This window comes from Sylvia atricapilla, chromosome 2 (assembly GCF_009819655.1).
Source record: "Sylvia atricapilla isolate bSylAtr1 chromosome 2, bSylAtr1.pri, whole genome shotgun sequence".
Classification (NCBI taxonomy): Eukaryota; Metazoa; Chordata; class Aves; order Passeriformes; family Sylviidae; genus Sylvia; species Sylvia atricapilla.
The window spans coordinates 20,407,235-20,695,592 of NC_089141.1; the positions used below are offsets into that span (position 1 = coordinate 20,407,235).

General features: G+C 41.4%; 9 protein-coding genes across 11 annotated transcripts; 3 read left to right on the forward strand and 6 right to left on the reverse strand.

Moving 5' to 3' along the window:
• The first annotated feature begins 220 nt into the window (after window positions 1-220).
• Window positions 221-15,058, forward strand: ATP1B1 (ATPase Na+/K+ transporting subunit beta 1). The gene is made up of 6 exons (XM_066340961.1): window positions 221-504; window positions 3,084-3,212; window positions 10,061-10,216; window positions 10,910-11,094; window positions 12,931-13,011; window positions 13,653-15,058. Exons 1-6 carry the CDS (start codon window positions 405-407, stop codon window positions 13,917-13,919), a joined length of 918 nt encoding a protein of 305 aa, XP_066197058.1. The 5' UTR covers window positions 221-404; the 3' UTR covers window positions 13,920-15,058.
• Window positions 14,694-86,871, reverse strand: NME7 (NME/NM23 family member 7). Its single transcript, XM_066340960.1, has 11 exons — window positions 86,786-86,871; window positions 83,521-83,687; window positions 78,278-78,388; window positions 74,546-74,596; window positions 71,911-72,118; window positions 68,471-68,576; window positions 54,953-55,017; window positions 54,085-54,153; window positions 50,168-50,269; window positions 29,706-29,813; window positions 14,694-15,134 (listed from the first exon to the last, which is right to left on the reverse strand). The coding sequence occupies exons 1-11, from the start codon at window positions 86,786-86,788 to the stop codon at window positions 15,102-15,104; spliced, it is 1,023 nt and encodes a 340-aa protein (XP_066197057.1). The 5' UTR covers window positions 86,789-86,871; the 3' UTR covers window positions 14,694-15,101.
• A 19,170-nt stretch (window positions 86,872-106,041) lies between these two features.
• BLZF1 (basic leucine zipper nuclear factor 1) lies at window positions 106,042-113,231 on the forward strand. The gene is made up of 6 exons (XM_066340933.1): window positions 106,042-106,411; window positions 107,762-108,201; window positions 108,830-109,029; window positions 110,570-110,698; window positions 111,436-111,655; window positions 111,841-113,231. Exons 1-6 carry the CDS (start codon window positions 106,393-106,395, stop codon window positions 112,024-112,026), a joined length of 1,194 nt encoding a protein of 397 aa, XP_066197030.1. The 5' UTR covers window positions 106,042-106,392; the 3' UTR covers window positions 112,027-113,231.
• Window positions 113,225-120,411, reverse strand: CCDC181 (coiled-coil domain containing 181). The gene is made up of 6 exons (XM_066338197.1): window positions 120,283-120,411; window positions 118,929-119,759; window positions 116,795-116,941; window positions 116,005-116,159; window positions 114,285-115,283; window positions 113,225-113,713 (listed from the first exon to the last, which is right to left on the reverse strand). The coding sequence occupies exons 1-5, from the start codon at window positions 120,409-120,411 to the stop codon at window positions 115,163-115,165; spliced, it is 1,383 nt and encodes a 460-aa protein (XP_066194294.1). The 3' UTR covers window positions 113,225-113,713; window positions 114,285-115,162.
• A 12,728-nt stretch (window positions 120,412-133,139) lies between these two features.
• Window positions 133,140-144,630, reverse strand: SLC19A2 (solute carrier family 19 member 2). The gene is made up of 6 exons (XM_066340948.1): window positions 144,413-144,630; window positions 143,677-144,282; window positions 140,441-140,663; window positions 136,834-137,026; window positions 135,819-135,960; window positions 133,140-135,585 (listed from the first exon to the last, which is right to left on the reverse strand). Exons 1-6 carry the CDS (start codon window positions 144,593-144,595, stop codon window positions 135,460-135,462), a joined length of 1,473 nt encoding a protein of 490 aa, XP_066197045.1. The 5' UTR covers window positions 144,596-144,630; the 3' UTR covers window positions 133,140-135,459.
• Window positions 144,631-150,995: 6,365 nt separating this feature from the next.
• Window positions 150,996-185,386, reverse strand: F5 (coagulation factor V). Its single transcript, XM_066340944.1, has 25 exons — window positions 185,153-185,386; window positions 181,917-182,008; window positions 180,782-180,904; window positions 179,512-179,724; window positions 176,520-176,663; window positions 175,351-175,572; window positions 174,702-174,867; window positions 172,768-172,945; window positions 171,597-171,699; window positions 171,013-171,224; window positions 170,130-170,280; window positions 169,247-169,459; window positions 165,565-167,488; window positions 163,376-163,541; window positions 162,025-162,261; window positions 161,332-161,542; window positions 160,355-160,534; window positions 159,102-159,218; window positions 158,584-158,655; window positions 157,386-157,477; window positions 155,930-156,085; window positions 154,939-155,083; window positions 154,601-154,749; window positions 153,661-153,843; window positions 150,996-152,868 (listed from the first exon to the last, which is right to left on the reverse strand). Exons 1-25 carry the CDS (start codon window positions 185,311-185,313, stop codon window positions 152,680-152,682), a joined length of 5,799 nt encoding a protein of 1,932 aa, XP_066197041.1. The 5' UTR covers window positions 185,314-185,386; the 3' UTR covers window positions 150,996-152,679.
• A 6,872-nt stretch (window positions 185,387-192,258) lies between these two features.
• On the reverse strand, window positions 192,259-215,694 carry ATG3 (autophagy related 3). Its single transcript, XM_066340934.1, has 12 exons — window positions 215,491-215,694; window positions 212,751-212,792; window positions 209,505-209,554; window positions 208,272-208,342; window positions 206,463-206,570; window positions 205,149-205,198; window positions 203,161-203,242; window positions 202,625-202,659; window positions 201,698-201,853; window positions 200,911-201,038; window positions 194,151-194,219; window positions 192,259-192,496 (listed from the first exon to the last, which is right to left on the reverse strand). Exons 1-12 carry the CDS (start codon window positions 215,560-215,562, stop codon window positions 192,415-192,417), a joined length of 945 nt encoding a protein of 314 aa, XP_066197031.1. The 5' UTR covers window positions 215,563-215,694; the 3' UTR covers window positions 192,259-192,414.
• Window positions 215,695-215,833: 139 nt separating this feature from the next.
• Window positions 215,834-226,542, forward strand: SLC35A5 (solute carrier family 35 member A5). Of its 3 annotated transcripts, none has more exons than XM_066340936.1 (7): window positions 215,834-215,920; window positions 217,171-217,323; window positions 218,042-218,140; window positions 219,334-219,470; window positions 222,624-222,691; window positions 223,919-224,714; window positions 226,158-226,542. In XM_066340936.1, the coding sequence occupies exons 2-7, from the start codon at window positions 217,194-217,196 to the stop codon at window positions 226,224-226,226; spliced, it is 1,299 nt and encodes a 432-aa protein (XP_066197033.1). In that variant the 5' UTR covers window positions 215,834-215,920; window positions 217,171-217,193; the 3' UTR covers window positions 226,227-226,542. The 3 variants fall into 3 exon arrangements, with proteins under 3 accessions (XP_066197033.1, XP_066197032.1, XP_066197034.1); XM_066340935.1 differs by lacking the exon at window positions 215,834-215,920 and adding an exon at window positions 216,015-216,253; XM_066340937.1 differs by lacking the exons at window positions 215,834-215,920; window positions 217,171-217,323; window positions 219,334-219,470 and having other exon boundaries at window positions 218,070-218,140.
• A 4,161-nt stretch (window positions 226,543-230,703) lies between these two features.
• Window positions 230,704-250,304, reverse strand: CCDC80 (coiled-coil domain containing 80). Its single transcript, XM_066340938.1, has 8 exons — window positions 249,696-250,304; window positions 247,415-249,312; window positions 243,075-243,231; window positions 239,193-239,329; window positions 238,401-238,549; window positions 235,212-235,315; window positions 233,544-233,624; window positions 230,704-231,982 (listed from the first exon to the last, which is right to left on the reverse strand). Exons 2-8 carry the CDS (start codon window positions 249,302-249,304, stop codon window positions 231,636-231,638), a joined length of 2,865 nt encoding a protein of 954 aa, XP_066197035.1. The 5' UTR covers window positions 249,305-249,312; window positions 249,696-250,304; the 3' UTR covers window positions 230,704-231,635.
• Between the last annotated feature and the right edge of the window lie 38,054 nt (window positions 250,305-288,358).

A 288,358-nucleotide genomic window follows, 5' to 3' on the forward strand; every position in this document is an offset into this window, starting at 1 on the left:
GTGCCGGTGCCGGTGCCGCAGCCCCCCCGCCTCCTCCTCCCTCCTTGACGCTCCGGCCGCCGGCGCGGCCCCACCGCGCCCCGCCCGGCCCGGGCCCCGCCCGCGGAGCGCTCGGCGGAGCCGCATTGGCGGCGGCGCGGCCAGGGCGGAGCCCGCGGTGTATATGAAGGGGCGCTGCGCGGGCAGCGCGGCTGATCGGTGCCCCGTGCGCTCCGCCGCTCTCCTGTGGCCGCTGCCGCGTCCCCCCGGCCGCCTCTCCCGCTCTGCCCCGCTGGGCCGGCGCCGCTGGGGCGGGCGCAGCCACCCGCACCTTCCGGGGCCGCTCCGCCCGGCCGGGTCCTGCCCGTTCCGCCCGCCGAGGGCTGTAGGTCTCCGCACGCCGCTCGCCCGCCTCGCCGCTCGCCATGGCCCGCGGGAAGGCCAAGGACGGTGACGGCAACTGGAAGAAATTCATCTGGAACTCGGAGAAGAAGGAGCTGCTGGGCCGCACCGGGGGCAGCTGGTGTGAGTGCGGGGCCGGGGGGCGGCGATGCGGCGGGCGCTGCAGCACGGCCCCGCCGCTCCGCCTCCGCCGGCTGCGGCGGGGCTGCGGCCGGGCCGTGGGGGGGCTGGGGCAGGGCGTCCCCGCGGGGTGAGGGCGGCAGGGCCGGGGTCCGCCTGCCCTCTCCCCTCCGTGTCCGCTGGGACCCCGCGGGGCGGCGAGCGCTGCCCCCCGAGTGCGGCTCCAGGTGGGGCCGGGGCTGAGGCGGGGTCGGGCCGACCTTGTCGAGGGCGCCTCGTCCTTGGGTCTCCTTCCTTTCCCGGTGGCTGGGCCGGCCCGGGAGCATCGCCGTCGGGGGACCCTGACCTCCCAGCTCTCATCTGCCTTAGACCTTACAGAGGCTTTTTCTTTTTTTTTTTTCTGTTTTCTCTGGATAAATGAAACTAAGCGAGTTTTACTTCGCTGAGAAAGAGCAATTGACTTTTCATATCTCCGCAAGAAGGAAATGGCTCTATGTGCATTCCTCATAAATGCTTATGATGTATTCTTTCAGTGCTGTATTCATAGCATTTAGCTTAAAGAGGCTTTTAGTTTCCTTATGCGAATAGACAGCCTTCCATGCGGTGCCAACCGCAGCTGGTGTTGCCACCCTTGGGATGTTGAATTCAGCTCCTATTGTAATGGATCGGCCGGAGGTGCCACATCCAAGGCCGGCAGCTCTGGCAGGCGGACTAGAGCAGGCTTCTGCCGTATCTTTACGTGAGCAGAATGGGGTTGTGGGTGCGCATGGAGAGGTATTTTCTGCTCCTGAGGCACCAGGCAACTGCGCAGTGCTTCAAACGCGGAGGCTGAAGCAGGTCCTTCTCCCAGAGTGCCCGTACCTACCCGCCTAGGACTGATTTCCATTTGCTGAGTCGATCTGCAGGCTGATGATCAGATTCTTCTGTTATAAGCCTACCTGTTGCAAGAAGCTTTTTCCTTCAACCGTATGCTGCTCGATTTCTAGACCCACTGCGTATTTTCTGAGACCTTGGAGTGGTTTTGACCTTTAAGGTGTCTTTGGCGCTTAGAGCATCCTGGCTGGGAACCTGATTAAATAAGCTACCTCCCAGCGTTTGCCTTTTGATGTTACAAAGCTCAAAGGCAATTACGCTGCAGACAACAGCATTAGTGTTTGGTTTGTTACAACAGCACCTCCTATGACCGTGCTCTGGAAAAAATTTCCACACGTCCCTGACGTCATGGCCATTTGCTTTACGCTGCCTGGATACCAAAGAGTGCTTTAACTCCTGGAGCACCATGTTACTGCACCCAGCTCTGCCCTCCAGCCCTGGCTACCTCCGGTGCACATGAGGAAGACAAGAGGATGGAGTGCCTTTGTCACAGTGTCCCTCAGCCTCCGTTTCTCTGGGTGGCCCTCCTGCTTGCCTGTCTTTCATAGACTTAGAACAACCAGAACTGCCAGCTTGCATTGTGAGACTTTTCTAATGATGTAGGGGTTTATGTTTTTTATGATGGAGCTGGGGAGTGAAGAGGAATATTTCCACCTAGTACTTATTCCCCTTCTCTGGTAGCTCATCACTTCAAGTCCTTCAAATAAACTACGTCTGTTTTGTTTGCAATTAGGTGAGGACAGTCTGAGATCAAGCAGGCTCCCTCTCCAGTTGTCTTTGGACTCTGCCTGTCCCTGCAGCTTGACGAGCAATACAGTTGCTTGGCACGGGCTGGCCTACCCTTGTAGGTGGCCTGGTGGTGTGTAGTACAGCATGTTACCCTGCAGTTAATCAGTTCAGATAATCCTTGTAAACTGGGTAACTGATACCCAGAGCTGGGCTGCATCTCCAGACTCTTCTCTGTTCTTCCCACTCCCTCACAAGATTATTCTAGACGTTCCCTTCAGACTGAAACTACATTCAATCTTTCATTGTTATGTAATTCACTCTTTAATTGCTATGAGCAGTGCCAGAGTGCTTTGTAGGCACACAAGGCTGGTAAATGTGCAGTATTTTGACACTTTTAGAGTACTTTACTACATTTGAGACAGAGTACTGAAGTTAATTGGGCCTGAACTCTTTTCCCGTTGTCTTTTTTGGAGGTGATGGCCTGAATTCGTAGAAGAGATCAGGCTTTACAATGGCTTGTAAATGTGAATGAAGCATTTACTGTTACTGCTCCTGGGAATATCTTTGAGCCCCAGAGCTGTGTGGAATGAGTAACTTCCAAGCACACCCATGCTTGCTATGGGGTGCTTGGATCACTGACAGTGTCAAGTGCAAGGGACTGTGCTGGTAGTGCTGGGTCAGCCAAGAGATCCTTAAAGGTGTGTGGGAACGTGGTTTAGTTTTTATACTTTATAAGCCCAAACCCTGATTCACAAATTTCTAAGTTTCCAGGGGCTCATGTTTCCCCACCACTAAACAGCGGGAGTGCCTTACATTTCCTTCTGCATCAGGACATAATCTCACTGTTAAATAGATGTCTTTGCAACATCTGAATTTCATGTGTTATGCTCTTCATTGGAAGTGGCAAAGGTTAGAAGTATTGTCCTGAAACATGACTGCCATGAGGGCTTGATTTGATTCCTCTTTGTTTTCTCTTGCAGTTAAGATCCTCCTCTTCTATGTCATCTTCTACGGTTGCCTGGCAGGTATATTCATCGGGACCATCCAAGTGATGTTGCTCACTGTTAGTGAATTTGAGCCCAAATACCAGGATCGAGTGGCACCTCCAGGTAACTAAACAGGAGGCTCGTGTTTGACTTTTGCAAGCTGTTCTGGGAAGGCGGGGTTGGTTACTCACCTCAAGAAGGAGGATGAAATAGTGTCATTGCTGCAACACATATTTGTAGAGGGTGGGTATGTTCTCAGCCTTCTGTGTTAACAGTACTGGGGCTTGAAGACAATCCTGCTAGAATTAAAGGTTGCATCACATCAAAAATGTTTCCTCTCTTAGAGGAACTTGAACCTGATTTGGTTTTCCCTTCCCCTAAACTGTGTGATGGGGTGAGGATAAGTGGCTTCACTTTTGAGAACTGGCTGTATGAGGAAGCTGGGCTCAATTTTTCTTTCCTTGGAACCACTCTGTTCACATGGGTAAGTGAAGGGATAAAGATAGAATGTTAGCTGTATGTGTGGAAGTGGCATGCACAAGGAAAAAAGGGGACAGTGCCAGTCCTGGGGGTGCTCACGGAATTGCTTTATCCAACACCAAAGTACCCCGTGCTCTAGAGAGGCTGTGGCAGTCACTGGTGGGAATTGCAGCTGACTGGTGTGGGAGGTGAAGGGAAGGTGGCTCTGGTAGTGGCTGATGTGTGGCCTGTCCTCACAGACAGTAGAAATCTCTGCTCAGAATGATGCCTGAGCAGTGCCTGTGGCCAGCCAGCCTTGGGCAGGGCAGAAGGGGCAAGTGGCCCTTGCTGCACGTCCGTGCTCCGCCAGCCCAGGCTGTACTGCACTATCCCACCGCAGCCAGGCTGGAGCGCCGGGGGAGCTCTGCAACTGCTGCTCTCCCACATTGCAAATGACCTTGAGGCTGCCTGGCACTGGGCATCCTAACGATCCGTCTCCAGTTGCTCTGTAAAACAGTTCAGAAGCTTTTAATAACAGTGGTATTTAAGTGACAATTGCGAGGCCGATGGCTTGTAGCTACACAAGTTGGCCCTGGTGCTGCACTGTCTTGCAGCCCCACTGTAATGCTGTGGTGTGAATCCCTGCCCTAAGCATAGGGAATGTCACCGTCACCAAATGGTGTTATAGCTCAGCTAAGTCATCTTTTCCAGATAAATGCTTTTCTACCAGCATGCTCTAAACACAGAACAGAGGCTGGAACTGCTGCGTTGGTGTGTTATATTTGTTCACGTACCACCACTGTGGCTGGGGCAAATGCCATCTTGAGCTCTGAAAGCAGCTCTTTTAGTCTCTGCAGTGGACCCTGACATTTGCAGGAGAGACTGTCACTGCTGCTGCCGCCCAGAGCCGTTGGCTGCATCTGAAAAGCCAACATGTCTAATGCTGGGGTAGTTGTTACTCAGTAATGTGTTTTTCCCCTTCATAAAATAATTAGTGAAGGTGCCCATGGATCTGAGGTCTCACCCAGATAGCCCTGCTGTTCAGCCAGATGTCACATAATTACCCATTCTAGGTAAACTGTTTGCTTTCTGTGAAACAGCAGTTTACAATTCCAATTTCAAAGCAAGTCTGGTAAAATTTCTGTGAAAGATTTCAGCCTGCAAAGGGTTTTTATTAATATCTTAATTGTATACTGCACAAGTTTTTCTGGGGTTTCTTTTTTTTTATCAAAGCAAATTTATTGAATTTCAAGATACTCTTGTAGTGTGTACTGCAGAAATCAAAATGGAGGAACAATAAAAAGGTTGTCAGGAATCTTTTGTAATGAGTTTTCAGGATGGGTACTGAAATCAAGGGGAACAAAATCCATGTCCTCAAATGTGTGACAGTGGGGAGCCAGTAAACAAGGGGTTTGAACCAAGCTGCAATGGCATATGCATGAAACTTCAAAGAAATAATTGGTAAATAGTACAGGGCCCTTTGGAAATCATCACTTGACAGCTCTTCCTGCAGATGTGGACAAGCTGGTGTAGGGCATGGTGGAGGCTGGCACTTAATATCCCATACATTCCTTGTCCTGTAGCACAGCAGCCGTGAAACTGGGAATCCAAAACAGCCCTTTAATGCAGGCTTTCAGAGACACTGGCAGGTAGTGAGTGAATGGCTGCACTGCTGTTCAGGGGGTCAGCAATCCCTGTATTCCCTGGCTGTGCAGGATTCTCCCCAGTGCTGCAAGCACAGCTGCTGTTCTGTCAAGGAACATGCATATGGTGAGCATCAAACTTGAACTTTCTGTGATCTGAGACACCTGCAGATAATGAGCTATATAAAATAGGATGTTGTGCAATTCCAATTCCTGGTTCTTGTGGGAACATTTGTGAGCCCAGTAAGTATACTGGCAGCTTGATAAAGCCCTGGATTTTCTAGGGAGCCAGAAAAGCTGGTTTTATTCTTGTTCCAGTGCTCTGTCCTTCTTGGGCAAGTCACTCTTTTGCCACCCTGGAATGTTTTGAGAAAGGGAAAACTAGACTTGCCTTTATGACTTGCAGGAGAAAATACCGTAGAGGCTGCTATAATATCGTTCTGAAATACAACAGATTTCATAATAGCAACAGAACCTACAGGGTTTTGTATTGAGTTATTGACATGGGTATAACACTGAAAGCCATAAAGTGCTATTTTTGTAGCCAAGTGTCATTAATATGGTAATTGGTTTCTGCATTGAACACAACAGGAATGTTATACATGGCTTCAGGGCAAGCTGAGTATTGTACCTTTCCATTACACTATTTTTTTTCTTTCTTTTGTCTTGTGGTGAGGGAAGGGACAGTGCAGTTCACCTGCCCGTCCAGCCCTGCCATTGCAACAGCCCCAGCGCCGCGTGTGCTGCAGGCTCAGACTCAGCTTTGAGCACAGAGGACTTACCCTGCTAGTAGTGAAGGATGAGGATAAGAAGCATCCCTAAAAAAATAATGCTTCATTCTCCCCCTCCCCACCCCAACACAAATTGGGCTGTGTATCCTGCCATCTTGTGGTGTGCATCCTGTGGAGCAGCATTCCATCACGAGGGGACAGGGGACAGCTCACTGCAGCCTGAGGCAAAGCTTTGTAAGTGGTGGCTGGAAGGAGAATCCCTGCTCCAATCAGGGGGTTTCAGGTGTCCCTGCTTCAAGCACTGCTGGGCAGCGAGTGCGTCATGGAAAAGGCTGCTTTGGTGTGCATTCCGCACTTGGCTTATTTAGCTTGGACAGCAGCAGCAATGTTGCAGGGAGGCTTCAAAGGAGTGTGTGCTGCCTCCTGTGAAGTTGCATTTCTTTGCTTCTCTCATCTCAGCAGCACCTGTGCTTGGGAAAATCTCAGGCTCCAGGATGTTACAGCCAAGCAGGTTTTGCTGCATTTGCAGAAGACTCACACCTGCTTTTTGCACTTCAGGGATGAGGTTGACTGGAAGCTTGGAACGACATTGTTTGATATGGTGGCTTTTAAAATCTATCCTCACGTAGTGAGCTGGGGGAGAGTGGAGTGATCACTCAATTTGTTGTCTGTGTCATCTCAGGAGTGTTCATGCTTGTTTGGAACAAAGATTACATGGTACTTGGAAATGAGCGTGGTGTGATGGAGCAAGAGTGGTTACTATGGCCTTATACAACCGTTCCTAATAACAGGCCTGACTTCCTACTTTTAGTTTCTTCCTTTTTACCCTCAGGACACTTCTGAAGTCTTGCGATTGCAGCTTAGAATGATAAAAAACTATTTTTCACATAGATTTTAAATTAACTTGAATGAACAGGACTTTAATCTGCAGTGGCATTTTGGAAGTGGAACTGTAGCTGAAACCCCTCCCCACAAATGACTTTATGGGGGTTTTTTTGGTGTATGATGTCCTTGTATAGTCACAGCCAACCGAAGCTGGTGTCCACTACCAATTCAAGGCATTGCTCATTATTTATATGGACAATGTCAGCCAAGTGAAGATGAGAGTCTTTATTTCCTAATGGGGCACTCTGCAGTGCCAGTTGCAGCAATTCTCTAATTTGTCATTATTTTAGCATTGAGTTACTTGATTCTTTCCTGTAGAAAGAACAGCACCACGTGACACCATGATGCATCTCTGTCGTAATAGCTTGAGATGCAGAGCTGTGTCATACAGATTATAGTCTGAGGATGGGGAGAGGGTTGTTAAGACTCCTGACTATGAAAGCATCTGTGGGTTTGTTTCTTTTCCCCCATAGGACTTGCTCATGAATGGCTTCCTCATGTGCATGAAGCCCCTAAAAGCTTCATTCATGCCAGGCACACACTTCTTTGGGTGTCCAGCAGTACATGCCAGGTAGTACTGCAATAGTTCAGCTTTTAAATGCTTTTTCTTGTCCTCTCTGGCTTAAGTTCCCAAGTGGGGGTGAGAGAATGTTCCAGAAAGGTTAGCGTTCTGCAGAGGTTACCTTCTGCCATTGTACAACATGCTTGGTTTTCCATACTAGATTGCTTAAGGCTTCATAGTGCTGCTCTGCTAACAGCACTGCAGCTTTTAGTTTGGCTGTGGGATGTACAGAAGGAAATGATGATACATCAGGGCTTAGGACTGTGCATCCAGTCAGTTGCAGGCAAGTGAGAATCGAGGTTGTGATAGAAGCAGTAACACAGTTTTTTAATTAGGATAAAGTTAATTTTCATGACAAGTCTTTTATATTAATTAAGATTTTCTTTCTTGCTTTTTAAGTGGGAAGATTGATCTCTACTTTGCTCCTGTCCTAAACAAAGCAACCACTCATGTGCCAAAGCCTGGTCTAGTCTGGTTCACCCAACCACCTGGAAATGCTCCCAATTAGGCAGAAAACAGCCCAGCTTTGGCCACAGGCTACCTGGCAGGAACAGTGGTTCCCTTGTGCTGGCTGCTGGAACAGCTGCTTGGTGGTACTGCCTGGGCTTCCTGGCAGTTCCATGGAGATGAGCAAGACAGGGATGCTTTGGGATGGGAGTCTGTTCTCCAGCCAAATCACTTCTCTGATGGGCAGAGGGATAGCTTTGGATTGTACCTATCAGTGGCTAGGCTCTCTTAAAGAAAGAAAAGGGATCTTCTGCTGGATGGCTTTTACAAACAACAGAGTTTATTGCTGACCTTCACATCACCTTTAACAGGCCTGTGTGTTACCTTGGCCAAGACAAGGTACAGAGATGGGGAGGTCCTGAGCAGAACTGACACTTCACTTGCCTTACTGGAACTTAACAAACCTGGCCATACTTTCTTGATTTTTTTTTTTAAATTATATTTATACACTTGAATGACCCAACTGTAACTTGAATTCTAGAAAAGGCAGACCCAGGAGAGGACCCAAGGCCTGGCCTGCCTCTGCTGCAATTCCAGACAGCCACTTCAGGTGACTAAGTCTGATGCTTCCCAGCTGAGTGGTAACATGAGAAGGGCTTGACAGGATGGGATTTAAGTCCCTTACTAAAATGGAAACTGGTGTATTTATTCTATATATAACTGTGAAGCAAGAAGATGAGTAATTGCTCAAAAAAGGGTTGAAAGCTGCTGACTTTGGAGGGTAGGATGTCATTCTGCTAGGGGAATAGTACATTGTTTCTAAACTTGTAAACTCAACCTGGTTCATTTGTACCAGAGGAATTTTTGAGCAGTTAAAGCTGCTTCAGGAATAAAACCTGAAACACCCAAGCTCCTTGCTGGACTTCTCACAATCTTTGGCGACCAGGAGCTGTGTTTAGGGGAACAAAGCTAATCTTTGTCCTAGGTTACAAATTCCAAGTTAGTGGGTAGTGGTGGGGGGTGGGGGGAGTGGTGAGTTGGTCTGAGGAGGGACTGAGCAGAAGCACTCAAGTGGCTTTGGAAAAATTGCTGGAGTCACAAGCTCTTGTGGGTTGAGGCCAGCCAGCTAAGCTGCCTGAGTTTTGCACCAGAGGAGCTTCTTGGCAACAGGCCTGTTCTGAAAGCTGTCAAAGTAAATGCTGCTCCCCGGCTCCTTTTCTTGATCTTCCTAAAATGAAGATGACAAACTGAACCAAAGTCAAGACCTCAATAATTACAGTGGCCGCCACAAAAGCAGCATGAACTCGGTTCCCATTACTTAAATTAAAGTGTTAGCCATCCATCAATACTTCCAATTAAAATGTGACCTAAACATTGCATAGGAGCGACTATTTCCAAGTTCCACAATGAAGAGCAAAGGAGTTGGTGCTTTTTATTATCTGTAGGCATTTCTTGCTTATAGTCTTTTCTCCATGCATTATTATTATAGTCTAAATCTGAGCTGGTTAGCACAGCCCAGAATCTGGAGAGCCTTTCAACAGCTCTTCTGTGTGGTGGCATTTCCTACTCACCTCCTTGGTGATGAACTGCTGATAAGAGAGCTCAGAAGATGGGTTTTACAGTCAGAAATTCCCAATTAGGCAATGAAAAGAGAGGAGGCAGTGCTCAGGCAGCTGAATTTTACTGAGGGAGAAAATGTCTCCTGCCCCGCATCCCACAGAAGAGCCACACAAAGGCCACGTGGATTCCAGCTGCCAGAGCATGACTGGACTTGGGAAACTGCTCTAGTCTTTTACTGCAAGAGTTCACGAGTGGACAGCTGTGTTGTATCCTAAACACAGTGTTTTGTGTTGGTGTTTGCAGACACTGAAGGCAGCCTGTTAGGGATACTTATGTTCAGTGTGGTTGATCTCACACACAGCCTCCCTTCTGTCCTCGAGGAGGAGGCAGAAGTGCACAGTGGACCTGTGGTTGGCTGTTTTTCTAGAGGGAAGCGTTGACTTGTAGCCTCACTTCTCCATTTTGTGGTTTTTGTCTTTTTACCGGATGTAAACACTGATAAATATCTAAGACTGTTGTTGGAAAGAGAACCTCTCATCCAGTGAGCTTAAGCTGTTTTGTCAAAGTTCTTAAGTCTGAAAAATAGAGACTATTATTATTAGGAGTTATGTTCATGGTATTGTCTGGAGGCTGTGCAGCTCTAAGGTGTACTTAATGTTTTCTTCCTGATTTTGCTTTTCTTAGGACTGACTCAAGTCCCCCAGGTTCAAAAGACAGAAATTGCCTTTACTGCCTCTGAACCCAGAAGCTATGAACCCTACGTGAGAAACCTTGATAATTTCTTAAGGGACTACAGTGCTGAGCAGCAAACTGAAAACATTGTGTTTCAGGACTGTGGAGGTAAGTCTCAATTGTTTCCTACAGCTGAGGGCTCTGAATGATGCCTCTGTCAGGTCCACCAGAAGCTGAGGTTGAGCAGTGGTAGTCTTGGTCTTCAGCTGTTCCAGCAGCACGGTGTTAACTGGCTGCTCATTAATTTCCTTTGGGCAGACCATGCTGGGCCATAGTTAGCAGCTTATTGTAGGGTTGGGAACTCCCACATTTCACTTGGAGAACATTGCAGCTGACTCTGCAGCTTGTGGCACTGACCTTATTCTCTCTGAAAGCCACAGGGGTTTCACTTGATGACTTTGCTAAAGCCAGTGCTGGTCCTCTTCATGCCATGTAGTCAGACATCTGGGAGGTGTTAACCTTTACTAGGTTATTTGTAATCATGTAAATGAAACACTCATCTCATGTGTTTGTATCAAATCTGAGGGGACCCCACATGTAAAAGCTGCCCAGAAAAAAATTAGTCTCTGAGCCAGGTGACTCTGTAAGAAATCTGTTATAAAACAAAACTCCCTAAAACTTGCTGGTCTGGGAGCAGCCTCACGTGGGGGGGTGGGGGAGAGGGGGTGGTAGCTGGGCTTAGGTCTGTGGAGTGCATTAACTGCCCTGGTGATGGGGAAATCCCAATGGCCCAAGGAAATGTCAGTGACATGCAAAAGATCCCACTGCATATGTTGTCTTTTCCTTCCGCCACCATGACAGAACAACCTTCTGAATATAAGGAGAGAGGACCATACAATGATGCCCAGGGCCAGAAGAAGGTCTGCAAGTTCAAACGTGAATGGCTGGAAAACTGTTCTGGATTAAGTGACCCCACCTATGGGTATAAGGATGGCAAACCATGCATCCTTGTCAAGCTCAACAGAATTATTGGCTTCAAACCTCAGGCAAGTATTGCTCTTCCCTTTCTAGCAGAAGCTACTGATCAAAAGGGAGGGGTTGGCTGCAGATTTGCTGTGCCTGCTTTTTTGGTCTCTGGGAAGAGATCAGTATTAAACCCTTTCTGCAGAGGATAAATTGTGAGGCAATTTGAATAATTTGCTTTAAAAATGCCTTTAATTGAAAAGCAGTGGAAGTTGTGCACTGCAACTTGGTGACGAGTAGTAGTGAACTTCACAGTACTTCCTGGTTATTTATCTGGTAACTTCTGAGCCTGCTATTGGAGTTGCTAGAAAGGAGTGTTTTCTTCAAATGATATATTCCATTTTAAATTTCTGTATGCTTCCATGAGACCAACCCTATCTATAGTAACATCAGTACATTTTGTCATGCCCTGATCCACAGCATTCTTTTACTTAGGCAGTGTAGACTTCTCTGCCTTGCTGAAACTGCTTAATTAAATGATGAAATGCTAATATTAAATACCAGAGTGAAACAGAGGCTCTGAAGAGTAAGCTACATTTGAAAGTCAGGCACAGCTGCAAGAAAGGTGAGGAGGTCTTTAGTTAATTTAATGTAGTTTTCCAGAGGCTGTAGGATATATCTGCCAACTGGTCGCTCTATCCTTCACCCAAAGGCAAGTTTGCAGCAATGCTGAAGGGTGTTAATCTGGACATTCATGGCTTTTCCTTCTGGTTTTTTTTTCCCCAATGCATTAAAATGCTAAAAACTTCCTTTAATAATTCAGTGGCAAAACATGTGCTGTTGAATAAGGTGGTGTGCAAAACCTGCTACTCCACCTTTTGGATGGAGAACAGTGCAAATGGCCACCTTTATTCCCATCTGTCAGGGCACTTGAGGATGGGAAATGGTGCTGTCTAATGAGTCCTGAGGAATGTTTTTCTTCAAAGGGAGCTTGTCCTGTGCTAAAAGACATGAGCAAACTTTTGATTTATCTGATCCGTGGTGGAAACATTTTAGCAGAATGTACAGTGGTGGCTTGGTATGTGGTAGCTGTGGAGTGACATGAGATGTGCATGGGAAAAGAGAAGGGTTTGGTGTGTTCCTCTCTCTCTCTCCTTTTTTTTTTGCCATGGAGCTCTGGAGACCTCCAGATTACATTAGACAGCAGGGTCATGGAATGACCGTGCAAGTTTCATTTAGAAACAACATATCCAAGGCAGTATTTATTTTTGTGGTTCCACACTCCAGCAGAGACCTCTTAGTTCTTGCATTGGGAAAAATGTTTGTAAAGCAGATCTGAAACTGCAGTGTTGTCTAGCAATACTGCTGCACTTTGAAAGACCAAAGACCAACTGCGTTAATGGTTGGACTATGAGTTGGCACTCACACCTTTCTCTGATATACCCAGAGCTTTTGTCCTTCCTTATTGGTGGTGTTGAAGTTCAGCAGTGTCATGGTGAGACTTGCCACCCTTTGTTCTTTCCTGTGCACTTCCAGTCCTGATTACACATGCCTGGCAGCCAAGTGGCAAATCCTGCACTGAGCCACTGCCTGAGCTTGCATAAACAAACCCCACTAGCTACAGATACTTTGCCATGAAATGCTTTGCCAAGAACTAAACCCAGCCTGACCTGCTTGTATCCAGAGCAGGTGAAGCTGTAAGAACAGCCAGCAGTTCTGCTTGGGTCAAGTTCCCCTGCTTCCAGTCATGTTACACTCTTGTCTGTTCCAAGAACCACCGAGAGCTGTTGCCTCTGAACTGTGCTTAGAAGGGATTCCGGTGTGTGTTCCGTGCTGTTGATCTTTGTTGCTGCAAAGGTGCTCCAGTCTGCAGAGGAGTGTCCAGTGTGTAATTTCCCCTTGTTCTGGATTTCTTCTAGGCTCCAGTCAATGAAAGCCTCCCTCCTGAGGTTATGGCAAAATACAACCCAAATCTCATCCCTGTCCACTGCATTGCCAAGGTAAGCTGAAATGCGACAGAGCGGAGTTGGGAAACTGCAGGGGATGACTAAGCCTTTGTCCAAGTGCAGTTCCCCCCATGCCTGCCTTTCCGTAGACAAATAGGGTGGTTCTTACTTGGGATATCTCCTCCTTATGAACAGAAGTTTTTCAAAGCCCTGTTGATGGATGAATTAGTGCTGCCCTTGCAGTGTCTGGGGTAAAAGCAGGGCAAGATAGTTAAAGGTATCTCCAAAAGTAGCCATTTGGCTTCCAAGTGCTGTGCTGGAGGTGAAAAAAGGCCTCCAGGGAAGGCATTTCATACTTGACATGTGTAAGGCAGCTGGGAAACAGCAGTTTTTGTAGCCAAAGCCTGTGCAATTGTACCACAGGAGGCTCTGGCAGTTTCAAAAGGTGTGAAGTGGCTGAGGCTTTAAATTAAGCCAAACCCTTTCCCTGGCTGATGTGTGCTGGGAGGTGCTGCTGTTTGTGTGCTGACATGTCCTCTGAGCCACTGGCCGCTCTTGTGCTGTCATGGCGGGGACCAGCGCTGACCAAACGGAAGGTCACGGTCTTGGGTCTCGCTGAGAATCAGCTGCTGCTCCAGCCAAGGGTGCCAAAGACGGAGTTCGGGTGGTTGTCATTGGTTGTGCCTTCCCTGCAGCGAGAGGAAGACGCGGACAAAGTCGGCACAGTGGAGTACTACGGGATGGGTGGCTACGCCGGCTTCGGGCTGCAGTACTACCCCTACTACGGGAAGCTGCTGCAGCCGCGGTACCTGCAGCCACTGGTGGCCGTGCAGTTCACCAACCTGACCTACGACATGGAGGTGCGCGTGGAGTGCAGGGCCTACGGGCAGAACATCGTCTACAGTGACAAGGACCGCTTCCAGGGACGCTTTGATATTAAATTCGACATAAAAAGCAGCTGATCGTAAGCACAACTCTCTTCCTTCTCCTCCCCCCCCTCCTCCTAGCCATTTAAAAAGATTAAAAAAAAAAAAAAAGAACAAAAAGAAAACCTACTAGTCTTGAACAAACTGTCATACGTATGGGACCTACACGTAATCTATATGCTTTACACTGGCTTTCTGCATTTACTAGGTTAGAATGTAAACAAAGTGTAGCAATAGTGACAAATATTTATTCTACTGTAAATGACAAAAGAAAACAAAATTGAGCCTTGGGACATGCCCATTTTTACTGTAAATTATGATTCCATAACTGACTTGTAGTAAGCAGTGTTTCTGGCCCCTAAGTATTGCTGCCTTGTGTATTTTATTTAGTGTACAGTACTATAGGTGCATACTCTGGTCATTTTTCAAGCCATGTATTGTATCTGTTTTCTACTTCTTGTGAGCAAAGACTTTTGCTGTCCAAGGTGTAAATACTCAATGGGACTAGAACTGGCATGAAACTTCTCATTATTTTGTTCCTTTTCAAAGAAAGGCCCACCTGTGAGATGATATTTAACAGCACTCCATAAGGCTTCTGGCTTTTCTGTGGTGTTAGGGTATTTTATTTGGAGGGGTGGCAGGGAAACTAACTTAAGTGAAGTTAAAAGAGAATAGGTGATTGTGTACTATGCTTTGTAGCGAATGCTGTCTCTCTCTCCACCTCTTCCCTTCTCCTCCAGTATGTTGCGTGAGAGACTGGGTCAGACTATCACTCTCCTCAGTGATAGTCGTAACTCTTTGCTTTGTATATTTTCTTTTCTCTATTTTTCTTTTTTTCCTGCTGAAGGCATCACACAGTGTGGTGCTAATGTCTTTATTGAATGTTTTAGCCATTTTCATGGTGGAAGAATTTTATATTTATGCAGTTGTACAATTTTATTTTTTCTGCAAGAAAGTGTAATGTATGAAATAAACCAAAGTCACATGTTTGAAAATAAATCTTTATTTTAAACTTTATAAAAGCAATGCAGTACCCCATAGAATGGTGTTAAATGTTGTCTAAAGTGCAAAACTCTATGTTCTAACATGTAATAATAGCCAGGAGTACAGTGCTCTTGTTGATCTTGTATTTCAGTCAGGTTGAAACATTGGACAAATAAATGAATGAACACACACTTCTGTGTGCGTGTCTGTTGCAGTGGGTGAGGATGAAGCCTGTTAGTCGTCCAGAATCTTGAAGAAGTACTGCACCTATTTCAAACAGAAAATGCATCTTTATCATTCCCAGACAGTCTCAGAACAAGGGAGCTGACACATTTGGAACGTTGGAAACATTGAGCTGTTGCACATAAGTGTTGGTGTCTATGAATTACTTGTTTTCCCCTCTCCCTACACCAGCTGAGAGGCTGCTGTGGTGTCTGTGCCCATCACAACCCCATTACTGCACAGGCTCCACCTCTGGAGGCACTTGGTGTTCCAGACACAACATAACAGACACAACTGTCGATCCTCAGCGCAGGTTGGAGCTGGCAGCAGCCAGAAAGGAGGCTGTACACTGAAGCCACAGGAGTTTTGGGGCAGCCAACTTGCTCTGCGTTGCTGCTGGGCTGGTGGCCAGGGCTGAGGACAAGCTGTGCCTGCTGGGGCTGCTCAGATGTGACAAAATGTGGCAGCTGGCTTCGTGCAGGAGTCAGGCTCACTTTGTGCTGCATGACGCAGATCACCAGGGAGAATTTCTCCATGTAAAGTGACAAAACAGGACTATCCTAAAGCAAGGGGCTTGATAAAGACTTCCTAATTGGAACACACAATCCTGGAAAAGCAAGATGCTAAACTCTGCCACCTGCTAGAAAGAATAGTGTGGTTACGGTATGCTGTGGTGGTTAGTGCACCCTTTTAGCTGTTCCATGTTGTTCCCAAGGAGCCGATGCCAGCAGAAATCGCACCTTCAGCTCTTTCTTTTGCTGCTGTATGTTTATAGCAATACACCAAAAAAAAAAAAAATCCCAATTTTTATATGTATAAGACCCAATTCATGGTTAGGTTCTTTACCACCTTTTAGTTCTCTATATATGTGCAAAATCCAAGCATGAACTATTAATAAAGATTCTAGCTTATTCCAGGGGTTGGGACGACCATTGTAGAAAACTGAAGGTGCTTGGGTTTGCTTCAGTGAACAAATGTCAAAAAGGGCTGGTGTAACATACAGTTAGGAATTGCATGTGAAAGCAAATCTTTACCCAGCATCCCTGCCCCAATCACTTTCTCGTCCCACATCAGTGAAAGCATAATGGCTGATCAGATCACTAATTAACCAGGAAGGAAGGGCAGTAGCTATCCCAGCCACATGCCCTGCAGCTGCCCACTGAAAAGACTCACCTGCTCCCAGGCTTCAGGACAGTTCTGCTACCAAAGAACTATCTCCCCCACACCCCCAAAAGAAACACCCTCCTCTGTGCACCTGGTCAGGCATGTTCCCTTCCCCCCTTAGAAATGCTGCTGTAACTTGTCAGACCTACTAGTGATACAGCACTAGAAGACAGCAGGATGGTTAAAAAAAATCCCAAACAACCAAAGTCCAAGAAAACCTCACCCCACCCCAAGCAGGTGCAGACTCTCAGCCGGGCAGCCCACTCGCCCAGTGGCACCAGTGCTTTGGATACACAACAGCCTTGATATCAAAGTGACCTTACACAAGTGGCACTGACACAGCCTCACTGGGCTGGGGCTGGTCAACAGTCCTGGCAGCAGAGGGGCTGCAAGGCAGGGCAAGAGCCTCAAGATGTGATATCTCACCAACCCAAACTAAAATGTGCATTGTCTTCAAGATTCTTTATTTTAATCTGTGCTTCATCCACTCTCCTCAGGAAGGCATCGCTTTCCTTACTGCCTAATAGGACATTACATTATAAACTGCCAGTCTGAACATTTTGTTCTTTCTGCCAGATTGACTCAGCATAGTTAAGTATAATTGTAGCCATTAAAGTGAATTTTATTTCCCTTCTTGTTATATGGGACATCTGCATTTCATAAGAGAGACACAAAAGCTCTAGTAAAATAAAAAGCAGAGAGAGAGACACACACATATACTTAACAACGCAAGCTTTTAAGGCTGTGTCTGCACAAACACTTGCATTAACACACACCAGCTATTGATTTTACAGCTCTGAGCACTGGCACTTCTGGACTTCTGTTCCCAGCCTGGCCAAGGGCAGGTGTCCAGCACAGGCCAGGCACAACCCTTGGCGTGGGTGGGGAGCTGTGCCCAGAGTAAAGGAAAAGGCCAAGTGCAATGGAATCTGCTTCTTCCTAGGTAGTAACTCTGTGTCCAGCCCCAGCCTGGGGTGCTGATACAACTGCTGCCACTACAGGCCCATCTCCCCGCCACGGAGCAGGTTTAATAGAGCTGAGTCAACTCCCACACTTGCCTGGGCTGCCTCAGCTGGAGCAGTGTGTCTGACCCTGGGATTTAGGTACTGATCCACCCCTGCAGCACACACACTGACACAGGTGAATGCTGGCCTTGCCCAATGCCTGCTCACTTGCCACTAGCTACAAAAGGATTTGTGCTATTTTAGTCTCCAAAAGCCCCTTGATTGTGTGCAACCAATTTTCCCAGGCTGGCCATACAACCTCAGTTTACTTACAACTGTATAAAACCTCTTCCTCCTCAATTAGCTTTTATTGTATTGTTCAAGATCCACAGTGACTGTTCTGGCAAGGCTCAGTCATCAGAACAAGCAACACTGAATTTCATACGTTGGACAAAACCAGGTGCCAGTGTGTTCTCTTTATTTATAATTACCTTTATGTGGGTCAGCTGCCACCCAGCTCCCAGTAAAACCAGTTAAGAGCTGGCATATCTGTGCTTTGCAGAAAGGATCCTTCTCTCTAAGAACCTTACCCTCAGGAGTGAGGCAGTGCTGGACAAGAACCACCAGGATTTAGTTACCCATCCCATGATCACAGGTAATGGTGTCATGAGAAGAATCAAGACTTCAGAAGAACCAAGATTTCAGCACTACCAAGAGATCTAGGGTGCCCCCATCTTATGGGGCCCCAGCTGGAGACACCTTCAAGAACCCTCATTTTAAAAGCATCAGGTCCTTTTCCAAGGGGATGCAGGATTTGGTGATACCTTGCATCAAAGCATCTGGATGGGAGTTAGATAATCCAAAGTATCCTGTATTTTAGGGAATACAATTACTCTCTTTCCCAAGGTCTGAGCTTAGTCCAAACCACAGAAAGGGGAACTGTGCCAGTAGAGAACATCTGAACAAGCCTTGCCTTTGACCAAAGGCAAGGTCAGCCTCTCTGAGCCAAGCACACCTCTGATCTTTACAGGATCCAAGGGTGACAGGGCACAAATCCACACCAGGAGCTGATCTGAAACTAACCAAACACATTTCACAGATGCCACCCAATTGCCTTTCCAATGATGCCAACATTCAGGTGTGGCCACTGTTTCCCAGGGATGAAACAAGATCTGATTTAAAATCAGTACTCCTTTGCAGATCCCAGGAACCATCTACCTGCTTTGCAGCATGCAGCTATGCCCTCTCTAGCTCCTGTTCAGGGACAAATAGCAATAATGCTCAGGAAGTAACAACAGGTGAATAACTGTGACCTTCTGGCTCTGACCCCATAAACTGCTTCACTGAGGAGGAGCTGAGAGCTGCTTCAGCTCCATGAAGTTTGGCTTCAGTCACACTCACTCCCAACAAAACTCATGTTAATGAAATTGGCTGCTCTCTCTGAGCACTTCCATGGGTTACCAGAGAGTTTCAGGAGCTAATACAGCAGGCAATAACAAAATCTAGTCTAATGCCCTGGCTGAGCACAAGCAAGTACCTTTGAACAATGTGTGCCCTAAGTCCACAGAAATACCAGGCAAAATTATAAAGAGGGAAGCAAATCAAGTGAGACAGCCAGCTTTCCAAGGGAGAGCAGATCCTGTTATTAACACAGGGCTCTGCACAGGCACAAAGTGTGCTGAAGATTCCAAGTGTAAGAATTACAGGCACTTACAATTTAACTCTCCTGTCCAGAAAACAACGCAAACAGCAGTGCTGATGAGATGTGCCTGCTGAGCAGCTTTGAAGTCAGAGCTTTTTTCTACAGGCCAGATCCAGGCACACCTTGGGCTGTAGCAGCACTCACACAGGTAGAACTGCAGCCTCAAAGCTGGCACTGAAAGGGTACCTTAACTCTTGTTCCCCTGGGCTGGAAGTTTTTGGTAAGAGATCCTGTTAGTCTCCTTCATGGCAGAAGCCAGGGGGCTGACAGGGTGACATACTAGCAAGAAAAGAGCTGAGTTCACAGATTCACTTCTCATCCATCACCAGAAAGGTGACAGTAATTTTCAGTCATTCCTCATCTCTGCAGTACCAAAACTGGCAGGTGGGAGATGGAAGCCTTTTCCATCCCTGTATCCATTTAGAGCCTGTGAGGAATCTTGGTGCCTTCCATGCAGCTAGACAGACACTCACCAGCTCCCTCTCCCCAAAACTACCACAACACTGTCTCCTTGGTCAGTGTAGGCATCCAGGCACATGATCCAGAGTCCTTGCTGACCCAAAGTTTCAGCATCAGTACACTCTCCCCAAACATTTAGGTCCAATAAATTTTTACATGTCCGAGGCCACAAGTAGGAAATGAAAGGCTTTTTTTGCCCATTAACATTGCACAACAGTGTACATCTGCACAAACTCACCAGTGCTGTTGGCAAGCACACCTGCTAACACCTAACACCTAAAACACACTTCAGCTACAGTTCACTCAGCTGATTCACACGACTAAATCATTAGATTAACACACTGAAATCCCTTTGGATTCATACCATCCTTTCAGCCACAAGCACTCCAGAAAGAAAACTGCTTGTCAAAGAAGATAGTCTACTTACTTACTATTGTATGTGTTCAGAAAATAGTTATTCTCCTGCACAAATCTGAAGAGTGTTTAGTTTGTTCAAAAACAAGGACAGGTTTATCACTCCTGCATCTCTCCCAAGCGTCACAATGTAAGAAATAAAGCCAGCCAGGCTGCCTAAGACAGAAAAATTTGTACACGTGCACTTCAACTAGCCACATTAAGTTCTTAAGTAGAGCTGGGATAAAAACTCCTATGCACCAAAAAACCCAGCCTTGCAATAGAAGGTTTTATTACATAAACACTACAGGATAACACAGAGTGCACTGTGCTTTTATGTTGCGTGCTGTTAACACAGTCACCTCAAACAACTGTGTATGGTCATGTTCAAGTCCAAAAACACAGTGGAAAAGAAGGGCAAGGGAAGCTATTTGGAAATTGTAAAAATAAAACAAAAGATCAGAAAAATGTGAATTCCAAACAGGATGGAAATGAGAGGACAAGACAGTAGTTCATTATACCACAATTGCAAATACCAAGAAACTGAGTTTTATGCTATTTACTCTAAGAACAATAAGTGAACTCCAAAACTACTTTAAAATAACAAGATGTTGTTTTTGTATCATGCGTACTACTACTGTGCTGACTCAGATCACTGATTTCTGAAGCATAGATACTCGTAGATTTAACAAAAAGGTACAGGTTCATTGAATCTTATCAGTCCCCATCATAAGCCAACTGCTCTGGAGCTGGAGCTGAACATAGTAGTTTAGAACTCTCCCCGCTGGAGTTCTACTTATTTAGTAACGTTTTTGGTCACCATTGGAATATATCAATGGCTTGGTAGAACCACTGGAATGAAATGAAGTGTAAGATCCCATCTCCCATCAGATGTGATGAACCCCAGCACGACAGCAAGTACTGCTTTCCTGAGGATCCCAAGCAGCTCACTGAGTGATCGAGACCACTGCCTCTGCACTTCACACTTATCATGAGGGACACTTGCTTGCCTGCCTCAGTCAGGAGTTGCTGCGGAGGTCTTGTAGGATGCCCTTGAAGCAGTGAGCTGAGGTGAGACAAGACACCACCATAAGGCATCACAGGTGTCAGTGCAAGCTGCAAACACATCCCAAGCACTAGATAAAAACACAGCAGTGCCCCTGCTGCTCATACCTGCAGTATCTAAGTAAAGCCAGGTTTCGATGAGTTTGTACAAGCCACAGGCATTGCCAATGCTGAGCAAAGTCTCTCCAGCCTGCTCATGGAGCACTGACAGTCATGGTTCTCATGAGCGACTAGGTTATGGCCAAGAGAGGAGGAAATGGTCACACAGATACAAGAACATGTTTTCCAACCACATCACAGATTCAAGTGAGGATGGAAGCAGCAAACAAATAAATAAAGTAGAAGGCACCCACCATTTAAAGCCCTTTCTGAGCAACTGTGATTATTATTTGTTTTGGAGACTCAATAGGGTCTCATTGCTACATATGGCAAGAGTGTTAAAATAATGGAGATGGGACAGCAACAAAATATCCTCAAAGAAACTACCAATCAAAGGCACCACCAGCAGGGGCCTTGAAGGCGCCACCACAAGCCCTGCCACTGACAGTGGCTCACTGTGCTGACAGGAAACATCCCACCAAACTAATGGCATAAATTCCCCAAGAATAGTGGCCAAGTACCTTTGGAGAGATGTCACTGAATCTAGAAAGCTCCATTTCCCTGTGGAATGAGTCAGTATTAAAAGGCCAAGTGTTTGTTTTGAGTCTCATCAGCTTTCAGTGATTTCAACACCACTGATGAGTACTGCTGTGGCAGAACTGGACTCGACGCCTCAGTGATCAAGTTACTATTCAATGGCTGGACTAAGGCAGCTACCTGAGGAAGCCCACAGTTCCTGGTTTGTGGCTGGATAGTCTTGGCACACTGTCTCTCCCCAGCAGAACAGCAGTAACTAGCACCAATGAAGAAGGAAATCTGCCCACTTAGCAACTCCGAATACTTCAGAGAGAACTGCCTTTTGCTCAGAGACTTGCTGACATATGTTAGTGTATCTCAGGAATAACTGTGGATGCATCATCATTCCTGCCTATGTGCCAGTGCACTTAGGGGTTAAAGACAAAGAGGAAGAATGCAGCTCTTACTGAAACCAGAAGATGCTGGGTGATTTCAAGGAGCCTAGACTACAATCAACATCCTTTCAGGTGACCACTGCCATCCTGTTTTGTGTTTGCACAGTTGCTAGCACAGGACCAAGACAGTGTCTAAGCCCCCAGCACTATGACAGCACAAAACCATATTTAGTGGCATGGGACTACGCTTTGAATCATTAGCTATTATTAATTACGAAAGAAGAAGTAGTTTCTAGAGCATGACAAACTCTAAACTCAATATATCCCATGGTATTAGCATCTGTGACAGAGAGGAAACCTTATTCACAGTTTTCTATCCATATTAACATGTTTGGCTTTGGGGTTTTCCTCCCATGATCCACAAATATTTCAAGACATGTATGAAAATAGATGACTTAAATTCTCCTCTTAATTATGGCTGGTTGATGGCACTCAGTGAAGGAAAATGCACTGAAAAGGGAAGGGGTAAACCCTACCCAGGAAGCACCAGCAGAGCTAATCATTTGTCTATCTGACCTGAGAGAGAGGTGGGAGGTGCAGATGGCTGAGGTTAATAACAGGAAACCACATAAGAATTTATGTGCATCTCACAACGTGTATTGTAGAACAACAGTGTTTCTCTTACCATCACCCCCACCCCCACCCCCCAAATTAAGGTGCAGGGCCACTTGCTCCAGAAATGAAGGATATTCTGAGCTTCTATGTGGCTGTACAGCTACAACATGCCCTTACTGCTCTTGCTGTCTAAGCTGTTCCCCCGGACTTTTTTTTTTTAATCTTCTTTGCTGTAGTTTGCCCATGGTGCAGCTGAGTTGCAGCCCAACTGTCGCTCTGCTTCAGCTGGAGGAAAAGGAGAAATGGAAAAAGGACCTGATCTTTTTGGTGAAAAATGAGAATATGCTGAGGGAAAGAAAGAAAGAAGGCAGCAGCCTCAAAGACACAAACTGGGCCTCAGATGAGTTATCAAGGAGTGTCACGCCTTTCCTCCACCTTGACCTCCCCTCCACAAAATTACTTTGCTCAGCGCAACACAAACACGTGCCAAGAGCCAAAAGCCTGTTTATCACAGAGGTTACCTTCAGGATCAGGTGAAACTTAAAGAGCTTTGGCAGCTGTTTGGTTCACACTCATTAACTTCTTCTCTCTGGCACTTATAAACCTCAGACTTGGCAGAACAAGGGGTAACTGGACCTCGGATTTTACCCAGAAGTGGAAGCACAAGAGGTGAACGATTTCACAACTCTGTTTAAACAAGTTCCTCGTTTAGTTTGCCTGTCTAGCCCACAAGTATAATAATTATACAACCTATGCTCAAAATGAGGCTGCACGTGACCTAATAATACAATAATCTTTAAAAGAGGAATTACCAACATCTCCAATATCCATCCATCTATTACTGCTATTTTTAATTCTTAATTTCCTTCAGCTAGGTCTCGGCAGAAGGATTACTTAATTCTCTGTACAATTATAGATACAGCATCATGAAACACTGTGAGACAGCATTCCAGTGCTGGTTAACATGTTCTGATACGCATAAACACCACCAAGTAAGATTAAGTTTTCCCACACTCCAGATTCTTTCCAACCTGTTCCCACAGGTGTTAGATAAAAAGTCTCAGAAAGTTTAAATGGAGAAGCACTTGAATCATAATAACCATTATCTGACAGACTTCCCTAGAAATCATCTTGTATCAGGAGAGACTGAAATTTCCAACTGACAGACAAAAATAGTTACTTTTCAGATGAAAACTTGGGAGAAAAAAGTGCTAAAGCCAACCTCACCCAAAGCACTCAATCATTATTACTTTTCACTGGGAACGGTGAAAAGCATTTTACCCTGGATTATGCAGCTCAGTATGGGCCTGTAATAAAAGACTTCATTGCAAAATTGCTGTATGACTGCGTGAAACAATGGCTTCTTTATTAAAATATTTTAAAGACTCCTGAGGGAAATGTGGATGGCTGAAATGCCCTCAGTGAAAGGTTCATTGCCATGCTATGCACTTCTGCTGTGTAATGTTTTACAAGCTGGGCTGCTCTGTGAATGGGGAGAATTAGTTCTCAACTGGCAGAGGCAGCTTGCATAATACCAGACAAGTTAATCTGTAACAAGCAATGCAGGAGACCTTTGTTCCAAGTGTGACACACACAAATTCCACACTAAGCACATTGACGCTTCTGAGAGTTACTCATTGACATGCTTTATTAAATTGCTTGGACTATACCTCAGTGCACCAAAAAGGACTAGTTTAACAGAGCTACATCCTTCTGATGCCTTCCATCCTAAACTGTTGCATTTAACCTCAGCCCACGGGCCAGCTCACTACTGGTATGGAAGCATTTCCAGCGTGGATGATAGTGAGCACCTTGCAGCATACTCACATGGTCCAGACAACGGCAGTGGGCAGCCAAGGAGGCAGCACATAGGAAAGGGCAAGCTGGCAGCCAGCAGAGTGCTTCTGTAACAGGAAGTGGTTATGGAAACATGTGTTATGTTCCCCCTTCCAAAGTCAGTGCTCTCCTGTCCACTCTGAACAGCTTGCTGAAATACCACCCTGCCCTCAGCCTCCCTGAATAAATGGAAAGGGAAAGGAGAAATAAGACATGCTTCTCCTGACACAGTCTGGAATGCCAGACCAATGACAGCTGGCCTCTAGCAGGTGGAGAATACACACTGCACCAAAAGTTAGGAGCAGCACAGCTCTTAACACTTGAGAGAGCATTCAGTTTATACCAAGTCTGAGGAAAACTATCACGGTTTCCACTGTCCACAGCACCAGCTGGACAAAACACTTTTTCTGAACTGAACTGTCCAGTCACTGCTTGCTGTACAGTATCACCTCCCAGCTCCTCAAGCCTGGATTCAGGCAGCTGAACCTCCAGTGCCAGAGCTGTGTGAGCCTCTGGCCAGCAGACCACCATAGCTGATCTGTCCCTAGGTGATACTATTTGTTTGCTTTAATGCCCTAGGAGCAGTAAGCTAGTTTCACCGGTGCAAGGCTGAGAAAAGGAACCAAGAGCCTCCAGCAGTTTGTTGCACAGTCTGCCAGTCCCCAGCCCTACACCTGACTACACTTAACATCACAGCACAGCTAAAATTCAAAGAAGTGATAGGGAAAAAAACATCCATCACGACAGCTCTCTCAGAAGACAGATGAAACCCACTCTTCTTTGATAACAGCAAAGTCATTCCCCTTTGATAGGTTATTTTCATCTCTGTGAGTTCCACAAATAGCTCTGAGACAAGGGAGAAGGCCAGCAAACGATACCCGAGGAGGTCCTCACTCCTGCCCGTCTGGAAAGCTGCCCGTGACACTGAAAACGGACACGTCTCTCCACGGTGCCGATGCCCAAGGAGGAGCCTGACACAGCCGGCAGCCATGCGGTGGCACACGCAGCGCCAGCGCGGACAGCGCCCGTGGGGACACAAGATTGGGAAGGCAGCTGGCACATCCCCCACTCCCACGGAAAGTGGCTTGAGAGATCAGCCCCTCTGCAGTTCCGCTCGCAGCCTAGCAGGCACACAAAGGCACGGGTAAGCACGCACCCGCGGCAATTGTCACGATATTGGCCAAGGATTAGTCACCTAATAACAGCGTCGCCCTCGGCAACAGGGAGAAAAGAAGGCTGTTTCACCCAGAATTCAAGTTTTATCCATCCACAGCAAATCCTTTTTCATGCTTATCTCGCTGAGGGCAGCATCCTCTCCCTCTGTGTCTAAGTACACACACACAAACACATGTATGACTATTAAGGACCTGGTAATTATGCAAAGAAACTCCATGAGACTGACTGATTGCCCCAACACCATGGCACAGGATCACAAAGCCAGCGTGAGTGGCTCAGCAGGCTGCACTGCAATGGAGAGACCTTTCTATCATCCTCAGAGTGTTTTTCTGCACTGCAAATGCCCTCAGGAAACTGCTCACACATACAAAAAACCAAAACCTTGAACTGCACAGTATGAGCAACAAGTTACAGGCAGTGTGTCAAATCCCAGAAATTCTGGTTTTATCATAACTGTAGTTCTAGGCTACCACTTTTTAAATTACGTGGTTTCCTGCATAATCTGAAAGGTACTGAGCCACTTGAGACCCAGGGAACTGAGATGTGTGTACAGCACCACCTCCTGTGGGAAGTTTCACTCACTTCAGTTTCAGTGATGCGAATAAGGCCTTTATAACTAATTTTTCATTTGCCTTCACTTCTTTAAAGAGGGACACAAACTGTGAAGCCTGGTAGCCACAATACCTTGTATCACTACTTTGATTAAGAACTATTCCAGGAATGATCAATTTCAAGGAAATTTCTTTTGTCTAAAGAATGATGATTCATCAGATCCAATGGTTTGTAAGTTTCTATTTCAACAAGATATTTATCAGAAATGTTCCTCAGGTGAAAGACAGTAAGTTGAGAAACAAAATCATCTTTCACTACATGTAGATGACACATCTCTAGTCTGCTAAACAGAGCAGTTCCTTGGCATATAAAATATCCATGTTCCAGTCCTGGCTCTACATGGCTCAGAAGGAACAAGAAAGCAGGTGAGTACTGTAATTGCTGTACCTGCTTTCTACAAAACAGAAAAAAAGCTTGACAAGAGGTAGAGCTGTACCTGCTTTGGATATGGGAAACAAATGCAACCACCTGCTCTAAATGAATGTCCTACACAACATCAGCTGCTGGTTGAACCTTCAATCATGAAATGACATCATCTCACAAATACTCCATTGCTATCAGTCTCCCTTCTCTACTCTTCCTCCTTTCTTTCCTCTTCTCATTAAAATGGGAAACTGATGACAAGGCTGAGAAAACAGACTGTTCTGAGCTATTTGTGTCTATCCATTGTCACTTGTAAAAATACATTTTGTACTGATAAGAGGACACACAAGGCTATGAAGTGAATAAATAAGTGCCTGACCCAGTTAGTCAAACAACTCATCTAAGAGATTTCAGGGCAATATTCCCATTCCTGTATCACTAAACTAGAAATAAAAAGAGCACTTACAGCTCTATAAATGAAAACACACTGATTTTTCTACTGTGACTAGTCACATTTAAGGCTCAACTGCATCTCCCCTCCTTTCCTGAGCCAAAATGAGTTATTCATTAATTCTGATATTCTTTAGTCACTACCTAAAATGTGAAGTAGTTTGTAGAACAAAGACTGGAGTTAAGGGTCATACTGGCGGGAGCAAGTGTTCGTATTTGCTTTTGGGGTTGGTTTGTTTGTTTGAGGGGGTTTTAAGATTAAAAGTGAACTTTCCTTTTTTCAGATCCATGGAAAAGAGGTCTAAAAGAAAAGCACTGAAAAACTGCTACATTATTTAAGTACAGTGTTTTAAACTAGGTGAACAAGCTGACCTGTATTTAGTTTATTAGTCCTTCTTGTTCCCAAGACAATGTTGTTCTGTCTCCTTTCATGGAGTACTCCTTAGTCATGATTTTTGGAAGAAAAGTCAGAACCTTGCCCTTCCTAGTGACAGTCAATTTAGTACAAAACACCAAAGTCACCTAGAGTTTGGCTATTAACTTCAGGGAGCATTTTATCTAATCCTCAAATTAATCCTCATCTCCTCTAAGAAGTCTCCATTTGTGGACAATGAGACAGCAGCTGCCATTGCAAATTCTTTAAATTTCAGCTAGATCTGAAACTGGGTGATGAAAACTGCAGAGAAGGGTGGAGAAATTTTAAGAGAAACAGTGTCTGACACTAAAAATACCAGCGTTCTCAGGAAGGCACCAGTGTGTTCTCTTCTATAAGGGAACATGCTTTTGTTGTGCTTCCATAAACACTATGCATTTAAGGCCCATCATGGAATACTTGGTTAACCATGGATCTTCCCTTTCCATCTCCACTTGGTTCTGGAAGTTCAAAAGTCACAACACCAACTAACACACAAACCAACCTATTCAGCTTTCTAGATGTTGTGTCAACAGCAGCAGCTCCTCCACATTCCCTCCAGGATCCCTTGGGCACTGCAGGCCCTGCACACACCCTGAGCGCACACAGGACACACAGCCAGAGCAGGAGTCAGGATTGCGGCAGGGACGCCTAATAAGCTGCTTTAGCATTTACAGTGTAAATACTCCACACATCAACCAACAGGTACAGCCAAGGCTTTCTTTGTACAAACCCACTGTACTCAATTCAAACCACACACTGCTTTATTTACTCACTAAACAACATTGAACGATGTCCTTTACAACTGCTGGCTTAACCTGGGCTGTTACAAGAAGAAACTGCAGACTGATGAACAGCCATATTCTGCACACAATTATGCCTATGATAAAAAATACTTGAGATCCCTTTCCCCAAAAAAATACAACCAATAAACGACTGTGAAAATGATCAGACTGCAGCAGGAACTGCAATGTGTGTAGTCAGAGTAATACTAGATCAACAACTTCAGACTGAGCTGTGGGATTCAAAGGACAAACACACATAATGGAGACCCTTCAGAAAGAATGCGAGCCTCAGTTTTTGTTTTGGAGAAGCAATTTTTGCCTCACTTATAGTAGCTCTGATCTCAATTTGAACAATCGGCAAAACCAGCTTTGCACCAACATAAAGGGAACAGACTGGAAAATTCTGATGGAGTATTAAAATGTTCTTTGAGTGTTGGCCTGCTTAATTTTTCCCTTACAGGCTATGCCATTTGTTCTGCTGCCACTGGAAAGCCATGGCTGAGGAACTTCAAGCATGTGGTGAAAAATACCTGTTTGCTTGTATAAACCCTATGGGAACAAACTAAAAGTTGTCAATTTTTAATGACATCTAGAAAACCCTCAAAAAAGCTGCAACTTTATTTATACTGGTTTCCATTCTAAATATTGAATTTCACTAGTGTGTGCCTTAAACTAGATGGGATTACCTAGCAAAAGCACTTTAACCCACAGTTAAAGTGGGTTAAATTTCATGGAGGATGATGGTGATGAAGTTGCCTCTTCCTCCCTCCCCCATGAAACCACCATTTTGGCAATGCAAAATTATCTAAGTAGGAAAACACTTGCTGCTCCATGATTCTGCTACACATGACAGCACTCACAAATACATCGAGATGGCAAAAAATAAGCTGTGCAGACCTGGAAAAGCATCTGCATTGACAGAGAGATCCATCCAAGATTACACTCCACCTCAACCCACTGCTACGGACCTTAGTTTTGAGGCACAGAATTAAGTGAATGAGCATGTTCTGGTTTTCATAGTGAGTATTTCAGTCTTTATAAATTCCCTTAATTTAACATTATCTCATTTTATTGGACTTTAATAAAGGCATACAAAGGCAAAATAAGATCATAATTAGTAAGTTAATATAAAACACAGGAAATATCAACTGATGTGCGCAAGTATGACTGTCTACAAATAAACCTGGGTGGTATCTGGAGGATTTGAATCCCTAGGGCCTGTATTATTCCAAGCTCCACACAAGCTCACTGTAGAGACAATTTACAGCAGGAGTCAGGGTGGTCATCCAAGAAAGGGCTATGAAAGTGTCCCTGCAGAAGCACTCTCAGGTACTGATATTCAGACCCAAGCACACATTCAGATGAAGAGAAGACTCTTGAGTTTCATTACATTGAATACTTCATTGTACTATAATCATTCAAGAAAACTGCATAAATGGGTTTTTTTGCTGTATCAGAGTTAAGTGAGTCAAAAGCCCTTAATAAACTTTCTCTTTTTGTGTCTGGTCTGGTCTACAACACAGCTACTCCACATAGAAAACACCTAGTGGCTTAAAACAGGGTCAAGAGAAGCATTCCACTTTACAACTTCCTGTGATATATGAGAACATGTTTGTCTAGCAAGCCTTACCTCTAGAAGTCCATCTTCAGGCAGGTCTGTGCAGTGAACAGCATTCTGAATCTTGTCCTTCCCGAAGACAGCACGCAGAGTTCCAGGTCGGAGGTGACGGGCCAATGCCTATTGGACACAAGCAAACCAGAAGACCTTTGTGAGCCACACTGTTCCTTTGTATCAGGGATGCAAGAGAGCCTTATAAAGTAAAATATTATTATGCTATTAAAATATGTGTAGTATATTAAAATATGTGTAGTACACTATAAAAGAAAACACAGAAAGCAGCCCTCAGGAGAAGGACTTGGGGGTATTGGTGGACAAGAAGGTTGACACGACCCAGCAACATGCCAGTTGTATCCTGAACTTCATCAAAAGGAGCATGGCCAGCAGGGTGAGGGAGGGAATTCTCCCCCCTGCTCCACTCTGATGAGACTCCACCTGGAGTGTTGCATCCAGCTCTGGGGCCCCCAACATAAGAAGAGTGTGGACCTGTTGGAGAGAGTCCAGATGAGGGCCATAAATGAAACACCACTCCTGTGATGACAGGCTGAGAGAGTCAGGGTTGTTCAACCTGGGAAGTCTCCAGTGAAACTTTAGAGGAACCTTCTGGTACCTAAAGGGGGCTACAACAGAGCTGGAGAGTGACCTTACAGTGACAGGTAGTGATAGGGCAAGGATAAATGGTTTTAAATTGAAAGAGAGCAGGTTTAGAAAAATATTAGGAAGAAATTCTTCACTTTGAGATCGGCGAGACACTGAGATGGGGTGCCCAGAGAAGTTGTGGATGCTTCATCCTTGGAGGTATTCAAGGACAGGACAGATGGGGCTCTGAGTAACCAGGTCTAGTGGAAGGTGTCCCTGGCTACAGTAGGAGGGTTTGGAATGACTTGATCCTGAAGATCCCTTCCAACCCAAACCATTCTATGATTCTATAAAGAGAGAAATTCCAACCTGTACTATACACATAGACAGCTGCGGAAAAAACATGACCAAGACTACGAATATCTGCTTGAAACTGGGCCAATCAACTGGGCCAAGCCATGTTGGGTGGCACACAGAACCCTTCATATTGCACATACACCTTACTGGTACTTGTATTAACACAGCTCACATTGAGACCTTCGTAGCTCTCAAGGACAGGATGTGCTGCCTTGCAGATTGCTTCCCTTAACACAGAGCTCCTTGCTTCAGAATCTGACATTTGTGAAGTCCAGCTGCTGAACAACCTCTCAGTCTTCTCCTTTGACACCCTGACTAGTGCCAACATCTGATCCCCTCTAAGGATCAATCCAGACTCCACATCTTTCTTTGTTCTTTGAAATTAACATTTCAATACTCTTCTTCATCTACAACGCCAAATACCTCTTGGGCATCTCAGAGGCCTTTTTACAACTGCAGGTATTCAGGTCCTGAGATAACATTCCTCCCCTACATCTTTACTGTGGTATTTCTCTTCATACCCCAGAGGACTGCCTTCACTGGCTCTCCCCTCCATCATACTCTTTCTTTCAAGCCACAATGAAGCCCTTCTCTACACCATCACCTTGCACTGTTGTCTTTCAACCCCTTTCCTATACCAGGTATGCACTTGGCCTCTCTTCTCAACATCCTGGAGGCTCTTCTCCAAGGTCTATCTTATGCACAGTAAAATTAACCCAGTTTTCCCTCCTTAAAACCCTTTGGATGTTCTCCCACGAGTGCCAGTGAGGGGACAAGTGGATGACAAGCTCACACTACAGCTACTGAACAAAACTCTTTCTTTGCCAACAAAGCCTTCACCAGCCCCTTTCTGAATAGGCACTGGGTACATTAGGGTGTAATCACTTTGGAAGTGGCCAGTGCAGTTTCACTGTGCCACTCCCGGGTGTTTGTGTTTCAGTGTCACAGCTGGAGGTTACTGTTCCCACAACTGAGTCATCAAATTGGATCGTCCAAGTATTTCTTAACTTTCAGTGTCAAATGGGTTCGAATTTACCTCAGCAGTAGCTCTTAGCTGACCTGGTAAACCTTGCCCAGGTACAAATGAGAACCAGTTCATGATGCACAGTCTCTTCTGGGATGGCAGTGAATATTTTAAGCTAGTCCCAAAAGACCTCAAAAGAACATTATCTGACAACAGCACCCTTTGTCCACTTTCCAGCTTCACCCATTGTTTACATCTCATTACCAAACTAAGACAATTGGATTTTAAGAGCAAGAGCTTCTTATAGCTCAGCAAGTCCTAGATATTTTTCTGTCATAACAATAAACGATTATTATGATCTGTTACCCACCTGGAAGACAATTAAACTGCTTTAATGCTTAGAGTGTGTATAACCCAAAACATGATATGAGAAGTTTTAGTTCCTCATTGTTACTGTGTGTACATCACAGGTTATACAAGATCTTTTGATATGAATGTCAAGGACGTTTAAATAAGACACACTCAACGTCGTCAAACGCATTTTACTTCCAAGGAAAGTTTAAGAGTTTCACTTAAAAAAAAAAAAAAAGCCTCAAGGAGAAAAAAAAAAAAAACTCTCTTCTACATGGTCCTCATTAAAGGCTTGAGATAAGGAAGTCTGCTGGAGAAACAAAAGTCACATGCCAGTTAACTACAACTATGTGACACTTTAATCAAGCCTTCCTTCAAGCAACTGTTGATTGCAGTAATAACTAGCTGTCAGGAAGTCGGCAATAGCACTGGAGCATTCAATCATTTTAATGAAAGTTTGGGAATACTAGAAAAAAATTATCATGGCTATGAAAGCTTTGGAAACAATTTAGAAACAGCTCAAGCTGAAAAAGGTAAAGCTTGGTATTTTATATTGTTTACTTTCCATCCATCAAAAATTCTTTTGATCAAACTCTTCTGTCCTCCAACAGGTCCAGAAATGCTGCTTCTTATGAAAATTCCACAAGATTTTCCTTGACTCATCGTCTTCATCAAACCCACTTTTCTTTTTTCTCCTCTCCTCTCCCCTCCCATCCCCCCTCCCATCTCCTCTCCTCTCCCATCTCATCTCCTCTCCCCTCCCCTCTCCTCTCCCCTTCCCTCCTCTCTGTTTTTTAAGAGCAGCTATGGTCTCCTGACTTGCAATTTATCCTAAGCTATCATTTCTACTTCACAACTTCATGACAAAAGACATGTTTCTTCCTGTGGACTCACTGTCTCTCACTAACATGTGCAAAAGCTCCTGCTGTTGCACTGTGCAATCTCCTGCTCTTCCTTCCATTTTTCAACACAAGTTGTTACACATTCTAGTGCCCTCCTGGAACTCTTACACAAAGAAGAATGCATTCTATTCTGCCCGGGATTGCAATGGATCAGAAATGCTCAATGGTAGGTCCTTCAGCACTTTACATAGTTAGCACCTGATTAATAAGAATTTAAATAAGCCTTTCTTGCCATTAATTAACAAACATGATGAAACAGTCTCTGCTTACATTTATATAGCCAAAAACAATACAATAACTGTCAAATCCAAAGTTTTACTATTCCACTGCTTTCTTATTACACCACTAAAGAATCATGAAGAAACAAGGCTGTTGGGAAAGATGGGACAGGAAGGGCTTATGGATATGATTGTCTGGTAAGAAATACTGGAGATAAAAAATCTGTGAGTGAAATAGAAATGAAGGCCAGCTTTGAGATGGAGGCATGGCAGGCAGGAAGACGGTGATTAACTGGAGATAGGTTGAAGAATAGAAAATAAAAGGACCCAAGAATACAGTCTGTCTCCACCCTGCCAAGGCATCAAGAAAAAGTAGATAAGAAGAGTGGTCTTTAGAGTTTAGAATATAGGGTGATATGGTAATTTAGTAGTTCTCAGAGGTTGCAGGCAAAGTTTGTAGGTTTTGTATCTTGCGCCGGTTGGTCACTGTAAATTAGAATATTCAACACAAAAGGAGATATAATGTAGTGTAGCAAGGCCCTCGCTCTCTTGCCTCTTAGTATCTTATCTTCTCCCTGTGCTCTTGCCTCTTCAGCCCCTCTCTTGCCCGCTCTCTCCCTCTACTTCTACCTCCCTCTCTCCTCCCGCCCTGACCCCAGCACTCTTCTTACCTCCCTTACCCCTCGTAGCTTTTTTACCTCCCTCACCTCATACCCTCTCTCTCTCTCTCCCTCTCTCTTTTAGGGCTTCCCTTCAGCTGAGGCTGGTGGCTGAAAGCAGGCCCTCTTTACCCACAACTCTTGCAATAAAACCATGTGTTTCTAGAATATCTCAGGTCTGCAGAGTTCCTTGTCCCTGCCATCCACGGATGTCCCTACACAAGGCCTCGGTAAATGATGGAGATACAAAGAGCTGTACAGCTCATATATTGTGTCCTTCTGTATGTGTGGCTGGAAATCCTGGGAATGTTTCAGGGAAGAATAGAGTTCATTATGGAACTCACTGTTCATAGCAAGTATTAATACACACTCCTCTGGTCCATGACAGGAATCATACCAACCATTTTATTTACAGAGCCTCATCTGTCACAACAGCGAGATACAAACAGTGGGCTTTAGGCTGGTTTCCCTGTGCCCCACCACCACCATTTTAACCTTTTCCTAAACTTTTGGTTGAATCTAGTTTCTGAAGTATGCATTTTGTGAAATGCTTTTCAGAATTTTTTTGTAAGGAGTTGAGAGTGGGATGATGGAGGAGTTAAGACCAGCTGCAGCTCTACCATATGCATGAGAGGAGACTGATGTGTGTTTGCTGGAGCTTCATGTGCACGTGTAAATGGGGATGAAACAAAACTGGCACCTCGCACAAGAAGAGACTGTCTATGGCAAAACAAACCAGGGCTGCTAAACGAAAAAGCTTCACCCTCTTTGGTCTTATTCAGCAGGTTATTTATCACCCCTTACAGCTGGGCTTTGATCTACAGATAGCCCTTTAAAGATCCTTATCCCATGCAGAGATACAGATGCATGTATTTCATGTTTCTCTTTAACATGCTAATGTTAAAGTGTCTAATGTAACACTGCCTGCATGAAGTACTTAGCACATTTCTAAAATTTTTCTATTTCTACACAAGTGGAAGGAAACAAAAATGTCACAAATACCAGTAATATGTCAAAATCAAGCTGAAAAACACATAGACATTCATATGCAAAGTTCATTAACTGCTTTTCCTCCAAAAGGCTGGGTTTTTTTCATGGGGTGGATGGAAGTTATTTAAAATAGTAACATGTATTCCAGCCAAAACTGCAAATTTCAAGAAAGTTTGGCCAGCTTTTTTTTAAGCACTGTCCTGAATATTTAATTTGGTATCTAGAAAGGCCACTGAATGGATCAAAACTACACAAAGGAACCTTTACAGCCTAAAATTTTGTTCTTCTTAAACATGAATTAGAAGAAAGGAACCTTGAAAATTTACCGGCCCACTTGAATGAAGCAGAATAAAAACAAGAGTTTGATCAAACCCTCTCTAGCCACAGTGTGCTCACCAGGCAGCATTCAGACAGCATTCTTTTAGTTTTACTTTCACATCAGCAGCATTCTTGGGCTGCAACAGACTGCACAGATGCCTCTACACTCACAGTAAAACAGTTTTCCTATTCTAGCTGAGCCCTGGCTGTGTGCCTGCTCCTTAACTCTTCTTGGCATTCCTCATTCATCACTTTCTGAAGGCTTTGTGTTGACTTGGTGTCACCACCTCTGCCTTCCCACCCCGAAGTCATGAAGCTTTTTCCTTCTGTAGTTCACTATGCTCTGCTGCTGTCAGGAATGAGATGGTCCCTCTCTCCCCTTGAGGGTGTCACCTAATCCAGAAGGCAGAGCCAGCCTCAGGCAAACAAGCAAGTGCCTTTCTCCTTCTAAAGACCAGCTACGCCCTTGTCAAGAGAACAGAATACACATTAACTGTGAACAAATAAAATAATGTAAATTCCACCACTCACCTTGTGATTTGTCTGGCTGACCTTTAGGCCATGGAAAGCCTACTGCCTCATCCAAGCAAGGCACCTGAGCTTCCTCTGTAGTGCATAAAAACGATCTAAAACAACATTTGCAGCACAGCAATTATGGAAGCTAAGGAAGGATAAGTGCCTCTCCCTCTTTGCATCATCATAGCTCTTCAGGTGACTTTTATTTTCCGGGCATTTTAGCACCAGCCACATCAAATACTGATGGCTGCAGTAGGGAGCTGGACAAAATACTCATTCCTACAAGCCATCAGCAAGAGGTAACATGATAAAAGCAGTACAGTCTTTGTCATAGAAAACAGGATACAGACAAGCACCTCTTGCAATGCTGATCTAAGCTACAAACATTAACGCTACTTGGTACAGTGAGAACAACCTCAGGTCAGTCCAAGAGATCTCCTACAAAAGTTTTCATCCAAAGACAAATGTTTAAGTGTCAAAGCGAAATCTGTGGTCACAAGTGACCTTGTGCATGATACCAAAAGGCCTAGCTTGCTTCACATGTTTCCTTTGCAGCTCACACTGCCCCCAAACTCTAGCCAACTACTTATGATGTGTGTGTTTCCTGATTTGTTACCTTAGCTCTGCCCTGGTTTATGTCACTCAGTTTCATGCAATAGGCTGCTTGGAAATCAACATCAGCTGCTGCAGAATGCAACTATTTTCTACTCCTGCAGCAATTCAAGGTCCAGTTCATCACCCCTCAATGAGGTACTAACCTTTCTGTCTCTATTACAGAGAAAAATTACATAAGATTGTGGTGCTCTTGCCACTGTAAAAACTTTAACTGGGGAAGGGTTTTGCCTTGATATCTGGGGTCTACCTGTAGAAAGTCTTCATAGAGCCGCTAAATACAAAGCCAGGTTAGTGCTAAAGAGCATGCAAGAGGCTTCCTTCAGCTTACATTTCCCAAACCAATTCAGAACAGAAGTCACTTGTTGACAGTGACATGTCTCCTCTTTGTGTTCCACATGAGCTGCAGCAATGTTATGTACAAATAGAGTCAGTATCAATGGCCTTGCACAGACTTCAAGGGAGTCAATGTTACCTGAAAGTGCTTTAGTACTTTCCAAATATCACCAAAACAAAAAAAAAAAAAAAAAAAAAAAAAAAATCAAGCCAAAACAACCTCCTTTAAACACACACACTAAACTCCCCATACTTTTAATCTTTATCACAAGACAAACCCAAGAACCTGGAAAAGTTGCATTCAAAGTCTTTATAACACTTAGTCTACCTGTCTCTCCCCTTCGCACTGTGCACTTCACCTAGACTTCCAGGCTGTCTTCTCTTGGCTGATGGCAGAATAGGTCACTTACTGTCCATTCTAACAAGGTTCTCAGTATTTTTAACTGAGCCAAGTCTGTGTGCACATAGCTCTGTACGTGAGAGAGCATGGCTGTAAAGGCTTGTTCAGCAAATGAATTGATCTGATCCAGGCAACAGCAGTCAAATTTTCAATTGTAAGGCCTATAAAAAGTGCATCTGAGGTGCAACTCCTTCCAAAATCAAACAGTTTTGCAACAGTAGCAGCAACTACTCAAACCGTAGTTTATTACGCAAGCTTACTCTTGTCTGAGTAAAAAGAAAAAAAAAATTAAAAAAAAAATCCATCTACTTTTCTGTTTATTTCAAAGTCAGCCAACCTCCGAAGTACCAGTCTGAAGCCCTGTATCTTCGGAAGTTTTGTTAATGGACCTAAAATTATATTCCATGCTCCAGTGTTGGCAGTTTTCTGGAAGCCCACAAGTCTGTACAAGTTGTTACACTGTCTCTTCCTCATCCTCCATCCCCTCAAGGCACTTTGATTCTCTCTGCTTCACTCCCACATCTTCCCTACCACTCCCCTTCCCTGACAGCCCAAGGGCTCTGCACCAGCTCTCTGCAGGTTCTCTGCTGTGGGCAGCACTCGTGGCACATTTGCCAGTCTGAGATAGTATTTTCAGTGGTCTTGGTGCTTTTGGTGGACGTTTAAGTGATTCTAATGGTAAGTGCCCTGCTCAGAAAGTTTGTGTGCCTGTCTGCCATTGCCCATGTGCTGAACTTGGGTAGCCACATGCCTGAGTTAAGTGTAAATCAGACTGGATGGTGAAGCCTTGAAGACAACTGACATACCAAATACAAGTTGGTCACAAAACAGGAATAAAGATAAAATATCCAGCTTGTCACATTATTTGCCCCATTATCTGGGTGCCATAAGGCATATTTACATTACTTGACAAGCTGCAAAAAGGAAGCATTTAACAACTGAAAAGCAACTAACCCCATAAGACATCAGAACATGCACAATAACTGTAAATTTCATTATTAGATGCTTTAAGTTTTAAAGGTGAAATGGTCCTACTGATGCTTTTCCGGTGCCTTCCAACGCATCCAGAATATCATCCGTTTATTAGTTCACTTGTAAAACAAGGACAAAGCCACACTAGGCTGCAAAAGATATTTTGGGATTTTATTAATTCAGATTAGCAAAATATGTAAAGAACTTCCAGTAAAAGTCACTATGAAGTTGCAAGACATTATTTTTCATCTGCAGATATTTTGGCTGATTTTTCCCCAGTAAGAATAAGAATAATTACAAATTATATTTTCCTCTGAATTTTTTTTAGATTAGATTATACATCTGTGATGTAGTCCAGGTATCAGAGCTTTACACTTTGCAAAGCAGAAAAACATGCTTTGAAACTCTACTGAGACTTCCCAAGCTGAACCAATTTTGGACCATCCACTTCAACAGAAGATGGAGATGTACTAAAAGATAAAATCCACATCTGCTGCAAACCCCAGAGATCCCTCTCACTTGATCCTCAGCACGGGCAAGACTTTATCCTTTCATTCTGTGCCCTAAAGCCTCTCCAATGCATCCTTGGAGGCAGCAGTGCTACCATCTTCCCACACAGTTGTGAGCAGTCCTCTTTGATAGAGGGAATCACTCATTATTTGTGTTACAACTGCTCTTTAAAAGCTGCTGCTCTGTTCAGGAATAGCTGTATTAGCCCATGTGCCTATACATACTAACAGATGGATCTTGGCCTGGAAAACTTATAGGAAAACTTATAGGAAGGGATGCAAAGAACATAAAATAGCAGAATGGACCCCATTTTCTGGAGCGGGAAACCAAGAAACAGTGAGACAGCAATTTTCCAGGGGCACAAAAAAAAAAAAGATATTTCACAAGACTCACAAGTTCAATGTCTAACTTTCAGCTCAGATCTTTCAAAATCTCAGATCAATTCCTCAACTATTCTCTCTCCTTGATGTAATGCTTCTTAATTCCTGGGTAGCACTCTGATGATAAGCCACAGTCTGCAGAGCTCAGACCACATCTGGGAACTTGAGAGCTGCCATTGGAATATGAAGGAATGCTGCTCACCCATCTTCCACCCTGACCATGTTTTAGTCCCTTGATGCGGGAAGTCAGTGGAAGCAGAGAAAGGAAAAACTTCTTATTACAAGTATTTAAGGGAAGTCCCACGTGCATATCAGATGCAGTCTATCATACTGTAAGTGAAAGGAGCTGATAAAAATTCAGCTCAGATGGCCCTGCAGCAGAACAGAGAACGTCATCCTGAATCAAACAGATCAGCAAGCAGCACCCCAAATTTTTCAGCAAGTTCTCAGAAATTGAGTTAATCATTTTATATCCAGCTTCTAAAATGCTTTTGTTTAGTTAACAGTATCCCCAGGCAATGAGACCAGTGATACACACTGAAAACTATTGCTGCAGTTTTTCTCACAGCTATGCTAAGGCTGTCAGCAGCTCTATGAGAGAAGGAAGAATAATAACAGTAATAACAAGAACAATACCTATCGTCATTATAAATGTGAAACCAGACTACTTCGTTTTGTTACAGAAGGGAAGGCTTAGGCCACAGTATTTGTTTTTATCCACTTTTAAGCCTCCATTAATGTAGTTAAAGCAGAAAATAACTGCAGGTACAGAATCACAGAATAAGCTGTCTTGGAAGGAAACCACCAGGATTGTCAATCCAACTCCTGACCCAGCACAGAACACTCCAAAGAGTCACACCATGTGTCCAAGACCATCGTCCAAAGTCTTCCAGAGCCCTTTCAAGCTTGGTGCTGTGACCACTTCCCTGGGGAGCCTGTTCCAGTGCCCAGCCACCCCCTGTGTGAAGAAGCTTTTCTTAACCTAAGCCTCTCCTGACAGAGCTTTAGGCCATTCTCTCAGGTCCTGTCACTGATCACTGCAGAGAAGAGATCCATGCCTGCCCCTCCTCTTCTCACAAGGAAGCTGTAACTGCAGTGAGGTCTGCCCCAAATCTCCTCCAGGCTCAACAGACCCAGAGACCTCAGCCCCTCCTCAAGGCTTCCCCTCAAGGCCCTTCTCCATCTTGTCTTGTGGGACCCCAAACTGCCCCCAGCACTAGAGGTGAGGCCACCCCAGCTCAGAGCAGAGCAGGACAATCCCCTCCCCTGCCCGGCTGTGATGCTGTGCCTGATGCCCCCAGGACAGGGCTGGCCCTCCTGGCTCCAGGGCACTGCTGGATCAGATTCAGCTTTCCATCGACCAGGACCCCCAGGTCCCTTTCCATGGCATTGCTTTCCAACATCTCATTCCCCAGTCCGTCTGTACGTCCTGTACAGACATTCTAGCTTAGCTCCATTCTAGGTGCAGAATCTGGCACTTTCCCATGTTGAACTCCACATTAATCTACGTCTCTTCATGGGGTCTCTGCCTTTGAGGGAGTCAACAGCTCCTCCCAGTTTTTATTATCTGCAGACTTGCTCAGTATTCCCTCCAGCTCTGCATCCAAATAATTTATGTAGATATTGAACCAGAGGGTCAAGGATGAAGCCCTGCAGAGCCCCACAAGTGACAGATCACCAGTCTGATGTCACTCACTGTAACCCTTTGTGCCTGACCTGTGAGCCAGCTGCTCACCCATCCCATGATGTGTTTATCTGGCTGTACGCTGGGCGCCTTGCCCAGAAGGATCCTGTGAGAGACAGTACTGAAAACTTTACCAAAATCCAAACAGATTACATCATCTAGCTTCCCTTGATCAGTACAGTGGGTCCCCTTGTCATGAAAGGAAATCAGGTTTGATAAGCAAGACTTTCCTCTCACAAATTCATGCTGGTTGTGACCAATGACTGACTGTCTTTCACATGTTTTACAATACCTCCCAGAATAATCTTCTCCATAACTCAAATTTCTCTCATATAACAATTTATCATCAAGAGTACCTAAGATACACTGTGATCTGACATCCTTTCTTTTTTGGCTGTTACTAGCTCTACTACCAATGTATTGACCAAGCAGAACCTGAATTAGAAGTCCTCTGGAATAAGAAAAAGAGAAAAGTAAGTCATGCACCTCTAGGAATTGACTTATCATTCCTAATCTGCTGACTGAAAACCATAAAACCTTCTGGGACAGTTACAGCCAATTTCAGTTTACTCACGATCACATCATCATCATGGTTCTGTGGAAAAGTTAGCTGTTCTACTGTCCTTTTTCTACAAGATTATAACTTTCTCTATTGCACAATTTCATCAAGCAGCTTTGTGTGCTGACTCTTGCTAACTGCCATTTACAGAGCTCTAGAAAAAGCACCTGCACCCTGTTCTACCACATACTACCTTAATTTTCTTAAAAATTCTATCTTTATTATTTTCTTAATTTTTTAAAAATGAAGTATCATATTACCTCATAACCTGAAGTATTTGCAACAGGACAACATGGCCAGTATGTTCCAACCAGAGGCTGGGACAAACTCTAGTGAAGGACAAGGCTATCTACAGTCGACAAAAACCTGAGTCAGGCATATAAGCAAACACTCTTAATCTATTCAAATCAAAGATTCTACAAACATACAAGGTCACTGTGACCCAAATGCTAAGAAACTAAAGGAGAAAACAGTCATTTAGTGAAGTAATAGTATAATTTTCTTTCCCAGCTCAGAACTTGCCGTATCTTTTGGAAACACTGCTCCCTTTTTGCAAGGAAGAACTGAAGCTAAAAGTTGTTTGTTTGGTTGGTTTTTTTTCTGAATGTTTCTTTTCTGGTATTTTATATATTCAAAAACATTGCTGTCCAAGGTAAAAGAGTGATTTGTTTTCTGCTGTAACCAAACAGAACACAAGAGAAGCAAAGAAAACAACCACATAGACTGAAATTAACCCAGAACCATCACATTCTCAAAAAGGCTCTTACCTTGCCTTTATGGACTGAATACATTAATTAATCTACTCCCAGAATCATTAGCAGCTACAGCAGAACTATAAACAGAACAGTCCAAAGGAAAAAGAAGGGAGAAAAAAATACTAAAAAAAACGAAAAGAAAGGGAATCACCAAGGAAGACAGACATCCTCTGGCTCCAGGAGGTCACTACAACCTAAAAGTTCTGATGACCAGCTATTTCTATTGCTGACAAAGACTGTTTTCATGAGGGGGGCATATTCTCGTTTTTAATTAGTATTAAAACCCAGTTCAATCACATTGTAATCCAGTGCAGCTGTGAGAAAGAAGCCCTAGAAAGAGCCCTGCAGACTTCCTTTGATCAACCTAGCAGTGCAGAATTACATTGTGTATTTGTCTATACTAAGCTGGTATCACACGAACAGCTGCTACACTAGAAGCCTACGTCTTTTTCTACAGTAGTGGGAACCAAAACCTTTCCCTTTAATCCATCTAAAATACCTAAGGAGAGACACAACAAAGATATGGTATTTTGAAGCATATTGATTTTGTATTATTTAGACAGAAACCAAGCAAATGCCAAAAGAAACAAGGCAAGCACTTCAAAAACTTTGTGTGGTCACTTTTAAAATAAAATAAGAACCATCAGTATGAGATACTAAATCTGTAGCACCACCCTGAAGCATGGCATTTATTCAAAGCTTGGAGGGGACATTATCAGGAAGATCCAGTGCAAACAGCATTCATTTTGCAGAACAAGACCTGCAGATGGACAGTTATTACCAAAACTCTGCACAGTCACAAAAATCCCACCTTCTCAAGCCCAAATAGACAAATTTATGTAACTCATAGCATTTTTAAGAATCTTGTGTTCATCATAGTTGCTTAAAATAACCACTCCTTTAATAACACACACCTACTACTTTGGGATGTGCTCAATCTGAGTGCAAAGAGAGCCTTTACGATTTCTCAGCCAGTCTTTCAGTCTTCATTCCCACCTACTGACAGATACAATTAGTCTGTATGATTTCAGAGCAGATTAAATGTCTTTGTGTGTCTGCAGAGCTGAACAGTACCTAAGCCTTGACCAAAAAATTGAGTTTTCTTAAAAAGTAAATATTCTAGGTGCAGCTTAAACCCTTACCAAAATGGCTAGTCCTGTGACACTTTGCAGGGAAAGGCCCAAACATCCAGCTCCAGGAAATCCCAGCATATTAGCCATTCTGGAGAGTAACTAGGAGGTCTGCATGGCAGCTCAGCAAGTCAAGGAAGATCAGTAACCAGTGCTGTAAATGCTTTGTGACACTGCTTTCCTCAAGTCTCTGGGCTCATGTTAAGCTTCACTCCTATTGCTAAAACAGATCAAGTTATTCCAGCCTGGAACCAGGCAACAGGTACCCTGAAAGAAACATTTCAAAGCCAGAGACGGATTGACATAAGGGAAAGACAGGAATGCAGATGAGAACCCTGCAGCTTCTGAAGTTGATGCTACTTTCCAGGAGGATATATAGAATCTTTGACAAGATGTTAACTTCCTGCAAATGTCCACAAATCACAGTTAAAAACATGTCATCAGAGGATACTAAAATATCATAGTGTCAGGTAGCAGAGGAAATGTCAAAAAAACCCCACATAGGCTAGAGGGGCTTTGGTATTCAACTAATTATAAAAAAAGGCATTGCAGCAACTGAAAAAGAGATGCAAATCTACTCTCAGTCCTCTCCCAGAGTGCACCAGCACCTTCTCTCCAGAGAATGAAAGCAGCAGACTCTCCAGTATCATGCCTCTGTCGAGGCAGTGGGCCTGGTAATATACAATGCAGTATCTTTTATTAATTATTTTACCAAATTACTGGTATTTGGGACGCTGAACTCAAGTCCAGTGACCTCACATCCAGGATGTGTTTAGGCAGCAACAGCTGCATTGATAACACATTCAAGTTCAGTAGCTCTGGAGCTGCAGATAAGGAGTGGCAGATGAAAGGGTTTTTTCCCCAACTGTAACTTTGCCAACATGCCTCAATCACACAGGATTTAAAGCAGAGCTAGGTCTTGAGGGCTCTGTCAATATTTAGTCTCCTGATGGAGACTGTCAGTCACCACTAATAACAGCAAATTTCAATCTGGCCATCAAGAATCAAAGTGAGCCTACAAGCTCCAGCTCCACATGACACTGAACAGCCATCATATGACAGCAACCTTGCGGCAACAAGAAGCCACATCTAAAGCAAACCACTTTTGCAAGCAAAAGGCTCCTTCAGTGCTACTGCTCTGATTTTTGTTCTAATCTCTGCACAAAGACATATTGCCCTGAGGCTGAAATCTCTCTTGCCATCAATGGGCTGCCCACCACCTGCAAAGAGTGCTATGAAGAGACAGTCTGCAAGAAACACAGCTCTAAGCTGGTCACATCAAAACTGTAAGCAGATCATGTATCCGTGCCACTAGAGAGCACAGACACACACGTGATCAATGCAAACAGGACAGCAGGGCTAGGGTGGGTGTCAAGGCCTGCCAGACCTCTACAGTACATATTCAGAAGCAAAAGAGGAGAGAACTTAACTATGAACACTGAATTCATGCCTGTAAAAATTACTTCTCGGATTCTTGACTCTCAGCTGCTTCTAGGGCTACACAAAACTTTGAAAAGAAGAACAAGTAATTACCAGTTCTGTTCCTGGTGCAGCCAGTGCAAACTCCATCACTTTTAAACCAGGGAAAGCAACTCACTGCCACACGTGTGGTGTTTCTTGTCTCTGACAAGAAACTGTAATACTGATGGTGGTAAATTTCAAATCATACACCAACATACCCGCAGTCAAAAATAGTGGTGACTACTCCTAGTTGCAGTCACATTGCAGCTGTGTGTCACTAGAGCACAGCTATCTTAGCACTTTCTTTCTTCTGGATCCCCTGCCTGTGCACAGACAGGTGACATGGAACAAGGCAGGAGAAGCCCTGAACCTGCATATACCTTGGGCTTTATGAATCAGCAGTGCCAGCTCAGAAAAAGGGGGCTGCGCTAGAGGGGAAGAATCCACCTCCACAGACAAAAACTACCCTGTCTCCCAAATATGAGGCCTTAGCTCTGTCTAGAACACTTTTTAATTAGACCTGCAGAGGCTAATGTAGAAATTAAAAACTGAAAGGACAGAATCAGATGATTGACCCGAAATAACATCTAAGCAATTCAATCATGTCTTTCCCATTGCTGGCTTAGACAGCAGGATATTGTAACTGGTATTGATTGGTCTGTTTGCTACTCTAGCTGATAACAGTCTGCATCTGAATGAAAGTTTTTATTTTTATTACATGACTCAGACTATCTGAGCAGAAAATCAATTACATTAAAATCTTCTTCGTTAAAGAATTAGATTTAAAAAATCTTATTTCTCTCAAAAGAAATCATGTACTTCATTGTCAACACTCCGATCAGGGCTCACTAGGCTGTAGGGAGAATCCATCCTGAAATAGCTCTAAAGGTATTACCAGAAAACGAGTACTTGGAGGCTCAAAACTAGCCTTTATATTCCTTTACATCTTCCACTGAACTATTCTTTGTATGATTCAATACGAAAATGTCGTGCTTATAATGAGTTCTAGGAATGAACCTGAATATTTTAGGCCTCACATAGACCTATTTTTCAGTGCTAGAGGTTCACAGGTCTACAGAAACGAAGATCTTACAGCAACAGTGCTCTTTGGCTCATACTGTTATCCCTATTTAACTGATGTGATTAACTGAGGCAGAAAGATATTGAACTTTTTGTCCAAGGTCACACAGTGAGGTCAGAAATGGAGCTAAAGCAGACTCCCTTTCAGTTCACTGCTTTGTTTTAAACCATCTAATCTTCCTTTCAGCTCTTTCATGCAAAAGTAGAAAAGACTTGATACACTCTTAGAAGTGCAAATCTCCAGTGCAAAAAGAATGCAGGTAAGGATTTAAAGCAAGTGTATGAAAATCCCCTTTCAGTCCACAGGAGGCAGAAATATTGCAGCACATCCCATCACTCGAATACTATCTCACACCAGAAGGGACTTGAGTTTAGTGTACTGCCAATTCCAAGTAAAAGCTCTTAGAATACTAAAAGTTATGCAATGAGCCAGGGACATGTAACTGATGTAGACTCCTGGAATCATGTATCATAACCAACTTTTTAATTTGCATATGAACAAAATTCAAAAAGAAACCAAAAACCAAACAAAAAACCCCAAACTCACCAAAAACCAAAACCAAAAGACAACAACACCAAACCAAACAAAAAACCCCACCCTAATTTCTGCAGCATTTTTCAAATGTTTTATGAATTTTATGAAGTAATCAACTTGACAATTCCTTGACAAAATGTTACCAAGCAGTTATTTCAACACAGAAGCTGCACAAAGATGTGCAACCTAAAGCTGTAGCTTCAGACTTTTGTTAAGTAGTAACAAAAAAGCCTCTAATTGCTCCAGAGGCCGAAAATATACAAACATTAGTGAAGTGAAATATCAATGCCAGCAAACTCAAGCAGTGACAGGATTTCCTGGCCACCATCCCCTTGTTCCAAGGTTTTCCATTATAGATTTTACATCCTGGTCTATGTTAAAGAAAGCCAAATCAATGCGGAATAGGTTGCTTTCTCTTTCTTCCTTAATGAACTTAAACAAAACAGCTTTCTTGATAATGTACACTGTGCTGCATTTATCCCTACCCCTCCAAGCATTTTCATTTTTTTTTACAGTGAAGGAGAAACACAACTTCATTTCTGTCAGACTTTGGTTGCAGTTAGTAACTTTTATTTCCAAGTAATCATGCGTACTGAAAGTTCAAAAGACTCATGTTCTGTAAGAATCAGATTTGATTAATTTTTTAAGTCCTCTTCCTAGCTTTCTAGAACAGCTACCTCTACCATAGGTGTAATATTTTATTTTCAATTTTTTTCTTTTTTTCTTTCAATTTCTTTCTTTTCAACTGCATCAGTAGAAACAGAGTGAAACAGCACCCAGCAAAAAATGTGTAATTTAACAACCTGCATAGCAAGATTTGATAGTGTATTTTTAAAAAGGGCTTAAACTATTCAGACAAACCATGAAAATCAGTGGGACTTGAAGTCATTTCAGAAACCTCATTCTTATTTTAATTTAAATATCCAAACAAAAGTTCTCAGCTGCTCATAGGATGTCAGCATTTCAAACCTTACAATTCTGTGTGCATAGCAGAGCCTGAGGAAGCTTCCCCTCCCTGAAAAGTTGCAGTCTTGTGTGACATTCATAGACCTTTTTAAACAGCTCTGATTAACGTTGCAAAGAAACATTTTCAAGATGAGGATCAGTATGACTGCTGGCCTTTTATAGGGGTGCTGGAGAAATAAGTAAATAGCTGTTAATTAGAGTAGATGTGAAGAGAACCTTCCACTTCCAAGGCTCACATATCAGCCACAGAGGCAAACCAGAACAGAGAGGAAGAAGCACAGAGGGACACTCAGAGCAAGACACATCAGTAGTCTGGGACCTGCCTAGAGACTGCAACTGGAAGACAAGAACAAGCATCATGACTGGACCACAGAAAGGCCTGAGGTGAGACCACCAAAGACACAAAAGAATGAGCTGCATTCCAAGAGCTAAAGCTAAGTTTTGATTAAAGAGGCTGACAGCTCAGCAAGAGTACAGTGAGCCAGCCAGACACTCAGCAGAAAAGTGTCAGTGTACAAGAAGAATGCAATGAGAAGCAAGATCTGCAGAAAGGGATATATCCTACTGCATGTACTATCTACTGGGAACAAATGTTCCACGAGCCAGAAATCTGCCAACTGAGCCCTTCAATCAGACCACAGTAATTCGGGGGGTGAGCATGTTCAGCACAGCTCCTTCCAGAGAAGTCTCTTTATCCCACCGCCTGCTTTCCAGATCCAATAGGGCTCTTCATACATGACTACAAAGAGGCTCAAACCAGTTTTTTGTTTAGTTGTCTTCCCTACTGCTACAAAGGAGGTTTTAACAAAGTATTTATAAGCTGGTTTATAATGAAGGGTATTTTTGGGAGAGAGCTTTACTGACCTGCAGTGCTAACAAAATATTACCCGCTTATAGAAAATAGCCCAAAGGTCCATTTCATTTTTAGCATTATACACTTGTTATAAATTGTTATGTTATTAAAGTCTAATCCTCAAAATAGGAGCATTCTAATTCTTTCTTCAGCCCTAAGCATCCTGCAAAACCAAGAACAGACTGAAAGGGCAGTTAACATTCACACCCAGTTTGGATATCTGATGTGCCACAAAGTAATTATTACATTTGTTATGTATTTAAGATATAATTAACAGCACAGGTGATTGGGAAATTCATTATATAAGTCAAATTCCAACACCTTTACTCACTTCAAATAGCACTTTGCTTTGAAAGCAATGACAGTGATTTCAGTGCAGATGGGGTACTCTTTATCAGGAGCCAAAGTGACCCAAATGGGTCCAGTTTTGTAGTGAACTTGGTCTTCTCCTGTGTTTATGAATAGACTGCACACACATCAGGATCTAGCATATGTAAACAGACAAGTTATAAAGAGATCCAGACCTCTTAATGATAATGCACCATTTGCATAAGATGTTGCTTAACTACTAGAGTATCAAGTCCAAATTATCTTCATGGTCTGCACAGAACCTCTTTCAGTAATGAAATTGCCTATTATGGTTGCTGCTACTCCTGTTTTAGACAAATACTGTAACCACAAAGTGCAGGTGTGAGCTTCTCTGACAATTCCAGTTGGGAATGACAAAAGCCAAGATACCTTAGCCCCTTTATCCTCAAGAACAAGCAACAAACACTATCAGAAGAGACAGATTAATTTCAGGCAATGATTAGTCTTGAGAGAAGCTGCAGTTACTGTACATAGGGTTTACGTGCTTGGAGAATCAATTCATTTGCAATTTTTACAGAAAACAGTGCACAGAAATACAACACAGTTGCCTGTCTTCCAAACATCCCATTAGTGGAACTGCTCTGAATTCAGTATCCAAAACTTACAGCCTCTGCTTTCACTTGAAGCAGGCAGATACTCATTTTCACTTCACAAGTCAGACAGTTCAGTTAACCATTACCAGGGAAATACAAACAGCATCACTAGGTCACTGGGAGACAGGAAATTAGTTCCCTCCTTTGTAGTTTTCTTCTGTTACCCAGAAAAGCCATCAGTTTATACATCCCGCAGTTCCTCAGCTCATCGACAGCTGCTTATGCACATTGTGTAGTTAGGACAGTTTTTCATGTGAGTAAGAAAAACCAATGAATTTCCCCTTATATAGGAACAATTGTCTTTCATACACAAAAGCCACTGGGATGTTCATAAGCATAAGTTGATTTTAATGTATGAGGTATTAAACAAGCAGACACGTGAAAAGGATGTAATAGGCCCAAATAAAATGACTGCATCTTTCAATGTTTTAAAGACCAGAAACCTTAAACATGGAATTTGAAACAAACTGAAACCACTATATTACATACATTAGTACTGATATACCATCCTCCAGCTAAAATTAGGTCAGATTATACAGATAGCTTATACTCTGTTTACAAGATGCTAACCCAATAGAGAAGTATTTGAATGCTACCAAACAAAAGAGGCAAAAAAGGTTTGGATAATGCCTTCAACCTGTGTTTTCTATAATGGAAACTTTGGATCTGAAGAAAAATATATCCTGAATAACCTGTTCTCCCCTTCAAACATTCATCTATGTGTTTCTTCTCCATGAAGACTCGTGAATTTCCCTCAGGTCTGCAACTAAAACATTAAATCACAACAAGAAAAACATACAAACCCTGACTTCAATGCCTGCATCTTGATATTTCACCTCATTGTTCTGTGTAGAGCAGCCTTCACTGTTTAATAAAAATCTGCAAACTTTTTGAGACAGCACCTATGCCTGTTTTCAAATTGCACACAGTATCACATTCATGTAATTATCCACCTCAAGAAATGAAAAACAAAAGCTAGAAGCAAACAAGTACCAGAACTTTGACACTTTTTTGTTTGCTTTCTTCTGAAAATCAAACGAACCGACTCTCCTTTCAGTTTCATCCTAGGAGAATGCCACAGACTGCAGTGAATTAACATTTGATTACACTGGCATCTACAAGCAGTAACTGTTCATTCCAGGGCTCTGAAGCCTTGCATTATTGTATTTGTGAATCTTTAACAGAGATTTTTGCCTAGATAGCTTTCCTGTCACATAAATGTCATCACAGTATTTCATCATCTGGTTTAGGTAAGATCAGAAGGGTTGCTAAAGGATTTGCAAATTGGTCCACCAAGGTTAGCATTTCACCTCTGCAATAAGGTAATACTGACATGTTTCTAATGAATGCAGCAGACATGTAGCAGCCATACCACACTTAGCATATCAAGTTTTTAAGACTTATTTATCACTTTAAAGTACTTACAGGGTCAGAAGGACCACAGAAGTCTCTGAACACTTTTGAAGGATCGAATTGTCTGATCTCCATTGCTATGCAAGGACCTGAACACAACTCTGAAACCATCTCCTGGAAGGGAAAAAACAACAGAAAAAAAGTTGAACTCTTTGGGCTTTAGCAAGGTTTGTATTTCTCCCCAAAACAAGCCCAAACTTACAGGACAGGAACAATCAAGAAATACTTAGGAGAGTATTAAGGTGCACTTAGGAGAGTGAAGACAGTAAACAGATACCATTAGTATTCATCACAAAAGAAAGGTTTTCAATTTTGGTACTTGGTTTAGAAGGTGAAATTGAGAAAAATTGGATATTCAGCTTTAACAGGACACTGAATAGAATATAACAGCATCCATAATACTTTAAATTCTTTTGTAGGTACATCCTTATTGATCTGGACCTAGATTGCATTGCAGTATCTCATAACTTGTCAAACTAGACTGAATCACTGGAATGCACTCTGCTGAGTTTTAAGCCTGAAAAATTACACTATGTTCAGCCAGTTCCACAGACAGCAATGTACTTTGCAGTGTTCCCTACCAGAAGCTCAGTACACAGCCTATATCTGTTTCCAAATATACACTCATTCGATGGCTTTAAGGCATTAAAATGTCTCCTGGGCTTTTGGTTCTCACTGTCTTTTCCTCACAGATTACTACAGAAGCTGAAACACAAAAGCCAACAGAATCTGTGCCTGTGGTACAACCTGTTAGGGGAAAGGGTCTGGCAACATTCTTGTGATGTACTAATACCAGGATCTCAGTTACAGTGGAATCATCTGTTTCCTTGGAGTCTCCAGGAGAGTAAAGAGACATCATGAGTTCCGTGTGAGTGATGAAGATGGGTCTTGGTTTTCATAAGCTTAAATTAACTCTGGGCATTAGTGCCAACTTGGAGTTTGTTAATTAGAGGTATAGGTTTCACAAGCAGAAAGAATCTATTTTGATGTTCTAATCCGACTTCCTTTTTCAAATTGTGTCCTTGTAATTGAATACTTGTCTAGAAATCTGGGCAGACAAATTTTTAAAAAATCAAGACAATTAAAGGAATCAAAACCAATGAGGAAAGATGAAAGGACAAAACATGCACAGAAAGTAAGTGAGGACAGGTAAGGACTAGTAAGGTTCTGCAGTTATGCCCACCGCCACAGGAAAATGAACCTGTATGCTCATGGTTCAAAAATGAACCATGACAAAACATACAGAATGGACCAAAGAGCAGAGGGAAAAGAAGAACTAAGTCATTCTCTTCCTTCTATGAATTATGACATAAAATAAATACACAATGACTCTGAGTCAAGCAGCACTGTTCCAAAAAGCTGCTATCCTCATACTGGATTCCATATTGAGAACCAGTGCCTAAGCTGAATTTTAACCAGTGCTTAGATCATCAACCGGATTCTAGGAAATTTAGGTTGAAATTTCAACCTAAGGACATGAAAACAGTACAGACAAGCTTCATGCATTACAACATAAACAAATATTTTAATTCCAAAAACTGTCTAATCACCAAATCACCTCTGTGCAAAAGAGGTCCAAGAGCTACATATTTCATTCTGCTAAGGAACACTGCCCTAAAGTCACTACTCCCCAGAATTTCATTAAATTCTGTCATCTAAACATCTGTTAACAGGAAAGCAGAGAAATAATGGGTTTTTAACTTGAGTTGAATCAACTCTCTGCAATTCCTGCAAACCGTGGTTATTCTTGTTCCTCCCTCTTTTATTGTTCCTGTCTCAGCACAGATATCCCACCAGCAACAGTGAACAACACGACCAAAGTTACTCCTGACTCCTTCAATACTGCACAGAGCTGAGACCTGAAGACCAGCTGCCATCAGGTACAGCACAGAGGCAGCTGGTTCTGTGTCAGACAAGCCTGATCTACTCACACAGCCCCATCTAGTCCAGAGTTGAGTCTAAGTAGCAGACAACATTTGTCTGGTGAGGCTCGCAGTTATAGCTACATCAAATTTTCTCTAGCAAATAGTTCATTTGCCAAACAGCATGGTTTGTGGCCAGAACCATTCCTGGAGGTGGATCAAGAGCAAGGATTTTTAATTAATGAAGTGGATTCCAAGCTGATCTAAAATAATCCCACTTCTTTTCCCCTCATTTTCTATTCTAGCTAGAGTAGGAAGCACAAAGCAAAACAGCACAAAAACTAAGCAACAGTATGTAAAATCCCATGTAGGGGATACTAACAAAGCTAAAATTCTGGGCAATTGTACAGCTTTCTCTTTTCACCAAGTACTTTATATACAATGTCAAACCACTATCAGACTGACAAGAAATAACTTGCAGAGATGAAAGTACAGTTTTTAAAAAGGATTTCTGGATACCAGTATCTTCTGTGCTGAGTTATTTTGGAATGATAAATAAAATTTAGATCAAAACAGATGGTTCTGAGTCACATATAGAAGAGGTCAGATTCTTTCTCCAATATCCTATTTGGTAACATACTTTCCTATTTGGACTGCACTGATTGTATCTGCTGCTGTTCCTTGTGTGCCTTTTTCCATAACCCTTTACCATCATGATTAGCTTTTCCACATCTTCCTGTTTCTCAGATATCCTGAGTGCATGAAAACATTAATTTGATTGATTTTCAACTGAGTCAATCCAGCACATATAATTTGCAGGATGGAGCCACAGATTCTCACTTTTCTTGACATCATCTAAAACGCATTTCGTTTATTGACTTACCTTGTTTAAATGTCACCTTCCCTTCTGAGTAACTCTCCAATTAAATATATAACTAAAATTTGCAACTTGTTAGAGGGTTAGAGATTGTTCAGTCCAAGAGCTGCAGAAAATGGTAAAGAATTCCCCATGTTGTTCAAAGCAGAGACTTTTGCAGCACTACAGGACTCCTCAGGCCCTGAAATACTGGTGAGATACTTCCATTTTTAAATTCTGCCACATACCCACAAGTATGTCAATCTCCCTTTGGTACTTGTCAAAAATGATGTTCAGAGGAGGCCTTATGAGTATTTCCCAATCTGAGAGTGAACTAACAGTACTCCTAACCCATTTAAAGACAAATCTACAAACCCTGTTGAAGTTAGACTGAACAATCATAAAGGAGAAAAAATAATAAAAAATTTCATTTTCAGAGTAATATTAGTAACTAGGTAGGAAAGCTTACAATAATGTAACCATTTAAAAATTAAGGAAAATTTGCAATGTAATAGCATGGCAGTGAAGCTAAACTCATTACTATGAGTAAATTACAGAGTAAAGTAAAAATTACTATGAGTAAAATGAACCAAAATCCTCTGAGAGAAGGTGATCCAGAAACACAAGCTTATTTTCCTGTATTCCCACTCTTCTATCTGCAGTCAGGAAATTTTATGTGACAGTACAACAAATCATAATACTGTAGAGAGTCTCAGATATCCACTGGGATCACAGCATATCTTAAACTTCTTAAATTTTCTGAATATTTATGAAAGTCAGATGAATAAACCAAAGAATAGTTCAAGATGTCATTAGGAAAGCCTCCAATACAGCAACCTCATTGTAAATAATATGATAAATATGTATTTTGGTCCAAGCCACTACTGCAATATCCAATCAAAGATGCAGGTGTAATACATTCTCATAGCTCAACATCAATAAAATAACTTTTCTGGGGGAAGCCAGGGATGTGACTCTGTTGTATTTCACAAATTCCTTGGCTGAACAATTTTCATGACAGGCTCTCCTCTATTACGACACACATAACACAATTCTCACAATGAACTAACTGATTTGAGAACAAACTAGAACTGTTCAATATCAGGTTCACAAAAGAAACCACATCACAATCCCAACAATAAGAAATGTGGTAATTTCCTCACTTGAGCAAATCTTATTTTTAAATAGATTCTTGCTAAACTTCTGCTTACCAGGTATTCAGGGACGACGCCTTTGTAAATCTCATAAAATTCTTCCACATTTGTACGCTCCATGTTGAACTAAGAAAACCAAAACATTAGCCAGTCAGAATTAAACAACAGGAATACATACACCTCCCTTCTTAAACAGCAAACATTCAGAATCCTTTAAGTTTTACTAAGTAAAAGGAATGGCTTTAATACTGCAATATAATGCTTGTCAGCAACTTAGTCAGTGATGCCACAGGCAACACAGCACACAGTATTTTTTTCCAGTTCACATACAAATAGACAGTGTAGTGTTAGTCAATCCCACTAAGAAAGGAGCTATTCTTCATTTGTGATGGGGATTTGAGTGACTGGAGAATATCAGATCTTGAGACTTCCACCAGAACTGAAGGGCAGGACTCTTGGGAACAATCTCTGTGCCAAATCTCTTTAACTGCTGAGGGTGCTCAGGATGTCAAAATCCCTTAAGTACCTTTAAAAGCATTCCCTATAATTCATACTAAATATATGAGTTAAAAAAAATTTAAGAAGGATATTAACAATAGTTTCATTAATATTAATCTTAGCTAGTACTTTTTGTAAAGATATCTCAAATTGTTTCAGAAGAGACAGATATAATTATCTCCCCTCCTAACTACAGGGAAACTCAGATACAAGGAAGTGAAGTGTCTTGGCTCAAGGTCACCAAGCAAACAGAATCAGATACTAAAACACAAATATCACAAGAACAGTGCTGATACCAAAATATTGCTACAGTCTGCACAAGGGGTTTATTTTTTCACCGCAGGAAGACACCTGTGCACTGCTACGACGTGCGTACAGCATCACTCCAACTTCTGCTTATCATAAAAACACACAGAAGGAAACCTACCATCTGCAAAGCTGAGATCTCAAATCCTTCCTTGAGGATGGCTTTTATAATCTTTCCAGCAAGCCCTGAAGAAACATGGAAAATACAGCATTCAATTTTAAAAAGCAGAATTTACAACTGAAAGGTATTATGCCAATATACTGCTTATTCTCAAACTGAAAAAAACAGTGTTTGTGCAATGCTGTGAGAGCAAGCGAGAGCAAAAAATACCAGAGCTGAGTTCACATACTCTATGTTCTATATGGGGTTATGTGCTGATGGTTTCAAATACCTAAATTCCATGCAGCTGTTGAAAAGCATTTCTACCACAAAAAGGTAATTAGTGAAGCCTTTACTTTTCTCAGATCAACTGCAAAACACCCAGTTGCTGCAAGATCAAGATTTATATTTTTAATGAAAACCCATTACCAATACCGATGCTTTATCAGTCATCAATTCAGAGCACCATCTGTCTTTTTCTTTTTGCAAGTCCTACTTTAACCCAGAAACAATTCAGGAAGATAAAAAATGTTGCCAATAAACTAGCACAGGAGTTCATGTCTTCTATGGAAAAAACACATCACTGCAAAATGACCTACTCAGAAGTTTATAGCTCCCAAATATGCTATTGCTGATGATACTGCTTGCTTATTCTCTCTAGAACACATCCTCAAAGACTGAATGATATGGTAAAACAAAACACTGAATTTCAGAAAACAAGAACCATTGATCTTCCACTGAATGTATATTTTAGATTTGCCTGTACTTAAAATTTAGATCAGGCCATTTTGAAGATTATGTCAGCCAAGCACAGCACTCTGTGTGACTAAATTTTACAGAATCATTGTTTTTTATGGAACACAAATGCCTGTCCTCTAGTACTATTTGTGAGAAACTACAAATTTCTGGACATTTATCTACAAAAGAATTAATCATAGAAGAATACCTTGTAACGAATGACAACAGCAGGATGTGACTCCTGGTCATTAGATCCTTTTATTAAGTAGTCTTTAAATTGCAGGATATTTAGCACTACGTAACTTTAAGAGATGAGAATAAAACAAAGCTAGTATGGAAGTTATAGCATGCTTGAGACACAGCCTGCTAATACCTGTGACACAGGACTAGGGAGCTTCCTACCACATTAAAAGGTCAATGGAAGCTCTGAGTAAATGAGACTAAGAGTTGAAAGACTATCAAAAATCGTATTTACAAGTGAAAATTAAAAGAACATGTCCCTGAAGTATTTAATACCATATTTTCACACTAAGATTTATGTAGAAAAGCCTTCCCTCTACAAAACACTGCGTATTTCTTCAAAAAATCTTCCAACCAGCAAAGGGAAAACCTGAGATTTCGGTGCATACTCAGTCCATGCCGCTCTTTGTGTTAGTAGAAATAGAAACAAGCAGAAGCAAATACAATTCCTGTCCCACTATACTGTTCCACCAAGTTTTGGTGAAAGTTTCCTTTTAACACTCCTGTGAACCCAGGGGGAAAAAAAAAAACCCAAACCTTTTTTTAAGATAAATAATTGCAACATCAAAATGAAGGGACTTGGACAGGTTTGCCCAGGAAATGCAAGACCACATCAGAGAGAGAAACCAGAGCTCTGGCTTATTTTTGTCCATCCTGCTGGAAAGGCTGAACAGCTCAGATGCTTGCACACAGGTTCAACTGAGGCAGCGAGCCTTCAGTCTTGTTTTCAGAGATGAATGGGCAGTTTGTAAAGAGATCAAGTGACTGGCTGGGAAGCATTCAGGAAATGAATAAATAAATTGAATAAATGAATAAAAAATAAATTAATTAACTAATTAAATATGTGATACAGCACAAACTTTTCCTCATTCTCAATCTTCAAAGACAAACTCTGGTCAACTGCTTCACCAGAAACCAAAGACAAGCAAAGGGCACTGGCAGATAAATGGCCACTGTTACTTGCAGGGAAAAAAAGCTATGAGAAAGGTAAGGGACAGCTGCTTTGCCTGACAGATGTTCTTTTTACACTTTATCAGTCAAGAATGGGCTACTTGCATAGGCACTCTCAGCCAGAAAGCACCTAATTAAAACACATCAAGTTATAGGGTATTATCACGATCTGCTTTTTACAGAACTTTTGTCTTCAGCAGTTTTACAACTTACAAGCAACATCCATGTTTTAGAGAAGCAAAGGGGGTCTCTACTCAGCTTTCTGGGCTGTTTCTCTACTGAAGTCACTAAGACTTATCTCTCCTGTAGAGAGGAGATAGTCTCCTTTAATGACAGAAATTAAAGTAGGAAGGTATTTTCCATAAATGTCTTTAATGCAAGGTTCCTTTAATAATTGTGATAAATCTATCAAGATTTTCCTCTACATTGTATTTCTGAGTTCACTCACTCAGCAGAGCACTTTGTTGCTCCAGACAGATTGTCCATGTCTGCAACACCCAAAAGGCTTAACCAAAGGATTTATTTTCACCACTCAGACAGACAGACACCTCACCCACAAAATTCCAAGTGCCTGGAGGAGGAAGGGCAATGAGATTTCACTTACGTTTGCAAAGCAGGACATTAGCTCCACTTCCCAGATATGGGAAATGAGGAGCACAAGGAAGTTGCCAGTGGCAGCACAGATCCATGGATCCAGTGACTTGTCCTCCCTTGTCCCAGTTTAGGCAATCCATGTATCATTTCTCCTAGAGACTCTTCCCTTTCAAATTCTACCTGAACCAAAATAGAAATAAAAAGCAAAAAGGCAATCCCCAAGCAACAGAAGAGTTCAAGCTCAAGGCTAGGCTTGGGATCTGTTTGAGGCTTTCAGCCAGCTGCATGACTGAACTGGGACATATCCTCTTCTTTGGGGGCAGATAAGGCTCAGGAAAAGATGAACTAATTAATGAGTGCCATTCCAACAGCTTTCAACAATTCTTTTCAATTTTAAAATCCAAATCTATAGTGAAAAAACAACTTTCTAAGGACCCTTCAACAAGGGTCAGTGGATGTTTAAAATGTGATTACAGTAAGAACACAAATCAAAGCCAGAGATTAGGCACCAGTTGTGACGAATTTTCAGTTGCAAAGCACAAAAGAATCCCAAGCATTGCTAAATACAACTGAGGAAATTTAACACTAATCCAAGCAAAGAGTGAAAGAAAGGGAGCACAGGCACACATTTTAGGTCTGCTGGGCTGCATTATGTTACTACATACCTAGTACAGGACATAAGAATTTTCCAGTATAAACAGGGATAATTTTCCAATATGTTTTATTCAGGTGAAACAATAAAGTACCATGACTTCCTCAGCTATATTCATATTATACAACTTTTTGCTTTACAACATACAGTATTTGAAAATTGTCCTTCGCTAAGAAACAGAAAGTAGCACAGAAAAGTAGCAGACTGAAAAGGGTTACAACTGTTTGCAAAATTAGGCATTGGGATAAAATAGTTTAATGAAAGTCACTTTTAACCTAATAGCACTTTAACCAGAAATTTTACATTCTCTTCCCTTTCTTCTCATCCTGTTTCCTAATTTAACCTGTTAAAAGCTGTTAACCTGTTAACTCTGTTAAAAGCTCATTAGGCAAGACAGCAGACTGCTTTCAAAGCAAGGCAAGAACTTGATTCCTCACCTCAGCTTCCATACGTCATTTTTTAAAATCCTTTCAATAATTAAAAATAATTCCTCTTGAACAACAGGTTTTTTTTGACAGAAATACAAAAACTACCATGACTGATCAGATTGATGATCCACCTCATCCAGTAATATACTTCTAAAACTAACCTGTACCAGGTGCTTAATATACCACTTACTATAAGCAGCAATTTCATTGCATGTCTTTTTCTGACATTTTGAAATGCAATTTTACTTCATAGTATAATGAAATAATCTGATTCTTCACTGCCAAGTGTTAAGGCCTATTTCAAAACTCCAGAGAATCACAATCAGGCATGACTCCAAGCAAAGTCCTTTTTGAACTCTAGAAGATGGAAAAGTGGGATTTAGGGTTGGGCCCTCCTGCAGTGTATTTCAGCTGAAGTTCTTGCTAATCTTGGTTTGAGACAACATTGGAAAACACTGGCAGTAAGTAAATGACATATGTCCTTCTCAAAAAGTGCACTTCTTCCTATCAATTGGTCAACTTATACCCTGAAGAACAAGGTTTCCCTCTATCTTCTTTTTCTACTTAGGAATAACACAACTCTAGGCATTTTTACTGTGAAGCATAAATATACCATTTCTAGACTGCCTGAAAGTTTGGTCATGGTGATGATCTATAATTATTGGTCTCCCAGCCCCACTGTGTACAATATGAAAAAGGATATGCAGTCATTTTTGCACCTGTGCTCTGGAACACCAAGGAATGACAGAAGGTCTCCTGAGTGACACACACTGGTGCCCTCAAGGAGAGGGGGACCTCAAAAGCCCCCCAGGCTAGCAATGAGGAGGGAAAGAAAAGACCAGTGGATACAGATGGGAGAGAGAGCAGCATGTGAGGAAATGAGAGAATATTGTTCACAGCCATAGACTCCAGGATTTTCCATTATTCCTCATTTCTGTCTAGGTACTGTACTAAGAAGAACCTCGAGAAGTTTGAAGGGCAGTCTTACAGACATTTATGGAGAATTTTGTTAACACTGCAGCACTGGTGAAAAGCTTTACAGAAAATACTCATTTGAAAATACTAAAAGTTCAAGGAGTGAAGACAAAAGATATCACCACAGCCTTACTGGAGAATAGTCAGGGTAGTGCTAGCACAAGAAAAATTATGCATGCAGATAGTAAATCTCAGGGGGCCTTGAAACCAAAATGACAGAGTTTGTGACGCAGCTGAGAATGGGAACTGACAGTTTCAAAGGGGGTGAGAGGTACAAAGGCTTAATTCCAGCTGCAACTTTTTGAACTGTTATGAACAAGCCAAGACCACATATGTGAATGCCAGATAGGGCATTATAAGCTGCAGAATGATGAAAATCCATAGGGAAAAAAAGGTTGCCTGGAAACTCTTCCATGGGAACAGATGAGAAAAGTCATACTTAGCATTCAGATACAAAGGCCCATAGAGAAATTCAAGGCAAACATCACAGCCAGACTACACAAAGTATCCAGCAATTTGGCTGGGCAGTGTGAGCCATTGGAGCTCCAAAGTCAATGGAGCCATTAAAGAAGAAAGCAATATTATGAAGTGAGGTCAATATCTATGCAACAGTTTGGCTGAACTCAAACTGCTGGTTGTATATCTACAAAAAAAACCCAAAACCCAGAAAAGCTTGGTTTTCTGTCTTTCTTTGTTCTTGTGTTAAGAGAAAGTTTAAAAAGAAACATCTATTTTACTTTGCTCTTTCTTTCAAGATGTTCGTTACTTCATTCCTACAGTACAGATGTACTCCTTTAGCACATCCACTCAGATTTGATTTTTCTTTTAACTTAAGAAGACTATGGTCAATCTTTCTGGCCCGTCAAATATTTCTATATAATGAGCTTCATGTATTTTTGCTTATTTCTTTGCCACGGTCAGTGAGAGATGTGCAGCAATCGATACGATTGATCAGCAAGTCTCAAGTTTATTTAGATGAGTTTATATAATTTATAGCATGCTTAATGAGGCACATACATAGTGCTAAAGCGAGCTCACCATTGGTTACATGATAAAGCGTTAACTCCCCCTACCTCTGCATTCCTGTGCTTAGCTATCCTCCAAACTTCTGCTTCCCCATCCTGTTGCACATCTTGATGTTGTTTAGCAGCTGCACTCAAGGACATGGTGTTCTTGCCTATATAGATACCAAGGGCTGACTAGCATCTTGCTGCTATCCAGCTGCAGCGTGTTTACGTGACCTCTCTCAGCTAGCCATCCCTCTACATTTCTTAAGTGTGAACAAAACTAAATATGATATTTTAGCTCGGGCTGTACCATTGGATTATACAAAGGCATTCAGTATTGTAATTCAAACCATTCACAGGCTTGGTAACATTTCTTTCCTTTTTTTCTGGTTATCCCTGCTGAACACTGTGCATAGGACTTCTCATTAACGGTTACAGCTACAGAGAGGAAGAGGTTAAAATTACCCCTTGGAATGTGGATTAGCCCATAATTATAAACAAGAATTTTAATCTACTATTTCACTGTCAATTAAATTAATTCTAGAGGTTAAAATATTCATGAGATCCCCTACAATCTGGAAGGTTCACCAACTCACTGTCCTAGAACAATAGTGAATAGACTGTAAGCTCTACAATTTACTTTCAAATTGGCAAAAGACTATCACATATTCCTACATTCTGTGCCTTGGCTATTTTCAGATCCAGTATCTTGCCTTTCTCCTTACACTCTGATTTGAAAATGGCAGTAAAAGAAGAGACTTCAATGCATTTACCTTTTGCTTCAAGGTACAGTGAGTTATATTAGGCATGGCCTCATTTTTTTTCATTTTTCTAAAATGTTCTCAAAAATTTCTGGTAACTTAAAGTTCCATTACATCACTAAATATCAGGCCGGTGATACACTACAAAGTTTTCCTTAATGATTACATTAAACCTTCTTTTATCTAAATTAGTAAATGTGCTCATATTTTGTAAATGTACTTATAGAAAGCTGCTGTTCTACCCATCTCGGATTAAATAAATTAAACCCATCAAGTTTTCATTGGCTAAATCTCTTACTCTTTTTGCTCTCTTTTTCTGTTATCTTTGAAACACAGTGTCCAGAAACTGGACATGATACAAAAATTGGGCTCTTAGGAGCATTGAGCAGAACTAGCAGGTACATAGTGAACACGGATTGTGCGTGTTTCATCATTATTCCAACAATTTCTCTACAAACTTCTCACTGATACCCTGCCAGTTCTTCTCTATTTTATATCTGGGCATTTATTTTTCCTTCTCCACGGTTGTGCTGTGCAGTTTATATTCAGTTCAATTATCTTTGCATCACATCACTTCTGCAATTCATCAAGAATATTCTGAATTCTAATCACATCCTTCAGAATTTCAGTAGGCATTTGGTACCATGTGTGAACATCGAAAGCATGCTCTGCCCTCACCCATCCAAGCCATTAACAACAATATTGACAAGAACTGGCCCCAGGATGCCCAACAAGACTTCATTTGAAAAGCTCTTTTAATTTGATGTGCGGATGTGCAGTTCAACATTTAGAGAAACATTTAAAGCTTTGTGGATGCCTAGACTGTAAAGATCTAAACATACAAATTACTCCACTAAAGGAAAAATTTGGTTTCCTAACAGCAAAGAACTTTCACAAAGGCACTGATAACTAGGTGAATTAGGCTATCTTACTCTGTTTTACCTTCCTTTAGAAAAAGCATACTTGGAGAGTTCAGAGATCAACATAGTATACGTTCCTTCACAAAAGACATGCTGGTAAATGTCCGTCATGTCCATCAACCACTGAGTGATTTCAGTGAAATTATATACTCCTGATTCATCAGTTTCCTTGGTATGAAGGAAGTTTTGCTATCCTAAAAATCCCTGGTCCACTCTTAAAATTGACTTTTCTCTAACCCTTTGCAAGAGAAAATCCCAAAATGCAGTAATAAACACTTACTTCTAATGTCTCTCTCTCTTTTTTTTTTTTTTTTTTTTTTCCTGTTCATACCATGGTCCCTGCACAGAGATGATTTCCAGTAACATGAACACCATCAATACAAGTCTACTGAACACAGCAGTGAATACACTCTTTCCAGCTGGAGGATACTTATGAGCTTCAGCAACAATTGGCTGCACAATTTGATCTGTTTCTCTGAAGTGTATCTCTTCCTTTTCTTTCCTGTCTCAAACTGGCAGAAAAGATTTTCAAATTCAGTTCATCTCTTCCCCACCAAAATCTATTCAAATACAAAATATATTTTTCATACTTCAAAACTATAGATGTCATTTACCATCACCCACTGAAATCCAGAATCAGTCTAAGCTGGGAAACCAATGCCAAGGTGCTAAAACTTTAGTCAGAAATAAACAAGAAACACTATTGGCTTGGTTTCAAAACCGAACAACCCAGGCAAGGAATATCCATCATTACAACTACAACAAAGAATTAAAAACACAGATGGAAGCATATGGATGACTGATCTCATGAAAATTAATTTTTTTTATTCTAAAAAGCAGTGATGAAGTGGCAAAGTAGATTGTTTTCATTTTAATCACTTTTTCATAGCTTCTCTAAGGAGGAAAAAACCCAATCAACCAACAAAGCCCCAGCACCACTAGACACCAGCAAATGGTTCAACCCCCTAAATATTATATATATATATACAAGGAAAACATAAGAAACAAACTGCATTTCATTTGACATAAGTATGTCTCCTCCCTGGGCAAATCTGTCTGCAAAAGAATGCCTGCAGCTGAAAGCGCTGTGTTTTACTAGTTAGCCCTCACATGACTGCAGCAGTAAGATTGCCATACTGCATGTGGGAATACCCTGAGATCACATCTCAAACCATCCCCTCTGAAGTACCTGCAAAGATTTGTGTTCATTCCACAATTTTTTTTGTTCACTTCCAGGTTTTATCTGCAAATAATTCCTTCCAGACTTCAAATCGTGAAGTGGATCAAGGCTAGCCCTGATGCCCCCTGGCACTGCACTCAGTCTTGTAGACAAAATCCAAAGAAAGGTTCTGCCTACAATGAGGTAAACTCCTCAGCATCTGCACTTCACCTTTCTATTATCTGCACACTTATCACAGACAGAAGATGTACTTTCAGATTACTTATAAGAAAACTGCACTCCTCATTTTTTCTCAACTCAGTTTTCAGAAAAGCCTGTTCTAATTCTGGGCCTCTTGAAAATAAAAATACTTAATTACTCAAACTTATGCTTAAAAGGGTAAAAAAAAGGAAACAATTTCCAGAGTTTTCGTATCTAATGAGTACAAATTATCTTGAGAAAAAACTATGAAATAGTGCTAAGAGTGATAATATACTTGTATCTCTACTATACCATCCTTTTTTCTTTGCCAGCTTATTCAATTTTCTAACCTCAAACATGTAAGTATACTTAGCATTATACAGAGGTGAACCGGACATTTTCATAGTGATGCCTTCTCTCTTTCAAAGAGCATCAAGTGTATTGTGTGTCAGGACAGTTCTTCAGCTGTCTGAAAGTCAGAAAATCCACTGAAATGTTCGATTCCCATGTTTTACAGTCCTCTCCTCATTTCCTCTTACACAGTAAATTCATTTGAGATCCTACATAAGTAAACCTTATTTCTCTACCTGCCTGAGACTGAACCACCATCCTTGCTATTCTTTTCTGTCACATTCAAGTTTGTCTTTGGAGCTACAAATTATTCTCCCAACTGGAATTTTTTTGTCTTTGCATAAAGAAAGAAATATAATTCTTAAGATTTCCTGTCATGCAACGTTTTGTTAATCAGTGTAAAGTACTACAACTTTTCATAGCTGTCCACTAGCTACTAAATTAATATAGGAGAGCTCTGTAAGTTTTATCCTCCACTCATGACAGCTCTAAAATCACGTTTCTACACAATACCTTTTCCACTTGACAAGAATGTATTCCTGCTCCTTTTATTTTCTATGAGATTTAAATTTTCTTTAGTTGAAGAACACTGTGGAAGACAGCACTGTATTTTTTTAATTAAAGAGGAAAAAGGATTTAACTTACCAGACATGTCAGAACAAAATCTCAAGCTTAACACATACAAGGAGAGAAAACCTGTCTGGGTAGTTAGTCTCATGCCTAGGACCTCTCAAAATCGCAGAGGCTTCCTTGCCTCTAGGCAGACCTTTCAGTCTGCATATTACACACTTCTGACCTCAGCCTTTACAGCCTGATCACCGCTATTTTAATTTTTCCCCAGATAATTTTTTCCAAGGAAGAAGCTAAAGGCCACATCAAAGAAACTTAAAAGCAGTCATGAAATACCAAAGTCTACTTCCTACAGCAAACATGACTAAACTGTTACACATAAAAATATTAAAAGTTAATCCCACCCAGTGACCTATATGGTGCTATTTCTGCTCACAGAACCATCAACTTAAGGGCATTAAACTGATGTTTATCCATTCTGGTAAATTTACAAGTTTGGCTTCTGAGCACCAGTGCTAATACCTCCAGAGGTACTAATATGAGGGGAATGACAAGCAGAGAATGTCTAAGTGATTGCAACTATGACCTTTTATCTCAAGTATCAGAAGCACAAGAAACAGGAGGATTACAGAACATAGAACACAATAGACCCACAATAAACACATAGACCCACAATAAAAATTGTGAATTATTAAACAACTTAACTGTACAGTCCTAGAGCTGTTCTTATTAGTTACAACCCTCCTTGACTGAAAACCGGTCTCAGGAGATGAGGAGAAAACTGAAAGACACTGAGAAGTGTAACAGATTCTAGCAGGAAAAACCACATTATGTCTCTCTGATGCAACCCTGGTCAGAACAAATTTGCCTGAAGTAGCATCAGGTTGCTTTTGCATTCTTCTAGCTCTCAGTGAAGAGGAACTGGACTTCTTGCAAAGCCTCTTCAGAGTTAAAATACAACCATCTCACTGCTGCCAGCCAGGGAAGTTCTCCCCTTCCACTGGGAGCAGCCACCAGTGAGCTAAAGCTGTCTGGTCCAGAGCTCTGGGCTACACTGCCTTCCATGGCCTACCCATTTCTGATCCTCCACAGATGATGTTATGCTGACACCAGATTGACAAAATAGCTATGGCCTTCAAGAGACATGCATGGCACACATTCCTAGAGGGCCAGAGATGCCATCACTCCAGTATTACCAGCACTCTTGACAGTTGAGGTTAAACTTCACCTTAGTCCCTCAACACCCTTTATCAGGCCTCAGGGTTCCCCTGCAGGCTGGCAGACATGCTGACACTCCTGCTTATAGGAATTCTTAGGTGCCTGGGCACTGCACCAGGTCCTGCTGTGCTTGGCTGGCTAGGACCAGACGATTCTGTATGTCCATCAGGAGAGAGGCAGCAAGGCCAGATAAAACTAACACTGATTTTCCTCTACTTTATCACTGGATAGGAACCAGCTGTGGCAATCAAAGTCATTTCCAAGAAAGTATTCTGCCCAAGAATTAACCAGCTTAAACTAGACATTACATCCAGCCTTTTGTAAGCAAGTTAAGCTCACTGAAAAGCACCATAGTTTACAGCTGCCATTAAAGCAAATCATCTTCCAGGACAGAAAACCAGGAAGACTTTTCCTTCTAAGAATCAGTTATGCAACAGACTCTGGAGGAAAAACAAACACTAGGGAAAAGGGCCAAAACACAAAATCAAAATGATTAATTCAGTCAAATGTCTCTACAGAAACAAAGACTGAATCTCCATATAAACTCAAGTATCTAAATGAAATTTCATGTAATTGTAAATATGCAATGAGCAGCTTGTATTTATGGTAATTAGATAGCCAAGTTCAAAGCCTCAGCAGTGCATAGGAAATTGCAAAAAGGTTTATTTTTAGATACTCAATACTGAATATTTGTAGAGCACAAATCAAAACTCCAATGCAAAAGAGGCTCTGCTGCTTTGACCCACATGATTTTCTCTCCATGCCTCTGGCTTTTGCCAAACCTTTTCCCACTGAAGGCCACATAGGATTTCCTTTCCTCTCCAGCTGCTGTGTTTCCATGTACCTGATTCATTGTGTGTGCAGCTTTTGCTTTACCTACTAAACAGTCCTTATCTTAACCCATGCGTTTGCTCACTTTTTACTCCTCTGATTCTCTCCCCGATCCCAGAGAAGCCAGTGAGTGGTTGTGTGGGGTTTGGTTCCCAGCTGCCGTTAAACCACAGCAAAGTGTTAGAACAATTTGCTGACTTAGAAAAGTCAGTTCAGATGTCTTCCTTCTGTTGAGGGTAGTAATCATAGCTGCATGGAGGGAGAATGCTCACACAAGATACACTTTTTGTCTTTCAAATTTTAGCTGCTTTTTGGCAGCTGTCCTCTGACTTTCCAGCCCTCTGTGGTGTGAGAAAAAGAACTATACCGGGGACACTAAGACCTCAGGCTGTGTAAGATGCCAAGACCATATAGGGGACATTAAGACCAGCACTCACACTGCAAAGCTGGATATACACATACACTTTTTGTTTACCTACATCTGTACCTCCTCTCCTCACCAGCCTCACCCTCCTAAGGGCGTTCACACTCAAAGAGGGATATGCAAATAGGGTCACAATTTGTCTTATGGCAACTCAGAAAAATTCAGAGAAGTTCAAGAAAAAAAAAGGAATGGACAGCAGACTAGGAAATCTACAGAGATGAGTAAGATTAAAAATAGGTAGAGAAAACCTGAGCTAAATAAGATAAGAGCCTAAGCCTCTATATGTAATAGAAATTTTATCTAAAAAAAAAAACCAGTACAAGCCATCCACTTTGCTATTTTTACACTCAAATGAGGGATCCTAACAATCCTGAGGGATCCTAACAATCCTGCCACAGAAAAGTTTCTCCTCTGCAAACACATAGCTAGGTAAAATTAAAGTCCCAGCTGCTGTCCATATTTCTGTAAAAGGAACATTGCTGTGTCTTTGATGCATGGCAGACTTATCAGTACCATGCAAGTTTTGGAAGAGATAACAGACACATTATCATTATCAGTAGCAACCATGAAACTCCTTCTTGTGAAAGCCTTTTTTTTTATTTCAGCAAGCTCTCCAGATGTCCCACTTGAGGTGTGAAAGGCCTGGAAACTACTCCAGCCACTTCTGCTGTTTCCATTTAAGCTATTCACAAAGAAGTGATTAAAATGTTGTAGTGTGCTCTGCATCTTAGTAAGAAAAAACTCCATGCTCTCACATGGTGATATTTATTCTGCATTCAAAAATACTGTTTCAGTGCCTGAGTCAAAATATTTTACTGCACTTACTGCTCCTACACATGCTCCTGGATCTAAGTACAGGACACACAAGTGAGGTTATTTTTGCATGGTAACAGTACAGCATTGAACATTTCCAATACTCATATGGCAAACTCCCAGGGCATTCTCCAGCACAGAAAGCATCACAGAATCCACCAAATGCTTTAGGTCTTTGGCTCGCTTACATAAACAAGCCTTGCCTATTTTCCATCCCCACTGTATTCAGCAGAACAAGATTCGTAACAGCACAAATCTCCCCTTGAGAGTGGTTTTAATTTGATGTGCTACTGCCTGAATGGAAGGCCCTGGCTCATGGCCAGGTGTCCTGCTTTCACTCTCTCGGGAGGATGCTAACCTCCAGCAGGTGACTGTGCTGGGCAGACAGGAGCAAGGACATGGAAAGCTGTCACAGTAAGATACATCCAACCTCACGTAGCTTTTAACTCTTCTCTTTTTCACCTCTCTTCTTACTCTGAAGTGAACAAGTACCTGCATGGAAAGGACATGACCCACTCACTCTTCATGGAAATGAACTGCAGAAATGGTAAATGTGTATGAAAGACAACATATCTGCAAGCTTTGTATGTTCTGTGAAATATACCCTGTGCTCACACAGTCTCATTCTCCCAAAAAGAGGGCACAGGAATGATCATAGATACAATGAACACACACTGCTTCCTCCTCTGCTATCTGCATTGCTTACCTTCATTAACAGCATGAGGCTTAATAATGCAACAAGTACAGTTTGTGAATTTTGCACTGCTGACTGGTCCACGACCTCCACTGGAGGGAAAGAATAACTCCAGCTCCTGAAAACAATTGTAATTAGACACATTATAGATTGATCTAGCTACACACATGAGTTTTTATCATAAGTAACAACACCAGAAGAACCCATTATCACAGAAGATAAATCTTCCATGCAGATTGGTTTTTTCCTACAAATACTTCTTCCCTAAAATGTTATCTCAAATGTATCTTTTCCTCTCTGGCACCATTGCTACAATCATAAAAACAGGATTGTAGTAATTCTTGCAATGTTTTCCTTTTCAGTTCTACAATGCAATCTGTTTACACTTGGAGCATTCAAAATGCTGATGCAACAATCATTTGGTAGAGGTGTTTCCAGGTTCACCAATGCTCTCTCTCTTTCCTCAATATCTTTCCAAATCCACTCCCTTATACACATACTTTATTTTTTCCTTTTTTTCAAATCATCTTTTCCACTATATAAGCAAAGATACCACTACTATCCATTCCTCAGTATGTTTTCTTTCCATATACAAAACTGACCTCCTTCCAAATTGTTTACATTTTTTTCCTTTCATCTTAAACAATTAAAATTGCTTTAAAATTGCTGAGTCACTTCTCATGCCTTATTGGCCCAAAAACTTTTTTTAGTCTTACTGAATTGAAGCTGATTAACTCAATTGCTTTGATACCTCAGATAAATCAAAGGAATCTTTTTGCCTTCAATCTCTTTCTTCCCACCATCACTGTTTAGATATCAGATACCTTGGGTCTTAGACCATACTGGGGTGAACTTGGCAGTCAGGTTTGTTTCCTCAGTGATATTTTTTCACTGTTCACTGCCAGCTTCACACTTTTTCCATACCATTTATTCACATATGTTACACAATCTGCCAATTAACAAATGCAAAACACAGGTTCCATTTCATACCTATTGGTCAAATTCAGCAAGAGAATTGATACATTTCTATTTAAGAGAAAAAATGACATCCAAGAAATACTACTATCAAATATATTTGTTTTTTTTCCTGTATAACAGCAGCAGCGCTAAGGGCCAAGGCTAAGGGCTAAGGGCCTGGAATTGTCTCCCTTAATTTATCAGCTCAATTTAAATGGAACAGGCTCACATTTAGATCATGGAACTTCAACAATTTCTGTAATCGTTTCCTTAAGAATTACACAATTCAAACTTGTCCTAGTTTGGATCTTGAACAATGGATCCTGGACAATGGATCTTTCAACAGAAGGAAAAAGGGCCTTTGCTTTTCCGCTGGCAAATAATCCACATTTTAAGTGGGCACACCTGAGACAACAGGGTTCATTCCTTACATCCTTCCACTGATAAAATGTTGCATGATTCAAGGAACGTGTCCCACTCTGTTAATTGCCATTTACTCTAAAAGAAGCTGCCAGAAAAAGGCAGGAAAATGTGTATAATATTTAACACTTAGTTTTATCCATTAAAATTCATAAAGGAAATTAACTCAATAATGCCGAAGGACAGGCATAATGAAAGGTCAAACTATAATCTTGTGGAGCCTTCAAAAAAAAATTCTCCTTACCCTTTATTCCTGATCTAATGAAATCACAAAATTTGGCCTGCAGAGAGACAGCAGCTTAGAGTGTATCAGAGACATACTTTTACTTGTCATTTAGCCATCAAAAGAACAATGCAGCTTTCCACTCTAAGCGTTCAGCTTACAATGCGTTCATTAAATGTGGTTGAGACTTCAATTTTCTGTCAGGAGAGTTCATTTAGGTCCCTTTATCTAATATTTCTTTCTTTTCAGCAAATCTTCTGCAGCCAACTAGTTTCCATAGCAACAGCTATACAGCCGTATAATACTAGGCCTACTAAATTAATAAAGGCACAGGAGCACTAAATTCACAATATTGCTTGGTTTATTAAAGATAGGTATCAGTAACATCACAAAGAGGCACACACCGACAGTGTCATAAAAATGCTGCAGATGAACAGGGCCTTCAGACAGCATTTCAAAAATAATGAAATGAAATGCAACAAGAACAACAAACTAAAACCTAAGCACACACTTAGGCTTATAACCAAGAATTTGTGCTAGTACTCTTTTCTACACTCAGTTCAGAAGCTGGCACAGTTGTCATGGTAGTACACAGGAAAAAAGAGAAACTTCCACCCTCATATTTGAAGGCATCTAAGTATTTAACCAGAACTCCAAAGACTTAGCTGACTCTAACTCTCCTTCATCAGAATTTTTTTATCCAAAAACTTTTATCCAAACTCCTTCTGAGTCTGTAACATGTTCATCAAGTTGGCCAGCAGAAAAACTACTTCACGTCTAACATCTGATTTTTTGCCAAAACCCAAGGCACAGGGAGAGGATCCAGCAGCTCAGGGAGAGTGCAGAGCAGCAAGGTAAGTGCTTGGCCAGCCAAAAACCTCCTGTGCTCTGCAGTCAGCCTGCTGCACCTCACAGCCTAACAGCACCAGAACAGGAGGCTGCCCAACTCTGCCCTCACCACCAGGGTATTATCTCTGGGCACATTTTCTAGCATACACTACTTGGCAGCTTATTAGGTATTCTGAGGCAGGTCTCTCTCTCCAGCTGTGCTACTGCAGCTGTTCCAATTGAAACAGAGGGAAGACTAGAATCAAGGAAGCAACAACTGGTTATCTTTCCCCAGCTAAAGTGGTCTATAATCTACAGCTGAGACATCACAGAGACACATCAATCAACCATGAGATAGTCTTGCTATTATTTATTAGCATATCTATCCCACAACAATGCACACAAAAGTCACCTTAATTCTATAGAAATGGTAATATCTATTACCCAGTCCCAGGGATTTTTCTTTGCACTGAGAAAAAAAAAAACAAACCAACACTGCCTACAAAGCAAAGCAGAACCAAACTCCTGAAAGCCATGTTCACTGTGTTACCTCTCAAAGCACAAAGCACTACAAAGTGGCCTGTTTTAAAATTGTTCATTCTGAACAGTAACAGCAAAGTAGGCTGCAAAAGAGCCCAAGTGAAAACTGTGAAGAGAACAGATACGTGAAACACAAGAGGGCATAAAAGGATTTAATTGTTTAATCCCTTTCTTTTTATGACCTAACATTGGTAGACTATATGTAGATTACACAGACTATGCAATTAGCTCACTGTTTGTGATGTACAGAAGACATTAAAAATGACCAGGCATGCTCTCCTGATCAAAGCACCAAGATTCACCTTTGTGATAAACAAGATTTCTGTTTTCAGACAGTTTATTTTTCCATGCTAAAAAGGAGCCATGAAGAATATGTAAACTAGTTCTGAATTCAAGTGTGGAAACAAAATGAGAAATTCCTAATCTGGTTGTTAGCAGATAAAAGTAAAAAAAAAACTCAGTAAAGAAGGAGTAAAAAACTTACTTTAGCAGCTGAAGCAACTGAATCTGGGCCATGAGCTGCATCTCTGAGGCCGTAATGTCCAAAGCTCTCTGAAATGCTGTCCAGTGTATCACTCTCAGTCGTTGTAGGGTTTGCTGGCCCCACTATTGCTCTCCATTTACTCACTGCATCATCCCCTAAGAGCTCCATAGCAAGGATGGGGCCACTCATTATAAGCTGGAGAAGCTCACTGCAAAATGGAAACAGCACATGGTGAGCCATGCTACAAATCAAAACCAACAAAAACATGATCCAGTGGAGATGCTCAGAACTCAACTTGGCAAGACCTTGAACAACCTGATGTAACTTTGAGGTGGACTCTGCTTTGAGGAAGAGGTTAGATTAAGTCATGTGCAGACATTCCCTTATTATGGCTGTCGAAAAAAAACCAACATGTAGATAACCCAAATTCACTCAAGCTACTCTGTAGAGGTTTAGATTTCAAAAGAATTTTTAAAGGGTCAGTACAGGTGTCCTGGTAACAGTGAAAGAGAGACCCTGGTAACCACTTGTCTGACAAGAATGATTCCTAAGCTTTCCTTTTCTGCACAGCAGCATTTCAAGACTCTCACACATGACCTGGATGTGTACCCCCTGACAGAACGTCAGCATTGCTTTCAAGCTGAATTTTCCACCGCCCCACAGATCTCTTCCATGGATTTTGCCCAGCCGAAGTCCAAAGTGGGAGAGGAGAGAAAGAATTGAGAAGTTTGATGGGATAAAGCACTTACTTACAAAATGAGTTATTACATCTTGGCATAACTCAAGTGATTGTAATGGGATGAATCCAAGTAAGGAGAAGAGGTAGTCAGGAGCAGCCTGCCTCCTGTCCTGACCACCTCACAACAGAAAACAATCATCCAAAATTGGTAACCCAAACATTCCATTTAAAAACTAAACAAAATACCATAACTATAATTCAGTATCTTCATAAAACATGCATACCAATAAGTCTGTTCTTTCACTGCTTAGTCTGGACAGAACCAACAAAGGAGAACAGTGACTCTGGTTTTTGTACTATTTTGTTTAAAAGAACAGCGTTACACAATTATAATTGTGGATGCACAGACATCTCCAGCTGCCTCTTTCCTAATGATCAAGGGTCGAGAAGAGAGAAGAGAGAAGAGAGCAGAGAGCAGAGAAGAAATCTCAGTAGTTTTTTGAAAAAGAAACAATATTAAAACTATGAAAACTTAGAGAAAGAAACAATACAATAAAAATCTGTTGAAAGTCAGATTCTGTTGGTCAGAGTCTGCTTGTTTAGGACAGTTAAATAGTACACATACATACACCCAAGAAAAAAGCAATTTCTACAACACTATTGACAGTGCAGATTAATCCTTGAATATATATTTTTTAATTCCTTAATATGAAAACCATTATTTTCCAAACAATATAATTGTTATTTTTCCTTCCTATTCACTAGACTTACACTGACTTGTGAACTTGCAAACTAAATCTGAATTTAAAGATAAGATACATAATCAAATATAACTGAATTGTAAATTTCACACTTCACTGCCTTGTTTCTTGTTTCTATTTGATTAGGAATGCTCTAGAGCTATTCATTTCTAATTTAGAGAAAAATTCTATACAGAAGATGTAGCCAATAGGACTGTAGGATGGGAGACAGGCACATCACAGTGGACAAAGGCTACAGTTCCTCAGACAATTACAATTAGTGTAGATAGACATCTGTGAAATAACACTCCAGGCAAAATTCTTGCTTATTTATCAACATATTCAAACAGGCTTACTCAGCAAAGAAAAGGCAATTCCAAATCATCCATTCTCTGACCTCTCATGGTCAGACATAGCCTGGGGTCATGTCTCTGTGAAGGGCTTGAGTTTGGACCCACAAAAATCAGCTGCTGTTGCAGGAGAGCAGCTGGCAATACTAATTCTAAGCACTTCATGACAGTACTGAAACCAGGTCTCTCAACCTCATCAGTGCAAACCTAGGCACCAACATGGCTGAAAAACACAAGGCACCTTCTTCCTAAAAGAAGCAGAATGCCCAGTGGAGAAGGAGAAAAAGAAAGTTGCTGGCATTTTCAGGGAAAATAGAAACAACTCAATCTCTGGGTCATAAGCATCCATCTGGTCAGTCATGGAAAGACTACAGTTTCTCATGTTAGGTGGAGCAGTCTAGCATCATGGAAGTTTGACACCTGTCCAAAGGTAGCAGTACAGTAAAAACTGCCCCATGCACTATGCTTTCAGTTATTTATGATTTGGGGTACTTGTTACTAAATCAATTCTTACAACTAAGTGCTCCCCCTAATTCTCATTATCTGCAAGCTCCACTCCAATCCTGAAGATATCCCTTCTCTTGGCTTTGAAGTTTTGCCCTGCTAGGAGCATTTTCACTTCTGAGGGACAAAAGACATTCCCCTGATACCACTGGGTTGTAAAAAGTGTGAGTTAAAATCTTTAATAGCTGAAGTACGCACCTCTCCCTGGAGAAAGAAGAAAAGGTGCATGTTTTGCAAAGGGCTCCACTCAACTAAGACAAGCTCTGATTTTCTCATGATATGTGGTATCAAATACAGTAAATGAATTTTGTGCATTCAATAAATAAGTTTAATGCACATCAAGCTGAAATTGATATACCTACTGATAATAAGGTTTTGCTCGATGATCAGCGTAGAAATCAGCTGCTTCTTTTCTGGAAAAGTAAAAAGACACAGCTATAGCTGTATATATATATGTATATACACATACAGAGATATAAACCACACCCCCACACCCCCCCAAAAAAAACACAATTATCATTCATTCAAATATCATTCCTAACATGTTTCTACAGGCAATGTCTTCCTAAGCTGGACAACTTGTTGGGTGTTCACGTCCAATAACAGAAACTATATTTAAATTTCTGTCATATTTTGTGTGGCTACCAATATAGCTAACAACTCCTTTTGCTCCTGCTCTGAGAAGGAATTACTAAAGCCCATTTCTGGGTCACTGATGGTCCCCACATTCTCAGGCTGAGAATTAAATGCAGCAGAGTCACCTTCTTGTCAAGCCATTTGCTGTTATGTTGCTTTCATCAGCCATCAGTTTGAGTGGGGATATTGGTTAATGAAGTTTGGTTTCAAAGCATAAACAAAGAATTTATCTGTTCCACTGGAACACTTCTTTATGAAGGCTAGTGTTTGATTAAACAGGTGCATAACAAAATACTGCATAACCTGGTTTCCATTCAGTGTCCTCAAATCTTACAAGTTGCATAGGCAGCACAATGCCCTCCATATTAACACCGCATTTCTCCCACACTTTCACACTTCAAAATTCAATTTGGTCTTGCACATCTCTTCAGGGAACACAGCAGTGACTACATACTGCTTTCTCCCAAAGCAATGGAGCTTCTGCAGTGAGGGATCTCCTTACAGGGCCAGGCAAATAAATGCTACCAGGTATACCCTGTGTGTGTGCAGCATAGCTGTTACTCAGCCTTTCCTCGGGTGCTGGAAGCAAAACAATGTCCTTTTCAGACAGGCTGGTGGCCCTTCCCAAGCTCTGCATTGCTACAGCCACACTCCTACCAGCACTGGGCTCAGCTACTCAACTACAGGTTTTGGGGACCACCACAGTGCAGAGCTACCATCCATCCACCAACGGACACACCACTTTGTGGCTTTTCACCCCACCAGCCCCTACCACCAGCCAAGCTGCTTCTCTTCTCTGTCTTTTTCTCCAGTTGCTTCTCACTTTTTACTCTTGCTTATTGAACTTCTTCTTCTGCATGGCAACAGCTAGAAAAATCCACAGAGTTTTTTCTCTAAAACTGCTATTTTGCAGCTTCAGAATTCCTGTTGAGAACACAGGCTCAGTATTTGGCTTGCTCCAAATCCTGGTGTGTGTCACTTTTTGAAGCTGGAATTTGTACAGAAGGACAAGCTCTTCAAGAGGATAGACAGGTGAAAGAAAGTAATACTGCTGACCTCTACTCTGGGTACAAAGTTCATAATCAAAGCAGTGCTGTAGGGTGATTATGAGATTCCAAATCAGAAAGTTGTTTTTACCTGCAGCACAGTCTTCCTTTTTTTTTTTTCTGGTCTTCATGAGTTTGCTCATTTTGAGCAGCTCTCTTTACTGACAGAAATTGCCTGCATATTTTTCAAAGAACAGATTCCAAGTTTGAACAAAGACATAGTTCTGCCATTTGAAATGGAACTTTAGATGTCTCTCTCCCACTTGCAGTCCAGACTTAAACCAAATATTGCCAGAGGAAAGAAATAACATCAAGAAGAACCTAAGGAGAATTTAATTTTCTAACCATTTATCAATGTTTGAACAGTCACATTTTTCTCAGCTTTTTTATCAAAATGACCCGAATAATTCCTGGTTTGTTGCTTTTAGGTCAGTATAAGTATGAGCCATTCAAAATCCAAAGTATTTTTATTAACCATACAGTAAATTTGCTTCCCTTCCATTTCAAACTAAGGCAGAAGCATGATGTAAAAATTATGCTAGACACAGGAACTCCTGCATTCTCACACTTCAAGCCTACATTCTGTAAAATGTTTGCCCACAATTCATTATTTCACCAGAAAATCCTCTTCTGAAATTAATTCACCAAATAATTTTGAAAAGCAAATATGAAAAAGGAATGCAAAGAAATTAAGTATTACCATTTCTGATTGCAAAGAAGTATTTGAGAGGTCTGTTTCTGAAACAAATTGACCTTTACTACTCAGTTAACAATTCCCACTGAAATAAGTATCAAAGTGCAGTTGTGTTGTATAACTTAGTTCCCTTTTAATTTCCTTATTAGTTCTCTGTTTTCAAATAATGGAAAACAGTGTTCACCTATGTATAACAGACTGAACTGACACAGGATTAAAGGAAGAGACTAAAGAAGCAAGTGCCTGCCCACACTTTTATATCTTGGCTACAGCTTTTACAGAAGGCATGAATCTACTTAACAGTGATTGACAGACAAATGCTGTTAATAATCTCTTTAAAGAAAGCAGTAGATGACGATGAATTGAACAAGCGAACCTGCAGAAATCTAAGGGTAGAAGACTTTGGCAAAGCCATAGTTCTATCATTTTAAAATGGCACGGTCCCAAGAAACAGAGCAAATAGTATGCAGAGAAACCACAAAATACTCAAGACACTATTAAATACATTCAGTATCACAGCTCAGTCTTGTGCTTATTAATAATTACTTTCAATTATACAAGACAACCAGAAATTTTTATAATACAGTAGGCAGTAAAAGTTCAAGTCTCCATTTCTTCCCTTCAGTCTGAGTCAACTCTAAAGCACACAACTTGGCTTAATAGTTTGACTTCTCAGACAGACACTGAAATAAAGCACCACCCAGAACAACACTTCAGAATCAAATCTCTCAGATTGCAGGAGAGAGAAAACAAAACAAAAAAACCCACCTAGTTTGAAAGACATTATGAATTGTAAAGAAACATTAGAAACCTGTTTGACCTCATGAATTGGAGTTGTTGGATGGAGGATCTGGAACTAGTACCATCCAGACATTGCAGCAGGTGCATGCAGAGACAAGAGGAGGAAGTCTTATAGTTATTTTATCAGTATTATATTAAGCCAAAAAGGTTCTGAAGTGAAAGAAAATAGTTCCTGACCTCACATATAAACAGTAAGAACATATTAAAATGGTTTTATATAAGAGATTGCAACATGTTTTTGGAAAGAAAAGCTTACTAATAGGTTTGGCAATGTTTTACTAAAGGAGCAATGGAGAAATAATGCAGTAACTTTGGGAAAGTCTTCTAAGGTAAATTAATTATGCTCTCTTTCCTCTGAAGCATGCCTTCATTTAAATCCTGGGGCTCAATAGGAAGTGGAGAACACTGAAGGTGGGGTATTAGGAAGATGCCTGAGTAAAACCTGTCCAACCCTGCACCATCAGAGGATCACTTGCTTTGCCTAGGACTTTCAGTGATTAACAAAAGCACAAATCTGAGAGCACTAATCAAGACAACAGATTTACTGAGGGCAAGCAAATCAAATACTTTAGGAACAACATTATTATCATCAGCAATACCATCTGCATGAGGAAGCCTTGAGGTGAGGACATACAGACATGCCAGTAGCAAACACTGCTGGACTGCTAAAGCCATGGTAGCTACCTTGGATTCATACAGGCCAGACATATTTCATCACCCATTCTCACTTGCACATCACTTTTTAATACTTAGCTTTCAGAAACCTACAGAATTATGAAACTAATGAGTTTCATGAGTTACCTCTCTTACTCACTGGAATGGATCTGACACATGGAGCAACACAGAATAGCTTTAGGGAATGTTCTTAATTGCAAAAATATTTAAATACAATAGACCTAACCTTAAAAATTCCTTACCTTGAAAGCAGCATCATTTTGGCCTTAGTTATTGTCAATCCTGCATTAATAATGATATCAAATAATTCTCCAATCTTACGCATTCCATCAGGTTTAATCAAAGCCAGCGTTCTGGGGAGGAAAAAAGATAGCAGAGAGATACAGGTGACAGGATTTTCCTAAGAGCATTTGGTGTGCATGTTGGATTCATATTCAGACTAAAAACCAGCACATCAGAGAGAGAAATTCTGTCACGGTCACATATTCACTGTCCCAGTGTCTCAACAATTTCCATGCTGTTCTTGAATGCCTGTGCAACACATTATTCTGATAAGAACAAGCTTTGCACATTATAATTTCCTCGGCTTCCTAACCCAAGTCAGATCACAGTATTCCAGCAGGAGTTATTATTTACTAACTTCTCCATTTGCTCTGAGAGCACAGTTTGACCCCTTCTTCCTTGGCTAATCGGTATCTCAATAGCTCACTCTGGCTTAGAACACAATTGAATTGTTAATCTCTCCCTGTGCTTGCTCAGCTCTCTTTTTTCCTAATGTTAATCATACACATAAAATTGAAGCTGTTAAAATTCCTTTAAAAATATTACTTAAACACGTGCCTCTTCCACAAAACTCAAACTTAAATTATTGTTTTATTAATATTTTTAAAATATTTGAAGTCCTCAGTGAGAAGAAGATCCTCTTGTGCTTAGTACAGTACAAAAACTTTGTGGTATAGAATGTGCATGCCAAATAGCTGACACTGTTAATAGACACAATAAAAGGATGGCAGAGGAAGGATTGCATCTCTTATACTGACTGACAGCTATATTCTATATTCTAAGGGACATCAATCCAAAAATCTCTACACTCTCCCCCACATCTTTTTTTTTCCAAGTACATCCTGTCTTCTAGGTAATTATCTTTTTATGTTGTACATCCCCAGGGCCAGGACAGTTTTATTAGTGAGCTTTGCATAGCACCAAGAACACCATCAGCACTAAACATATTATTAATCAAAAATAACAAGCACAAAAAGAAGGTCTGTAAAACTGCATTTTCTATCTGCATTCATCTTGTGGTGAGTCAGCTTCAAATGTGCATGGCTTACAAACCAACAGATTTATTCAACCCTGCATCTCAGAAATGCCACGTCTCTGACAATCCTCAAGTGAAATTTCCATCTTTTGCACTGTTTCCAGTAAAGAAGGCTCTCCAAGATGGAAATTTTTATTATAGTACTTGAACGAAAGCCAAATAATTGCAAATTTCCTATTTTATGTACCAGCACAGCATGGAAAGCAGCCCTTAGGTTAGCAGCAATATATTCCAGCCAGGGCAAATATGCTGAGATTATAGGAGATGCATGAACTTCCACTACATTTACTCTGAACCTTAAGTGACCCCAGATTGACAGATGCTTTGGCAAGAGACAGACTATTTCACAGCAAATGTAAAGCAAGGGAGGTGTTAGGACCAGGAAATGCAACCAGGAAGATTTGAACATATGCGACATTTTATCTGCAACTAAGGGAGAGGCGTAGATGGCCTTCAGAGCTCAGAAACAAACAGATTTCCTCAAGCACCAGGAAGCTCCGACACACGGAGCACCTCAGGCTCAGACCCATTGGCAAGTATGATGCAAAAAGACTGATGGACCAGGGCTGCAGCCAGAAACTGCATGAAAGCAGCCAGCCAAGACTGCGCTTCAGTCCACTCCAATGTAGGCTAAAGTTGGTTTATCCCCATCTTCAGATCAGGAAAGGCTGACCTCTCACCAACACTGAACAGTTTGCCAGCACACTCCATGCAGCCTTACAGCCTGCTCCCTCTTCCCCAAGGATTTCACAGCTCCACCTCATCTTGTGCCGTTATTTATTGTATCACAGGGTGTACCCGTGAATCATGGCCCACAAGGAGGAGGGCCTCAATTCACGTGGTACACCCGGTGATATGATAAATTTGCACATTTCATCAATGAGAATCACAGAATGCATGACCTGCATCCTAGCAAAAGAGGTTCTCAGCACTGGCATTTCCCACGAACAATAAGGATCAAACAAACCCCTGGAATGGGATCTTCAGCACCATTTGCGTTTCCTCAGGGAACACTTTTTCTGAATTTGTGTTATTACACAGATGGTTTAAAACAGACTGGTAATGCTAGAAATAAATTGTCCCTTACTTTTCTAATTTCAAGGGTTTTAGTAATAGCATAATTCCTACAAATCTGCAAAGAAATATTGCATTACAAAGCAATTTACCTAGAAGACATTAATACAAACTGCAATGAGCAACTCTTGTAATATCTTTTGTCTAACACTGATATTTAAACTTTAACATTTCAGTGTGAGGTTTTCAGAAGGAAGCAGGACACAAAAAGCATACTCCAGGATGCTGAAGACTGTTTCTGAGGTTGGATTTCAATTCATGTGCCCTATTTTTAGTTTTAATTAGGAATACGTTTCATGGGGTTTGGCATGATGCAGTCTGCAGTGTAGATTTGAAAACAGTTTCATGTCTAATAACCAAGGAGAAAGAAGGAAAATTAGGCCCACTTGCTTACATTTTCAGAGGGACTGTGTGACAGTACTGCAATGAGTACTGAAACAACAGAAAATGAGAACTGATCAAAGGAACAACGCACAAAGCATGCTGTGACTATGCTTTTGAGACCTACCTACTTCTAATAATAGGACTGCTGAATGTACAGTAGCTTATGTCTTGTAAGGGAAGAAATGCTGATAATGTCAATTAATAGAAGCATAAGAATAACATATCCCACTCAAAACAGAACATAAGTATTTCTGGGTGGCACACAAGTCTTTTAACATCATTTTCAGTACCAGTGATACTGACTAAGTAAAGCCTACTTAGACAGGACACACTGGTCAGACAAATGTTTACCTCAGGTTACAACCACCCAGGATCACAAGTGAAAAGCTTGAAAGAGAAAGCCCTGTCCCATGCCAGTGATGCCTTATATGGCACACTGTAAGTAAGCACATGCTGACTTAACCATTTAGTCACGGTTTGTGATGGTTTTCCTGTGATACGCTAAGAGGGGAACAGAAATGCAGAACACTTAAGTACAACAATATTTAAAAACTGACCCAAGACTTAAGAAAAGTAGGTATAGAAACTAAAAAAGAATTGTCCTAATAATTCTAATTCTTTCTAATTCTAGAAAGAGCCTGTGCAAATCTAGCATTTTTCTACACATCTGTTTTGTATCTCATGTACCTAGCATCACATTCACTTGCTTTGATGACAAAAATAAGGGCTCCTAACCCAAAACATTTAAGTTTTTTTATACTACCTCTCCAGTCTCCCTCAAAGGCCTCTGCTAAGCCTGTCCGAACACACATTGAGTGACCAAACAATGTATTTCCAAAGTTGAACTGATCTGCCAATAGTCCTGTACAGTACAATGGCAAAAAAAGACAGAGAAACATTCTGCTTCATACAGCAACCTTAAAATTATCAATATCATTCCAACTGCAGATTATTTGGGGAATTATCATGCACTGCAGCAATCTTGTTACATCTAATAACTGCTGTAAAACCTGCTAGGAACATGCCAGAAAGATAAATAACTCACATGCAACAGTTTTGCCCAAGGAAACTCTTTTAATATGACCCTGTTTACTCAGTGAAAGCTTCTGTGAAGAAACTGGATTTTGAGGATCCCTTGCCTGAGTAAGGCGCCTTTCACTACTGTTCCTTTGGGCTATTCTGAATATGTAACACCACTTGAATATCTATGTTATCTTTCAGCCAACATTCCTAAAGTATTTTCCAAACAGCTGACATCTCATAAATGCCTTTTCTTCCCTTTGTAGAGCAGCACAAAAATTTGCCTCCTCCCAAGACCAACCACTTCATTGACACAATTACAGTGTTGCCGTGTAGACTGCAGCATCTCCTTACAAGAACAAAATGTCATTTTATCATAAGCTGCCTTCTCCTGGTATAACTGCATGAGCACTGCAAGAGCATCAGGGATTATGTTAGTTTAGGCAGCGCAGGAAATGCACAACTTTATAAAGATGGAAGCTTCACAGAGGAACAAAAAAGCTACACAGAGGAACAAAAAGTGTAGCCACACACACAGAATCCATCCCCTTGTGTTCTCTACCTCCTTTGCTGTTGTTTAACCACACCCAACCCCAGCTTGCAGAAGTACCAGAACTCTTCTGGAAAGGTATTATGGCAGGCATTTTCACAGCAACTTTTGTGCAATTTAAGACAAAAATGTGTATTAAAACATGCAGCTCTTCCTCTATGTCTGGTTATGTACAACTCTCCAAAAAGAATCCATAACAGGCCCATTTACTGGGAGGAAGCAAGAGAGCAAGTGATTAAGGCTCACTGGAATATCATACCTAAGAAAATGTTCTGTGTTCTTTTCAAAAAGGCTGGAGGAAATTATAAAAATGCCTTAATTTGCAAACTCAGAAATTACCTGCACTGCCATTAAACCAGATCTAAATTTCTTGTAAATTAACCTTAGTTTCCTTGTATTCTTAGTCCTGATATTTGCTCTCAGATGGCTTCTTAAAGTCTATTCCAAAGCAAGCCTTTAAATCAAAAGTATCAGTCTTATCTTTATTATCTTCATCCATGATAAACAATTTTTGTCTTAATAAACAAGCCTATAATTTTTACTGACATCTTCACACTGTACTTTCTGTCCTCATGCACACAGAGCTTAAGAGAAGCTCAAAAAAATTCTCAGAAAAAATCTCCATAGTGAGGAAAAACAACAGAGAATGGGAGTGGTCCTCTAGTACTTTCATTTATTACTACTAACAGAGAATAGATCAGACTGGTGAGGCACTAGGCTTCTGCACAGATTCCAGAGAGACAGCTGCAACTCTCACAAAGTCCAGGCCTTTCAAGCCCAGCATGCATTAGTTATCACATCAATTCTGCCCCAAGAGAATCCACAAATCCACAAGAACCCTCCTGCTGCCTGCCATGGCTGAGTAACAAAGCTGAATAGGACCCATTTTCCTCCTCCCCTTCTTCTCTCCCAAGATACCTAGAGCAGCCAGCAGCTGACACCATAGAGAAGCTGGCCATGTAGTGGTACCACAAGAAGGCACCACTTTGCTTCTCTGCGGCCATCAGAAAATCAGACCCAAGCTGCATGCAAACACACAGCCATCTCCTCTTCTGCCCACATTAGTACAGATGCCTCATTGCTAGCAGACATCTGCTTGGAAACCCCAGCCACAAGATCCCCCAGTGCTCCCTTCTCACCTCTCCTTGCGGCTCCCCAGCTTGCGGGAGGTGTACAGGTTGCCATAGTCCACGATGGTCAGGTGCCGGGAGAAGATGGTGACTTTGCTGCCCACATAGAGATCCTCGAGATGCAGGCTCTCGTACTTGGTGCGCCTCAGAAACGTGCGACGGTTCTTCACATCGTACTGCAGCAAAAACAAGATTAAAGTCAACCTTCGCAAGAGATTTAGCTGTGGGCAAACTCAACCTTTACTGCCAGGAATTTGCATAGTACTGTGGGATTGAATCTCATCACTTCATCAATTCAATTCCAAGCCCTTCAACTTAGAGGTGTACGAAGAAAGCTTAGAAGACTAAACCAAAATTACAAATTTATTCCATTTAAATAGTCTCAGGCTGACAGCTATCTTTGAATTTTTTTTTGGTTTGTCATTTGCTTGCTCTAATTCAAATTGTGATGAAAGGCTCAGGTGCCTGGTGGATGCCTCTGCCCAGTCTCACCGAGAGCTCCCCCAGCACATCCATGCTGTTTCACAGCCCAGTGGCTCACACCAGAATGATCAAGATACACACTGGCAGGTCTTCTCTTCAGGGCATCATTCCAGCGATATTATGCTCTATTTGACTGTGTAAGACTCAGCATTAGGGACAGAGAGATGATTGCAACATTTGGCTGAGATCTTCTCACTGCCTAGAGCTGCAAGCTCAAAAGCCTGTCAGGACAATTCAGCTTTATGTATTCCAAGCAAGAAACCAGACATTAATGTGCAGTTTTCTGGGTGGGCTGGCAAAGCACAGAAGTCAACCTGCTGAACAATTAGATATTACTGCAAGTAGATATTACAGATGCCTTCCATTTCCTGGAGAAATGGAAGCCTACGAAAGGAACTTTGTCCTCCTCAGGCCAAACTTCTTCTGTCTAGACTTACAGGTGCTGTCCTCCACTGCAATGCTGTATCCACTAGAATAGCATTAAAAGAAAGAACATCATTCCCACAAATTTTGGAGAGAAAAATAAATTTAAGAGCAAAATCCCATTTTCTGAAACATGTGAATACAGTTCTGTTAGAAGGCTAGAAGAATTGTAATTGTTTTCAGGAGAGCCAGAATTTTGCAGATTAAAGACTTGTAAATAATTTTGATACTTCCTTTGGCTGAGGCATGATTGTAAGGAAGAATCCTTTCCTGCTGAAATGTCCTTAGTCCCTCATACATGCTCCTACTAAGTGTTCATTATTCAAGTGCAGTAGGGAATGAAATGACAGCATGGCTAAAAAAAAAAATAAAAAAAGCAAAGAACCCGAATTGAATTCAGCAACTTGCTTTCTCCCAGGCTTTGCCAGGCAGACTATTAACTGTCTCAACCAGAAGCAAATTCTTTCATATCTTGACCAAAAATCTGAGTATTTCCTTGATTATTTCACTAATGATTGTTAGAAAAGCACCCTGAGGTGCTTCTCTCCTCTTAAGAAGATGGGATCAACCTGTGTTAAAGGATTCTTCCTTAGAGTGGACTTCTGAATCTGTTTAAAAGACTTTTTTATTAACTGAATTACAAGGCACACCAGAAGAAATATAAAACTGTTTGGACTGTTCCACTCCTGCACATGTACATGTAGAAGTAAATTACTCAAAACAAAATAGTTCTCTGCTAAGAATCTGTCCTTTTTAAAGACTTCTTCTCTGTTTTTAGGAAATCTTTTGTAGAAAGAAAAGTTATTGGGGCTTCAAAAATTCCTCATGGGAGCTATTAACCATGGAAAACTCAGAGAATGGGGCCTCTCTGTCAAGAGATCCAGTTTGACCAAAAGCACTGCTTGCTGTCCTTGGACAAAAATCTATGCTGTCTTCTTACACATGCAAAGCAAACTAGGAACTTCTCTCATTATTCCCACTGTTGTTCTGTTTCACCAACAAGACATGGTGAAAAGATCACCAAATTCTGCAGAAATAAAAGAACCAACCAAGAACGAATTCTAAATGTACTATCTGTCCACAAATTCACCCCCCAAAACTGATTTTGAGATATTCTTTCTCTAAGGGTGTTCACATACATTTTTTTCTTTCAATTCCTGTCCTGCCCATATGCAGTCTACGGCTCTGTACACACCACGCTACTTTAACCTAAGAGCACACCAACAAAATGCAGAAGTCTGCCAAGACATAGATACTGCATTAAGAAGTTCAAGAACACCTTGGAAGCTCTTGGTTTTGAGACGTGTAGGTGAAACGAACAACAATTTTGCCAGCCTACACATGGTTGTGTAGGAAGATTATTACAGTTCCTGACTGATCAGCTCAACTGTCTCTGAGAAATATAAATTAGAAACTCACATTTTGAAAACCGTGCACATAAAGATGTTGTACTAAGAACTAACTTAGTAATCAGTGCCAAAAGTGCATCTTCTCATACAACTGGGGGTTATTGCTTCAGTGAGGAGCAGTTTGGGTAAGAAAAGGCAAATTCCACGAGAATTTCTTATTTCTGCAGTTGATTTTTATAGCAGCAAAGTTAAAATTTGATCATGAAATTACTAAGTGTGACTATCTAAATCGAGGCTATTCTTAGACTCTTCACTAAGAACTGGAACAGACTAGTCCATGTCACTTACTCATTCCTAAAAGGAAGCACAAAGCATCGGTTGGCATGAGGATTACCTTTACAGTACATATTATATTTTTATATACATGCCTGCTACTGCAAAATGCTGGTTTTCACCACTGTCAATAAGCAATGGGATTAGGTGTATGAACCACAAGTCAGAAAGGTCTCTGCAAGCATCACTGATGAGTAATTCGGATCCTGCTGTCAGAAATGTCCTACCTCTCATTAAACCACATTTACCATTTCCTCTACTTTGATAAGAGTCTTTTACATTTTACTCTTCAGAGACTTCTGGAATTCCTGCTGAAGCTTATTCTCCTGTTTGGAATTAGCTTCAGCTTACTTTTCTCAAGCAGTAGGCCAGTGTTGCTGAGCTTCAATTCTGAAATCCAAGTAGAAATTCAATGAAAACGGATTTGTGAAAATTAAATCTCTCCACACCAAAGAAAGCTTTAAGAAAGAAAAAAATCATAAATGTGGAAAGCTATTCCATATGCTTCACTGTGAAATCATATTTTTGCTTTTCTTTTAGTTTTAAAAACAGAGCAAGATACATTTTAAATTAAATCTTCTTACCTGGAAAATTAATAAGCATAGGCAGTGGCTTGCCATTGTATGAACTGTTTAATTGGATATTACATTTATGACAAGAGATTTTTTTTTTTCTTACATCCTTACCATTTCAATTGATGAATCTTTTGGATAATACAGAAGTTCATAACGCCGAAAAAGCGAAGCATTTGGGTCATACCATTCAGCAATGAAAGCATATCTCTCATCTTGACTCTGGAAAAAGGGGCAAAACTGGCTATTACAGAAAGCACACATAGTCTATATGTAAAAATACACAAACGAATACTTCCCTCATTTGTTATGAGAAAATTAAAAAAAAAATCGCTTGTAAATGGACTTGCACACTCTGCATATTATCTCCTGCCTACCACAGCTGGTGACATCTTTTCACTTGTTAGCGATCATCTTTTAAATAGGATGGAACTTGGATCATGGCAGTTTTCCAGACAATCCCATAACTTACCCTCATTTCATCAGTCATGACACATGGACTGCTGTTGAGGTTGCTGTTAGACTTCTCAATTTAGTCAAAGTATTTGATTTACTTTCTTTTGTTAAAAAAAATGTGTTCACCTACAATTAAATTACAGACTCTTAACACATTTTCTACACATCCTACAAGGAGACACTTTCCTCCTCCTAAACAGTCACATCTAAACTACTCTTAATGATGAGATAAACATATTCAAGTTAAGGACAACATTAGTTTGATTCACTGCTTAACTTCCTGAAATTTACATAAAGCATAAATAGCCCGACCTCTTTTACAACTCATTTTCTGCCCCTAAGGAGTGCAGATGAGGAAGATGGATTGCAGTAATTCCAGAAGTGTAACTACCTGCTAGTTTCTCTCCACATCTCATCCTCAGAGGATAACAGCTCCCAGCAAAGCAAGCACAAAGGCGAGGCACAGCACGAGGATGTGCCATCCTCATTCCTCTTAGTGGTACATGTTTGTTAATTTTTGATGCAATATCAGTTATTTGATAGCTAGAATAGTTAAATAGAGCTCTAAATTTTTAATTCTCACATCTCCTCTAAATCTGACTGCTACTCCTAAGGGCAAGCATGGTCTTATCACAGATTTCCATACCTCACCCATATTTGTTCTCTTCTTATACACTTTAAACACTGAGGAACCACTGGGAATTTAACTTAAAGGCATGTGGGCCTTTTCAGTACTTCAGATTTTAGAAAAGGGCAGCATTTCAGTTGTTACAAAGACCACTTAATACCAAAAAGACAGCTCCTGTAAGCTTCCATGACTATTCTAAAACACGAGCAGGAAAAGAATCATAATTTTCCAGCATCTTCATCTTACCACTGACTTAGGACTAAGTGCTTTTGCAGGTTGAAGTCCTAACAGAAGAAGGAGAGGTCGAGAATGAGATAACAAAGAACAAATTCAGAATCTTACTATGTGATGAATATGAGTACCTCTCCAGTCAAGAGCATCATGGCAAATGCCCCACCCTCCTGTCAGCTCTTATGGTACCCCCCACACTGCAACCAAAGGATGATTGTACTGCAGAAACACTTACACCATGGGGGCAGCACAGTGGCCTGTGAAGGAGGCAAAGTATCCATTTCTCTCTGCAGAAGTCTGTGCAGCACTGGAAACCTTATAAGCATCAGCTACTCCAACTTCTGTATTATCTGTACAGCACACACTGCAGCCTTAGACAAGAGTTGAGCTCATCTTTTACGTGCAGCATCCAGCATGAAAACTCCCAAGGGACTTAGCCTGGTTTCTGGCCCTTGCTTGTGCTGGATGTGTTTGCGTCATTCCTGCTGCTGCCATCATTCTGGAGATACGTAAATCAGAACAAGCTGTCCTATGGCAAAACTCACTCCTGATTTTTCTGTATAGGCAATGAGCAGGAATAAGGTTTGTCAGACTGATTTCAGCTTTGATCTTACACTCCTACTACTGGACAACAAGATACTTGATCAACTGATTTGACTGACCATCATCTTGTCAAGAATGGATTTTATAGAGAAGCAGTTCTCTGCCAAAGAGGTTGTCTAAAAAGAAAAACAGTCTGGTTTCATAGACCCATAGAATGGCCTGGCTTGGAAGGGACCTTAAAGATCACCCAGCTCCAACCCCCCTGCCATGGCAGGGACACCTTTCACTAGACCAAGTTGCTCAAAGCCCCATCCAACCTTGAACACTTCCAAAGATGGGGCATTTCTCAAGTAGTACCTCCAGAAGATGACTACTGATGGATGAAATAAAATAGATGCACCATCTTTAATCAATGCCTCTTCATAACATGAAGACATATAATTGCATTGCTACATGCTACCTTTTCATGTTATAAAATTGCTTTCAACTCTATTTTCCAGGTAGCAGTTGCCACTGAAGCTACCAATTTTCATTTAATTAAAACTTCCAAAATTTGTAAATGCTCACTTGTCTCAAGGAAGTAATATATTTATGTGAACAACCAAAGAAAGCACCATTAGATTTTTTACTTAGTCACCAGTATCAATGCTCAGCACCTTCATGCTTACAGTGAGAAACTGCATTGTGTGCCTTGTGTGGTGAGGAACTGGTCTGCCTTTTTATTTTTTCTTTTAACACAATTTTGGTTTAAAAATCTGTATTTCACTAAGAATCTGCAATTCATTTTATAAGACCTTATTCAGTGTCTGAGCTACTAATATTTGCTATTCAGCAAGCTCTGTTGGCCACTGAATAGCAGAAATCACCATTCTGTGATTATGTAATCACAATCTGTAATATCTTCTTTCAGCATTGTAAGCAAAGGCAAGGTAATAAATGCTACTTAAGATTCGAGAAAAACTGCAGAGCTAATCCCCAAACCCCCAGAAAAAGCTATCAGTAAGCAGGACAGCTTGAATCCATTACTGTTATGCATCCAGAAAATACGGAGACCTAGTATTTTTTTAAAATTACCAAAACAAAGTCTCTAAAGGTTCGCCTGAGCCATAACTAGAATATTCCTTGCTGTATGGACATAGAATTATTACAATAAATATTTATACATGCAGAAAACTGTATCAGTTCAAAGCTTATGGGAAACAGTACCAAAGTTCAAAGCTTATGGGAAACAAAAATAACTGGAAACATTCTATTTGTGAATATGCCAATTGTTTCAGAGGCAGACACTGCAAAGTGAAGAAATTTAACACTGAAAGCAAACTGAAGACCCTGCCAAACAAGCACCTAAAACACAGCAGGACTCCAATCCTACTATTGCAGATTCATGCAAATAGTCTTAAAACACACAAAATACAATATGGAACACGGTCATGATATGGTGAGCTTATTCTGGGAAGCCCTTGCCAGGCAATGCTGTGAAACTGCCACTCCAAGTCATCAAAAATGCCAACCAATTTTAAAACCTAAGTTTTTAACAGTGAGTACATATTAAGTGCACAATATGTTTTTAAATGAGAACAGAAACTTTCATTTACTTATTTAATGGAGTAGGATTTTGAAGGCAAAAACCAAACACAAAGAACCGTCCACTTCCCATCAAATACTGCAAGGATTGTGATGAATGTTTTAGCCTTCACAGGCCTGAAATTCTAATTTCTGAACATTTATTTTCAAGCAGTTTACCACTCAGTCAACAGAACTGGTATGGCAAACAGCCTTCTTACACATCACCTCACCAGTGTGTCCTGACTGCAAACTGGGAAGGAGTCTCAAGAAGAGGCAAGTACTATGGGAGGCAAGCTAAGTTTCACAGTTAGCTTCTGTCCCTCCTCCTAACAAAGAAAACAACTCTCCAAAGAAGAGTGATTAGAGAACACTGATGACCTGTCAGGTGACAACATGTTCAGTGCAGCACACTGCTCCAGACAGAGTGAGTCCAGGAAGAGGAATATTTCACAGCCCTTGACCAGAGAGCACCTCATTGCCTCAGAAAATGAGACAGGCGTGTTAGTAACCACTGAAATCACATTCCTTTGAACAGCTCAAGTAATAACAAATCAAGTGAATCTATAAATACATTATAACTCAGAAAATTCTTGCTTTAAAGAATTAATTTCCATTCATTTCTATATCATTCCCTCATTAAAATTACACATACCCTCTGTTCTCATGACTATGCAATTAAACAAGCAATACCCAATGGGGGAGAAATATTTTTTCACAAATGTTCACATTAGTGGAAAAATTATTACCACTAAAAAGCCCAGCAGTGATTATGCACTTTACATTTACATACTGATATGTCCAGAATAGCTGTCTTGAGCTCAAGATTTACATCTCCTTTCCATGGTAAAATCTAGAACGGAGATCGGCAATGTCAAGAGTTCACCTAGTGTGAAGATGGAAAGAACAGGGTTTTTCCCCCCTCTTCTTTCTGTAAGTTGCCCAGAGAAACATTTAAATGCATGTGGGTTTTGCTACCTTTTGGTTTTTGTTTTGGCATGTGTGAATATGCAGTAGGATGGCTGTATGCACATGAGAAACACTTACTGAAGTACAGCTGAATTAAAAACCCTAAATTTTGTACTTACTTCTGAAAGTGATGGGGGAAGCAGTCAGTCAGCATGGGATTAAGCTCTAGAAGCTAAATCCAAGCATCCCTCAAAGAACTGTGCTCCCAGAAAACTCTGCAGAGGGAAAGGGTGTGTTTGGAACCAAACTGACGAGGACATTCAAAAGCAGAATTGTTAACCAGCTGGACGGGACACAATATCCTGTCCTGTAAACCTTTTAGACTTCCAAAAGGCTTCTGTCCACAGGAAAACAAAAGGAAATCTTCCAAAGGTTTTCATGAGAAGCAACAGTGGTAGAAGAGCAGCTCAAGGACTAAGGAACTCCCATGGAAAGTTGGAGAAACAACTTTATCCCTTCGGTCTGACCTAAGAGGGATATAGATCTGGATTTGGTTTTCCACACGCTTCATGGTGCCACCTGACAGCCACACTACTGTACTATTCTGGGATGAGTACTTCTGTCCTCCTCCTCCTCTGGCTTTGACTAGAAATTTCATACCAGAGTTTATCTTATAATGGAGAACACGGGGAATCAGGAGCTGCTGAGGTTTTTTCTCAGCTCACGAGAAGAAAAAGAGAAGAATTTCAGACGAAACAGTACCAAAATATTTCTTAAAATTAGAAATCCCTGAGGTATCTAGAAAGTGCACCTTTACATGCCATTAGCAATCTGGTCTCTATGAGGTTATGCTGGCTGTCAGAAACTTCAGCATGCATGGCATTATCTGACACAGGCTCTGGGCCCATTGCTCAGATATTACAGCTTTAGTCATGCAGAGTACTGCTATATTTTAAATGTGCTCCTTCGATTTTTCTCAGTGACTCTGAAATCAGACCAAAGAGAAAAAGAATCAAAGGATTTGAATCATCTCCTAATGAAGCAATAAAAAGACTGCAAAAACCTTGGTAAAAGCTGAATCTGATCCATCCTTATAGCTGTGTTCTATATTTTGTAAAACTCTGCAATCATGAGGAAAATCTCCAGTAAAGCACAGACCAAGCTGTTTCTATGAAAATCACTGGGAACAGGATGGACCAGCAGACAGGAACTATTCTCACACCAAATGGGTATTTCTCCTAATACACCAAAAAAGCTTTCTGGAAAGGCTGTTCTGAAGCTTCCTAAAATTCTTAAAATAAACAATTTTAAGGGAACATTTTTTTCGCAACCTGTTCTCCCCCCTCAAACCAAGTTGGTGGAACTCTCAACATTTTGGACGAGCAAGAGCATTTTTATAAAAAATTAGATGATTTCAAAGCATAAGAATACTAATTATTATAAAACATTTCAGGTAAAGATATCATGAGGCTGATTGACTCTAACGTCAGATAGTCTGCTTATGAATTAACATCCACTTTCCTTATGTTTTTAGGAAGAAACAAGATGTAAAAAATCACCAATGTGCAAGAGTTTAGCAACAACAACAAAAAAGCTGAAATAGCCCATGAAGAGGAAGAGGTATCTTTATCTTTCCTCTTTACAGTTTCTACAAAAAACCCATCAACTATTGCCATATGTGCTGGTGCACTCCTTAGACAGATGTTGGCTTTGTGCTCTTCAGACAGGGTGAAGTGGGGGACCTGACCAGTTGCCTTCACCAAGAACATTATTTTCAGAATTAAGCCCAGAAATTAAACGTATCACCAATTTCCAAAGCCCAGAAGCTACTGCTACAAATGTATGATCAACCTCTAACACCAGGTAGACAAGTCCTGTTATGAATTATTTGAAACAGTTCCTCAAAGCTCATATATCTCCAATCATGGCTCTTCCAGACCAACGCCCATTTCAGATTTAATGCTACTTCCCGGCCCTGAAGAGGACTTCAGCCCAAATAAAAAGCAGACCCTGACCAACTCCTGGTCGGAGGAGCAAGAGCCAAGAACTGCAGGCAGAAGCAGCTACTGACAGTGCTACACTCCTCCTGCAGGGCAGCCACAGAAGCGCCGTCACAGCAGCACCGGCTCGCTCAAGAGTCTCAGAAATACTCCAATTGCTTCAAATGGTTGACTTCTTAGCTTCCCTGTTCTCCCTTTTTAACATCTGACAAGCCCTGCTTTATTTTCACCTGAATGCTTTTAGGTGCAGGCCCTGCATGATGCCAAATTTCCCACGTAGAATCGAGTGGTCACAAATTCAGACCACCAGACCAAAAAAAATGTAACTTCAATTAGCTTAAAAGACAGCCTTAACCAGTGGGTGAGGAGTGCTACTCTTTCATGGAAGGACATCTTAAATGTGACAATCCTCTGCAGAACATAAAGCTGAAAGAGAAAATTCAAAAACACTTAAAACAACTAGAGTCCCTAAAAAATCTCTCTAAAAAGTCAAGTACTTCTGCAAGCATGAGCAATAATGATGCCTGGCTCTCTATTCATGCTTCTCATCCCTGACTGTTGTGACCAGAGCCTCTCTTCAGCTCAGGTGTTTAACAAAGGCTCATGCCCACCTGGATTCTCAGATGTGTAACTATGGCTGAACTAACAGCGAAGTCTAACATCCTGCATGGCAGAAAGTGCTCTAATTTTCAGCATTGTAGTGCACCTTAAATCCCAAAATTAATTCTCATCAGTGCATGCTTATTAAGCTGTGTTATTCAAGCCATCTTCTGCCTTCACAGTTTATGTAATACAGGATATTTTCCAGGCAAAACTTAAATCCACAACACTGTGTAGATAGAGCACTCAATTAGCTCTGTCTCTTAAAACTCATTTTCCTCCTCCTCTTCTATTCATGTTTCTGACACACAAGCTGGAATAATTTTTAGAATTCCAATTCTGAAGCCCCCTCACTGCTGTTGCACCTCCCACTACTTTCTCAACAGGCTTTTCTTTAGTGAAAAAGTAAAATCAAAAGATCACTTTTCAAAAGGAAAAACATCTGGCAACTGCAATTTCCATGACAATGTCTTGACTACAGACAATTCTCAACCTAAGCCTTGTTTTCAAAAGCTCACTGATGAATTTTGTAAGCATATCTCTTTTTATCCTCTCCTTGTAGAAAGCAAAGCCTAGCGAAAATTTCACACAAATTCTAGACTATTTCAAATTAAGCAAATATTGGATAACTTATTAACATTCTTAATCATAATTGAAATCTATTGAGTCAAACACTCTACTGCATTTGTGTTTACCCTCCTGCAGTTGGTGCTACATCCTTTGGATCCACAGACTTCCAATATTGCTGGTCCCTAGGCTTCTCAGGTGCCTTTTGGACTGGATATGTTCATATGGCTATTGCTGCTTGCACTACGTGTTGCTAAGTAGCATGGGGATGCTTCTGTCGCTGTGACACTAACCAAGGGAATCTTCCTCTTCAACTAGGATGTCAGTTCAGTGAATCATCCCCTTATGCTCAGGTGTTGTGATAAACACAGCTCTAGAAGGTTGAAGGCCTCAAATTTTCCTCTCCAGTTTAGGAATCGGCAATTCCATGCCAGATTAGCAAAATTATCTGGCTGTTTTGTCAATTTGCTAAGCAAGAAATCTGCTTTTACTACTAGATTATGTAAATTATGTAAGCTTCCGATGAAGCAAGTAGGTATGATTAATATAACCTAACCTTCTTTTCTCTCTGTTCTCTCATATAAAATAATCAAGAACTGAAATTCTCAACCAATAGCTTAAATTCTCTCCAATTACATGTCATACTTAAGCACTTAGTTACAGGATTCATATAATTTTTCTAATTATGGAAAACAATTTCTCTAAAACACATGAAGGATGCCATACTGTTCCTCACTGCTCTGTTCAGACAGGTTTAGCTTCAGAAGACCAGCTACATCTTGTCTTTAGGAAAAGATGCAGCCATTTAACGCACATTTATAAAGCTGCAGATGATGGGATCATCTATTATTGCACTGGTAATTACATGATCATACGTAATTCTCTCAGAGCAGTCAGTAGTGCTCAGCACATAAGCACTAACTCCAGGAGAGCCTGACAGTGATTTAAGCAAAAGCAGAGCTGTTCCCTGACTCAGAGTACAGTTTGCAATGCAGGTCATCCCACATAATCACATCTGAGCACAAAGTTTAGGTGCTTTGCACTTAATCAGCTGGTAGTGGCAGGACTAATGCTGCCTTGGTCAGGTGCTGAACGCTGTGTCTCCACCTTCCAACCACGACATTAATGCATCGATGTGATACAGGAAGAGAAACACTGAGCTACCTGTGCACACCCCCTTACATGACCCAACCAATATGGTACTTACAGGAAAAACATCTCTGAAAGGCTCAAAACCTGGCCTAAGCCTAACATTAAAGCTGATGTCAATACTCAAAGGTAGTTTTCTCTAATAGAAAAAAACATTCCTCTGCCAAATTTCCAGCTTCCAACTTGCAGTATTTTGAGAACTAAAGCTTTTCAAAGGAACACTGATTTTTTTTCTTTTTTTTTTCTTTTTTTTCCTTAATTAGGATTCTGAAACATTTTCAGATTTTCTCCCCACAGATTCTTATTCAGGTATCCCATAAAATTTTCAGCCTCCTGTAGAATCAATCTGGAAATTTTCATACAGAATGGTTAAAATTGCAGAAAGTTACAAGCAGCTGGAAGTAGAACTTTGAAAGGAAACACCTACAAATCCTAAACTAAAGCTGTCAACAGCACTTCAAAGCAGTATAATGCCTACAGCATCTTCAGATTATCTCAGCTCATAATAATCTTCTGAAAAGCTTTTTTACCAAGAACTAGTTGGTTGCCTTGGAATCACAGCTAAGGAAGAGCTGGTCCTTCAGTCAACCAATACCGTCAGCAATTAGCACCCAGGAGTTTGTATGAACGCTCTGAAGACCACACATGCTGCACCCACCTGGAACAGTCAGAGCTTGTCATGGTCTAGTAACAATTTCTGGTCCTATGAAGCTGACAAGTCTGCTGACACATTTCTCATTCATTACTGTAGGAACTTAAAGCAAGTATTTGGTCTGCACTACAGCTTAACCAAATGTTGGCGTTACTTTTTCTCAAATTCCAATACAGTAGTTGGACTAAATCCAGATTTCAGCTAGTACAGATGTCATGGTCATAATTTATTCTGAAGTCAGACTAATGACAAGTTACATGCAAATAGAAGTTTTCATGATAAAAGCTGTTCAGTGATTTCTCATTAGTAAAGTAAGAACTCAAGAATTTCTGTGGGGTACAGAAGCAAAGTGGATGAGTATAATCATATTCCCAAACTGTGTGAATCCTAACTGACTTTTACAGGTTCACTTTATGAAGATTTGTTCCACAATTCACAGATTATTTGTCTCCCAAAGCACAGGACTTCCGTCATCAGATTTGCACAACAGAACTATGTTATTCCCCTGAGATGCAAAAGTCTCTGTTGGAAAAAGACAGTGACTGAGAGATTCCAATCCCATACACAGTCTGAGTAAGAGAACAAGATTGCTTAGTTCCACCTACACAGCTGCCCCCTGCATTAGTGCATTTGATGTCCAGCATCTTTTCAAAAACAAGGCTATTTTTCCTACTTTTGTAAAATGGGAATAGACACCACCATCACTCCTTTCACAGAAGGATACCAAGATTCAATGGCTATACTTTTACTATGTAGGCATCATAAATCCCCCCTTCATTTTGACAAAAACAGAGCAGAAGCAGGTTAGTCAGTACATCATGATTTCCTGCTTCCACAGACCCTTCACTGCAGCACAGGAACCAGGCACCTGTGGAAGGAATCAGAAAGGGAAAATGCTGCTCAGCCCACTTCCCCTGTAGCTGGCTCCAGGAAACACTGCTAGACCAGAATGTCAGTGGCTGCCAATGGCTGGATCCAGCCCACAGTTCCTCCACTCCAGTGATTTGGGAGTCTTCAGGATTAAAACACTACAGTTCAGTTATCAAAGAGTGTATTGTAAAAGAGACCATGGGACAGGGCAAGGACAGCATTGCTCCTGTGTAACTAGAAAACACACAGCATGGTACAGTCCCTACAGCGGGAGAAAGAAAACAAGGAAAGAACAAAAATAGGACAGGTACTAAATTTAGTGAGGGATCACACTAAAATGTGCAGTATGTGGAAGAGCAGGTACACAGGCTCAAGCATGCCTACCCACTTCCCATGTGTAGCCCTCTCCTTCCAAGCGTGCTGGAGTATTCTGCAGAAAAAGTATGATTTTTATAAAAGATAATTAAAGTAGTTACAAACACTGAAGGATCCCGTGCAAACAAAGATCATGCAACAGGCTCTCAGGAACATATTTCGGGAGAGAGCCACTACTTTGCAAAGACATGAGCACCCTCTGGTGCCCAAGGACAGGTTGAGCACCTTATTTAAACCTCAAGAATTCACTTCTGAAAGGATCAGTTAGAAGCCATTGCTATCTCTTCCTAGTACACCTAGAGCTTCAAAATTAATAACCTCGTAAGAGACTGTATTAATCACCGAATAATAAAGCACAGATCACAACAGCCAGGGTGATGAAGTCCTTTCACACAGGAAAACCGAGACACGTGGGCACGTGGCCTTCCTCCCAGTGCCAAGCCCACAGCCTCCCAAAAATCCACAGTTTTTAAAGGAGTATCAGAGCTGCCCACTCCAGGACAACTCAGCAAGGCACCTCACAGAGTTCATCTCCTAACTCTAACAGGCACAGAGTGTGAGAAAAAAAAAAAATTCTTCCTCTTGTATGTGCTCATCTGATTTGAGATATGTTCATTATGGATGAAAATACTTGCTGTCAGTATTAAAGTGTGACAACAGGTTCTGAAGCCCTGCTGCACATAATTTACTCCCTTTATCAAACTTTATGCTGTTTTCTCTTTCCATTTTGCTGACTGGGAGAGAACTATGGGGTTCCACCAACCCAAACAACACTACTGAGTGACCCTGGTGTGTTGCTCAGGCACCAGAGCCTCTGGTTTCCATCTGTATAAGGACACAGGGGAACACAAAATAGTTTGGACACATTAGGCCAAGCACAGTGTTTACTGGCAGGAAATAGTACTTCTGGTGATTATTCCTGGCAGCTACAGCTACAGTTAGAAGCCAGTGTTCACGAAAAAGCCCTCTTCAGTGTGGTTGGATAGGGACAGGCGCTCGGAAGATCTCGGTTGTAACGGGAAGAGCAGAGAACACTCCAACCCCCCAAAGATAAGCTATCACCACATAAATGTAAGCTCTTACTAACATGTGCCAGTACTTTTCCATTCTCCCTTCTAACCCAGGAAGTGTGGCAAGACCCCTCTGACATAGTGAAAGACCCCAGAGTATTTAAACTGCATGTTTGAGATAATAAACGCTTGTAACCGTCCACCAAATTGGCATAAGCGTGTTACTAAGCCCGGCGCCACGCGAGCAAAGTGGACGTCGTGCTGTCGTTCCTAAAGACCAGGCCGCCGCCGTTGCAGAAAAGAAACAGCAACACTTCAGACTTAGAGCAATAGGTGTTCCCTACAACCATTGTTTTTCTCACCAGCCAGTTCATGATTAACAGAGTATCCCACCTGGATATAGTAGATAACCATAGGCTTCTAGAAACTGACACTAAAATGGGCAACTGAAAGGCCAAAACCACTTTCTGGAGGGTCACTACTCCCTCGGCTTAATGGAAACAGAAACTATCAAACAGAAAAACCTAAAAGGTTCAGTTTTTAGTGCTTATCCACTAGCCACTAAGGCAGTCAGGGTCTGGAGAACAGGACACGAGAGAGAAGGCTGGGAGAACTGAGCCTCCTCAGATTAGAGAAGGCTGAGGGTGACCTTGCTGCTGTCTACAACTGCCGAACTGAAATCCACCAAAAAGATGGATCTAGACTTTTCCTGAAAGGTGAACAGTGAGAGGAAAAAATGCAAATGACACATGTGGAAACACAGAACATTCCAGTCACATACCAGAAAAACAATTACCAAGAGGGTGGTCAAGCACTGGCACTGGATGCCCAGAGTAAGAGTGCAATCTCCACCTTGGGAGATGTTCAGGACTTGCCAGGACACAGCCTGGAACAGCCTGGTGTGGTTAGACCTGTTTTGAACAGGTTGGAGGTCCCTTCCAACCTAAATGATGATTCTATGATTCTAATTATAGCCTGGTGTCTCTCTGCCCAAAGGTAATGCTCACCCTTCCAAGCCGCTCCAGATCTGACACAGGCCTGGATTACAGGCTGGATTCCTGTATTAACAACAATTTAGATGTACTTTCAAAAAATGCTGAGCTCTGATGGTTAAATGTAAATGTTATCCACATCAAATCTGCCTGGAACATCTCTCTAAATAACTACTGTCTCTTTCATCAAATTCTATTATTTTTACCGCTAACTGAAAATTTGTAACTTTTCTTTATTCCTGGCAATGGTTCACTGAGTAAATCGTGAACTTCTTGAGTTTCTGACAATATATGTATTTTAAAAACCCCACCATCCCATTAGGACAGACATGTCAGTTATTAAGATCTGTTCCCACGACCCAAAGGATCTGGACAGACAACTCTCTGTGACATAGGGAGATTAGTATCAGACTTATCATTAGACTATGTTAGGTAACTGACTATCACAATGTCACCTGTTTGAGCCACCCCGTCAGAAGTGCCATCAATTTATCTAAAATTACATTTAAAGAGATGGTAATTTCTGCAAGCCAAAGCCAAGACTTGGCTACAGTAGGAGGCAATTTATCCCATGGATTCTAAACCTGTCAACTTTGTATTTGTAGCGTGGTATTTTATAAGGCACATAATGTCATAAAGATGTCAGCATCAAACCCAAAATGAGCTCCTGGAACAAAGGAAAGTTATGGGGGTTTTCAAACAGTTTTCACTTGCCTGACAAGAGCGTCAAAGAATTTGTTATTTTATCAGCTACATCATCTGCAATGCACACAGCCTACCTGCTGAAGAATTAAATTTCCACTGTTTGGAATCACCAGTTCACACTCCTGATGATCACAGGAAGATCACCATGCAATTAGTTTGAGGCTACCTGATAGCATTTTGCTTATTTTCTCCTCACACTGCATACAAATTTTTTTTCTCTACGATGAAGTGCTGCAAGCAAGAGTTGGCCATTAAGTACAGAGACTTGTCTTTGTGTTGGTTCTGTCCTGCAAACTTTCAACTGACAGGATCAGGCCACCGTGCAGCTGAGAAAAATTCAATGTAATCACCAGCTGTCACTCTAGTGAAACTGAGTCTTGTTTTAAGACCAAAGAAGAAAAATTTCTCAAGCATTAGGAAAGTGTCTTTAGTGGAGATACTGCATCTTTTCCTAGAACAAGTTAAAATTACCTTTTTTTTTAAATGGCAGTTCTTTTGCAAGTGGAAGTAAGCAATTTGTAAATTATGGAAAGTCATTTTATAAATGTGCACTTGTTCAGAAAAGTCTGCTAGCAAGAAAGAGCTTAGTCAGTTTGTATGATCAGTTCTGAATGACAGATCCTCATCAGAATTATTCCATTTTACCAGCTCATCCAATATGGTTGAAATCACCAGGTCCCATGAGAAACTCCTGTAAACCAACCCAGCCCCATGAGCTGTTCTCCCTTTATAAATCCTTCAGCTGAAAATCTGGATACACTATGAAAACTCAGGCCTCACTGTTGTCAAGTTCTAGAAATTCCTGATTCATTTCCTAAGACCCATTTCCAAAAAAGGAAATAAGTATTTTCAACTGATGAATGAAAGCACTTTAAAACATTTCTCATTTTTCTTCCCTGTCTTGTCTAAACTGATGATTTCCATGTTGATATTCTCCAAGCTGTGGGCTTTACTAATGAACTGATGATAATAATAATTACAGTAAACATGTAACACACAAGTTGTCAAATTTTCTGTTGAAGTGAGCTGAACTGCTCATCCCTTGCACATATAAGATTTTTATCAAAATTACAAGACTGCAAGCTCTGGCAACCAGGAGAGCAAATTTCCTATATACTTTCCCCTAACTTTGCAAAAAGAACTAAGGTAGTTGGACACTTAAATTTCACTAACTGTGTACGTCTCTACGTGCACAAGATCAAAACCAGATGGCATCAATTAGACAAGTCATCTGGGTTTTATGTGCCTTGATTTCTTTCTGCACAAGAAGGAAATAATTTGTCTGTCCTGTTGTTCAAAGAGTCTTTGTAATGTAGAATGCAGCTGTCAGATTGCAGGGGTAACAGTAATTGTTTCAAAGGGTGGAAGAAAAGGAAATCCTCTAACTGCACCTATGTGCAGAGTTTCCACTGCAATCGGGCATATCCATGGTGAACAGAGCCCATTGTTCTCTGGAAAATGCTGCACTTCCATATCTGGAACACTTTCAAGTGTCAGAGTGCACCCAACTCATGAATCAAAAGAAACTATTGTTGATAAGATCATGGACAAATACATCTCTGTATGTGATTAGGCAAAAGGTACCATTACAGAATAATAGAGCATCCCAGCAGCCAAGAGGGAGAGCACATCTTGGGTGGAGAAAAGCAGGCTTCCGTTTGGGAATTTACTGCTCACCCTCCACAGTAGCCAGGGCTCACAGGATCACAAACCAGCCACCAGAATGCACCGGAACAGATCTGAAATGCTGCCATTTGATGACAAGCAAAGCTGTCCTCCACTGATTGGCAGGCTGCAAAGCCAAAGTGCTGTTAGACAAGTAACTGCAGGATATTTCAGAACATTTTCAGAAGCTGAGGTCACTTTACCTCAGCTTCTGCCACCACAGCAATATGCCTGACCAGTTTTACAGGGCACACAACAACTTCCAGAGCACTGCTTGCACACGAATGGAGTAGAGGGTGTGACACAAATATATTCCAAACTGATTCCACTAAAAGTTACTACCTTTTTCTCTTTGTGGCCATGACTTGTAAGAGTTTTTTCCTGAGTAGGTATATATGCTAAAACTTCCTCAAAGCTACATGATTAAGTGGAAGCAACACAGTAGTAAAGGTTGGTCAAGCTTTCTAACCCAAAATTCATCACTTTCAGAATCTAACTAAAATCCTGAGGCTAAAGTCCAGCTTGCAGGTCAGTATTAGAAACCACCAGAAGGCATCTTTTGTATTCTGATTTTGCTCCTGAGAAAAGATGTTCTGAAGAGGTTTAAGACGGGTCAGGTGAATAAAGTCAAGGCATCCAACAGTCACATAGCTTAGCCCTTTCCCAGTATCCTGTGCCCACACATAACTGAGCAGCACTCCTTCCCAAACATTCATTCTTCCATCATCTTCCAGCGGACAAATTATTCTTAATGCATTTTAGGAAACTGTAAGGATGAAGGGTACATGAGTGGAAAAACTAGTGTGATTTTAAGTATAAAATAAGCAAGCAGGACTCTGTAACACTTGAAAGACCGGAGAAAAAGGGTCCCAAGGATCAGGAGAAGGGCAGAGAGGCAGCACTTGGGGAGACAATGGAACGAGTTATTAAGTAGCTGCTTATTGAACATCCAAGACAACAACAACATAATAAAAAGCAGATAATGTGAATTTGTCAAGAACAAGTCTTTTTATGACATAGTGAGCAAGGGAGAAGCCACAGTTGTGACAAACAGGACCTTTAATCTGATAAAGCTTTTAATCTGCCACCTGAGAATCTGACAAGCTGAGTAAAGCATTACGGCCCAAACTAAAGAGCAGTTATGTCTATCACATGAAAATGTAATTAGGAATACTTCCCTTGCCAACTGGGAATCAGATGGTGTTCCACAATGATCTGCCATACACCTGCTTTATTTTGGATTTTTCTTACTACACTGAAAATGAAACTGAGAAAGCACACTTCCAGAATCTAGGCTGACAACTAAGGTGTGGGAAAGATTGCAAGCATCTTAGAAGCAGAATTCAGAATGATAATCTAAAAATTCTATAGAAACAAATGCAAAGTATTACAGTAGAAGTTCAAATGCAAGGGTACAAATTGGCCAAACAAAACCACAGGAAATCTGATAGTTATGGTAGGTTGCAGTAAGAGGAGAGGCAAAACAGTTCAGGGAAAAAAAATATGGTCAATTTGACAATCTGAAGATCTAAGATACAAGAAACAAATATTTTGCTCTGTTCAGCAGCAGTGGAACACAATGCAGCCAGGAAGAAACCTGCAGGTTAAACACCACATTTAGAGAAAAACTGCAGGCAGAGTGGAAAATGGCTAAATTTTAAAACCACAGTTATCAGCAGAGATAGAGAACAAAATTTGTTCACTGAATAAAAATGTGAAATGAGGAAAGGGCAAAGTTAAAGATCTTCAAGTACTTCTACAATTAGAAGACAAAATGCAGTATCTTTAATCCACAAAGAACAGAACAAATAATTCCAGAACAGGATATAATAGGAAAAAACTCAGTGACCTTTAAAAATCATCATGCAATGGAATTATCTCAACAGATCATGCAGCTCCTATCACTGAAGGCTTTTCAAAAGAAATTAATCAAATATGCCATGAAACATTTTGTTAGAGGCTGCTGTAAGATTCCACGCAGCTTTAATGAAGTTGGTGTCACCTCAGAAATAAAAGGAGGTTGGAAACATGTCAAACTCAGTGACAATCAACTAAAACAAAGCAAATACTTTACCCAAAATACAACTCACAAAGCAGGACTTCTGCCAAAGTGAATAAATTCAACAAGTGAATTGAAAATTACAGTTTTACCTGGATTAAAGAGAATACTTGTAACCCCTGTATGTGAAAACAAACCCGTGGCATTTGTATTTAAGCGGCAAATGCTAATCTTGAGTTTATGTTCCAAAAGTAAGGTGCCAAACAAGCTGCTGGAAGGGCTAGGGAATATTTGAGGGGCTGGAGATGAGCATTTAAGGGTGGACCCACGCACAGGTGCATCTGCCTGCCTACTGCATGTGTCTTGCATATGAGTTTGAGCACAAAATGCAACTCAAAACTATTGATTTTTTAATCAGCTCTGCGACATTGGGGTTTGCACACCATCTCGGGCAAAAGGGACTCAGCTGAGTTTCATTCTAACACAGAACACGCTGTGATGGAAGGGGACCACAAGGACTGCCGAGTGGAACTCCAGGCTCCGCACAGGGCAGTCACACCCTGTGCCTGAGCATTCTCCAAACACTGCCCGAGCTCTGCCAGGCTTGCTGCTGCGACCACTGCCCTGGGGAGCCTTTTCCAGGGCCCAGCCACCCTCTGGGGGAAGAGCCTTTCCCCGAGATTAAAATGCAAAGTGGTTTGTTTTTTTTAATTATTATTGCCCCTGCAGGGGCATCCTGTCGCTTGTCCTGCATTACTACACAGCAGCTGCAGTCAAGAATAAAGACTGTGACACCTGACACGTATTCTCCCCTCCAAATGCACCACTGCCTTCCCGCTAGGTCTCCCGAGCTCCTGGCCTATTCCCAGCTCGGGGCGGCCACGGCAGCACCTTCCCAAGAGCCGAGCCCCAAGGAGCCCGCAGGACCCCTTACACCCCGCGGCTGCGCCGCTCAGCCGAGGGCCGGGCGCGGCCTCCCCGCAGCCCTGAGGGAGCTCCCGTATCCGCGGAGCCGCCGCCGAGCCCGGGCCCGTGTCCCCGCTCACCATGGCGATGAGGGCGATGACGGCGACGACGGCGATGACGGAGACGAGGACGGTGACACCGCCCGGCCCGCCCCCGCCCCGGCAACCGAAGCGCCGCCCCCGCGCCCGGGCCCGCGATTGCGCCGGAGCGGACACGAGGCGCCGCCCGCCGCCGGACGCGGAAGCCGCGGAGGGGACAGCCGTGGGGACTGAGGGGACGGCGCTGCCGCGGGCCGGTCTGTGAGGCCGCGGGCCGGGGCCGGGGGGGTGCTGTGCGAGGCCTTGGATCCTGCAGGGCTCCTGAGAGGGGCGGTGGGTGATGGTGCAAGCAGCGAGGGAGATGGAGGAGGAGGGGGAGGCTGCCCCCGCACGTAACTGGCCGGGATTATAGCGGGAACTCTGGCGGAGCGGGATCGCCGTGTCTGATGGAGCCGATGAGCCCAAATGCTCCTAATCAGTCTGTCGTTGAGTATTCTTGCCTCTTCCTGAGCAGCTACGCTTTCATTCTCCTCGTTCTCATCAAGTAAATAGAGATCCTCAGTCAAAAGGAACGAACAGCAGTGGTGATTAACACCTAATGCTACTAATTAAGCTAACACACAAGTCCAGTTGTAGAAGCAACAGAGGTGAAACATCTCTGTATCTGTAGTTTGACAAAGCTCAAGGATAAAAAGATGTTTCTTTTGTCTTCTGTTCATCACAAAAGATAAACCTGTCTGACACAAAGCAGATCTTGAGTCTAGAAACCCAAAAGTAGCCGTGTGCTCACTGCTGCCATTTTCTTTTTAGGGCAGAGAGCTGCTGCAATGGAAGTCAAAAAGCTGTAGTTAAACTCTTTTAATTAGTGCTACAGTGAAAGGAAGCAAGGGCCCTGGGGATCTCCCTTGAATAATGGGGACAACTTAAGGAAAAAAAGCCAAACAAACAGGATAAGGGTATACTGATCTCAAACTAACATAGCTGGACCCTAGGAAAGAGGAAAGAGTGACTTGTATAACTGAGAGTGGATGGCCCTGTGGATGAAGGTGGCAATGGTCAATACCTTTGGTGGATAAGGGGGGAAATGGCCAGGATGGTGGTTTGGGCCAAATTGGGAGTCAGCTTTTGTTGTTATGTTAAAATAACTATATGCACCCACTCAGGGCACTGACTCCTTCTTTGACTGAGAATTTGCCTTATCAAGAATGTTGTTTCAGCAAGCAGGACTAAAGGAACTGTGCGGTTGTGTAGTTGCCATTGTTTCCTCCTCACCTTTAGATCTGCTTGAAGCAGTGTGGGATTTCCTTTTCTTGTGGTTCTGTGATTATTTTAGGTTATCTTGGCATAGTCATGCAGTTGTACTGTGGGAGTGTTACAGGCTTTTAAAGTGTAAGATGGGGACTTACTGAAATAAAGGAGGGAGACCAGAAAAAAACAACTAATTGAGCAATGGAAACTAGAACAAGATGCGAAGCAATGCAGAGGAGCTGAAGTGCTGCTCTTGGTGAAAAAGACACAAGTGCCGGAAGACTCACAGTCTTCTCCTTTTAACTTTGTGGGGTTTGGTGTAGTTTTTCTAATTTTGTGGTTTTCCCCTTTGTTTTGGTGTGGGTGTTTTTACTGTGCTACTGAACTGGAGTTTAAAGGTTGTACTAGAAAACAGGATAATCCAAGATTAACTGTCGCTGTTACCTTGCTAAAGATACTTTTTTAACCCCCTGCTTATTTCTTCCTCAGATTTACCTAGTTCTTATTTCTTCCTCAGACTTACCTAGTTAGGAAGAGCTGACTGCTAAAGAGAAAATGACATCTCTAGAAAAAGGTAGGTCGTTCATATGACATCTAAGCAGACTGGATTAAAAAGTACTTTAACTAGAATTCTAAACACCAGAGTTACACTCTACACCAGGCTCCGTTCGTTTAAACTTACTTCTTTTATGTAGCTATGAGAAAGTAGTTCTGTGACTTCATTACTGCAGTGAAAACCAGAGCTGCCTGGATGAAACAGCAATTGAATGAAGTTTTTCTGATCCAGCTCGATATTGAAAAATAAGTTTGTCAGTGGTACTGTGATCTATCTTGTCTGTACACTTGTCTGACAGCCTCCTCTGGTATTTAGAACCTGTTGGTACTAATTCAGCAAACTTGAAAGTGAGGCAATATCATGGTGTTACTACAGGGGTTTTGAAATCCATTAATATGTGGATAGAGGACACAAGCTCACATTACTGCCTGCAATATGAGAAAAAAAGCAGTATGTGTAGCCATGCCCTCAGGAACTTTGTATCTACCACCCATTGTGGGGAAACTGTACTACAATAATAATTAATTCGTCTGAAAACTTAGTGGACTTAAATAAAATTAATTTCGGTAAATACTGTGCATATTGGGGACTATAGGGCAGAATTACTGGGAATGCTGGAGTCTGTAGTTCAGAAATGGAGCAGAACTGGGTTGTTGGTTTTTTTTAAACCTTCACTTGAGCAAGTAAAACATGTTAGTACTTGAAAGTCTGCTAAACTTCTTAAGGTGTCAGTAGCTGTCTGGGTAATACCTGCTTTTCATTTGCTTCTTGCTTTTAAAATGATACTGCTCTCATTCTGCCAGCTCCCAAGACCTGATTTTGTTTTCAGCCTATGAGTCATGTTGTCAAGAATTTTTTTTTTTTTCAGAAAAGCTCTTTTTTGTGTCTGCATTTAATCTTGTATGGCAGCAGGAAATTAAAATTAATGCAATTCAGATCAATGTTTGTGTCTTGTATTGCTGTTACTAATGAGCAATGCATATTTGAGTAAGGACTTAATTGAGTACGGGCTTACTATGAGGGTGGTGAGACACTGAACAGGTTTTCAGGGAAGTTGTGGATGCCCCATCCCTGGAAGTGTTCAAGAACAGGTTGTACAGGGCTCTGAGCAACCTGGTCTAGTGGAAGGTGTCCCTGCCCACAGCAGGGCTGTTGGAACAAGATGATCCTGAAGGTCCCTTTCAATCCAAACCAATCTATGACTTTCTGATTTGTGCTTGATTATCACTGCTGTAATGGACTATTTGACACATACAGTGTACAATTAAAATCTCTAACTTTGAACTGCAGAAATTAAGGGAAGACTCACAATGACACTATAACCAAGTGATGGTGGTAAATTTTTCCTCCACATTTTCAAAATTTCAGTTGATGATGCCTCAGCACCCATTCGAGGACCTGGAGATGGCATGGAAACAGAGCAACCAGCTGGATCAGTGGAAGTAATCACTGGAGCCAACACTACAAGCCATCACATCCACCACAGCCCCCATAAAAAGACAACCTCTTCCCTCAGTCCTGGAGTTCTACAGCTGGGAAAAGTACATGCAGATAAATCCGTGGAGATTGAAGCTATTCGAATATTAGTCCCTAAAGCAGCCATCACCCATGTTGTTCCAAGTAAAAATGCAAAGGTAGCCAAATCGGTGGGACATAAAGGAGACGCATTCCATCAGTCAGATGGAGCCACAGATCCCAAGAAAGAACAGACAGAGCTGAAAAATGCAATTGAAAAGCTAAAGAATTCAGAAAAGCGCTTGTTACAGGATAAAGAAGGTCTCTCTAATCAGCTGCGTATACAGACAGAGGTAAGGAATGAAAGGTGTTTTCTCCCCCCCCAGCTGAACTGTTTTGGTTTGTATAAGCGTTTGTGAAGGTGACTAAAGAGAACTGCTATGACACTGTAGCCTTGAAACAAATAGGTTTCCTTTTGAACTTATAGGCTAAGATACAGAGTAGCGGTACATCAAAGTATTCCAGTGCTGCTTCTCTGACAACAGATGAGAGGAGTCAAAGACTTAGCTGGGAGAAACACACTTGATAGCTGAAGGGAAATGAATCTTTCATGAGGAAAGACTTTGCTCCTTAATCACGAAGTGAAAAATACTATACTGTAGAAGGGTTGACTGTAACTTTCTATTTGATACACCTGTGGATGTCTTGTCTAATCCTTTGTTACCTTAGTGATTCAGGAGTTGAATACTAGTGAAACTTTGTTTCCTGCAGCAGGCTTTCATTCTCCCTCTTTGACTGTTAGAATTTAAACAAGAATGCGTAGGACATGCATTAGGCTCAAATGTTTATGCCTGCCTGGATACGTCCCATTCTGGAAAGAGAAAGATGATTTACTGTTAGCAGTTTGCAATAAGTTGCACTGCATTCTTTGGAGTGTTTGTTCTCTATTGATAGTTACAAGAGAGTCTGGTCGAATTCTAGGTCAATCGGGAGTTGAAGAAATTACTTGTTGCATCTGTTGGGGATGATCTGCAGTATCACTTTGAACGGATGGCTCGTGAGAAGAATCAGCTCATTCTAGAGAATGAGGTCCTGGGCCGGAATATGGCTCAGCTGTCTGAACAATTGGAGCGCATGTCTATACAGTGTGATGTGTGGAGAAGCAAATTCCTAGCAAGCAGGTATTCCTCCTCATGGAGCTGTCCTAACAGCATTCTCCTTCAGTCTTTCATCACATACACTCATTGCAGCATGCTTATGTATGTAGAGGACAGCTACAATAGCCATACTGATACCTACTATGAAATCTGAGATTACAGAAGAGGTATAAAGAAAGTAAGATAAAGAGGTATAAAGATAAGATCCTTGTAAATCTGAATAGTCCTGCTTTTCAGAGGTAATACAGTAAGTCCTAAACCTCCTAAAATCTCAACTACCATTCTTGACAAGAAAGCAAGAGAAGCTCTTAATTTTGATAACACCACATGCAGTTTAGGGTCCTCTAGGGCAGCTAACTTTTCTTTAAGATAATTAGTTGATTTTCATCCCTAACACCCCCAGTATGATATAGTCATCAATTTGAGAGGAAGCTGATGTGTTTAAGAGCTCTGCTTATAGTGAGCCAGGGATATAGAAGGAAGAGTAGGGGGACCTCTATCAAACACTGCTTGTGTTACTCCTTAGAACCCTACTGTTACTTATTTAACCATAAAAGCAACTCTGAAACTCAAAATCTCATTTAGCAATGACTTTAAACTTGCTTGGTTGTCTTACCAGATCTGTAAATAGTGTTCTAGGATTTTTGATTTTCTGCTATACTTGGATATAACTGACTGAATGATGATGCTTAATACATATCACAAAAGACCTTATTGCATGAAGGAAATGGCAATAGATTACAATCTCCTCCCTTTAATTTGCTGTTCTTAAGAAATTTCAGAATGTGGGGAGAATGGTAACTTGTGTGACATATGGGATGTAATGGTACTTTTAAGTCGTAGCTGAGCAAGAGTTACTATGCAAACTTGGGGGTTTTTTTACATTATGGGGAGTTCTGAGATCAGGGCTGTCAGTCTCAGCAGTGTGCTTGAGGTAACACTCTTCAATATTGTAACATTCTGGTTAATTTTTATCTTATATTTCTAACTGGTCGTTGTTTAAATGTCATTCTGGTTTTTGCATTTGGAATATCACAGGCATTTGAAACGCCTGCTGGAGGGGTCAGTCCCAAGCCTCATGGCATGGAAAAATGTGACAACAGCTGTCTTCTTTGTAGCTATTAAACACTCCTATCTGGTATCTGGTGACTGCCCCTGAGAAGGGCAAAGACTTAAATGAATGCAGTCTATAGCCATAGAGATGAGTGAACAGATGTGATTACAGCATACTTGTGAGAATTGTTAGTAAAAGAAAAATGTATTTAGCTTTTTCTTTCACAGGATCCTTGTCAGCCATGTACACTTTCCCCAGCTATTTTGAAATGTTTCTTTACTAAATTAAGTGACCTAAGATTGTTTAAACTCAGTCAAAACATAGTCTTGCACTGGTGTTCGCACTAGCTGAACAGAAATTATTCTTGATTAGGTTGATATAGGCTCTGCATGGGGGAGGGGACAGAGAATAGCAGTTTAATACTCAGGTTGGGCAAATGACGGTTTGTAGTAGAAAACAGTGACTTTCAAACTGTTCGCTTGCACTACTGACTGGAGATTTCCTTTTCAGGGTGATGGCTGATGAGCTGACCAATACCAGAGCAATTCTTCAGCGCCAAACCAGGGATGCACAGAGTGCAATCCAGGACTTGCTGAATGAACGCGATCAGTTTCGTCAAGAGATGATTGATACACACAAGTAGGATTTTTCTAATCCTCTGTGCAAACTTGATTTTTGTCAGTTTATTTTAGGCTAGAGGAGAATCAAGTAACTTCCCCTCTTCCAGTGACACTCAACAAAACTCAGTTATCCTGATGTATAGTATGGTCACTTTTCAATCTTAGAGCTGAAAGAGCAAAAGTAATACAATACTTTCTTCATTCCCTAGAGGTCTGAGGTCTTAAGGGTAATAAACTGTGGAACTGACATCCCTCACATCCTTGGGCTTTCTCTCTTTAATCACTTACTGTCTTGACTTCAAGTCTTCTCTGTTTCCTTACAAAATATCAAAGAGATTTTTCTACCTACATGGACTTTACAGTGCTTATTCTGCCAGATGTCATCTAGTGTTCCTAGTATTAAAGTCCTGTGTTGGTGAGGCCTTGCCTTGGAGAATAGCCCATTTGTCTCCTTGTTTTTAAACACTTTTTTTGTCCATTTCTTTGGTTTAAGATTTAGCTTATGCCGTAAGCCTTGGGAAGAGATGATTCCTCTGAAGTGTGCTAGGTGCTGATTATATAGTACAGAAATCCCACTGACATTTTATATATTATATAGTTATATATGTTATAGATGATATAATTTTTATATATTATATATACTATATATAATATATAGTACAAATGTCTATAATATATACATTTTATAGATTATATATATTATAGATTATATAGTATAGAAACCCCACTGACAGTGCTTCTTTCCTTTCTCCACAGGCTGCTGGAGGAGCTCATGGTCTCACTTCAGTGGGGGAGACAACAGACATACTATCCTAGTGCCCAGCCTTACACCACAACAGAGCTGGCAGTTGTGAATTGTAAGCTAGCTAAAGGTGTAAGCTCCCATCTTCTAGGAAATGTTGGCACTAATAGTCCGAAAAAGACTTCGACAACTGTGGAGTTTTGCAATACGCCAGCTGAGAAAATGGCTGAAATGGTAAGAACTCTTGATACATGTTAATCTTTCTTTATATTAAGGTTCTGGGTAAACAGATGTTTCATTTTCAACTTGGAAAAAAGATGAAAAATTACTTTTGAGCAGAAATCCTTTCTAGCTCTTAGAGATGGAAAGTCCATTGAACTGTAGAAAAATATTTTCAGTGTCAATCTTTCCATCCTTAGATGCTACATGTACTGGATCCAGCTGCACATCCAGAAACATCAACAGAAGTTTCTTTTTCTGAGACTTCTCCATCTTCTTTCATTTCCACAAAGAAAAGTATTGGAAGGTTTCACCCATATACAAGATATGAAGATGTCACCTTCAATTGTTGCAATCACTGTCAAGGAGAGCTGATAGCCCTTTAAAAGCCCAGACAAGCTGCACATGCACTCTTTCTGAAGAACTACACTAGTTGATGTTCAGCAGGCTTCTCTTTGTCCTTTTTCTGTAATATTTGGGTTTGGCATTGGAAATGACAAAGTTTCTGCTTCTCTACCTCTTGAAGGTAGGGATTGACAGGATTTCCATAGTCTCTGGGATACTTCTACTACTTCTTAATGGGGAAAGCAACTTATTTTCTTATACAAAGACAAGTCAAAAAACATTATGCTGGTCCAATTTGTAGAGCATAGAGATGCTCTTGACTATTTAACATTTATAGTCTTATTAGCAAATCATAATGAATTTCTCTGTAGAGGGAGACAGAAGTGTAACCATACCAAAGCAAATGAAGTGCTGACCACTAATTTAAAAATAATGGTAAATGGTCAGTTATATGTTGGAGTTTTTTTTTTAATTTTAGCCATGGTGCTGAACTGTCCCCAAGTATATGTTCTGCTTTTTAAATTTAGTTATAAAAAGGAGTATGTGCAATGATTCTTCATAGCTCTAAGTTCTGAAAGCAAGAGTAGATGCAATGTCAGCCCTCCTGTCAAGAAGGAAATGAAGCCTGAATGAACTCTAGCTATAATATATAAGTAGTAAGTGCTTTCAAGTGGATTCTAGAAAACTCTGTGGGATGAGATTACTCTTGTTTCCATAGAGCTGAAATAATGGCTTTTCCATTGTTTCAGCTTCTAGAGTGAAGCTGCTGCATAGCTGATCCTCAGCAAAGGCAGACTGACATACTTCCTTTAGTACATAACATTGAATCCTGGCCTGGCATTAGGACTCAGTTCTTGCCCAAGGTCTTCCTGGGTATTATGGGAAGATGAAGATAAACACTAAGTTTGCACACGTACTGTTAAAAAAAAAGTATTTTTTTACTTGTACGGTTTTTTAATCTTGAGGTAGATTTGAAGTTCTTGACTTAGGTCTAAAGAGAACTTTTAGGAGACAATCTGCTAAATCCAAAGAAGCCTATTTAAGTTTCTTAGTTTGACCCCCAAATTCACCATATGAAGCTGTCTAGTTTAGGGAAAAGATTTCTGAAATGGTTGCTTTTACCCAATTTTCCTTTCAATCTCATATCCATGGATCAGAGTATGTAAGTTCTAAGTTATTGCTGTTGCTGCCTCTGCTTTGGTTTACATGAAGAAAGCTACAATAAATTTCCTTTGCTTGCTTTCAAGTCGCAGTTTTGGATTTAATGAAGTCACATTTCTGACCCTGTTTTCTCTGTAGCATAAGCAGAACTGTATGACATTGAACTGTAAAACCCTTCACTCTGCTGGTGTAAGGCAATGAACAGAGAAACACCTTTGTTGTTTCCTACAATTAGGGAGATGGGGGGGGGTGTGAACTTTTGCAAATGTTCCCCCTGGATTTCCTTACTGGACACAGGAGCCTCTTCCTGCCTTTGGTGTCAGGGAAAGGTACTGGAAGGAGGAAGGCACCTGTTACTTACATGTGCCATTAGTGTGTGAAATTTTCATTTTGTGTCCCTGCTCACTCTCTATGCTGGCAAAAGCTGCAACAGAGCAGGCTCCAGTCCAACACCAGTGCTCTCAATATGCCTGTAACTAGCTCCAAAAATAACCAAGAAAAATACTACCATCAAATCTGCTTTGCATCCACTACACTTCTGTCTGTTGCAGTACTCCCATATGCCAGCTGGTGGATGGGGTCCGCCGCTTGGGACCCAGAGAGCCACAGCCACCCCAAAGGATGTCTCGATAGAAACAGCTCCTTGGGGGGTCAGGGCGCTCCTCAGCTGGCAGAGGGGCTTCTCAGCATCGGGCAGAGCAGTGATTTTTCAGCTCAGTGATTTCACCTCAGTGCTCTTAGCTCATGCCCTTGTGAGTTAGCCCCTCTTTTAGCCGGCCGGTGATGAGAGAGAGAGAGGTTTCGTGTGGAATTTCCGCAGGTGGTACTTTACTGAGAGGGTACCAGCGAAAGGGGTCCAGGGACGAGGTACCCTCTGCCAACCAGAGGAAACCCACGAGTTTTTATGGGACACCAGGGTGGGAGGAAAAGGGTACAGAACCAATCAATTGTAACAGATCTACATAAAATCCCGAGGGGGCTTGTGGGTCTCCAGACAGGTCGCCATGGCTAGGAGGTTTGCCTTTTTGTCCTAGGGGCTCAGGGTGAAGTTGCGAAATTCTTCCTTGACTCCTCAGCTTGGCTCCCTCCAGGGCAGAGCAGCCGGGGCTCCGCCCACCTCCACACTCCCAGAAAACACTGTGAATGTGGAAAAATTCAAGAGCAATGCCAGGATCATGAAATCTGCTGGATCATACAGTTGGACAGAATGCTTCTCTTCTTTCACTGACTTTATGATTTCATGAGTGACTTTGGCATGTCAAGAGTTCACAATTTAGCTGGGTAAGGTAATGTAGTTTGGTAGATTTATTATATTAAACATTAACATTTATATAAGGAACCTAGCTTCCTTACTGCTGGAAAAGGTCATAATTTGCACAAGCTTTTAATTCCATAGAATAGAAAACTACTGAATATGACTCACAGAAAAAAGTTTCAAAACCTCTTGCATGATCACCTACACATTAGTCTTGGATGGCCACTTTCCAGGAACCTAAAAGAACACTCCTCTGGTCTAGAGCTGGTCAACAGATCAGTAGGAAGGGGTACAAGAAATAACATTTTCCAACATAACACCTTGCACAATCTTAATCACTAGCAGCATCAAACAGCAATATTAATCCACCAAAAATTCAACATTTTACACAGTAGCCTGCATCCAGGAATCCATGATGGAGCTGAGTATAAAGTGCCTTTTAAAGAAGGGAAAATGTATTTGCCACCCTTAAATATACATCTTGCACTCATTTAGATTTGGTTAAACCAAGAAGATCCCTGAGTTATGCATTAAAGCAGGCTTTTCAACTAAATTACAAATAAATAGATAGTAAAATCATTGTCACTGAAGGTAATTGTTAAACTTGCTTGAAAGCTTTAAAAACATCACAAAAAGTCAGTAGCTGTAAAGGACAAAAGACTCAAGCCATAAAAATGAAGAAGATTGTCACCAAGAACTCTGTGGCTACATCAAATTTTCAACTGTAATGATCTATGAAGCAAAAGGATTCTGGCTGTGAATTAAATATAGTGGATGTTCCGCATCTTCCTTGCTCTTCTGGCTTCTAATCTAATCTGCCTGGTTCTCTCTTTAGCATCTAGTTCTGCAGCTCGTTTCTCTTCTCTCTTCCTTCTCAGCCAGCTGTGGAGAGAAAAAGAGGACCAGAAGTACTGGCAGTTGTCATTTCAAGTTTTACATCACCCATTCAAAGGAGATTTGTCCCTCACTTAACTGGAGCCCACCCTGTCTTGTAGGGTGAAGTTGGATGTAACAGCTGAGACAGTCTAACAGGTTGCCACACCCAAACACAGGAAGCACTGCTTTCCCACCCCAATTCCCCTGCTTCTGCACCCACCTTTACCTCCTCCATTTTGTTAAACTGCATTAACTTTATGCTCATTTCATGGACTGAATCAACCCAAGCTTGCTCCAGAACAGGCAACAAGGGTTTGAGGAGATCCCTTTTTCAGCAAAAGGAATTCACTCTTTTCAACTCAGGTTCTGACAAATAATTTCACAATAGTGAACAAACAACATCAAGTAACTGATGTATTTTTGCTAGGTTGTAAGTTAAAAAGGGCATATTCATCATGCAAAAAAAAAAAAAAACAACAAAAAAAAAAGGCAAAACAAAAAAACCCCAAAAAAAACAAAACCAAAAAACAAAACAAAACAAAAAAAAACAAAAAAACAAAAAAAACACAAACAAACAAACAAACAAAAACCCAAAAAAACAATGAAAAAACCCCCTCCAAAACAATGAGGACATCAGCAGCAAAGATGTACCATAAGATAGCTACTGTTTCGAGATGATAGACTACAAAAGTTTCAAATGTGGTCCCTTTGGAATGACCCTACTCACTCTCTAAAAGCTCTGTCACATTCCTCTGCACTTGGAAAAAAGGCCACTTCCTCAGTTTGGCGTCTCAAATATTCTATCCGTTTTTCTTTCATGTATTGTTGGTGCTTTTTTTTAAGCCATAATCTGTAGGCTTCTTCTGGATCCCTGTTCACTTCCTAGTTAATACAGAAGACATGTTACAAGGGTTATCAGTAAATGACCTTTATAATAACCACATTATAATAGGTTTTTATTTGCATTCTGGTGTCATCTCCCCTCCATGAAATATACTTTAAAAGCACACTAGAGCATATGCTAATCTGGCATAGACTATATACATGAGCAAGCATTCAAAGCATCATGTTTAAAAAAGTACTGAATTTAGCTTTTCAAGCTCATCACTTTAAGGCAGAAGAACTTTAGAACAGCATCTGAATCCCCAGGTTTTGATCAGGTCACGTGCATTAACTGCTTGCTAACAGGTTCTGATGGTAAGGAACACACTCCAAAGAAGGCTGCTTGTTCACTGCAGGGCTCAATCAAGTCCTTCTCCTGGTATATGGGAGCATCACTGTATCCCCTGTGATTTTATAGTTAAGTTCATGTATGCTGTTCTACACTGCAAGCCACCCTTCCAAGCAGATCAATCCTAATACCTGCAAGTCTAGCTCTTCACTGAAAACAATGTAACAAGAGCATTTTCCATTGCTGTAAATTTTCATACACTTAGCTAAGAACGCAGGTTTAGAATTTGGTTTTCCTATTTAAAAAGAGCCCTATAGATCCCAATTCCACGCTAGGGAGACCTTACTTTAATTCTCAGCTCTTCCAACTGCTTTGCACGACGATTTCGCTTTTCTTCTTTTATCTGTTCTTTCTTCTTCAGTAACCAAGCTCTATAAACTAATTCATTCTCTCTTCTCTTCAGTTCTTCAAGTTCCCTTTTCCTTTCTTCTTCCTTAGGTGGAAAGAAAAGTGAATAAACTTCGTTTTTAAGAGAATGATCTTAATCTGCAAAGACTGTTGCAGGCAATAAATAAGCCATTTGAATTGCATGAGAGACAATTACATATGTAAAATACAGATGAAAATAAAATACAGATGAAACAAGAATACTCAAAGACTGCATCACAGCTGATACTACATTTAGGAAGAAATTGCTTGGAGCACTTCTGTGGTTTGTGATATACTCAGATACTTTCAGTCTAATCCTTTTTGTGATTACCTCCATTTCCATGACACCTCTCGACTCACAGACATTTAAATAGCAACAGGCGAAAACTCTAAAAATTAAGTCTGCCCGATATCTCTAGTTAGCTTAGAATCACTTTAAGTGGAGAAATTTTAAAAATAAATGCAGCTCTCAGGCTTGATGGACCTCTGTGTTTAACAACATATGGATTGCAGGCACTACCTTATAAATAAGGACCTTTTTCTGGACATGAAGTTGCAACATATTTACTTAAGGAGATCTTATTAAGGAGTATTAATAGTTTCAAGCTTTTTACAAGTGTACAAAATGAACTGATATTTACAAAATTGAGAAAAGTTTCCATTATTTATTAATTACATTTTAGCTAGTGATAAGTATCTACAGGGAGGAGAAAAAGTTTCAATTAATGCTTCAGAAAGCTGACTAGGACATTTTTTACTAGGATTTACTCACTGTGACACAAAAGCTACAATTCCTACTCATTTCAATACTTCGAGAAATCTAATCTTCTTGCAAACAGATTATGTTCTTCCCACCTACACACAGCTTTCAGATATCCTCCAAACTTAACATTTCTAATTTACTGGAATGAAAGAAACTCCACCAAAATGAAGCAGATGGATTCTAGTAATGTCAAGAAATGTTTCATGCCTGGGAAATCCATCACAGAATGGAAGAATTACATTCCAGAATGAATAAATAAGTCCTTACCTTACAACACATCCTTACCTTTCCATAAGTCAGCCAACAAAGGAAGAATTTAGCACACACTGTTAAGGAAAACCTTCCTTCCCCTCACTACCCTACCTTTTACTTTCAATACACAGACCATGGTTTCAAGAGATTTGGTCCTGTGTGCATAAAGAAAACACTTCAACTGCTCATCAGTTTTTATACCCCTCATTACTAAGCTGAGCCTCAGCAACCTTTTCAAATAAAGCGGGCTAGAGCTCTTTCCACAGATAGAAAGTAACCTTGGAAGCTACTTAGCCAGCTTAATTAGTACATCATGGCACAGAAAAATGGCAGATGCCTCATGCTCCTTTTATAGAGCAACACACATAGCAAGTTAGAAGAAAAACATTTTTTAACTCTCTGGTAAAGATTTCTGAAAAATCAGCCCCATTACAACTGTCGGAGGCTGACTACTAAATACAAAAATATTTATATTTAAATATACTTTTTTCTGCATAAAGAGCTGGGAAAGAATTAAAAGGGTTCTTACAGTCGCTTTGCTGTGTAAATGTTATATTATGACTGAACACTGTCCCATATGATCATTGCCTAGTCCATTCTTGACTACCCAAATGTGCCCTAGCCTTACTGTGGTTAATGTAAACTTCCTGCATTGCAGTATAATATATGCATGTGACACCATGTGCTACATTCCATGAACTGTGGGACTGTAACAGAACCTAGGTAGAAAAAGTCAAGAAACAAAAGCAGTAAGAAAAATAGAACAGAAGAAGGCCTGTTTAAGAAGGATATATCAAATAAATACTTCATTTCTCTTCTGAGCAAGGCATGATTCTATGCCACTCTGGGAAAGAAGCTTTGAGAGACTCTATACAAACCCCAGAGAATTACTGTTATTATTGTTGTTGTTACTATTACATCTATTATTGCTTTCTCTTTTTTCAAGGAAGAATGGAGTAAATACTCTGAGCATATGGACTTTGTGAAGCAGGGGAATAGGACGGTCACTGTGATTTACTTTTCTCTGTATATTTACCTCTCTCTTCAGTCTTTCCTTCCTTAGTTCTATCTGCATCCTTAATTCTTTTTGTCTGGGGGTAAGACTGTAAGTGGAGCTTTTCACGGATTTGCTTGCATACGCAGTCTTCTGTTTTCCTTGATCTTTTGCACCATTCAGAGCAGAATCTGGATGATCCTTAGAGTCAGATGGAGGCATTTCTTCCACTTGAGAGTCAGCGGGCAAAGAACCAGACTTTTGAGCTTCAGTATCTGTAAAAGAAACACTTATTGGGGGCAAAATACCCTGGCTTTCAATATCACATAAACTTAAGAGTTCAAACTTTCTATCTTTTTCTACTAGAATTTTACCATCTGTTGTTTTCTCATCTGGGCCAGCAAGTTCTGAAAGTGATATGGGTCCCTTGTCATCAGAAATATGCAGCTGAGATAGCCCAACTGAAACATCCTCTCTCCTTGCAAGGTCAGTTTTACCAGCTTCAGCATCTTCTGGAGGAGGAGCCTGATGACCCATCTCATCCTTAAATTGTAATTTCTGTTCTCTGTTTCGATCTTCAGGATTCTGATTTTCCAGGTCTTTGTTGTCTTCTTCAGTCTTTCCCGTGACATGATGCTTCATTTCTTTATCCTCGTCCTGCTCATTTTCCTCCTTTGATTCCTGGACAGAGCTTTCTCTCTCAGATTCATGGTCCTTCATGGTCCTGGATTCCAAGTACTTTTCATTAGAGTATATCACTTTCACATTTACATCTTCCTCTGCAAGCTGATCTAGATTTTCTTTCACTTCCTCATTGTCTTCCTGAAAGTGGTCTGCATCTTTTTGTGCTTCAGCATCCTTTTCATCAGGATTCTAAAAAAATTAAAATAAACTAGTCTTTTCTCTCAACAAAAGAACAGTTATCAAAGAAAAGAGAAAAGAAAGAGTGAGAGAGAAGAGCAGTACAAACTACCTGCGTACTAAATCAGGCTGTCAAATAGTGCATGTCATAACTAACAGCTTTTTTGGCACAAACAAGTCTCTTCATTTTCTTCATGTTCACAATCACACCAAGTTTAACTAACCAGTAAAATTATTAGTGACAGCATAAAACCACAAGAAGCATTGCACAAACACTTAAAGGAACCTGGAAGTACTTTTGAATAAAATGTATCATTTTCAATGAACACTTGAATTTCCTGCTTTACAGATGTTATAGCCAAACTGAAATGTTTCACTGAAATGCTCTTCACTATCATTCCAAATAACCTTCCTTGGCAAAATTCAGTGAATGCACCTACACATTTCAAGCAATACTGAATTTGTGTCTCTGATTCCAAATATTACTCAATTTTGTCTTCTAAATAACACAACTAGCATTTAATGTAACAAATACCTCTTTGTCACCACGGTTTTGTTTTTCTTCTTCATCAGTTAGGGATTCTGGGTCCTTTTCAAAATCATCCTCATATTCTGCCTTTTCTGTTAAATCACCCACATCTCCTTGATCTTCCTTTTCACTCATTTTGGTGGTGTGTTAGAGTTCTACAACAAAAAGGAGAGGGAATAAAATGTTTTCAAACTCTAGTGATACACAAATACTGATATCTCTTGTGACACCCACATCAAACTTGTGAGCAGCATTAATACAAGCATGTTAGATGGTGCCACAGCATCTCAGGACTAAGGATCACCAATGACTCATAAACATGAATGGTTTTGGCCTTTCCAGCTCTGGAAGCAAATCAAGGTGATTTAATGTCTATGACAGAGACATTAAACTAGAACTCATGATCTTTTAACAGTTAGCCTTGTGCTTGGTAAAAGAGACCACTATCTTATGTCAGCTAGAAATGCTACGAACTTCTTGCTTGTATCTTACCTTGTTTGTATCGTATCTTGTTTAAATGCAGTGTAACTTTAAACACTCATTAACCTGTTAATCAGGCTGGATACAGTCATGCTCATGACAAAACTGAAGATGAGCCACTATAAGGACTGAACTTTTTAAAAAAATCTTTGTCCTGCATAGCACACAGGTGCCACTAGCTCCTAAGGACTGCTTAAACACCAGTGCTTGGTGCTCCAGGCTGACTGCCTGCTGCCCCTTGGCTCAGCTCACTCAGTACAAGGCATTAAAGACATAAAAGTTTAAAGATGTGGACACACTCACAAGCCTAGAGAGCTGATTCTGCTCCACTTATAGCTTTAGCCCCTCACCATTCCTTCAATAATTTGTTTATTACTTTTTACAAAAGCAGCACAGAATAAGAAAACATCAATTATTCAAAAGTGCCTGGGTTTTTTGTACCATTTGCTGTAGGCTGGAAGGTGCCACTTCTATGTGTCTCTATTAGGGTTAAAGTGTCATTTTCAATATACTAAAGGTCATGATTGTTGTGACAGGACAAGGAGTAATGGGTACAAATTGAAAGAGAGGAAATTTAGGTTAAATATTAGGATGAAACTCTTTGCTGTTTCAGTGGTAAGGCACTGGAACAGGTTCCCAGGGAGACTGTGGTTGCCCCATTCCTGAAAGTCTTCAAGACCAGATTAGATGATGCTTTAAGCAACCTGGTCTAGTGGAAGGTGTCCATGTCCATGGCAAGGAGGTCACAATTTGATGCTCTTTAAGGTCCATTCCAACTCCTTAACATTCTATGATATGATATGGCAAGACAATATAGGGTGTAAGAGAAAGCTCTGACTCTGGATGGCCCTAGAACAGCAAGACAGCAAGACAGCTCTTGCTGTGTGACCATCCTGCTCTTCCAGACAAGAACCACAGAATCAGAGAATCCTGAATCAACAAGGGTTGCACCTGCACTGTCAAATCCATCTACGCATTTTGTAAAAACCCTCTCATCTAACAGATGTTGCTCAAATTCTTCCAAGCTTTTGTTTTGCATTCTCTTTGAGTTCTCAGTTATTTATTCTCAGGAATACCAGCTCTGCTTCTTAGAACTCTGTATTTCATGCTGGAAAAGAGTGAGGTTCTTTTGAACCTCAAAACTTAGTCAAGATTTGTTTTAAAGGGGTAATAAAGCTGGGCAATTTTTGCTGCAAAACTGTTTGCACAGAAACTTTTAAAAGTTTTTAATTTTCTTTGATCCATATTTTGTTCAAGAAAACCTGGCAGTTTTTTCACTTCTTTTTAGCTACCACTTGCCACTGGAATCACTCATTCACGCTAGATTTCTCAGAATTTAAATTTTTAGAGCTCATTCAGAATGTTGCCTTGACTTTCCACACTGTATCTATTTCCATCATGTTTTTCCTGCACCACCTCTTTGACCTGTAATGATTTCTGCTGGGAAATGCCCCTTCCTTCACAAATATCCTTGGTTTGGGTGATGACGTACCTGGGATTTTAATGGAGATACTTTGCTCTAGTGCATATTCAGCACAAAATAAATATTTAAAATAATAATAATGATAATAAAAATATCATAATAATGAAATCTGTGATTTCATTATTATGATAAGCAGATGCAAAAGCTGCACAGATGAATTGTGTTTTTAAAAAAGTATGTTCACATCAGTCTGTTTGGCTCAATACAAACACATTGAACACACTGTTTAATTCATTTGGGTTAAGTGTAATTAATAGTGAGCAGCATAAAAGTCAACTTCTTCTGCTGTAAGATAAAGTAGGCATGGCTGAAGAGAGCATTTCCAATTCAATGACTTGTTTCATAGAATCGCAGAATTTTAAGGGGTTGGAATGGACCTTAACATCATCTAGTCCAAACTCCTCTTGCCATGGGCAGGAATACCTCCCACTAGAGCAGGTTCTCAAAGCCTCATCCAGCCTGGCCCTGAACGCTTTCCAGGAACGGGGCATCTATCGTCTCCCCGAGCAATCTGTTGCAGTGTCTCACCACCCTCACAGTAAAGAATTTCTTCCTAATCTGTAACGTAAGCTTCCTCCCTTTCAGTCTGTACCCACTTGCCCTTGTCCTGTCACTGCAGTTCCCGACCAGGAGTCCCTCTCCAGCTTCCAGTGGGCCCCTTCAGACACTGGCAGGTTCTAATGAGGTTCCCACACAGCCTCCTGTTCTCCAGGCTGAACAGCCCCAGCCTCCTCAGCCTGTCTCCATAGGAGGTGGAGAGCTCTCGGCCTCCCTCTGGACTTGCCCCAACAGTTCCATGTCCTTCTTACGTTGAGGGCACAGAAAATCCTGAATCAGCTGTGGTTGGATAGGGACAGGCGGCCGGAAGATCTCGGACTGTAACGGTGAGGATAAGAGCAAGCCCCATCCCCCTCTCGAGATAAGCTACCCCTGAAAGGAATGTAGACCCTCTACTAACATGTGCCAGTACTTTTCCACTCCAACTACTAACCCAGGAGGTGTGGCAATATCCTGTTTGACGTAGTAGTAGATAAGAAGTATAAAACCTGAACTTTTTACTTAATAAACGTCTTTTGTAACCGTCTGCCATATTGGTACCATGCGTCTGTTACAAGACCCGACCCACTCATGAAAGTAAAGTGGAAGTCGTGCTGTATGCCTAGATACCAGAGCCTCCACTGTGGCAGAAACAGCGAACTGCTACAAGTGGTGCCGTAAACCCGGGAACGATTACCTCGGAGGACGGGAGCTACGCTTTGGAAAGGCACAGCGGGTAGGAGTCGGCCGGTCCGAACTCCTGAGGAGAAGAAGGAAAAGGGGGACGCCCCAGGACCCCGCGGACAACATAAAGCCCGTGACGATGGTCGTAAGTTTAGATGCGGTCCACTGGAAACAGCGAGACCAAAGGGATTTATTTCTTGCTATTGCAAGATTATCGGATTTTGGCGTTATAAAACGCCCAATATATATATTAAATTCAGAGGGGTGGGAGAAATATACAGTTGCCCTGGCGGAAGATACAAAAGCCACCGGCAGCAGAAAAGTTTTAAAAGCATGGGGAAAAGTTGAAAAAGTGTTGCGAAAAGCAATGGAAGAACAGGAGGCTTGGAACGCTGCAAAAACGTGTTTATTCACGGCTAAGCAGCCGGGGAAAGGGGACCGAGGGGGCGGAGGACCCTCCGGAGAAGCCCCGGAAGAGACGGGGGGGGGGCGCAGTGCAGCAGAGACCCCAGGGGAAAAGCGGGAGTCAGACGCCTCATCCCCCTCCAAAAATACATGCATAAAAGCCGCGGAGCACGCGGAAAACCCCCGGGTCCCCCCGCGAGAGACCCCAGATCCGAACACCCCCGAAAAAACCGCGGCTTCCCCGATAATCCCTCCTTGCCGCGACCAGGGTCCGAGCGGCGGCACGGCGCTAGGACCGGCGGCGGCGCCGCCCGCGCGGAGCGGCGGCTCCCCGGCACGGTCCGAAACGGCAGCCTCTCCGGGCGCGGAGACGCGGCGCGGCCGCGCGGAGGAATGTGCACGGTCTGTCTGGGAAGAACTAGCGCGGCAGGCGAGAGACGCAGAGAGATTGGCTATCGCCGCGGAGGGCATACACCCCCCGCCATGTGGCCAAGATGGCGCCGGCCACGTGGAGCGCGCGCGGGGAAGGGCGCCACGTGGCGATGCGAACCCGGAAGTGCAAAACCCCGCGACCGAGCATGCGTGGGGGGTCGGAGGAATTCCGGAGCCACCGACCTACATGGCGCATGCGCGGGAGAGCGGGGGGGGGCGAACACGCGGACAAGGTCCCTTACCGGTGTCATCTACCAAGGGCAGGGGCGAGCAAAAAGGGGAAACGTGGGACAACCCCCGCGCAAGGCGCCAGCGTCACCCCCGGTCGGAGGGGGGGGGGCCGGGCGCGGGAGGCGGAATGGAGTCAAAGCAGAGGGAACATCCGAGCCCACCCGCCGAAGGCGGGACGGGGGCGGAGTCCGGGGAAAAAGCATAGCAAACCGGAAGCTTACCACCAGTTCACTTCCGATACGGAAGGAAGTTACAACTCCACGACGAGCTCTACAGAGAGCTCCGAGTCCGATTCGGAAACGGAGATAACAGATTTTATAAAGTTTTCAGCGAAACCGAGCAAAGCTTTTAACAATGTAAGGGAACAAATTCAGGGCAAATTAACCGATTGGGGGAAGATAAAATTAGCCTGTGCAGAGTGGGAACCTGCGGCTGCAATACATGCGTTCCCGGTACGGGTTTCAGGCAACCGGCAGAACCAGAGACGAACTTATACCCCACTCAGTACGAAAGAAGTGCAGATTGTGGTGAAAGCGGTGCAGGAAAAAGGAATTAATTCACCCCTGGTGTCCACACTGATCGATGGTCTTTTTAGCAATGATGATATGCTGCCTTTTGATATCTCACAAATAACCCGTATGTTTTTTGATGGAGCAGGATTGATTGTATTTCAGCAGGAGTGGTCCAATTCATGCACAGCTGCCCTAGCTCAAGCCTCAGGGCAGGGACAGCCTCTACATGGCTCTACTCTGTCCAGGCTGCTTGGCAAACATGACGATGTGGCCACGCCCCAAAACCAAGCTGCACACCTCACAGCAGAGGAGGTGAAAGCAACAACCAGGGCAGCTAGGGAGGCAATAAGGGCAGCTTCCCGGGTTGTGGACAAGTCCACGCCGTGGTCAACGATCAAACAGGGGGAAAGTGAGAGTTTTACACATTTTGTGGACCGATTACAGGCTGCAATTGATTCATCCACCCTGCCTGCAGCTGCAAGGGGACCGGTGGTGACAGACTGTTTAAAGCAACAGTGTAATACTGTAACCAAGGAAATTTTACGGTCTCTGCCTGCAGGAGCCAGCTTAGCTGACATGATCAAACATGTGGTAAAGGAAGAACACCTAATACCCATGCAGGCAGCGGTTCATACCCTAACAAATGCAATGGCTTGCAGTAACAGTGGACACGTTCAGTGGAACGATTGTAGCCACCCAGCATCCCAAGACCAACTCCAAAGCCACAATCCAGCACTGGCTGACAGCTATGGCATGGCTTGGTATCCCCAAGCAGATCAAAACAGATAATGGTTCCAATTTTATTTCTAAACCAGTGCAGGAATTCGCCTCCAAATGGAGGATCACATTAGTGCAAGGTATCCCATATAACAGTACTGGTCAAGCTATAGTCGAGCGGGCAAATCAAACCCTGAAAACTAAGATAGAGGTGTTGGCAAAAGCAGAAGGCTTTAACAATTCCATTCCCTCAGGAGAACAGGCACGCATACTGGCAACCGCACTGATAGCATTAAACCAATTCCCCAGAGGAAGTGAAGCAAATAATCCCATTCAAAAGCACTGGGCCTCCAGAGCACTAGAGGAGGGCCCGCAGGTTGTAATTAAAAATGAGCTGGGTGAATGGGAACGGGGCTGGAGATTAATGCTTACAGGGCGAGGGTATGCAGCTGTCAAAAGGGATGGGAAAATCAGGTGGTGTCCTATTAAATCAATTAAACCTGATCTCCACAGTGAGCAGGATGAGACTAATGAAAACTGTGAGTTTCTGTTTACAGGACATGCTGGTGGGGCGACCACGTAACGCGTACACGCCTCTCCCAGAGGAACGAGACGCACCACCAAGCCGTCAGAAAGCACCAGAGAAACCCACGCGGGCGAGATCCAAGCACCAACGATATGCCTGTGTGATTTTGTTGCTGGGGTTTGTCGCCAGAGGACAAGCCAGCTCAGATCTCTACCCACACCAGCCATTCAGGTGGGTCATGAGACATCTTACCAGTGGTAAGGTGCTCAGAGACATCACCACACCAAACAGTCCATCCTTCGTGCTTCGTATTATCGATTTGTTTCCAGGACAACCAAAGGTAGACCCTCATTCTCCATTTTCATCACACACATACCTATCCTATTGGTGCCCAGCTTCAAACGCAGGAAAAAGCTATTGTAATAACCCCGGCTGGGGATATTGCGGACATTGGGGATGTGAGACCATTGTAACAGACGCCAGGCCGTCAGGGCCTGGGTGGGACCCACAAGAACCTGACAAATTCCTGCAATTCACCTGGGCACCCGCAGGTTGTAAAACACCTCTCTCTGTACACGGGAATTCCTATCGATATAGCTACAAGATTCCAAAAATCCGAAAATGCATATACTATAACATGACAGTTTTGCAACCCACTCATCCTAGCTGGACGGTGGGCAAGACCTGGACAGTGGTCCTTCAAAGGTCAAAAAAGTAGGTGAACGTGCAAATTACCAAGTCTCAACCCTCAAAACCCAGAGCTGTAGGGCCCAACAAGATAATTAAAAGCACACAGACAAAAAGAAATATGACCTACCCTAGGGCTGCACCTACAGGTGTCAGCAGGACCCCAACTAGTGATGCAGAAGCCTTTCAGATGAATAAATTAGCTAGGTCAGATCCCGATCCAATCTTTCGTATGTTAGAAGCTACCTTCCTATCCCTGAACGAATCTAACCCTAACCTAACCAATTCCTGTTGGCTTTGTTATGATGTCCAACCACCTTTTTATGAAGGAGTTGCTTTAAACACCCCATTCAGTTACTCAGCCGCTGATGCACCCCAGCAGTGCCGATGGGACACACCTCGCAGAGGCATCACCCTAAGCCAGGTCTCAGGCCGAGGCAAATGCTTTGGTAATGCAACCCTGGCTGAGCGAAAAGGGAATGTCTGTACCAGAGTTATAAAGCCTAACAGAAAGAATAACAAGTGGGTAATACCTGCTACATCGGCAATGTGGGTTTGTCAGAGGTCTGGAGTAAGTCCGTGTGTATCTCTTCCCAAGTTTGATGATTCTAACGATTTCTGTGTCCAAGTTCTGATTGTTCCTAGAGTCCTGTACCACTCAGAGGAAGAAATGTACAGCCTTCTCGAAGAATCCAACAAGCTCCACAAAAGAGAGATATTGACAGGTGTTACCATCGCAATGCTACTCGGCTTAGGAGCAGCCGGCACAGCAACAGGTGTCTCAGCCCTGGCAACACAACACCAGAGTCTGTCTCAGCTGCAAATAACTATAGATGAAGACCTGCAGAAGATCGAGAAGTCCATTTCCTACTTGGAGAAGTCAGTCTCTTCGCTTTCAGGCTTCTATGCAGACCACACCGGAGTCGTCAGGGACTCCATGGCCGAACTCCGAAACAGACTGGCTCAGAGACAAAAAGATAGGGAAGCTCAGCAAGGCTGGTTCGAATCCTGGTTTAACCAATCCCCATGGTTAACCACTTTAATTTCCACCTTGGTAAGCCCATTGGCAATGCTACTTCTATCTGTTACCTTCGGACCATGCCTGCTGAACAAGATAGTTTCATTTGTCAAAGCTCGCCTAGATCAAACTAACATTCTGTTCATAGGCCAACATGAGATGCTGTGAATTTAAAATTGCCAGTCACAAGATTTCCAAACTTGCCTGGCAGAAATTTACTCAAGTTTATAAACTCCTTTTTCCCTTATTAAGTCCTAACCTTCTACCTCATTTAGTGCCTATATCTATATATATATATATGCGTATAACTACCTCGTTCTTTTGTGAGAGAGGGGGGGGAGATGTGGTTGGATAGGGACAGGCGGCCGGAAGATCTCGGACTGTAACGGTGAGGATAAGAGCAAGCCCCATCCCCCTCTCGAGATAAGCTACCCCTGAAAGGAATGTAGACCCTCTACTAACATGTGCCAGTACTTTTCCACTCCAACTACTAACCCAGGAGGTGTGGCAATATCCTGTTTGACGTAGTAGTAGATAAGAAGTATAAAACCTGAACTTTTTACTTAATAAACGTCTTTTGTAACCGTCTGCCATATTGGTACCATGCGTCTGTTACAAGACCCGACCCACTCATGAAAGTAAAGTGGAAGTCGTGCTGTATGCCTAGATACCAGAGCCTCCACTGTGGCAGAAACAGCGAACTGCTACAATCAGCTCCTATTCGAGGTTGGATATTATGAAGTAAAGTGATTCAGCACTAAGAGGGACCGAAAGTATTTAGAAGATCTCAAATGTTCATTTTCACCTGCTTCTGTTGTACTTGGGGCGTGTCTGTGGGGGGGGGTGTGCGCTGTGACCATTTGTTCTGCACACCTTAGTAACACCTCTACGCGGTTACACTCAGGCACGGCCGCAACAAAAGGCGGGACAGACGGACGGATTTCTGTCGCTTTGTCCTTCTGCTCTAAAACATACACCCATACACACACCCACGAACCCCAACCCCACGCGGGGCGGCGGGGAACATCCTCACCAGCATTCCCTGTTCCCCAGGGACACGCTGGGCTCCGCCGATCCCTGCCGGGGACGACGAGGCGCCGCCACCCGGCGCGGCGGTTACCGTGACAGCGGCGAGGAGCACCGGCCAGCACCACGGCGGCCCCCGAGGGACAAACAAACACCGCCTCCCGAGGGACAAACACCGCCTCCCGAGGGACAAACACCGCCTCCCGAGGGACAAACACCGCCTCCCAAGGGACGAGCACCGCCTCCTGAGGGACGAGCACCGCCTCCCGAGGGACGAGCACCGCCTCCCGAGGGACAAACACCGCCTCCCAAGGGACGAGCACCGCCTCCCGAGGGACGAGCACCGCCTCCCGAGGGACGAGCACCGCCTCCCGAGGGACAAACACCCTCAGGGCATGGCAGGCCGGGCCGCACCGCCCCGTTGCCATGGAGACGGGCCCTCCTGGCCAGGCCGCCGCTCCCTGCCCCTTTCTCCGTGTGGGACAATTCCGCCTAAGGCCTGGAAGTTGTCGGGAGGCGGAGTGGTGAGGGTGGCGGGGGAAGACACACCCTGCCAGGAGAGGGGCTGGAGTGAGGCAGGCGGCTCGCCCTGTCCAGCTGAATGCCCTCCTTTGATGCTGTTAAATTATGCACAGACTCACTTTGCGTGTTGTATTATTCATCATGCTCCGGCTGGCAATGAGCAATCCGATCAGCCCAAGAGGCAGCAGTATCAGAATTTGGGCTTTTGTTAATCACGGAATCATAGAATTGTTAGGGTTGGAAGGGGATCTTGAAGCTCCAACCCTCTTGCCATGGGCAGGGACACCTTCCACTAGACCAGGCTGCTCAGAGCCACATCCAGCCTGGCCTTGGACACATCCAGGGATGGGACATCCACAATTTCTTCACCCGGTCCAGTGTCTTACCATGAATGAAGACAGCACTGAATCTCCAGAGACATACTTCTCCGTGTTAACCATACACTACTCCTTGAACTTGGAAATGACAAAAAAAAAAAAAAAAAAAAAAAAAGGGAGGGGCGGGGAGGGAATGCCTTGAATTAATTCCCATCTGGGAAAAAAAAATTTAAAAAGGCCAAAAACCTCCACCCTGATTTACCTGTGGGGCTGGAGGGCTGGCAGAGGGAGAAGGATCAGACTCCCCAGTGGAGCTGGAGGGAAGGGGCAGGTTGCAGTCTCCTGTAGAGAGGACCAAGCACCCCACAGGTTTTTAGGGGATGCTGTGCCCCTGAGGCCAGCAGGTCCCCAAAGAGCTGTGTGACCACAAGACTCCCCACAGAGCACACACAGAGCTCACTGCAAGGGTGAGCAGCTGCCAGCGGCCATTCAGGGTCATGAAAATGACCCTGAACAAAATCATTCTCAGCACTGCATCTTGGGGAATGACTCTCCTCAGCCCTCCTGCCAGCCAAGGCTGCAGTGGCATGAACCCATCTGAGGGGAAAGATGGGAAGAGTGAGGGAGGGAGTTCTCCTCACTGGCAGCACTGACATGTTGCCCATCACACTGTCCCTCACAGGGCTGTGGCCCCAGGCTCTGAATACACTGGCCTGGCAAAGCAAAGGATGACTGTCTACAGGCCACACACCTCAGAGGGCAGCACCTTCCCTATAATAAAGGGTTCATGCTAATGAAAGAAAATACAAGCAGAAAACAGCCACGAAGCCAGAGCTTTGATAACAGAGTAACTCAAGTAAGAGCCTTTCACTCAAAGTCCCAGGAGACAGAAAAGCTGAACCCCTTCAAGGTGGGGTTCATGAGTTCTCTGAAGACATCTGTCATCATAGGCCACATGCCATAGGAGAAGGCTGGAGTCCATGACCTCAGCAGTTCTGTTCATTCAACACCACACAGTGAAAAAGAAAACCAGGTTTTGACATTGGTTCTAGTGGGCTGGAAGGGCTCTCTTACGCTTACCAGAGATAATGCTCAATTACCTGCTTGCCAATGGTTCCTGCTGTACCTGGCAAAAACTTCAACCAGTGACATTGCCCAGGGCATGAAATTATCCCACCCTTGAAGGCAATATGCCGTTTTTCTGATTTTCCACATTTCGACAAGTTCATAGCAGACTAAAATACAGAGAACTGGGTACAATACCAAGGCTTTCTGCTCTCTCCTTCATCTTAAAAGCCAGCGCTATCCTTTTCATTCACAAGAGATGCTTTATGTGAATAATTACAAATCAGTGTGATTAAGACAAGGATTAGACCCCATCATTGGGATGTCAAGTTGTGGTGTATGATAATAATAACTTAATGATTTAAGGTCAATCAAAATTCATCTATGCATTCATTAACCCACATGTTATTAAATGTAGGTTTTCAGATATTCCCATGTGTGAGGAAGCTGCAGAGTCATGAAAAATGCAACGAAAACAACAGTAAAGCATTGCAAGGCTCCAAGGACAGACCCCGACATGTTGGCTGCTGTTTTCCAAGTCACTAATGCATCAGACACTGTGTTCAGGGAGCAGATTCATGTAGAGTGAGTGTGTTTCACAGAGAAAGGCTGCATAACAACTCCGGAGTAGCATTAAACAAGTTCCTACCTTAACACCTTTTTATGTAGCGTAGGAAACAGTTGATACTGTCAAAAGCCACTGGGAACAGGGTTCAGAGCATCCAGTTTCCTGCCCCTTTCACAGCTAAAGTCCCTCTTTCCTTCCCAGTACTTGGCTACAATCACACTGAGAGAAGAAAATACAACAGCTTCCACACGGAGCGCTTCCCTTTCCCTGAGAGCACTGCCGGAACAGCCACAGCAGGGGTTGAGTGTAACCCTGCCTTGCCCTGGCGGCCTCTCACAGCCACTGCTAGCCCAGGGGGACAGCAGTGGGTGCTGCTCCTGAAACAGCAGCCTCTGGCAGCTCTTACTATTCCTTGCTTCTTTGGACAGAACAAGCCCAGCACCCAGTCTCTCACTGTAGCAGTGATCCCAGGAACTACACCTCATCCTACCAGCATCATAGCAAGCCCAGTACAGAACAGACATTCAGTTGTAACACTCACCTCCAGCAGCTCACAGCATCAACTGGAACAAAGAAACAGCCCCAGAATCCCAGGCAGATTGCAGATAAGTGTAGCACTTATCACCGCCAAACCGCACTGCGTGCTCTATCTCCAGCACAGAAATTCTGCTCCTTTTCAGAAGCTGTGTGCCCCTTTCAGCTCTCACAGCTCTACACGATGTGGCAGGAGGCAATGGGAGGAGCAAGGATTACCACAGTTCACGTGGACTTGCTTTACTTGCAGGGGAGAGCAGCCTTTCACCAGCAGCAGATGAAACACTTGAACTCACCTTAAGGGTAATGCTATACTCGTATGACCTACTGCTTATATTCCTGAGATGCGCAAGCAGAGATTTTAATCCCCCACACTGTCGAGAAACTCATCCCTCCACAGCTGACTCCTGTATGCACCCAGGGAAGACAGATGAATGAAATTCAGAACAGATCTGACATGCCAACAGTCTGTCCTTCTGCAATAAAACTCAGCAATAAAGCTCTGAAGGAAGCATGTGTAAGAAAGCCTCCCTTCCCCCTTTCCTCCCCAGAACACCCCTTTTCTCTCGTTTCTGGTGTTGTGCTTGTTGAGCTACTACCCACACAAACCACTATGCCCTCCAGCCTAGCCTGTACTATGAAGTACCAGGCATGTCTTCTAGAAACAGCACAGGAGAGTCTTCCAAGGCAGGGTGTGCCAGGCTGGGGAACTTATAGCATTTCTCCCTTAAGGTCTCAATTTTGTAAATAGGTCAATTAAGGTCCTCCTGCATGACAAAGCCGCCTACTTTCACTCACTGTTACCTCCAGTTAGACCAGAGCTGCCCTGCATCAGTGAGTGATCATTTCCCTCACCAGACCAGTCTGCAGTGGAATTAGAGTGGTGCTACTGATTGCTCAGCAGTTAAGAATTCCCAATACAAGACATTTGCACAGAATTATGCAAACCTACACAAGCCAGTCAGCAACTATCAGCTTCTTGAAGCCTTACTTCTTTTTGCATGTTTTGTTCTAAATTGTTTATCTCTTTCTTACAAAGATTCTCAGAACAACCTGTAACAGCAGCACTGTGGATTAGCAGGGTCTCAAAAGAGAGAAAAAAAAACTGTCCACACAGGATATCTCAGAGTATTTTTATTTAACAAAAATAGCTGTTTAATTAGAAACCAACAGTGTCCACATGGTTACAGATTTTCATAGGCATCATTGACTGCATACAGCTCCAATCAGGCTCTATAGTCACCTCATCACCACAGCAACAGCACAGCTCAGAGCCTGAACAACATCCAGCTGTGGCTTCCACACATTGTGGGCCTGAGGACATACACAGCATAGCAAGCCTTTCTATTGTATTGCCGCAGTTTCATTACTTTGGTACAAAAATCACTGATATTGCTGTAAGTCATTAGTTGATTTGTGACTTGCTGTTAAAATAACTGGCCTGTTCCCCATCAAAGATTTTATGTCTGTATGAAAAGTATCGTTAATATTGAGCTGCTCCTTTTGGTCACTTGACAGGAGTGCTGTACACCTACTACCCCTGCCTTGCTCCAACTGCCATCAGACCAAGGAACTCAAAGGACAGACTACCCCTGTCCCAGGACAGCTCACCAGCTAGCTATTCATGGCTTCAGATTTTATTTTTTAAAAAACCAAAAAACCGTAGAGAAAGGAATATATACATGGGTGGCTTCAAGTTTGCATTTCAGGATAAGGCAGTTAAGTTTACATGTGTAAATGGCAGTGCAGCTGAGCCCCTCTTTAGGGGGCTGTTTCAGGAGGCAGCCTGCAGAAAGAAAAACTTTGGAGAGTGGGCTCCCCTGAGCAGCCGGCCTGGAAGGGCTCCCTGGGTCCCAGGCAGCACATGCCAAACACTTTAATCACACACCTTGTGTGGTCAAGGCTGAGGCTCACAGAAAGTGATGAGAAATGTCCCAGACAGGGGGAAAACACCTTCTGTGAAGCCTCCATGGCACTAAAAGCAGATGATGAACCAAAGCTGCTTCTTCAGCTGAAAGAAGAAAAGAGCTCTAATGAACACAGAGAGAAGGCACAGAGGGAAAGGCTGCACTGCACCTTCTCCCTTGCCAGCTCTCCTACACACAAACTCGCCCCAACCTGCATAGTAACAGGGACACGCTATAGGCATTTGTTACTGTCCTGGTCATGCTGCCTGAGTATCCAGGTGCCCAAGCCCAGAACAACTCTGGGCAACTCCTCCTTGGTGTTGAAGCAATTTGGAAAAAATAAATTATTTTTAAAAACAGATATGAACCAAGTCCCAAATTGCTTAAACTGGACAAAACAAAAGAATTGCCCACTCTAAACATTCATTGTTCTGCTCATGTGGAAAGAAGAGGTAGAACTAGTAGACAGAGACCCACCAGAAGCATAAAGGCATTTTGAAAGAATGGTAGAAAAATGACAGACCATAAATCATCGTTTTCCAAAGCCTTGGGCAGCCATTTGGCTAACTACCATAATTGAAGGTGTCAATTTAATCACTACAATCACAATTCTCTAAGGGCACAAAGAGTAGCTTAAAATCCTGTGAGTTAACTTCCTTCTCAGTTCAGTACTAACATACACCAACCCCTGAAACAGTCCAGCCCGTGGGTTGTAAGGCAGTGACTCCTGTAATCACAGGAACCTGCACTCCAAGGGACAAAGGCAAAGTTATCCAAGGGTCTCTTGGATTACCATTTTTCCTATCTCAACTCCCTCTACGTTTCCTCTCCAGTTATAGTCCCTTGGGCACAGGCCTTTGTGGCACAAGTAGTGCTGCTGATAGCCTACCCACCAGTGCTACAAATTGCCCCAGCACACAGTTATGTTTTTGGGGAAGCACCATGATCAGCTAAGGGAAACCTCTGGCAGCAGGGATGACAGACAGGAACAGGAGAAACAGTACAAGCTCCTCAAGGAAGCATGTGCGTATGCAGAAACATAAGTGTACCAGTCCTCAAAACAGAGCATCCAGCATCACAGGGCAGCTTCAGTGAGAGCCACACTGCAGAGAACAGTCCTCACCCCACCTCTATCCCAGGCCTGGGGCTCTCCAGGTCTGTTAGTGTGCCCTCATTTCTGCCCTGTAGCAGTACCTCGTGGCAGACAGCAGCAGTTGACCAGACAATCTCAAAACTGCCTGCAGATGGACAGTGTTAGACTAAAACCTCCCAAGGTTCTCATTCTTTGAGAAAACTTGCTGTTCTTTGCTGCACATCTGTACATGCAACAAAAGAACAAAAGGCATTTTAGAAAGAAGATATTTGTTCTTACTTACGTAAGAGCTAATACATTCACCTTCTAAAATGTGCTACTAATATAGTATAAATATGCATCATATACCATAAAGGTGATTGCCTTGGGAAGAAAAGGCAGAGATTAAAAACAGATCTCTATCTTCATACGTAGTCACCAAGAGTCGTTGCTTAGTGCACTACTGGCTTTCAGGAGATCTGCTTTGCACCTGCTCTAGTCTTGTGTAAGCTCTCACAATCCTGCAGATGCCACTGACCAAGAACACCAGTGAGATGGCCGCAAAGTAAGAGGCGTAAATCATGAACTGCAGAAAAGAGGAAAAGAAAATAAGAAGTGGTTAAAACAAGCAGTTACCAGATTTATAGGAATGTTAATAAAATAAATTAGTTCCTTTCCACTTCTAAAATATCAGGAATCAGTGGTTATTTCTCTGTCAAACCCCTGACCCAGAAGCAGGTAGCTGAGAAGCTTTACAGCTTGGTTTATCTTCCTCCCTTCCCTACCTCCGACCAATCAAGGTAAGAGCATCTATCATACCTGGGTGAAGATGTCCAAGCCAAGCCCACTGGCATCCACAACAATCACAGTGAGCAGGGTCTGAAGTGCTAAGGCAATGAAAGTATTGACCCCAAACACCAGGGCATACCGCTCCACACTGAGATTTGTGGCAATCTGGAACCTGGAAAGAAAAGGACAACCAGAAATATAAGGGAAAAAGCAGGGGAATGCTTGAACAGCAGGAACATTTCTGGACAGAAAGACTATGCAACCTGAGCAGTTACATTGACTGGTTTAGTATTTTCCACAGCTAAATTACCTTGCACAGATAGTGTTATTTTCTAAATATGATCATGATGGACTAACTCAGAAGCTAGAAGAAACCCACAGACAGATGCTGAGTAGTGTAAAAAACCCCTTTTTTAAAAACAAAACTCAACACACCGCTTAGAGAGCTCTGTGGGTTTCAGTGATATTGAAGCAGCCCTGCTCTCTGATGTAAAGAGTCTTGTCACACAAAGAAGATACAGTGCACTCTGACCCCAGAGAGTTTTTGGTAACCTCAAAGCTTCAGTCTGTTCTTGTATGGTCCATAACCTTTTGCATCCTTCTAACCAGAACTCCCTTTGCAGTTGCCAGTTTCAGCATCATCCCTCTTCTTGCACTTGAGCTGTCTTGTAGTGATTTTGTGGCTCAAAACCAGCTATGCTTTCCTCCCTAAAGTGGCAAATAACATTGAAGTAGTTTTCCTACAGGTTAGGGAAAGTTGATGCTTCCACCCAAGCAAAGCATTGTCCTTGCCTCATCTGTTGACGCTTCAGTCCAGCCAAGTTTATGAAAAACATCTCCCTAGCAATCAGCACTATCTAATATTTAGAAGTAGTCACTTCAGTGTCACAAGACTTTTAAGCTTGGGCACACTGCCAGCTAATGCCTTAGTTTCCAACCTGTATCACAACACAAACCCTTGCAACAGACTCTTGTTACGCAGGAAACACACTGCTTTCACACCAGCTGTAACCTTGAGAGCAGTTTACGTTCCAGAGATACTCACGTTGCTATTGTGATTAGCATCATGTAGATAATTCTGAAGATGACATAGGATGCATAGCACACCCAGATGTTACGAACAGTGTCCATGACATACACAGCAGCAGCAATGAGAAAGGAGAACAGGGCAAGTGCCACTTCACCCCACATTGCCCAGGATGTTTTTATGTGACCCACAACGACGACTGCAACAGCTCCTGTGAGGGGAAGGAAAGCATTAATCTTAGTAATTACAGATGAAGCAGTTTGGAGATGCTGCACTGGGAGCTCTATAGCCCCTAACAGCCAATGAATGAAGTGGAGGACACAAATGGGAACACATCAGCAGCTCTCCTTCCTGATCCCTCCCTCACCTGGAACCCTGCTGTAAACTCCCAATTACTTTTACAGAAACAGGGAAAAAAACCACATAGGTCAATGCTGACTGCCTCTAAAGTCTTCTCTCTGGCTCCAGGCTCAGACCACTCCCACTCAGTCCTCTGTGCTTACCTGTGGCAGTGCTGTCAATAACTGGGCCATTTCTGTTGAGAAATGCAAACCCTGATCCTCAAAAGCACTCACCTAATCATTTAACAGTGCTTTAGCAGAGGGTAGGAGGGAGGAAGACACTACTCAGTTTAATGCACAGCTGTTAGAACTCTCTCCCAGGAAGCAGAAAAATCTACATTTACTGTCATCTCCACACTGGGCTGTAAGAGTAAGTGAGACGAGGAGTCCAAATCCACATCTCCTGGGATGCAGCCTAATCACAGGCTATAATCATGCACTATTGATTGTGCAAGAACAATCCTTGACAACCCAGACAGGTTTGTAACTCTGCCTGGATTTTATGACGGGGGGGTGGGGATAAAAGGCAAATCATAGGATGGGAAAGCACATGGTATTTCATGCAATTCAATGAGCAGACAAGGTGTGTTTCATGCACTATCACAGCTGCAACTACTGAGAAGCCTAAACACATGTTACATTAATAGAAAATTCCCATTCCAAGTAAGCCTTGTTCTGCAAACAAGCCAAATAGCAACCAACAGTATAATGGCTGTACATAGCAAACCAGACAAACAGCATACTGACAAAGGGAGGTTTACAGAACATCTCTGAAAAGCAGGATTGTGTTCAGGAATAGACCACTGCACAGAAGTGCTACAGTGCAGTATCTAAGCTCTTTGTAGACCTTAGCTGGCATGCTGTCTTAGAAAACCTTCAAGCACACCAAGATTCCTTATGTACCACCAGTTTACACAAGCCTGCAATCCTGTCAGATTTTACATCAATCTTGCAGAGTGGTGAGAAGACTATGCCAAGGGAAAGGATTTATTTTCCCTCAATAAAGTCTTCTTGGTGCCTATTGTGACACGACTTGACTAACATCTTGCTCTTTGAACGTCAGGCTTCCCCAGTAGCAAAACTCTGAGATGCAAAAAGAAGCTAAGGCCTAGAGCATTCTTCCTACTGTCTCAGCAATTCTGAAATTTGGGAACAGACATGAGGATCTCATGGCAATTCACGAAATTGTACTATCCCTGTGTGCCATGGCTGTATCACCTAATTAAGATATTCAGTCTTGGTCTTTCAATGAGACACATTCAACTGATCCAGTAGTTTCACAACGCAACCTGATAAAGGATTGCCACACTCCAAAGAAGGTGCAGGGATGCAACCTAACAGTCATCTGCTCTCCCTGGAAAGAATACTATTTCTCTTTCCCAGAATAGGGAGCTGACAGCTACATGAGTCACCATGCCAACTTAAACTCTTCTGCAGGGCAGGGATGGGATGGGAAGAGCACCTTATGCAAAGGTTGCCGAACGTTCCTCCTAACTGAGCACGGAATGACTAAGTGCAATGAAAATGGCAAACCAGATCTGGGATGCAGCAGGAGAGGTATTTCTAGTACAGCAAAAAAGTAAACAGCATGTTCCTCTGTAAGTCTGAGGCCTCACTGAATAAAGTTGAGTGCAATTCTGATTATCCACCTTCAAAAAGGATGTAACTCAAACCAGGTTTGGTGCAAAGACGGGCTAATAAGGATGAGAACAAAGAGCTCAACTTTACCAAAGAACAACTAGAAAAACCTGGCTTGTCTGGCCCAGAGCAAACATTTTGTGTTAAAATACAACCTTGGCATGACATCAGAGATATATAAACCGCTCAGTAACAAATTCAAACTGGAAATCAGAAGTTAGAGCATTTGCACTAGCACCTAGGAAGTCAGCTCACTGCATGCTCATTCTTAATAGGTGTTAGGACTTCCAATCCTGTCACACACTTCAAGCTTTTAGCTGTGACTATTAATTCATTAAACTTTGCTTCTTTCAAGAAATTAATCTCTATCAACTGGAAGGATTCTGTCTTTTGAGCAGTTCAGGTTAATTTGCCTGCAAACATCACCCAAAATGATTTAACTATTTATAAATATGATACTTGAGGAAAGAAATCAAAACGGGACACTAAAAACTTCAGTTTTACCGGAGTTTAGATCCATTGTTCACAGGCCTTTTAAAAAAGGACCTTGTTATCAAAGATGTTCATGATAAGGTTTGAAGAATATCCTTTCCCTTTTTTTTTTTTTTAATTTTTAAATTTGTGCAGCTATTAGGCCACATTATGTGTCTTTTTTTCCTTGACATCAATTCTTCTCCTTCTGGGACAAAGGTAGGATGGCAGAGGAAGCCAATCCAAACAAGAAATAAGACCCACAGGCTCATGCTAGAGTGGAGAAACAGTGTATGAGAGCAAGCTATTTAAGGGCAGGTTTAGCACACCAAGGACTGGATAGACAAAGTCATCAGGTTGCCAACAGTTTCAAACCCTCCTAACTATGGGTTTCGGAGCAGATTTAGAACTATAAATCAGCCACTGCTTCCAACTGAACTTCAAAAAGGGGCTGAGCACGCCCAAGGAAGCACTAATAATTTGTTTGTGTTCCTTGGTTTCTTTTGCCCCCCAAGTAGGTGATGTCCAGAGCGGATGATGGAACAATGACTCCATCAAAGAAAAGGGGCATGCTGCAGTTACATCTAGAAAACCTATGTAAGGGTATGTTAGGTATTTTAAAAAGGTGTTGTCTTAGTTCTGGTAATGAAACAGTATTAAACAACTTCATAAACAAATGCTTGTGTTGACTGACCTACCTGTCCCTTTCAAGTCAACCAGCTTTTTTCATCTTAATAGCTTCTGCTCCTAACAGTGCTGAAATGACTAACCATGGCTCACTGCATGCTGTATGCACACAGGAAACCTTCACAGGCTCCTGGAGGAAAACCAAACACACAGGACCCCATGTCTGACTCTGAGTGGCTAAAACAAACATAACCACACTGTGATGGTGACAGCCAAGAACACATAACCACGTCTGGAGCCTTCTGCCAAGTATTTCAGAATGAAGACTGGCTTGGGAGGTTCCTCTAAACACCTACATACTGAATCAGGGCTGCTTCAGCAACTAACTCACACTAAGCACGCTACCTGTGTACATCAGGGAAGACTCACCCCAAATGCCTCTCCTGCATGCTTGGGAGAATGCATGGCACTTCCAAATCATTCTCTAGTGACCTTGTGGGAAACAAGACATTTCTACCAGCAGAGCAGGAGCTAAGCCAGAAGCTTACCCAGGAGGGTCGAGGCTGCCTCCACAGCACCATTGTAGATGTCCGCGCTGGGAGCAGGCAGCACCATCTCCCACAGGCCCTGAGCGTAGTTGATGACCTGGAAGTAGCCACAGGTGGACAGTGCCCACCACACGGACCAGCAGAGCATGGTCCTGGAGGAGTAGCACTGCAGGAAGTCCCGCCAGAGATCTTTGAGCACCTTTACGATGTCTACTTTCTGCTTCTGCAGAGATTGGAGAAGGAAGGGGAGAGAAATGTTAAGTCTTTGTTTTTGAATACGTCACACTGCTCCACGGAATTGCCCCTTTCGGGTGGTCTGATCACTGGTGAGTGACAATCCTGCTCTTGGACACAAACCCCCACAGTGTAATGAAGAAAAAGCTTTCCTATCCCACAGTCTCTGTGCCAAACAGGGACGTATCTCTACACACAGAGGAAGGGTTCAGTCCCAAGCACCCCTCCATCTCTGGCTCTCCCCAGCAGAGAGCAGGGACTGTCCAATGTTATGTGAGCAACTAAAGGATACCAGAGAAGAAACACCAGAAAACAGGACACAATATCCGCTTCGACAAGACAGGATCAGAAGCCCACTATTTATGTCATAAAGGCAAAAAATATCACTGACACTTTTAAGTCCTGGTTCAAATATAACCAAATTTTGTAGCACAGAGAACGATATTTGTCCCCAGATACGTTGATTTTCTTTAGAATAGGCATTGGGAGTTTATAAATACTCAAAGATGCAATCTCATTACCACATACTCTGCCCCTATTGAAGCTCACCAAGGCTTCAAGAAGGTGAGAGAGGTCACCTGGGGGATCTAAAGGGAAACAGAAGCTACTTCCACCAGACACTGCTGTTGCAAACAGCAGCTCCTGCACACACAAGTGCCTTGACAAATGGCACGAGATAAAAAAATGAAGCTGTCCACTCCAAATCTTTCTAGAAAGAGCATGAAAGGGGGCAGACCCTTAAAAATAATTGAAAACAGATCAATTCTAGCAACAGGGGATGATAACAATCAAAATTGCTTTTTACATACAGGCTGTTACAGTCCTGCTCTTTACCAGGAAAAGGGCATGTCTTTGTAGACAAAAGCTCCTGGTTACACCTGCTGCATGCACACATGTACAGACATAGTGTAGACACTGTAGGGCAGGACCCTCCTAGGCTGAGTAAGAGGAGCAGTTACTTCAGGAGAGACTGGGCAGAGCCCCAAGGCCCACCCAGCACCTCAGGCGCTTGTGAACTTGGATTCCCTGCAGGGAAACACACAGCATTGTCACAGGACTGAGCTACTGCACATTGTGCTGTCACACGTCCAGTTGCAGAGTGGTTTCCAGACAGCAGCAGCAACTTTGAGCTCTTGGCATTATGCCTTTTCCCTGGGGGAATCATGCAGTGTGTGTGCCTGGGTAAGGCTATTTCCCATGAGCAATAAAATTAATTTCAAAAGGTTTCTACTAAAGCCGCAAAAGACCACAGCCTGAAACCTGTCCTGAACTTCCTTTCTTCCACCCCTTCAAGTGTCACTGATTTCTAAGCATCTTTATTAAACACCACAGAGTCCCACTGGTGCTTTGCCAATGGCATAACTCTTGCTCTGCATGTGGATACCATTCCCCCAAAAAGCAACAGAACAACTTGGGGAGAGGTGAGCTTGTGAAAATGTGACTTTAGCACGTAACTCCCACACAGACAATTTCACACAAAGCTCAAATTTAGGCGCAGGAAAACAAGAGAAGGGAACGGTCACACACAATGAAAAAGCAGATGTGGCTGTTCAGCCCTGAGCATGTGTCTGATAAGGCAGAAAGGGCCACTGCCCTGCCTCAGTACAGTTATCCCTACAGCCATCCGTGTCTGTGTAATATGGGCGCTGTTACCTCAGAAGGAAGGACAATCATCACACTCCAGTGCTTGTCAGCCTTCAGCACCTGCTGCAAGTGACCTCTGGGGAGTCAGGCAGGTGTACTTGTCCCTTTTCTACTCCCCTACTTGGGTACTACATGTACTTTCACAGGAGAGGAGTAAGGTAAACAAAAGGGACGGATAAGATTTATGTTTATAGCACAGAATTTCTCTTAACAAATACCCTTCAGCACACAAGCGTAGCTTGGGTAAAAATATCCTTGCTCACACATGATCGTGCTGGATGGGGCAGGATTAAGTCCCTGGAATGTTAATACCTTTAATTCCCAGCTGTAGCAGGAGAAGCAGAAAGCAGCCCTGGATGCTGCCTCCCCCAAACCAGCTACCTGTGGCTTACTTGCTAAGAAATATGCACTGCTGACTAATCCAGCAGCTGCATGCACTTCCTGGCTTGTCCTCAGAACCAGCTCCTTCTGTCTGAGGAGCAAAGCTGGCCTCTCTCAGGGCCTTGAGCTCCCCTGCCAGGAATCTCCTCATGTTTGCATTCCCTGGAGCAGTGTGTCCAGCAGGGACTTGCCCAGCAGGCAACTACACACTCACACTGGGCCTCAAAACTGGAGGCTGCTCACTCACAGTGGGACCCAGCATGTCCCTTCACCAAGCAAGGGTCCCTGCACTTGTTTCCACACAAATAACTTTGCCAAGCTATGCAGCCCACGAGAGCCACAAGTCAGGGCACTACCTTAGTGTTCTCAGGGGCTGCATTAAGATGATATTAAGCTGATGTGCTTCCTCCAATTTATCCACATTCTGCCTTTCTATAACTATCAATGTCTGCTTCCAAGTGCTCTCAAGAACTATTGCAGTTTCGTTCCTAGACCAGTTTCCTGCCAGGATCATATGATAAACCCCAATTATTACATAGCATATTACAGCCTAACTTGCACAACAGTCGGAATAAAAATGTCAAAATGTGAGTGCAACAAAAATTGCCTTTTTTTTTCTGCTTGTATCCAAACATACAGAGTTTGGACATATGCTCAGTGTTTAGTGTCCCAGAGATGTCCCTTGCTTTGTCCCATTGGATGGCAATCTGATGCCCAGAGCATTAAAACTGCAGCCTGGTGAGACATTAAGAGCAATTTCAGAAAAACTAAGGAGCAACCTACCATGCTCAAACAGCAAAAGGATGCCAGGAATAATTTTCCCTGTGCCATAAATAAGGAAGTGGGATAAGTAAAGGGATACTTTTTTTCTGTTAGATATTACATCTCTACTGCTACATACATATTTGCATGTGTGACAACCACATCGGTATGGCATCTTCTACTCACGTAAACTCAGGGCACACATGTAAACTCACCTGTTTCTCTGCTGAATGACCCTCCCCGTTTAAGGGAACTTTTGTCTCCTCCTCCCAGCCAGCTGCCCTCTGCACATCGGGATGATCTTGGACAGCCGCTCCATTTTTACAGTCCATGACCTTCATTTCACATCTAAGCTGCTGACTTGTGAGGTGGTGAAAGAAAAGGCTTTTTTGTGGCATGGGCAGGAACCACGCCGTGCCAAAGGCAACGGATATGCTAGTTAAGGAGATAACGTTCAAGCTGAAGAGGGACCATCCCGCCACTGAGACAAGAACCTGCCCAGACACCGAGCCCACCGTGTAGCCCACCAGGGTGGCACTTCGGCAGTAGCTGGTGACCTTCTGGTACAGGTTAATATCGACGACGCTGTAGATGTAGGCATAGTAGGCGATGTCGGTGGCTGTCCCCATCCCGTAAAAGAACTCGAGGAACTGGACGGCCCGCAGCCCCTGGGCGTACAGCAGCATGAACCAGGTGACGATGAGGCTCAGGCCCTGCAGCAGGACCACAGGCTTGTACCGCAGGTAGTCCGTGGCCAGGAACACGGGGAAAAGCAGCGCCAGGTAGGAGTAAGTCCACACCGGATAAATCTCGTTGAACACCTGCGGGAGGGAAAAGACGGCGGTGACCGCCAGCACTCACGTACTGCGAAAAAAGCACAGACAGACAGACAGACAGACATCCCGCGGGTGGGGGCGGGTGGGGAGAGAAAGGCACCGAGGGCCGCGGTACCTGGGTCTCGGAGAGGTTCTTGTGCCCCAGCAGGTACCGGGTGAGGAAGGGCTCCGACGGCCGCACGCTGCAGAAGAAGCCGTAGGCGCAGAGCAGCGCCGTGGGCAGCGCCCAGCAGCACGCGCCGCCGCCGGCAGCCCGGGCGGAGCGCCGCGCCGGCCGCCCCCCGTGCGAGTCCTCCATCCGGGGCCGGGCCGGAGGCGCTCCCGGGGCCGGAGGCGCCGGTGGCCGGCGGGGCGCGTCCGGGTCACCTCCCGAGAGGCCGCTCCGGCCCCGGCCCGCGGCGCTGCGCCCCACGCTGATTGGCCAGCGAGCGAGGGGCGGGACCACGCACCGCGCTCGGATTGGGCGAGCCGCCGCCGTGGGCGGGGCCGGCGATCGCGCTGGCGGGAGGGGCGGGGAGGGGCGGAACGCCCGCTGGTCGCTCGGCTCGGAGTTCCTCGTCCTCCGCTCCTCCGGCGGCAGGTCCGAGCTTGGAAACCCGGGAAGCTCTCTCAGCACCGGGATCCCTGCCGGCTCGGCTCTGCTTGTTCGGCCTTTCCTGGCCCGGACGCGCTCGGCCGCTGACCTCTGCCGCCGCCCTCCCTTTCGCGAGATAAGATGTTGAATCACTTCTGTGGTTTAATAAAGCAGCACCTTGATGTCCATCCAGAAGAAACACTAGACAAGCGGGGAAAATAAAACTATTACATTCGAAGTCATTATCTAAAGTTTTGCCCGGTACTAGCGCTCCTAGAGCTTTGCCAATCCTCCGAACTATTTGCTGGTTTTCTTCTCAATCTGTTCCTTTCTGTCTACTTGATTTGCCTTTCCCTTTGCTCCACTCCCTTGCATTGCACTCCCACGACATTGCTACCGCTCCCAGGGCTTCCTACTTTATACCTACAGTTTCTTCTCCAAACTGGCTGATGCCAGAGAGAATTCACCCCAAGGATCAGGCCTCCCATCTGTGCAATTGCATATCCTGCCTCCTAGACATCTGGATATACAGAGTTGAGTGGGAAAGAGCAAGTTCTTCTCAGCCTCAGAAGAGATTCCTTGCAGTACAAGATTTTACTACTGTCTATTACTTTTATATATTTATTACTATTTTATTGCTGTTATTACCATTATCATACCTTTGTAAACACAGCTACAAAGAGGATTTGGGCTGTAAGATTACTCAAATGTGTGTGAAACAGAGCTAAATATTTTGGTCTTGATCATCTGGCATCAGTGGTTAGCTGCTTTCTGGGTCTAGCAAAGTTTCCTTTCTATCGTTCTCCACGTTCTCTTCTGTAGAAAACCTGTAAGGTTTCATTTATAAAAAAATAATGATATTGCCATTTCACTACCCAGTAACTTGAACCAAACTCTACATACAAAGGATCTGTTCCTGTTAATATTGGCATCCATTTCAGCCACAGGCAAGGAACGGCTGATCTTTTCAAACAGCATGGTCAGAGTGAAATGAGCTGAAACAAGGACTGATAAACACGTTGCCATGGGCTCCGTCTCACGTAGCAGCGCCTCTGTCCCGCTGGTATGTGGCTCAGGAGCAGGTGACAAAGGGACTGGGCTGTTAGCGAGATGTTGTGCACATTGTGACCAATCGGGGCCATCGCTTCGTGCCCTCTGGTGCGGGAGGAAAGAACAAAACCTTGGAGTTCTTAGTGTGCCCTACCCAGAGGCAACAGTTCCCACAACTTCCAGGCTGCTCACAGGATCTGATGGGTGGCCATGGTTCTTTTCCAAAACGACACTCCTTAGAGCTGTGCCACTGGAGCTCAACTGCTGTTTCCAGCGGGTTACATCCGCTCAGCCCTTTCCCTTAAAAAAAATACACAATCAGTCATGTAACCTAGATTTCTCCTCCAAAAACTGGAACAGAAAAAGGAATTGCAGAATTTTGATTTAAGTACTCCATTTGATTTATGTTTTCTCAGGGTTTCAGTTTTGTTATCAAAAGAACTCATCTTGTTTTGTTTTCATGCAATATGTTCAGCCTTTGGGAACAATAAAAAATTTTATTTCCTGATTTTTTTACTTCTATCTTTTCTTTCTTAGCAATCCTCCACGTTTTTTCTTTCCGTCTCCATACTCTACTAGAAAAAGTAAAGAAAGGTTAAACATGTCTAATAGTAAAAACCTCAATGCTTCCAATATTTTTTCTAAGATGGAAGACACAAGCTGTTAAAAGTAGGGTTTCTCACACTTTCCTTAATCTTACCTATTTCCTTCTTCTCTCAGCTTCTGGCCTGCAGTGTATTGTGGAGGAATTAATAAAATATATTTGCATAAAAAATTCTCCCAAAGTCTTGCCAAGTTGTTTGGAGAAAATCTTCTGTAAATTAAAAACTTGTAAAACTGCACTCTTGTGAAACTGTTGTTCAGAATGCTTGCCCAGTATGTGAGAGCACTAAGATGGTACAAATATTTCAGAAAGTATCCAGGAGAGAATAAAACAGATTTGTCTTTTGCTGAGCATGGAAGAAACAAAGGCAGAAATGTGAAAAACACCAGCACCCACTTTCTTTTATTTTATTATTTTGGCCATTGTGACTAATCTGGGGAAGTAGCCTCCATTAACTAGTATCTATTTTGGAATGAAACAGAATTAGCAAGGACAAAAAAAAAAATCCAAATTATTTCTGAAATGCAGGATAATTAGATCAAAGCCTATAGATGATAGCAATCTGTTAGAACAGTAGACTGGATATAACCTTGAAGGCCTGTGTCTTCTACTTCCAACCCTCAGTTGATCCTTTGATAATCTGAAGGCTCTCAAGGGGAAACTCATAAATATGCAGCCATAATGGGTCAATTTAAAACCCCTGTGCACAAGGGGGAAAACACAGCATTGTAGTTCACTGGAGCACAGCTGATACAGAGCCCAGTCTAAAATCCAAGCTTCCAAGACCTGCAGAAGCATAAGGACAAACAGCCATCTCTCTAAAATATAGGAGTCATTAGGACACAGGTTACTATTAAAAGCCTCTGGCAGAGAACTTCCCTTCTGCCCCACACACCACAGCAGGCTCTACATTGTGTCCAATGCAGACTGAAGCAGAGAGCTGCTAGAAGCGAGGCATTCATGGCTGAATTTAAGGAATTACTTGCCACAGGATATCAGAATAACTCCTGAGCTAAGATGGGTCATGTTGTACAGCACTATATATTTCCATTATGGATGTAACAGTTTAGAATATTTTGCGGTCAGCTATATGAGGAAAAAAATGGAAAAGCACTTAAGTCTGCTACAAACAGTGGAAAATTTTCCATGGGAAGTGCAAAAAGAGAGTACAAAGAGTGATGTTACAAAGAAAAACAAGCTCCTAGAAGAAACATACCATGTACTTTTATTAAATGAAGGAGTAAATAGGTTGGTCTGAATGACTTGGTGCTTGGTGTATGTAGGTCAGAGTGGGCTTAACACAGAATTTCTCCCATTGGGAATGGTGTTACAGATGTGCCCAGGAACCCTGAGAGTGATCCCACGGCCTGTTTTGGAGAGTGCTGTACAAACATTCAAGAAGATGGAGTCCCTACCTGGAGGAGACTGTAATTAAAGCATGATTCAAACACTGAGTGTAACAAACAAATGGAGAATGGGGCACAGTAATGATAGGAAAGTGTAGGTGGATAAACTGGTTATGATGCAGAGCTAGCACAAATAAACACAGCAAGATGAGGAATATTTTACACTGATTAAGAGGAGTAACTGACTCATACTAAACAGCAGTTGGTCCACACAGGACAGTGCTGCATCTCATTTCTCTGGTGCTTCATGGTAACATTGATAAAGTCTTCCCTAGCACATACATGGGCATGGGCAGAGCCTTTATCTTCCTCTCTCAGGTACGTGCCAAAAGAAAATCTCCTGTCATGATAGACAGCTCATGAGTGTGAGTGCTTCTGGTGCTGCGAGCCCTCCTTTTCTCCCTTAGCACCATCCTGAAATTCTGATCAACTCACCAGTGTTCATGGCCATTTCAGGGGGTGCTGGAAGATGCTCAGACAATTGGTTATTTGTCTGGAGTCCTGACCACATTCCCGCTTGATGCTTTTTCTGCAGAGTTCTCCTGGCACTTCACTCAGACATACTCTTGCCATGCACCTCCGAGGATGTCTCTAATATAAGAGGCCCAAAGCCCAGATTCACCTTTGCATCTGTGCTGATGCACAGTTCAGGTTTCTGAGTGGATACAGAAATGGGATTTGCATTGGCTCTAATCCATGGGTAATATACAGCTTCATGTCTCCACCATGCTTTGCTATGCCAGCAGTGTGGAGGGAACCATCCAGTTTTCAGACTCCTGGGAACCTTGGTGAAGGTGAGCTGGCCCAGGTATCCCTGCAGTGCAGGTGTTACATTCAGAACAACCAGCAGAAAAACTGGCAGAAATGGAAGTTACATCTCCTCTAAACCCCAGAGGTGTCTATATCCATCCACATGAGACTGCCTGCATCTTTAGACTGTACAGGGCACTCTCTGCAAACCTCTCTGGATACTGGACTACTGCCTCAGGCTCTGAAGAAACTACTGTGGTGCTGCTGTCAGTATCTATTTCAGAGCTGCTCGACTGTCTGCACACATACTTCCAACTCCTTTCCTATCCAAGTGCAGACACAACCAGTTTCAGTGTCTGTGTGAAGGAGTAGAGCCACCATCTCTGTAAAGAAAATGGAAACACTTGGCTGCACCAAGTTAAGATGGTTGTGAGTACAGCACAAGGCTTCAAGCACAGCCACCCATGTGCTATTTTCACCTGCAGATAGTCAGCTTTGGACACCCTGCAGCTTCTTGGAAGCTGGAATGAGCATTAGAGGGCAGCAACTCCACTGTGACGCTGTTCGAGGCTAAAAGCAGTTAACTTTGGACCTTTGGATCATAAGGCTGGTGTGAAGGCATCCATCCAGATTCGTGGAGGAATTATTTGCTGTAGTACTCTGAACTGTAGTTTTATTTGCTGTAGTACTTTGGCACCACATTTCTCCCTTGGTCCAAGAGAGCTTGTGTTTGCTAACCTTCATGCTGTTACGTGCATCTTTAGTCTCTGAGAAAACAGCAGAAATTCTTGCTCTTCTTGTGTATTTTGTAAATAATCTCAACACATGCAGATTTTCATTCCACAGTGGGTAAAAGGCTGTGCAGGAGTGACTGTTTTAACTACAGATTTTCAAAAGCTTTGGCTAATTCAATCTAAGATGGTTGCTTAATAAAATTAATAAATTTGTGTACGTGGTCTAGCTAGGATAGAGTTAATTTTCTTCACAGCAGCCTGTATAGTGCTGTGCTTTGGTTTTTTGACTAAACTAGCACTGACAACACACGTTGTTTTAGCTGGTACTGGCAGTGTTTGCTCAGCACCAAGGCCTTTTCTTTTCCCCACCCTGCCCCACCAGTGAGGAGGTTGGGAGAGGACACAGCTGAGCCAGGGCATGTAATATGCCAGATCATGTGACATTGTGCTCAGCAAGAAATGGAGGGAGAAAGGAAGGTCAAAAAGGGAATGTTCAGAGTTATGGTGTTTATCTTCCCAAGTGACTGTCAGGTGTGTTGACGGCCTGCTTACCTGGAAGCAGCTGAACACGTGCTTCTTGATGAGAACTATCAAATGAATTTCTTATCTTGCTTTGCTTGCATGTGGAGCTTTGATTTTCTTATTAAACTGCCTATATATCAGCCCATAAGTTTCCTTTCTTTTGCCCTTCCAGTCCTCTCCCCCAGCCTGCCAGGGGAAAGCCATCAAGTGATTGGGTGGGGACTTAGCTGCCAGCTAGGGCAAATCCACTGCAGTTCTTTTTGGTGTCCAGTGTGAGGCAAGAGGATTTTGAGATAACACCCCTGATCAGAGTGAACTAGGTAGAATTTATAGCTGTTATTGGTAGAGGTTAATTCTTTTTGCCTTACTGTACATTAGAGTCTGGCACATTAGTTACTGGTTTGGACTTTTGCTGTTTATTGTAGCACTTATCATCTTGCTCTGCTGTGCAAGGGAACATTTCGTTACCAGCAGTGGTCACCAGTGTTCCATATGGGCTGGAACAGGGCCCAGATGTCCCTGCTCTACTGGGCAGGCTGGAACACCAGTGGAATGGGGTTAATTCCCATCACAGCTGCCCACAGTGTGTTGTGGCATAGATTTGTGACTAGGGCAGTGTTAACAACACAGGGGTGTTTTAGGTGACACTTAAGTGTTTGCATGGTGTCAAGGCCTTTGCTTCTTACCTCTCTGCTCTGCCAGTGAGTGGGCTGGGCATGGACAAGGGGCTGGGGAAGAAATGCAAGCAGGACAGCTGACCAAATTACTGATCATTAGTAAGTAGAAGCAGAATCTTCAACTCATAAAATTGATGCAGATGTACTGAGTCATGCTCCTGCAATCAGTTTTGCATTTATGTAACATTACATGGGATCATGTGTGTGTATCTATATCTAATCTAGATCTATATTATATCTAATCTATAATCTATATCTACGTATCTATATATCTATATCTATCTAGGTATAAAAAACTAATTACTTATTTAGAACATTAAAGATCCCTGCCTTCCAAACAATAAATGATTTCACAGTTATCACATAAAAACCTGGTTCTTATTGAAGTTAGCAAGCATTTATTGACTGCTTGCCAGCATCATCATTCCAGGGTTTCCTCATTCCAAAGTCTACATTTCTTTCTTTGTCTTTTAGTGGATATGGCTTGTGTTGCAATTTCATGGCAGTGTCAAACAAAAATAAATTAAGCACTATCACAAAATACTAAAAAACCGACCTTTAAAGATGAAGCAATTATTCATACTGTTTCACCATTTGAAATTAATTCTAATCAGCACTGAAAAATTTACTTTCCTGTTGCAAAATTTCACTATTACTAGAGCTACTACTGTAGAGGTAAATATAGAAAATAAAATGTTGACGCCTTTCATGCTACAATATTAGCTTTATTTTCCAGTGGAAAATTACAACTTTGTTACATAATAAAAAAAAAAAAAAAAAGAAAATATTTGTTTAGCTTTTAGCCTTTTTCACTCTTGTTCTATAACTTCTCTTTAAAATGCATGTTCTGTAAGTCAAAGAAATTAAAAACTACTGGAATAAAACTGGCTAACACCATCCAAAGTTCAAAGACAAACTACTTTCAAAATCCAGCCTGCTGAATGGTACCTAGTGTGACTGAAGTGCTGCAAATAAGCAATTTACAGGATAGAAGCCCAGAACACTCCTGAAAGCTCAGCTAAAATTCTGCAGGAATAATGAGTTCATGGACAGCGAATCTATTTTCAAATTTAGTCATCCTGGGAAAAATCCATGTAAAAATCTATGCACAAGAGTATTCCATTAGTGAAAACTCTATTAAATTGTAAGAGAAGATGCAGATGTTTCTGCTACCCAGTTTCATCTAATCCTCCTCTGCCACCCCCAGGCTGTACTGCCACTGAACAGCTGCAGTTCTCAAAGCTTTCCTCCCAAGGGAGCTCCCTGTGCCTGAAAATGTTTATGGGACTGAGCATCAGGCATTCTGAATCCTCATTTTGGTTCTCCCATTGCTGTTCCGTGACCTGCCAGGTTAAATCACTTCCCTTCTCATTTATAGGATGGAAAGGCACTGCTGACCCCCTTTTTCCTTGCCAGGGCACTGAAGATGAATTATGTGAAATCCACAGCATTGAGGTCTGCTGGGTATGCAAGAACCAAACCAATAATGCCAGCACACATTCTCTGAGAAGGGGTTGCACATACCTCAGTGCTGAGACATGTCCTGCCTTTGCCACAGTGTAGGTGAAAGACATGGAAGAGAGGCCACCCCTGCAATCATTTCTCACCAAGGCACTGCTGGAATGCAGCACCACAGCTCCAGATCAGCACTGGTTTTCCTTCTTAGCCTTATGTATGGAGCACATCCACCTGCTATAGCTTTCTATTCCTCATCTGTGCTGCAAAAGCATTACAAAATGGAGATAGCCAGGGCGCAGGATCAAGGCCAGAGTCTCCATTCCTAGGGATTTAGGACTTAAAATAAAGTAAAAAGTAAGGCAAAGTACTGGTTATAAGGAAGAAGTGATAATACTAAACAGAAGGGACTACTATTTCTTCCCAGAGAAAAGAAGCTGTTTTCTGAAGTGTGTATTTGTAGCAAAGAAACATCTGCCAGAGAACTCTCTCACTCCTGCTGGTAAAACATTATGTTCCTTTGACGAAGCACACATCCAAACTACTAAGCATGACTGTTTTAAGGGTTTCTTAACAAGCCACGTTGTTCTGCATGATGACTGCTGGCAGGTTAAGAGCTCCCAAACTTGTCAGTCCTTTTCACAGCCAGACCCCCACCGAAATCACAGCCATAGAGTTCTACCCGAAGGGCAATCCCACGGTACCATGTCTTTGGAACAATGCGAATGAACCTGGACAAGATGGGTGGGTTAAAAAAATTCTTGACATGCCCATTGCTGTTTGCATTGCCCAAGAAAACCTGCAAACACACAAACACAATTAGTTAAAAGATGGCACTTGAAAAAAAACCCCTGCATTTTCTCTTTACAACAGTTCCAGACTGTTGCATTAGTCACACCCAGGACAGATGGACTGGCTCATTTCTGGTTTTGAACGAGACTACAACAAGTCTCTTCCTAACGTGCTGGGTTAGAAGTAGTTCAGGCCGTGCTACAGCCAGAAATAGCTGAGTTTAAATGGATTAAACAGCCTCTGTTTCCATCCACACCAGAAAATTTGCAATTCTAATTTCTAATGCATCAAACCCCCAAACTTCCTTTATATTACTACTGCTGATAGCCCTTGTGGGTTAGGTTGGTGTAAGGTAATTCGGGAAATACAAAATAGTGTGTCTGCTCTGTGGGTACCTGAAATTACCCAGCTCTGCTATAGCAATAGTGCCCACTAACATTAATTTCACTTAAAAAATCAGGGCAGAAATAAAAAAACCCTAAAAGAGGCCCTGGGGAATCCATTGTTCACTCAAATTAAATGTCCTTGTGGATTCAAATAAATGTCCTCCTTTACAAAGAGTGTCAGCTCCTTTTATCACACTGTTGGCTGGATTCTCTGCAGATACAGCATTCATTCCTTTTATTATGATTAATTATGATCACTAAAATCAGCTTGATACTGTGGCATTATCTGTAGTAACCCCAGCTCCCTAGCACTTTACAGTCCAGTGAGAATATCAATTTGGCAGGGCATTCTGCCTTTGTGTCTAGCACCTAAAGCCAAACAACAATTCAATTGCCTGGGCTGACAGTGATACCTTTGGCACTGAGCTTGACCCCTCTGTGTAGGATTTCCACTCAGAGCCTTCGTTGCTGTACAGAAGAACATAGGTTTTCACAAAGTTTTCAGTTGACATGGATGTGACCCCCTGCGTAGCAATAGCAGTTATCTTCTTAACTGTGAGGAGATCAATTTGCAGCCACTGTTGGTTGTTGTTCAACTACAATTGATAAAAAAGTTTGTGCATTAGCAAGACTGTCTATGTATGTATTTGCTTAAGTGAAAAATCTTGTTTACAGGTAGTTAAAAATGTATCAAAATACATCAAAACTGTATCAAAGAAGTCCAGAAGAGTAAAGCTGTGGCAAGTCACAAGCATTCTTAGTGGCCTTAACTTCATCACTTTAGGTAGTGTACTTGGAAGTCTTAAGATTTACACTTTAATTTCCACTATATAATGAAATATACCAGAGATTTACCACCAGTATTAAAACATAATACTAATACCAAATGCTTATACAAAAGAGCAGCTTCCAGCAAATCTCAAGGTTCTTTGTGAAGAAATGCAGCTCCACTTCAAAGACACAAAGCTCACATACCTTGCTGAAGGTCACCCACCCCCAAATCCACTAGGCTGCAGTGCCTATAAGCCAACCCAGAATGGGTTTCTTTAAACTCTTTGAGACAAATATTCAAGTTATACTCATCTCTTGAAATTAAACAGGCTATTCCCACAGGGAAGTTCTGCAGATTTTGGCCCAGAGGAGACCATCCATGTCTCAAAGTATTTCACTGCTGTTACCAGAAGCTCAACAAGTTTTCTGCTGAAGAGTGGTGCTCTTCCCAAAGGATGGTTGTGAAGTGACCCTATCACTGTCAGCACTGGACAGAGCATACAGAAAGCACCATAACCCCACAGGCAGCACAAAATTATTAACCAGCTGTCCCTGCTGCCTTCCATGTTTTTGTCTTGTTACCTTGGCTTGCCAGGCATTCATCCTTCCATTCAGATTGAGACGAGCAAGTGAAGCGTCCCATGTGCTAAGCCAGAATGTCTTAGCAGATGAGGCTGTTATCTGGCTGTTCTTGATCTCTCCACTCTCCATTCCAAGTGGCAAAGAGCAACCTGTTGGGAGGAGCACTATGTCATCTCCAGTACACCCAGGTCGCCACAGTGAAAGCAGCTTAAATGTTGGAATGGAGAAGACCCACAGTTTTAGCTTCATTTAAAGTATTAGGTAAAATATTTAATATTAAAATATTAGGTAAAAAAATTAGATCAGAATGAAAGTATCAACACTTGACTAATTCCTACCATCTACTTCACAGCCCAGAAGCTCCATGCGAAGAGTAGGCCTGTTGTAGAACTCGATGGGGTAAAGTCTGATGTACCTAGCAACAATAGGGGGATCAATGATGTTCTCCTTTATGTCATAGGCATTGGAATTACCATCAAAAATCTGTTTAAAAGAAAAAAAAAAGAAAAAAACCCCACACATACTTAATTTAATGCAAACACAAGCTTGGATGCTGAAAGCCTGCTCTGTTACAAATGTAGTCTTTTTTATGCTCCTAGTCCCATCCACAATGATAGCACACCCTATGCTGCAGGGCCACTTGAAATACCTTATGGTCCCATCTTAGCATAATTGGAAGTGTCTGAAGGCCTCAGTTTAAATAAGCAACCTTTAATGTAACCTAATGTAAATCTGTAAGAATACATGAGCTAAGAGGCAAAAGGAGAGGTAAAAGACAACAGCTTTCAATTTGGGATTTGTACCACAGAAAGCTCAGTGTAAATTGAAGGGAGCTGTAATAGGTAGGGCTGGAGCAGCTGGGCACAAGATGAACCTCTTTCAGTGTACAGCCACACTCACCACACAGGCCTTCTGCAGGCAAATCAGACATTCAACATTCAGCTGCTGGGACAGATCAAGGAAGGGATGAGAAGCAGAATCTAATCCCAAAGGAAGTAAGGGCCTGATTTTTAGTCCAGCTTCCTGCTTCCATCAAAAAAGCTGCCATGGGCTTAGGAAATAATAGTAGGGAGAGATGCCTGTGAGAAAGCCAGACTCCACACAGTCAAGGTCACAAGGTTAATCCAAACCACAGTCCAGATAGCTCCTCACCTCACAATTTGTCTTCTAGTCTGAATTTCACTTGTTTGGAGAACACCCATTTGGGCTGTAATTATTAAGGCTCTAAAGGCCATAATTTTTTCCACTCTTCCTTAACATTAAACAAGACTCACTGTATCACTCAGTGATGCTGCCTAGGTTGTTGCAACCACGGTGGCACAGACAAACCTTTCCTGTTGGTGAGCTGTCTCCTTTGAAGGTGTTCCACGTTCGTTTGTCTTTGCTGTAAATGAGACAATACTTCTGGATGTACAAGGACTTAAAAAACCGCTTGGCTCCCTGTGTTTGTATCCCAGTGAGCAAAACTTGTCTTCGAAAGTCCACCTAGGAACAGCAAAGAGTGTTTATAAAGTCAATAATGCACAGCAAACCCCTCATCATTCTTTGACATTTACACAGTAGCTTTGAGCCCTGCATTTTAACATGCACAACACTAACATTCTCTAAAGAAATAATAGATACCCGAGTCCAAATTAATGCTCACTTGTTTCATTTGTGTATTTGTGTGTGCATTTAATTTCAGAAGCCATTTTACAGGGTTCAGCACTGCACCACAAAGGCACCTCAAAGGTATCTGTGTGTCTGTGGCAGCACAGCTCCCCCACCCCATTTTACAGATAGCTTAAAGGAGCACAGAGAAATTAAAGGCTCACACTTTTAGAAACCACCTCTAATTTTGAATATCTAGGTTGCAGAAAGCCATATGACATTCTGAAGTGCTGAAAAGCCACCATTCTTGCTGATAGCAAATCTAAGCAACTTAGCACATAAAAACAAATCTGGAAGGTGTGCCTATCAGCAGTGAAACTCATTTTTTGGGACATGCTCTCCACACCTCTGCTTCACTGCAGCAACCTCAGCTTCTCACTACCACAGCCCCCTGTTAAATTCTTTCTCTTTCCAATGTTATTTCCAGTTCCATATCAGATCTCCCAACCTTCTCCTCCTACTTCACTTTCACTAACTTGCTAGTATGTCAAATGTTACCAAGCCAAACGCAACAGCCACCTGCTGAACTTGAGTCTTTCTTGTCTTCCAACCAATTTTAATGATTTTTATAAGAAATCAGCTATTCTCCCCAAATTTGGATGCAAACTGTCTATGTAGTGCAAAAGTCATTGGGATAGAAGAAAAACACAGAAATGAGGTGACTAAATGATTTAGTGCTTGATGTCATAACTATAAGCTTAGTTTCCCTGTGAAGACAACTAAGCTCTTTTAAGTGGGACGGTGGCATACCAATCAAGCAAAAAACTACCTGAAGCAAGGCTTGAGGATATTACACTTTAAATGATTACTCAACAAACGCATACATACTAATACATACTATTAGGTAGACAAAGGAAAAATAAAGTAGTAGAAAGAATGAGTCCATTTGCCTATAAAATATGAGTCAATTTTCCAACAAAATAGTTACAATCTAAATAGTGAGGGTAACTCTCCAGCCAACGAGCCTCAACAGCAGTAGAGACTGGGTTACCCCAGTGAAGAAGAACAGTTCATGGCATCAGCAATCTTGCCACATCTTTTCAGTTTTCCCCTGCAGTCTTCTCAGTGACAAGAACAGCTTGACCTTTTAAAATAAGCTGTAAGAAAATCAAAACTCAATGATGTCGTAACTAACCTGGATCCAAGGGAATTCTTCCTCCACTGTTGTACTCCAAGCATTGTATGTTCCAGAATTATTTAATCGGGCTAACTTAGGTTCCCAATAGTCTAGACAGAAAATACAAATAAAGCAAGAATTTTAAGAGGCATTGAAAAAACTTAAACTGAGGCTGTAATTAGCTTTGAGCGCTCCATTTCCCACTCCCCACCCCAAAGATAAAAAAATAAAAAGAAAAAGAAAAAAAAAAGAAAAAAAGAAAAGGAAATACAAAAAAGAGACTCTAAAACCATAATCTAGGATAATTTGGACATAGTCAGCAATTGAAAGTCATCTGTACCCTGCAAAGCTTTAGAGTTGGCAAAATGAAAAAAATAATAGTCTTTTATGTAATATACTGTCTGCTAAATTGGAACCAGGGTCTAGAGTTTGCTAAATGAGTTTTGGCCCCCAGCAGGCTCAGACACAAAATGTGCTCTACATTCACGGAAGAGAGCTCCCATCTGCATAACAAGGTTTCCAAGTTAAAAACTGTTATAGAATATATATCACAAAACAGCTTTCAAGCCTTCATAACACTCTATGAGGAAACAAAGAAGGAAAATCAAATGCACAAAAAATTCAGGTTTACAAAATAAGTAATTTATTTTTTATTTCAAGGGAAAGGATGGGCATTCCTGCATGTGTGCGTAACCTGTACACCTTGATTTGACACTGTGCAAAATTCTAAGAAAATTCTCTATGTATTGATCCCATTTTTGTACCGCAGATACACTTGACAGATTAAAGACACTGTAATTGCTCTGGATGCCAGGGCTCCCAAGTCTTTCATAACGGAGATATTCTGTCCTTTCACATCTCATACCACATGCAAATCTCAAAAACTTTTTGAATGCTTGGTGTTCATTTTCAAGCAAGGACTCCAAGGCACAAAAGGAATGCTGGATTTGTCCCTGATCATCCAGCAGGCTACACTCCCTGACCTCAAGCTTGTGATACTGATATCAGATCTGTGACACTTAAAATACAATGATGATGGCTACCTAACAGAGCTCCTAGTCTCAGCTTGCAGCACTGGAGAGACCTCTAGCCTGACAGCTGATTGACTGCTGAACTGATCTTGAAAGACGTGAAAGATACCAAAAGAAGATAGAACTGCAACACTTTGCTGGGCGTGTTCAGGAGCATGCATGGACCTTTTCAAGGGTAAACTCACCTATGTGATGGGAAGCATCAATCTGTGAATCGAGTATAACTCCACTTGCCAGGCCCATTGGAATCCTGCACTCTGAAGGGAGCACAGTAAGTTTGTTGTTAAAGAAAATGAGATCTATTCCAATACATATTCTGGTGAAATCTAAGACAACTTCACTCAGAACAATTCCTAGTAATTCTGTAACACCACTCTCTTCCCAGAGAAGTTTAAATTAAACTTTGCAATTTCTCTCAACAGATTAATCCCCTGGTCACTGTAGGGAAACATCAAATTCCAAGCTAGCTAAAGGAATAAAGGTAGTATGCTAAATTATTCAAAGCTAGCATTTCTGGAAGCTAAAACTTTTTCTTCTAGAACAAATTTACAGTAACCACTCCACTATGTCCTTGAATGTGGATAATTTCCTATGTCAGTGTTTTTTGCAGAACAATCTCCTAAATTTATTTTCAGTGATACTGAAAGGGTAGAGAAGACTCCATAGCTTGACTTTTCCAGCCAAAACCCACTGTAGTTCATACCTTTCTCGATAACCAAATAGGATGCCTGCATTCCTGCTTGCTGGTATTCCCCCACTTCAGTGTCTAAAAGCCACCAGCCAGGATTCTGTGGTTTCATTTCAATTGTTCTAAACGAGCCTTGAAAAAAGGAAATGAAATGTATGAGAAACATTGACATTACAAGGCTGATGTCAGTAAGGCTGAATTTTAAAGCAAATACCTTCCTACAACCTCACCCAGAAAATTTAAATACACAATGCAGCAAGAGCAGTAACTTTCACCATATGAGTAAGTTTTTTTCTTAGCAAGCCAGTTCTATCTGGAGACTGAGCCTGGAATCAAGTAGCCAGATCAAAACCCAACCTTTGCTGTTGGTGCAAAGTACAAAACCTTGGCTCCCTGTATGTAACGACAGATTATCCACACGTTAACTACAGTGCTGAACAGTGTTTATTACAAAATGCAAGGATGTTAATTCTGTGGCTGCTTATTCCTGTGTGCTAGTGTGTTGTTCAGTGATGAAAAGGATGGATGTAAAGAAGCCAAAAGGAGAAATGGGAAAATCAGAAGTATGGGCCCTCCTCTCACTTTCTGCATGCCCCAGGGGTGCCAAGGATTGAGCAGGAAGTAGATATGGTTTCAGTTGCTCGCCGCACTTTTTAGAAAGCATAGAACATGTTCTCATTGCTTCTCTTATACTCCTAGTTACTGAAGACAATTCTTCAGGTAATTCCAGCTAATTCTGGCTCCCATTTAAACAAAAATATGTAGATTTCACAGTGAAAAGCACTACCTTGAAAATAATGAAATAAAATAGTGAATAAACTACCCCTAATGTTCACTAAAACTCCCAATATTCCAAGTCAGTCCCACTATTTTGATTTCCTTGTTATCTGGTTTTTTTTTTTTTTTTTTTTTTTTTTTTTTTTTTTTTTTTTTTTTTTTTTTTTTTCTTGAACTCTTGTGGCTGGCAATATGCACTGGCTTCATAAGTGCTGTTGCTGCACACTGGCACTGCTGGAGCAAAGGACTTCACAGTGATGGGGCAAAGGACTTCATCCTGTAGCCTAAGGAATACTTACAGCCTATTTCTCCCTGGAGAGAGAATAAGAATTCTCCTAGGGCTCACAGTTATTCTTTCTGTTCTGTATCACTTACCCAGACATTAAAACCCCCAAACTCTAAACCATATGGTGACCTTTAAATTGGTATAATGATGACAGACTGCAGAGGTCACCCTGCACCCTTAGAACTTACTCTGCTCTGGTGCTTACCTGGGAGGAGAGTGTATGTACCAAGCTGATGTTCTGGCTTTCCTTGTTCTATGAAAGTCTGTCCATGAAAATGAACAACATGAATGTCTTTTGGTCCACCCATATTCAGCAAGTGCCATCGGACTGTTTCACCTTCATACATCCTCAAGCCTTGCAAACTGTAGGTAATCCCATTAATGGCTGAAAAAAAAATTGTTAGTCAGGAAAACTGCTCACAAAACTGGTTTCAAAGTGTTAGAAAGTAATTACTGAAATTAGAAATATATTTAATGAAGTAATGAGCCCGGCAAAACCATAATTTTTTCCAATTTAAAATGCAACACACTTTATGTACATCAATTCAGAAAATCTAGGGACCTCACCAGAAGACTTGGGCACAGCAACACATGGCAGCCAGCAGAACAGAAAGATTTAAATGTAAGATGGGAATATCAGGCCCAAAAGAAAAGACAGCTGTCCAAAACTCTTTCTGCAATCTGCAGCTCCCATTTCCACACGCACACAGTCACAACTGATGTACCTCTATATCCACAAAGAGGTATATATGCACAGAAGGGCTGTTCTACAGCTGCTTCAAGTTTGTCAGTAGAACTACCTGATTTGTCAAATTATTAAAATATTTTTTAAATTTCTTGCAAGAAGTTTTTAGGGCACTAGTTTCTTACTGCAAAGAAGACTTTTTTGTTTCTTTTTTTCTTTTAATGGGGGGGGAATTTGTATGTGAATACAAGAGAGAAGTTTTCTGTTGAAAGTTTCAATCTAATATGTCCTTTCTAAATTTTAATAGCAATTTTCCCATCATTGCTAATTTTTACATGTAAACCCATGACTATTACGGGTACAATGGATAACAACAAAAAAAATTCATGTAACTAATGTGTGGGATTTATGCATGTTGAGAATGACTGTGAACTGAGATACTTCCCCTGACATCTTTACCCCAATAAGCTGCATATTTGGCAAAATGAAATAAGTACCATAGAATTTGTGGCATTGCTGCGTTTCTTGTGTCTTCTCATTGCAAGGCCTTCCAGAATGTTTGTCGAAGTACCAACTTTTCTCTTCATCAAAGACCATAAAAAGCAAGAAAAAGTCTCGGGTAGAAGTCCTGCTGCTGTTTGATTTGCTGAAGGCTCCTTTTTCACAGATCAGTATTGGCCCAATCAAACCAGACTGAATGTCTTTCTCCTAGAAGATAATCAACTCATATTAGAGGTAAAAGTGGAATTCCCAAAAGATGTAAAAAAAACCCCATAACATTCTGCAGGAATGCATCAGCCCCCCAAAATCTAAAGCAGGTTCCAGAATTATTGCTCCCTTCTATCTTTACTCTCCCCTGCTCTACCAGAGTTGCCCAATCCAAATTCTTTCATACCTTATGTTCTGCTTTAACTGAGCGCAAGCGATTAAATGTCAAGTGGGAACATCGAGCCCAAAAGAAAGGACAACCATCAAAAAACGTGATCTGCAGCCTGCACTTCTACAGCCATACATCATTTGGAGATATTCAAACCCCAACTGAACAGTGGTCCTGGACAAACTACTCCAGCCAACCCTGCTTGAGTTGTAGTGGTGGACTGGATGATCTCTAGTGATGCCTTCAACACAAGTGTTTCTGTGATTCTGTGATCAACCCCAGCAACACCACCACTTCTATTTTCATTCCTTACCAGGTTTAAATCAGAGTAGTAGATCCAGGACCGACAAGCTGCTCCTGACTGCACAGGGCCTGAGCGCCTGTTTGCATACCATACATATATGTAGCTGTTATTTGGCTGAACTTCACCGTCTTCCTTAAACCAAGCAGTAGATTCATCATCATAAACACTTCCCTCAGAGGACTTTTCATAGAGAACTCCATGGGCATGGAGGGAATATGGTCTGGATGCCAGATTCTTAAAATGAACCTAAAAAAACCAGAATAGAATCTGTTCAGCAAACTCGGGTCTATACCAAAGTCCCCACACACTACATTCCCATGACCTCAAATCAGGGTCAAGATTTGCATAAAGATTACAGCCTAGGTTGTACATGGAAAAGCCAGCAGAGAGAGCTTTTGACATCTTTGTGCAAAGTCTCCACCTTTGATGCAGGTAGTTAATGAAAGATCAGAAAGCACAAGTCTAGCTCCCTGTCTTCCACCAAGTTGAGTCTCCCAGGACATTTACTGCTGCCCCGTCACTGCCAGCAGGGAAATGGGGAGTTTCTACCTCTTATGCTTTGCTGCAGTCATTACAATATAGTAACTCTAGACCTCTTTATGTATCATTTTTGCTGAAATCAGTGCTTCCCACTTGTCCCAGAGAAACACCAGGACAGTGGGATTACATATTTACCTCTCCTTAGAGAACAATGCTTCCAAGCTACAAAATCTTTTTCTTCTCTTACTCATGATTTAAACGTAGCTTAGTGTGTTCCTGTTGCACACCACTCCTACTGAAACAAGCAGAAAGCACTGAGATCTATTCTCCCTATCTAAGCCCATCCCTGTGTGCTGGAAGACTGGATGAAGATGAATGAAATAAGGGAAATTTTACAGCAGTGTGCTTCTTGACACAAATATACCACAGTCGCACCAGGGATATGGTTCTTCTTCATCCTTGTTGATAGTTCTAATAAAATCCTGCACATTTACATAGAAAAACTTTTTAGAGGAAATTATGTATTTTCCCAAAAAGTATATATTAATCTTGAACACATATGTACTAATTTTTGAGTTTAGAAAAGCCATTTTTCATTAGCATTAAACCTAAATCTTATTCCACAGTAGATCAATGAGCCAGTATTTAATGCTGAGAAACATAAGAAAGGAAAACAGAATGCTGGGGACAGGAGAGAAAAAAGATGTGTTTCAAAGAAACACATCACAATGCTTACATGTCCACAGTGCAATTTCTAGCTTTGAAAACTGTTTTCCCTTCATCATCCTTTAAAAAGCTGTGATATCTTTAGATCCATTCTGTCACACTCCAAGATCACTGTAAGAATCTTATCCTTCACACAAAAGAAAAATTAACCTACTAGGATAACATCATCCACTTCAGCCCGAATAACTGGTCCCAGGATGCCAAGATGTTCTGTATATTCATCTTCATCCTGAAGAGTCGAAAAGGTACTGTCTGTATAGCTCTGGAAAACCACCTTACGTCTGCTGCCATCTTTACAGGTTTTGTCATTCCTCATTGTACTGCAAGGAAAACCCCAATTAAAATCCCACACAGTGAATCAGAAATAACAGCTTTGATGAAACTTGGAACTCATATAGCAGAAATGTTTTAGAATCCTGTGAATATAAAGAATAAACACTCATATGGATTCAAACTGTGTCAGGGAAGGTTTAGATTGGATATTAGGAAAAGTTTCTTTACAGGAAGGGTTGTCCACGGAAGTGGGTGAGTGTTGGTCCCTGGAAGTGTTTAGAACATATACAGATGTGGTTCTGAGGGACATGGTTTAGTGGTAAACCTGCCAGTGCTGGGTTAAAGGTTGGACTCAATGGTCTTAAAGGTGTTTTCCAACCTTGTGTGAATTCATGAAATGAGTGTCAGGTGATTCTGAAAGTTGTGGCTTGCAATGTTTAAGAAATTCTAGTTCTACAGTTGGATAAGAGATCTCTCCACCATTTGGTCAACTATTATTGAAAAATTCCACATCTCTCAAAACCCATCTGAGCTCTGTTTTCCTTTTTTTCTTAGCCTTAATAATCTGAATTGGAGCTTGGCTGGGTGTAGTGAACCTATCACCTACATCCTACTGTCTCATAGAACTTTTCATCTGATAATATCTGCATTTTGCATCACAGAGCTGATGTGGTAAAATAAGATTTTAGACATTAAAACTGTTGTTCAGATCTTAAATAGAAGCACTGAAATGCTATTATAATTCCCTGCAACTCTTGCTTTATTATCAAATCTGCAAAACCCAGAAATTTAACATAAGTTACATAAGAAAAAGGCTGGGTTTTAGCTCTTCAACACAGGATATGCCATGGGCTCTGTTAAATTCACTGGAATTATGCAGCTCACACCAGCTGAGGATGAACATCTCTAGAGAGACCTATATAGAGGTTGAAGCATAAAAAAATTCTTCATTTTGACAGTGCCCAAGGAAACTGTCTTGTTTCTGCTAATTTTGCAAGTGCCATTTATATGGATTGAGATGAGGCAGGAGTAAACCTGGAGAATACTGAAAAAGTTCAATTTTTTTTTCTGTCAAATGAAATGGAAATTCAGTTTGAGAAATAATCTGTGTTTGGAGATTTATTTTGCATAATGGAACTTTTCTTGCTCCTGCTTCGGCTGCTTTTGATAAAAATCCAAAGCTGTGCAAGTTTTGGTTCAGCTTTCTGATGAAAAGTGACAAAGAATTCTCTTACTTGTTGAATGAGCACTGATCCTAACCTGTATCAATTTAGAGAGTGAATTTTTCGTACAGTGTTTCTCTCGGTATATTCTCACATATTCTTCGCTGTGGCACAGTAGCCAGTCTTCCCTGTCAAAACGTGAGAAAATCCCTCAACATTAGGGTTTGTGATCCAGATTCTGATTTCTCTAAACAGGAAAAGCAGCAAGAATACTTTATGTAGCTTTTTTTTTACTCTTAATATAAGGCAGTCACCAGTGTGGTGAAACATCTTGCAGCTTTCATACACTTTTCAATATTGCAGCCTTGTGAAGCTGGAAAGTGCTGTTATCCCATTTTCCAGCAGAGAACTGAGACACCAGAACCAATTCCGGCTAGTGCTGGAAACTGATTTCATCTGCCTTAAAAGCACATCCCATCCTAGATTCCATCAGTTAGTCCATTGAATTCCTGGAAAGACTTCGCACAAGGAGGTCTCTGTTCTGTGTACCAGTACCAAGAACTGAAGAACGAAGTACAACAGGTCATTCAAGTATAACAAAACAACCTGCAAGAACCCCTCTTGACCTCTTACAGTGAGTTTTTCTAACAGATATATTGAAGATTGCTTCTAGTGAGTCTACAAAAGGGGGTTAAGGAAAAAAAAGAGCTCTTAGCTGTGTTGTCCTTGAGTACAGTAATCTCACTGATATTTCTAAGAGGTGTGAGTCTCCTGGGGAAAGTTCTTACGGTTCTGCCACTGAAATGTCGAAAATCAGATGGCACAATATGGACACTTTTAAGTTTATCAGCATGTGAATCAACATTCTGCATGTGCCAAATGAAAAAAAAAAAAGGACTTAGCAAACCTTTTCTTATATCCTGCATAGTTCCAGCAGACCTCTTTAGCTGCGATGTAGTATCTCCTCTCATTGCCTCTACTGCGCAGGTAGTGCTCAGCAATGTCATCAGGGTTCCGCTGCCTGCTGATGTTCAACTTGGGGTCTGTCGTGTAGGGGTCATCAAAGCTCACATAATGGTACTCGTACTCCCCACCAGAGCTTTCGTAGCTGTAGGATTCCCCTATCACATACTCATAGTCCCCATCGGCTCGGGGAAGCCCGATGGTGATGGATGGCCTGAACTGCCGTGGGGTGAGGGTGTGGTTCAGCGACTCTCCATGCCTGGCTCTGCCCAGATCCACCCTCTGGCTGACCTCACTGGGGGCCTTGGTGGTGTCCAAGTGGTTGGTCCCACCCAGAAACAACGCACGGCCAAACCCTGCTGTGGAATTGCTGGGATTTTTGGGGTTTCTACTCCTTGGGCTCAGCAAGTAGGTAATTTTTGCACCTTCCTTCTTTCTCCTACGGATCTTGATGACGGTTCCAGACGAAGTCAAGGTATCATTGTTGTTTCCCTCCTTTTCTTTCTGAATTGAGTGGATGTGGCTTCCTTTCTGGTTTTCCCCCATTAGATGTGAGAACCCTTGAAACTTCTTCATATCCTCCTTATTTACGGATGCTGTACCATTTCTGTCATGATGATTTAATTTTCCAGCAGCAGATTTACCTAAGCTTGCCTCTAATCCCAGATTCATCTTTGCAGACACCAAATTCCATTCTTCACTAGTCATTTTAGATGAATATTTCCCAACCCTGGGCAATGATGCTTCTAGAAACTTCTTCACTACAGAAGGGCTGGAATTAGGGTTTATATTGTCTAACATATATTCTAAAGAAAAAGCATCTGCTGGTTTATCTTTGGATATCCTGGGTTCAGAAAGGCTGGACACATTAGATCCATCTCCTACTATGAGGCCCAAATCCAGTGTCAAGTTAAGTGTGCGTGTAGCATTTTCCATCTTCTTTCCCTCCTCTTCCAGATAATCCTCATATTCATTTGGCAGTTCCCCAGTTCCCACCATAGCTTCATTGGATGTATTCTCTGTATGATGCACAGAATGAGGTGCATCAGTCTTGTCAGAAAACGAGGCATTTTTATTTCGGACATGATTTAGAAGGGCATTCATCTTTTGGACAGCATAAAACTTAATGGCCAGTGAGCTTCGCCTTTTCCTTTTCTTATTAGTGGTATAATTTCTGCTTCCTGTGCTTTCCTCTTGAAGTTTGTCTGGAAAAGGTTTACTGTCCTTTCCACCAGCTGGAAGCTCTTCTGCAACATTCACTGGGCCTTCCCCATTGCTCAGCACGTGTTCACCTGCAGACATGTTACTGTGAGCTATTTCATAGTTGCTTTGGCTTCTATTCTCAAATACCAAGTCAGCCTCTCTACCGCTTGTGGCAGCTAAAAATAAATCCTCTTCTGCTGTGACTGATGTGTGATTTGACTGGAATGTTTCGGCCTTGACTGGAGGAAGAGGAGTGATATGAGTTTCTAAGAACTTAGGGTTGTTTGTCGTTCCATTACTATTTATAGCTGTTAGACCTGAGCCAGCTGCCACCTCAGAGCTCATGGCGTCAGTGTCTTCATACTGCTCCCAGGCCAGTGCTGTAAGATTTTGTTTTTCTTCGTCACCTGCTGCCTTTCTTGAGCCTCGGATGGAGTAAAAAGAAGCCAGGTAATCCTGATAATCTGAATCATCCTTGCCTTCCTCATTTTCTTGCACACCTTCCTCAGCTGAGGTGGGAACAGCCTGCCTTTCAGTCTTGGTGGGAGTTAAATCCACAACATCCAATGTTCCGTCTTCCTCATAGTCACATTTAGCATCCCTGAATCTCAGCCTCATGCCATAACTCATTTCTGGAGTGCCCCAGGATGCCAAAAGCCAAGTACCTGCAATTAAAATAAAAGTGTTATGAGAGTGGACATTGTCTATCATGTAAGTGGCCAAGGCAAATAGATGAGATTGCTTCTACAGCATCTGCTATAGCAGACTGCTAATCTTAATCTGAGATATTCGTGAGCTCTCATTGCAATGAAAAATAATTATTAAATGTAGACAAATAAGAGCACATATAAATACATCTAGGAGATGGAATTCTTCTCCATAGATTAAGCTGTAACTAGAACCTGAAGCCAAAAATAACCCATGAAGGAGATGGATATGAAAAAGAAAGAAACAAATTAAAAGATTCTGTGTTTAGATCTGGATCTAAGAGTGAGACCTCTCAAGATAAAGTTTCAATTTCATCCTGTCCTTACTGGTGCATGCACTGCTACATAGATAGAACATTCTGAGCAAAGCAAGTACACTGCGAGGCAATGTTGCCAAGCATCTGACAAACACAGTATTTTAAAAGCTTTTGAAAGAATAATAGATGACCTTTATGGATGATAATAATTATAATAAGAATAAAGAAATTTTAATTTTCAATCTGGCACAAGCTATTAAGCTGCCAATCTGAGACATCTCAGATTAATTTAAAGATTTTAATAATTCCACCAAAACCTAGTCACAAGGTAAGTTCTCTATTGGAAACTAGAATCTTCAGAGAAGAAAATAAAATGTTTCCCTAAACTACATCAAATCAAGTTCTTAGCTAGTTATACCTTGCTTTTGGAACTAGCAGAAATGACAGAATAGATAGAATTAACACTCTAAAAAACAGGGTTTTTTATTTAAAAGGCCACATAAAAAATCTTCCTGTATTGATCTGCTTGAAGTAACCTGCACAGCTTTCCTGATTTCTAACAACAGCAAATTTATTAAAGAAAATATGCAAAGAAAATAGATGGAAAGAATAGACTGCATGCCAAAATCAAGCAAAAATACAACTTTATTACTGGGGAGGTTTCCATAAAGTCTAATAGAGTTTTAATGATTCCCCAATCTTGAACAATACAAGCCACTCAAACATTTTTAAGTTATGAGGTCTTGATGCTGCGCAATACATAAAATATATATTTTTTTAAAAAATATATTTTTAATGGGATAAGGATACTAAAACCTTAGTATCCTTATTTTAGAATGATCACTCAAAGTGCACAGACTTTAATGACAAAGAATCTGTGCTTTTGGAAGTAATCGCTCAAATATGGACTACATGGGTTCTGGTGCCCCTTATTCCACGACATGGTGCTAATTCTGGGTAGACATTGAGATGCATTCCATAGAGCAGTGACCCGGTGCAGGCAGGCAGACTTTACTGCTGCTGAATGACCACAAGCCTATGGTCAGGTGTAGCCATTTTTCCCCAGTAATGACCAGCAGGATTTGACAGTTTTAGCACATTTTAGACTGCTCAGGATACACAAGAATGCAGCAAACCTGAAAATCGTACAATGGAGTTGATATCGGTTTCCAAGAAGAATCTTGCCTTAAAATTACCATTACTAATCCCAGTACTAATTGTGAAGAAAAAAAAATTACAAGATGATCAACAAGAGGAGCCTCAATACAGCATACAGTTAGGCTAAGTTGGTGTAGCCAGTAAGGCTCCATGCACACCACTTGCACTGGGGAACTGATTCTATGTTTTCCAGCACTGTGTTTAACAAAAGGGTTTTCTTTCCTATTTAGGTAAGTCCTTATAGACTGGATGTCTACAATGTCTTAGAAGAGCTGTCAAACACTACAGTTCCAGCACTTACCACCATTGTCCATTTCCACTGTGACCGATTCTCCGCTCATAGGGAAAAGGCTCAATGTATCCTCATATTTCCCTTGATACAGAAAAGAGTGTCCAGCAAGGCGAACAGAGACAATCTCGTCATGAGTGCCAACACTGAAAAAGTGCCATTGAACCACAGTGTCTCGGCAAAATCCAAGGATTTCACTGCTGTCAGACACATAGCCATTTATTGCTAAAAGGAAAGCAAAGTAAAAGTGGTTTCAGCATTTTTATTTTAAAACTTCCAGTTATTTGATGTCAGTCCACTGGACACATGTTTGCACTGGAAAGAGACTGGCACAGGGCTGAAACTATGATAATTTCCATCTCTGAAAATACTATCTCTAAGAAGGCAGGGCGCTGCATCAAAATTTAGTTAACCCTTGTCTTTGCTTCAGGGTCCAGAGCCAGCCTAGCCACTAGAGGCAACGTATGGATAGGCCTTTCCTCTCTGGCAGCTAGCAATTAAACAAGGGGAAATGGCCTCAAGTTGCACCAGGGGAGGTTCAGGTTGGATATTAGGAAAAATTTCTTCACTGAGTGTTTAACTATTGGAACAGGCTCCCAAAGGAAATGGCAGTCATCATCCCTGGAAGTGTTCAAAAAACAAGCAAACGTGGCACCCTGTGATACGTTTTAGTGGGCATGATGGTATTAGGCCAGAGGTTGAACTTGATCTTGGAGGTCTTTTCCAACCTTTCTAATGCTATGATATTTCTTCTTTCTGTCCAGTGCCACCTGGCATGGTTAGACGTTCACTGACTCTCTGGAGGATTCCCCAATTACACTTTTGAGAACAAGCAATCACTGAGTACTCAGGTTCATATAAGCTTTCCTATTATTCATCTCAGTATCCCACTCACTGTGCATTATGTTCGAGTTATAGAACTTGGGATCATCCCTTTTAACAGTGGCTGGGTTGCTGCAGTACTCCTTGATGTTATCCTCTAGGTACCAGCTCTTATTTTCATCGAACACAGCAAACATTGCCTGCTGCTCCTCGTCTGCCTTTTTCTGAAAAAAACCACAGCAGTTAAATTTTAGCAGCAGACATCTGTATTAAGAATTCAGTCCTACAATCTCTTCCTTATGTAAGCAACATAAGTCCTGGTAAATGTGATCCAAAGGATGAGGGGGAGTAGAGGCTCCAGACTTCAATCCTACTACTGCAACCAACCTGTGCTGGAACACTGAGCAAGCCTCTAGTGCTGCTGATGCACAGGTGGTTTATGACTGGGCTCTCTGTGACAGGACCAGACTTCTGGTTTGACCTGACAAAGCTTCTCACATTTTTTTCTCTCAAGTAATGCTTAAATTTTTACCAAGCAAGATTTCAATAACTGGTAAAGGGAAGCCCTCTCCCAGAACACTCCCATGCTGTTTTTGTTGTTCCAGATTCATTGTGCCTGGGATTGTCACATGCTTTGGAGTTGTCTCTGTTACAAAAAGGGACCAGGTCAGATCTGAATATCTTCAGAGTACGAAAATATAATAGCAGCAGGAAAATTTATTATCAAGTCAATAAATAGACTTTTGAGTCAGGCTGACATTTTGTTGATCTTTCTTAGCTCTTGCTAAGAAACACAGAACATAATTCCTTTACTGCTGTGGACAGTTAGGGGACTGTTTCTTCAGGAGCCTATTGGTTTAATTGCCCTCTACAGAACAGTTCTCTAAGGGAAGTAAAACGAAATTCAGTGTGGACCAAATAACATTACTTGAGCAAAATCTGCCCAAACAAGTTACCTGCACACCCTTTTGTGTCAGTGCTTCACTTTTACAAATCAGAAGTGGGCCAATCAGTCCAGAGGCTATATCTCTCTCAATATTTACAGCACTGTGATACAGCCTTGTAATACATTGTGCATCCTGTGCAGTGGGTTGGTCTGTTTTAGCAATTTTCCACTCGTAAGTGTACGTCTTCCCTGGTTCAACTCCTCTACTCTGGGTGCCATTGCCTAAGGGAAAACAAGAACAGTAATGATACAAACTCAGAGCCAGATCTTAATATAAAGCTGCACCTTCTAACGACATTGGTGCAGTTTGGCCATTAAAAGCTACCTTGAGATAACTGAAGTTCAGCAAGAACTTTTGTCTCTTTAAAATCACAAACAAGAACAGAAAACTTAAACTAATGGAGGGTATTTGTCTCTGCTTTGCAGATAATACCTTGGTTTCTCTATAAGGCAACACAACAGGTAAGCAGAGGCAGAGCACAGAACTGAGGTCTCCCAGTCATGCATATTCCCAGCCACAGCACCTCCTTCAAAGCAACAAAACCATCCATAACAGTTAGTGAAATGCAAAAATATACTTCACAAATTTTTTACTTGTGGGATCCAGAGGATAATCAGCTCCTTCTGCATTCTTTGCAAGTGTCACTCCATGGAAATAAATGCTGTAGGGTCGACTGGCCTTATTTTTGAATACAATCTACATTGATAGGCAAATGAAAAAAAAATTAGGATTCAACAAATCCTAGTCTGAATACATAATGAAGTTACCACTACAGTAGAATTTGCCTGGACTTAGGCCAGAAAGTGACAGAAAGGCAAAAGGGTATTTTGAATATTGTTTGATACATAAACCCAAAGAATGAATGCTGTTACCATTGTGCTGAACTTTGTAGACCCCACTGAGTGAAGTTCAGCTGCTTACAGCTGGGCTCTGGAAGGTCTAAAAAGAACACTTATTCTTCTAGCTACTAGGCACACACTATCTCTGGAAATATGAAGTTACTGACTGAAGCTCTTAAAAACCATCAATATGGGAGGAAAAACAAAATCAAACCAATGCTTGTCTCAGATTCTAAGACCCAGAGGGGATATGTAAGGAAAAGGCAAAATTTCCTGCCTATTCTTGACAAAATCAGGGTTTAAAAAAAAAAAAAAATTGAGAGAGAGAGAGAAAGAAGAAAAAATACAAACATGCTAAGCTCAAATTCAGAGCCACAGAGTCATGGTAGAAATTACAGAAGTTAAAGATCATGGAACTTTGTGATGCATCAATAAATGACAACAGACAAGTGGATGTTGCAGCACCACAAGTTTGTAACGCAAATGTTTTGTAGTTTCATGCTATAACCTAATGAAATAACATTTGATTATGGAAACTAAGTACCTTTGTCTAAAACAGCCAGAAAAAAAATATCAGCATAAGAAACAAGAGGCTCATGACATTCAGCCTCACATACAAATCCCCTCAGATCTAGGGTTTTTTTCCCAATTTGGATCATATAGTGTCAACATACATTTTACAGAGTGTGACTGAAGCATGTTTATGTTGTAAAATAAAGCACAATCATGGAAATAATATAGAAGGAACACTGAAAAATGCAAGCTAAACACTGTTACTTGTGGTCATACCTTACAACAGGACCAATATTTAGAACATCAGCTATATTATTTGAAAGACAAAACAAATCAAACTAGTTCCTTTGTATCTCTGCCTCAATGAAAAACATGCTATGGCATAAATAATCTCTGTATTTATGTTACTTACTTTGACTTTATCATTGATTTGAGCTCTGATAATAGGGCCCAAGATTCCCGTTTCCTTGGGACGAGGGTTTTCCAGACGTGTAGTGAAGCTGGCATCAGTATATTGCCTAAAAATAGCCTTTTTATACCTTTTACCTATGAGATTGGAGAAATTGTCCAAGTGTTGTGATTTGTAGTGTCTTAAAAATAAAGGAAAAAAAAAGTAAAATTTAAAAAAAATTAAAAATAAATATTCAACAATACTTGAATAGTAGCATCTGTTAAAATACAAAATTAGCATTCAAGCAATTGCTAGAAATCTCACTGCTTGAAAAAAAATCCAAACCTTAAACTAACCTAATGGTTTTCACCCCAGATTCTCACTTAAGTTAGGTAAGAAGAACCTTGGACCATTACTTGTGTTTTGGTATTACATATGACCAATTAATATCAGAGTTTACATTTAATTTAACAGTGTGCATACAAGCAAGAAACAAACTGAAGCAGCAGGTACAGTTTCAAGGTAAGATAGAAAACACTGTTCTCCTTTTTCAAAGGCTCAGTTGAGCATAGAGGGAAAAAATGCCAATTTGCTCACAGTCGCAAAGACTCCTGGAGAAATAGGAACACAATCTGAATCCCAGTCAGGCACCATACATTAAGTAGTGTTACACTGAGGTTTCAAACATTAAAATTTTTAATGTTGAGAGAAAAACTATGATAAACACGTGGAATTTACACAGAGCAACTTGTTTGTTGTCACTCACACTTCAAAAAAGTTTACTGTAAAGGGATAAGCTCTGCAGTTTTGAACAAAGGAAGAAAAATCAGAGCACTGAGGTGGTTAAGCAAGGCAGTGTGACTGGCAGGAAAGATACAAAAGTTTGTTCTGTGCAGTTCAAGAGCACTTAAGGGAAGCAAATAATGCCAAAGGAGAATGAGTTGTGGAAACACTGTATTTCTAAGGAGGTATATGAAACTATAACTCTCACAGAATAAGGAATTTGTTTTGTTCTGCTTAAATCCGTAAAGACTCTTATGAATATCAGCTTGTAAAGGCACAAATAGCACTAGGGAATTGACAGACTGCAAATTTAACCCCACAGTGCACTGATAGGGCTGTATCCTATGACATTGTGTATGTTACAGAATTCCTTCTATTCATCTTAAGTTGAGCAAAATAGCCCAATATGCTTACTTATTATGACTTGTATTCCATCTACATTGGTACCATGCAGAGGTCATTTATAGAGAGCTGTTTCTCCTGTTCCCTAAACACCTTATTGTACTGAACTTTTAAAAACTCTTAATCTCCAGAAATATTCCCTCCCTCCCTTTCTCTTCCTCTTAAGGATTGTTTATTTCAGCAGAATTGATGCTGAAAAATATTTTAGAAAATAAGCTTGTATGCTGCTTTGGACAATTCCTAAGTAATCATGTTATTTTGGGCTCCCTGTGAGAGACAAAAGGTGGTGTCCACTGTTGAGCTTCTCAGCAAAGAAAGTCACTGACACTGGTGAGAGTCCAGTGAAGGGCTACCATGGTGATCAAGGAGCCAGAGCATAGAAGCAAAATTGCAGTTTCTTCCATCATGCAAAGACATAGTTATGGGAGCATCTTATCTTTAACCTCAGCTATCAAACTGACATTACAGAGGAAGCAGGACCGTATGCTTCTCAGAGCTGCAGGGTGAAGAGATGAGACACAATGGACAGAAGGTGCAACATGAGAAAGAACGTTTAGATATAAGGAAAAGCTTTTCCACTGTGAAGCTGCAAAGGTGCCAAGAGAAGCTGAGGGGTCCCTGTACTTGGAAACAATAAAAATGCAACTGCATAAGGTCCAGTACAACTGGATCCAACCTTGCTGTTGGATACCAAGAGGTTCTTTCCAACCACAGTTATCCTGTGATTTCATGTTAACATTCCCTGTTATACTGACAAAGTATTATTTTACCTATCAAGGGTGTCTGGAATATTTGGGGCATAATCCCAGGTAACTTCTTCTGCAGCAATGAAATAGTCCCAGGTTTTGACCATAAGACGTTCTCTATAGGAGAGACGACTCTTCTTTGCCTCTTTGTCCCCACAGTCCCTTACAGTGAGGTAACCGTGCATTCCAGCTATTTGAGAGGAAACAGGACCATAGTGATTTCTCATGTGAGGAACTCTTACCACTTAAGATTTCTCCAGTTCTTATTCTTTAAAACAGAATTCTGATCATTGCTGAAAGATACCACTTTCAAATGATGAACAAAAAATATTTTCATCACACTGAAGTACCGTTAGCTGAAAATACTCAGTTTCTCAGGAAACACGTGGTTTCTTACTAATTTTATAGTGGTGCTTATCTAAACATTTAACAGAGACTTAGATGCTGAAGTATTGAATCACTGTTGCTCTGTGAGGTGGACACCACAGTAAAGCTGCAGATAAGAACACCTTTCAGTTCATCATGCACTTCCAATAGAATGCCCTGTTCTTGGTCAGTTTCTTAGTGAAATGACAAAACCACCTGAAACAGATTAACTGTACTGTTACAAAATAGCAGAAGGCATTTGGGACATAGAGAAGGACAGGTGTCTAACAACGAGATGTTTCCTTGCCTTGCAGGTGCTTTTGGACAAGAGAAGATATAAGCCACCTTCCTTCCTCAGTCACTGTCATGTTCACGGTGGTTGAGGCTCCTCCCACCAAGTTAACAGCAGAAACTCGGCGATGTTTTTGCTCCATGGACTGGCCATTGACATGAATGGAGAAGATTTCTGGCTTAGAACTCATTCCTATCAAGTGCCAGCTAATGTTGTCATATGCACAAGCCTCTAAATCTGAAAGAGACATGAGATTAGGGTTTAGAATACAGGCAAATCATGCAAGTTCCCCATGCACTTTAGGTTTAAAGTGAATCTTCACTGAAAACATTTCTAAAAATTGCTGTAATCAACGTTTGCAACAAGAGGAAGTTTTGGAAGTGTGTAAATGGAACAGATAGCAAAATCTTGTAGGTCAGTAGAGACAGGTGTTTAAATCTTACCTTGCAAGTGACAAACTGACTTACAATGAGCTGGTAAAAAAAGGGAAAAAACCACAGTGCCTTCTTTTGGAAAGCTGACCTGTCCTTGCTTGGGGAGTGAGGGGAAAGCAGGGCAGGAAAGGCAAAGAATAAAGCAAGGATCTAAGCTAAAGACTGATGACAGTATCTGGTGACAGTAACTACCCGCTCCAATATTTCCATTAAAAAATCTCTACTTAAGACAAACTTTTGTATTTGCTCAATGGATGGGAGAGAGATATGATTTTTTTCCCCTCAGGAGAAAAACAGGAAAGCACTAGCAACATAATAATCCCACCATCATCTTCCTAGTCTTCTCACTTAACTGAGTTTTTTAAAGATAACTGACTTTTCACTTTAAAGAAGTTTTGCATCCAGTATGTTCTATATGCTGTAGAACAAACAATTCACTTAATCAAATCACTCTCTCACCATCAGCTTGTTAAAAAAAGAGGAGCTTATTAAATTACCCTTTTTTTTAAAGTTAGTAATCCTTTTCCTCAAGCAGAAGTCTTCTTAGAAGTAATCTCATTGTTCCTACCAGTAATTAAGCATGACTTCCTTTCAAGCAGCATAGATTTTCTTCCAGAATCCAGATGCTCACAGACACATTCTAAAAAAGGCTGTATCCTATTTCTGCACATTCCCATTCTTGTGCATGAAAAGCCACTATAGGTAATATTCATAAATGTTAATTTAATTTCACATAAACCTGAACAGTACCTGGTAATGTTCCATCAGTATAGCCATTAAGTGTATACTTGACTGATGCTGATCTTTGCCAACTCTTGTTTTCATCAAACACACCAAACATCAGTACATATTCCCTGTCAAAATGTTTCTGTGAGCCATCCTCATTTAGACTTCCTGTGAAGGAGAAACAACAGGTCTTAATTTGAAGCAGAAATAAAGCAGATTTCACACTGCATTTGCATTAATGTATATTTAATGAGCTTATTTCACCTGTTAACATGTAATGGCTGAGCCTGATCAAAACATGGCCTTAAGAATGCCTATAATGTGATTTTATTTCTGGAAGTACTTTTGGATTGGGTAACCACCAAATCAAAAGTCTGAAGTATTCCAGAGAGGATAAACATCATGCAATGAACTGTCTCAGATAATTTCTGGCAATGTATTGAAGAGATCCCCTTAATGAAGGGAAGTGTCAAACACCTTCAAGTCACAACCAGGTGCTTCTCTTTTCAGACTGTGAGACAAGGATAAAAGGGATGGCAGAGTCACCAGCATTATGAATGGCACCTTTTCAGGTACTGACATCATCAGCACTTTTAAAAAGCTTAAAACTGACCACTCAGCAAACAACATTTACACACAAAACACTTTAACAGACACTGCTGGGCTGGATTAGTTACAAGAAACTGTCCTGGCTTATTTTGTGATACAGATGTAATTTCTGTCAAGAAGTAGAATTCATTCTGAACATGCCTCATAGAACTGGTGGGATTTTTACTGATTCTTTCTGTACATCGCTCACATGAAAAACTTCCACCTGCTACTTTCAAAACATAATCCCAGTCATTTGGATTGCAGGAATTAAAAATTTGCAAACTTGTTGATTATTCTACCAGGGAAAAGAGGTAGTGGAAGAAATTATCTTTCATATATATTTTTTAATTTATGAGAAGCTACAGAGTTCTGTTTTTCTTCACAAAAGAAGCCTCAGCTCAACAGAGGAATTTATCTACTTGCCACACAAAGAACATTCAGGCAGTGCTTTAACTCAAAAGTTCACTTTTCATAACTTTACCACCTCTTAAATGTGTGAGACCACAGGGACCTGACTCTAACCAGCAGCCAAACACCCACTTTAATGCCTCCCCATCCCCAAGAGGACAGGAGAGAATACAGGAAGAAAAAAAAAAAGAAAACTCATGGGTCAATAAAGATGGTTAAAAGGGGAAGGAAAGAGGAGTAAACAACAAACAACGCAGAAGAAATCATTCATCATCTCACACAAGCTGACTGATGCCCAGCCAGTCTCTCAAGAACAGTCACCCTGGAAGTGAACACCCTCATTCTCCCCACACTGTTGCTTCCTCGTCTGCCTCCAGTTTTTATTGCAGAATGATGTTAATGGTAGAAAATAGCCCTATTGGGCTAGAAAATGGTAGAAAATAGCCAAATTGGCCTATTTGTTTCATCTGTCCAGATGGGTCCCCTCCCAGCCTCTTGCCTACCTCCAGCCCACTGTCAGGGGAGGTCTAAGCAGGAAAAAGAGAAAGCCCTGACAGTGTGCAAGCACTGAGTGGGTGTATCATCAATGCTAATAAAGCCAAAAATACAAAAATGCAGCACCATGTGAGCTGCTGTGAAGAAACTAAACTTCATGGCAGGCAGACCAAACACAGAGGTGTATTGCAGATCTACCAGACACAGTGTCCAGTCAAAAAAGTGTGTTCAGAAATCTTAAAAATGTGCATAGTGAGCTGTTTGTCCTTGTTCTAGCCAGAAACATACACCTGAATTTTCTTGAAGGTGGTGATCATGCCAGTCCATCTCAAATTCATATCTTACTCAAGCCCAGAGAGCATGAATTTGAGAGGCCTGAGAAGGAAGTAATTTCAAAGTATTTGCCCAGATTAGCTCAACCAGTATGCCATAAAATATGCATCTATACAAAAATACACAAAAACCCAGAGAAAGAAAACCCAAGAAAATGAGGAAAATAACAAGTCCTAGATAATACTAAAAGCTCCAATCATCAAAAAAACTCAGGAGGAACATAATTAATACTAATGCCACTCCTGTGAGGTGATATGCGTAGGTGTGTTCTGCATTAAAAAGGGCATCTGTGGGTGAGGAGTGTCCTTGTGCAACCCACACTGAACCAGTGTTCTGTTTACTTTCAGGGAAGCTTTGAGGTCCAAGTCCATGCAGTCTACACAAAATTTTGGACTCAGACTAAATCAAGCTAAATAACTCACTGCATGTTCACCACAGGAAGGATATATAATTTGGATAAACCTTAGATTTAAGGGACCAGTAAGTAGTTTAAGTACTTTACACAGTGGCATGTTGTTTCAGTCATCCCTTAAAGCAGCGCTATGTATCTAGTAGCTATTTACAAGTGCTACAAGACACCAGTTATTAGTGGAGATGGAATTCAGTGGTTCAGACTGCTAAAATCCGAAGTCTCTGATCCCATGCAAAGATTTATAATCTGTTCAAATTTGGCCATATCTTCAAATGACTAGTAAAAGACACATTGCTCTGCAATTTTAAACCCATGTTACAGAAGAGTGTTCCAGGTTCTTGATCAGACAGCCTCTAAAAGACAATGGGTAAAACAATTATTTCCTGCCTTATTCTCTGAAATGGCCAAACCATCTTGAATGAAGTCTTAGAAGATATGTATTCTAAGACAAGAAATTTGAAGTCATATATTTAGCAGTTAAGCAACTGAAAATGCAACCACTAGAGGCAAATGTATTTATTTGCAATGCAAATAAATTAATGCAATGCAAATTTATTAATGTTTTCTGATCATCTTATAATTATAGGATGGAACTGCACGAAAGCTGGCATTCAAAAACTTTAGCATCCATAAGAATGATGTTAAAAATTTTGTTTTATACTGCAAGTAGATATATGAAAAAGAAAAAATTATATCTTCTCTCATTATCATAGATAATCATCTTTGTTAAGAAATGAAAATGTATTACCTTATAGTACTCTTACAACATTTCATTACCTTTCTTACAGATCAGCAATGCTCCAATCAGACCAGAGTTAAAATCCATTGTCATACTCTCATGAGAATAGTAAGCATAAGTAAGACAAGGAAGGTCAGCTTCTCTTGGACCAACTTCTTCTGATATATCCCACACATATGTGTAGAGCTGGCCTGGAAGTACAGCATCATCTCGTTTTTCTGCAGGTGATGTTCTGTCATCATACAGGGAGCCTGCCAAGGAAAGAGTCAATAGGGTTGCATGAAGACAAAGAGCAGTTAAAATGCCTGGAATATCTTCCTACAATCAGTTCCAAGAGCTTTGTTTGGTCTTGCTTATATGATATTTCAGCTTCAAAGAGATAACTCATGACTCCACTAACACACTGTTGAGAGTAGCATGGGGAGAGTAGCTACTCCACCATCTCCTGTTCCTCATAGATTAAAGATTTCCTAGAGGTATCATCACCGCCAAACGGTTGGGCTCTTCATCAGTCTGACTAGAGTTAGGATGGAATGAAGCTTCAGCCTCTGCTCACTGATGCTCTGCAGGGGAATGCTGCCCACTGTCACCCTTCTAACTGTCTCTCATAAAGCCACTGCATGGGCTGGCACTGCCTTGCCACCCTAGGCCTTTTGTACACTGCACATATCGAGCAGTTATGGCTCTTGTCTGTGCCTGCCACATCCAGCAGATCAGCAGTATGACAAAAGGGAGACAGAGAATCAAAATCCGAAGCACAAAAGGTGCATGAATTAGTAAGACAGTCAAACTGAACTGCCCATCACTTCCAATGAGATGTTCTGTTCAACTCCATGAGATGGAGTAGCAAAACTCCTTTTGCACCACATAAAACCCAAAGCCTTGCATGAATTTGTAAACTGAGGGTCAGAGCTTTGGCTCAGCACCCAGAACAGGGCAATCCAAGAAGCATGAGCTACCAAACTCGTGTTGGTATAGACATTTTACTGTCCGTTTGGTCATGGTTTATCATCTCTTTTTGCTGTCTCATGAGGGTGTGGAGCAAAGCACCACAAAGCTGAGGATTAAATGCTGAGGATCATAACAGCATGATCAGCACTGTTAGGAAACTGTGCTCATGACACTCATAATCCTGGTGTTACACTGATGAACAAGAAAGGAGCTAATAACGGACGTGAGGTTGCAATCTAGGAATCAACAGATATTTGTGTTACACATAGCCTCAAACATTGATCTGGATCCCTCTCAACATTTCATGCAGTAGTCTACAAGTAAATGAACAAAACATGGAGTTTTTACAGTATATACCTTCTTCATTTTTGCTGTAAATGAGACCCTGAGGATGAATACTGACTGGCTTGTCAGCCATATTTTTAAGGTGAACTACTAAAGTATCTCCCACTTCAGCACGCAGGGTTGGTCCCAGAAGTCCTGTAGTTATTCAAGATAAAGAAAGAGGAAAATCTTAATAAAAAAAGTATGTATAGCGAAACAAAGATTTTTCTCCTCCATTAGAAAATACTAGCCCTCAAAGTACAAGTTCCAAAATTAATGCAGAGAATGTAATAACACCGCAATGAAGATTTACCCATTAAAAGGCATACCAGTACTTAAAGCCTGTAGTGCATAGTCAGAATTGTTATAAATTATGTATCTGGCAACTAGCACTTATTAATCACAGGAAAACAGAAACAGTAGATTTAGGGGGGAAAAGTTATTTACAGATACAGAAAGTTTATCAAAAGATTCATCCTGAGGTTTACTGCAAATTTCTAGGAATCTTTCACATATAATTTAATTAAATAGTTTTAGAAGATAAACATTTTAGAGTTTAAGAATTTAGAGAAAGACATTTAAACACATTATGTTAAATTAGCACTCTGAATGCCAGAAGTCACAGAACAAAGAGGTCTTTCAATACCCAAATGTTATCCAAATAAATAATTAGTTCCACACTGCAAATTTCTTGCAGTATTTCCTGCAAAAGATTTCAAGTGCTTGTACCCCTACTCCCCATGTTGCAAAATTAAGCAATTAAAAAGGCTGCTAAGACAACTTTTGGCTTCTTAGTCTCTTTTCTTGTAAACTGTTTTGTAAATATTTAGTTTCAGGCCTTAGGCTCCTTCCATGTGAATTCATGGTGTTATCACTGCAGCTGTGCCATACAACTATACATGCACGTGGTAAATCTCATCAGATGCTGAAAACAAAGGAAACAACTTTGTATGGTGCAACCGATTTGCAGACAGCCACATCCTCTGAAAGCCTAACCTCTCCATGGCCTCTGGAAGCCTCGTTCCTGCACTGTAGAGACCTCCTTCCCTGCGCCTATTTATGGTTTATGTGCAAATAATGGACACAAAAAAACAAGCTTGCTTAGATTGTCACTGTCTTCAAAACAAGCAACAAATGAAAATACTCAGAACACTTCATTCCTGTTTACCTGCAAACGTATTTGCTGGTTTTTCTTTTTTAAAATCCACTTCATATTCTCTGTAAGAAATTTTCTTAAATACAGGATCTGAATGCTCCAATCTGAAACCAAAAGAGTTACAAAAAATATTGAAAGGACAAAGATTCTGAGATGTCACTGCTGTTGAATTCAAAAAATGAATCTTGGAAATATATTTAATCACTCGCACATTTTGCTGAAGGCAAAGCACACAGTCCAACTCTTTGTAGTGTCTTCCCCTTCTCCCTCTTACTCTATTGAATCTGTGACATTCCTGAGCCAGATAATTTCATATAAGGCATCCAAAGTGCATACCTAGAACAGTTCACCACTGATTTTACTGGTTGTTTTTATGGGTCCTTTTGACTCTGGGGTAAAGATGCCTTTGTTTTGTCCAAGCTACAGAAGAAGATGTCCCAATTCATACTTAACCTAGAAAGCATCTGACAAGACACAGTGAAAGAAACCTGAATTTCTGTTTATTCAGCCCTATGTTTGAACTTCAAGACCCACCAGAAGGGTTTTATAACAGCATTAGCAGCAGGCTCCTGTCACAGGAATGACTCTGGAGGCAAGCACAAAGCTGTTCTCTGACAACCACAAAGGATCTCACAGCAAGTTAGAAAATGCGAAACACTGCAAGTGCCCTCAGTCTAGTTATGTAAACAATTTGGCACCCAGTAGATCACACAATGTTTTCTCAGAAAATATTTAGGCAAGCAGAAGGAAACCAGCACAGGACACTTCTGCAATGGAAATAATGACGAGAAGAGGGCTGAAAGGATAACAGCCCTTCACATGTATTGGTTGATTTACTATAGTGTGTATGATGACTGAATCCAACAGTAATTCCACTAGCTTTCTTTATAATGCCCTTTCAGGCAGATTTGACAATGAGGAGCTGATGGGCTCTCAAGCATGGGGAGGCTGAGCAAAGAGAACAGAGAGAACCCACTTCAGTGACATCCAGAGTCCGTAAGGGGGAGATCTCTTTTGGGAGAGATCTCTTTTTAATTCCTCTGAAATCCTCTCTCATCACAGAAGAGTGAGGCAGAAGCGACTGGTGTTTCAATTAATTCCCCTCTCCTTAAGTTATTGATAAAATTTTGTTTTACTCTTTAAAGGGAAGGATGGGATCCACAATCTTCATTGACAAGAGCTGCCCTAATGTGGCAGTGTTCAAGAGAATATGCACGTAAGACTGCAAGGTAGAAGAGGAAATTTATCAGTACCAGTTGTATAGTGAGGAGGAATAAAATACCTAGTGCACCAACACTTGAGAAATACCACATTACACAAGAAGGTCTAGATAGATAAATTTTAGGAATTGCAGCAGCAACACTGCAAGATCCACAGATAATACATTTTCATTTTGTACTGAAGCACTTTACAAGTAAATAGCACTTGTACATGGTAACAAACCTCTGCGAAGATAAGACCAACACTCAGAGATGTTAGGTATCCTTTTCTAGCCTGTATGATTGGAAAATTAAGGAAATAGCTCAGGAAGAATTAATTTTCCTTTCAGCCTCTCTTCAGTTATTTAGAAATAAAAGCACTGAATTATCAGATTCTTACACTGCATTTAGACATTCAGCTTCTACTGAAATAAGCACTAGTTTCATACTCCAATACCAAGAGATTCAAGCCATTAATTCTTCCTCAGTGAGTATATTTGTGTTGTAAGGTTTTTTTTTTTGCTTTCTGTTTCTCTTTTTGGTTGTTTAGGTTTTTTTGTTTGGTTGGTTTTTTTTGATAATTTTGTTGGATTTTGTTTGCTTGTTTGTTTTGGGTTTTAGTTACATTTCTATAAGCTTTACAAAATTCATTAGACCCATATGGGATGTGACTTGCTCTAAATACTCATGCAAGGTAACTCAACTGGTATTTCATATAAAATACTGCTGGGTTACCTCAGAGAACTTCAGCTGAGGTTTTAGACAGTCTTGTGAGTCTCTACTGCATGAAAACACTCCACCCACAGTGTGAATTTAACCAAACAGCAGTTGATGCTTACACTGATGTGCCCAGTGCAGAAGAGAATGAAGTTCTAACTAGCAAATTCACTTGTCCAGGTCAATCCTTAAACGGCATCTGACCTTATGTTCCTACCTTTAAATCCTATTTTCTTCTGTCCTGCCAGTTGGACATAATGTTTATACCAACTCTATTAAACTTTCAAAAGGGTTTTAGAAATCACAGAAGCTTTGTTATAATTAATAACAGTTATAATTAAATCTTGGAAAAGAAGAAGTTAGAAAGTCATAATCTGAACTGGAACTTTTCCATATTATCCTGAAATGCAATACATGCTTAGAAAAAAAAAAAAGAAAAAAAGAAAAAAGAGCAAGCCATCCACCTATAAATTAATATATATAGAAAAGCAGGAGTATCAAAAAACCTAAACTTTTCATGTAGAAGAACAAGTAGTTTTTAATTAATTTTAATGTTTAATTTTTAGTAATTCTACCCCCTAATTTACAGAATTTGAAATTACATCCAAGTTCTGTAATCTGAAGCAATGCACTTGCTGTGTTTATAATCCTAAGGATAGAAGTAGTAATAAAAACCCCCATTTTATATTCTTGATTGGTGGATGCAGGTAGGCTGGCCACCATGCAATGCTATCCGAAAAAAATAAAATCATTCTTTTCACATAATGAAGCAGAGTAATGCTTGATCTTAACACCTTTAGTCATCAGAACTCAGAATGTACATTTCACAAAACCCCTGAACAACTCAGAAACAGCACAGCCAGTTCCAAAGTTCATCTGGCTGTAATTTAAGTGAAAGTGATAGTATCAAAACTGGAACATAATTTCCTTTAGCAAATTCTAAAGTCTTTGAAATCTTACCAAACCGTGGCTCAACCTAACATTGCTCAACATCCATGTACCTAAAATAAATACATTAAAAAACCCCAAGCAACCAACATTAAGCTATGCAAAAATGACAAAAGCAAGTCCTGGTGCTTATATAACAGAAGTACTCTGAAAACATAAAAATAATTCTATCCATTAATGCAGCAAATAAAAAGGAGCTTTTAATATGTCACTGGCCCTAGTTCAGATCATGCTGTTTAAGGTCAACCAAGTCCCTCTGAAATCAACAGACTGGGCTCCAAAGTCCTCTGGGGCTCTGCAATTCCACAAGAGATGAGAGACACAAGCCACTTTTCAGTTACAAGGGAGGACTAATTTCATCCTTCTTATGCTGTACTTTGTTACCTGGACTTTTCCTCGGGTTGCGGTTTGTAGGTCCAGCTAGTGATCTGTGCAGCTATATAGTGCTCCCTGACCTTCACAGCTCCCACCACATGTTGCTCTGAGTCTGGCCACCAGGAACCAAGCAGAAGCAAGAGGAAAAGCTGCACACAGTGCAGTGTCATGGTAGAGATGCCTGTTGATGCTGCTCTGGAAGACAAGGCAGAAACCACTGCTTTTATTGCTGTTGCTGCTTCCAACTTCCCCTTAGAAATGAAATAATTGTGATGCAACAGGGCAACAACATTTGCTATGCTCAGGTCATTGCTCTTCACCTCCACCTCCCTTTACAGACAGGGATCCAATAGAGATAAAAAACTGTTTAAACTACCTTCCTTCCCTTCCTCCACACCACCTCCAGCAAGAGACAAGGACCAAGGAGAAGCAGCTTCAGCCTCACTAGATGGTTGTGTCATTGTGTACTGAAGCAGCAGGATATCAGAGGCAGAAGATTATTTAGATTACTTCAATTACAGGATGTTTGACTTGGATGGTTAGGAAGAAGGGGGGCATATTTTCTATCTTCCCAGAAAACAGAAACCCAGCACATGGCTGGCACAGATGGAAATTTCCCAGGTAGATGCTACACCTCCTGAAAAAACATTCCCAGGTTAAAAGCTGAAGGAAATACTGAAGGATTAGGTATGAGGAGTAGAATTGGGTGCAGAGCTAAAATTCAGTTCAGATCACCATGTACTGCATGCTCAGAACACTGAGGCAGCCGCCTTTCCAAACATTGCCAGCTTCAGTTCGATTTCCACTACACTCCCAAATTCCTCAGGTAATAGGTAACCAACAGGCTTCTCAGTGGCAGCTACCAGGTCAGACTGGAGACTTTTAATCCAAGTCTTGACTAGGGTCTGTTGACATTTATCCAACAAGAAATGATCAGGAAAATACTTTTTCATAAGGTAATTACCAATGTCAAATGTATTACCAAAAATACTTCCCTGTTTTTGCCAGTGCTAAGAAGTTGGTCAAAACAACAACAGTGTTTCCACACCCTCTATTAGAAAAAGAAAAAAAATCCTACCTATCTTTTTTGTAGCCAGAAAATGAAAGCAACATTTTCAATAGTGTTTTCTTAATATTTTATTGAAAAAATTACTTAACCTCCCAGTCAAAATAACTCCGCTCCAGAACTAGACAAAAAAGGACAACATTTCATTTTGGATTACTTCAAAAGAAAGCCTGATCAATTCTAGGTTTGATATATTTTTTTAACAGTAGAATGGTCTAACTGGCAGCTTGGTTAATTTCTAATAATTGGTCCAAACTATACAGTACTTAGAAGAAATAGGGAAGATGGCTGAAAAAAAAATTATGAAGACCAACAACTAAATGCTCACTACCAAACCTTAGGGTCATTTGGTGAATAAACTTGAAAACAATCATGCTCACTTAGCACAAGACTACATGTACATTTCTTTCAACAAATCTTCCTGTGATTCCTGTGATTCAAATCTTCCTGAGTTTAATGAACTAAATGTTTGCATTCTAAATTTCCATTATAAGTAGGCTTCTAATAATTTTTCCTTTTAACAAAAAGCATAAATTATTGCAGACTAAAAATTACTACCCAGATTACGTGATCAACAGCCCCTGCTTTGTGTCTGTGAGCTGGGAATCACCAAAGCTGACATCAGTTGGTTACTTCCCTTTTATCCATTGTGAGGAAATTGGGAGCTCTATTTTTAAAATTTCTTAGTCAACTGATTATGCAGTTATCACTCTAAAGGTAAGAACTTCTTTCATAAGTGTGACTGTACATACTGATAGTTTTAAAGAACAGTATCAAATTGCACTAGATACCATTTGTTACCCTTCTTTAACCCTTTAAGAACAATAAATGCAATACTGGCTGCTTGCTTATTTTCTCCTCACATTTTAAGTATCAAAGTAAAATTGACCTGCCTGAAATCATCTGCATCAGCCTTAAATTATTTTTTCTTTTTTTTCTTCCTTTATTTAAGCTATTCCATCACATTGTATCCTCTAGGCTCTATGAATTTTCAGTGTTCTGAAGATCATTATTAATAATCCAAAGATACTGTTCCCTTCCACCTGCTCATTCATTTCTAATATCTGCGTTTATATCCTGCTTGAGGTTGCAAAAGTCTAATACATACACATGATTTTTTTTAATTAGCATTGGTTCCCTGCAAGCTATTACTATTAGTTTCTGAAAAGTTACACAGAATATATTCTTTTAGGCTGGAGTCTTCCAAGACAATGCAACTTTGTTGGCTATTCATATATTTAGCTCTGATCTTCTTTTCTACTTCATAACACTGTTCATGCTACAAACTTCATATTTTATCCTCATTGCTTAGCCACATGTTCAAGTGTAAATTACGAGTCAACAAGAACATAAAAAAATCATGTGGTCAAAAGCCATGCATAGAGGAACGTGGGTCCAGTGCAGGCTGGCAAGAAAGTCTCTGCAGCACAATGAACAAGGCTATTCCCAAAACAAAGTATTACCTTTGGGATGTACTGATACTGAAATGCCAAATGAAAACCAAGCATGGAAAGAAAAGCCTAAGCAGTTATCTTTTAGCCCTGAGAGCAGGTCTGCATCTTCCAGCTGAGTAAGATTACTGTCTATTCTGATGCCCAGTAATTAGGGTCCTAATTTCTTGTTATGCTACATGAAAAAACATACTAAGGGTATAGTTGCAATCCTGCTCTATCAGCTGGCCTGTAAAATTAACTGGCAGGGCCAGTCTTCTACCTAGGCTGGGTGAAATAGCCTAGGCTGATTCTAAGTGATCAAGAACAGATCTTTAAAAAGAGATGTAAAGTGGTGATAAGAAACTTGCTGCAAATAACAAATTAAGATCCACAACAAACTTGGTTCTATTTCATCAAAAAAATACCCAAGTGCCAGCAGGCAGTCATATCCTGATACCTGCCATCAGCTTTCACAACTGGTGATGGAGAGGAAGCTAGTACAGAGAAGAAAAAGTTGTACAATTGTTGAATTGGTTGCTAATAATGCCCTAATAGAGATTTCTCTCTCATTCAAACACACAAATCAATGCACAGCAATTGTACTTTGTTTAGTGCAGGATGAAGAGGCTTCATGGGCAAACAAGGAGTTAATTATTGAATCAGCAGTGAACACGTGGTTGGGAAGAAAGTAAAAGACAGAGGGGGCACTTACCAAATCTGCCAGGCGCGTCTGGGAAAGGAAGCCATCAGCCGAGTATCTTCACTTCTGTAAGTGGGTGCTAAAGCCAAGAAAGGTTAACCTGTGAAACAGCTCAGTTTAGAAGCTGAAAGTAGATGTGCTATGCCAAAAAAATATATGAGCAGGCAAAAAGAAAAGATAGCAAGAGAAACTGAGGCTTTCTTTCAGAGAACGAGTTACACAAAAGAAGATGTATGTGTTTTGATGACAGCCCACACAAGAACACATTGTGTACACTGTCAAGGGAAGGCAGGCTGTGTGACTTCTGTGGTCATAAACAAACTAAAAGATAGTAAGAATGTAAAAGGGCATTTCAGTTCTCTCTGGCACTTCAGAAGTGCTTCAGAAGACAAATAATCATGTTGATTTAAACCTAAATACATTCACGTTTTACACTTGTATTTTGCCTTGGCAGAAAAGCAAATGTCCCTTGTTAGAATTGGGTGTTTCTCCAGTCGATATTTGTCAAAACCAATTATTTAGCAGGACCCAAAACTATTTGCACAGAGATGCTGAATTCAGCAAACTTACAGAAAAAAAATAAACATGTTTATTTTCTAAACGCTGTAAAACCTAATTTCAGTGATTTGGGGAATTTGTCTGAAACCACTGGCTTGTGGTCTGAAAAAAAAAATGATTTTATGGAACAAACAAGGATTTACAAGCTTCCTCTCTTCAAAAACTGCATTAGTGACATCTTACTTAAAATTTTGGCCTGACTCAAGTGAAGCCAAATTTTTTCCTCCTGTGTGTTTAACTTTTGCCAGAAAAATTCCAGTTTGACTCAACAAAGAATTTTGTCCCTATTCATTGTTTGTGTTCTCTGTGTTCCAGTTTGTCTTCTTTACTGAGAGATTTCTGTATTTGCCCAAGCTTACAACTGATATGCACCATGGGAGCAGTTGGCCTCATGCTAAGTCAGTCTAGCAGCATATTCATCTTGGATTTCTTTCTGTAGAGAACAACAGTAAAGATACCAGTGCAAAAGTTTGGAGCAAGGAAGATTGAAATTTTTTTCATCATAAATCCTTGCTGCAACTAACTGGACTACCAAAAAAAAAAAAAAAAAAAGCCTCTTATCAAGTTGTACACACCTACTTCCAAAAATAAGGATGATATTCTGAATGAAGTAAATTTTTCATTCTTTATACAGTTAAATTTTCTACATCCAGATGTTTTTTCCCCAAGTAATACTTAAAACAGATCTTGTAAGTTACTGGCATAAAAGGCTATTTTCCACCAGAAAAGCAGATTGGCATGTTTCAGAAACATGAAATCAGTAAGCTTTTACCATAAGAAAATGGTAATTATAACAGTAAATTATAACTGTCCCTGTGGACTTCACAACACACACAAATTCAAAGCACACTAGATCTCCAGCAATGCTCAGGCTGTTTGCTAGCAAGCTGGTTAAACAAACTGCATTCCCACACCTAAAAATGCTGCCACAGAAGGACAAAGGAGAAATTGCCCTGTTTGTGTAACACTATTTCCATCCTGAATTACTTGTAGCTTAGGCTTTGAGATTAGACTTTTAAAATACTAAATGCAGAAAAATACAGAACTGCACTTCGCACAGTTACGGCTTTGATTTTCATCTTCCACATTTATTTTTTATTGGAAGCAAGTATTTATTTGTATTTTCAATTTTTTACTATTATGATACTACTTTTATATTTCATGTAAATTGAAAACTAGATATCTGAAGTTTGACAATAGGCTGTGATGGTCATTATTTTACATCTCTGTGAGGTTATTCCCTTTGCATCATAACTCATTCACTGGGCATAATCTTTAGATTTAGTAGAATCAAAATTTCACCCACACCTTCACTGCATGCAGCACCTGTAAGCAAGAATGTACCCCAAGTCCAAGATCAAGAAACAGAAAGCAAAAGAGCCACAAGAATTGTAAGGTGTGTAGTAGGAAAGTGAGCAGAACTTCTCAGAAGCTCTTCTGATGCAGACACAAAATTCAGGTAATTGATAATCATGCAGGATTTGACAGAAGCTTTAACTGAAGTTACTATATTTGCATGTTTATAGTAGTTCCTATGGCAGCAATCCTTGGTTCTATCAGGAATTTTAAACATTAATCCCAAAGGAAGAGGAAGATTAAGGTACAGTACAACTGCTGCAAGTGCACCCAGGTCAAATTTGCTTGATAAGCAGCCAAGCAGAGCACAATGTCTTAGTCACCAAAGATTGGCTTTTGTGACATCAGACAGTGTAGGGCTAAAAAATGACATAAAGCATTTAATATGGTGATGATGGAAGCCATTGTCAAGTTCTCTTCAGTTCTGCTGTGCTTCTTTTTCTGTTAGCGTCAGAGATAAAGGACTTTTTTGGTTTATACATTAAAAAAAAATATCATGCCATTTGCTTTTATCAAAAGCCTGACAAGAAAGAATGTGGTATTTTATAACTTAGCTTACTGGAAATTTATGAAACTAAATCACCTTAGGGAGAAGGATGTTTCAAAAGATTCTGATGCATCAAAGGAAAAAATATATACATCACTACTGGTTATTTTAAGTTAAACTCACTCTCTTTGCCCCACTCCAAGCCCCCCTATCTACTGGGTGGAGACAGCTGCTTCCTTTATTACCAGAAAGCCCAAAACATCTTTGAGATTAGTCTCATAGGCAAATTCCTATGGCATGACTCAGTGGGTGTGGTTAAGTTTTTAACAGGTTTCAGCCAGAATTACTCTTCACTTACATAGAAATTGCCTAAGATACTGTCCAAAAAAGAGGAAGTGAAGACAGATATCAAGAGGAAAGTCAATTTTCGCATAGAATACAGAACCTGATTATATGTTCCCATGTAAGTAAGAACATGGTACACAGGATAGCCAAAACAGGCACCAGCTGTGCCAGGACTGGGACCAATCTTCCTACTCAACAGTAAATTCAGTCCATTGCAGACACTCAACTTCTGATTACCTCGCAAAATGCAAGATGGATGTTTGGGAGACAAAAGTGCTTTCCTGAAAGCTAGTTTAAGAGAATCTAATGACTATAGATATATGCACAAATATATATACAGAGACATGATGGTCCTTTCCTCCAATTTTCCATAATAAAAACCTTACATTTTACAGGGCAGAAAGTGGCTGCTAAGGCCTGGATGCCTCTAAAATATCTGAATCCACAAACAACTCCATGTATGTTCATCCCAAAGAGGATACCATGCTATTAGACTGCAATTAGTGTAGCTGAGACAGACAATAATCAAGATTGAACCTTGCTCTACCAATTTTTTCCTTTTACCCTGAAGCTGTATTTTTGTGAATAAGACTGCTCTTTATTACAAGACAAACAGACTACATAATCAATACTCTTGCTTTATCTCCCCAAATATTCCACATCCAGTCTTGCTCCAGTGTAAATCACCTTTCAAAGACTGGTTAGTTACAGTCAATTGTTTAAGCTGTAGTCAAACTTTCCTAACAAGACAATCACTTAATTTTTCCATCTTTTAAAATCTTCCTCCACCTAGAGGAAATATAGCCATTTACAGCTGGGAAAACAAAACAAAACAAACAAACAAACAAACAAAAACCCCAACAAACAAACAAAAAACCCAACAAACCCACAACAACAACAACAACAAAACCAACAAACACAACAAACTCCCACAAAGCTCTCAAATGAATTTAAATGGGAGAGGAAAAAATAAAAAATGCACATTTTTAGGAATCAGCAATGAAGCCAAAACTATTAGGCTACTACAAAAGTAGATTTCAGTTTCTAACATACAGGAAAATAAACTCATGGAAGGAAATTAGAGGAATTATGGAGGACAAAAAAAATCCCATCTCTTAGTGCAGCATCTGTACTGGAATGAAAGTGATTTATTTATATTACACACAGAGATTTTTATTAAAAAGGCTGGTAATGGAACATTTTATTTTAATGCATCAAGTTGATAAAAGATTAGTTACAGAAATTGTGTATAATGTTGTATAAGTCACATGGATGGGCTATTTAAAAAAAGATTTGATAACCAGAGGAACACATCTCTTGTTTTAGTTACATTGTAAAGTGCCTTGTGTAGTCATATTCTATCGTTGGAATGACCGCCTGTACAAATTTCAAGAAAATAAGAAGGTACCTGGGTTTCTTATTAAGGAAAATGCATAATAGCTAGAAATCCTGCAAAACAAAGCAGAAGTCATGTTCAATGGTCTGCTCAGCAGTATCACTTGCTAATATGAAAAAAACACCTAGCTACTTCAGAGTTAAGAGACTGGAAGATTAATACTGGAGAATTCTGGCAGTGACATCTGACACTTGACCAAAAATAGACCTTCCTGGTTTAAGTTAATGCATAAAACCAGAAGTTATTTTCAATATATCTTGCAGACATCACAGAAACATTACCAACTCCATTTACATTCTTAATATTTGTTATTAACAAATGCCAAGGTGAATTGTACCCAGCAAGGCTAATCTCTAGCTCCCTTCCTGTAGTTGCAGGGAAAGAAGGATCCTCTGCTCAGTGTTTCAGAGGCCCAGAAAAAGAAATCATCTACTCTGAGCCATCCTTCAAAAGAGCTCCTGCCTGTTCATGAGGAAAAGTACAGAGATTAGCTTTACCAAGCTGAACAGTTTGCCTTTGCAGAGAAGAGTTCACTTGTATACATCACCTTCAAACGCACGTAGGGCCTGAATTTGCAGTCTGGAGTATATTGAATAATTACAATATACAGTCTCTGTCCATGTGGGAAAGAAGTAGACAGGGAACTGAAAATTTATAGAAATCACTACTTTCAACTGATTATTAAGTTATATTGGTACTAGATGTAAGAAAACCCAACTGTTTTGACATAACAGTCTCATGGACCATTTCTTCAAAAATGGAAGATACATGAAAATGAGTAAAGAAATGTTAAAAATGCCTCAATTTGTTAAGTGCTAAAAAAAAAACCAAACCAAAAAACAAACTATTTGCAAATATTGAGGACTAGGAAACTTGAACAACTGTGACAGACAAGTTATTTTCCAGTTGCTTGTTGCACAAATTGAGCAGGTCTCAATTCATAGAGTAAATGAGAATTTTACTGATTCAGGACCTGTAGCTGCTCAGTAATTCCTGCTTACTTGCCCTACAACAGCAAAGAATACTATTTTGAAAGGACACACCTGCTTTTTTATCATGGAGTTTGCTCCAGTCAGAAAGTATACTATCAATTACTTTGAAGCATAACTAAGATGCCGCAGCAACCTGAAAGAAAATTCTAATTGTGAGGCATTTGATACTGCTGTTCAGAGTAGTTTAAGTTATTTTCATTGCTTTTTGTCAGCAATGTTGCTTTACCAAGCTATTGCTCACACACAAAGTAGAGAATAGTGGGACCATCATACCTTTCAGAAATTAATTTCAGATTAAAATCTAATTTAAAAGCTGTTCTGCTAGGCAGTGATTACACTCTGGATGGAGTCTGTGAACCTCCAGTCTCACCCTCCTACACTGCCATCAATGTTTCATGCTCACAGCTACCTCCTTCACCCTTACAAACAAGGGCTCAGTCCTGTCCTTTCAAACCTAGCTGCTTTCCCCATTGTTCCTGCTCATGTTCCCCTAAAAACTTAATGGAGTCTGCTTGCACAGAGGAGCTCATCCCTGAACTCCAGCAAGTGCTACTCCAAGCAGCTGTTCACTGCTTTCATACACAATTGTGCTTCAGCTTATGAACCTTGAGATAACAGACATCATCACACTGCAAGAAGTCTCCAAGAAACTGAGTAATAATGAAAAAGGATACATATGAACTCCAAGTTCTCCCCCACCTTCTGCAACAGTCTCGATTATTTTCTTCATTACTTCTGCATGCCTGAAAAACAGATCAGAAACAAAATACTTTAAAGAAGCAGCATCTTCCTTTTCATCAGCAAGAATAGTTTTTGTGCAAATTAAATAATTTTGGACCATTAGCTTCAGAAGCAGCAAGGAAATTTTCAGTTTACTGAAAAGCAAAATAGCAACAGTAACTGAAAATTAAGTGATAAATGTAACATTATTCAACAGCTCCTTACATTCCCAAAGAAAGCAAAAAATGTTGTATGTTACAATGTAGACTGTGTGCCATGAGAGTGAATGCATACTGCTTGACACCAGTGTAACTTTTGACTACTAGATGCCAATGAAGCCCCCAGGTAAGGCCCCAGAAGGTAATAGCGGCCAGCAGTCAGCCGCCAGAAGTTCCCAGACACCCCCTGAGGAGGATGTCTACAAACTGCTGTAATGTTTTTAGCTGCCTCTATTGAACTCAAACTTGTAAGGCTTGAAGAGGTTTAAAACATTAAAACAATTCATACTTTCCTAGGAAAGGCAGATTAAATCAACCCTGCATAAATTCAGAACTATTGCTGGAGGATTGGTTTAGGGTACAGAAACTTTCTTATGTGGTAACTTGGGTTCTATGGCAAACTAATAGTTTTTAAGCTACTTTCTTCTTCCTTGTACCTCTTTTATTGTAAAGCACTACAGGGAAGGATAAATACCTCCTCAGGTCACTAAGCTTTTACATTCTCCTCAGTGACATCCCAGACCCACTATGAACCACAAAATATTTGCGTACAAAGCTGGTCCTGGGAATGCAACATAAAATTACAGAATAGCCAGTGCTGGAAGAGACTGGTGTTCATCTTATCTAAAATCCTCCTTGCTCAACAAGCAGTCAGATAGAACAGATCACTCAGGACCTTGTCTGCTATAGTTTGGAATATCCTTAATGATAAAGACTTCAAATCTTTGAATGACCAGTTACAATGTGGAAGTAATGTTCAAGGCAGTTCTTCTATCCCATAAACTAAGGGATGAAGAACATATCAAATCAGACAGGAAAACTACTGTATGTGAAATGATGTCTTATTTAGGTACCTTTACCACAAACTCCCAGGCTGTATAATTAACCTTACGTTTATCTATACTTCACCCTTGTTTTAAATAGATGATTCTATAAGTAATCTTCACTAGTGACATAATACAGGGCTATGGGCATCCATCTACACAGCACTGCATGTTAGTGAGCAGCAGCAGTTCAAAATACCCATCCCAAAACAACCAAAGTGCCAACTGAGAACAAGGATGAGTGGGAAGCAGAGTCTGCATAACTTTCTGACCATGCCTTGATACCAGTACGTCAATCTGAAGAGCTGATCAGCAACTGGCATTTAGTAGTTACCCCCAAAGCTAAACATGCTGCCAGTGACTGCAAACAAGGAAGGAAGCTGTTGCAAAGTTACCGAGACACACTGTAAACAGGAACATGCAAGTCTGGGGAAATATTAAAGGTCAGCATTTGTCATTTACTGTTGGTCTTTGCAAGTCAACTAACCCTCAGAGCTGATTCCAATTCTGGATCCCCACGATGCCCTGTGGAACATATGTCATTTCAGGTGCCAAGGCCAGCTGCTTCTCTGTAGGAACCTGGCCACTGCCAAAACTTAAGTTTTGACCTTATGCATAACTGTGGACTATTTTTTCTACTGGCACAGAATACAGGTCACCATGCAGCCATTAGAAGTCTTTAACAGTATACTGGCTCAACTTCATACATCTTAATGACATTTGTTCTGTTTTCTAAGAACTACTCGGGTACCTCAAATTCTACAATGGCCACAGAGTAATGGTCATTCTTGCTGTCATACAGTAACTGATGAAAAGCTTTGCAGCTGCTTTATAAACTTGATAAAGTTTGTTTCCTGTTTTCAGTCTTCTTCTGTAAAAAAACTTGGAGGAATGAATATATAATATGTAAATACTACTTTCATTACAATGGAAAGAAATAACTTTGAAGAAATGTAAGCTAAAATATCCTGCTATCTAGAAATCTTTCCCTGCAGATATTTAGAGTACAACAGAAGCAACAAGAGTTCGGAAGCCTATCACTATTTATTGTGAAAGGAAGAGAAATAAATCCTTGGAATCAGTGCAAGTAATTACAATTTGATTGTAAATGAGTTTAGTAGTTAACTTGTTTGATAGTCCCTTCATAACACTTTTCATAACAGAAAAAGCTGAGAATCATGATTAAAGCAGTTTAGAGCAATTAAAGAGGAAGTTGACTATGTTCCTTCCAGTACCATAAAAATGCTGACAAGAACTACAACTTACAGAAGAGCTCCAAGATGAACAATTTTCACTAACTACTCAAAATAGAAGCCATCTCAAGCAGCTGACGGTGGCATCCAACTGCTGTTTCTTTCCTTTCTCTGACGCCCAACATGAGGATACTCACGTCACAAGAAAAATGTTTGGAATCATACAAATATCCTACATTACGCAATTTCTGTAACACGATGGGAAGCAACTGCAGCAGACATAACTAAACACTCATAGTTCCTACCTAAATTAAAAACAAAGCTATTAGTTTTTATTCAGAAGCCCAGACCTTCTTAGCTCTTAGCCTTACCAGTTTGGAAAAATCAAATAGCTCATGTTGAAGAGAAAGAAAACATACTTAAAGCCTCTATTTTCGATATGCTGTTAGCCTCTTTCTTCACAGCCTCAACACTACCTTTTAAAGTCTTTCTAATGTTAAGCAGTTGCAGATCCAGGACACAGTTTTTTGTAAAGGGCTACTGTTTCTTCCACTTTAAAGACTAGCAACAAACCTGTCTCACTTCACTACAAATCATTTCCTTCATATATAAAGATGAAACAAGTCTCATGATGTAAACCATTCCTTCAAGTGTAAAGTGTAGATTGCATTACAAAGGAACTGGCATTTCACTGGCTTCAGAGGAAGAAGTGAAAACATGACCACAGGGCTCTCACCTGTGAACACTCAACCCAAATTCACAGATTAGCAGTGCACTGCTAACACGTCTGTAGAGTAATAACTAAAATTAAGCAGATAGCATTGTAGCCACACCCCAGTATAAACTGCACAGTTTTACCTAGTCAGTGAGGGCTGTTATGCCCAAATATCTCTGCATCTTTGTTTGTTCCATGAGTGTCCTCCCAATATGCATCAACAGGAGCTGCTTTCCAAACAATTTACTAGCAAGGCTTCCAGCAAACACAAAGTAAATTCAATTTTGGCTTCAGGATTTCTTCCTCCTTTTCTCCTATTAATCATCTTCCCAGACAGTCTGTTAAGACCTACATTCCTCCCACCTGACACTCCTTCCAAAAACACTGGTTGCACAAAAAATCTGCATCTATTTTTTGTCCAAAATCCTTCAGATAGCAAACAATAAGACAGTCAAAATCACTAACAGGTTGAGATTAAGACTGGAATGTTCATACAAGGTACAAGAACACCTTACTGGATCAAACCAAAGATCTACCTGGTTTTGCTTCCTATCTTACAGTACACGCTCAATAAAGAGGCTGAACAAGCCACTTTAGAGTATAAAGTAGTGCTCTGGAACAAGCGTAAATGCTCTGTCCAAAGCACCGCTGATTTCCAGCAGTATGCTGGAAATTACCCGGGAACTTCCTTATTCTGAACCCTTCTAGTAACAATCTTGACAATTTTTTATTTCATTAACATATTATTGCTTAAATAGGTACTTAGGTTAGTTAGGTGGTGTGCGCAGAAATCAATCCTTTCTGGCTTTGAACATGCCAGCAGAGTAGCATTCAATGCCACCAGTTTCACTATTGGAAGAAAACTTAAATCCTGTTTCTACGCCTCTGGAAAGACAGCCTTATATCTGAACTTTCCAGGTGACTGGGGCTTTTTCCTTTTCCGGTCATGGAGAAGGTAACATCACCTCGTGGACGGGGTTGGGCTGGTCCCCCGGGGCCAGGCCTGCCGGGCCTTGGGGGGGGCTCTGCCTGTGGGACAGGGGCCAGGGCTGGCTGTACCCCCTCTGTCCCCTCCTGGCTTCTCCGATGGGGAGAGGAGGAGGAGGACTGCAGAACAGCAGTCTGGCCCTACACAAAGACCACGGTGGCCGTGCTCTGGGCCTTGGTTGCCAGAGCCACTGGTCCGAAGGAGGAGAGACTTTCAAGAACTTTTCTCCGGAGTTCCAGGGAGCTGATCCAAGTTTAAATCGCTTGAAGTCTGACCAGGGGTGGAGAAGATTTTATCTATCAATGTTCTTGAGCCTGTGCTCTCCCTTCCTCTCTCCTGACCATCATCTGTGGCCTTGAGTCTGCTGAAGAAGAAAAACTCTGAGCAAAGACTTTAACCCTTTTTCCTCCTCCATGGAAGACATTTGAAATGTAGAGACAGAGAGCACTGAAAAAAAGTCAGTAAAAGAACTGAGAAAGACAATTTTGAAGATGAGATAGAGGAAGTGGACATTTCTGACCAGACTTTCTCTAGATGTGAATTATAGGGAAATGGACTGTTTTTGTAATATCCTAATGCTGCTTGGAGAAATGCAAGTTCTACCCAAAGGGTTGTGTGTATTGATATACATGGGTTTTAACTAAGAATTTTGATCAGAATATATCCCCGGCTCCTGGGAAAGAATAAAGAGGTTTCTATTTCTTTTGAGAGAGAAATGAATTTAGAAATAGAAGAGAATCCCTGTTTTTGTACTAGAAAAGCATTCTTAAAATAATACCCCAAACACGTGGAAGTCCATGAACAGCATGAAAAGCTGTTATATGGGTGAGACTGCACAGAATCTGCAAAAAATTCCAGGCAATTGCAGATCTCCGAAAGCCACTCGATTTTTTTTTTCTTGTGGCGTGTTCCCCATAACTCTAGAGAGGCTCTTCTCCCAAGTTGATGTAAAATCGTGTTTAAATAGTGGAAACTAACTGAAAATCATAGTTTTTTCTCTGTAGTGTGTGAAAAAGTAAACAATTGAGAAGGGTGGGGGGGGAGGTGTCTGAATGTCTCAGCAGGTCTCATTTTTTTCTTTAGTGTGTATTAATAAAATCTATCTGTTCTTACTTTTAAGTTATGCCTGTTTTGTCTTTTTCTCTTAAAAATCCTATCTCCCAACTGATAAACAAAATTTGACGAATGTCAAACCACTACACACTGATATCACAACTCCCTGCTCAGCTTTTTGCTAATATTAAGGGTCACAGATTATTCAATCATTTCTTATGGGAAAGAGCTTTATAACTTCAGTTATCCCAAACAAATCTCCGTTATATTTTCTGGTTTTAGTCTTCTCTCACCTCACAGACTACAGAACAGATGACAACAGCTGCACTACAGTATTCAACATGTGCTGGTACCACAGATTAACAGAGGCCTTAAGTTGTTTTCTGTTCTATTCTTTATTATCTGCTTTACAGTTCTCCCAGTTCCGCTTCTTATATTACTCTTGAGCACCCAGATTGACATTTTCTGTTAGTGCAGACTTAAACCTGATGATTTAAAGACCAAGAATAAACTTTACAACTCCAAAATTTTCTACTAGATCACTAGAAGGGGAAAAGCTATTTTCCAGTTGTGTAATGGCTTCCCTGCTAAATACTGTCCATATCTAAGTCTGCCTGCTTGGCAAAAGCAAACACTTCTGAAAAGCAGTGGCTAATGAACTGAGAACTGCAAGAAGAATGAGATACAGATTTACAAAGCATATGAATACATACCCTCATAAGACCAAAATTAGCCATAAAATACATGTTGCAAAGTTCCCTTGCTCTCTTCTCTAAAGACTGATGAAGAAACAAACACTAAACCACAAGCAAGAATGCTTTGAGTCTGTGAAAATGACCATAAGCTTATCAACAACAAGCTTATTATTTGATACTCAGCTAGTGGCCTGGATAACCAAAGTGTTTAAGTCAAAGGAAATTCAATATAAATGGGCAATCTGATCTCTAAATTTTTTCTTCTAAACATATGCAATCATACAAAGAGTATTTTTTCTTGAAAGATAAAAGCCCAAACTTTCATCTCCAGGAAATTCATACTGTCAAGAGGAATTACACTGTCTAAGATACTGGCTCTGTATCACTAAGATACCTAAAAGGATATTAGGGCCTACATCTAAGACAAGATGTACCTAGAAAAAATATCTGTGCACAGCAAGTCGAACTAGTCTCCCTCTGTTTTGGGTGAGAAACATGGAAAAGTGGAACAGAAAATACCCAAAAAGCCAATCATATTTTGCAGTTGTGTTCAACAAATATTTCGGTGTGACAATCCCAGGATCTCTATTTATCAGTGCAAAATTTGAAGGGGAGCAGCAGGTAGTCAACATAAAACAAGAAACTACTATTTAATGTTCCAATAGCTTTTTCTGCTGTCAAAGTATACACTGTACTTCTACCCTCCTCAAAAAGCAGACAAAAGGATAAAACTTAATTTCATTGAGTTCTGGTAGTCTGCCATCTTCTGGAGTACACAGGGAAGCTGAGTTAAAAAAACAAGTTGATCAGAGAAGACAGTGATAACTGCACAACACACTTGCTGCAATGAATAGAATGAACTCAAAAGACTTGCTGATCCCTTCCTTTCACACTGCCTCAGAAGGTAATAGACCACTACAGCAGCCAGTTGTAGAAATACATCCAGAAAATCTGAACAAAATCCTTAATAAGAGCAGTGAAGCACCTTGTTATCTGCAGGCTGTATCAGACCAGAAACAAAGACTTACCTGCATGGATGAACTGAGCACATGGGAGGTGGAGGAAGATGAGGATGGTTTTCAATGGTCACCGTTTTCTTGACGTGATCTTGACTAATATCTTCATACATGTGCTCTACTGTTAAAGGCTGCCGCTGCTACAGAGGAACAAGGAACATGAGAACAAAGGTGTTACTAATAAAGAATCCTGCTCCTTTCTAACATCACCAACAGATGATGCCCCAAAAATTACAGGCATCTGAAATATAAAAGTTCTGACGGTACAATGAAAGAACTGAGTGTGTTAAAATCCATATTGTTATAGAAATAGTACTGCAGAGATTTTCCTTTGAGTGGTGAAGTCAATGTATTTGAAAACCAGCTAGGTTCCACCTTGGTATTTGAGCAGTGGGTCCTGGCCAACTTTAACTCAAGAAACCTAGTGATTAAAGGGAAGAACTATTTCTATATTCCTTTCCTCCTGAAGGTGATGAAAGCACATACCTGCTTACTTGACTTAGTTTACTGGGGTAATCACCAGTTCTACAGTGCTAACAAATATGCCAATGGCTTCCTTCAAAATGTGCTCAGTTATCATGTGCAGTTTTCAGTGAAATTGTTCCAACTTGCTGAAGTACAATAAAAGCCCTGCCATCAAGCCTACAACTGTTAACAGCTTAACAAGCCTGCTTAACAGTTTTCTCACCATTTTTTCCTTTAAATTTCTATTGTGAATAAGCAACCAAATATCCTTTCTATCTGACACAGTGAGTCTAATTTCACAGAAGCAGGAAAAAATAATCCAACATAGATATACCTCATCATATCCAAATAACCAGAGCCTTGGAGTTTGGTAGTATTTGTCATAAGTGATGTAGAGGTCATAGGTTCTAGTCTGTAGAATAGCATCTTCCCCTCCAACATCAACTTTAGTTTTGTTAGCTTCTACAATCTGTCTTGTGTCAAGAGTTGCCTGGTTCAAGGTAAAAATAACAAGATTAGTATAGTCTTGCTTGGGTTCCCTCCTTTCCCATCCCAAGTAGTTATGTAAAACTGTAAAACTTTAAACAATGTTCTTAAGCAGGAACAACCACCACATCCTCCCACACCCCCCCCCCACCAACATATGGTTTGTTTTTATTTCTATTTCTAAATTAGGAGTATCAGTTTCTCCCCCAACAAGTATTTTTTGGTTTTATTTTTGGTGGTTATTTTTTTACTTTTCAAAAAAGGTCTGATTTCTTAAGGAAATAGACAGCTATGTTGTTACACCCTCTACCTTCTTTCTCAAGTAACAGACAATTCCAATGAAATTCAGAAGGCAAAGGTCTCCGTTTGTGCAGGTTCATGAAGACCTTGGCATAGTACCACATATAATGAGGCCCTCTGTTTTCTCTCATAGAAGTCTGATGGATTGGTGTAAATCTGAACCCATAGGCCACTCATCCTCCCCGTGTAAGCCCCAAAACTGCCACTGCATTTTTTAACTTCTCATGAATACTGCACTGTGTGTACAAGCAGAGCAAAAAGGATTAGCAAAACCAAGGAAAATTTCTGTGGACAAAATCTTTGAGGACCCAAGGGTTCAAGTTAGTGCAGTAGATTGGCAGGAGACAAATCCATAGGAATCCAAGCTCAATAACCCTACTACTCATAAGCTTGTTATTGCAGCCATTTGTTACCATTATTTTTCCTTTGCTTGTGCTTATATTGTAACAGGCAAGATAGAGAACTGTTCACTCACATCATCTGTCTCCAATAGCCCACTTTCTTCATACTCTGAAAAGAAGACCCATAAAATTCTGTGTTCAGCTTGCAGCCAGTCATTATATTTGTCATTCATAAATAACTACTTAAAAAAAAATCTACATGTATCTAAAGAAGTTTTATTCAGGGAAATTTCCCAATCCCCATACCAGACTATCCCTTTTTAAACACAAATTTAACCAAGACTGCAGTAAGTAGGTGAGGAGCAATAATTCAGTGATTTTATACAGGCAGATTGAGTTTAAGTGTAGATATGAAGCTGGAACGAAGCTGTGCTAAATCCCTGATTTATACTTAGATCTGTTCTTACTACACAATTTTCCAATACGTTTTTTTCCACACAAGTTAGAGTAAACATGCATCAAATAAAACAATACAAAAGATGCTAAAGAGCACAGGCCTACTGAAATTTTTCAGCATGAATTCTTGGCAAAGAATGAGTGGTATTTTAGAGTGCACTGCTTTAGCTGAAGACCCGAAATAGAATATGTTCCATCCAATTGAAGGAATTACCTTCCATATCTGCAGCTTCTCCTTCATCTTCTTCATCATCTTCTTCACAAGATGCTGAGCACTCTGGTATTTTTATATTATCCTGTAGAAGTTAAATTAAAACTACTGCTTTAATGACTGTTGCATCGACATAGCCTAACAAGCCCAAGAAATTTAAGGTGTTAAGTCCAGTCAACACATTCAGTGATCCAGAAAGATAATTTCTGAAATATTAAGGACTACACTGAACTCAAATATTTGCTTAGTAACTCATTTTAGTTTCAAAGTCTTAGTATGACATAAAAAAATCTATTTAAAAAAATCCTTTGACTTTGCAATCTGGGATGATTTAATTCCTAAACAAAGAAAAGTGACCATGGTGTTAAACCATCAAAAGATCCACCTATCTCAAATGAAAGGCAAATGAAAGGCAATGACTAAACAGCTAAGACTAAACATGTAGGATAAGATTTTTTTAAGTTCTGATCCATAACTGTGCAACAGTTATCATAAAATATCTCAAGGAAGGGACCCATAAGGATGATTGAGTCCAACCCCCTCCTCTTTCTGAGACTACATAAAACTCTATCATATGACTAAAAGTGTCACCCAGTTTCACACACTATGAACCCTATCCAGTTCCTTAATTTTTTTAAAACACAAGAAAGTGACAAAGAGTACCACATTTTGATATAATTCTGCAAAGAAACATAGTCCAACAGAAACAAATGCAGCACAAGCCCATAGTCCACTTTCGGGCCTTGCATAGCATTAGAGTCCAACGAAATTCAGAAAGGAAAGATCTCAATTTACAGAGATTCCATAAAGATTTTAGGAGAATAATCCAAATAACTACTACAGTTAGAAGCTCCTCTGAGCATCAGGTGGCTGATTTTTCATTTATAAAACCCAAACCATCAAGACCAGTAAGAAACTAAGTTACAAAGTGCAATGTCAGAACATCAGCAGGAAAGAGCTGTCCTCCTGCATTGGACCTGCAAGCAAACAAGTATTTCTACATACAACAGAAATGAAATTCAATGCAAAACACACAACAGCAGTTATGAATCACAGCAATATTCTGCAAATACTGTGTTTTGCAGAAAAAGTGATCAATTTTAGTTATTCTTTGAGTATTTCTACCACGCTCATGTTACTGACTTGTAAAAAAGCAGTATTTTTACTATGTTCAACAGTCATTTGGAACCTGTACTTCACAGTTCAGCAAATCGATAGCACTGTGAGCTGTTTATAATTACACAGTAGCATGGGGCAGTCCATTTTCTTTCCCCCCAATTTTTAGGATCCAAAGATTCTTGGATGGTTTAAACTGTCACAGCACACAGACAGAACTCCCCTTACAAACTGATCTTTAAAAGCTTTTTGCGTCTCTATGACTTTATCCATGTTTCTTAAACATGTTAGCCAATACATTTGCATTTCAAGTACTTCCTGAGGACTTAAGTTTCAGGTTTTTCTCCTGCTCAAGTGACTTTGTGGAAACGTGAAGAAACTGAGGATTTCATAACATGTATACATTTAAACCGGTAAAGTTCTTCTAAACTGAAGGGCATAAACCTGTCAAATTGGACCAATGTGGTAAAAGTCTGCTTGCTGTAGTTGAAGATTACAAAGAAATACTTTACATTCCCACATTACTTTTCCATATAAAAATTTCTTTACACTGGATTTCCGAACACTAATGTCTTGGAACACAAATGTGTGGCATCAGTATAAATAGAATTTAATTTTCAGTTTGTAGAAGCCTGGCACAGAAGCATACTGGCTACAGGCATTTCAAAAAGACAAATGCCTAAATAAACACAGCAACAAGGAGATGCACATGCTTAGACTAATATCACAGGCTCTGAGGGTCAGTGTACATCTGCAAAACAATTAGTGACCAAATATAATTTAATCTTTCACAGGGAGTACTAGATTGCCACTGGTAAAACTAATATTACCTTCAGGTCTGTAATAAAGCAACAGAAAAATTTAGAAACAAGTACCTTACTGTCCAATGTGATCTCCTTAACTGCTTCTGTTGCACCCACTATACCTGTAAATTGAACAAGAAGTTTGCGTTCAAAAAGCTTGGTCCTTCTTTAGAGAATAGCATAGAAACAGTTGGCAAGGATTTCAGAAAGCAGTGTCTCATCTTTTCAAGTCACATCTCACAACCACCTTGATATGTGAGAGGCTGTTCATCTGGTATTGGTATCATGCTTAGTGCTGGACATCCCTAAGCCAACCACATCAGTAACACACGGCACCACAGCACAGAAGTGCCATGCCTTACAAAACCCGTGATGGAACTCTGCAAATCTTGACTTCTATTTTAAGGTATTTTTGCATAAAAGTGAGTTCAGGAAAGGCACTCACATCGCAATAATCAAACTCAACTTCATTAAAAAGGCAGGCATTTATGAGTATTTCTGAGCTTCCTGAAAGCAATGACAAAGCAAAATGTAGCAGATCACTCAATGCTTTTAGCTGAGGAGAAGCAGGGGTATAAAACCACCCCAAATCATAGTAGTGTCCACTCTTGAGTTCCTCCCCATTAGCTTTCTAATTTTACTGCAGTTCTTACTCAGTACCTTTTGGGATATGTGCAAAGATTCTGCTTTGACAGAGCACATTTATCTGATTAACTCTTCAGCTTCCAGAAACAGATTTTCTCTCATTTGACAGCGTTTAGAGACATGGCAAGGTTTAGTCAGGGTATTACAGCCGTGCTGCACTGCAGGTGCCCAAACCAGTCAACTCTAAAAGTAAAAACCTGGCAGAGGACTCTATTCACAGCAGGGATGGATACTGCACACTTAATTCAAGGACACGACAAAGCTATTCCAAATTATTTCTTTGGTGTGGGGGCATTCAATTATGAACTATGATGCCTTTAAGAATTGCAAATGATGAAAAATGCATGTCTACAGAAAAGAAAGGCATCATCTCCAACCCTTTTTATTCCCACCCTGGCAAATATTCAGAGAACTTTCTCCACATTATAGCAAAAAATACTACACCAAAGAAAGTAAAAACTGAGAGGAGTATTTTAAATATTTTAAAATAACTTCCTAGAACTTTAGTAAGAGAACACTGAAATAATTCCCACTGTCTCTGAAAAGGAGCCTGTTTCAAGCATATACAGTCACACAGTTAAACATTATGTACCAATCAGGTAGGGAGCTGATAATGTAACTTATTTCCTCCAGACTACATATGGGTACACAGATGTGTATATAAGAAAGATTTTACTTTCTAAGAGTGGAAACTGAAAATCAGATTGCCAAATGCAAAGCATGAAGCAAGACCTTCAATACCTGCATTGTGAAAAGTGTCTACCCATCCCCCATCACCATCATCTTCTTCTATAATTGCCTCCTGCTCATCTGAGTACTCCATCTGCTTACACCTTTTATAGCACGGCACTACAAGAAATGGCAAAACAAAAAGAATGCAGTCAGTCACTCTTACACAAAACCAGACTGGAGCATGATACTGTCCTACAAGGCCTTCTAAAATGCGGCAATCTTTCAAATATTCCTATTTAAGGAATCCTAAGGCTGTATTTCAAATGCAAAAGTTTGAACTTACAAAAATACGTTGATGTGCTGTACCATATATTTTACTTAATGTAAAATACAACGATTCCTGTAGCCTTGAAAGTTCATTTTTCTGTTAAGTATTACAGCAGTTTATCCAATCTCTTAAGGAGTAGAAAAGAATTAATTTCTCATTTGCTAACAACTGAAGAGAGCCTGTAAGTTTTCTTCACATTGGTAAAAACTAAGGACAAGTTTGCCTGGATTTTCATCAGTTTTCCAAACTCATTAAGAATTCTGCTAACATTTGTATCAGCTATTTATGCAATAAATTAGGTATGTTTAATTATAATTTAACATCTAGAAGTTTAGAAGGTCAGAATTCATGTGACACTAAGAATAACTTCTGCCATATGCATTACAGAGCCATTTAAATAAAGATTTAGCTAATGTTTTCAGAAAACAGTCAAAGAAAGACTGAATATATGATTAGGCCAAGCAGGCATTTTCCAATAGCATAAACAAGGACTATGTAGAAAATGCTCCTTCCTTTTCTATTAATGCAGAGAAAAAACATATCTGCTGCATTAAATGCAGCATTTGAAAACTGCTCTTTAACCTTTCAGAAAGGGACAAAGGGGGTGTGCAAGCTGAAGTGAAGTCATTCAAAGACTTCCAAAAGGAGGTCTGTCTCAACTACAGCCCACAACTTTTACTGGGGTGGGAGGCCAATGTGACACCAGCAGCAGGAAATGTTATTTTGGAATGTGATCAATAAGGATCAGAGCAACAAGGAACCTCAGTAGTGGCAGGAAAAGAAACAAAGCAGATCAGCTGGCCATCAAACCATGAGGCTCATCTCAAGAAAATGTCCAATGCTACTGTAGTAATTTTTGCATGATAGTGCACTGCAAGACTCCAAAAGCCAGTGAGGAAATACAAGCATATAATACAACCCTCTGCATGAAAAAATCTCCTCAGGCTTTCTTAGTGGTAATCTTCATTTAATAGCTTTGACACATTTTGATACAAGATCTTTTCGATTTCCCCATAGCTGTGCCAAACTCTTATCCTTCTTATCCATTAAAAAGGTAGTCACCACATATATTATATAAACACTACTGTGAAGCTGATGAAAAATTAATTCAGGATTGTATTTCTATAATTCTAATTGACAAGGATATCACCATTAACTAAATACTTGAATTAGAACTATCAGTGTTGCTATGAAAACCATTTTGAGAACTCTTCAATAGTCTGAGTTTCCAAAGGAAAGAAGAAAATAAATATATTTTTGTTTTAGACACTGAACATGAGTTGAAGCAAAGACAAAGAGGTTAATAATGTTTAAAGTTCATTTATACTTCATCAAGGCAAACTGAATATCTCATAAAAAGCTCTACTACAAAGTGGTCTAAGAAAAAGAATTTAGGAGTGCAGGAAAAACTTCTTTAATACTGCAAAGCCAGAGCACCCTAAGTGTGAGCTATCTGCTTCCCCTATCAATACAGACCATCGGGACAGCTGACAGCGCAGTCAATCATGGTGTCAATTCTAAGAACACTTACATTTGAATTTCAGCCTTACCATTTTTAGTTACCAAAAACTGTTTGTCTGTTGGCAGATAAGCTTTGACTTTTAGTTCTTCTCCTGAAGCCCTGTAAAATGAAGTGCACCATTTGAGAATTTGACAAACAAAAGAACCCTTCTATTTTCCCGTTGTGCCAGGAACATTTTATATAATCCTCTTGACCTATTCTCAGAATTGGTTTGCTGTGATTTTACTCTTCCCTACATATATTTGGTATGGTGTTAGAAAGCTTGGCCACCTCTAACTGTTCTAAGATCAAAACCATTTTATGCCACAAAAACTACTTTCACCTTGAGATGACCAAGTAAAGACGTGTTGACAGAATAATTCTAAATAAAATTTTCTAGGATCATCAACAACATAGTAGCAAATGTCTGAAGAAAGCAACTTCAGAAAAGCAATAGACCTCTATAAATACAAAATCTGTCCATAATCACTAGTGCTTAAGTACTCTTAATTTCATATTACTCAACTATTGGCCTTCCCCTTGAGTGGTTTTTGGTTTGCAATAAAAGTAACATTCTAAATAGCCCATTCCAAACTGCTGCCAGACTCAACATCATGTTTTCTCTGAAAGAGGTGGCAAAGGGGCAGGGAAACAATGATTCAAACACAGTAATCTTTCCTTCAGTGATTCGAGGCCCAGTAGAGAGCCAAGACCCTGATGACATCATCTGCACAGACAACGCTCATTTAGGAGCAGATTAGTTTCATAGTGCAAGACATCAGTAAAACATAAGGAAGCATCTTATTGGCACCCTTACTGTACATGACACAGAAGGTATTTCCAAGGACAATCACTGCACAGTGAAGTGCTATGGGCTAACTTGAACACATTAACAAATGCTTGCCAAAATACACCATTTACAACTACTGCCTAGCAATTCCAGCTGCACATGGCCTTTGCTTTTTCAATCACCAAGACAAACCCAGGGAGACATACTGCTACTGCAGCTAAGCACTAAAAGCATTCATAGTATGTAACAGATTATTTCCCCTAAAATCTTAGAAAAACAAACAAAAAATCCCCAAGCAAATCCTCATCTCAACTACTACTACACTGCAGTTAGTAAGCCCTGCCTGACTTTAATATAGAGCCATTATCAAAGTTTTACTGGAAAAGTCAACTTACTGCTCTGAAATGAGACTATGTATGGCTAAATCCAATGGAAAAACACCAAAGCACAGGTAGGAATGATATCTTCTGTGATTCTTTCAATTTTACTTACCATTGCCAAGTAGGACAGTGGTGAACTAAGTGATCTCCAGCTGCAACAAACTGTTAAGAAAGGAAAAAAAAATACTGTTAAATATGGCCCAAGGAAACAATCTCCAATTTTTTCTCAGCATTAGTATTTTAGTTCCCCATTCCTTTGATCGATTAACTGTGTAATTAACAAACGTTTCAATCAGCTTGATGCTTTATTTCAACCCCATTTCTCAGCTAACCATGAAAATGCAAAGATTAAACCAACTTCAGCCGAAATGCGTACTAAACACCACAGCAAATTCAGCATTTCAAAAGCTGCAATACTACCCGCCAGTCCAGTAAGAACCAGAAAAAGTATCTGGACCTAGTAAGATTGTTTACTTTGTAATAAAGAAATTATTTTTATTTACCACTATTTGAACTTTTACAAAGACAACAAAGAACTTAATGTAAAAAATGTTTAACTCTCTTTCCTTGTTCAAAACAATTTTGAAGTAAGAAAAGCGAGACCATGAATCCACTGAATCAGTGAGAGAACTGCAAAAAAGAAATAAAGAGCACAGATTTTATATAATGACCATCACTATAATAGTTGATCACTGATGTTAACAAAAAACGGATTACCACTTAATTAGTACACTAGAATTCTTAGAGGTAATTTTGTTCTGATGAAATAGTTTTGAAAAAAATTCACTCTGCTTGTTCGTAGTATCACAGACAAAGCCTTTTACAAAACTGCATTACTATTTCAAAGTGATACTGCCAAGTCAAACTTGCCAGCAATGTCATGCTAGACTTGTGTACAAACTCAAAATTCACACAGCAAAGCCTAACCCTCTGGGCTTGTTTTTTGTACACATAAATTGAGGAAGGCAAGCCTGCACTCAAGTGATTTCTGTGGGCTTTGCAGCAGTCCTTTTGGAATATGAGGTGCACAGCTACTGCTACAGGTGCTTCCTTGTCTTGAAGTGCCAGTTTATAGCAGCAGCCTCCCCAGCTGCCCAGGAGCTGCTGCAGTGTGACATAACAGGCTTGCAGCGGGTCACAGCCATTTCCTCACCGTGTCCTCCAAAGGGAGGCGGCTCAGCGCAGCAGAAAACACCACAGTGAGCACTGCACATGGATTAAAGGGTTTAATCTCTGCAAAGTGCTTCCCTTTCACCTATTTTCAACAGAAGCCTCGACCAAAACTGAATCCTTTAAAATAAACCTCAGCAAATTCTCACAATACACAGGGAAATTTTAAAATTCATTATCTCTTACATAGTAAACATAAATGAAACTCCAGAATTATTTAAAATTCTCTGTTCAAAGAACTGGAACTCTGTTTGTGACAGCAAAGTTAAAATATATTACTAAAGACGAAAAAACAGTGTCGCTTGTGAGTGCAACAGATACATAGTCCTAAAATAGCATTTGATATTTTATCTACATTTTTTCACCTTGAGCAGCAAAATTATTTAGCTGGTTTCACTTTCTATTTCTCAAGCACTGATGCTACCTCATATCTGAATCAGTACCGGAAAGTAGAAGATGATCAGTTTTACAACATCTTATTTCTGTCCTGAAGAGAATTACTTTAACGATTTTCCTGTATTTGCATACATAATTAAAATAAGTGTCATCTTTTGGAGGTATTAACTAGCAAGAACTCATGACAGGCAAGAATTTTTTGAAATTATTAAATCAAATACACAGAGAAGCGAAAAGAGGGAGTAGGTGTTGAGTTTGATTAATGAGTCATCTTCAGTCTTAATTTATTCATCCTCAGAGGCAAGCCACAGGAACCCCACAAAAATCTATACAGCAGTTACTGTCTCAGACTAAAATACATCCTAAATTACCCAAGAAATCCAAACCCATTCAAAGAAAACATCCTAGTGTCATTATTCTTCTTTAGCAACCATTGTTATACAAATACTGTCAAAGGGGGAATCAGCAGATCCATGCTCCAGCTTCATATAAACTTATGAAAAAATTTAATCTTGCTGTATAACCGGTTTCCTTGACTACTGCTTTGAAGGACCCGATTTATTCATCCCAGCAGCACCTAACTTGATACAGAGAACACAGACTATTCACATTCCTAGTCATGTTTAATGCTGCAAACTGTTTAATGTAATACAGTGTGGTTCTTGCTATCTTCCTACAGAAAGTGCCTTTTCTTACAGTACTACTGCAAATTCTTCTCCCATAAATCATGAATGGATTAGGCATTGGTAGAACATCTGTCTAGACTTTATTATTCTAGTTTACATACAATAAAGATCATGTATTATTGTTTAACACATATGAATATTTATACACACATACATATGGTTATCAGAACAGAACACCATGTTGCTAAGCCTGTTTGTCTGTGTGGTACTTCTGTGTCAAAGGCAGAGAATGAGTGCTTGCTTGCCAGGCAACACAGCAGAAAAATGCAGGTGCCAATATTAAGAAAAATAATTCTGTCCACATTGTCTATCTGCATCAGTCATCATTTGTTCAATTTTTTTTTCCATCTCATCTTGAACTTTTTTTATTGTTTCATTTTTCTTTCATTCTACCTAACAGTCTTGACACTGTTTTATTCGACCTCTGTAAAGACAAAGTATTGGCAGATCAGTAGCACTTTAATATGGGAAAAAGTGTAGCAGGGAAATTAAAATACCTCAACACAGTCAGTATTCTTACTGTTCAAGGAAAAAAAATCCTGTTTGTTGCTCTTTGCACTGGTGTTCTTAAAAAAATACAACTGCTTGGCACCAATCCAAAATACAACCAGCCTAAAGCAGCCTATAGAGAAGAAGAGGGAGAAATAAAAATCATTGGATACATGGTGTGGACAAATATATGTAATGGTCTTCACAGAGTCTTGGAAGGAACCAAAAAACAGGCAAACAAAGACTGTTCCAAAGATAAAAGCTCCTCTTCCAATTCCTCAGAGGAAAGGCTTTAAAAATCAATACATTCCTGCTTCAGTCCTGAACTCCCATGACAGATGAAGCTGTTGACCCAGCTTCTTTACAATCTTCTCCCAGCATAACAGAGGAAAGAAGCATCCCACAATCAGATGCCTAATGCCTTCTCAAGAGAAGATATGTTGATCTACTTCATCTGTAGAGTAAAAAATGCCACTTAGAAATTTCACTTTTCACTTTTTTTGGAAAGTGTTTCAAGAAGCAATAATTGGCAAAGACATGATTTGTTTAGCATAGTTGTTTTGCATTAAAAAATGCAACATTACTTTCAAAATAAATTTAAGTTTCTGAATACTTACTTCTTCAGGTGTAATTACTCCAGTTTCTTTAAACTTGGACTCCTGAAAGCAAAGAAAGTTTAAAATTTTGAGAACTGCTGACAATTTACTGGAAAGACAAACATCTCCTCTACTTTCGTTATTCAACTCATTCTGTCCAGAGATCCAAGAATCAGCCTGAAGGCAGCCTCTGCCATGACTAATAGGCATCTTACATTAGAAAATAAGGAAGTAAGGCTCCCTAAAATTACTTGTTGCAAGATATGAGGTATTATGAAAAATTATCACCAATACAAAATAATTTTTTTTTTGCTACTGCCAATTGTAGCAATAATGAAGAAAAGATGACTGGCACTGAGTATTACATTTGCCAGTAAGAAACAGAAAATCAGTTGGAATCAGTGACTCTAACTGTCAAGGACTCCAGAATTCCAGGCTTTGAACAGCACTGCAACGCATCAAAATGAGGTTTTGCAGCTAAGAAGTCATGAATGAAAGAGAAAACTGACTCTTCTCTGGGGTAGAAAGAGTGAAATACAAAGTCTTAGTGATACACTTTCTTTTAATGCCCATTTCTGTGCCTTCATCATGCACCCCACAGAAACGGCTTCAGTTTTTGTGTATTGTCATGGGAGTTTTGTGGATGAAAGAATAGATGGTAAGAAAACACCAGATTTATTCTGCATGCAGAAATGAAGTACTTTGGCATTAAAGGCAACATTTATGAAGATTAAGAACAACACGTCTTGCATCATATTGAAATCTAGACTAAGTGTATAATGACTTCTGGTTGGTTGTTTCTTCAGAAGAGCCTCAAGTACCAAGGTATCCTGCTGTTCCCCAGCACCAGAGCTATCCAAAACAGGCTTTTGGAAAAGAACACAATTTCAACCATGGCATGGCTGACTTCTTGCCCTAAGAACCCCCTTTTTTTTTTCCTCTCAAAACTAAAAGCATCAACTGAAAATGTCTTGCTTCCAGCCACAACTTCACCATATCCAATCAGTTGGAAAACACTGAAGAAAAGAAGCCCCAGCTAAACTTGTTATTTTTATTCCTTCCTCCAATATGTGCTATCACCTGTGCTACAGAAAATGAAAGGAGCACACTTGTTTGATATGGCATTGATTACTGCCTTTCTGCCCCAGTTCTAAGATAGACTTAAGAACAAGATAAAGAAAAGGAAAACAGCAGCTCTACAAACATTGTAACATCATTATATGTTAGGTGACTGAAATCAAAGTAAATTTGAATTGCTACAAAACTCTGAATCCTCAATAACACATTGTGCAACACCACAGTGGACACAACTTTCTGGTTCCCCTCAAAATGAACCATAAAAAGTAGGGAACTTGTGTCTCTGGAATTACAGGAAGAAAACACGCAAAATATTCACCCTCTGTTTCCTAAAGGTAAATAGGTAATTTTTAGATCTAAGTAAATTCTTTGGTTGTGAGAGATACAGGTCTAGTTTCTTTCAAAAGTTATTAAGTTTGGAGTATTTATTTCCCCCTTGTAAGGGGGAACATAAGCACATAATATCAACACCTTACATTTCTGGAAGGTTCTACTCCTGCCTCCTCCCAATAATCCACCTAGACACATGAATTTGTCCATTACTACACCAGTTGTGCAACAACTACTGTACTATCTTAAACAACTGACTTCAGCTTCCCATGCCACAACTTTACTGCAACCCACACATTTCACGTTGGTGGGCAACTCTAGGAAGGTCCACTACCCAGACAAGAGCATCCCACATACCACGGAAGAACAAAATCAATTAATAATTGACTGTCACTGCTATATGCCCAGGGATGTAAGCTGCAGAGCGCAAAGCACATAAAAGTTCAAACCACAAAGCCACAGGCAGAGAGACTGCCGTCATAAACAAGGGTTTTTTCAAAAGCATGCAGAAGTAACAAAATCAGTAGCAAAAAAACTGCTGCCAAGTTAAGCACTCATATACAAAGTTGGGGTTTACATAAAAACTGTTTGCAAGTAAGAGTCAGAGGATGGGATGTAGTCTAACTGCTGCAGAACCATTATCTGTTTCTACCTAAACGTGCAGGAATTATAAGAGATGTGCTGCCCACCTTTATAACGACCCAATGGCTCACTTCTGCTATTCTCAGCTACCTCGGTGCACAGAGGCTTGTATTAATACTGTAATTTTGACACAGGAATAAGCTGGGCTATATAAAACCTGGTCACATAATGACAGCGTGGCAAATTTCGTTGTTTTGGTTTGTTCTTTTTAAAGTCAACTGAAAAAGTTTTGCCCTTTACCCAAAATAACCATTGCAACGCAATTCCTGAAACAAGGCTCAAGCCTGTCCGATTCCAACGTTCGAATTGCAATTCCTGGACACACAAGCAGGTGAATGTTTCCTGAATCTAACAGAAAACGGCAACAACATTTAAGTCATTCCCTGAGACGCAGGAGCAGCAACACCTGTTCTTTGACAGTCCTGCCCCTCCAGGTGGGTGCTCCCCCCTCCCAGCGGGATGTGAGCCGCGGTTCCCCCATCCTCTCCGGCCCGGTTCGGGATGAGGGCCCACGGCTGTGCCCGGCACGCCCAGCACCGCGCCCTTCGAGACCCGCAGCCACGCAGCTCCTCGGGCCCGGCCGACAAGGGCACCGCCAGCTCCCGGGGCAAGCGGAGCGGCTCCCGGGGCTCGGGCAGGGAAGTGCGCCCGCAGGCGGGGGCGGCCACGGGTGTCCCTCCGCCCCATCCCGGCTCCCGCGCAGGACCGGCACCTTGAGCACGGGCGTGAGGTACTCGGCCACCTCCAGGGCCTTCCCCTTCACCGTGTTGATGACGTTCTGCATTGCGGCGATCGGGCGGACAGACGGACAGCGGCCGCCCCCCGCCCTCGGCACGGCGCCCCGGTGGCCGCCCCCCGCCTCCCACGTGACCCGCCCCTCACGTTCCCCCCGCCCGCCGTCGCACGCCCGTGACGACACCCGGTGCGCGCGCGCAAGGCGGGAAAGAGCGGAGGGGCGGGGCCGCGGCTCACGCGGCCGCCAGGGGGCGTGCGCGAGCTGGAGGGCGGAGCTTGCGCGTTCCTCGAAGTCACGGGGGCGGGGCCCGGCCGGCGGGGCCGAAGGGGGGGAGGAGGAGGGCGCGCGCGCGTGTCCGCGAGGGGCGGGGCAAGGCGGGGAGGTGCGCGCGGCCCCGCCCCGCCAGGTGAGGCCGGGGGGGGCGGGGGGGGTGAGTCGGGGTCAGAGACGGGGGTGGGGGAGCGCCGAAGGGCCTTCGTGTGGGGCCCGGGGGGAGCCCGGCCCTGGGCGGCGGGGATGAGTGAGGGGAACCGTGCTGCCACAGCCTCCCGAGACCCGGAGCGCCGGGGTGCGCCTGGCCGCGGCGTCCGGGCACCGGGCGCTGCTGCCTCGGAGCCCCGCTGGCCCCGCGCGGCCGCCGCCCCGCCGCTCGCGGCTGCAGCCTGAAACAGCGACGTGGCAGGAGGCGGTCGGCAGAGCCCGGCGGGTGTTCCTCCTCCGCTGCGGAGAAGGTGGCGAGGTGGGTGTCCCCCCCCGGTCCGGTTCGCCGCGCTCCGGCCGCCCTGCCGGCATGGGACGGACCGTCACCGTGAGACAGAGCCCAGCCCGCAGCCGGCCCCGAGGGGCTCTCCCTCCCCGCTCGTCCCTCGGCCGGCTGCGGGGGCCCCGGGGCCCGTTAATGGGTTGGGCGAGTAACGGCGGCGCTGGAGGCGGAGGAGCCGGCTCTGGCCGCCCTGTGCCTTCCCGCCGCTCGGAACCAGCCGGCGCCGGGGCAGCTCTGAAGGGCTCGTCTCGCTTCGCTGCTGCAGCGCTTCTCCTTGCTGGGATTAGGAGCAAGAGCGCTTAAAAAATATTAAAGAAAAATAAGCCTGTGAAATATTTAATTCTTTTAGCTAATCCGTATGCCGCAGTTGCAGACTTCTCAGGAATCAGCCTCCCTGTGTATATATGATTTATCCCCCTTTGACGGTCTTTGTAACATACCCTTCTCTGAGGCGTGACCTTACCGCTCTGCCTGAAAGGAGGGTGTAGCCGGGTGGGGGGTCAGCCTCTTCTCCCAGGCGAACAGCAACAGGACAAGAGGACACAGCCTTAAGCTGTGCCGCGGTAGGTTTAGGTTGGACATCAGGAAGAATTTCTTCCCAGAAAGGATGACTGTGTATTGGAATTAGAGGTGATGGAGTCACCATCCAAGGAGGTGTTTTAAGGAAAGACTGGATTTGGTGCCATGGTCTAATTGACATGGCAGTGCTCATCATAGGTTAAACTAGATTTTTTTTTTTTTTAATAAGAAAACAATAGTTGTAGAACAAGAGCGTGGCTTGCTCTATGTTGCATCTTTGCATTACAGAAAACAGTAAAATACACTTATTTGGCCTTGTGTCACCAGTTTCTGGAGGTACTGTTCATAGTGTTTTTTTATCCTGCCATCCAAAGGGTGCTAACAGTGAGGCAGCAGAATGAAGTTGGAGAGGTGTAGTCGATTTGCCCTTTGCTCCAAGACAACCAGCCAGACCTTTCTACTTGGAGGAGTGTTCATTGCGTTGGGCTCAAGTCGAATCCTCCTGATGAAGTATTCTGCTAATGAAGGTACTGTTGGACACTATCCATGATGTACCTTGAATAAGAAAGCATTGATGTTTGGGCTTTACCCAAAAACCCTACTTCTCCACCTGCAGAGTTATTTGCATAAACATCCTATTATATTTATAGGGAAGTGTGTTTCTGTGCTGGAGAATCTCCATCTAGCCAGTGGTCTACCATAAAGGTATAACTTGGGTTGCAAGGTGTACGATCTGCCTTTATAAGATGTGGCAGGTGATTTATTTTATAGCTAACTCTTCGTAGACAGGATTGTTGTGTAAGCACTATTGGTAGTACATGATTTGATTGAAATGTTTTTCTTGCAACAGGCTTAGGAGAGAAGTGGTATCCTAGTGGGTGTGCTAAAACTGGCTGGTGTTGCCAGTCCTGAAAGTAGGTTATGTCATCCTGGAAAGTAATTTTTTTGGGAAGGGTTAAAAAGTACCACATTGGTCTTTGGGGAAAACCTTCCCATTTTAATTTGTTTTTAAAAAGCTGTGTTCTGCTGTGAACTGGGACTAAATGAGGAAAGAGTTCAACTCAGAAAAGAGGCTATTCAGGAAGATGTATATTATAAACTTTGAAACATTTATAACAGAATGTTATGACAAAGCCTTTTGTGACTAAAATTGTGATTGGAATGGTTAAAATAGATTCTTGCTCCAATTAGGAATGCAGGAGACAGAAACTGATTATGTACTCTCTGATTTGCTGGATCCCACAGATAACAAGTATGATTACCTTCCTACAACAGTGAACATCTGTTCTGAAGTAGTAAAACTGGTTGTATGTGTAGTGTTGGCAGTCTGGAATAGGAAAAAAGGTAAGTACCTACTTTTTAAATAACTAAAATGTGTTGACTTTCTAAGATTTGCGGTCCTACAAACACTTCTTTTTAAACAACAGATGACAGTCCCCACTTGCCACAGATTTTGCATTGCAGGTGATTTTTTTTCTTTCTTTTCTGTCCTGATGTAAACACAACGAGAGATTAACTTCATAGTATTTCAAAATGGTGCAGAACAAATATTTAAATTGGAAGAAGGTGTCAGGCACTGGGGATTCATGTTAACTTGAACTGTTGGTGTTGTCTACTTCTCCAGGAAACAGTTATGGCTCTGGCAAGCTAATAAAATTTGCACCTTCACCATTTAGTACAGACTTACCTAAGACAGTAAATATATTCAATTGGTGTTTGCCACCATTGCCTACCACTGATTGCATGTTTTCTGGTTTTCTTTCTTTCTTTTTTTTTTTCTTTTTTCTTTATCCAGATGTCTGAATTTTTCTGAGCTCAATGTGTTGATGATTCAGGAGAGAATTAGCTATCACTGGATAGTTTTCATTTCATTAAATGTAATTTTGATGCCAGCTCTGGAGTAGTCTAAAGTTTATCACAGCCTTCGTCCTAAAGTTTGTGTCCTTAATACCTAAGTAAATGTCATTCTTTGTGCTTTGTCCTTTCTTTCTTTCTTCTTTTCTTCCTATATGTTCTCTTTATACCCAGATGCTGTACTGTGGTCTGCAAATACTGAATTCTGGTTTATTTTGTACTTCTGACTTTACTGGCTGACTTTTGGGTGCTCTGTGAAGGAATCCACTATCTGTGTTATTGTTCCTGTTGTAGATTTGATCAAAAGTCAACAGGAAGTCACACCCAGTAAGGATATCACTGCTGTGTAGGGATTCTGGGGTGCTATTTGGCCCACAAAGATTGGTTGATAATGGAAGTTTTGTTCCCAGTGGAGAAATGTTGTGATGAATGTAACAGATTCTGTTATGTTTTCTCTACTGAAGCAAGGAGGTGAACACCACAGAGAGTTGCTGCTGCAACTGTGTGTTCTGACCTGGAACACAGGTTCCTGTCTTGCCAGAGAACTGTGGAACCCAAGTGTTTTCAGTCTAATGGTGTTCCTCAAAAGAGAACAGTGATACTTATTCTATTACAAGGGAATGGGCTTTCAAAATAATAGGAATGATGTCTTTCTTACTGATTTCTTTTTTTTTTTTTTTCAGAAAAGGGTTGTATGGATCATCTCTCTGAATGTTTTTCCTGGAAGAATGTATGTAATTCCATGAAATGGTCAATTCCTGCCTTTCTTTACTTTTTGGATAACTTGATTGTCTTCTATGTACTGTCCTACCTCCAGCCAGTAAGTATACTAATACTGGATAACATGTCTTCTAATATCTTAGTGGGTAATACTGCTCTTGGCTGTCTACTGTGGTAACACTGGCAAGGCAGGACTGTAACTGAGTCTGGCTGCTGTCTTAACACTGGCAGGTGAAAGAATAATCTGTTACCTTCCCACTCTCTTGCTGGCTGGTCAGTGTTGTACAACTTTCACCAGAGAAGAGTCTTTATATTCTCTTCATCAAAAATGATTTAGAAATAGGGTGAAGTGCCTAAGAAGTGGGAGAGTTTTGGTACTTTTCCTCCTATGCCTCCTTCAACTCTATTTCTCTTTCAATCAATTTGTTTCTCTTGTTATTATTTGAGCTGCACTTTTCTGTGGGGCTTTTACCACTCCATATATGTGACATACAAGTGTATGAGTAAGTGTAATCTCACAAAGGGAATAAGTGTAACAAAAACTGAGAAGGAGAAGAAGAAAACAAACTTAATTTTTGCATTTGTTTGTTAGCTATGTTTAGGTATAAAATTTAGTTGGTAATTTCTTCTAGCTATCCTCATCCTTTTTGATGAACCATATGTTTAGGAAATTGTACCAGATTTGTGCTTACCTTTATTTTTGAATCTTGATACTTTTTGGTTCAGAATCTATGTTTGCAGTAAGATGGAAACAGATGATTTGTGCTTGCTATAAAATACTGTGGCTGCCCCTGTTGAAGATTAAAAATAAATGGTTTTCTACCTTCTCTATCAGAATTTCTCTTTAAAATATTCTCTTACGTGTATATTTCGGTCACTGACAGACCAATCCAGAGTCTAGAACAGGGCTCAGCTGAAAAAACCTAATAAAATCATGAGTCTGATATCTTGAAAAAAACATGCACAGCTGCTTGGGTTTGTGGTTTGTTATATGGGGAGTTTTTGTTGATAGGATTTTTTTGGTGGTAGTGGTGTGATTTTTAGTTAGTTGAGGTTGGGTTTGTTTTTTTGTTTTGTTGGGGGTTTTTTTGTGGATTGTTTTGGTTTTTAGTTTTAGGAAGGAGATTTAGCTATAATATTTGTAGAAGCAAAGCCTGGTATATATAAATGCTATTTTTGTCTTAAACAATTTCATTTGGTTCAGTTAAGGTAATCCTTTGTAATACACACAGCTTTTGTTTCACATACATGCACACCTAGACATGCACACCTTCAGAACACGTGCTCTAAGATTCCTCTTTTTATAATTTCTAGCATCTTTTAATTAGAGAAATTCTATGATGGTTACCTGAAACTGTAACATTACTATGATAAAGAAGTATTAAAAGAGATAACTAAATATCTCTAAGATGGAATATCCTGGTAGTGTACAAGATCATGAATGTGAAATGTGAAGATGCTTAAAAGGAAGATGGCCATACCTGACTGAACTTGGACATATGACTTTAAATACAAAGTAGTTTTGGGACTAAGTAGTACCTGGGTGAGCAGTTGCTGAAATTAAAGAGTTGCTTTGATGAGATTTTTTTTCTGCTTGAAACTTCAGCTATAACTCTAGGTACCTTTTAGTGGCTAAATTTCCTAGGGCCAAATTACCTAGGCTAAATTACCTTACGAGATTTTGCTTGTGATGTGCAGATTAGTGGCATGGGGAACTTTAATATTCCCATTTCTTTTCATCTAGAACAGAGGTCTCTTGAGGTTTTAGAGAACAAAGGGACTCAAAATTAATTTCTTTGGATGGGGGGCATTGAGTGTAAAGCAAAACCAGAGTGTGCATGGAACACTTCTACATTTTGCATAAAGGCTTCTTTTTTTCCAGAGTGATTTCTGCCAGGTTTCCTTGTTTATTCAGTATTTTTCTCCTTCCACAGTGTTTCACCTAACAGGAATATTTACTGGGTTTTAATTTTGCAAAGTGGACAATTAAGATGTGTTTTCTTTGGCAGGTGTCTCATTGTCAGTAAGTCTTTAGCTTACTTGAGAGCCTGTGTTGTGCTATTTCATTAGAATTACTGTTCAGCAGACAGTATGTTGGGATAAAGTGGAAGATAATGAGAGAAGAGTCTGTGCTTTTCCTCTGGCCCATGAAAAAGACTCTCTATAGCAGAGTTGGGAATGTGGGAATGATGAGAAAATTCAAGGGAAAAAAAATCTGTATTTTGTACTCCTGAATCCATATATGCTTTCATGTAAAATTGTCTAAAAAAGATGAGATCACTCTGAGGCTCAATTGGACCAAAAACTTCAGATGCCTGGATCTTTTGTCCATGTACTGACTTTACAGAGCAGTCCAGAATAACAGTTTGCAAAACACCTCCGCCCTCAAAAAAAGGATTTTATTTTTCCTACTGGTGCTGGTGGATTCTGGTCTTTACTGGTAACTGGAGTGCCTAAAAGAGCCTCTTCTTAGTCTGGTGTCTCAGTATAAAGTGTCTTAATACAGAGACAAAACAGACAATGCTTGCCATAAGGAGGTTGCAGCTTGGGATCATGGCCATAAATTACAGCACTGAAGTTGTTACATAGTTATTCCCAAATTAAATAGAAGCTTTAGAGTTGTCTTCATTTGTACTTTGAAGTAGATTTTTTTTTAATTACAGTTGCAGTCTTGAAAATTCAAGCCAAGCACCTCTTTATCTTTGATAAATTCTACAGTGAAAGCACTTGACATACAAGAAGTTTTTTTTCTGCAAGTGCCTTGTCCAAGTCTGGAATGTCATGAGCACTGCAAATGGCACTGTAGCCAGGAGCAGCCTCACCTTGCTTTATTCTTCACTCTTTGCTTAATTCTTTTCTTATTCTCACTTTGGCGCAACTTCCTCCTTTGTGTTGGTGCAGCTGGTTTTGCAACTGACTGGTCAGCCCAGCTGGGGAACAGATCTGACTGAAAATTAAACTGTTCTCCGTTATGTAAGTTTTCTGTTGCATTGGTTTCCTCACATCTTCATTTCAGTGTAGCTTTCCACACTGCAGTGGAGCTTGGGCTCTGTGATTTCCCTGAGATTTTGAAAATGGGACTTGAATATCATTTTACAGATGTGTTATTGTACCTTTTGGGTGAGGAAGAAAATTCAGTACCAGTGCTTTTCACTGTGGCACCTTGCAGGAAGGTGAACACTCGAAGTCTGTAGGTTTTTGGTGTCCATGGTGTGCCTGGAGTATAACTTTTTTCCTCTCCTTCTCTTTCAAGGCAATGGCTGTACTCTTCTCAAATTTTGTCATTATAACAACAGCTCTTCTCTTCAGGATAGTGCTAAAGTAAGTAGTATTTGCTAAAGTAAATGAAATCTAAATCTTCCTAGCTTTGATGAAGTTAAGCTACATTTTTTCTCTTTATCTGATGGAAACACTAATTCTCTGTCATTGCGGCTATACCAGCTTGGAGAGGTGGTTTTGTTTTCTACATCTGAAGGTGTAGGAAATAATATATTAGGAGTCCCTATGTGAGTCTACATATTTGGTCAACTCTAGTAGAAAACAGTTGAAATCATGATTATATAGTCATTGAATGGTAAGAAGAAAGCTTTCATTTATACATTAAATATCTTTTTTCATGATTGCCAGTACTTCTTACCAGTCTGTTGCAGTTCTTAATTGAGTGTAAACAGGGTGTAGTAAGAGGAAATGAGATATGTAAGAGTCAAAGACAGAGGTGTGTTTGGTTCATTAGTCATGTGACAAAAGCCAGACAGGGTGTTCTGCTTTACTGAATTTGTGCTCTTTGTAGTATGATTTAGATTCAAAAAAGACTATCAGGGAAATGGGTATTAACTTTACACTCTAAAAGTTGCTTGTGTTGAATACGGCACAAATAAGTCCTTGCTGTAGGTGTTAATATGCCAAAACAGTGCCTGATAGTCTGACTTGAAATGCTTTTTCTCATTTTAGTTTTGTGTCTCTTGTGATGGCACAGTTCACTTAATCTTCCAGATTTTTGACTTTTGCCAAGATAAACAGGCTTTGAGTGGAAAAACAGTATAAATAGTTCTAGTAATCTTATAAATTATTTGTAGATTTATCAGTTACCATCATAAAATACTATAAAAGGGCTCCAAATCATGGGGGAAAAGACCACTATAGTGAACGTTTTTGAAAGAAAGATGGTAATTATCTGGATGTCTGTGATTTTTTTACTTTATTCATCAGACCTTTGTTGCCGTGGAGATGGGAGTTGCTTTTAAGTTATCAGGCAATCAGTATCTACAAATAACAGGATCTTGAAAGGCCTGTTATTCCTTTTCCTTATTCTTCCAAATAAAGAATACTTCATTTTGTACCTCTTTGATTGCCAGTCTCGACCCTCTTTGCCATAGAAAACCACATTGCATTTTGGCATTTTATTGTATTCTGAAAAGACTTTTCTTTACACCTGTCTGTCTCCTTATCTGTGGCACTATGTCTTTTATATGTTTTATAAATCTGGATATTCTGTAATTTAATTTATATCACTGTGTTTCTGAATTTAGTGGCTTTTTTGTGTATCAGGCGAAGACTCTCTTGGGTACAGTGGGCGTCTCTGGTGATTTTATTCCTGTCCATCGTTGCCCTGACTCGAGGAACTGGAGGCCATCAGCACAGCTTGGCTGCACATGGATTTCATCACAGTATGTTTTTTAGGCCCTCTAACCACTGCCTTCTCGCTGCTGGACCTGAGGAAGTATGTGTGGAAAAAGGCAACTGTGCAGCACCAAGTTTCCTCCACAGCTTCCAATGGAATGTGACCAGTACCATGGCAGGAGCCTTGAAGCCTCTCCGCCTCAGCCTGGGCCATCTGCTTATTCTAGTGCAGTGTTTTGTGTCTGCCCTGGCCAACATCTACAATGAAAAGATGCTGAAAGATGTGGATCAGCTTGGGGAAAGCATCTTCACACAGAACAGCAAACTCTATGCCTTTGGAGTGCTGTTCAATGGGCTCATGCTGGTGCTGCAGGCTAAGGACCGGAGGCAGATAGGGAACTGTGGCTTTTTTTATGGACACAACATCTTCTCCGTGGCTCTTATATTTGTCACAGCTTTCCTGGGGCTGTCTGTAGCCTTCATCTTGAAGTTCCGAGACAACATGTTCCATGTTATGACTGCTCAGATCAACACTGTCATCATCACCACTGTGTCTTTCATCGTCTTTGACTTCAGGCCTTCTCTAGAGTTCTTTTTGGAAGCTCCTGTAGTGCTTCTCTCCATATTCATTTATAATGCCAGTAAAGCAAGAGGCCTGGAATATGCCACTCTGCGGGAAAGGGGAAAACTCATCAAAGGAGATGCATGGGAGAGGTCAAGTGGGGTAAGGCTTTTCAGTACTTGTCTCCTTTGGTTTCTCTTTTGTTTCACCTCCCTTTATGCTAAGAAATGTTTGGAAGAATCAACTTGTGTGTGACCTGACTCATCCTTCAACACTAAAGCTCTGCAGTATTTCTTAAAATCTTGGGTATTGCTTCCATGTGCCACTCTTTGAAATCACGAAGCCTTGGTAAGAATTGCTCTCCTGCTGTGACTGTAGACAGTCCTGGGAGCAACTTCAGCTTTGTACAAACCTTTCCTTGAAAGCTTTATAAGCAAGAGAGTTATTTGCCCAGGGCATTCAGAAACTGGAATTGATGTCTGGGAAGTAATTGTACCTAAGTAGAACTGGTAAGTCTGTGTAGCTTAGACCACATAATCAGGAAGTTAACACATTTGATGTTAAGGTACTTTCTACCATAACAGTCACAGATAGCTGAAGACAAAAGGGCAATGTTTAAGTACAGAGTTTTAACATGGTTTGGGTTTGTTTTCTTCCTGTATATTTCCTCCAGGCCTGCTAGTGTTTTTGTTCTGATTTGAAGAGTGATCTAGTTACCTAGAAGGTGTCGGGGCCGGCTCTTAGAGCTGTCATTCAGCTGGGCTGAGCAGTCGCCTAAGGGGGAGGGTTGATGCTTGTGTGCGTCACCCGCGGGTAGGGACGGGCCGTGTGGATGCACACTGTGACCAGCAGAGAGCGCTGTCCCCTCTGCCTTACGAAAAACTTGAAGCTTGGAGATGTTTTCCAGAAATTCCACGTGGTGCCTTTTTAGGTTGTTGTTTAATGAGCAATAAATAACACAAATTCACATACTTTTGGTATGCCAGGTGCCATCTATTTTAGCACTTACAACTAGGCAGCTGTTGTAGAAACGAATAGCATTATGTGAGCATGGAAAGCCAGCTATATCTTGGGCTGCTGCATCAAAAGCAGCATGAACAACAGGTCAAAGTATGTGACTCTGCCCCTCTGCTCGTGTGAGACCTGTAGTACTGTGTCCAGCTCTGGGCACTTAGATCTGCTGGAGCAAGTCCAGGGGAACGTGATCAGAGGGCTGGAGCGCCTCTGCTATGAAGACAGGCTGAGAGAGTTGGGAATGTTCATCCTGGAGAAGAGAAGGCTTCAGGGAGACCTAGCATTCTTCCACTACCTTCCAACCCAAACCATTTTATGACCGTATGGAGGAATAGACTGCAAGCTGGTTTAGGCAGTGAGTTACTGAAAAGTGTTAAAGATACTGGGAATGTTTTTTATGAGTATGTATTCATAAACCTTATATTACACTAGTAAGAGATTTGAATTGCAGTGTCTTGATTTTGCTTTAAGTGATACCTGCAGAATAAACCTTACTCTTTTTTTTTTTTTTTTTTTTTTTTCTCCCCCAGTGGTATTAATAACAAGATGACTTTTGCTCACATTGTTCTCTTTTGCTTCTGATTTCTGTAGGATGGAGAAGAATTTGAGAGGTTGAACAAACCAAGCAGTGACGTTGATACAGATGAAGATTCCCTGTAGCATGAGGCTGGCTTGGAGGAGTGCTATTACTCACAGTGAGAGAGAGTTAATTTTCATTAACATAAGGAAGGGTCATTTTTCCCCACTGACAGACTATTTGGAACTGTTTTTGGGCTGGATGTCAAATGTGGATGAGGACTATATTCAAGCTGTATATATGGAGAGCTGTATTCTTTTGTGCCTGTCTCCCAGTGTCTGGAGAAATGGAAATCTGGAATGCCTTTGTAGCAGCTGGTGAATTTTACATGCAGCTTATGTGGCCTAACTTTGAAAGAGCTTGAATGAAACAAAAGTTTATTAAACAGTATGAATCCATCATCTTTTTTGTGTGTGTGTTTAGAAAGGCTTTGTGTAGTGGCTTAGTAGTGGCTTAGTTTGCACTGAGCCCACTACTGAAAACAAATATTATGCAGCTACGGTAATGCCCTTCAACATCTGGAGCATTAAGCAAGAGAGTGCAGGTGGCAACATCATCTGGTGTTGTTCTACCCTGGCAGACTGATAAGGTCTTGCATTCATTTTGTAGAGAGAGAAGTCATTCTGCAGAGTGCCAGGCATAGTGATCTCAGAATTTCTGCTGAGGCATCTGCTGGATTGTATTTTGACTGAGATGAAAATTAGGTTCCAAATTATTCAGAGAATTTTGAAACAGGCAAGGGAGCAGGGATGCCGATAAGGGATTCCTGGTATGTTCCTAAAGCCTCTTCTCTCAGAGCAGTGGAAAAGATGTTGGTTTATAATTTCCTCCCTTCAAAAATGTGTCTTTCATAGTTGAAAGATACTGTTAGAAGAATTCTTAAGATAAGCAATTAATTCAGGGTCAGAGCCTCATACCAGAGTGTATAGTAAGCCGTAAGTGATGCATTTCTCTGGACTGAAGACAGTCCTGCCTTTGTTCCCTTCTGCCATCCTGTCCAGGCTCTGTGTATAAAGCTTATGTGTACTGAATTGATGGCTTATTGCTATATTAACATACCTCCTGTCATTGATCCGTCAGGAGGGGTAGCCTGTTTTCATATGTGGCCCATGGTTTAGAACTGTCAAGGTATAAACTATGAATCTAAAATTTCGGGGTTTTTTCTGTACTTTTATTCTCTATATTAAGAGTAACTTTACAAAATTAGTTTAATGTTGTTGAGGAGGAGCTTTTTGCATCTAATTTAATTGTGCTTGTAAAGCAGGTCATTTCAACATAAGGAATCCTAGTTGTTTGCATCTATACAGAAGAAATAGAAAGCATGGTTCAGTGTAAATTCCAGGAACTCCATTGCCTCGTTGGTTTATGATGTTGTATTTTGGGAAATGAAACTTAAAAAAAATCCTCAAACTGTTAAAGACTTAGAGGCAATAAGATTTTTTTTTTCCCTGCATACAGCTTTGCAATATATACCTGAGTTTGTTGCCTTTTTCAGTCACAGCTACCAACTTTAGCAGATACTTTCAAAGAGAGTGGAAATACTGTTAGCTTTAGATTGCTGTGCACTTACGTGAGCCCTTACTATTTACACGAAGTTCTAGAGACCTTTGCCTTGCATCAAGTGAGAACGTGGAAATCAGCCATGATCGTACTTCTAAAGACAGAGCATGAAACCAAGATGAATGTCTTCAAAGCCATGTTTGACCTTTGTGCCTGAAATACATGCATTAAGAGACAGGGAATATAGAGATTATAATAGCTGAAGATCAGTAAAGTGCATTTAGTTCTTGCTTTCAACTCTTGCCCTGCTTAATGATTTTCCTTTTCTGTAAATTTCTCTAGTGCTGTCATTCTTGACTTATTTGCCAAAGTCTGGATTGCACAAAGGTATTGGTTATGCAACTGTTGATCCAAGTTTTTTACTCGTGCTGCGGATTTGTTTCTGTCTAACATGTAGAAATCTTTCTGTTGTCCTCAGGTTGGAGGTCTCAGAGAGATTGTTGGATGGCCAAGCAGGTTTCTTATTGTAATGAAGGAGAGCTGTATATCACTTTGCAGCAACAGGAATGTTAACTGATGTCTACATGTGTAAGGGTTTGCATCCACTTAGCAGTAACATAGGCTAAATACTAACCCAAAGCATAACATGCAAATCTTTGCAGCTGTGCTATCCATGAAGTGTGTAGGTGAGATTTGTTAAAGGAAGTGACTGTGAACAGTTGTCAGCTGGAGAGCAGCCCTGCTGAGCAAGGGAGAGCAATTCTATAGAGTTACATGTTTCAGATAGATCACATGAAATCCCACTTGATTAAGTATTTCCACTATATGGAAACTACTCCATGTTGGAAAGCTTAACTTACATTTGCTCAAAATTACAATAGGGAAATTTATGAGGATGTTTTTGGAGAGCAGCATTAGTTTGGCACACAGTCTTTAATGAATACATTGGGCAGAGTGCTCATGTTAAGCTTTGATTTAGAGCCCAGATTCGCAAGCATTTGAACTTAATTGCTACTGAGGGTGTTACGTTCCTCCCTCCAGGTTGGAGGAAATAGTTCACAAAACATCTCAGGAAGGGAGGTGTGTTTGTGTTTCTCTTGCTTGTAGCAAGTCATTTAAAGAAGTATTTATTTTGGTTAATTTCAGCTATTTTGTGAATTTAGCAGCTTCAAAGACAGACCGTGGATGAAAACAGCCATCTTGGAGCTGAATCAAATGCCATAAATATCTATAAGAAAAAAGTTTTTCTTTATCATGTAGAATTTTCCCACTAAGGTATGTTGAAATAGGACCTTAATATCAGTGAGTCTGTGTCGTCGGAGTGATGCCGCAGGGACATATCCAGTGATCTGGATTTAATTTGTTTTGCCAAATGAAGTCTTCATTTGGAGAAATGTAACTTCTGAATGCTTATAGCCTGCAAGATAACTTCATGTTGTCATTGAAAGAATATTTTGGCTTGGTGCTCCTTCTGGTTTTGCTTTTAGCTTTCCATAGGGAAAAGTGGGTTGCAAAATCCGGATTTTAAATCATTGCTAAAAGCTTCTGGTGATTTAGTGTCATTTTGTAATGAAGGCAGAAATAGATACCAGAATATAGAATAATACAGAGTCTTCTACAAATTCTGTGAGTATTTGGATGTGTAGTTTTGGTTAAGAGCCCATCCCTACCTTGATAAGTGGACGACTTGTTTTGAGTTGTCTTTTTAATGCAACTCCCACTGAATGCCTAGGCTGGGTTTGGTACTTGCACAATTTGACTTTGAATTTCAGGCAGGGGTATTAAAAAAAAAGGCCATTTGGATCAGGTGCTGCATTCTTTTTTATGTAAATTAACCCTCACAGCACAGGACATTTAGTTTGTTTGATTTGTAGTATGAGCTAAAAGGGCTTTCATTAAAAGACTTCACATGAAAACAAGATTAGAGGAAAGTTAAAAAGAACACCTGAAAGAAAATGCTCCAAGGGTATTTTTCTTTCTGTCTACAGGAGGTGCCTGTTAGGCATCTGGTATACTTTCCTCTGCTTTTGCTTTAGGCAAGGAAAGTTAGGCAGCTGGCCTTGATACAGTGATGCAATGAGCTCTTGTGTTCTAAAACTGAGCTACAGGACACTCCTTTTTCTTCTAGAAACCCTTCCATCCTGTGATTCTTTTTGGTTTCTTGAATTTCTCTGTCCGCTGCTTTCAGCTGTGGTAGTGCTATCATCACTGAGAGCTCAGAAGCTCTCTGCAGGCAGCAGTCCTCTGAGAAGCTTTCTGTCAAATGCCTTCTTCCAGTTAGCTCCAGTCACCTGAGAAAGGTAAGTCAGGAGCCATACCCTGCACTAACTAGACCTTGTGACAGGGAGAGCAGCCTGCCCCAGAGAGTAACCAAGTTTGTAAAGCTAAGGCCTTGTGACCATTTGTCTGCCTTTCTGACTTTCAGAAGGATAAGTAATGCCTGATCTTTTGTTACTTAAGTTTTTACAGAAAGCATCTGTTTTTGAGTGAACTTGTTGCTTTCACCAGTTTTGTTTTCAGCTGGGGGAAAAAAAAAAATCAGGAAAATCCCAGAAGTCAAAATGCAGAGCATGCTCTGGCCAGCTTACAGCTGTTGCTTCTCCCTGTTCTTGTGCTACTTCTGTGATGGCAGTACCCAATACGAGTCCTATTGTGTGCATCAATGTGTGATATGCACCCACATCATGGGTTATAAAAAGAAATGTGACTGGTCAGGCACACCTTTGACATCAGAAGTTACCAATGTGCCACTATAAACGCTGACATGGTATCTATCTTCACTTAAAGATATTCCATAATCTTTCTGCTGCATCTTTAATGTTTAGAGATCTAACCCAAGTGGCGTTGAAACCATGACTATGCATGCAGTTCCTGCCACTGGTTTCAGCAGGGTAGGGTGGTGCTACAGCTCCAATGCCCAAAGACATCAATGAGAAGGGAGAAAAAAAACAAGAATAGAGATGGTTTAGCAGATTAAATTAATCTCAAATACTTTTATAAACATGTAATCCAGATTGCTTTTATAGGGGAGAGTAGGAGAAGAAGAGGTAAAAGAAAATCTGAAATTTAGAGTAACAGTTTAATTAAAAGCATTATTATAGAGAGATAGCTACAACTCATTGAAAATGTACTTGAATGAGATTTCTTTCTCTGATGAAAATAATGCTTTTCAGATTTCTGTATTTCAGACAGTGCCTAACCCTGGTTGGTGTTTCCACTTAGCTCTGATTAACTTGGATTTAACAGTGAGGTGGGCAGGACCTAAGAGAACAGGGACCCCAACTGAAAGAATAAATAGCCATGCAGTAAGCTTTGTAGTTAAGAACTTTATAGTGTATTGTATTTGAACAAGTTCTGCCATAGCCATAAATCTTATTTTCATTCATAAAGTCAGCTAATTACAATGGTAATGCACTGTAGAAGAGATGCTGTCGTCTTAAAAACGGTGTTTCAAAAAGATTTTATTACTGTTGTTATTAGAGAGCATGCCCCATACTTCTTTCTTAAATTTTCCTTTTCTGGGAGAGACCCAAAGTGTGGTTCTTTGTTTCTCTTCATAAGCATAATGAAATCTCACTTTCCAATAAATATACTTTTTTTTTTTTTTTGTCCCTAGAAAAAGAGGTAAAAAGCACATTGTTGGACAGTTTGTTTCCTGCCCTACTGTAGTGCCCACGGGCTGGGGATGTGGGGTTTTTTTGTTTGGTTTTGATACAAACAGCACCGGCTGATGGCCTTTGTTTATAAAGGTTTAAAAATATGAAGGAGTCTTTATTGTTTAAAGCTTCAATACTACTGGTTTGAGTTGCTTCACTGTAAAGGCTTCTGCATTTTTTGAGAAGGCAAATGACCAAAGTCCCTTGATTGAGCAGTAGAAGAACGAGGCATGGATATCTAGGTGGCCTGGGAAGATTTTCTGCAACTGGCCACCTGTTGATTGAATAGCTATTGTAAGACAGGGACGGGGGCAGCCGGAGGCTAAGCTGCTCTGTTCAGTATGGATATCCATGGTGGTAACTTCCGTGGTGACGGTAGTCATCTTGGTAACCTTCCTGGTAGCCCTGGTGGTAGCTGTGGTAGCCATACCCACCATACTCATCATCAGGGCACTGCATGCCCAGTGATTGCTGGATGGTCATTTCCTGGCGTCGGAGCTGCATGGAATCAATCAGGTCATACACAATCGCCATAGACCACATTGGAGAAGGATACCAGGATTTGACATTGCCGTCTTTCCCCACTAGAAGCATGGAGAAATATTCTGGGCTAATTTGGAAATAATTCCGAATGTCTTTCACCAAATTAGCTGGGATATCTTCTCGGTCTACAGTTGAGCTTCCTAGAAAGTGATCACATAAAATCAGCATTAATATTTTGTTTAGGTGATGATGATGGTTTCTAAGTTAAAAAAAAAAAAAAAAAAAAAAGGCAACAGGAGGTAGGATATAGCTCAAGAGTTGGTAATAAAAGATTCTTGTCATTTGCAAGTTCAGATCCATTTCCTGGATCTGAAATGAAATTACTGTGGACTAAGGATGTGTTTTTAACAGCTTTTTTAAGTTTAGTAAACTTGTCCTTATTCTCTATCCTGAAGCTACTGTAGTGTGATACATCTTTTTGTCACCCAAAATCCATGAACTTTGATGTCTTTCCAGCTTGGATCACCAATTTATGTATTGCAGAAGGCATATGTGAAAAACAGTAACAGTGAAAGAAATTACAGGAATTGAATTGTGTTAGAAGAATTCCAGAATATAGAGCCTCACTCTTGGACTGTCATGATATGTGAGGTATGGGATGTGGTAGATGTCATTTCCTCTTCAAAGTATATGTTCTAGGGTAAATCTGGTGAACTCCAGGCTTTTAAGTGTGAAGTCTATGTTGGGTAAATGAGTAGAAAGTGTAAGACAACTAAGATCAGTGGGCATATGTATACATGGTTGGCTTGGCAACAGGACTTACATGGTGGCAGCCTGCCTTACAGACCTAATGTTCCTGGGCTGTAGAAGGACTAGAATGCTTTCGTGCACAGAGCAGTTGGAGCACAGATGGGATAAATAAGCTGCTTTCTGCCTTTGTTCCTCCACTGATGGAGGCAGTTGTTTGGATTAGGCAGTAGAGGAACTCACAGCATTTGATAATGGGACTCTCTTAAGGATCTACCTGGAAGAACCTGCTGGGTTGCAAGTGGACTACTAAAGAGAGCTTATAAGAAAGATGGAGAAAGACTTTTTACCAGGGCCCAGGGACAGAACAGGGGGTATTAATTTTACACAGAACGAGGCTAAATTTAGATTAGATGTAAGGAAGAGGATTTTTAGGATATGGGTGGTGTAACCCAGGAGCAGGTTGCCCATATGGATGCTCTGTCTCTGGAAGTGTTCAAGGATAGGGTAGATGGGGCTTTGAGCAACACAATGGAGTGAAAGATGTTCAAGCCTATGGCAGGGGGTTGGAACCAGATCATCTTTAAGATGATCTTTTCACTTCAAGCCATTCTATGAATATAAATTAGGGATCCATAGAGGAGAATCTGTTGAGTGTGTTCTATGAGCCCTGGAAACTTGTGAGCATGTAAAAAGGCACAGACATCCCTGTCCTTAACAGCAATGCTGGCAGAAGAGTGTACTGGGGACTGTAAGCTTAGGTGGGAAATCAAAATGTGAGATGAATTTCAGATGTTTGTGCTTTTCTCTGTCCTGAAGAACCTATATAATATTTAGCACAGAAATACCAAGAAAGCTTTTTGTTTGCTTTTGTGTCATCTTATTTCTTAAAAGAAACAAAAGAGGAAAGCAGTCATACTCATCCCTCTAAAGAAACTATAGCAAAAGCAGTAACTCAGCACTGAAAAATGCCCTTCATGGATACTACTGAAGAAACTGGAAGCAGTCACTTACCATTAATTGGATACAACTCTAACACACCTCCAATATCTTCTCCAACGCCCAGCAATTTGAGAATAGTTATGTGGCGCAGACCTGTGGAGGAAATAAAGAAGGTTTTGGGTCAGACCAAATCTTTGTGCTTATCTTTGGACAGATTCAGTTTAATCAGCCAGGTCTCTGCTTGCTAAATTAGGACCCAGTCTCAGGACTGGGAGCAGGAGCAGCCCTCCAGGAGAGTTACTAATTTCTCTGGAGTCCCTGCCAGTCACATCACCTGTCCAAAAAGGATAAGCTGATGTGTTGAGTACACGTGTGTTGAGAACAGTATAAAGCTGTTCCAAGGACAGCAGCGTGGTGATGTGGTTCTGTAGCATGGGGATACAAGCATCAGATACACCAGTAAATTGCAGAGGCCATTCCCCAGCTCCAGAATTTTCCTGTACTGTTTTCTTCACTAGTAAAGCTTTTACTTATCATACACACAGCAAAAAATTATTTAGAGGCAATATAACCTATGCCAGTTAAACACGCACTGACTGCAGGGAATAGGTCATGACAGATACTCACTTCTTCCATTTGTTCTGCACAGAGGCTTGGACTGTTGCCTCTGCTTTGAAGAAAGACCTTAGGGACAGCAGAAACTGTTCATGTAACATGAGTCAGTATAATCTACAAAATCTTTGATTTAACTGTTTTCATAACTTGGAGGTAAGATGCCTGGAAACCTACCACTTAGTTAAAACACCCATTGACAAATGCTTTAGAGACTCACTGGATCATGTTCAAGCTGTCCCTACCAAAGGGTGGGGGTATCCAACTTGTTTTGATATTTTATTCTTCAGAAAGCATTTTGCAGTGGCCCATGTCACAATTTACTTTGGTACTTTCCAAATGAGATGATGCTCTGAATGGAAGCCAGGTGATTATGAATAAACAATCATAATCTGCAGATCTCCCTTCTGGTGCAATTGAATTGCATTGAAATAGCAGCTGTTGAAAGGGACCTGTTTCATTCTGTTGAAGGAGTCAAGTTTAGACCCTGTATGGTGTGTACATTGTTAGGAACTTAAGGAGTAAGTCTCTCGGCACTTCATGACAAGAAGACAGAAGAATGCCTCTGGGTCTTGCCCTTAGTTGTCTCTTGGAGGAGCCCCTGTGTCTCCACTGACTATACTGGTGGATCTTATGTACCTAGTTATGGGTCTGGGAGGGCCTTTATTGGATTGAAATGGCTTCCATTAATATTTTTACAGATTTTGGCAATGAAGCAATAAGGAAAAAAAACCCTGATACCTGGCCCAGTTCTCAGCTGGATCTTAAAGGATCTGCCCTTACCAAATAATTTTCCTTGTCTTGTTAAGTTGTGCAGTACAAAACCCCCCAGAACATCTATTACTCTCCTGAAGTACAAGCCTGAAGAGAAGCTTTGAAGTGCTAGCATTTTCTGCTACATTAGCTTAATGTTTCAAAAATTATTCCAGGGAACACTTTGTTTAGCTGTCTTAGCTGCCACTGTGCCGTCCTACCTGCTTAGCACAATCTTCCCTTTGGATCTGGAGGACGGTTTTCAGTTGTCAGACTCCTCAGACTATTCAGGTTCAAACTTGAGCAAAGGAATCCATCACATCACCAGGAAGGATGTGGTTTAGAGGAGCAAGAATATAATTCCTTTTGACTCACCAAAATTGCAGGCTTGTCCACTGAGAGCAGCGAGCTGCTGGGAATAAGCCCAATCTTCATCACTGGGAGCAGAGATCACCACCAGCCGCCTCCTCCATCGGAACCTGAAAAGAGAGCGTAGCCAGACATGGTCATGACATGTGACTCAAGTCCTCTCAGCATTTCTGTTCTCTGTAGGCTGAGATATGTCTTATCTCTCACAACTTCTAAGTAACAGCTGGATGGGAAATCTTCCCAGTTTTGTCCATCACTGGGAGAAGATTAAGCTTGTTTTGAATTTTACAGCTCCAGAACTTTCAAAGAAACACCTGCAGTACTGCTGCTTCACCAAACAAACACTGCTAAGTTTATGATCTTTGCTCAAAGCCCCTTCAGTAGTTACAGCAGTGCTGAGAAGTGTATATTCAAGAGAGAAAGATTCCTGTGGAATTCCTCACTAGGCATTTAGCTTTTACGTCATTCACCACTGCTGGAACTGCACAGTTATTCTGCAGTCCAAGGCCTGTCTGAGAATTAGGGTGTATCTTCATTTCAGACATAACTCATACTTCTGTGTAAATAATCACTGACCTCTTTTTTCTTTCCTGTGCCACGTTTGCTGAAAATACCTTCAATGTGGCTTTAAATTGAGCTTGTTTGTGTGTGGTTGTGTCAGCCTGTGGTTGTATAAGGCTTGCAAAGGGCAATAAGAAAGATCTTGGAATCTTTCTTTAATAGGGACTGCACCATTTACCATGATTTTGCATGAGGATCTCCTTCTTTTTCTGTCAGAGAAAGGCAGTGCCATAAGAACACTTGAAATCTCTAAAAATTCTAGCTCTAGAGGTTTTTAATATGCTCTCAACAACTTGTTTTTTTGAATATAGTTACTTCTCCACTTAACCTAAATAAATCAGATTTATAGGAATTTGCAAAGCTGCAGAGATATTTTTACAGCAGGAAATGATCTTTTAAATGGATGCAGATGTTATTCTGTTATAATAATAGCCTGCTTTTCTGCTGTACCATGTGAACATCTCAAAATGAAGACTAATGCAAAGCATCAATTCTACTTCACTTAAGAGAAGCTTCACTGATAGAAGCTGAATCTTCAGCTTCTATCACCAGTCCCATGGTGGAACTTGCTCAAAGTCAGAGAAGTTGTTAGAAGAGCAGGGCATGCTGATGTCTTTGCTTGTTGATTGTTACTGATATTCTTTTTCAATGGGAACAGTAAATCCTTGAAAAGAAAACCTCAGTTTTCATTTCTCTCAGGAGGAACAGCAAAGAGACATGAATGTGTGTGTACAGTTAAGTGAACTGTGAGTCACTTTATGATATATGATACTTTTATATTTATTTCTGTGGGTTGTTTTTTTTTTTTGTTGTTGTTGTTGTTGTTTTTTTAATATCTCATTTGGAGTTACACAGAGCTGAAAAGTATTGAAAGCCATTCAAGCTTTTTAGTCTCCTGCCCCAGGAGCACTTAGTGTGCTTATCTGGGACTACATCTTTGAAATTAATTCTGTTGGTCCTTCACAGCTGTTAGTTCACGAACACTAATGTACAGATTTCTGCTTTATTTCTGACATCAGAAGCCATGGACCAATACTCCTGACAAATCTGCAAGACTCTTCCCTGTGTGTATCTTTCCTTCCTCCTCTACTTGTTTTGCATCCTGTTCTGATATGTGAGCCCAGAGAGTAGCACAGCCAGTATCTACATCTTAGAGGGAGACTCACCTCCAAATGCAAGGTTTTCTTGCTTCTACGTGTGGCTTTTAAGCATTACTCAAGCTGGCTCTGTCTCTCATGCTCTCCTTTCACACCAGGCAGGTTTGTTAAGAGCAATATTTGCATTATTACAACTGACCTCTGCAAGGAGCAACACCAGGGAGATGATGCCAGGGCTCTTGTTCAGCTGGGAAAATGACATTGGACAAAGCTGGAATTAATTTTACTGGGAATCTGACCAGTTAATGTGGCTAGAGATGTCCACCCAATATTTAAAGCCTGGTGCTTGTTTCACAGACAACAAATGCATTCTGTGCAGCAGCAGTTCTGTTTATAGATACAACGTTTTGCATTTTTTTGTGCCCAGTTTTTTAATGTGTGTTTATTGCTAGGGCTGTTTCCAAGCAAAGAAGGATTTGGGGCCTGTCCCTTTCCAGTATACAAGCTCTTTCTTACGCTGATCAGCTGTTTCCAGGCTGTGGTTTTTCTTGGTGGTCTCAAGGATGAATCACTGCGACCTAAACAGGAGGTGGTGAGGTGGGTGGGGTGGATCTTGTTAAAGGTACTCTTTCTGTTGAAGTGGCCATTGAATTTTAAAATGTTTATGAACCAACAACCTATTCATTTACTTGTTGCTCCTTTCCTCCTTGTCATAATCCGTCATGCTGCCTCAGTTATTTTTAAAGCCATCTGGCATTAACAGTGTATTCCCATGGATTCTCATAGTAGGTGAGGAGGATGCAGTTGTAACAGGTAAGGTTCTAGAATGAATGATGGGCTAGCCCTAATTTCATGTCTCTGATTATTGAGAGAGGGCTGTAGCTGCACAGCTCTTCTGTGGGTCTGAGTGCCCACAGTCCAGATGAACTTATTGCCTGAAATTTAGGTCTCAGGGTAGAGTAATAACACAGCATGTAGAGATTGCATAAACTAAATTGTCTTTCTGTAGAAGGTTTCCAACATTTTGCAAAAGACATCTGCAAGACCTTTAATAATATGCATGACTAATGCTAGCAAAGACAAACTGTTATCTCAAGCAAGATAAGAAGGAAGTTAGAGAGAATTAATTACTGAATTTGAATTACATGGCAGGGATTTGAATGGGATTAATGAGATTGGGATGGTTGATGATCAAAACACATAAACACTGTGCTTCATATGTTCAAAACATTGAGCTAACATCTGTGAATTAATCCTTATTTGCTCTTCTAATGCAAATCAGTTTTATTATCTCCATGTCATGATGGGGAACTTGAGGTACTGAAAATCAATGTCCAAGTTTGTCAGGACAGATGCTTCCTGTCTTTCAGTGTTCTATACAAGACTGCATTCAGCTCTGGCTGCATCTCTGTATTTGCTTAACACTGTAAATACTGAGAAATCTGTATTTAAAAATCCCAGAAATAGTTACATGGGTGTTTTTCTGCTACAATGATAATTAGTAGAACTAGCAGCAGATAAGAAAAAAGGTGATTACCTGGATAAGAAGCTCTCAAGGGATTGCTTTTTATCTTCTTTGCAGACAATGCCCTCTTTTTTCTGTCTTTCCATGTCTTTAATTCGTGATTGGAAGGTGTCAATCAAATCAAACACAGACTTCATTGCTATGGGTACTTCATAGTATTGCTGTTAAGAAAAAAGAAAACAAGACAGGTGGGTATAAGGGTGCTCATATTAGCAGCCTTTCTGCATGTATCACAGCACTGAAGGGTATTTAAAAATCCAAGTGTTCTAATTTGCACACAGGTAACATGGCCTAAAACAGATCAGAAATATGGAGGAAAATATAATTGTTTTTGCAGTCAGACTGCCCCTTGGAAGTGGCATATTTTCACTACTTGCCTGAAGTGATAAGGCCAGGACATTGCAGTTATTATATTGTCTTGTAAGGCCATTCAGCCAGAGGATGATTGTCCTTATGCAATGTGCTGTCATCCTGTTGAGCAGCCAGACTGTGTGTTTTAGAATGCCATGTACTTCACTAAAACCCTGTCAGGTGTGGGGAGGCTCTGTTCCTCATCATTCCAGCAGAAACACACAATTCCTGAGATCCCCTAAGTGCAGAAAATGAAGATAGCTGCCTAAGTTCTGAAAACTTTGCTTACTGTTCTTTTGCTTGTTCTCCAGCAATGACCAGGTCCTGCATTTGTGTCTTATGTGCCTCACATGCAAGTGTGTAATGTAATTTCCTAATTTTATCAATTTTTTTCATGTGTTTCCAATGCATTTTCTTTCAAGAGAGCTGAGTTCAAAGAGTTGAAACCCTCACCTTGACCTTCATGTCAGTGTCTGTCAGCACCATGAAGAAATCGTTGTAGGTCATCCCATACTCTTTCCTCAACTCACTGATGAGCTGCTGGTCCACAAGATCTTCATCTTCTATCACTTTCATGGGCTTTTCATTATCTTAATGTGAGGCAAAGGAGAAACAAAAACAGTCATGTAATCACACAGCACTCTGCCTTTAATTTTGCCTCAAAAGAAAAGGGAGAATTCATTTCTCAGAGTTTCTCTTCCTGCTGCATATTCAATGTACTACAAACCATGTGTGTGAACTTTTTATTCATATGACTTTTAACTGTCTAGTTTTCCTTCTGAATAGTCTTTGAAAATCAGTTGGTCCTAGGGCTCATGTACTTCAGTATTCATCATTTGTACGTTCTTTTGAAAAATCTTTATTTTTCCTGGAAAGATCCTTGAGATTTTTTTCAATATGCTTATACACATATATGCATGTACTAATCATTTCACCAGCTCCTGAAAGGTAGCCACTTCTGTAATTGAAAATAGAAATTTTTGCAATGTCCACCATTTTCAAATGAAACAGCATAGGTGATTTGGTTCAGTAAAATATAGCTAGAACAGCTTGAGGTTTGCCCAGGACAGCAGAGTTAACCTTACCAGTCTTAAAAACATACATGTAGTGACTATAAGAAACCAGAAACTGTTTAACATGTCTTGAATGTTGCAGTGCTGGCAGCATACCTCGCTAGGTACCCAAACTTGGCACTCTCTCCTCCTTCTGCTTGCTGATTCTAGCAGCCTGACAAGCAAAAACTTAGTTTGGAGTATGACTTGTACCTATTCAGTGGTCTACACTAAGAAAACATTCTGAAACAATGAGAAAAAGACTTCTGAAGACAGAGATTTGAGGATAAGTCTGTCTACTGAGGTTCCTTACATCCTGTGGAACCAGGGTGCCTTGCAGTCAAGTCCTGAAAGTCTCGGTGTCATCAGCACAGCCTTAGCAGTAGCATTCCAGCACAGCCTATACAACTGCAACAGTGCTGAAACAAGTCTCCGTATCCAATAGTAGGCCTGGAAAGCTAAGGACAGGCTAAACCACACACCAAGTGCAATGTTACCTGGGCACCAAGAGCTCCCTGCAGACACTGTTTGCCTGTGCCCTGTGACACCACTGTGAATTTATATCCTCACTTAGAAATCCCACCCATGGCTTAAGTGACCTGCCTAAGGTCAGAGATACAGAAGTTTATCAAAAGGTGGAATCCAGAGGTACAACTTATCAGTCTCTTGCTCCATAATTATTTGTCAGGAAATAGAGATGTGATTAATTGATCCAAGTTAAGCACACAGCAACAAGTAATATTTGAGTCATTATACAGCAAAGCATTTTAAATAGTTTTCTAAATGTACATGGCTTTTAAGGAATATACTGATCTGATTCAAATTTTGCTGTTGGTCCATCCTGTGCATAGACTGAATGAAACATCTGAATTAAGATTTTGGGAAAATGTCTAAATTAGAATCTGATCTTTAGGTCTCACATCTTGAACCCACTGCTTACAAAAACAAAGTCAAGCCAGCAAATATTAAAATTTTGTTATACTTATCATGCTATATATTTATATGATTTTTCATTGTTATATGTATCTCATTTGAATGTTTTATAAAGAATTAACAAGGAATGGTATTAGCTTTTGATTGGATGGATTGCTGGATGTGCTAATTGGTTATTCACTTCCTAAATATATGTAAATACTGCATCAGGTGCTTGATGAGTGAGATTTATGTATTACTAGTGGCAAGTATGACCGTTAAAACATAGATGAAAAGTTCACATTTAAAAGTAAAGACTATCTCATTGGCCTAGAGGGAGATAGAAAAATGCAAAAGTTGTTATTGGGAAATGTGATGGAAAACAGCTAAGGTACCAGGAGTACCTTAGACCAACTGATCTATGGCACTCTTCTTCTTTAAACTCTAGATAGCAATATGAAGTTAGCTCTTTATAGTTTCCTTTTTAGGAGATTTTCTTTCAAAACTTAAAATTTTGTAACAAAATAAGAAAATTAAATTAGAGAGTGATGCAGAGAAATTCTGTATCAAGGAAAAATGTAATGCTACAAAGGCTGACCAAACTTTCAAACTTGGAAATTATTTCTGTAGAGAAAAAAAAGAAGTTGTTAATCTAATTTCTGCTTTCCAAGTCACTACTTGTCCTTGACCCCTGCCTCATAAAGGACGTCTGGGATCCACATGAAGATCCTCCAGAGCTGAGACTATGCTGCTACCTGCAAAGTCCTTGCTCTCTTTGTGTTTCCTCTGAAAGAATGGACAAACATTCCTCCATGCATCTTTGGCAGCTAGACAGGCTGGGAAGATGAGTTATCTTCAGAAATAATTCCAACAAGGTTACAAAGAAGGCCAGCAGGTTGTTTTAGCAGTACAGTGGCCTAATAGATTAGGTACTTGTTTTGATTATAGGATAGGTAGCCAGGGGCTGATGTTTAGTTGATTAAAGCCCTGTTCCCCATGGGGAAATGAGACTGTATTTGCTGGCTTGGGCTGAAGAGAAGACCTCTGCAGTGACACTGAGCTGTTGTGTCATTCCAGTGGGAAATACTCTCTGGTTTCACTGTGAGCTAATCTTGACCAGTGTCACTGGGCTCTTTAATTCACCACTTCTAAATGTGTTTGAAATTTCAAGTGAAGAGTCTTTTCTGTTGACTTTTCCATTGCTATCTTTTGTATTTCAGTCACAAGATGCAGCACTCTGAGTAGACCTCATCATGCTGAGTACTCAAGCTTCTCACTACAGAAACATACTGTGTACAAAATGTTTCTTAGGAGCATTTGCTGCCCCTGATGCTCACAGAGAGTGAGCCTTGAAGCCCTGTTTTTCTTCAAGAATTGAATTCTTTCTATGAGAATTCAGCTGTTATATACACTTATGTGGTTTGGGGAAAGTTTGGATGTAGGTTAAGTTTGGAATAGGCTGAAAGAGTATGGTCTGTGTCAGAGTGAATATCTGAATATTAGCCAGACTAGAGCTAAATATAATCCTGAACAGTCCACTGACAGGCAGATGGATCTAGGTACACAAAAAGTGACCTTGAGTAACCTTGGCCTGATGTCGAAAATCCTGTACTGCTCCAGATTTGTCAAGGAGGTGCACAAATGGACAGTCTGGCAGGGTTTGTGACTCACTGTCATTCAGGGACACAAGGCTAGATTCTGTCCCTCTGAGAGTAGCAGAGGCACAGCTGGAAGCCAGACATAAATCTGTAATCTTGTGGCCATTTATATGCCAGACCTGAAACACCCTGCAGCTGGTCATGTCTTGAGTTTTCTATTCCATCACATATCTTTTCCCAAGGTTTGGTAAAACCAGATGAACTTCGAGGGGAAAGACATGGTAGACTTGCAAATGGAATTGGAAGATTTTACTCTATTGGCAGTATAGGATTGTAGAATATTTGTATTTGTTTGGCTTCATCCAGCAAAGCGCTCACAGTGGCATTAACCTCTAGATACAGACAGAAATGAATTAGTTCAGTGATTCAAGAGATACCTAAGCTTAAGTGCTTTGCTGGACTGCAACCCGAAGTCTTTGTCTAGCTACTGTTATTAAAAAAGGGTAGGTTTTCACTAGCTTTGGTGGGTGCTTCCCAAGGACTTGAACACTGATAGCAGTTGTTTCAAAGCTACCTAAGAGAGATGGATGCTCACTGTCACCTGTCTACATAGAAACTCTGAATGTGAAGTAGGTGGCACTAAATATGTCTAAATGAGCCACTTTTCAGGTCCTGCATAGTCTTAGATTTTGACCCAAGCTGGGGGCAATTTTTCCCTTTGCTGTCTGTATTGTGCCCATGAGATGGAAAGAAAGTATTAAAAGAAAAAGAACCTAGCTGGAAGTGGTCAATTTTCATGCTGCTGTTGTTCATGGTGCCAAAAATTGTGATGACTGAGATCTTTCTCGTTGCCATCTTGCAGAAGCTCTCCAAATACTCATCTCGCTGCTGTACATACATGGTGTTGTCCGCCTTGGGGGTTGTGATCAGCTGGTTGGTGGCAGAGAGAAAAGAGTTTGTTTAGTATAAGTAAGGAATGAAGCAGATGATGATTTTACTGAAGGAGAACTTGTCACTGTCTGCAAACTGGGCTCTTTTTCCCATAAACCTGTTATTTATTTCTGTTTGGAGTATACCTTCTTGCCCAGGCCTGACCCAAAGACATTAGCCAGCTACAGAAAAACCTTCATAAGCGCGTACAGCTGATCGCACCAGCTCCTCTCCTGCTTCTACCACAATGCTGGTAGAAGAAATATCACTATATTTTACAGAAAGCCACCTACTCTCCTTTTATTCCCTGCCCTGCCAGTGCCACCAGGTCTCCCTCACAGCCTTCAGTGATGCTATGACTCACAGTGGGAGCCCTGGGAACATGGCAGCCACTCTGCCTTCATCCCATGGTCCAGGCAGGGCTCCCGTGGCTGTTTTGACTGCCAAGGGGTGAGTACAACTAGGGCTACATGAATACTTATGTAACTGATGGCCATCAAAGAAGACCTTGAAGACTTGCTAAGGCCATTGTGACCTCATCTGAAAAATGACTGATTTTGCTTTTCTTTGTTGTATCCACTTTGATGTCTTATGGGACTTACACTTGCTTGAAGGCACAGCTGTGGGCGAAAAGGAAGAGGAACAATTACGACAACAAAAGTATAAAAAGCTCTACATTTTACAGTACTTATTTCAAAGCCTTCTAAGGATTGCAAAGATTTAATTTTTAAAAAGTTAGGAGCACATGACTCAGACCTTTCGTCAGTGACTGAGATGAAAATATTCTAGGGAACACGTGTGTGTAACAACATTCAGTGATCCTATGCAGCAGTTTCCAGCAGAAGATGCCTAGGAATGTAATCATTCTAACTGGCAGCAGTGAACTGCAATCAGGCACTTGCCACTGATCCCCCAAATACAAAGAGAGCTGGAATATGGACTCAAGTTTTATGATTTAAGGTCACAAATAATCACCAAAATCCTTCAATTGCAAATTTATGCTTTAATCTGTAACAGGAGTAATAATTTTCTGTTTGCCTTCTGAAGTTTGTGAGGCCTGAAAGCTGATTTTTACAGTACACTCTTTATAAATCCAGTTTATCAATGTAAAAACATTTCCGGGGTTATAAAATCTGCCTCTCGTTTGTGCAAAGGCCCCTGGCATGACTACAGCTTTGGGACATGAAGGTGAATGAGTGACAGACACAAAGAGGATTTGGTTTCTGGGCTGCAGCATGTAACATATTGCTTTTAAATTGCACACAAAAATGCTTCAAATAAAAAAAAAGATCATGAGAAGGGTTTGAGGATTAAGATGAAGAACAGGCCATTGGTTTGTATTGTCTCCTCCTAGTTTTGGAGGTCATCAGCTGGGCTGCAGAGTCAAGCCTGAATCTGATCTGCTTCACCAAACCTTGTAGAATGAAGCAAAATTCCAATCAAAGCCTTGTGCCAGGTCTGTTTTAACCCAGGCTGTATATGCACCATCTCTATCAGTGTTTGCATCACAGAATCACAGCACGGTCTGGGTGAGAAGGGACCTTCAAGATCATCTTGTTCCAACCCTTCTGCCAGGGCCAGGGACACCTTCCACTAAACCAGGTTGTTCAAAGCCCCATCCAGTCTGGTCTTGGACACTTACAGGAGTAGAGCATCCACAGCTATCACTCTCCATCTTTTCTATAAGCTCTCTTTAGGTACTGGAAAGCTCCTATAAGGTCTCCCTGGAGCCTTTTCTTCTCCAGGATAAACAACCCCAACTCTTTCACCCTGTTTCCATGGGAGAGATGCTCCAGTCGTCTGGTTATCTTCCTATTCCTCGTTTCATGCATGCATGTGTATATATGTATATATATATGTATATATATATGCATGTGTATATATGTGTATATATGTATGAGAGTATATATGCAATGTTGCAAATAAACTGTCAGTTAGCATTTCATTGCCACAGAGAAATAACAAAAACCCCATACTCACAAGGCCAAAATTTCTCAACATTTGTAAGACTGCAATAAAAGCCTCACTATAGAGACATGAGGCTGTTGGACTCAAAACCCATACTTTTTTTCAGTTTCTGCACCTGGGACCTATATTTGTCATTAATTGAACTTAACCCAGAATAGACTTCAGCGTTCCAGATGTTTGAGAATCACACTGAAATCTGAAATTGTTAATGATATAGAACTTAAAACCCCATCTCCTTCTTAAAAGATGTTTGGAAAAGGACTGAAAAAATGTCCTTGGAAGCCAGTCTGAAAAACAAAAGTATAGCAAAGCAAAGCAATGGGGAACAACTTGGGTAGACCTGCTTCTGCAGCAATGTGGGCTGATTCTCTAGAGAGGGAGTTTAAAGATTCATGAATGACAGAGTTGATTGTAAGGATTGTTCCCCTAAGGGAACTGAACAGTTTGATTGGAAGGAATGCAAATAGGCACATGTGTGGATTCAAGGAAGCTTGAGAAGTTCTTTGTTTTCCACATGTGCTGTGCAAGGCAATGACAAAATAGTTTAGCCACTGCTTTTACTAATAATCAAACCAAACCTATTCATCAGGGAGCTTCAGAGTAAGCAGGTTGAGGGTGTTACTAGATTCTGAAAAGGTGAGGTGCAGCATGGCATAATCATTTGTCTTCAGTGAGTTCTGGCCTGATAACCTGAGATTGTGCAACTGTTTTCTCAGAGATCCAGCTGTGAGGTGGCTCAGTATCAGAAGGTTCAAATTTCAGACAATCCTTTAAGTTGCCAGAACTGTGATGGTGTTATGAATTAGCAGCCTGACATCTGTGAGCTTTACTTTTGGCTCTTTTATTTTCAAGTTTGTTTATATTTGTCCTGATGCTACAAATATTCTTGGAAACCTCTACATTGAGACCAAATTTCAAGCGTCCCAACTTCTACATAGTTTCTCTCTCTGAGCTTTTGTTTTGGCTAAATATTAGTTAACAAGTAACTAATAGGCATTATTTGCAAAACTCAGTCAGGTTCAATTTCTTCAAATATATGGCTTTTTTTTTAACTTCTAGTGCTAGCTCTGCACAGTCCCTACATCTTGAAGAACGGGGAGGGGGAGAAGAAAGTTGCCTTGTTTTCAGGCCCATGAATCATCATCAGAATGATTCATTACATTCCAATGGTTGAAATCTTAACTTGGCATCTTAGCTTGGCACCTTAGCTATTTGTACTGGAACATGGAGCATAAAAGTCAAAAGCATTTGTGACGATGACTATTGGACAATAACTGTGAAACAGACCAGCTTGCAGTAGGATAATTGCAAGAAACCAGCTCCCACAATAATATTTTTAAAGAACTGTTTTCCAAAGTGCACCCTTCAGGATATGTGTCATCTGCCAGAAAAAACATTTGTACTATAACTAAAACTGTTTCCTGTCCCAGGTGAAGTGGTTTTTATAAGTAGTTGGAAAAACAATCAGTGCTATAAAACCTGGGGACAAGTAACTCCAGACCATGCTCAAGTTCTCAGGCTTGAAAATTTACTGGAGTGTTACAGTTTGATACAAACAACAGGAGAAAAACCCAAACCAAAATAAAGTTTGCACAGGATCTCTGAAGATGTCTAGGAGATCTGAATGCCAAATTCCCATCAGATCTTAATCCCAAATTCCTTATCCCTTAGGGCATCTGATCACAAGCCTTTGTGTATATCCTCAGTCAGACATGTGTTAGTATTGCCAAGCCGCCTGGCTTGTGTCCAGATTTAGGACACCAGCACCAATATGAAGCAGGTGTGCCAGCTGGCAGGACATGCGGAGCACTGAAACGTGGTAACTTTGGCAAGTACCCCAAGGTGACAAATGGATGTAATCCACACTGAAACCTCATTTTATTGATCTTAATGATACAGATCCTGACACCTACATATCCACTGGAAGCAAGATAATCTGATGGCTATATGATGGCTCATGGAAGTGGCTGGGAACAGGTTTTAGCCTCATCTCTGGATGACTGGTTTTCATACTGTGTGTAAGATTTCCAACATGAGGCTGTGAAACCTGTTGAAAACAATCACTTGATTTTACAAATTTTACCTCCTAAGACCTCCTAAAATCACCAAAAAGAATAATACAAACCCACTATAAACTTATAGTTTCACATATTTCTATTACAAAGGAGATACAACTTTATTTAGGTAATAAAATTGAGATGAATGAATTACTTACAATGAGCCTCCTCTTGCCTTCAAAATATTCCAGGAGGTTAGTTGCTGATTTCCTGGGAGGCTGTAGGAAAGTCTTCTTGTTGGACTTGGGAAAATCCTCATTTTCAGTCTTGCTTCCCTTCTTCTTCTTACTGCGGTCTTTGTCCTGCTTGCTCTTTTTTTCAGCTTTGATCTTCTTGGACTGCTTCTCACTCTTCTGCTGCTTGTCAGGTCTGTCCTTCTTCTTCTTCTTCTCAGGTTTATCCATTCGGTCATGCTTCTTTGATTCTTTTCCTTTCTTTGGGGGAATATTTCCTCCGGCAAACTGTTCCTCTAAATGGGAACTAGCAGGCTTGCTCGGATCATATTTATCTTCATACTCATTACTGAGTATCTTTTCTTGGGTCTTCTTTTTTGGTGGTTTAATCTTAGCTGGTTTGTGTTGCCCAGGAGTGACATTCAGGTCCCTGTGGTTAAAGTCCTTTCTGTCAGTTCTGTTATCTTTAAATCTACCCACATTTGCCTTTGTATAGTGCACTGGGGGAGTTGTTGGGACTTCTGTGAAACTGTCATAGCGGGCAGCCTTGTTTGGTTTCCGGGTGGCAGCCAGTTGTTTCTCTTGATGGCCACGCTGCCGGTCCCTGCGGTTTGTTTTCCACACAGGAGGGTAGAAGTCCTCAGAGGCTGTGACTCGTGGTGTGGTGGCATCGGGGGCTACTGGCAGCCTGTGATACTCTGTGGTGGAATGTGACTTCATGGTCCAGGTCCTCTGTGTGCTGGGGAGGGGTGTAGTTGTTGTAGACCGTGTGGCTGTTGTCGCTGCATGCGTGGTGGCACGAGTAGTTGTGGTGGTGGGAGGGAGGGTAGTGGTCCTTACTGTAGGCAGAGGAGTGGCCATTGTGGTTGTCACTGGTTTCCTCACCGTTTTGGTCCTTGTTGGCTGATTATTGCTCTTCCTTGGATCCTCTTTCCTTGCTGACACCTGGACACGTTCACTGCCAGAGGTAGGCTGCATGGTGCCCCCATTATTGCCTTCCTCAACCACTTGCCCCTCCACCCCAGCTGCTTTGCACGTCTGGATGAAGCCCTTCTGCCTCATCTTCTCAATTTTTCTGATGGGGTTTTGATCAATGACTTCATACATGGCCTCTAGCCTGACTGGATAAGGATACCTTTCCTCCACTTGCAGGGTTTTCTTCAACAGTACCATGCCAAATTTACCTTTCTCCAGTTTCAGAAAGCTCATGAGCTTAGGGATGAGGGCAGGATCTAGTGGCTGTTCCAGGATTTTTCCTTCATTGGTTATCCTTCTAACTTTTCCCCCTTCTTCCCCTTCTTCATGGAACAACACAATCTGCTGGATGTGCCTCTCAGCCAATTCACAGTAAACGTCATTTTTCAGTAGGCTCATCATGAGCCGGTAGTAGCCCTCAGAGGCATGGGGGGCAGAAATGACCCACACCCGATTTTTCCCTGCAAAGCTGGCCAGGATATTGGGAGAACTTGACCCTGAAGGGAAACGTACCACTCGTGACTGGGTGGCAGTAGATATCCCTTCGTCCTTAATCATCTCGGACTTGGGGTATTTGGCTGCAGCTGTGAGTCTCTGTACCAATCTCATTCTGGTCCCCGTGCCCCTGGCCTGAGAACGTGCTTCCCCTTGCACGAGATTGGCAGGCAGCTTTGGAGATGCTGAAAAATCCCTCTTGGTGACAGGGTGTTGAGGATTTGGGCTTGAATTCCTCAGGGATGCTCCAGACCTTCTCAGGAGGCTGCTTGAAGCCCTGTAAGTGAGGGGTACTTTCCTAACTCCATGGTTTCCTCTTTCCACTAACTTCTCCGTCTTCTCAGAGCTACACACTAACCATGCTGCCCACAGCAGGGCTAAGCTGAGAGCTGGCCTCCAGTTCATTGTGCAATCTGTGGGGCAGCAGGAGAGAAGGAGAAAAATTAGATGTTAACAGTATGATGATATCTTGCACAAGTGATTAAAAAAGCAGAGCGCAGGCTGGCTATTTTGTGTCATTTAAAAATGCTTGATTACACCTCACTCCTGTCCTAGTGGCTTTGTAAGTTTTACAGTTATTTTTGGAAAAACACAGAATGGATCACTTTATGAAAAAGTGAGATCATCCTTCTGTAACACGATACTGTCTATCTAAAACAACACAGTGATCTGCATCCTTCTCTTTCTCTCTCACTCGCCCCATTTCTTTCACACTCTCACTATGCACACATGCAGACACACAGAGAAAGGGTCCCGTACATAGAGCAGAAAGGCAAGAATTTGACTTGAAACTTACACTCTCTGGGAAGTTCCCCTGCCAGAAGAGTTTCCACGTCTTTTTCCTTTAAAAGGAGACCAATGCCATACAGCTTTACTGTTCAGTGATTTATCTTTATGCAGCCCAACAGGTCGCAGAGCCTGTTGTGTGTCTTAACTTTCTTCTTCACCTTCTTGACAGACGGGATGAGGTTAGCAGAAATTTCCTTTGTGATCTCTGCTTCTCCATTTACCTGCAGGTCTGGATTTTTGCTGTACCGGTTACCCACACACGCAGGGATTTCATTTAAGAACAGGGAACTTCTGTCTGCTCCAAGTCTGTCTTTTAAACTTCCCAAACCTCCTTCCTACTCCTTGCTTCCTCAGTCCCGTTTAGCTCCTTTGTTTCCAGAGAGGGAAGCACCAGCACTAATATATTTTCCAGGCTGAAGAAAAACACAGGAATGTGATGCTGAAAAAAACCAAAAAAGGACGCTTCCCTTTCCCCTTTCTCCACACTTTGACAAAAGCAAATTGTAAAACACTCGTCTTTTTTTCTTCTTGGCTGGCCGCGGTCCCAGAAATGTCAGGGCAACCCCAGCCCTGCTCTGAACCAGCCTCAGACAACGGTGGCCACTGGAAATGGGGGAAACTTCACTCAGGATTTAACAGCTCAGCAGAACCCGCCTCCTCCCCACTCCGACACAGGGAGGGAGGAGGAGGAAGGCTCTGGGGGCTGAAACACTGCACACCATCACAGAGCACTTCAGAGAGGGTGACTCCAGCCTTAACTCTTTCCTTCACGCATCCCAGCTCTCTGGTGTTCTCTGACCTCAGCTTTTTCTTTCCTCCCACCAAACGGACGCTGTCTGGATAGAAAAATATGTTTCTCCATCAGTCTCAATAATAGCTCTGGTGTTTAATAATTATTATTTTAAACCTCATTACTTCTCCCTTGTCTTTCCCCTTTCCTTGTTTTTTATTGTTTCATGGGAGTTCCTCGGTAAAATCCAATTTTTCTTCACTCTCCAACCAGTTTCTCTTTCAGGTCCTCATGTATGCCAGTATATTCTCTCCTCAAACATCATATGGCCATGACTGTTTGTTAATTTCTTGTTTTTTAAAGAGACCAGGTTATTTCCTATTGTACTAAAATTGGAGTCATATCTATTTCTCATGAATGTGCACCAGCAATGGAAAAAAAAAGGAGAAAAGGTACAAAAATACCTACAGAGACCAGGGTAAAGGCAGGGTTATGTCCTTTGCTCTCCCTTCATGGTGTAAATGACACCATTCTATTGAGCTGACGTAAACTGGCACAGCTTTGCTGGCAACACCTGGTCTTTAGCTGATTCACACTGGCTTCAGTGTGCTGAGCACCTTCAGTGTAAAACACCACTTAACTGTAGTTGATGGATAGCACCTAAAAATATCCAAGACCTTAATACTACTTTAACTTTTTTCCAGGATTTTGCTTATTGACAGGGATGCTGTTACATGTCTGTGATGGCACATTGGATTTGATCTCAGTTGTCTGGAGGTGAAGGTGCACCTTCTACTTTCCTTGAAATTAATGTTTCAAAGAAAAAGCCTTTCCTTTCTTCCTGTCTTATTTTCTGAGTTTTTTTTTCATTTTCAAATGCACTGATAAACATTACTAGTGGTTTTGCAAAAACACATTCAGTTTGTGTTTTGTGGCCAGGGGTTTGGCCTGGAGGTCGGGGAGGATGATGAATGCCTGTGCTCATATTAACACAAGGGCAAAAATGTTCAGCTCAAAATATTATATCCTACATTCACTGGGAGGTAAGGGGACTGTACTTCTTACGAGAATCACAAAACTGAAGTTCTGTGGAATAAGGGTGGGTAACATTTTCCACTTAAATTAGTGTCAAGCCTGCTGGTTTATTAATCTTGACAGGGAAAAAGTCATTAAAACTTACCTTGTTTCATTATGACATTTTAAATAGACTGTAAATAAAAATGCGGTTTCCATTTCAATGTTTTATCCAGTTTCATTACGGAGATTTTAAAAAGAAGTGACCCTACAGTGCTGAATCCAAGTATTTGATTGGGGTAAATCAATTAAAAATTTAAAATTCCTCAATTTTCTTGGTTTGATAATAATTTGAAACCACACAGAGGCAAGACATCGCTCAGCTGCACAAGTCTAATGGTGCCAAGGAAAATATGCTCAGTGCATGAGGAAAGAAACAGATTTCCATATTAGCTCTGCTGTCTATCCTATACAATTATAGATATGCTGAAGAACTTCTGTGAGGACTTTCCTTTGCTTTCCCAACCTGACTGAAGAAGTAGCATGCTTCAGAATCTGCCTTAAGTGTACCAAAGGGTGGCAGATCAGTGAAGATGATAGGTTGTAAGGCAGGTGTAGGGAAGATCTAGCACACAAGAAAACATGTAGCCATGGGGATTATTCTCAAGGCTGATGTTTGATAGTACCTTTGTCCAAGGCAAAGAATAAACTTGAAATGACTGCTGGAAATATTTGACATCAACATTTCTTAGAAAGTAAATAATTTATACAGGCCAACAGGGGACTCCTAGTAAAGTGAACATATATTTTAAAGGCCCAGCACAATGTTTTACAGCAAGAAGAAAAAATAAAGACATAAAACATTCATAAGATACAGAACAATATACTTGAAGGCAGCTATTCAGTAAGAGACTTAAAGGTCACAGTATATAAGCCCCTGGAAATAAGCTTTTGGTCTGATATTGCAGCAAGGACAAAGCTTGCCAGCAGCCCAATGAAAATTGGAAAGTCATATGTAGCGTCAATAATATGATTTATGCTGTACACATCAGGGTTTTCAAAAGGATTGCAAAGGTTCAAAAAGTGATGTGATAGCTGGATATGATCCTACTGAAAGGGAGGTGGAGAATTAACTGTCGAAGGCACAGCCACACATTGTTCATGATCTTCTCATGCGTACACAGAAGAGATGTCTGCAAATAAATTGCTTTTTTAATCCAGCAGAGGAAGGCAGAAGGATAACCAATGATTAGGAATTAAGTCTTGCTGAATGCAGACTTGAAGTAATTGCAATTACTTGAAAATTTTAATAATTATCTCAGTTAACCCTGGGATAATTTACTGAAGAATGTAGCTGTTTTCTCTGGCTTAGTCTTCAAATCAAGGCTTTAAGAGACCTTCTTGGCTGGACTGGAAGTAATCACAAAAGGATGGAATGAAATCCCCCTGGACACCTCTACATGGAAAATCTGAGATCAAAATGACACCCACCCCTGAAAAGTGCAGCTCCCTGGAGGCATATGAAAATGAATTCTGTAGCCCTCTGAACTGAAATGAGCAGTTTGAGAAAGGTGGAATGCAATGTGCAAAACCTGTATCCCTTAGAGTGCTTTTAATAAGGAACTGAAAGTTAATGCTGTGTCCACAATGAGAAATTATGTATCTATTTAAGGATGACAGTACTGTGAATCTTTTTATACTTTGCTTTAGGCATCATACTTAAATATATCAAATGGGTCAAGGGGTATGCATACAACTACACTATTTCAGCTGCTGAAGAATTAATAGGAAAGCGAATTATCCTGTGAACTAGGATTGATTCTCAATCCTTCAAAACCTGGAGAAATAAGGCAGCAGCAAGAAGGAGACAGACAGAGGGCAAACTGAGAATTTTCCTTTAGGTAGACTTCCAGGCAGTCTTCCAGAGAGTGAGGAAAGAGCTGCTCCCAAGGAAGGTGAAAGCAGACAAAGGGTTTAGGACCACTGGCATCATCTGCTTTGTACAGTGCTGGGAAGCTGGGAGCCAAATAAGCAGGTGTGGGTTCCCCTGCTGATGCCAGTGGGGAGTTATTAGAGTGGAGAGCACCAGAGCCTGAATCCTGGGAAGCCAGACATTGTTGATGCTCTTAGAAGGGACAGGTTTCTTGAACCCTGCTGGGTCCTCACTTTCCTGAGGGGGAAAGAGGCTATTATTAGTAATCTGACTGGGGTCATAACCCAGCCAGCAGCTGGAGAAATAACAACTAGTAGTGTAAACAGGGGAACTGCACTTCGGCCCCCTGTATGTGAGCAGGAAGGGGAGTCAGTACAGGGAGGCTTGCAAATGCAGTGACCCGTGATAAAAAGAGCAGTGCCTGGTTAGTCAGATCAAGCTCTTAAAATAGAAAGGAGCTTTTGATAAATGGGTTGGTTGGCCTCATTTGAATCTTCACTTTTTAAATATACATTTTTCTTTGGAGTCCTCAAAAATGTTGCTTAGAAACTGGTGGTGCAATATGACACTCAAGCTTTAAAAATAAATATTACAAACTATAACATTAAATGTTTTGAACCAAGGCTAAGCTTCCTAGGTACTGATAGGGTTACAGCTTCAAAAGTTCTATATATGTAGAATATATATATATATGGCTATAGTTGAGATTCAGGGAAGTTCTGATGCCTGGATGTTATTACTGGCATGTACTCAAGCTGACCTTGAGTTTAGCACCTCTACTTGTCCAGTTTACAGAGCTCCCTGGTGAGAGGAAGGCTCTCACATAGACCCATTTCTTGTTCTACATCTGGTTGACATCTGGGATGGAAACATCAGCCAAGGAGAACAAAATATCTCCTGGATAGGACTGACACAAGTTCTACACCAAAACTGACTGATGCAACTGGTGTTGTGTTCACTAAGATAAAAGTGTTATACAGAGAGCAAATGAATACAAAGATTGCCATCTGCTGGCCTTGCAATTGGTGATACCCAGCCACAGGCTGAGGGGAGTGGTAAAGCCACAGCAGCATGCTGCAAGAGGTCTCTCAATGATAGATCTGCTGAAGTGAAAATCACAGAAAACCACAGGAGCAGTCTCAGAATAGCCACAGACAGACAGTCACAGGAATAGTTCTTGAGATGATAAGGAAAACGAGGCTTAAATTAGTTTAAATTGTCAGTGGGTGAGGCCAGCATCCCTCTGATAAAGTAATATAACCCCACTGGGAAGCTGTGCTACAGGCATCTCATAATGCTGACTTTCAAGACTGTCCCATGAACTGCTGTTAGTTACAGCTCCCAAGTCACATGCCTGCACAGCTAAATGAATTTGGCCTCAGCAGTGAAGTCACCAGCTGCAAGGGCTTGGATTCCCATCTCAATTTCACACCTTTGTAGAGAGGGCTTTATGCTAGCACAGGTCTGAACACTGATCCATGCCACATCCTTTCTCTGTACTTCCTTTGTCTTCTCCCTTTGTCTGGGGGACTGGCAGCTGACGTTGAGCCTTTCTGAACTAGAGGGGAAATTGTCTCGTGGCTCTCACAGTCCCACTTCGTGGTACAAACCAGATTCAAGCAGGATAGAAGCTGGTGCTTATGCAACTTCTCTCTGCACAAGTACTTGGTTTCTTAGTGTAGAGCTCCCAGGCCTGATCTCTTTGACAGCTGTTTTGCCCAAATACAATCACTCATGGATTTGCACACTTGGAATAAGATCAAGTAGAAATTGTCCTGCAATACAATCAGCTCATTCACTTCTCAGGGAAGACTCAGCCCTCCTCTGCACTGGTAGAAGGATTTCAATGAGATTCTGCAATAAAACAGAGCCTACTGATTCAGGAGGGACTGTTGCTCACATATTTGTGGGAGTCATTATCTATCCTAAAATATCCTGCCTTACAAATTTTTTCTTGCACCCTTTAATTTAAATTTTAAAAATGTTGGTTTGTTTGGGTTTTGTTAAAGACTTGTTTTGATTCTGAAATTGAGGGGGTAGGAATGGAGCAGTATCATGTTTAAAAAACAGACTGTGCCACAGTTCGTCTGTAAAAGAGTCTTCCAAAACAGGGCTGTGCACAGTGATTACTTTCAGAGACTACATGTCAGAATGCCTTGGGGATGAGTATAAAAAATCACTAGTTATGTGGCTGCAGACATTCTTGACTAATATTTATTGGTAGTCAATGAAGAAGATTCAAATTCTCTGATGGTTTTAGTCAGAAAAGCAATTAAGCATATACTAAAGTACCGTCTCATTTTGCTGCTTACATGACTCAGTGGAGGGAAGGCAAGGCAAGGCAAAAGACTGAGGCTGAATTAAAATTTAACATTTATGTCCCATTACTTCAGGTCAGACTGAAGAGAGTTCAAGCCTGAAAGTGACAGCAGGAAATATCACATGCATATAGTGTACCACTCTTCTTTTCAGGCTGTTCATGCTCACTTGCACTCATGGCCTTTGTCTTTATTTATAAATTATCAGGTACATTATGGTCTTTAATCTTCAGTGGAGCCACTCTTTTCTCTTTCCTTCATGTAAATAGGCACTACTGTGTCTCACTCAGTGGTGACTTTTGGCTCTCCCTCATCTCCTCTGGCCCGAACCAAATCTTCTCTGCCAGACATTTTTTGAATCTTTCATTGATGGATGGCAGAGGAGAGGGGCACCCACTTCTGGGGGTGCTCTGTCAGGTGCTCCACAGGCCAGGTGTCTGTAGGTAGAATCATAAAATTGGGGGAAAGGAGTACAAGAAGCTGGAAGCTCAGGCCTTTCTAGTTTTTTTCTTTAAGTAGTTTTCAGCAGCATTGTCCTCTGGGAGACAGGGAAGAGGGGACAAGTATTGGCTTAAACTTGAGTATTTAGAAAATCAAGTGAGAACCTATCTGTCACATTTAGAGTGAGGAAAATATCCCTGTCCTCCTTTCAAGGGTTTCATTTGCTTTGGGAAGGCCCATGTCAGCCTCTTGAATACACTCTTTGGCTGGTGAATACAGGTATTCATAATTCCTTACAGATTTTTTTTTCCCCTTCTGTGGCTTTGTAGGGGCAGAACCTACTCACCTGGGAGAGGGGGAGAATGGCTAACCTGGTTAGTGTCATCATTCTATAGACAGGGACATGAATCCTGTGACCTCCCTGCACTACTTCTGGAAGTAGAAGTATGCACAGAACGATGTTGGTGGCTGGTTCTTAAACCATAATTCATGAGATGATGGTGAGTGGTCAGCAATAGAACAATCCTGACTACTTTGGTGCTTTCAGCTGATAACACAGGAAGAGGGTGAAAAATAGTGTCAGAAGTCATGACATTGGCCCAAAGACTGGGAATTAGGAGTTCTCTTGTCTGTTTTTTTTAAGTCTGTGACATAATCTCAGCTCAGGTTGGAACTGAACCCTGGTGTCATGTGGATAGATTCCCACCAGGCCAAAACCTAACAATACAATTGAATCTTAATGGTTTCTGTAGCAGGAAAAAAAAAAAAAAAAAAAGACTTATCCCTGATAGAGTGTCTCACATTGAGGAGATGTATATTTGAATCTCTTTGCTGATTGGTAATACTAGTACTACTTTTTAGTCAAACAATAATAATAAAAAAAAATCTGGTTTTTTTGATGTTGTTGGTGTAGTTACTTCACAGGCAATAAATTCACATAAACAAAATTGGTACAGAAGGGATTAAGATATAGAGCAGAGGCAGGGAGTGGTCTCTGCCAGGTACAATCAGTGTCAGTATTTTCATTCAAGATAAAATACTTTTAAAGGGTGGAAGAAGTTATGCACATAAATTCCACTGCTCAATTTTGTACTGCAGGGTAAGAGACATTTTTCACAGTTATTGACAAAGGACATTCCAGCAACTAGTGAGATCTGGATTTCATTATGTATTTTGGGCTACAGTGCAAAAGTACTATCTGCCAGAAAAAATGTGGTCAAAGCATGTTTTATTAATATATTGCTGCTGTTCTTGGATTATACCCCTGTAGAGGCTCACATCTGAAATGACACATCTGATAGTCTATATATTAGATAGCAATTCAAGGTTTATTTTTTGGATGAGTTTCCCTTACAATATACAGGGGCCATGCATATTTCTATTTTTAAGCATTCAGAGAAAAGCCCTCAGTACCCTTTTCCAAAAGATCATTGTGGGCTGTTCATGGAGCACATTAGTGCTAGAAGCACAGATATAACTACAGTGCATCTAGTTCTTACCATTGAGTTTGTTACCTCTGTATGTATTTTATGATTAGAGAATGACTTTATGTTCCATACAGCTTCTGTCTAAATACGTGGAATAAAGCAGTTCAATGCTGCCAACATGTCAGCCCAATGGATGGGCTGAATCACTGGAAGTGTCAGGAGGCCCAAAAAGACCTGGAAAACTGTCACCTCAGTGTCACCTCGCCTTAGACTGTTATGTTAATGATAAAAACTCACCAGTTATTCACAATCTCCAAATATAATAAAAAAGGAGAGGGAAATAAATATAACAGGTTTATTCTGAGAAATACATGGTAAGGACTGATATTTCCATTGCTGGATTTTTTTTTTCTTGTATTCATGTTAAAGGCAGCCTTGTATGTGAAGCCACCTGTCTTCCTAATATATGGAACCCAGCTGCCTTGGAATCAATAGCAAGGTTCCTGTGTTCAGTGAAGACTCTTGGCTTTTGCTCGTATTTATAGGATACAATTAAGCTGAAAAGTTAAGAGAGATCACAGCCTTCCAAAAATTAAAGAGGAGAGAGAAAGAAATGAGAAAGAAAATATGTGGTGAAAGAGATCCCAGGTGAAATAATTGGTCTAAGTTTTCATGTCTGGATGTTGTTATTTTTTCCATAATTACTATAACAAACTCCTGCTTCCACCAAGGGGAGGTGACCCGGGATTTTTCCAGTAGCAATGGAAATGTAACACACAAATGACCATAATTGTTTAAGCTTTCTTACTCATGTATGTCAGCACTGGGAGATTCAACATATAGCCAACATCATTTAGTCAAAAGCAAAATTTTGTGTGTGTATTTGTGTGTCCATGCACTCAAAATGGAAACCAAAGAACCAAAAACTTTTTTCAACCAAGAAGAGATTGTCTTAAATACCAAGTAAGGCACAGTAATATAGGCATGGGTAAAACATGATTTAGATATCTTATTTCATTCAGTTATCTTTGAAAGTCACATTGTTGGAGTAAGGAAGTGCAATTGACACTGATACCACCTACAGCTGACACAACACATCTGCTGCTGTTGGAAATGCCACTGTATTTGGAGCTCCAGCTCCCTTCAGTGTCCTTTCTACAAGGGTGACTAGTATTACAGTAGCCAACTCACTTCATCTCTCATAATGAATGATTTTCTGATCTCCAGAAGTATAAGCACATATCCATGCTCTCCAAAACCATTTGGGATCTGCTTCATCTCTGCTGGATACAAAGGAGATTATCAGATATTCAGTCCACAGACTTCTCTGGTTTTCATTGTGTCACTAGGATTATAGCTCCTAACCCTTTCAGAGAGAAAAAAAAAAGGCACCAAAAAAACCTCCCAAAACAAAAGTAAACCCACATCAAAAAGCAAACAGAGAAAGCAACCCAGTCCTAGTATGGACTAACAACACTGCAATTTATCAAAAAGTACCATTTCACTCGTCCATTAATGCCCCCCACCACTCCTTGAAAACTCTCTGCAAGTATCTGTTGCCAATACTTGTCTGGTGCTAAAATTGTAGCCAGCACTCTGCTCTAATTTGTCCTTGAAAATATACTATTACATCTGAAAAAAACTTATTCTTGCTAAACACTATGGATTCCTGTAAGGAGTTTATGGTTTCATCCATGGTGGATATTAGTAACCTGGCTGTGGCAGTGATTCTATTGTACCTGCAGTTTAAAACCTAGGACAAGAGGAAAATCTCCTCTTCAGGGAGATTATAATCTCTCTTGAGACAAGGTGGAGAGTTGGATGCAGGACTCAAGGGACAATGAAGGTATGGAGGCAGGAGTGTGAGGCCGTTGTGGTAGGATACCATTGGCCAAAGTTTTATCAATTAACTCAGTGGCAATGGTGTGGGGACATTTTAGCTCAGAAGAGATTTCAGAGATTTTTAAGGAACAACATGAAGGAGAAGAATGGCTGCTATTTTCCCCAAATGTAAGTGGCAAAATGTGGTGCAAAATGCAAAGGGAGCTCAGTAGACAGAACTAGCCTTCTACTACTTAGTTCACTTAGGGCGAGATCTCAAGTTTTTGTGTTAGGGAAATATATCTTTATTGCTATACTGGTAGCCAAATATGTCTGACATCTGCATGGCTAACATCTGCATGCCATCATGCAGAGCCAGATGGTGGGCTATAAAATGTCAAGAAATTTTGCTTATGGAAAGATCAGCAGCAGACTGAAACACACACCAGAACTATTTATAAGGGGAGAAATTTCATTTTCTTTGAGAAGAACAGCACAAGTGATTGAGAGACTGAGAGACTGAGTTATGAGGAGGTAGTGAAGAAGGTAGGTATGTTAAGCTTGGGCAAACAACCAGCCACCAGTCTGTGATATGAAGAATCAGAGTGGAGGAGATTTCTTGCAGGGGAGCCTAGAGTGATGGGATCACTGGTCAAAGACAAGTCCAGGGTGAAGCTTTGGAGGCTAAGGAGGAATTGTATTAAAACTTTGCAAGTAACTTTCCAAGGGAGATAGTAAGAGCTTGTTGTGAGTCACACAGCTTGTTGTTGTGAGCTGGCCAGAGCACTAGAGGATCTCTTGTTGGCAGGGGATTAAGTCCCAGATGACTGTATTGGCCTTTTGTGTCTGCCCCATCTCAATCTGGCATTCCAGTCCTGGAGAGTGTTTGGTACATACACACATCCCAGCAGAAAGAGGAAGGAAAATAGGAAGTGCCCACCCAAGCTTACAGGTGTGACTTGACCTTTTGTAAACACAAGCCTGCTGACTGCAGAACAGGCACAGTTCTCAACAAGGGAGCTGGGCTGTGCCAGGCTCACACATCATCAGCAAACTCTTTAGCTAAACTGTAAAGGCACCAAATTGTTCTCCCTTTTAATATCCACCAAATCAAATGCCTCCAGTGCAGCTACACAGCTGTAACTGAGCACAGACCTCAGAGGCAAGTGGAATGCATTTGTAATTCAGAGGTAAATTCAGCTGACAGCCCTGGTCCAGGTGAAGTAGGGAGATGGGATACTAACTTGATTTTCAGAGCTCCCAGCAGAGAGGCAAGATAACTCCTAGCTTTTATTTTCCATATTGTTAAGGTTCCCTCAGCTAATCTTAAGTATTAGTAGACATGTGACTTCCCCATATAATTTTTGGAAAATCAGCTACACCACAAGATTTAAGGGAAGGTGGTGACTGAATCAGCTGCTTGACAATAGAAATATGTTGGACAAATTTTCCGAGTTAGGGCCATATTCAGTTATGGAAACAGCACTAAATTTGCCACTATCCCTGGTTTTAGTGGATTAGCTTGGTATGAGCGAGTGTTTGGCTATATTTGAAGGAGCAGCGTGTAGATGCTGTGGTAGAGAAAGAAAATGGATGATTTCTCTGTGTTGATTCAGTTTATTCACGTGTAAGTTAAATATGCTTAAAAGAGATCGGAGCTGGTACCCAAGCCTATTTTAGTGATTGGGTAGACATAAACAGGTTCTGTGGGGCATTGCGCCGTAACAGAGCAGCCTATTACACAACCTTCCCAGCCCCGTCGTTTGCCACTAAACCATACCGAAACTGTTTTGCATCGCCATCTAGTGCCACATGGGGATCCTCGGAGCACTCAGCATACTGCTTTTCTCTGATTTTGTTGCGCAAATTGAACAGCCAATGGCTTTGCAAGGAGAAGAAATGTTTGCATTTAACAGCAGTGACAATTAAACCAACAGATAGGAGAGGAGCACTTGATCCATAGGATTTGAGCTGTTAGTTTATTCTAAACGGGAAAAAATTCTGTATTGAAGCAATAACCAGTTCCCAGGAAGTACTCAGTCCTTCCCCAGCTTCAGGTCTTGGGGTGAGGATTCATGATACACAAATTCTCTTTGCTTTTAATGTCAATACAAAAAACTACATCCATTTATGTCCCATAGAAAAAGAGCCTTCAAATAAGCATAGTATGTAAATTATGCTGGTGCTCTTTTAGAGCCAATTAAAATACCCTTCACTTAAATCTTAAGCCTATTAAAATGGAAGCCTTACTGAGAAGTTTCTGATGAGTTCCCCGCTTGATGATCTTGCTACATAGCAAGTTTCCAAGACTTATAAATCTCTGAGGAATGAGAGGGGAAAAGAGTGGTACAGTCCCAGAAAAGCCAATAACCTCCTTCTATAATCCTTAGCTGTATAGAAAGCAGCAAACTATTTTCCCCCTACTTTTTAAAACTTTAGTAATTTGAAAGTGTTGGATTATTGCTAGATTTTTTTCTTTTTTTTTGGAACTGATATTTTTTCTCAACTTATTTTAAAAAAGGGATTAATGAAAACCTTATGCTTGAGAAGTGTAACAATTTGGAGGAACGGTGAAGTGCTTTTTGTAATGTAACAAGTTCATAACTCAGTTCTGTCCCTTTCTAATGGTAATTCTTGCTCTGGTTCTCCATTTGCTGTTCTTGGACAGGATATAATGGGATGTTACTTTGCATCTGCTAAATTCTTGCCATCTCGTCCCTTTTGAAGGGTTCTGGTCTTTTCACAGAACAAATGTTTGGTGGTATGTTTTTTGCATTGAACAGAAAGTTTTGGAACAATCCCTTAATCTAAACCAGACATTTCTTCCCTCATCCTTCTCTCTAGCTGACTCTCTAGCAAGAGGGATGTATGATTAAGGGTTATGCTCTTCTCTCAGCAGCACCCAGTGCAAGTCAAGCTCACTTGCAGGGGGAAAAATGGTACTTAAAACTTTCTACTCCATGTGTAGAAAAGTGGGACACATTCTGCCCAGGGAATTTCTCCGTCATCTATGCTGAATACTGGATCCCCTTAGAAGGCAGCCTATAGTTCGAGGAGAAGTTGTGAGGGTGCATGTGATGCAGTGATAACCAGAAGCCACATTTGTGTGATAAACCTGTTGCGCTTATAAAAATCTCTGCCCACAGATCCATGTCTGTAGAAGGTAAATTCCCTTTCTGTTATTCCAGGGAGCAAGTGCAATAACACACTATATAACAGGTCAGAAATACATGTGTCTAGGCATTGCTAAGTGTTTTTATTAGAATCAAGTGAGGCAATGCTGAACAATGCCATGGTGCCTTCATTTAGTACATTCACTGACTCATCTCAGGCCAGTGTTTTTATGTGGATCTGTACAGACTCATATAAATACAAGCCTCAGTCCCTGTCGCGCCATTCACAAAGGAGATATTACAGCAATGCTGAGGGTTTTTTCCTGTTTCACACATCGTGGCCTATCTCAGAGGATAATGTTGTCCATATCTATTATTTCTTATTTGAGTTCCTAAACTGGGAACTGACATTTAGCAACCTGTAAACCTCTGCAAGAGACTTTTGAAATACAGTCTTTGCTTCATGACAGCCTTTCTGTAAGCCACAGTCTGTAAATACAGAAACAAAGATTGTAAAAAATTTGGTGATTTTCTCTGTCGCTCCTATTTAGAATAGACTTCAACAATGTGCGCTTCTACTCCCTTTTATCCTGTACAGGACATGGACTCAGACTTGCTGTTTGTGAAAGTGGGTTTATCTCTGTTGGGAGTTAGGTTTTATTCCTTTTTACTCTAAAGAATTTTTTCCCCATAAGTTACCAAAAAGACTAAATATCGTACTTAAGACTATTTAACAAAACAAAGGGATGGTCGAAGCTCCGAGGAGGGTGGGGGTTTTGGGGCAGAAAAAAGGACAAAGTTTCAGGTAGCCAGGCTGTCTGGTTTTTGGCGTTCGGGGAGAAAGCACGGCTGGGTTGGTGCTCCTGCTGGAGGATTTCACTGCAGTCCAGTCTTGGGAAATCTGCCATCATCTGCTCACCCTGGAATTCTGAGCTTCTCTGTCGCCCTGCGAGAGCTGCCCTGCTGTCATGGTTCCATCAGCACTGCTCGTCTGCTACAGCGTGACCCTGAACCCCCCTGCCCTGCCAGGACACCCTGCATCCCCCTGCTCTGCCAGGACACCCTGCCCCTGCCCTGCCAGGACACCCTGCCCCCTGCCATGCCGGGACACCCTGCATCCCCCTGCTCTGCCGGGACACCCTGCCCCTGCCCTGCCAGGACACCCTGCCCCCTGCCATGCCGGGACACCCTGCATCCCCCTGCTCTGCCGGGACACCCTGCCCCTGCCCTGCCGGGACACCCTGCCCCTGCCCTGCCAGGACACCCTGCCCCCTGCCATGCCGGGACACCCTGCCCCCTGCCATGCCGGGACACCCTGCATCCCCCTGCTCTGCCGGGACACCCTGCCCCCTGCCATGCCGGGACACCCTGCCCCTGCTGGGGACACCCTGCCCCTGCTGGGGACACCCTGCCCCTGCCCTGCCGGGACACCCTGTCCCTGCTCTGCCAGGGCACCCTGCCCCCTGCCATGCCGGGACACCCTGCCCCTGCTGGGGACACCCTGCCCCTGCCATGCCGGGACACCCTGCCCCTGCTCTGCCAGGGCACCCTGCCCCTGCCCTGCCGGGACACCCTGCCCCTGCTGGGACACCCTGCCCCTGCCCTGCCAGGACACCCTGCATCCCCCTGCCGTGCTGGGACACCCTGCCCCTGCCCCTGCTGGGACACCCTGCCCCTGCTGGGGACACCCTGCCCCTGCCCTGCCGGGACACCCTGCCACTCCACAGCTACCAAGACTCTTTTTCCACTGTTCCCAGCTTGGTGCTCTGAGGATCCTACAAAGGCACTGAGGCCAAACTGCCCTGGGTTTTTGTGAAGAAAAGCCCTCAAAGTTCTTAATACTGTTTTTGTTATCAATGCTGTAGTTGCTTTTGTTTGTTTGTTTGTTTTGTTATATATTAATAAAGAACTGCTATTTCTATTTCCAAAATCTTTTGCCTATAAGCTTTTAACTGAAAAAATTATAACTGAGAAAAAGGATGGTGGTGGTGGTTTACATTCTCCATTCCAAAGGAAGCTCCAGCTTTCCCTGGCAGATACCTGTCTTCCCAAACCAAGACAATCTCTCATCATTATTTCTAGTCAATAAAACTATGAATAAGCAGGGGGAAAGTACATGAACAAACATGTAGAAGCTCCTTCTTATGTAGTTCCTGAAAAGCTTCATAAGGATATGACACAAGTTCCATCATTCTAGTTTGGAAATGCATGGGCTATAAATGTCCTGTTAAAGCAGCCAGTCTTAAGAAAATGCATATTTTTAGCTCTGGAATGTATGATTCATTTTTTAAATGTATTTTTTCCTGTTGCTGCTACTAGTGGGCCTCTCATCACCTCCTCTGTGTATTTCTGCCTTTTCTGTCCTGAGTGACAAAAGATAGAATTCCCATTAATGCAGATTTTCCATCCCATAAAATGCTACAGTGTTAGCTATAGGTTTGTTGAAACACCCCAAAGTGTCCTGCTCCCTTTTACTGAGTGTGTTACATGGGTAGCAATGATTATGCAGCCCTGATGTCAAGGAAGGTTTTTACAGTTTAGTGAGCCTGGCAGGCAGCTGTGCATATAAAAGGAAACCCAAAAAGGGTGGAGATTGAAAATCATACCAGGAGGGCAGCAGGCAGAGCACAGGGCAGGCTTCAAAGCCAGGCAGCAACTTTTAGGCTCACCCAGGCCAAGTGGACTGAGAAAGCATGGCCTTGCCTACCAGAGCATAAACATATTGGCTGATGGCAGGATGGAGGCTATAAATTGCAACTCACCACTAAATTCTCCCTTCTCAGCACCTTCCCTTCTACCCTGATCATGGCTGGGAAGTTTTTCCTTTGGTTTTAAAAATAGCTCTGTGTGCACTACTGTCCTAACTCTTCACACATGCCCCTGTTTTTGAATGTGTTGTCATCTCTCCCTTTCTTCCTTTCTTCCATGGCATATGACCCCCTTCTCCCTTTCTCTCCTCCTCCCCTGGCTTGGAGATTGGAGTTAAACCTGGTTATGAATGACTTGCTTATGACTGCTGCTCTTTGCCCATTCATTTTTATTTTGACAGGGGCCAGGTCTTAAATCGTTGCTTGCAGCACCTAATGTCAGCATGAAAAATCTGAGATGGCAATGACAGTCCTGGATGTGAGAAGACTGACCCTTCAAGTTCAGAGTTTGAGTGTCAGCTCCATTAAAAAATTAGAAGTTCTGGTGAGGAAGAGGAGAAGGAGAATGTTGGAGAGCTGGCCTAAGCAATTGACTTCAGAAAGATCTTAAATTTGTTTGGACCAAGTCTTGGATCTTGGAGCCTGCCTTAATCTTCATGGAAATTTTATAGGTCCAGAGAAGAATTAGAGTCAAGGATGAGGACATGGACTGCGTAGTGCACTATGTGAACTCCAGATGTAAGTGAAGAAGCTGCACACACAGTCTTCCTCTCAGACAGAGCTCAGACATCCCAGACATCCTCAGTCTTCCTGCAGAGCAGGCATAGCTGCATTGCTGATGTCCTCTGTACAGCAACTGTTTGTTATATTTTCCTTGGCTTCTGAACATTGTGCAGATGGTGGCATGAGGGACCCGGTTACCCCAGGAAATGCTGTAACACCTGTAAGGTACTGGGATGAGTCCTGTCAATGTCTGTGAAGCTCTGTGGTCCCAGATGGTTTGAGAGGAGAGAATTTTGCTTCTTCCTCAAAACCAGGGATAAGGACTCTGTAGGTACATTATGTTACAATATGCAGTCTTGGTGACCACAGATACATTTTCAGACATAGTGATTCTCTAATTAAAGGGAAGGTGGTTTGAGGATAATGTGATTCCAGCTTATTCGTAAGATTGTGAGAGAACAAAGCTAACCATTAAAAAAAGTCATCAAAATACCAACATGAGCAGAATTATTCAGGGGAGGGGGCAAAAATATTAGTAGATATTTGACTAGGTATTTGTGATCAACCACTGCCCTGGTTCAAACTGAAGGAAGGGAGAAGGGAATGGAAAGCCTGTAAGGAATAGCCCTACGTTTCTTGAAATATTGTAAACAGTGAGGTAAACTGAGGATCTTCACTGAGTTAACACTGAATCTGGCATAATTCATTACTGATGATGGGAAATACAGCTACTTGATTTACCAGGAACAGAAGAAGTGAAAGTCCTCTGTGATGTTTTCACTGGGTAGAGATTGCCTTTGTCAGACTATTCACAGATGCCACTTAAGACAAATGCTTAAGGACATCATCCACCTCCAGTGCTATTCCTCTATCTGTTGAACCAGGTGCTAGAGGGATTCCCAAGTATACATAAGACTGTTTATAAAGAGATTGTAAGAGGCAAGTGGGAAAGATGCAGAATACTAGTAACCAATAATCCAAGAGGATTCTGTGGCTCCTGTTTGAAGGAACGTTTTGAGAGCTTCTCCCCTTTGGAGAAACCACTAAAAATATACATTCACAGCCCAAATCTAGTTTTGGACAGCACCAATTAGCTCCTTGTGCAATGGAAGCAAGAATGAGCAAGAGAGTAACTTCTCAATTGTGTTGTGCACTGTCCAATTGAACTGGCTAGTTGAAACAACCCAAGCGTACCTGAGAACTCTTCCATTTTACTCATCCTTTTCAGGACAAAGGTGAGTTGTGGAGGAAATGGAATAATCTGTTGAATCATGGCACCTGATAGAAAATCCAGAAGTCCAGCTGTTTTCTGGGTTTACTACCTAGGTAAAAAGTTTATTTATATGAAATGCTGGATTGCTTTGTGAACTACTCTGGCAGGCCAAACCCAGTTGGCCTTCCAGCACCATGAATTTATGTCTTTGCTGTGGCTCCCTGCCAGCATCCTCTCCATTGAACTGTATTTACCTTAGCTCTGTAAACATTACTTCATTCAAGTGTCTGAAGTGAAGCGCTCACGAACTCCGTGCACTTGTCCTTGACTGTTGCCAGCTGGTGAGAAGGTAGCTGGTTGCCTTTCCCAGCTGGGCCCTGCCATTCTGAATGTAATGAGAATTAAAGCCACTGATTCTCTGGGGCTGCTCAGGTTCCAATTTTGAATTAAGTTGTCTGAGCTACTACAAATGCAAAATATTGGGCAATTAATTTCTTCAACTAAGATTGAAAGGGAAATCCTTTGTTTGGAAAATAAATGCCTTCAGCAGGCATTGCCTTTGGCATGAGATCTTGGCATTCTTCAGTCCATATACTGGTAAACTAATCTGGTTGATGGTTCACTGCATTTCAGTTTGTTTTTTTATTCTGTAACTTTCAAAGCTCTTTACAAAGTGGAAGGGTTTTCTTTTTATGGAAGGGAGAAATGGAGGGAGGAAGAGGCAGATCGTATTGTCTAACCTAGTATAGATCCTCATGGGAAGCATCTCAAGTTTGATGAATCAATGGGATGGTCCCAAGTTCTCTTATTAACAGAACTAAGACAGCTTCTGTAGGAATGAAAGATAAAGGAGGTTTGACTCTGTTCGGTGTGCTCTGGTGCATAAACATTCACAATGGAATTAAAATCATAAGTTCTATATGTAGTAAAAGGGCTTTCTGGAGGCTGAGATTTGCTCTTTCTATTTCAAGAGAAGATTTGAACTACAATTTTTCATTTTAAAATTTGTTAAATAGTTTGGAAATGAGATTTCTCAGGGAAGTGTCCCTGTTTTGGAACATGTAACTATTTCGGTGTTAATATGCAGACTCGAGTATAGCAAAACTTTTCTGATCTAAAACATATATCCACATGTCAGGAGACTTCATTTCACTTTCTGGCTTAGTGCTCCTTCCTTTGAAAAGGACAATAGCACTTACCATTCAACATGAGGATGTCAGGGCTGTGTGAAGAGCCTCAAGATGCTTGTATACAAGGTTTGAAGGAGCTGATAAACACTACTATGTCTCTTAGTATTATTGTTTCCATTTTACTCCTTCCTCATTCTTAACCTACTCAGATTTTATCTTCAGTCTGTGCAAACCACAAGCAGAGAATAAGGCTTTGTGGGAGGCAAGCAAAGGAAATTTGTTGTAGAGCTGTAAGGATGGTCAGCAATGAGGAGTACTGGCATAGCCTTCTTTCCTAGGGGTAAAAAAATCCCCAAGCAAACAAAAGTAAGTTTCTTCATTACTGATATGGTACCTACCAATGGAGCATTGATATTCATCAGGGCATCTGTGCAGCACCTCCAGGATTTGAAAAAGAAAATTAGAATAAATAAATGAAAAATTGTTTGGTTAAATTTGCTATACAGGTATTCACACCTTCTTGGGAAGAAACCATTTCCACAAGCCAAAACCACTGTAGAACTGCAGTTTTCATGGAGGTACCGCATCTCTCCCTTCTGGGAATACAGGCAGCTGCTGCCCTCTCTCATATCCAGTTTCCCAGTGCTGTGAGCGTGGGATCTCTCTGAAGCAGGCCTCTCTTTCTGAATCTTAAATGTACCAGCTCTCCTGCCCTGGCTGAAAATACATCCTGCCTTCCATGTGAACTGATACACCCCTGGAAGGATTCTCTTGGAGAAGGTGCAGGAGACACTAGTGAAGATGCATTTAAACTTGCTGGAAACTTGGTCTTATTTTATTGAGAAATATATTGACTACTTTTATCTCCAGGGTCATGGCTGATCAGCAATGAAGGAGCTTAAAACACTCTGGAAGCCCACTTTGGACCTGTCAAAGAGCACTGTGAGCACTTCTGTTTATTTATTCTCCCCTCCCTTCTCTTTGGTGTAGATTAGAGGTAAAATTCACCAGAGAGTGGATTCCTCATTTCCGATACCTCCCAGTCTGCAGAGGCTGGGATTACCACATGAAGGGCATCCTGCTATTTTTGCCTCTGGTCCAGGCCTTTTGAAGGGACCCTGGAACACTTTACAATAGCACAGATTTATGAGCACTGTGCAGCCTGCCAGAACCTTTCTGAGATACTCCTGTAAACTAATTATGGGAAATTGCCCCAGGCTTCTGTCATTAAAAATACATCCTTAGCATTTCATGAGGAAAGCTTAGTTTCCTCCTTCTGTTCCTATAGGATATGATCTGTTTCCTGACAGATGCTTATTCTAAAACATCGAGTTGCTGAGGAAAGTAAGAAAAATAGCATGTCACCTATGATGAGTCACAGCGTGAATCCTGAAATCCCAGCGTAATCTTAACTTCTCCAATGCCCAAGGAAATGTTTTTTTAAGATTTTTAGCTTGCTTACAGTCATCTAATTAGAGAGTGGGCACTTGGAGTTCTGTAGTTTGTTGTCAAGCCTTCCTTTTCAACACCATCTTGGCATGGCTTTTGAACAAAAGCCATTACCCACCCACTGGCTCCTTGGAAACCTGAACAAAATGAGTTGATCCATCTAACTGCTTGTGGTCTGCTGGCTCTTAGATGCTACCATGCAGGATGGCAGGAAGGGCAGACAGATACAGAACAAACAAGAGTGGCTGTTGGCAGGAGTGGAGCGCTGGCTCACAAGGGTGGGTGACACAGGGAGTTTTGGCTGCATTGTGTGTGTGACAACAGCGGGCTCTGTGCACATGGATGCAGATGTGCATGCTCTCCATGTGCCCATCATAAACACTGCCCTTGGAGACACTTGTTCCCTGCGTAGGCAAGAGCACAGGGGCAAGGTGGAATAGAGACACCAAATTCAGTTCATCCACATGGAGAAGAGTGGGGCACCTTCTGGTTCAGACAGGTGGTGAGGTTATCACCACTTACCCAATTATCAAAGGCCAACTGTGCTGCCAGGACAGGGTATGCTTCAGATTGCCTAGCCTGTAATTACTGTATCATTAATTACTTTCATTGCCTTAATGAAAGACCTGACATATGTCAAGTCACTCACCTGAGCTGTAACTTAAACCTGAATTTTGCCAGTGAGCAGGATACCTGTAAGCACTTCAGCTTGTTACTGCTGTTGCATGTGGAGGGTATCAACTGGTGTCCTAATTCCTGTTAAGACCTGAACTCCTTGTGTGTGTTTTAGATGCAATGTGCATGCGCACAGTGCTTACACAGATCTTGATTTTAAAGGAGCTGAAAACTCCAGGGTGGAGTTCTTCCCAAGGCTTTCAGCTGGTGTAAAGGTCAAGTGCCAAATGATCTGCTACAGCAAAAGACTTTGAACTGATCCCTGAAATTCTACAGCCATCTTCCTGCTGTAAGGTTTTGAGCTGCCAAGTAAAGTGCACTGGGAAAAATAATATGCAGAAGGATGTCCATATTTTCCATCTGTAAATTCTTACGACCAAAGTTTCCAGAAGAACAGATATATCTGTTTTGGGGTAGTATTATTACTGAAGTTCTGATTCAAATTAACCCTCTCTTCATCTCCCGCTTTCTTTGCAGTGGGGGTTTTTTGGTTGATTTGTTAATTTTGATTTGTTTTCCAGGCTTTTTGTGGATGTGGGGTTTTTTTTTTTTATTATTATTATTTTTAATCTCTCATGAGGCATCTAATAATGCAGGCTGGCCACAACAGGATGTTTACAATGCAGTCTTCTGCTGTGCAGATAATTTTTCCCCCTGCAAGTGATGGGTCTGGAATTCTTCCTCAGAGTGAGATAGAAGCAGGAAGAGAATCTGAAACCACCCTCCTCCCCCTGCCACACGTGCACAGAAGAGGAAATATTGAGAAGGTTTTCTGTGGTGTGAAGGTTTTAGGGGACAGAAAGCCTCTTACAAATGCTGCTGGAGATGACAGTAGTTGCAGAGGAGTGAGTGAGGAAAAGGGAATTGACAGATGAGGTGAAGGCACATGCAGGAAAGTGCTGGTACATGCCTAGACGAGCTGTGTGTTAGGGTTCTCTTTGTGTATCTCTCCCATGAAGAGCTGTGCCGGAAGGGAGAGTCCCTTGCTAACATGGATGGTCGTTAACTGATTTACATTAGCTGAAGCTCTGTCTCTTGACCTGATAGCTCTCTACTCATTCATGACATTGGTGTAAATGATTTTAAAAAATGAGGTTTGGAGAAAGAGGCTGTGCGCCCCTGGGATTACTGGAGAAGCAGCACAGCACAACCTTCAGTCTGAAGTGGCTATAGGTGAGGCAGTAATTGAGGTGTACAGGATGGGGAATGTTTTAGTCAAGCAAAGAATTGGTGGACTTAGCTGTCTGTTTATGCAAGTGAGTCTTCTGATTATTTTTCCTTTTCTCAGCAGCACAGTTTGGATCTAAGCCTATTCCAGACAACCTTAACTTTCCCCTTCCTTATTTCCCATAGTAAAGGTTAAAAAAAAAATTAAATCAAAGGATAAACAAATTGTAGGGTCAAACTTTCCTTTTGAACTTTGAGGAAAAATTCCCTCCCTTTCCTCCCCACTCAACTTCTCACACTCTTCCAGGTTGTTTTGGAAAGATTCTGCCTTTCCTCATGAAAGCTGATGTTGATAGATGGATCCAGTGAGGGAGACAGAAAATTCCCACAGAAGAATGGGGCAGAGGAGTGTGCACCCCTATGATTTTTCTGGAAGGGGAAAATGAGGGAGGCAGGGTAGGCTAGTTTGCAGCTGAGGTCCATCACAGTGTGACACTGTGCCAAACAAAAATCTCAGCTTGTAGCCCAGAAAAAAGTAAGGGATTTGGATGGGTTTTGGACTGGCTTATAAATGTGCTGCAGGGGCTTTATTCTGCTACAAGGCTTTTAATTAACCCTACCACCCAAACCCATCACCTTCAGTACAACAGGACTGCCTTCTGTTCCAGAGCCAGCAGTCACCAGTTTGAAGGGCATTTCCACTGTGTTGCTTTGCACAGCATGGACAGCATGGACATGCTTTTCTGCTATACTCTTGCTTCACAGGGTGTCTGCATGTCTGTGATCTAATACCATCATGCTCTTCCTCTTTCAGCAGCGGGAGAAAAAGGCATTTTAGTGACACTAAAGCTCATGAACCACAGGTTCCTCCACTCCAGCTTTTCCACTGATAGGAATTACTGAATTACTATCCAGGGAAGAGATGTCTTATTAGTGACTTTTTTGGCAAAGCATTAGTTATACAGCCCTGGCTGTTTCAGCTTCTTCCATCTACTTCCACTCCAGAAGAAACCAAAGGTAGAAGCAATACATTTGGTCTCACCTAATCAATCTCTGGCAATATGGAATAGCTCTTACTATAATGCTGATATTTTGTTGTATTTCTTACAGAGTAAGTGCTCTCCCTTCCTTTTAAGTCCGTCCACACCCTGACAGATTTGCCTATCTTATGTCAGTAAGAAAGAGTCACTTCTGGAGCTGAAAAAGTGATAAGAGGCTTAGAGAACATGAACTGGGAATAAAGACTGAGAGAGTCACTTTTGTTTAGTCTAGGAAAAAGAACATGGCAGGAGTAGAGGTGAGAAATATGACAGTGTTTGAACATTTTCAGGGGAGTTACACAGTGATCAGTTCAACAGGTCAAGATGGGGGACAGCAAGGAGAAATCAACCTAAGTTCAGGGAAGAAGACTTACATGAGATATTTAAGAAAGGTAGAAAAAAACCCCAAAAAATATTTCTAGCTGTAAGGGTAGTTAAGTACTGGCTGTCTAGGGACTTGTAGAATGATTGTTCTTACAAGGTTCATGAAAAGGCTGGATAGGTGAAAACTGAAGAAACAGGATCCCAAAATTTCACTGCATTCCCACAGTAGCTTTTGGGGATCACTACCAATTCAAATTTTGTTTAGGTTTGACTAGTTTCAGCTGCTTGCAATCACTTCTTTTCATTTTCTCTCCCCACCTTCCCACATATAGGTGTTTTCCTGTATCCTGTGCTCTTCTTGAGCCATTTCATATTGCCAGATGAAAACACTGACTGATTTTAGTGTTTCTGTAATTTCTGTACAGTGAATTTGGACATTGTTATTATAGAGTAGCAAAGCTCAGCATTTAGCCATTGTTTTGTATGGCTTCTAGCATAGCAAGATTTTTCTCTTTTCTGTCACTGAAATCTATGATTCTAGAATCATAAAATATCCTGTGTTGGAAGTGACCCACAAGGGTCATCAAAGGCCAGCTCCTGGCCCTCTAGAGGACTATACACAAGTCAAACCCGGTGCCTGAGCATGTTGTCCAATCCATGCTTAGTGCTGTGACCACTTCCCTGGGGAGCCTGTTCCAGGGCCCAACCATCTTCTGAGGGTAGAACCTTCTCCTGATATTTAACCTAAAGCTCCCCTGACACAGCTTCAGGCCATTCTCTCAGGTCTTGGCACAGAGAAGAAGTCAGTGCCTGCCTCTCCTCTTCCCCTCACAAGGAAGCTATAACTGCAGTGAGGTCTGTCTCCAGTCTCCTCTTCTTCAGGCTGAACAGACCCTGTGACCTCAGCCACTCCTCATACAGCTTCCCCTCAAAGTCCTGCACCATCTTCATAGCCCTTCTTTCCACACTCTCTAATTGCTTTATATTTTTCTTATATTTGTGGTGCCCAAAACCCCAAACAGGATTTGAGGTGAGGCTGCCCTAGCTCAGACAAGAGTGGAAAATGCTACAGGAGAAATAATATATGTAATAATTATTATTATTATCACTCTTCTACAAATAACTCAGTTCTATCTTTGGCTGCAGTTAAGCATTAAAGAGAGCCAGGGATGTTTGTTGTGTTGAGCTGGATGAAATATTACTTCTTGGCTATGGCAGGATAACTGCAATGTGGAAGGTACAGTATGTTTCAGTTGAAAGCTCTGTGACTGATTATGTGAAGCTGCATGAGAAACACATTTGGTGTTTTGTAAGTATTCACCAGAGAGCAGCAGGTCAGCAGTAAGATCTCATGCTTTGGAAGGATACACTGTGCTACATGCATTTTTGAGCTAATGTGATCGGTTTTGTTGATAGGAATCCACTGAAGACATGTGATGCAACCAGACCTCATGTGTCAGCTACCCACATTAGCTGCCCAGTGAGGCAGGACCAGTACTATAAGCTCATGTGTGATCAGACCTTGACCCTCCTTTTGGAGGCAAAAGGAGAAGTGAGGGTTAAGTCATATGTCCTACTTTGTGTCTTTGAGCAAACCACAATTATCCTGTGCTTGACTTTCCAGAGGGGTGACTGTCCCTAATGAGGAAGAAGAGGCTTAGTTCTTCCTCTGTCTGCATAGGACCACACGGTGTTTCTGCATTAGCATCCAGACTTACAGCCCAAACAGCGTCATGTAGCACAGTAGAAAATGCAGCCAAGGTTTCCTGTGGGAAAGCTGGCAGCCCTAAGGAACCTCCTCCATGTCCACCTTGCTCCCTCTCTGTAGCCAGGCAGCCAGCCCAGAGTCCCGTGACAGTCCCCCACTCCTTAACGTGGGACTGTGGCCCTCTCATCACCCTGGGCACTGACTGTCCTGGGACTGCAGCCCTTGTGGGAGCACTGTAGCCCAGCAGGCACTGGGACAATCCCTTCAGGGGAGCAATGTCTTGCTGGGGAGAGTGTGAGCTGAGCTCTTGATCCACCTGTGTGTCCAAAGCCAATATCCTCAAGCTGAGGCAAATCAGAAGTTAAGGGTTGCTGGTGGAGGTTGAATGGTGACATTTTAAAGGACACTGAGACGCATTCAGTGCACGCTTTGGCAGTGTGTCCAGCCTGTCACAAACATGTTGTCTGAGCTAGTGGCTGAGGGTGAGGGAAACAACTCAATGTATGTAGAAATTGTTTGGAGGTAACAGGGAGTGAGAACCGTGACTGACATGGAGATTTCCATGGGAGAGTGTCTGGCATTAGGTGATGGCTGCTCCACTGGGGTTGAACTGCCTCTGCCCAAGTTGTGTCATTTTTAAGGATAATGGTTCAGACTTGGTGGAGTATTTGGTTTTGAGGCTGATGTGTAGATAATGTGGGGGGGAACATGCCCTTTTTAAAGCATTTCAACCTGAACATGTGGCCTCTGCTCTCCCTGCTTTCCAGAGTCCCCTAGAGATGTAAACCTTTCAATCGTGCTTCCTCCTCCACTTGCAGTGTCCCCCACCACTGAGGTACTTACCAGCTGCTACTTTCCAGGCTTTTCAGTCAGTGAGGCAATAAGAAGAATTGCAATATAAACTAGCCCATAGGATGTTGATGACATTTCCCCCTGCTGTATTTTAGACCATGCTAGCTCAAGCCATCTTGTATCTATCCAAAGTTAGTGCAGATAAGGCAAGCTTTGATCTTTCCAAAAGTGCAGTAGTGTATGTCTGCTGTAATGTGATGTCTCTTCTATTATTGCTGAGCCTGGAACACAATAACATCTTATAGAGGGCTTTGGAGTTTAGACTACAGCCCATTTATTTATTTTGCTGGAGCAGTGTCCCATAAGGAAAATCCTAGGCTGGGTTTAAAGAGCCAGACAATGGAGCAGCCGTCACATTTAGATGTTGCTTTTGAAACAATACCCTAATGCTACATCACTTTGCTCTGCTGAGTTCTGCTTCTACTTGCCAATGGCAGAAATCACAGGATCAGAATTAGTGAAAGGGCTTTAGTGATGTTTAGTGCAAAGCATGTTGAAAATGAAAACACCAACTCAACTCTGCTGAAAAAGCAGCTCTCTGGTTCCTAGGTTTCTTCTCTATCAGTAGATAGAGGCATTACCTCACACTCAGTATGGAGTCAGGCAATGGGCTGTGTGTCTCAGACGTTTTCAAGAAAATAGTAACGTTATGCTTGCAGTAGATATTAATAGTGCCAAATGTATGTCAAAAATTTAGACCATCTATTACCACAGAAAGGGGCTTGAGACTCCAGTATTTATAGAAAAAGAACAGGGACATGTCTAGTCTTACTGTCTGTGAAAAGAATCTTAAAACATTTTTGGAGTCTACCGGTAGCCCAAAGTAACAGCTTGAAATTGTGTGACTTGCTGTATTTACACCCCATTGATTTTTAATGATAAAATGAAAAAAGATCAGTATTTTGTACCAATATATTCAGTTAGAATTAAAAAAAAAACCCCAACTGTTTCTAGTGAAGAATTTTAATGCTGTTCTCTTGCTCTATTTGCCAAGCCTCTCCTCCTGCTCCCAGTTTTAAAAAAATACAAAAATTGTAAATATAAATCATATATAAACAGGTAAAAGCAGCTGCATATTGCAAAGGGGCTTGAGGTGAATAATTGTTTCATTTATTAAAAAATATGGAAACCATGACTGACTTTGGTAAAAAAAAAACTGAAAAAGCATTGGGAAGCAAACAAAAAATTACTGTGTAAAGTGAGCTTTCAATTCTCATTATCTTGAGCTGAGCAATTTAAATAACTTCTGTTGTTGGCTTCTCTGTGACATTGGGCATGTCTTACAGATTAGTGAATATCCTCAGCATCTAAAAGGACTTACATGGCACTTAAGCACCTCTGTTAAACTTCTAAATCTCACTTTTAATTGTCTTAAAATTAGTGATTTCTACAATACAATTATGTGCAAGCATTTTGGAATCTGGAGTTACGTATGCATATATCTGTATACATCTGTCCAAGATAGACATTGAGATACCAGCACAAAGGGAATTCTGCATTATTTAATAATTTCCTGATGAATCCTTTCACACTGTTAGTACTTTTCAGATTTGTGAATTTCTTGAGATCTCTCTGTCACATCAGATTGCTGCAAAACCTGGGAATCTTACCATGAATATTAGGGCTAGTTTGACATGGATTATATGCATTTTTGCTAGTAATTATAGGAACAGCACATTTGGCGAGCTGTCATTTGACAGGGGTACAAGTATGGCAGGTCAAGCAGGGTGACAGAAATTACTGGGAGCAGCTCTTTCAGCCAAGTTTGGTTATTAAAGGACCAAGTCAGCAGTAACAGATCAAACTGAAAGTCTAAGTCTAAACCAGAACAGCCAAGACTTTGTGTGATACTCTACCTAATTGCTTAAATTTTTCTGATTACTGCTTTCTGTGTTTATTATGACTGAGTACAGAGTTTCTGAGCTCTTGCTCTGTATATGGACCCACAGCCCTGTATATATGCAGCTGTTAAGATCCATTTAAAACTTACTTTGTGCAAAGGAACAGTCTATTGCATAACTGAGAAATACCAGGTGGTGACAGAGACGAAAACATAACATGTGCTTGGGGGCAAGGCAAAGGCTGTGGATCTGACTGGAAGGTTGAAATGACTAACTTTTCTATGATTAACTATGTGATCTTTGAAAAGCCTGCACTGCACAGGAGCTTCATATCTTCAAGATTTTTGTGAGATGGCAAGAGCGTAGGTCTATGTGGTCTTTCTGCAGAATGATTCAAAGCCTGGAAATCTTACCTTGGGGGTAGAGATATAAGAGGCTTAATCTATTCATTTTAGCAAAGAGAAGGTGAAGAGGTGGCTTGGTCAGAACCCACAAGACTTTAGTGTGGTAGAAGGTTTCTGTGAACAAAGAACTCTTTTATGCAGCAGGGAGAGGCATAATAAACCCTGTGTCTGGAAGCTGCAGCTCAGTTTATACAGATGGAACTGAGGTGCAAATCATGGGCTTGAGGCAGGAATCACTGGCAGAAATTCTATGCCTGGTGTTACACTGCGGATCAGGCTAGGTCATCACAACCAGCACTCTTGGCTTTGAAATCTGTGTGCCTATGATTAACGTGATTCCCACATTATATGCACACATCAGCATTACATTTAGTCACTGAAGAAGAGAGAGAATGTATTCAATTAGCTCTGGGCTTTCTGCCTAAAAGGGGAAAATGAGTGAGATTTTGTTTAAGGACAACCCTGGTAACACTGAAAGACACCATGGAATTATTAGCATTTGGGCAGATTGGACAGGTTTTCAAGTCCCAGCACAAAAGACTCCGCAGAAAGATCTCTGTTCAGTGAGCTGCACAGAAAAGAAGGCCAGAGTAGTGCCATGGAAAAGGACCTGGGAGGGTTGATGGAAAGCTGAATCTGATCCAGCAGTGCCCTGGAGCCAGGAGGGCCAGCCCTGTCCTGGGGGCATCAGGCACAGCATCACAGCCAGGCAGGGGAGGGGATTGTCCTGTTCTGCTCTGAGCTGGGGTGGCCTCACCTTGAATATTGTGTATAGTTTTGATCACAACATAAGGATATAAATCTATTAGGGAGCGCCCAAAGTAGGGCAATGAGGATGGTGCAGGGCCTTGAGGGGAAGCTGCATGAGGAGGGGCTGAGGTCACTGGGTCTGTTCAGCCTGGAGAAGAGGAGACTGAGAACAGACCTCACTGCAGTTAGAGCTTCCTCATGAGGGGAAGAGGTGGGGAAGGCACTGATCTCTTCTCTGTGCTGACCAGTGCCAGGACCTGAGGGAACAGCCTGAAGTTGTGTCAGGGGAGCTTTAGGTCGAATATCAGGAGAAGGTTCTACCCCCAGAAGGTGGTTGGGCCCTGGAACATGCTCCCGGGGGAAGAGGTCACAGCACCAAGCCTAACAAAGTTCAGGTGATTGGACAAAGTTGGCAGGCACATGGTGTGATTGATGGGATGGTCCTGCGCAGGGTCAGGAGCTGGTCTTTGATCCCTGTGGGTCCCTTCCAACTCAGTATATTCTATGATTCTGTGATACCATACTGTGTCTTAGCTGTGGCCCTAGAAAGCATATGGCATGCTTAGATAAACTAACCAGAGGTAGACAGGGCTATACTAGAACCCCTTATTCACTCAGATATTGCTTAAATAAAAAGGAGAGGATACTTTTTTTCCTGAGGATGGTCTTACTTTAAAAGGGTGGTATGAATTATTATGATGGTGATGGGAAGCAACTACATTCTCTCCAGAGCAGCCCTGGTTTAAATGCTTTGGTTTGCCAGAAAACTCCTAAGTTCTTGAAGGAACTTGAAGAGAGTAACTTTAAAGTGTTCCTGACTCACATTACAGGAATTGATTACATTGAAAAATATGATTTTCGAATGCAAAAGAACTTGTCTTTGAAAAGGTAAGTGAGACACCATTTTTTAACCTGCACTTTGAAATCTCATTTAAGTACTTAGAGGGCATTAAAATGAAATTTTTGGTGATTCAGAATTACAATAATAATTATGGTGCATGAATAGTGTTCAGTCCTTTGACAGTTTATTAAGTTTGGAAGTTACTTTGAAGTTGTTTGTTACAGAATCACAGACTGGGTAAGTTCAGACAGTTCCACAATCTGGTGCAGCCTCCCTGCTCAAGCAGAGTCATCCCAGAGCCCATGGCACAGGATTGCATCAAGACAGGTCTGGAATCTCCAGCGAGGGAGAGGAGACTCCACAACCACTCTGGGCAACCTGTTTCAGTGCTCAGTCACCTGCACAACAGACAAGTTCTTCCTCATGTTCAGGTGGAATTTCCTATACATCAGTTTCTTTCCATTGTCTCTTTTCCTTTGCTTGGCAACACTAAGCAGAACCTGGGTCCATCCTAGACACTCTCTTTTTAATGTTCAGGACTCTGCATTTGCCTCAGTTGAATTTCAGGAGGTCCCTCTCTGCCCTCCAGGCCCTTCTGAAGGACTGCACATCTCTCTATGCACAGTCCTCTGGCCACTCCTCCCAGCTTGGGTCATCAGTGACCTGCAGGGGAGGTGATGGCCCCTTCACCCAAGGCATTGATGAATAGGACAAGAAAATCACTTTCTATACAGTCTTCATTTCTACTGCCGTGGCGTGCTAAGGCATCTGTAGTTGTCACTCACATATATAGATGAGTCCTTTCAATACTGTTGCTTATTTGCTTTTTCATTCTTTCTGTCAGAGTGCTGAGATATTGCAGACCAACACCTGTATTTGTTGAACATATCCTATCATCTACCTCCAAGGTCCTCTGTTTAAGCAGAATACTGAGGCATGGATAATTGAACTCACTCATTTGGGAGTTGGGCTGTGATTGCCTTCTCCCTTGCAAACTGTCATTTAAAAGACCACAGTTGTTTTTGTCAAGTTATGTATTGTGTTCTTGTGTTTTCTCATTCTGTTTTCCAGTCACCTTGCAAAGGAAGTATCCTGTGGAGTCATGCTTTTGATATCACCTAGGATGCTGGGTCTGCACTATGCACATCTGAAATAGCTGGTTTAGACTCTTTCATTTTCATCTTGTTGCTTTGGCAGGGAAAAAAGTGTTCAAAAGTAAGAGAATTTTTTCCCATCCAATTTGAAAACTGAATGGCTCCCTGTTTGGTTTTTTCCTTTTTAAAAGTCCTTTACATGGGACTGGTTTTTGAGGGCTTGTGATCATGCATGTAGTTTGCTTTCTGTCTAGCCACAGCAGCTTACCAATACAAAAGAGTCTTTCAGCACCTGACTCTATATTCAGGGTAAGATCTGCAACCTTTAATTGTTTAATTAGTTGGTCCCTAGCTTAAAATATTTAACAGCACTTTCTCTGGTAACTATGTTATTTCAGGAAGCATCCCCACATAATTTTCATTCCTTTTCCCTTGCTTTTACCCAGTAAAAGGAAGCAAAAGGGATCTCTGACAGTGGTCAGTTAATCTTCAAAATATTTGCAAATAGCCCTCCTCAAGAAATGAAATAAACCACTTCTTGAAACCCTCTTATATACTATGCAGTTTGTGCCTGATGTGCTTTCTGCTGGGGAGGAGTGTGAGTGGTGGTGGTAAAAAGAAAAAAAAAAAACCCTTGCATCTTTTCATTGCTTCTTTGTTTAGTGGGTGAGGGGGAAATCCTTTCGTCTGAAAACTTTTGTATTCTCTTTTTTTCCTTGAAAGGTTGGAGTCAAATATAACACGATATCCAAGCTGGGTACTTTATATGCAGTGACCAACAGTACACAGAACAAAGACTGCTTGTCCTGGCTTCCACTAGTCACAAAAAAAAACCCCAACAAAACAACAAACAAGCAAACAAAAAGGCGATGAGTAAAGGTGAAAGGCAGTGCTTCTAAAACTGCTTGAAATGTGTTCGTTTTAACATCAGTAACTCTAGACGGTGGCACTGACAGAAAATGAAATTTTGTTGCGCTTGCAGATTTTGACATGATGAGGAGGAAATTGAGCTACTGAGTTGTTTTTCATATTCTTTTAGTGACATGTTTTTCTTCTTTTAGTGACATTCAGCACTCCTGCTAGAGGAAATGAGTTGGCATTTGTTTGCCACCTTAATCAGGGCTGACAACTGATCTTTTCTAGTTTATTTCTTGTAGAATTTCCAATATTTTTAATTTAATAATGCTGGAATCTAAAGGATTAAGAATAAACTGCTTCAACATTATCTTTTCTGTTAGAGATAAACAGAGTGAACATAATGTACATTCAGTAGCACTTTCATGGAGCTACTTTTTAGACTGTAGCTTGCTTTAAAGTCAGTGTGATGTAAGATATGAAATATTTGTGCTTAAGTGGTATATGTGGTATATATGGTATAAAGTCATCATGTGGTATAAGTATCTGGTATAAAGTCATTCATACTTAGAATTAAAGTATCCAGGGATTGGTCACCCTCTGCCAGTAAACAGGGAGAGACCTACTTGCAATAAAAGAAGGATGGCACCTCCGAAGAAAAGCCCGACAAGACCCAGTGATCAGCACCCGATATGTCTTTATCTACAATGTCAGGGGCATGCAGCCCAATACCAGGTTCTCCTAATCCAATCAAGCTCTCTTCCATTCCCAGAAGACTTTTCAACAGACCAGCAACGAGGGAAAGAGGCTACATGAATATGCAAGAAGAATGAGAGAAACAAAAAGAATGAGGCAACCCCTGTCCAGCTGAAAAAACTGTAAAACTGGACCCTGCGAAGGCAGAAATTGTGAATGGAGGAGGGTTTGGTGCAATAGAGGCCGAATCTAAGGTTCACCCAGAGCTGACCCCGGGCTCAGCACTGATCTTTGCTTGTGGCTTTTTCAGACTTTTATATTTCAAATTTTCAATAAATTTCTTATTGATAAAATTGGCTAATCATTTATTACAGTCAGCATTGCACTTGGCTCGAATGATGAGACACTGACATTAAATGCTACCCAGGCAGAGCTGGTGTTAATCTTTTCAATGCCTCATTAAAAAGGAAAGGAAAGAATGGAAACTAATTCTACTTCCAATGTGATGAAGTTCCTTCATAACATCTCAGCAAAATCAAGGCAGTTTGAGCACTTAGACAAAATGTAATTTTCTGCTGTTTATTTGGGGAGTGAGCAGAGAGGGAACAATTTTTAAACTGCTTACTGAGAGTCAGCTAATTTTCTTCATCCTTGTTTGAAAGTTTCCAAAAAAAGACCGTGAAGAAATCAGGTTGACTCCCATGGTCAACAGAAGCCAATGCTAATGAATACTTGTACTGTTGGTTAGTGAAACTCATTATTCCTGTGTGCCAAAACAGAGGCAATGGAGACAAAGCCCACAGCCTTTCAATTCCAAATATATCACTAGCCAAACTTGCCTGACATGACTAAGGAAATGATTGATCTAGAAGAATTACAATGCAAGAAAAACCCACTTCTCTATCCCCAATCTTGTCCCCTCCAGCATCTGGCTACTGGCTGGATAGTCTACAGGGCACCTCACAGGCTACTGGTATTTAAGCTACAGGAAAGACTAAATTTCTGCAGCAGCTGAGCACTGAATGCATTAATTCTGGTAACCCCACTACAAAGTACCAATGTGTTAATCTATCCATTTTGCAGATGAAGAAAAGGGTGGCACCTTCACTTCAGCAGTAATTTGGTCTGCCTTGCGTCCTACCCATGTCTGTATAGTAGACTGACGTATTTCAGTTCTAGCAGGTTCATTTGCCACGCGCCTGCTTATACCCTGAGCTGATCTGACTCCTCCACTCTGTTGCTACAGCCCTACCCTGCGCAGTTCACACCTTAGTTCACAGTGTGGTCACTGTGGGTTACCCTCTATTCTAGCTTCTAACCATAGTGAGCTGTAGGCTATCAGGCACTGGGGACACTGCAACCACATCCAAACAAGGCTCCTCCTGTGAAAACCTAGAATGAAGACTGCTGACTGGGAAGCAATAACCAGACCATATGAGAACTAGACTATCCCTGCTGGGATAAAACAGGATAGACTAGTATCATTACCATCACTTATAATCTGCTGTCTTTCTGTATCTTATAGTGACAGATCTAGGAATGACAACTCCTTCATACATGCTCTGCAAAAAAGTATTGGCACCAGCTGGCGACACATAACATGAGTAAGTTTAAGTAAGTTAGGCAGTGCAATACTTTGCATTCTGTAGAAGTTAATAAATGATTCTTGCAGTTCTCTTTCTACTCTTTGGGTGGCTTTGGATGGCTTTGGATGGCACTATTTTCCTGGAGGGTGGATAAGGATATGAAGTCTGTGAGGGTAAAGTGGTAATTCTTACTGTTACTTATATGAGAAAGTTGAAAAAGCCTGTGACTAGAACAATGGGATATAGGAATTCATGCTTCTTGTCACAGTATGTTGACTGAACAGCTCTTTGTCATGACCCAAGGTAATTTCTGGTAGCAGCTTAGCTGTATTTCAGCCAGGTCAACCACTGAAGAAAGGTGGACTTTGGGAATTTATTTTATTCAGACTCCAAGTGCGAGGAGAAAGTTCAGTTTGCTGCTGCTGCCACAGCTGAGGAAAGGATATGATAAACAGATATGTTAAGCAGGGATAGAAATCAAGGGAGAGTTTTACACTTATGGTGAATAAGTGAGGCATTAGGAAGATCATTCTGTTGGAAGAACACAGGCAGTCTTCACTATTCCTCTCCTCAGTTAAACAGGACCTATGCAAGTAAAAGAGTTGTAGTAAGAATACCTTTATCTATGCTCCTAACTCCTTCAACAGAAATCTAACTAGGTCCAAAGATTCACCAAACCTGATTCTGCAGAGAGACAAAAGCAGTAAAGATGTGAGGACCCCCCCCACCCCCTGCCGATTTCAGTAGTTTTTAAGATGCTGCCTTTAATATTCACTGTAGTCTACTCAACTCTCTGTTACAGTGGGAAGGAGAGATGTGATTGCCCCAGCCTGGACACCACAGTGTAATCTGCTATTTTATTTAACTGCTGTCTTCATTCAGCAGCCAATTGTATGTTCATCAAATTATCAGTTGAAAATATTTTCTTATTCTTAGGGAATTTTTGCTGCCAGTCTCAAGAAATCCATCAACGTGTCTTTGCTACAAACTTGTGTCAGCTTACACTAGTTGCACTTGGCCAGACTGCAGTGCCCTTGCCTGTGATAAACAGAGCTTTGCTATGCAAACAGGCCTGCTCTCATAAGGGATTGTGCTCAGCAGAGGAGGTTGGAGCTAGCTGCAGTAAAATCTGTTTTCTTGATATCAAAGTCTGCTGTATGATAAGAATCTTCCTCATCTGGATGATGAAAATCTGTTATTTCCTTCCTTTTGCTGTGCATGAGCTCTACAAATGTAAACCTGGCCATACATGCTAAACATGTATTATAGGCATTTCTGTGGTGGCCGTGTCAACAGTGAAAGAACCTGTTAGGAAGCAGAGAAATTATCTTTGAGAGGCTGCAGATAGTTTTTTAAGAGCTGAAGGGAATGACAAACAAAATTTTTGCCAGGGCACAATTTTTTACAACATTTGGCCCAATGATTTTCTAGTTGTTAGGTCTACTTGTTGAAATCTGTGTTCTGTGTTTACAAATAGCTGCACTATATTTAGGTGAATATTTATAGAAAATTTAAGCCCTGCTCCTGGAGCTTGTCTCTACTTTCATCTTTTTAAAAGCTTGGTATTTATATCATCTAGCCATAGGAAAGCATAGGTTTAAAGACTGTGGCTGACCAAAGTCCTGATGGCCTGCCACACAAAAGATGACTTCTCCACTGGTTGAAACCCATCAAAAACAATTTTTCCCCTGGATAAGCTGGGAATCATCTCACTGAATAAGGGCAACTTTTCTAAAGAGGATACAGTGTTGTGGCATAATTCTGCTGACTGCACTGAACTTCTGCCTCAGAAGGATTTTGCCCATTGCCTCTTGCCTTTGCTATTAAAAACTTTATAACATTTGCTATTATAAACTTTGCTGTTATAAATTCTTCTGCTTTTAATGGATAGTTGAATCTTGGTGTGTTTCTTCTGAGTAACCTTGCACAGAGGTAAGACTGCAGTAGGATTTTATACATTGCAGCAAATCGCAAAGAATAAATCACTAGAGTATTTTTAATAAAAGCTGAGAAAAAATCCTGTCATACTCTCTGCTGCTTGAAATTCTTGGTAAGTTTAAACAGAGACTATATTGCTTCCATTTCAGAACATCAGAAATACCAGATCCTCAAGTACTTTTTGACAAGCTCTACCACTTCAGTTGCAAAAATTACCATTATTTAAGGTTAAAGACCATTGCCAGTTTCATCTGTGCTTTATAAACAGAATCATCTAAAATTGGAATGTTACCATCTTACCCATTCAACCACTGGGTTTAGTCATAAAGGAACATTGGTATGAGCCATCCCATGCCTGAACTAGGAGAACAAACTAAAATTGGTGAAGCTTTCTGACATCAAACTGAACCTACCTCTCGTAACAGAGATAAGAAAAAAACTGAACCTTTTATCTGAGGCCCAAACTGTGGTGGTCTAGATGAATAGCGACCTGAAGCCAGGCTACCCGCAGAAGGTGGAATGCGGCCACCCAGGGTCAGAGTCTGGTCCTAGAAACAGGGGGCAATTTCTAGTAGTTTCTAAGAGAACTGGAATATCTCTCATGATCAGAGGCTGTCTTTGTGCTTAGACAGACCCCAAGTGTTGACACTGTGATTCCAAGCTGCAGCCATTCTGCAGAAAAAGCCCTCTCCTTTGCCAGTCACAGCAGGGCACTGTAGCTAGCTGTGGAAGCACTGGCCTCATCCATAATTTGTGGCTGAATGGCTACACATGTAAAATGCTCTTGTGATATTCTCTCTTTGCATTAGTTCTCTTGCTGTAGAAACAGGATAAGTGACCTACAGGTTTCGTTCGGATTTATTGGTCTCATGACCAGATGTGGCCTCAGAACAACACTTGGCACATATCATGTGGACATTTGATGACATCACTGTTTACTCAAGTGGTCCTGTATTCTTCATCTCCATATTCAAGATAAGTTTTGCGTACCCTCCTTAAAAATTGTGTTTTTATTCAGGATTTAGATAACCTTTCCCAGCCCACCAAGCTTCATATCTGTCTCTGCTAATCTTTCAGCTATCTGGAACATTGTTTTTCCCTCTATAAACAGCAGTTATGTTAAAAGAAGAAATGTGGAAATATCTCTGTGAAAAGGGTAAATATAAGAAAATGAGGAAACAAGGTTGATTCAGTCCCCCGAGCTGTTGTTTAGTTTAGGTCTCTTAGCCAATGATTATCTACCATACTTGAGGATGTGAACAAATAGATGATTTAAAAGCACATGTGTTCTTGTAGAAAATCTGACTCTATAAAATGACGAAATTTGCATTTATGGTGTTTATGCAAGATAAAGTTTATGGCCGACCTTTGTTCAAGGCACCTTGGAATGCCTTGTGTCAGCTGTCTCTCTCTAGCAGCAGTGCTCTGTCATTTTCTAATTAAGTCTGTGCAACTGTTCACATTGGAATTAAAACTCAGCAAAAGGTTGCAGGGTGCTGTGTCTTCAATCTATTTTTCTCATCTCATGGCTCATGCTGAGTTGCATTCTGCTTAAACAAAGCAATATGGCTCTTACTATTGAGAGCACAGGACTGCAAACAGCAAGCTAGTCCACGGCTGTGCTGTTGTTTTGTGCAGTTCCAGCTGGTTTTTATTGAGGAAGCTGTACCATGTAGTTGAATAATTTTGGTCTCTACAGTCCTTATTGTTCTGTTTTGGAAGGGGTGAAAAAGAAAGTACTAAATCCTTTGAAGAGCTAGAAAATGACAGTAACTGGGAAGAGTATGTACTACACTGCTGATGAAGAATTAGATGATCTTTCTCTTTTTTCTTTTGTTACTGAAAGAACTGATTGACCTATGATGGGTTACTGAGGGGAAAAAACCCCACTTTATTTTCCTTCTTCTAGTTTCAAAACAATTAGAACATAACATTGCTCTTCCAGAAATATGCCAGATTTTTCTTCTCAGAACTGTCCCACTCTATTGCTGCCTAAATTGATCACCACATTTGCATCATCTCAGCATGCATCAGTTTCCTCCTCTGTGAAATACTTTGAGCTCTTAAAAGAACTCTCTTTCTCTTAAGTTTATGACTTACGGACTTAGAGATCTGAGGTTGAAAGGTCACACCGTAACCACTCAGCAAACTGATCATGGGGCTTCAGTCATGACACTAATGCTGATAGATGTCAGTGAGACAGATATTTTATTTCTTTCGCATACACATTTCTCTGTTTTACCCTGAGGACCCTAAATTTTTGCTCTGCTGAGTGATGAATCTTCCACTGAAAAAAGGTCTTTTGCACTATAGTAGAGAATTGGGCTGGTGCACCCAATGAACCTTATTGCCCTGTTCCTACCTGCTCCTAGGTACAGCATGCAGGTTGGAAATTATGTCAGCCTGTTTGTGACATCTCTTGACAGCAGCCATAAGTTGAATGGACTTGGGCTGCACCTCCCTATGATGTGTCATCTTTCTTTGAGTCAGGTCAGCCTGGGATGTGGCAGAGGTATGACATGTCTCCTTCTCCTCTGCCAAATGAGTTTCTTGGGAGCATATCCCAAAGCAACAAATGGTATGAGATCAGAGCACAGCTCTAGGCTTCATCACCCAGTTTTCTAGTGTGCTTGTGCCAAAGCAGAAGGTTTGGCTTGCTGGAAAGGAACATCCTTGTGAAATGGGGACACGTCTTTTAAATGAATGTGCTTGGATGGGGAACAGTGGGAAGGACTGAGTGCAGAATTTATCCTGGTGCACATTTCACATGATGAAATTTCCCTTGTTAAAGCAAACCAAGCAGAAAAAGAAAAAAAGAAAAGGAACAGAAAGAATTGAGGACATTTTTGTGGTAGAGCTGTGCATCACGTGCTGTGTTATGAAATGAATTCAACTGTAGCAGCAGACTTTAATTACTTCTTATAAGGAGGAAAAACAAT

What these genes read in the sequence shown, in the direction of transcription:
- ATG3 (XM_066340934.1), bottom strand. Translation starts at nt 215,562, where the DNA reads ATGCAGAACGTCATCAACACGGTGAAGGGGAAGGCCCTGGAGGTGGCC. An exon ending in GTTTTTGGTAACTAAAAATG is followed by an intron (nt 206,571 to 208,271) that starts GTAAGGCTGAAA and finishes CATTTCTTGTAG; the next exon opens with TGCCGTGCTATAAAAGGTGT. An exon ending in AGATCACATTGGACAGTAAG is followed by an intron (nt 203,243 to 205,148) that starts GTACTTGTTTCT and finishes TAACTTCTACAG; the next exon opens with GATAATATAAAAATACCAGA.
- BLZF1 (XM_066340933.1), top strand. An exon ending in AGCAAATTCCTAGCAAGCAG is followed by an intron (nt 109,030 to 110,569) that starts GTATTCCTCCTC and finishes TTTCCTTTTCAG; the next exon opens with GGTGATGGCTGATGAGCTGA. An exon ending in CTGAGAAAATGGCTGAAATG is followed by an intron (nt 111,656 to 111,840) that starts GTAAGAACTCTT and finishes TTCCATCCTTAG; the next exon opens with ATGCTACATGTACTGGATCC.
- CCDC80 (XM_066340938.1), bottom strand. Translation starts at nt 249,304, where the DNA reads ATGAACTGGAGGCCAGCTCTCAGCTTAGCCCTGCTGTGGGCAGCATGG. An exon ending in ACACTGACATGAAGGTCAAG is followed by an intron (nt 238,550 to 239,192) that starts GTGAGGGTTTCA and finishes TTTTCTTAACAG; the next exon opens with CAATACTATGAAGTACCCAT. An exon ending in CTTGAGAGCTTCTTATCCAG is followed by an intron (nt 235,316 to 238,400) that starts GTAATCACCTTT and finishes CTCTCTTTTCAG; the next exon opens with GTTCCGATGGAGGAGGCGGC.
- SLC35A5 (XM_066340936.1), top strand. Translation starts at nt 217,194, where the DNA reads ATGAAGTTGGAGAGGTGTAGTCGATTTGCCCTTTGCTCCAAGACAACC. An exon ending in GAAGTATTCTGCTAATGAAG is followed by an intron (nt 217,324 to 218,041) that starts GTACTGTTGGAC and finishes TGGATCCCACAG; the next exon opens with ATAACAAGTATGATTACCTT. An exon ending in TACTGTCCTACCTCCAGCCA is followed by an intron (nt 219,471 to 222,623) that starts GTAAGTATACTA and finishes TTCTCTTTCAAG; the next exon opens with GCAATGGCTGTACTCTTCTC.
- NME7 (XM_066340960.1), bottom strand. An exon ending in CTGGGGAGCCGCAAGGAGAG is followed by an intron (nt 78,389 to 83,520) that starts GTGAGAAGGGAG and finishes TTTCCTCCCCAG; the next exon opens with AACGCTGGCTTTGATTAAAC. An exon ending in CAGTTGCTTCAGCTGCTAAA is followed by an intron (nt 68,577 to 71,910) that starts GTAAGTTTTTTA and finishes AATTGTTTTCAG; the next exon opens with GAGCTGGAGTTATTCTTTCC.
- F5 (XM_066340944.1), bottom strand. Translation starts at nt 185,313, where the DNA reads ATGACACTGCACTGTGTGCAGCTTTTCCTCTTGCTTCTGCTTGGTTCC. An exon ending in TTACAGCAAAAATGAAGAAG is followed by an intron (nt 179,725 to 180,781) that starts GTATATACTGTA and finishes TTTCCTTGGCAG; the next exon opens with GCTCCCTGTATGATGACAGA. An exon ending in TACATACACTCTCCTCCCAG is followed by an intron (nt 159,219 to 160,354) that starts GTAAGCACCAGA and finishes CCTTTTTTCAAG; the next exon opens with GCTCGTTTAGAACAATTGAA.
- ATP1B1 (XM_066340961.1), top strand. Translation starts at nt 405, where the DNA reads ATGGCCCGCGGGAAGGCCAAGGACGGTGACGGCAACTGGAAGAAATTC. An exon ending in CCGCACCGGGGGCAGCTGGT is followed by an intron (nt 505 to 3,083) that starts GTGAGTGCGGGG and finishes TTTCTCTTGCAG; the next exon opens with TTAAGATCCTCCTCTTCTAT. An exon ending in TGTGTTTCAGGACTGTGGAG is followed by an intron (nt 10,217 to 10,909) that starts GTAAGTCTCAAT and finishes CCACCATGACAG; the next exon opens with AACAACCTTCTGAATATAAG.
- SLC19A2 (XM_066340948.1), bottom strand. Translation starts at nt 144,595, where the DNA reads ATGGAGGACTCGCACGGGGGGCGGCCGGCGCGGCGCTCCGCCCGGGCT. An exon ending in GTCATTCAGCAGAGAAACAG is followed by an intron (nt 140,664 to 143,676) that starts GTGAGTTTACAT and finishes CAATCTCTGCAG; the next exon opens with AAGCAGAAAGTAGACATCGT. An exon ending in GCTTGGACATCTTCACCCAG is followed by an intron (nt 135,586 to 135,818) that starts GTATGATAGATG and finishes TCTTTTCTGCAG; the next exon opens with TTCATGATTTACGCCTCTTA.
- CCDC181 (XM_066338197.1), bottom strand. Translation starts at nt 120,411, where the DNA reads ATGAGTGAAAAGGAAGATCAAGGAGATGTGGGTGATTTAACAGAAAAG. An exon ending in TGGAAGAGCTGAGAATTAAA is followed by an intron (nt 116,160 to 116,794) that starts GTAAGGTCTCCC and finishes TGTATTAACTAG; the next exon opens with GAAGTGAACAGGGATCCAGA. An exon ending in TGTGACAGAGCTTTTAGAGA is followed by an intron (nt 115,284 to 116,004) that starts GTGAGTAGGGTC and finishes TTCTCTCCACAG; the next exon opens with CTGGCTGAGAAGGAAGAGAG.